This window comes from Tyto alba, unplaced genomic scaffold (genome assembly GCF_018691265.1).
Source record: "Tyto alba isolate M040663 unplaced genomic scaffold, T.alba_DEE_v4.0 Super-Scaffold_38, whole genome shotgun sequence".
Taxonomy (NCBI): Eukaryota; Metazoa; Chordata; class Aves; order Strigiformes; family Tytonidae; genus Tyto; species Tyto alba.
Window position 1 is genome coordinate 15,848,298 of NW_024881313.1, and position 243,793 is coordinate 16,092,090.

Sequence of the window (243,793 nt, forward strand, 5' to 3'; positions counted from 1 at the left end):
TTCTCTCCCATAGTATTTCATTTCATTAAATTGAAAGCACTGTTTAAAATAAAATCAAAGCTGTAATCTAAAAGGGTAAAATGCTTGCATGTGACATGGAGATTGTTTATTGGCATCATATTATAATCTCAAGGTGAATGAATAAAATTGATCCAAACGGACTTTTAAACAGGTACATAAAATAGCCCAACCAACCCTCCCCATTAAAAAATCATCATACTTAAAAAGTAGAGGAGAATATTAGAAATTTAAAGAGTAGTTGGTCCTTCAAAAAGTGGAAGTTGTGTTCAGGTAAGGAAAATCTTAGAGTATATAAGATTCAACAAATTAACTGTAAAACCATAATAAATATGGCCAGATAATATTCTGAGGAATAACTAGCTGAACAGATAATAACTACTAATAAAAACTTTTTCAAACATATCAGAAGCAGGAAGCCTATCAGACTCTGCCAAATAGGTGATCATAATTTAAAAGAAGCACTTGAGAAAGAAACAACCATAGCAAAGTTGTTAAATGAGTTATTGTATTGATATTCATCACAAAGAGTCTTAGGGAGAATCCACACAGCCTTTCTTCAGAAGTGAAGAGTTTGAGGCACTGTATCAAATTGATGTGTCAGCAGAAGAGGTTTCAAACAAAACTATCCAATAAACAGGAACAAATTGCCAGAACCAGACGTTCTAAAGGAACTCAGATTTGAAGTTGCTGAACTATGAGATGTGCTATTTAGCTATGTCATCACTTAAGTTCAACCAATACCAAACTAAAGGAACTAAAGCTGGCCAATATGCTTCAATTTTTAAAGGGACTTTAGTAAAGGTTTGAACAACTGTTCCTTCTGTACCAGAAAAAATATATAAAAATATTAAAATATTGAATTAAAAGTTATTAGAAGATATTAGAAGAGGCTTTAACACACCTTTTGCAGAAAAATCACATCTTTCTAGGCCATTGAAGATTTTTGCAGGAATCTAATTTAGAAAAGCACTGGTGATTTATACAGCTTCAATGAGTTTCCAAAAAAACTTTGACAATGCTCCTCAACAGAAATTATTATAAATGCCATTGGAGGAAGGTCATTCCATGAATAAAAAAGTATTTAGCAATCAGGGGACAAAGGTATGAGAAAATAGTTGGTCTTCACTACCTTCAGAGTCTCTAGGGAGTTGTGTTACAAAGAGAGAAAAAGAAGGTTCTCATGATACCAATTGATAAAGTAACTGTACAATAAAAATGGCACTGAAAAGTCTTGGGCCCATTTTGGTTAGTTTCCTGAAAACATCTGTTCCATGCCTAAGAGTGCTCAAAAAAAGAAAATACATGTTGGGAAAGAAAGCAAGAATGAAGTAGGAAAACTACATTATGCTACAATAGTATCATTCTGTGCCAAAAAAATTTAGTATTGTTTACCATTCTGGGAAGCCTTTTCTAAACATTTATGAAAGAATTAGAAGAGTCACAGGGATACAATATGGATAATCAGAAGTAGAGAAAAACTTCTATATAGGCAGATATTGCTCATGTTAGGACTTCTAGACCTAGAAAAGAACAATTTATGAAGGACAGAGTAGAATTTTAGAGGGTAGTGAAAGGAGAGGATGACTAGAAACAGTAACTCGCTCATTTCCACCTATTTCAGGAATAAAGAATCACCAGATAAAATTCTCAGGCTGCAGATTTAAAACAGAGAAATAAAAAGTCTGCAATTTCATCACACAGCTCATTGTCCAAGGACACATTAAGTACTAAAAGTCAAATGGCTTCAAAAAGCATTTACAGAAAGTCTATGATGAAAAGACATCATGTGAATCAGAAATTCCCCAAAGCACAGATTTCCAAAAGCAATACTCCCATGAACAGTGTCTTCCCATATTCACCCATTGTTCTGTTATTTTCCACAGTCATTTACATTTGGCCATGGGTTTAGTGAGACCATTGATTAACCCAACACCTTTATGCTTTTTCTAAGGGATCTCCACACAGCAGAGATGAGGTATATATTCTTCATTACTTTATGTCTTTCAGAATACATTTTATCACTAGTGACATTCTATGCAGCCTATAAATTCCCAAGTGGGCTTATATATTATCTTGGTGGAAGACAAAAAAATTCTCCAAAGTTACTGGCTGCATTTTCAAAAGGGAAATCGATGCTTCCATTTTAAGTTTGTCTTACAAATTCTTTGGAGCACTGGTTGTTTTCTGTTGCTTTCTGCTTCTTTCATGTAGGGGGCCTAATCCTGAAAAACAAGAAGGCACCACCATAAGTCCTCAGGGTTCCCAGGAGAAGTATCTCTGATCCTCCTGCTCCCAAATAGCTGTGCATTTATAATTACAAATGTCCAGGCCTTAGATCAGAACTGTCTTCCTATGCTGTGACCATACTACTTGGTGACTACAGACATTGCCACAGATGCAGAAATACATAGAGACAAATCTAAAATCAGAAACTGTTGAGCATTAGGGTTTGTAAATCTAACATGAGCTTTTCTTCTTTTAACCAATCTAATCTTCCTCCAAGGGAGTATATTATTCTGTTTTACTTTTGGCCTTCTTTCCCTGGCTGACCTCCCCCTAATTAAGCCAACTCATAGGAGGGCCAGAGTTTTACGGCTTCTAAGACATGCACGGCCAGAAAGTCATGTGTCTTTTCTGCTTGATCTGACCTTAAAATGAGAAGAAAAGGATTAAAAACAAGCAAATGACTCCTAAGAGAAAAGGGAGAAAATCCAGCTGCTGGCAGGCACACAACAGCAGCAGAGGAGCACACTCCCCCTCGCCTTCGTCCTGGGCCCCCGAGTGAACGCTCAGGGTGGTCCCCGGGGAGCTTGCATGGACACCACCATCCATCCGGCATGAGCTTGCTGGCGCTCCCACAAGACTGACTGCAGATGCATGGCAACAGCGTTGTGATGCTACGTGAATAACTGTCATGTTACACGACAGTGATTTTTACGACTGTCAAGAAATACTGGAGCGAAACTGTTCAAATAATTTAATTAAGCCATGTAGCACTGAGAACAGCTGAAATTACAGGACACCAGGTTTCATATTGGCACTTCTGCCAACATGTGTTAGAGAGAAAGTATTTCTAGCTGTCTCCACACAAAGAAAAATCCAAATATAGACACAGTAATTTTCATTTAAATGTGTCTTCATTGACTTGTTTAAGTGGAGGAAGTGATATTAAATCTACAAGACAAAGTACCATTTTTACTAGAAGATTTTGCCAGTACTATTGTCTGGGTATATCTGTACTGGAGTGTGGATCCAGCCTGAATTTCTTCTGTCAAATAGGCCTTTGATACTGTACTTTTAATCAGGTCTTCCAGAAAAGACAGACAAAAAGAAATCCCTCATTTCATATGGATGCACCTGGTTCAATGAATGATGACTTTGTCCCATTATTTTATCTCTACACTTAACTTTATTGCAACAATGAAATAATTCTTGCAGAACAAAGTAAATTCTTGAATTGACTATGTGTTTACAGTACATAAAACCACTGAGAAATTTACCCGCTGATTGTCCCAAGAACATATTTCAATACTTCTCTAAATGTGACAGGCAAGGATAGAATATAGCTTTTACTTTAAATAAGACATTCAATGTTTCAGACTGTTTCAAAACTATATTTCTTCTCTAGCAACAACGTGCTTTTGTGCCAACTCCTAAATAACCATAAATTTCTTTTTTATAAACCTTAATGAATACTTGGCCAAGATGCTGTAACTATTGGCTTCTACCTTTGAGCAGAAATGGAAAAAAGTGTACACTGAGTAAAATGGAAAAAAGATCACAGCAAACCCAATGTTGCATTTTGCATTTAATGTGAAGGACGCCTTGTTTTCATGGTGTTGCAGTTTTCAGTGTTTTTCATCTTAAAGTGGCTGATCAATTTAAGGTAAGTGGCAGCCATTTGGCCTAGTTCCCAGGCTCTGCTTTCCTCTGAGAAAAGAAAGGATTCAGTCAGACACACAGACAAGGGGCATCATCGGTGGCTCTCACATTCCAAGCATTTTAGCACAGATTAAGTTGGAATGGTTTTACTGTTTACTGAAATCTCCTAGGTGTTGCATTTTATCCCCCTCTGGCTGTGGTTATCCAGGTTGAGCTTCTCAGGTCAGGACCTCCATAAGAAAAATGGCTTGTAGAGCCTTGAAGGGAAATACACAGCACAGGTCAAGACTCCTTATTAAAATGCAATTTCGGCAGCTTATTGCAAAATGTAAGTCCCCAGACAACAGGTAATTTAGCAGTGAACTTTTCCTAAAGCTTGCAGCAAGGCAAGAGCTGTTTTACATGCATTCCAGAGGAAAAAGCGAAGATAATCTTCTTAACAAGGACAAAACCTCAGCACTTTCTGTGTCTGGAAATAACCAGCAGATAATTAAGTGTTATTTTTAGCCTTTTTTTTTTTTTTTCAGGTGCAATAAAGTATAGAATTTAGTGTCTAATAACAAATTTAATTTTGCCTTTATTATGTAACTGTGAAAATTTAATAGATCCTTTTAAGAGCTTGTGTCTTCAAATAATAACTTTTTATAAATATAAATTTTATGTTTTAATATAGTCACCCATTCTGCAGACACTCAGGGCCATATTTTTGGAGATATTAGGGTGACAAATTAGTTCAGGCTTCCTGGAATTGCACATGCACAAAGGGCACTGTGTGAGAGAGTTTGCACTGTTCATGTTCATAGGAGTTATCAGATGTGTGGCTGTTTGCAGTATTGAGATCAGAGGTATGAGTGTGAGGATAAAGCAGTTGTTGGTTGTTTTCTTACTGATAGCTTTATAGTTTAAAAAAAAAAAAAATCCTTACCTACTCCTCTTTTTGGGTTATGCCTTTAAACAGAAATTGATCACCAGATTGAAATGTCCAGTGTTTTCTGCCCAAAAATGAACTGGAGGTTTTGGAAATGTAAGCAGAAACAGAGCATGAAAAAATAGGGGGATACACTCTTTTTTTTTTTTTTTTTTTTTTTTTTTTATTACAAGTGAAGACATTTCTCAGATATATTCTCTATCCAATTTATAAACAGTTTCCCTTGAAAATGTCAGTCTTTCCACAGCTTGGGTTTTAATGACCCCTAATAACATATTTAAAGATATTCTGTTCCTTGGATGATATATTGAAGAATAATGTTCCAGATGTATATGTGAGCATGCATATGCATGTCAGTGATTTGACTGAACTGAACTGACCTTGCCGGGTGCCTCCGGAGTCCCAGCCTCACAGAAACACTCTGGGAGGTATCAACACATTGCAGCCAGGTGCCAGTGCCTTTCTGGAAAGCATCATTACATAGTCAGAGCCTCTATCATCAATGCCTTTTTTCCCCTGTTCAGTCTTTAAAAAGCGAGGAGTAAATTCAAGGGGAAACGTTGCTTGTTTAATCAAGTAAGTTAAATTACAAGGGGATAAGCTTTTAGTCTTTAGCTAGGAGATAACAAAGTAGTGGTGAGAGTTTGTGAAGGCTCAGATAGCCATCAAGAGCAAGGCAGTGCTGAGGATAATGAGAAGCTACATACAGTCCATACAGTCCACACACATACACACCAAGAGACAGAGGAGGAGTTAACTGCAGCCCTAGGAGGGGCAGGAAGCCGACCAGCTGCATGCAATTGCAGCTGCTGCTATAAAAAGGCTTTGCCTTAGAGCATAGGGAGTCACACTAGAAGGGAAGGAAATTCTTCTTGTGAGCTTAGTCCAGTTTTGAAGGGAAGGAAGTGGGTTTCTGGTGGTTGGGTCTGGGGTCTCTGAAATTCAGGAGATCTTGCAAGTATCTGGTGTATAGAGTGAATTTGTCCATTTGGTCAATGGCTCTTGCTTGCTGTTAGGGTTGTGTAGTCAATGTGTGTCATAAACTTTCTTTTACGTTCCTGTTTAGCAGAAAAATGTTGAACATGGTAAAAGCTAAAACTGTATCTCATATTGATTTTTCTGTCTACTGCTGTGCAGAAGCCTAGTGCTGACCCTTCTGCAAGGGGAGACTGTTTTCTTATGGGACTGCTCTCATGAGGTCTGTGGAAGCAAACTAGGTCTAGGTAGGTCAGGAAGGGGTGTAAAATGCTGACTGAGTTAATTTGTAGCAACACTCTCCCAGAACAAGGCTAGCCTTGATAGAGTGTGCAGCTGTAAAGGGAAGGAAGCATCTTCCTGACAATCCTTGAGGAAATGACTTAACCCTTAAGGGGAAGAGAGCAGAGGAAAAGGGCTGCTTTATATAGCCCAATAAATACTCTCATGCATACAAAGACGCTTAGAAAACAGTTTTGACTTGTCATTGATTTATTCCACATGTAGGTGTCCTCTTTCTCCTCCCAGTATTTATATAAACACTTCTGAGAAGGATAACCTCAGTTGAACAAAACAGATTCTTTTTTTACCCAAATAAAATATATTAGCATGTTATGAGAAACTATAGGTGAGATGCTTCTATCTCTATTTTTAAGGTGAAGGCATACATACAGGTCAAGCAAAAAGAACTGTCATAGGTAAATAAAAATAATTTCTAACCGTGATGCCACAGTTCAGCTGCTGGAAGACTGCAGGTATAGCACAAGGCACACAAACCCCTTAGCCATTCTTGGACACTGGCTTTCCTCTGCTGGCTCTACAGGCTGGCTGGCTCTTACTTTCCTTTGGCTAGTCTGTGGAAAACAGAGAGGGTTTTATTAACCAAGATTGCACTGCTCAGGAATGGTTTGTAGCTTGCCAAACTAATCACAGCAAAGTGTCGCAAGATTAGATTTGTCCTGGCTGACTAATCCAGACTTATGTGAGACAGAAGGGAAAAAGTAGCAGAAAAGGAGTAGGACAAACAACATCTAAATAGGAACTAGGGCCAGTTGTACTGCAGGGTGCAAAAGAAATAGTGAGTCTGATTCCCATTTGTATTTGAGATCCTCTGATACTAGTAGAGGAGAGTATAATGATGTTCAGGACAAATGAGACGCTGATGTTTACCTGTCAAATGGCTTGGGCTGTAACTGGTCATGTCAGACACAGCTTTCCCAGAGAGAGTTAAAGAAGTCTGAATTCCTTTCTCTTCCACCACATATGACTGATCAGCAGGTGATTATACCTCTAGCGTCACATGAAACAGCCATGGCTGAACCTGCTCGTACGAAGGCACAATATGCTGATAAAAGCAGCTCCAGCCTTACGATATGCGGGGAAAGTCCCAATTTTACAGACACCATGAACTGCATCTGGCACAGTGGCCATTATTTAAGGAGACGGAAATCAGCAGCTGACTGGCAGTTTTGGTTCCTTCCTTCTAGCTCAGATCTTCAGATAGGGCCCATTCTAAACAGGTTTTTGAAGAAGCCTTCTCTGTTTGTTTGCTCAGTGTTTGTCTGCACAGAGCTCTGCTATGCCTAAATGACTCTGATATCCCTTGTGCAGTACAAGCATGTAACTAAGATGTCGTTGCTAATCAGTGAAACTGCTACACATCCCACGTGAATACTCTTTATCTATCCTGTTTATAAAGTAAAATATAAGTTAATATATTTTCTTAATTTTATTGTGTTCAATCATTATTTTAATTCTGGGCATACAAAGAGTTTTTCTAGTCAAATTTATTCCCGTCCAAATGGCAAGAATATGAGGAAAAATAATTTTGCCCTTAATTCACATCCTACTTTCATCCAAATTAACATTCAGTTGTGGACACTTGAGAAGCTCTGCCTAATATTCCTATATTATGGAATAATTGCACTTAATAAATGAGGTAGGAGGGGATGCCTAAACTCTCTTAAAATGCTATATTTATGTTCTCGGTGTTTTTTTTTTATTTACCCAAGCAGGCTATGCTGAGGCATCAGGCTGTCTCTTGCAGACTGAGTCTGAAGTTATAGGCTTGGTGAATGATATCAACAAAACAAACATTAAGTCAGACAGATGGTTTAATGGTTTGCTTGACAGAATAGCAGAATAGCAGCCAAAAGACCTTCATTTAATCCCCAATTAAGCCATTTATTATTATTTATTTTTTACAGAAAAAATCATGATTAAAGAGGACACTCATCATTCGGATTATGGAGCTCAGTCACTCATTTGAAGAAAGCCAAAAAATGGGATTGTTGATTGCTAATAACTGAGCTAATCTCCCAAGCTGTTGGCATGACAGGCAGTATTCTCTTGACTTCAGCCAAAATTTTCAACAGGGAAATCCTTTGAAAGTTCTCTTTCTTATGAGAGCTTGGTAGGAGCAATGGTCTGTGGACATCTGGATTGCAATCATTAAATCAGAAGGTCACTTATATGTTTACCAAGCTCCTGTATTATTTCAGATTAGTGTGTTGTATCCCCTCTCAAAGGTAAACTGAAATATAATATACTGTGTTTGAAATCTATACCCATGTACTTGTTTAATAACGTAAATCAACATTTTAACAATTACATTCATTCTCACAAAGTTTCTGTGATTGGTCACAAATAATTCTATCCATATTTAAACCTACATTTTGCAAATAGATGCCTCTTACAGGCAGTTTTCCATTAAGTTTGTTTTAAGGCTATAAAGCCTGGCATTTCTCCTGCTCCAGGTCACAATTCACACTTTCATAGGAATATATAAAATGTATGAATAAGATTGCTTTTAGAAACATATGTTGATTTTCTGAGTATATAATGGTTAACTTTTTTTTTTTTTAAAAAAAAAAAGTATCCTATTAGAAGGAGCTTTGGATGAATAGCAGGAAGTGCTTCAAATGCTCAGATGCTTGAATGTAAATCAAATAGGCCAGGATATTTGTTAATTAACTTCCCCACCAAAAAGCTGAGAGAGTAACTGTGAAATTCAGATGTTAGCTCTGCTTTACTGTAACCATACCACACATTGCAGCAACTTTTCTAGACAAAATTTAGAAGCCAAATTTTAAGACTTATGCTCTTAGCTAATTCATTCAATGGAGAATTTCCAAGTAAATTTGTAATCTGTAAGAAAAAAAAGACAATTAATTTTCCTAGAGCATTCATAAAATCTTCTTTAGATCCCACTTCTCCTTGTAGATCCTGTATTTTCTTTTTCTTTTTTTCTTTTTTCTTTGTTTCTTACCGATGAGTTTTTACAGTTTTCAGGCCTCTAGTTTAATAAAAAATCAGGGCAGGAGGTGGGGGAAGAAAGAGAAAGAAAGAAAGAGAGAACAAGAAAAGTGAAGGAAAGAAAGAGAAAAAGAAAGTACTGTTACATGCAATTCTTAAGGTATCTGATGAGCCCAAATTTTTCAACAATATTATTTAGTGAGTCAAATTTATCCTTTATATAGTTCAACTGACATTAGTTAGGCAGTTCACAAAGGATGAAGTTACTACCGAGCGCCAGAAAATGTCCTTGCTAAAGTTCCTTTACAACCCAGTTTAACAGTATTTCCACACTGTTTATGCAGCAAACAGAATGTTATCTTAATGCTCACAGTTCTTGGAAGAAGGCAGCTAGCTTCTCATTTGTCCTCATTTATCTGCAATGAATTACAGATACAGCTGATGGCATCTGGGTATCTATTTGAGTCAATGGTAGATGCTTGAATCTAGAAATTAGTTACTACTTTATTTATCTTTTTCTTCTTCCTTCATTTTGGCCCTCCTCTAATAATAGAAAAATTCAGAAAACATTGGCAAATATTTTTACTTCTTTATGAATCAGTAAATTTGCAAAAAAATTAAAAATAGGTTCTTCATTGTTTTTTCCTACCCTAACATATTGCGGATTTGTACAATGCATTCAGTAGCCTGCTGGTGAACAAACTGAATCATAAAGGAAAATTTCAGAATTGTCATGTGCTGTTTTTTCTGTAAGTGACATTTTACTGATTTTTTCAAAATGGATCATCTGTTGTGTATTATTGGGATTTACCTAGCTGGCTGATCTTGGTCAGACAGTCTTGAAATGAAAGGGAGGGGGGAAAAAAAAAATAATCAAGAAGGGATGAGTAGCATAGATGAAATTCTTCAGTTCATGAATACAGGTAGAGAGGTTTAGAACAGCTTGTTAGTTTAAAGACTCCATGGCATTGTCCATGACAGCATGGGTTAATCTTGTGCAAAATAAATATTTGGTTCTCCATCTTTTGCCATATCTAATTAAATAAAAGTTTTAGTGACAATTATAGTATAGTTGAACACAAGGTATTACATTCAGCACAGGCTGAATGACATTTAATAGACTATGATGAAAGTAGTGAGAGTAAAACAGATATGGCTTGTGCTATGTCAGAGATCAAACAAAATCCCTGAGCCCCGTTCAGCCCTTAAAATCTATCATTAAGAGGTGTTAAAGCCCAGTTTTACACTAATGGAAACAGACAACAGTCAGAATATAGGACAGTGGTCCCAATCAGATCTTGGCTAAAAAATAAGGTTGTTGTAACCCTATTTTTACGAGGTGTCATAGGATTAATGCTCAAGATATCTCCTTACCTCTTATTTAAAAGATGCAACATGTCTCCCTTAGTATTGTCCCAGTATTAACCAAGAAAGTAGAGAAGCCCCCACTGAAATATCTGTCCTTCAGCATCATAGCTTGCAGCCTCACATTCCAGTGTTATCCTAGCTTAACTGTGGACCTAGAATATGTCAATGGGTATAAATTAACCAAATTGAGAAGTTAAATAAAATATTTTATATGAATACCAGAGCAGAAAATTCTAGAACAGTATTATCACAGAAGCACATAGACTAATAATCTGAGTACATTTCATCCTGGAATATATTCTGGAGCAACCTAAACAATTTAGGTGATATTACTCGCTCAGGTGGATAAGAATGGGAAACCTTAAGAAATTAAATTGTGAAAAAGCTGAGGTTTTAACAGTATAAACAATATAATTTTCAGAGTAGAAGTCATATCTAGAATCTTAAAAGCTGCTGCATTACTGTTGCTGTATTATTATGCGTGTTAAAAAAAAATAGTGTAAGAAGGGTTTTGGAACAACATGACTACCTACCCTTCTCAGAGTCCTATGGAAACTGTGAAGTGCAAGTAAACACAATGTAACCTGACAGGATTTGAGTAGGTTATAGATCTCTAGATAAAAACAACCTGGGAGATGTAATTTATGTGGATTTCAAAAAGTTTTGATAAGAAATTAATGATGAAGTTGAATAATCATGGATCATTGGGCAAACAGATAGTCTGGATTAAAAATTTGTTGAGATAAAATCAAAATAATAATGAGCAGGTGTTTTTCAGAGTGATAAAAAATAATGGTAAGATATGCCAGTTGCTGCTATGGGCAATGGTGTTATCTGATACACTTAGAACTCATGCCATGAAAGAGGAGTAAGATTTTATTTTGAAACAGTGTTATATTCAAAGTTAAACACCAACTGGAGGAATAGGAGATGCAATGGTCTATTTTGAAAGCCAAAAAGACCTGAAAAAGAAAAGAAAGTGATATTGGTTCTCTAAGCCATTTTTTTTTTCATTAGAACAAGAAAAAAATAGATAAGTATTATGGGGAGTGGAAATTCCAGCTACAATAGCTCATTGAATTCTTGTACCATGGCTGAAGGTGATTGAATACCAGAGATGAAAACTATTTTTAGATAAACATATGAGAAGTCATACTTAGAAAACATCTTTTGTCTTCTGATAAGTTCTGACTCTTTGCAAACGAGGACACAGAATTACAATAAAATGTATTTCTATTTCTCATCAGCACTTAATGCTAGCAATGGTCATTTGGGTGCATAGGGGTATTAAATGCAATACCATCTTACCTTATTGTTACAAGTTGTAACAAAACTTGCCCATTGTCCAGGACACAGGGCAAAAAACTAGCAAAAATACACTCTGTTCTGGTAAGGTGTCCTTTGTGTATCAACTTACCTTTACAGTCCTCTGGTACAGAGTGAAATGATGGATAGCGTAGAGGATAAATGGTCTCAGGTACATACAGAGTTTATAAAGATAAATTTGATTTTAATTCTGAAGAAAACAAAAAGTTGAAAGTCATCTGACTAAAATATTGACAATCTCAGGGATTCCACAGAAATTCACATCCTATCTGCTGTCCCCAGCTTTGCAACTGTAGGCCAAAAATTGAAAAATGCAAAGGCATTTCTGACAAAGAAAATGAAATATTCCCTTTGCCAGTGTGCAGTCAGACTGGAATTCAGCACTGCAGGAGGTGGTTGCAAGACTGCTGCAGTTGGGTTTTATGAAAGGACTGTTCTGTAGTTGTTTGTTCATTACCATTTGTAGCTATACAAACCAGCCCTGTGATAAGAATGTGCAAACTTCCTACCTCCAGGCATAGGAGAACAATAGCAAACCTCCCTGTATACATTGCTTTCAACAATGACAAACAATGCCTACTTGGGAAGATTCTTAAACTACTAAATTTAGTGATAGCTTGCAAATCTGATACTTTTTCGTCTTTAAACCCACTCTTGAGGCCGGACCGCCTGTGTGAAGTGTTGCAGCAGCAGTTCTCAGTGTTCCCCAAGCTGGACTTACTGTGAATCTGACCTGAGCCATGTCCACACTCAGCTTAAAGTTCTGTTCTCAGAACAACACCGAAGAGAAGAGAATGTCTCTGTGAATGGATATTACAGAGTATGGAGGTGGGAGATGAAGATCTAATAATCATCAAACAGTGCAATGTCTGTTTAATTTGCTGTCAGCTGCTTAAACATTCAAAGGCTCCTAAAATCATCATATTTTTTTCCCTTTTCTCTCTTTCAGTTGTACAATCTGAGGTGTTCTTCCAGATGCTAACTGTTGTCCTCATTCCCATGGAAAAACACACCCCCTGTTTCCAACTTCTAAACATTCGCACCTGTGCCTGTGATGCACAAATCCAGCACCCTTTTTCATCAGTTATCATCTCCTTATTCCTTGTGCTTTGTTTTCTGTTCACATCGTCTTCATTCACTGTGCTTCCTTCAGGCTATTTTCTTCATTGTCTCAAACATCACCATCTAAGGACTTTTCCCACTTTCTCTGTTCAGAACGCCTCATCCCTGAGCATGAAAAAAAATGTATTCCTTATGTGGAAAATTACACCTAAGACTTGGTTATCTAGAACACTTCTTATACTCCACCATCTTGCAATGACTCAGAAAAAGATATGCCAATTGGTTTATTGCCTGGATAGGAAGATGTCCGGGTATCTTTTTGCCTTTTCATCAGCTCTACATCTATAGGCTTACACTTCCTATCATGAATTTAATTATATTTGTTTTGATGTGGTGCCTATTGGGAGTAATTCAAGGAGTGTTGCTCGAGATCGGTATTCACCTGTTATATTCTTCTAGCTCCTCCTCATTTCCAGCCTTTAAATCACGTTAAAATGAATGAAAGACATAAAATGTTTTAGACTTTTTTTCATGTAAACAATACTGAGTGTTGAGCACAGGGCAAAGCATCTGTATCTTAACCCCTCACTTTAGAGATGCCCATACTAAGAAAGCCAACACCCCCACAGAGAGAAAAGAGTATGTGGCTCAGAAAAACAGCTGAGAAGAACCAGGTGAAAGTGAATCACACTGGGCAGCCCCAGCCAATTCCAAATCTCGGAAGGGTTCAAGGCTAGATGAATCACGAAGTAATGATAGCTGTTTAGAGCCTTCTTCTGTAATAACCAGACTGCTTTGCATTTGTTCTGAATAATAATTTACTTCTTTGAGCCTTGTACATTTTAAGATTTTCATAGCAGGATCTGTGTTAACTTATGGCACTCCAGAAGTCATTATGTCCCTGATAACATCCAGAGATGTAAATGAACAGAGATTTACTAGGGACCAAGCTGATAGAGCAGAGTAGCTCATGCCCAGATAAAGGTTGTCTCTAGGGTCAGTATTCATTAAATGCCTTAGATTTCACATGAAGCTACAAGTTTGATAAACAGATTTTGTGGCACAGTTGGATGTAAACAAGGCCAATATTGTTAACAGTTTGTGTTCCATGTGATTCCACAGGTCTGCAAGTCCATAATACCACAGCTGTATCAAAAAATGTGAAAATAATATGTTGCCCACATCTAAGTGAAAATGCAAAAAATAGTAACAGAACCAAGACAAGAAAACCCCTTCTTACTTCTGCTCAGTGGATATCCTTTATTTGTCGAATGAATTTCTATGCATTGCTCTGGGACACATTGTGAAATTTGGGTGAATATCTCAGACACAACCTTACAGAATAAACCCTGCTGTTGAACACAGTTTTACTGAATCATCCTAGAGGTGTCTCCAGCAACGGGATTATGCTGTGGGCTGCACCACACCTTTGAGAGAGAGAAGAAAGTAACCACAGTATTCTCAATTTAAACAACGAAGTGCAGTAAAACATAGTGCTGACATGTTTTACTAAGGTGATTTTTAATTAACAGGAGCTCTGTCCCTTACACAAACCACAGTGGGCTTTATCTGTAAGAGCAGCCCCTTTCACTAGGTGTCCCAGTACACATTTCTCAGATTTGCTGAAACTCCGCAGCAAAGCCTCAAGACGGTATTTGCCATCCAAAGGAATGAGAGTCCTTTTGCAGGTTCTGCAGTCCCAGTTCAATAAGCCACCAGCATGGAAGTACTGTGAGGATTCATTCACCACAATGAGAAAAGATCCAGAATGAACGGTCTCCTGGATCCCTGTGAAAACGATGGCAGAAGGATAAGAAGGATCTGTTCAGGATGTCTCATCTGAATATGTGTTCCAGGTACTGACAGAGAGGCTAAGAGCTTGGCCAAGTGCACATTCAGCATTAGCAGATCTCAGGAAAATCTGGTACAGAGCCAAAACCAAGCTGTGCCATCTGAAAGACAGAAAAGTTCAGGATTTTGACATCTTATAATTTGGCTAGTTTTGAACAGATCTACATAGTTCCCACAAAAAAACAAAACAAAACAAAACAAAACAAAACAAAACAAAACAAAACAAAACAAAACAAAACAAAACAAACATTTTCTTGACTCCGAGACTATACTGCTGCCAAATTTCAAAGCCTATTTGAAAACCATGGAGATATGGAAATTTTTCAAACAAAATTAATGATAGTTTAATATGGTTGAAAGAATTAGGCAGCCTAGAGATAGGGGGAACTCATACTGCCCTTGTGTTGTAGTTCAGCTGTTTATAAAACAACATAGCAGAGATCCTGAGAGAGTAAAGTTAGACTTCCTCTTCACAGGCATTGTGTATCTTTTTCTCAGAGCTGCTGTAGTCCAGAAATAAACAATCTATTACTACAACCTTATTATATGTTATGATAGACATATTCATGTATGGCTGCGTGCATCAGTGGAGAATACAGGTTGAAAGGGTGGGTAAAAAGATAGATACTCATGCTGTTTAAAGCTCAGTGATGAAACCCATTTAAGTCAAGAACATTGCTCTCAGATAGTTAATGGCAAGCCAATCAGGCAATGCAGAAGGAATTTGCAGTGAAAAGGATCCCTTTCAGTTCATATTTCATGGTTCTCTTTAAGGAGAGGTCCCCTCTCTTCTTTTATTTTTAAATCAATGTCCTTTATAGCAGTCATTGTGCTCCCTGTCCCCCCCACTGAAATGACAGGATGGGTTTCAGTTTAACCCAGTGGGAGCCCAGCAGCCTGGAAGCCAAGTGGTAGGATATCTTTGTAACTGCTTGGCAGTTCCGATCAGGACAAAAGTTCTTCAGCAGGTTAGAAATATGGATTCAACATCCATGGGGCCAAACCAAACCAACAAACATTGGCCAAATTAATCCTTCAGTATAAGCTATTTATCGTGCTTTAGTATGATAAAAACAAGAATTAATTTGGTACCTGATGTCTGGCAGTTCTGTCTCAAAAGAATCCCAACCTGATTTTCAGAGGTACCCACAGCTCCTGCTGATTCCTGGGTAGAGGTAATCACCCAGCACTCCCCAAAGCCAGGTGAGTGATTAACAGTAAATTTTCCCAGAGTATAAGATGTTTTTTAAAATGCTTTCTAAGACACTTTTTGAATCCTTTAAGATTTATCAAATCCTGAAAGAACTTTTTAGGGGGAAAAAAACTGCAAGCTTGATCATTCAGCTGCTGTGTTAAGTGGAAAATGTGAACAGAAAAACTAAATGATATATTACTATTATTGAAGTGTCTAGCTCTCTTTCTGTACACATATAAAGTGTGGGGGGGAGGGGAGGGCACGAAGGAGGGAGCAGGGAAAGGTGCCACAACCAAAACTTCATTTTTCCTCAAGCAACTGCCTGTTTTTTTATTTTTATGGCCAGAGAAAAAAATGTATTGGCATGCCTTGAGCTGCTGCAGCTCTGTGTCATTCCCTTGATATGACTAGGTCTTTAGTTGTGATTTTGTTTGTCAGTGAACATACATTTATTTCTGAATTCAAAGACCAGATTTATACTTTCTAGGCTTCAAGGTAGTTTGTTATAGTCTCCTGAAACCACTGTGGAAAAAGCCATATTTAAGCTACAGAAATATTTCAGTCCCAGTACAACTGTTATTGACAAGTGAGTCACAGAAGCTGTAGAAGGATATTGGTTTATTCATTTACTGGATCTAATGCATTACAACTAACAAATGCATCATATCTAGCATACAATATATTGGACATTTACTAATAACTAGCAGAGTACTTCTGTGCTTTTAAAATTGGTTTTGTTGCCACACCTTAAAAACTTTTATTGGAATACTGATTCAGTTCTTCCTTTGGGCAAGAATAGAGTTTCTCTTGTTTCACCAATATTTCCTCTTTATTTCTTTGTGTACTGAAGTGATCATTTAGTTAAAAGAAATTAATATGATTCTAGGAACAGTGCTCATTAGATAACTACTAGTCCAGAGCCAGAAGAGGGAGCCTAGAGAGCAAAACATTGTTATTTTTTGTTTGCCATCAACTTCATGGCTGGGTTATTTTTTTTTTTTGTTGTGTTGGTTTGGTTTTTTTTAATAATTGTTCCACAATAGATCTGCATAGGGGCATAGAAATGAGGATAATAAGAATTGTCCTCCTCAAGTTGCACTGTTACACAAAATACCATCAAAGAGTAGAATGCATTGACCTTTGATCATCAGATTTGGAGAAGACACACAGATGCCATAGTGCAAAGCTCATCCTTTTTATTGTGGATCTCAACCACTCCACTCATCGCAGTCCCACCTTCTTTTGTAGATGTTGGCAGGGAATAAAAAGCATTTCTACTCATAATTTTTTTTTCCCCTAGTCTCACCTCCAAACCCTTATTATGGTATAGGGTTTTTTCTCTCCTTTATTGTTCTTTTTCTTATTTTGGCCACTTAAATAAATGTGGAAATGTCCTCCCTGGTGCCATGTTTGCTCAGCTGTCCCTGTCCTGTTTTATATGGGTCACAGGGATCACTCTTGTAACAAGCACAGTTCTCCTGCGGTCCCCAACCACAGATAGGAATTCCTTCAGCTTCTCTGGATTCCATCAGAGTCACACATGATGCCCTGAAGCTGTTATTTGTGGCTCCAGAGCCACAGACTCAGTATTATTTTGTGGGGTGGGAGCCAATGTTTCCTCTTAAGAAACAAGTACCTTTAAACTAGATGTGAAGTTCACTAAAATCCATTTTCCCCGTGTCTTGGGACCATTAGGTCATCAATATCAATCAAGCATGAAGAAGTAGAGGGAAAAAAGCAGCCGATGAAATCCATCCTGAATCCTTGATTCACAGAAGTAAGATGTACTTTTGTAAGTCCTGGAAGGAAACAAGAGCAAAGACTTCCTTTTCATTCATTTATTTTCATGAACAAATGCTACAGGTTGCCTGGAGAGGCTGTGGAGTTTCCATCCTTGAAGATAATCACAAGCCTGGGCAACTAGCTCTAGGTGACCTTGCTTGAGCAGAGGGGTTAGAACAGACGACCTTCAAAGGTACCTTCCAACTTCAACCATTCTGTGATTCTGTGATCATAACAAGAACCAACTTCAGTTTGTAGACATAATTTAAGTTTCATTGAAATTGAAAGGTAATTATTGTTTTTCTCAATTTATGTTGGTTTGTGGGTTTTACCATCTTGAAAAATATGTTCAGCCTTCTCTTGCTTTTTGTTTAGTTTTAGCTTCTCTGCTTCTTAGTTTCCTTAGATATCACGTCTCAAAATGCCACAAGAATGATTCTCTGATGGTACTTCTGACCCAACTGAAAATATAGAACATCTAGAAATCTCTTATTTTTTCTACATTGCAAGGAGATTTCTAGATAAAAGGGGCTGAAAAGGAGTCTGGCCCAACTATATAGCAAGACTCAACTGGAAAATAGCTTATTTCCCAAACTGATCACAAAATGTGATACCAGCTTCAATGGTAATTCAAATGCTCAAAGAAACTGACCTCATGGTTCAATACAAAATTTTCATGTTTCCTAAGCTATGTGTTTTAAGTTACTACAATATTTTGCAATATCATCAAATTTTGCAAGACTGTCTCTCATCACAAACCTTTAAGATTCACTGAAAAAAGCCTGACTGAAGGAATCACTTTTATGAAAGTCTGGTTTCTACACTACTGACAAAAGGCTTGAACTGTGGCATCCTGTGGTTTATTTAAAGGCTCTACTTAGTTATATAAAGCCTGTTCCAATCAAATATATGAACAAAACCCCAAATTATGCTAAACCTAAATGACATAGGTTATTGTAATTCACACTTTTTTTTTTATGGAAATAGGTACAAATCAAAAGAGGTTCCCTTCTTACATTAAATGGAGACAACTTTTGAGTTGTACTCATTCCAACCCTAACTGTAGTCAGTGGACTGGCCTAAAATGTAGTCAGTACAGATTTTTGCCCATAGAGTGTGAGTATTCATCTGCCCTTTTTGGCACACTTTGAGGCAAAATATTTTTTCCTGTTTTCTAACATTTATCTCCTACCCCTGGATAAAATGAACAAACTCAAAAAGAACAGAGGGTCCTGGCATCCATTTCAAAAGGTAGTTAGTGAAACTAGTAGCTAAAAGCAAGCCTTTGATATGAAACAAACCATGCTGATTTAAAAGAATGTTTAATATAATAGTGTATTTCCTGTAATTCATAATCCTTACTTCCTTGAGTCTAAAGTATTCCTTTACCCTTCATAATTCTCATTCTCCCTTCTGGGGGTCATGAAAGAAGATACCTTGTATCATTTTTTCCCTTTAATTAAAATCAGAAACAGGCCAGAATTGGGAGATGCCTGAAAGGGTAAGGGAACAGAACACTATGGAAGTCTTTGGGCACGGGATCCCAGAAGTTACTCTGAATAACACATTTTTAGGCATTTAAAAAATTCTACTTGTTTTTCAGAGTTATGATCATGCATTATTTTTTCAGGCTGTGTATTGTCAGCTCTGAAAGATTTTCAGGCTGAAGCCATTAGTAACATTTTGTTTGCATTGGGATAGCGATAAGTCTTAATTTTTTTTTTTTTTTAAATACCCAGTGTTCCAATTTACCCTTAAAGCTCTTAAGCACAGTCTTATTACTGATACCTCAGGTATCAGGGGCTTAGGGTCCAGCATTTGACGATAAGGTTCCAAAGCTGAACTGCTCAGGTTGGTTGCCCAAAATGGACTAGCTTTTTTTCACCACCACCCCGTCTTCCAACTTGGAGGGCACAGGGCATTCATGGTGCTTTTGGTTAGGTGCAATTCCCTTAAGGAAAGGCACATTCCCCTACGCCAAAGAGGGCATTCATCTCATCTACATTTGGTGATCTAAAAGCTAGGTGTTAAGTTTAGAAAGAGATACTCACAGCATGAATCATCTTGCCGTAAAATAAGTAAAGAGCAGTAGTATGAATAATTCTCTGGAAGTGCCTAGCCTCTAGTCATTATGGAGGGCAACTAGCTAGTTTGTTTAGAGTATCTGCCTAAATTTTAGATAGCTAGAGTTCAGGAAGATGGACCTCTCCATAGTATCTGACATAACATGTCTTTCAGAATAGCTGTGAAAGCAAACAACTCCAATCAGACAGTAATCTGCTATAGGAATGACATTTTGAAGGTGTTTCTGCCTGATGAAAATGGTCTTTGCTAGCGTGGCAAGGATCACCCACTCCTGAGTGTGGAGCTGACACATTAGCAGAACCACAGCAAATTCCATGTTAACTTGTGTATCTGCTGTGCTAGAATACATCTTAGAGATCTATTCTTACTCCTTTACAGATTGAAATGCTTATTTATTTAATAATAATATTTATTTATTTTACATTTTCAATCCAGGGACCTTAAAACACAAATGGTGAAACTGAGGTTTAAGGAAGATGAGTTCACATTTTTCCTCCATTTCAGTTACTTTAATGAACTTCTGAAGCCTATTTCAATAATTAGGACTACCATATATTTCTGAGGCAACAGGAAAGGTCTAGCCTTTCGCTTCAGTGGACTTCAACAGACCTGTTTACCTTGTTGGATCCTGGCTATCCAGATCCGTTTTTTTCCTCATATGTTTACCCATGTATTCAGCTTTTGCAGTTACAGGCTTTTAAATATTATGATAAAGATCTCCAGTCGTATTGTTTCCAATTGAAAGACAGATAGTAATTTGCTCAACTTCTATATTCCAAATGCCTAAACTGGTATGGATATGCTGCAGGAGTCTTTTGCTGCCAAGTAAAATGCTGAATTCACAATAACCTTGTTCATTTACTTTAAAATTATAATTCTACAGATTCATTGCAGTGGGTAAACTTATCCACAACTCACATAAACTCCATCTTTTTCAAGAACAATGTATATTTTCCTTTCTGCTGAAGGACTGAACTAAATAAAGATCCATTTCCAAATGTTCAAAGTCCAGTGCATGGGAAGACAAAGGCACTTCACATCAGTAATTTTTGTTGATCTTTTAGTATTATGATGGACATTCAGAATAACCAGTTTGTAGTTTCATTTTAAGTCTGTACATTGGTTATTACCCTGCAGCAAAAGGCATGCTTAATCTGATGTGTGCGGCACTGACAGCTTGTTTTGATGAGTCAAATTTCTTGTTGTGTAGCTGATAAGCAACAACCACAGTTACTGGTTCCATTCCTATGTTTTTTCTGTGCTGAATCATGAAGAGTTGCTATAACATTACTAAACAGTAAGTCTGTTGCAGCACTCTTAAATTTTCACCTTTCTTATTTGTTCTTTTGGATGATGAGCACCAAAAATCTTGTTGACAGATAAGTGAAATTAGCCTGTAATCTTTACCCTCATATCTCTGTCTTTTGGTGCATGAGTGAGTCCCCAACCCATTATGGAGATATAAAACATGACTTTGGAAACAGGAGCTTCAAGTTAGACATAAATAATATACCTGTTTTTTAAAATCTTTAGAGTCCTTGAAAGATTCTGAGTTCCCAGCAGCTCCACTGGAAGCTCATGCAAGCTCTTGGATAGACTTTTGAAAACCAGACATCTCACATGCTTTTCTCTCTTGAACCTTAAATATTTTTTTTAGAGAAGCTGTCATATCACGTATAAAACAGCTGTCACTTTTGATGCATCCCATTGTCTGTAGATTTCCAGCCAGCTCTTCACCTTCTTCCCTTATTATGGTGGTTTCTACATAAAAAAAAAAAAAAAAAAAAAAAAAAAAAGAGAAACATTTTAAACATTGTAACTATGAATGCAAATAGTCCTATTAAAGACCCATTCAGTCCTAAAAGGTGCTGAACCTCTTTTAGTGGTGCAAGAGCACTGAACTTTCTTTGCCTTCAGTGAACGGGAGTTCAGCTCCTCCTTGCAGTCTGAGACTCCCCTGAGCACAATTTTGTGGCAAGCTGAATCCAAACTCTTCAAGAATGATTCCTTTTACTCTAGTACAGCATTGCTGGGCCCTGTATAAAGTGAAAGAGTCTTCAACTTACACAAGTACAATTTCCCTTTCTATCCATCACTCAGAAAGCAGCTTTACATTATACTGTAGTTTCTGATGTTTATGGATAATTTGTGTTCGGACGATGAGAACATACTTTGTGTCCTGGAAAGCATGTATATATTCTAGACAAATATTAAAACAGCAGCAAGAGATCACTAAGACAGTAAGAGAGGAGGGCATGGCTATATCAGTAAATACTTCTATTCAACAAGCCTGATATACAGTAAAGTGGCAAAATGGTGGGGGGCAAGTGGAGGACGGGTCCAGCAAAATGTCTGTGACCTCACTGCCTGCTTTGCCTACACCAGAAGATGGAGACAGCCGCTGCCAGGAAGGGGGTGCGATGGAGCTGCTGGTAGCCTTCCTGGGCAAGCTGGCTCCCAGCGCTGCAGGTCTCCAGTGCCTCTGTCTCTCCCTCCCCTTCCCTCCCGCAGTGGCAGCTGGATCCAGCTCAGCGCTGCAGATCCTGTCCTAGCTTGCCCCTTAGTCCTGCCACTCCCCTCCCTGTGGCAGGAACAGCCCACTCATGGATTAAGGTGGCAAAATTCAGTTTTTTCTCCATTGTCTCTGCCTTACACTAGTCTTTTTGTCTCCATTTTCCTATCCATAAGTTTCATTCAGTGTCTTTACTGAGTTTAGCAGCTCTGCAGTGCGTCACAGTGTCTTTACAGAGTACATTGAGATTAGGTATGAATGGTCATTGCCTGGCCCTCAAAACTCACTGCATCTCTCTCTACCTAAAACCCCAAATCTAACAGTTTTCAGGTGTCTCCCAGTTTTCCTTAATTCAGGGGTCTGTCTCAATTTTTTAATTAACAGCACTGGAGGGGAACACTGATCTTCTACTGCTTTTTCAACTGAAGTATGGCCAAGAGAAGAGGTCAGGGGATGGATTCTTTCGTGATGGAAAGCATGGTAAGAAAAACATCTGTCATGGGATTCCAAACCTTTACAGTGTTTTTAGGACAGCAAAGAAAATGATTCACATTTTCCTAAGGAGACTGAAGCTGATAGAAGAAACCTTGACAGAAGCAATATTTTTTTGTGGTGCCATATGACCTTTTCTTTTTTTTTTACTTTAGGCATGGTTTCAAAAGAAAGGGCTGTTCTATGCAGCATGTTTGTATTTTAGCCACCACATGTTTATGCAATAAAAAAGTGAAAATTGCAATAAAATTCTTATCTTCCAATAAAGTACTTGGGATAATTAGTCTCTGATAAACAGTGGTTTAAGTACAGGGAAGTACTCTAACTATACAATAAATATAAGAACACCTTTGGTTTTTAACTGCAACAATCTGGTTTTCTCTGAATGGCAGGTGTTACGGCAAAGCTGTTGTAACCGTTAAGAGCTTTCAAGGACTGTGGAAACAATATGTAGTCGTATACTTGGAAAGGAACCAGTCTAAGTTCTGCCTTCAGATAGACTTATGAGAAGCCTATTGTTCTTCATAGATTTTTAAAATTACTGTCTTAATGACTTCTGTACTGCTTTACTATTGGACATTTCTGGAAATAGGTGTATCCCTAAATGTAGAAACCTGAATTACTGCATTTGGTGTATTTCAATTTAGGTAGTAGGAGAGTGGGAGTTTTTGGGACTGTGATTATAAATTTGGACATTCAAATTCCTTGCAAGTTACATTTTGATGCATTAGTCTTTCCTGGAATCCAGCCACATAAGAATAAACTGAAACATTCAGTCATAGAATTAGTATGGAGAGGTTGACTTCTGAACTATGCCAAAGAGTAGATCTGGTCGATGTTTCCAGTTGTGACATAAAAGCAGATCAGGGCAGTTTAATCAGTGAAGCAGAGAGACTTGGAAATATCTCAGTAAGAGCTGCTCTTATGCCAGTAATGGACAGGCTGGATGAAGCAGGCTGTATACACCTATCTCCTTTATTGGTTTCTGGATTTGCTTCTGGTTTGTTTTTTCTCTAAGTACTTAGAAAATATGTGCAGTAAATTTTGACATGGCAAAGCTTTTAGGAAATAAAAAAATAATAAAATAGCTATGTTAGTCGGGTGTTAGAAATCTCAGAAGTACGTCTAAACCGATCTACACTGAGGAACCCCAGTAAGTCACTGGGTTCTGTCTCTTTGTCCTGGTGGGATGGTGCCCCAGGTCTTGTCCAGCCCAGAAATCTGGGTTTACTTTCTGTAGAAAGTGGGGCATGGAGAATGGAGAAAGGAGGAGGAAGAGGGAGTTGTACACACCCTGGTCTTGCCTTGACATGGAGTACTGCAGCACTCCCAGGTCTCTCAGCTTAGAAGGAGCCCAAGTATGTGGCACAATTTTGTCCATTACTTTGTCATTTATTAAATCTGATTTAAATATATTTGCATTATCACAAAATATGCAATTATACAGTTTAACCCTCAGGTAATATTTTGCCTTTTAATGTCATCTCTTTTTAATACCTCGTGAGGTTTTGTCAGGGATGTTAGATCTTGTTCAGAGAAAAATATGTGAGCTGTGTGTGTACACACATGTGCATCTATGTACACCCATGCTTGAAAGGTGATGCAATTTCCCATTAATGTTTGGGATATTCTTAGCCAGGAAGAGATAAATAATGATTTTACTTCACTGTCATAAATAATGACAGTGGTCCCTTGTGTAGGACCCTTCTCAATCTTCACCCTGTGAAACAGGGATAAGGGAATTGTGTTAGCAATGGATGGGCTGGTACACATACTGTTTCTTATTTGCTCAGCTTTATGTACTAATAGCAGAGGTAAGTCTAGGAACTTGAGCCTTGGGGTTTTAATCCCTAGTTCTAGGTATCAGACAATTTCCTTGGAAAAAGTAGGAGTAGAGCAGGGAACCTGTAGTACTACGCTTAAACTCATCTCCTGGGTATACTTTATTAACCACAGTCAGACACTGCACTAGAGAGATCTTTGCTCTGACACAGTGTAGCTGGGTTTTGTTTTGTTTTGTTTTGTTTTTTACAGATTGGCTGTTGCCATTATCTGTTACCTGAAATCCCATGCTTACCTCTTCTGCTTGCTATAGAAATCAGAAATGTGACATCCTGACATCAATATTAGCTTTTGATAACTGGTGCACATTGTTTGCACCAGTCTTGAAAACAAAAAAACTAGTTTTCTAAAGCAGTTTAAGGAGAGTATCTCTTGATGAAGGCCAGACTGCATACTCGGAACTGACCCTCCTATAACAGTGGTCATACAAATAGGGAATATTGGCAGGCATCCATTGTACATATACTGCATAATTATATATATTTGATAGAAGCTTTCTGGTATGTGTGGATAATAAGCAGCTCATGTATTTATGAATCTGGAATGTTCCTAAAATGAGTTAGTGCATGCTCAACATTAGTTTCCCAAGTCTTTTTCATACTGTAGTATTACATTACATTTACTAAACAGTTTACACTGTATTGCAGCCTTAAGGGATACATTATTCCTGTGGACAAGCAAGGGCATTTATGCAAGTAACATTGATTGCTTTTAACAGAAGTTATGCATGTAAGTCTGTGTGCAATGAGATCACACTACAGACTACAGAGTACTGGCAGAAGTGCTTTTATCCTGAACACACACCTGCCCACTATTTGCAAAGTCTAATTTTCCTTTAAAACAGTGGACAGCAACATTTTATAGCCACTGTTATCTACATGACTTCATCATACATAGCATTTTGTGCCTGCTGTAGAAATATTGAGGTCTACACAAATGTGCCGTATAATAAAATCAGTAACAGTGACAATTTGGATTCAATAGCACTGTATTTCTAAACCTATGTCATGGGCACCGTTAAAGAATTGGTTACGAGGAGTCATCAGTCACTAACTATGGCACTTTGGTGAGATGAAGAACCTGCAGCACCCTCCACAGCACTTGAAAAGGCAGCTATTCCTTCAACATTTCATAGGTACAACTTCACAGAGATAAGAATAGTATAGTCAGTTTTGTAGGCAGTATAATGTATAAAGTATATAAATATATAGCTTTATCTAATGAAGTTTCTAATTTAAAGTGCATGGGTATTTTAGAAGATATGACAGGTAAATACAATGACATCACCTATCTACATTTGCATCATTGTGCTTCTCATATATGACAGTCTACACATAAGTGGCAATACTGGATGCCAAATACAGGTAAATTATACTGACTGGTATAATTTATTGTAATTTCTACCAATTTTGGTTTCTCTGAAAGTTTTGCCTTCTTTCTTATCCCAGCATTATAATCCATGGAATTATGTAAAGCAGACCAAGTCTTCCCCTTTCCAAATCATTGTTATGTATTTACCAGCTAACTGGGAACAAACAAAAGTTGGTGCACTGATGTGACACTGTAGGCAGGGTGATCAGTATTAAACACTTGCTACTAAATGCTGGAGAGTGGTTAGCTACAGGGTTTCCATGTTCCCAGAATATATAAAATTACTTTCTTATCCAAAATGTTATGCATTGTGACAGCTGTTGTTGATGCTTATTACTGTCTTTGTACTCGGGAATGGTATGTAATCAGAAATGCATACAGCTAGACACGAGATGATCTCAGAATGACCTAGTCCATCCCAGTTCTCTGGAGCAGGATTAAATCATTTCCAAAAGATGTTTGCCTCTTGTGATTGCCTGACCCTGTGCTAGAATACTTGTACTTAACCATAGGCTTGTCTTTACAAAGTGTTTTTTAATGCCAAACATAGATCCGTGCTGTAAATTAAGCCAATTGTTTCTTGATATAGATCAATAAACAGCACAGATCTGCTAGACCCATATAAATCAATCGATGATACAATGTAACTCTCAGTTATTTGTACATAATAAAACACAGCTTCCTATTGCAGCAACTGCTGAATGGCAGGTATTCCTTATCCCCTCCATCACTTGACTGATATGACATGATGCTTCTTTGGTGCTTTAGTGCAACAGCTTCTTATCAGCTCCCAGCAGTTTTACACAATTCATTTTTTTCATTTTTTCTGCAGTCAAATGCTACATAATTTCAACTTAATTTTCATTACTTTTTTTTTTCTTTTTTTTTTTTTTTCTACTGACTGACACCAGAGATTGTATGCAGTCCTATTTCTGTTTGATTTATTGACTAAATGTTCATTAGCTGATAGTGATATCATACTTTGAGCATGTTCCTATCTCATATACCAGGTTTTCTAGCATGCTGTGACAAACATGACTGCATTTTTCATTAAGCAGGAACAAATACTCCATTTCTCTCCAAAATGTGGCTACACAGATGGCATGCTGGGGTTCTGGGTGAGCTGTCAATTTCCAGATCAAATTTACTTAATTCCCAAGTGTAACACAAAAAGGGCTTATTGGCCACCCACCAGATAAATTCTGTGTGGGCTCTGGGATAAGGTAGGTTCTTCCTGCATGACAGAAGGAAACCCACAACTGGAACATGTTTAAGAACTTGGTCCATGCATTATCTACATTCGAAGTGTGCTCCCTTTCTGTGAAACACTAACAGAAGAAAAATTTATAAAATCTTGTATTAGTCCCTGCTACCAACAGATAAGACTATGTTTACTCAGGGCCAGATCAGCTGAGTAAAATCCTATTTTCTGTGTCCAATTTTCCTGATCACAACTACACTAAAGTAAGTCATATTGTGAGTCATTTTTTAAGACCTGAATGACACAAAAAGTTTAGGATTATGGTGTACAAATCAAAGAGGGTTTTATTTGAAAGTTTCCATGGACAACATCAGTTTTCACAACTAAATATCTGTCTCTGCTTCTCTCGTACACTGAATGGAAAACAGAGATTAAGAATAAGCATTCTACAAAAGGCATGAAGAAGAAAAGATATAGCCATGCACTGAATATATTTGCACAGATGTAAATGCACTTATCTGAAGCAGAAGTAAAAGCCACTAAAACAAATAAAGAGAGCAGAAGCGAAGAGAGAAGATCTTACCCATGCCAAATATTGCTATAAAGAAGTGTAGAATATAATGCCCATGAGCAATGACTGCAAATTAGAGAAAACACTTGGAAGAAAATAAAACACGGGTCCCTTCTCTACTGTCTCACTCAATTGTAGGCTATTGCCAACTTCAGGGTGGCCGATATTTCTGCCCTTATGAGCCCCATTCCAAAAAAAAAAATCTTAATCTTGAGGCCAAGACAGATACCCCTCGGCTCAGCACTCTGAGCTGAAAGGAAGAGTGCCAGCAAGAGACCACAGATGGGAGATGGCACTGGCTCCACGGCAGTCCCACCTCGTGCTGCATGCCATGGGGTCCCTGAATGAGCTGGCAGTGCCCATCTCAGCTGACCCCGCCGCTTGCCTCCCCACTGTCACTCCTGCTAGGGATTGGATTACCTAACAGTTTCCACAGCAGCACAGTCCGGCTGCCAGTCCCGTGGTGTAAAACATGCCACCGGGACCCCTGCACCTTGGACACTCTCTGCAGTGTGCATGCCACGGTTTATCTGCCCCTGTGCTAGATGATAGGATCAGGGCTCCATAAATCTCCATCTTCTTCTTCTATTTTTCCCCTACTTATCTGCAGTGTGATTTTCAGCAAATCTTTCCCCTTCTCTATCCTTCCATTTCCCTGGCTCTAACTGCAAGCAAGCTGGTGCAAAGGCTGCCTTTCAGTACGACGCTGCATAGTGTGGAGTGCAAGAGGGGACCCAGTTTGTAGCTAAAGCTTGAGGGAACGATGTAAATACCAATAGTGAGCTGTTTTCTTGACATTATGTATACATTTTGCCCTTGATCTTCCATTGCATAATAATCCCCAGAAGTCAACTTTCTGAAGAAAGCCAATAAAGTTTGCTGGCTCTTGCCTTAAGAGCTGGATAAGAACGTACGGCTGGTGGATTCGCTCAGGTGTGTTCCCTGAAGTATTCAGAGACTATTGGAGCAGACAGGCTTGGGTTAGTTGTAGGCATGCTTTCCACGTGGCATGTTTCTTGGCCACTCCTGCGACTGGCAATTACTAAAGCATACACAAACAAATATGGGGAAATATGCGTATGCTTAAATGCTTAACATTATGTTATGGTTCTTTGTACTGAGAAACAATAGCCCCACAGTGTACTTTATTACTGTAATAACGGAAAGATACAATTTGCAAAGCATAAAATTATCTGCTATAAACAAAGGCTCTGATTGAAAGAAAAATAAACTAAACAATCATACTGTAATTGGCTTAGATGCCTTAATCACTGCCAATTATGCAGTGGCTGCATACATTTTACATGCATTAGACAGTATTTTCTCTCACTTGAATTAGTTAAAACACTATGTGAATGTTAATGAATTATTTCTCTATAAATATGATTTAGTCTTTTTTCATGTTCTGGTTCAACTAAGAAGGTACATATGGAAAATATTTCAATATTTCACATTGGAATTAATTCTTAATGTTCAGTTATATCACATTTCTCATTTTGCCTATGCTTCATTAAAAGTAGCTTTGAAATATTTACTGTATATTTATAATCTATTTTCACACACATATAACACAGCTAATGATAGGTGAAAATAATTATTTCCCAAGTTCAGTATGAAGTGTCATATCTGAAATACCTTTTCAGGAATAATTTTCTACACAATATAAATACTAATTGTTTTGTTTATAAAACTTCTTTTGGCTTGCTAAAGGGAACTTCTAAAAAGCCATAATTTAAGCTACCATTTTAAAACAAATTCTGGCTACTGCAGGTTCTAAATATTCATATTCACAATTTTTGACTGATGTCTCTCTGCTACAACAATAATTGTCTCTCATCAGTTCAGGTGTTTTCTTGAGGATAAATGCCTGGAAAAATTGGTTACAAATCATACTAACTGAGACTGAAGATGTGAGTTAACAAACAAAACCCGGCAATAACAACATAATCAAAGCAAATTATTTTCCAAAAGCTTTATAAAAATCTGCACTTTGAAAAGGAAGTTTCATGCTGTTTTGTAGAAGATTTCTTGTAAGATCAAACTGGGAATCCCCAGCAGAGCCTCAGCTGTTCCTGAAACACAGATAAACTACACAAAGCAAAACAATACATTGTGTCTCATCCTTTCTGAAAGTCTTAGTCTATTCGTCACACTTCTGGGTATTGCCCACCACTACCAGCTTATTTTAATCAACTGCTTTATACTCATTCTGGTAATTGCTTGTTATCCATTTCCACACCACTGGCTTATTCATTATTTCCAGCAAAACATTACAAACCTCATTTCATGAAAATTATTTCTATACAGCATATAATATAAGTTCTTTTTAGTTTTAATGGAGTTTGATTTCAATTTAATTCCAATTCATATAATACATTAGAATGTTCTTTTAAAAATTCATTTTAGTAGAAGTTGTTTCTTTTTTTTTTGCTGTGATTTTTCAAAAAACCTAGAATTAAATATACTGGAATTGAAAAATATTGAAAAACATATTTTCACAAAGAAAAAGTTGATGGAAAATTAGAAAACAGTGATGTAGAAATAAATTTATTTTCTTCCTCTTTCGATACAGGTTTCCAAATTTTTGTTTTTCCAGAACAAAAATACTTCAGAATTAAGTTTAGAATTAGCAAGAAATGGTATGTAGGATTAATTTCATAACAATATTTAATGAGCTTCTTAAAAGATTAATTTCTGAAAATATCTGGAAATTTCTAAAAATTACTATGTTTTCAATTATAAAAGAAATAAGGGATTTATCAATTTCTCTGTGGGGAAACCTCTGGTGTTGATAAAAAATAAGTGTATACTTAGCTATTCTAAATCAGAAATGTTAAAAGTAGAATGCTACTTTCATGAAAACAAAAGAATAAAGATTTTTAAAGGTTGTTATGAAAAGAAAAAATATTTCAAGTGTATTTTTTGATGATTTATAACTATCCTAAAATATATATTATTTGAAACATGTTTTAGACTTTGAACTTTAAAACAATGTAGTAGGTTTTTTATTCTCAAGGAATTCTGTCAATTCAGGTAAATAACTGCAGGCTCTACAACAAATTATTTGTAATATCATCCATTTTAGCTGATGTTTATATTTAATCATGTTTGGAAATTTTTTCCTGAAATCACTTAACTTGTATATAAAGAAAATTGAGAAAATTGGTTTAGGTCATTTTAGAGGTTTGTGTATCTTCTTTGAACTCTAGGAGATAAAGTAGTTCGATTACCTGACCTTCAGGTGGAGAGTAAGAAAAAAAAGAATCACATAATTTTTTAAAAAAAAGTCCCACCAAAAAATCTGAGGATCATATAAAGCCACATTAACTATGTGGCACTTTTATGTTTTAAATTTATTCAATATGATAGCGTGAGCATTATAATCTCCCATGGCAATCTCTACTGACATCACCACGCGAAGGCAGATAAAACACCTCTAAAGGACAGAACCTTTACATGTGCTCCTCAAAAGACTGGGAGAATATGGGACGAAAGGGCGAGTTTGTGCTGAACACTGTTTATTAGGAGAACGATAAATCAGCACATTTGAGCACAGAGGTAAATGCCAGGGGACTCAGAAATCTCCTTTCCACATTCACCCTGAACATGAAGCTGCACATTTACCTGCCCAAAGGACCCGGTGCCCCTCAGACCCCCCTCGGGAGCAAAGCCCGACTGGAATTTAGAGATCCAGAGATCTTCACAGGGAGACACCAACCAAGACTTCAATTCTCCTTCCCCAAAAGTGAAGTCTTTTGCATGTAAAATGAGACAGCTTATGCCCCTGGAACCTGAGGAGGGTTTTCTGTACAAAGCTTGTTACAGCTGACTAAATATTAGGTTAAGAAAGAGAGAAAGAGAAAGAAAAAGAGAGAAAGAATGAGAGAGAGAGAGAAAGGAAGAGAATGAGAGAATGAGAGAATGAGAGACAGAACAAGAGAATGAGAATGAAAAGAAAAGAAAGAAAGAAAGAAAGAAAGAAAGAAAGAAAGAGAAAGAAAGAAAGAAAGAAAGAAAGAAAGAAAGAAAGAAAGAAAGAAAGAAAGAAAGAAAGAAAGAAAGAAAGAAAGAAAGAAAGAAAGAAAGAAAGAAAGAAAGAAAGAAAGAAAGAAAGAAAGAAAGAAAGAAAGAAAGAAAGAAAGAAAGAAAGAAAGAAAGAAAGAAAGAAAGAAAGAAAGAAAGAAAGAAAGAAAGAAAGAAAGAAAGAAAGAAAGAAAGAAAGAAAGAAAGAAAGAAAGAAAGAAAGAAAGAAAGAAAGAAAGAAAGAAAGAAAGAAAGAAAGAAAGAAAGAAAGAAAGAAAGAAAGAAAGAAAGAAAGAAAGAAAGAAAGAAAGAAAAGAACCAACCTTGTAATGTGATGTGATTTTTCACATTTTTTTTTAAAAAAAAAGCTTTGATCTGTGTATTTGAATCTTTGACACTTTCACATTTAAAGGTTATGGGGCTTGTCATTAACTTCATCTTTTTCTGATAAATCATGGACTCCAGAAGTTGTTGATAAATTTCTGTGATTTAAACTAAAATATATTATGAGCATAATTGAAGTTCTTACAAAGTGTGCATGGTGTCCTGCAAACACCCACATGCCACTGGCCTTTTGCTTGAAGGCGTGAGTGATAATAGCTCCTACTTTTCCCCAGGGGAAATCAGAGGTGTCCCTTCAGCTCTCAGCCAGTTTCCCCTTACCAGCCCCCCCGGGTGCTGCTTCTAAACCTCTCAAAAATAGCAAGGGCATGTGGAAATGCTGGGGTCGGTTATGAAGCAAGGAAGAAAAAATTGCATTTAAACTGTAGGATTTCATATATGCTCAGTAGCACTGTGAGTCCAGACAGAGTAGTTATATGCTTCTTTCTGATATGAATTACTTTTGTCTGTACAGTATTACATCTATTTTTTTAGTTGTTCTAAATTGGTGCATGATGCCAAGTCCTCGACATACCTTTCTGAGTTGTAAGCCTACTTGGTTAAATTGTGCTTCCTATTGTAAGAAGAGATCTGCGTCCTCTCCTCCCAGTCAAACCACCGTACGAGCTGATTCTGGAGCTGAACCATAATCGTCCTCGAGGTCCAGAAAACCATGTGCTGGAGGGCACCAGCTGGGAGAACTGGGAATTAGGAACTCCAGATGCGTGTCTTCCCCCATGGAGATGGAGTAGATCAGCATCTGTTTTGTGATTTTTTTATTTTTTTTTTTTTTTTTCCCCCTGCGGTGAATTTCAATATTTGTAGGAATCGGCTCCCTACAAAACGTTCTCTGCCTCAGAGGAGGGGCTGACCCGGCGCCCGGCAGCCCCTGCCCTGCTCGCCCCCCGCCCCGCGCAGCTCCCGCGGCGTTGCCAGCCCGGCGGGGCGAAGCCCCTGGGGGGGCGGCCGGGGGGGCGGCCGGGAGCTCTTCAGCAACGAACTTTCTTGATGCTTCCCGAAACCATTCATGGGCGCTTACTTCCTGCCGGAGCTCTGCGCTCTCTGTGAATGGAAAGTAGCAAAAAAAAAAAAAAAAGCACAGAAGAATCCGTTGGTTTTTTTTTTGTTTTTTTTTTTTGGTTGGTTGGTTGGTTGTTTTGGTTTGTTGTTTTTTTTTTGTTTTTTTTTTTTGGTTGGTTTTTTTGTTTTTTTTTTTTTTCTGGAGGAAAAAAAGCCAAAAGCGTTATTTCCCAGGAAAGGGAAAAAAAAACACTCAAGCAAACGCAACCCCCCCAAGGGGTTATTTCCCAGCGCCTTGCACACTAGGAATGAGTCAGGCTTCTCAGTGCTGCCGCAGCCGGCGGAGCCCACGGCCGTGCAGCGCCGAGCGCGGCGGGGCCGGGGCCGGGGCCGGGGCCGGGGCCGGGGCCGGGGCCGGGCCCTGCCGGGACCCCCCGGGGCGCCTCGCCCGGGGCCGGGCCTGGCCGCGGCGCTCGCGGCGACCCTTGCGGTATGCGGCTGCCTTTGGCAGAGGCACATGAAGGATTTCATTGAGTGTGAAGACAGAGAGCAGAGACAGAAAGCAGAAGGAGGCGGCTGCAGCCTTTGTAGTCGGGGAGGAATGCGGAAATGTTGAAGCACTATGTCAAACTTTTTTGAAACGGGGTCAAGTCACATTCAGCCAGCGTGGGAAAGCAAGGGAAAAAAAAAAAAAAAAAAAAAAAAAAAGTTGAGGAGAGGGAAGGAAAAAAAAAAAAAAAAAAAAAAAGAGGCAGCAAGCTGCTGCTGCTCCCAGGCTGAACAGAGGCCGAGGGAGCGAGCGAGGGGAGGCAGCGCGGCGCGGCGCCGGGGGCAGCGGCGGGGGCCGGTGCCCGAGCCCCGCTCCGGCCAGCGGGGCTGCGGCCGCGGCGCTGCAGCTCGCCGGGGGCCGCCGGCCGCGATTTTTCTGTCGCGTTTTCATTTTCCCCGGGCAGGGTGAGGGCGGGAGGAGCGGGCTGGGGCGCGGGGGGGCGGGGGGGGGGGGGACGACGACGAGTGCGAGCTGCCTTCTGCGCCAAGGTGCAGCCCGGCGGCGGCGGCGGCAGGAGGATGCGAGCCGAGGGCGGCCGAGCCGCGGAGCAGCTACCTGTGTGGCCCGGGCGGCCGCTGCCGGGACCTGCCGGAGACATCGCCATGTGAAGGGGCAGACCCCGGGCCGGCTCTCCACCCCGCCTCGCTCAATGGGAGGTTTGTTTTAGGGAGGACTCACCCCCTCCCTCCCCAACCCCCCACCCCCCCCGGGGCTGAGGATTATTTGGGGATCTGGTGGCGGTGGAGGCGGCCGTGGCGCACACCAGGTAACGCGGGGCGCCCATGTGCTCCGCGCACCCCGCGCGGCGGCGTGGCCCACACGGCGCCCCGCGCCCGGCCCGGGGAACCCACGCCGCGGACCCCCCTCCCCCCCCCCCACCCCCCGGACCCCCGCCTCCGCGGACTGCAACGCGGACGCGTCCCGTCGGCGGCCGGGGCGAGGGGCAGCTCGCCCTGCCGCGCCGCTGCACCCCCCTCGGAATCGGCGTGGGGGCGCCCCGCGTGTCGGCGGCCGCGGAGGGGGCCGCGGGGAGAGGGTGCCCTCCCGCGGAGCCGCCGGGTGTGTGGGGGGGTGTCCCCTCAGCGTCCTGCCGAGCAGCCGAGCCGGACTCCCCCACACTCCGTCCCCTGAGAGGAAGCGGGGGTACGCGGCTGCACCGCGTGTCCTCCGCCGCCACCCCCTGCCGCGTGTGGGGCACCCGCGGAGGAGAGCTCGGTGCCGAGGCGGAGGGAGTGGGGGACCGGGGGGTCACCCCCGGTATCTCGCCGTGCCCGGGGAGGACGAGCGGTAACTTTCCACCCGGCGCCGCGGCCGCGCCGAGGCAGGCCCGCCGCCCCCGCGGCCACGCACACGCGCGTCGCCGCTACCCGCCGCCCGGGGGCGCCCTCTGCAGCGGCGCGGGGCGGGATGGGCTGCGGGCGTGGGGTGCGGGGCGTGGGTGAGGGGTGCGGGGTGCGGGGCGCGGGCGGCCCCGGCTGGGGGGGTCCGGGGCAGGTGTCCCCCGGCGCGGCGGGGACAAGGCGCGGCGGCCGCGGCGGTGGGTGCTGCCCCGTGGGTGCTGCGGGCGCGGAGGGGCGCGGGTTTGCCCGCTGGACCGGGCGGAGCAGTGCGGTGGCAGCTCTGGTGGTGGCAGCTGAAGTCGGTGGGGCAAGGTGGTGCCTCTGGCTGCAGCCGGGGAAGAGCGATGAGCAGCCGGCACAGGTTTCCTTCAGCTTGCTCTTTTCATCTGCATCAGCATCAGTGTGCAGAATACCTCTGGGTTTATGCGTGGATTCAAATTAAGGGATCCCCGACTGAGCTATGGGGGGGTCTGTAATCCTAGCACGGTAAAAATGCAATGTAGGAGAAGGTTACAGACCCGGGGATCACCATATCACTATATTAAAAAGAGGCAGGGGGAAGCGAGGGGATTGATATGGAGCTTTGTGAGCAGAGGGGATTTGCCCACAGTCCTGCAGTAAGCATGGATGAAACTGGATGCAGAAGGAAGCACTTCTGCTCTCCAGCCTCATGCACTGTACAGCAGAGCATGCTGTTCCTGAAGACCATCTTTCATCATCCTGCTCTGCAAGGAACTGCCAGTCAGTCACACATCCAGCGGTAGCAGTATCCACAGCCAAAACCCCTGCATGTTAATAAGTTTGCTAAAGTGCACATTTCTGAATCTACCTCAGCACACAATGCTCGGTAGCATATTATTATCGTCATTTAAATATATACATCTTTCTTCTCCCCACAGGCACTTTGAGGCAGGCACTTCTCTCTTGCGATGTGTTCATGCAGGGCTTAGCGTAGGGAAGATCAGATAAAGGCTGAAACCTCCAAATGCTATTATTTACAAATAAGTAACAGTAGTACAGTATGGGATATATTTCCAAGACTCTACCATGTACACTAAAGAAATCTTTAAGTCCTGCCGTCCTGATAGAAGTTGCTGGACATAATTTCATCTCATACATGCATAGTTAGCTCTGCCATCCCCATCACCCACGTCTCACAGCGTTGTCGTATTCAGCCCGTTGCTCAGTAAAATCCCACAGCACGCGGTTGCTCTGTAGCTGTGTTGTAGCCTTCTGTGCAGACTGTGATAACTTTGTAGTGTTGTATCAGCCATGCAGGGTTGTTGATACATGTGTCACCCTGCTGGTTCACATCTTCCTTTGCACCACGTTTTTGCTTTGCATGTAGCTATCTACTGTATTAGCTTAACTTTCTCAGTTTTTGAACAATGCAAAATAATGAAGTAAACTAAACTCACTTTTCTTGCTTGGTTTGTCCTCCAGATCTGGTTGTCTTTACACAGACAATGCTCCCAAAGACTGTATGATAATTCCTGGTGGCCGAAAGAGGAGACACACTGGGGCCCGTACAGAAGAGGAACGAGAAGAGGAGGGCAAGAGTTTCCTACTGCCCCTCTGGCAGAGGTACCTAGTGCACGGTCTGTCCGCAAGGCAAGCAGAGTACTAGTTTGCAGAAAGCAAGCGAGACCAAGAGCCACCCCAAGGCACTTGGAGCACGAGAGGAAGAGGAGCGTCGCCAGCATGGATAAGGACAGCACGAACCTGGCTGACCATCAGTATGAATGTGTGGCTGAGATTGGAGAAGGAGCCTACGGAAAGGTGTTCAAAGCCCGAGACTTGAAGAATGGAGGTCGATTTGTTGCGCTGAAGCGGGTACGGGTGCAGACCAGCGAGGAGGGGATGCCGCTGTCTACCATCCGAGAGGTGGCAGTTTTGAGGCACCTGGAGACATTCGAGCACCCCAACGTGGTCAGGTGAGGAAGTGGAGCAGGCGCCCTGTTCAGCGGGGTCCTGCCTTTAGTACGTGAATTGGGCAAGCAAGAGTTTGGGCACAAAAACAGACTGGACACTAGTTTGGGTTTGTGGATGAAGTGAGTGCTAAACTGTGTACATGAAGCGTGGTTTGAGGTTTCAGCAGGCCAGGGTGCTGCCTGCCAGACCTCACCTCATCCCCGCGCATTGCCTCCCACACACACAAACACCCATCTCCAGAGGCATAGGTGTGTGACTTAAGTGTTTGAGTGGATGGGCAAGGAGCCATATATACACTATTTCCTCAGGCATAAGAGAGAATGAAAATAACCCAACGTCTTTCTGGTTTTGTCTCAAGTATTAGTTCTGCCAGCTGCAGCTGATTTTTAGCAGCTCCATTATCAAAATGGCAAAGATTATGAGAACAGTAGTGGAGTGTGCGTTCCACCTTTTTAGATGTTTATAGGGGGTTGTAGAGTATCTTGTAAAGAGAAGTAACAGCTTAAGACTTCAAGCTTTGCAGGCAGCCTTATGGTTAAATACTGTTTGACTGGTCCTAATTTCACGGCATGCTAATGACTGTACTACCAAGAATGCAACAGTAGAGACATCAAGCCCTGCTTGCAAAATGGTGGCAATGGCCCCAGGATGTCCTTTTGGTCATGTCAGTAGCATAAACCCCAGATAAATGACCTGTGTTCTTGAACAGATTCTGTCAATGGTAAAGCTGGCCCTACCGTAAACTCTTGCATCTTTCTATAACTGTAAACCTCCAGTAGCCTGTGAGCATCTTTTATTAATATTACGAACTTTAAGAAGTAAGCTTCACTTTGCAGATACCCAGGTATGTAGTGATTTGAAACCGGTCAGCATTTTGCTGATGGTGCTGTATTAACAAGAATATTTCCTGTTATTTGTGTTATCGTATGCACATATTGCATAGCAAAAGGAAAATACTTTATACTTTGCTAACACCAAGGCTCTTTTAGTCCTAGAGAAAGAGACACTCTGAAGTTAGAGGTGACCTTCAAAAGGTCTTGTAGCTGGGACTCTCCTGTTTTAGGGTCTGAGATGAGGGGATTATATTAAGTGGAAGAGGAAGGGTGAGACAGAGAATAGTATTTAAAATGCAAAAGTGAATAGCTAGAGAGAGACATTCATTTTTGTTCATCTCATAGCAGCATAAGACAACAGCCTCATTTCTGTCTAAACAGAACAGGCAAACTATGTGTATTCTGAAATACTGACAATGGAGTGCACCCAACTCACTGCAGTGAGCGATGAGATACAGGCTGCAGCTCTCACTTTTCCATTGCTAATCAAGCAAATCCATAATTTGGTTAATAACCATTATTTTGACTGGTGCCTAGTAATGCCAGAGGCTTAGTTGATAAATTTCCAAAGTGGGGGCATCTTTGTGTGGACAGCATGTCGTAGTTGATCACCGAATCAAGTGGCTTGGTTTACAGAGGAGCACACACAAAGTTCTTCCTTGACAGTAGAGGGAAAATTGAGAGTTCTCAAAATCTCTGAAATCCAGCCCAATAATTTATGAGAGTAAATGAGGATTTAGTTGTCCAGGTTTAGATAGGTACGTATTTGAAAATTGTAAGCCTTGTTTGGGAATAATTCAAGATAACAATACTTGCGAATTTTTCTGCCATTGAGATCTTTCCATATGAAGTAAAAGATCTTTTTAAAGAGTTTTCTAATCCTGAATTCAGAAAAATTATGCAAATAAAATTCTTGTTTTCCAAAGAGCTATTTGATGGACTGACTATGCAGCTGCAGGCTTGTTTTACTTGGGTTTAAGTGTGCTGCAATCTCAACATACTGTTGCATAAATACATTGAAACTTAAAATATTTTTACAAGTTTGAACGAAAATTCATTCTCTGCAAGCAGTAAGTATTTCAGCCAGGAATATGAGAATATAGTTTCAATATAAAAATCTCTGAAAGTGCGTTCCAGGTCCTCATAGTGGTGCGAAGCCTGTACCTTTTGCCACATAAGCAGCATTTCAGATGCAAGGGGTTGGTCTGTGACATGTCAGGATGCTTGGGACCTCAGCTACACACTATTTTCCACAAATGGGCAGGGGAACATAAGAATCAATTTCAAACATTATCTCTTCTAACATGGGAGGAATGCTATTTAAAAACTTACTTCTATTGTGCATGTTTTTAATCTGTAGAGCAGATGAAGCTATAAGTAGCACTTTGGAGTGACTGAAATCATATCCTTATAATGAAAGATTATTTGAAAATATTTAAATGCCCCGCTTCCGTTAGAAAATACGGTAGAAGAGTTTGTAATTTATTGAAATTAAAGGTCTATTTTTGTGTTATGTAAATATACTCAGAAAAGGAAATACTGTAAAAGAAGATCTGCAGTTTCAAGCAGCTGACCTAGCTGTACTTCATTATTGAACATATAATGCTTACAAAAATGTTCATTGTTTGGGCATGCACTCTGTAAAATGGTATCATGGCCAGGCTACTAAATAAAAATAATGTCAAATGAATTATCTACATCATATTCAGCACTGGGGTAACAACACAAATATTTGAAATTAATTTTTTTTGATTTTGAGGGGATGTCTAACTTTTTTCTGAATGCTACAGGCAGCTAGCCTGAGAGAAATAAGTGAGAACTGCACATATAATGTTGAATCTGTTACCTCTGAGTAACGGCATGTGTGACCCATGAGTCGCTCAATGCAAACTGACAGTCATTCTGTGAGTCAAAATTTAGACAGACTTCAAACAGATGAGCCGCATACACCCTGTGCTTGGCTGTGGTACTCTGGCCTCAGCTGACGGCAACAGCAGAAATCACAGGCCACATGGAATTATGCTGAACTCAAATGGTAGGTCTGGGCATCTCCAGAGAGCCTAGTAAGGAACTCAACTGTCCAGGGCTTCTCTGTTTCCATGAAGCAGTGCAGAACAAGAGGTAGGGTTTGGTAAGGAAAAGCCTCGATACTTTACTAGGCAGAGGTAGACTTGCATGGCTTTGTTGACCACAGAGCCAGGATGCAGGACCAGCATGGCTACTGCAACCCAGGCTTGTCGTAGCGGCTGTAGATTCCCTTCCTCTAAAATCCTGAGAAATGCTTAGAGCCAAAACTGGTTTCCCATGTTTGGCATTGGGGATGGAAGAGAATTTTCTCCATAGAGTAGAAATGTCTAAATAGCAAAAAAATAATTGTAAACAGAATATTTATCATATTTTTCCATGCTACTCCTCTTGCTAATTATGAGAGCTTTGTTTTGCATTCCTTCTCTCCAAGTCTACCGTTTCCATATTTGTACAATGAAGAGATGTGTTTTTTGCAGCACAGTTGCTTTTACAAGGATAGACAATGAAGTTAGATAAGACTTCACTGCAGGATAAAGCAAAATGAGGTGCAAGGTAAGAAGTGAAAGGAAGTCTCATTTTCGTCAGAAAAGTGATGGAAGTGGAAGTCTCTGGACTATTGACTATAATGGAAATAAGGTCTGGAGGGCTGATCTAAATTTTTGTAAGAAAGACTGTCAAAAATAGTATGCGGAAAAGCATGGGGAAAATACAGTTAAAAGGATGATTGCTATGTGCTTAAAAGCCTCTCCTGTTCACATTTGCCCTTGTATAGAGTTCTTCTCTGTCAGGACACCTTACTCTATTTATCTTCACAAAAGAAAGTAAAAAATAGAATCTTCAAGAGTAAATCTTACTGTGAATTGCTCTAAAATGAGGTATGTTGTAGGCTTTGAAATGTCTTTTCTAACTGGTAAGATGATTAAAGTGCTCCTCTAGCTCATCTTTCAGATAATAAGATGTAATGCTTTACTAGAGCTTTACTATATACAGTAGCTAAACCTGGCAAAAGTTGGTCCAGCACTTATGTAGCTTAGTGCTGTTCTGTTTGGGAAAAATGAAATATACGTAGACAAAGGGCAGACTTTGCCAGGAATAAATGACATATTAGATTCAGGAAATTCCTGTGTGTAAAACTGGGAGTATTCCCTGCTGCAATATATCTGTAAAAATTCTTCTTGTGATTATAATGCTAAATTCAGCAATATATTGTGTTCATTTTATCTCTCTTCTCCTGGTAATCAGATGAATAATTTTCTCCTAATGTTGATCATCCATCAAATAGTGAATTTGCACTCTGGGAAGGTGATACACAAACCAGAATACTATAATTCTTGCAGTGCTTGTTTTCTAACGTATATATATTTAACAGTTTTAATAGTGTTAAACCTTAAGCAAATAGAGCAAACCTGCAAAGCTGCATGTTTTTGCTTCCTGGCTCATAAATTTTTTGATAAATAGAACTTTCTTCGTATTTTCATGGGTTAGTAAATCATCAGTTTTAAAATAACCATAATTATATCAAATATAATCTATTCGAATATAATCTAATCTGGGTTATTATTTCAGACATAAGTGTCAGAAATTTTGCCATTCAAGGTCATCATTACCATACAGTAAGTAATTAAAACTCTTAATTCTTTCCTTGTTAACTTGCAGAATAGGTGCCCCCACTAATTGATTTAGGTTCAACAGTGACCCATTCAGCTGGAAGTGTAACTCTATTCCTCAGCCTTTTTGGTATATGGATCAGTGTGGGGGAAAACCAGTAATTACGAGTATTTGCACAGTTATGCCATGTTCAAGGTTTTATGTTCTTTTATATCCACTGAAATATAAATGATACTGTAAACTGCCCTCTGTGGTACAGCAATACTGTCATGCTACTTTTTCCCTGCTTTTGCAGCCGGGGGTCCATGCTGTTATCTCTTGGTATGCACTTGAGTACTTGATGGAGCCCATCAACTGGTTCCCGTGGCAAGGCAACCTCAGTGTGGGGGGAAGAGGCTGCGGCACATGTGACTCCCCCATCCCCATGTGCCCTGACAGAAAGACCAGCACTCGACTCTGCTCAAAGGTCCCTTGATGTGTAGAATGGCTTGGTGCTTAAAATCATGTTATACTTAGAAGGTGTCTTTTTGTAAGTGTCTTAAAATTCCCTGTCTAATCTTATAGACAGAGCATTCAGAGATACCTACAGCAGCTCAATAACTAGCTAACTGTTTGGAAAGCAATCTGACCTTGTAGTTGTTTTGCTTTGTACTGTTTGTTAAACTGAAATGATATGGGAACATACAGAGGGAAAAGAATTTCAAAATGCAGTAGCTAGTTTTGTTTCTTTTTCCAGTCTGTGGTGACACTGATATTGGCTGCCGGCTTTATTACTGTAATGTTAACATGCTTAAAGGATAATCTTCTCAAAATCAGTGAGATGTTCCATCCCATCATGTGAAGCATTTCTATTTTAGGGGGTGTTTGTCTCCAGTGAATTCTGCTTCCTTCCTTACTTCCTTTTTCTGCCAAGCTAATGTTAAACTTCTAGTGTGTGACATCGTTCTTATGGATCAGCAGTATGCTGTACAATTTATTTTTGTGTAGTGCCACTCATATGGCATCTGGCAGGCCCCTGGAGAGAATGAAATGGTTACCTGTACATTGCTAGGTGCAGAGATTGTCTTGCAGGCAGGGAGAGTGAAGTAAGATGCAAGGATCGAGTGAAGCAAAAGAAACTGAACTTGAAACTTGCCAAGGCGAAGGGACTCATGTGGCAGATGAGCCTCAGCTGAGGTAGAAGAGGTGGGTGAGTAATGGGAAGGAAAAACTGAATGAGCTTCAGAGTCGGTTGTAGTCTATAACACAAACAGGATGGTCTTCAAGGCAGATGTGAAGACAGAAGTGCTCAGGCGGGAGAGAGGCATCTCCAGGTCTGGAGACTGGTGGTGGTCGGAGGGGAAGGGAGATGGTCCCTGCATGGACCAGCCGCTGCCGGGAGGGACACTGCAAAGGCCCTGGGGAGGGAGGGGCTGCCTACCTGAACAGATGGCTTCTCTGAGGGCAAGAGGGCAAAGGGGAATGATGTGGTTAATGCTGAACAGGGTTTGGCAGTAGGTAGGATTTGGAGAAGTTTGCTAAATTGGCAGAGGACATTGTGAAGTGAGTGCACATGAATGCTGGTCTGTCATCATCTGCTTGCAACCCTACAGTACACAGAATAAGCACATACATGGAAAATAAATTATGTTCTTCCTGTCCATATGAATTGTTTATTAGTAATGGATGTGATGATTTAGTTTGAATACGTGGTCTGCCAGAAACAGGACAAGATAAGATCATGTCAGGAAGGAAGAGCTGAATATGGAATAGCTTTCTGAGCCTTAGGAAATTCAGTTTCTGGAGTGAGTACAAGCTTTCTTCAAAAAGTATTTTATCTTATTCTGAATCTAAGCTTTTTACAAAAAACATGTTTCCAGTCTTTGTGTGTGTAAATGTTAGTCATTTCAGACTATGTCCAGTGCTCCCTTCCTCCTTCAGATCTGTGGATGGTTGTGTCTATGTTGTTCTATGAGAGATCTAGTCTTGCTGGGTCCTGCCCAGCATGGCAAACCAACTCATTACACCACAACCATTGCTGGTGTCAGCCCGTGACTGCCAGGCAAAGCATCAGCATCCTATGGGTTAATGGAGAAGGGTCTAGGGTTCAAAACTGAGACTTGAAAAGGACAAGAGAGTGGATGGTCCACCCCAGCAAACAGGGGCCAGGGTAGATTAACTGAGGCTCCAGTTTGCTTCCTGGTACCTACCGCCAGCTGAAGTGTGGAACAGAGCAGGGAGAAGGAAAGTGCTCGTTTCCCAGGTGTTTGAAAGAGAGTAGGCTGGAGGCTGTGACTTAGCAAAGCACTGAGTTGCTCGTGTACACTCAGTGGGATTTAAGTCATTGGTTGAAGTTTAGCACAGATGTGTGTGCATTATCAAATAGAAATAGCTATGATATTAAATATGCACTGAATTTTCAAGTGCTTTTCTGAATAGAGTTCAGGGACAATATATATAAGAATATGAATCACAGATATTGATTCTTATTCATGTATTACCTTAACTAAAGGCTTACTTCTAGAGAATTTTTCTATTAAAAGCTAAAATAAATAATGCAGAATAAATAATGTAACTATCCGGATATAGCAGTACACTATATCCTGATGTAGCAGTTTGCCATCAAGGGTGGTTATTTGTCTTTGCATTAATTCTTAGTTGACTTCATTTAGTTCTGAAGTTTTATTAAAATTATTTTATAAAGTTTCATAATCCTAAATAAAATAGAAGTTGCTGTTCATTCCAAAACTTTGCAGGTGTATATAGACCATTTGGTTTTTACTCTTTGTATGAAATCTAGTTGTTTTCCAGTTTTGCTGAACAAGTTGATTCTTAATGATCTAACAAACTATCAAAAGGTAACTGTGCACATATACATATATAACTAAGCTGTGTTTTTTCATTCAAAAGAGAGGCAATTTCTCCTCCTCTATCAGTTTTTCATATATCTTTCTTATATTCTGAAGAATATTTTAAATTATGCATGCATGGTTATTTAAGAGCTATACCTTTAAACTATAAAGCATTTGTATTTAATAAACAAACCACACTATAATTTTCCAAGGAGTGTTTTTTTCCATCATGTACTTTCACATTTTCCATTTGGGAAACCTCTGTTTGGGAAGCTTTTGATGAGATGATCATCAAAGCGTGGAAAAGTGACTGTTGATTTCCAAACTGTTTCAAAGTACCTCATTGCATCCGAATTATTGTATTGATTTTTCCTATTTATTTACTTACCCTCAGCCTTTGAAAATTTGTCCCATCCTTAGAGAGTGTTCACAGGGAAATATTCCGCTAAATAATCCTTTTAAAATCAGGCCTTAAAATTCTAACAGCACAGTTGTGTTTTCTTTAGAAAGAACAAATTATGTTTCATATGAATAGTAAGAAACTCTTCCATATGATGCTTTAGATGTCTTTTAAGGGTTTTTGAAGAAGATGGGTCTCTAGCCTAAGAAGCATCCCACATAATTTTAGGACCAGGTGATGATTTTGGATACCTAAATACAGGATGTACTGAAATGTGCCAATTTGCTGATATTGGTAGAGTTGCCCTGGTGTAGACTTCCCATGACATACCTAGCAGACAATTTACAAACTTAGCAAAATGTTCTATACCGTTTTAAAAGCATTCCTACTAGCACTGACTGGTTATCACCCTGGATTATCATTAAAAGGTGACTGATCTTTTCTAAGTAAAAGAAAATTTAAAAATAACTCACATATGAATTCATCTTTGGAGGAATTTCCCATATTTAATGATTGAAAACTCAGTTCTAGTGCAGATGCATCATACTGAGTTTAAATGAAACCTATTGAGTTTGGACTTTTGCAACATTAGTCAGTGCAGAATATTACATATTTTGATAGAAACAGATAAAGGAAGTGAGAAATAAAATGGAAAAGTCTAAGTGATTTTTTTTCTCTCTTTTATGTGAAGTGCTTTAATATCTATTTGAAGTGTGGTCACTATGATAAATAACTGAAGGTGTCTGTTGCTGTTTAACAATGTCAGAGAATTCCCTTCTCCCTGAAATCAATTAATTATAAACTAGAAATTTCAGTACTTTGTTCACTGTTTCTTAAGTTAGCATATTCCTAGGAGCTTTCTGTCAATGTAATTCCTAGCTGTACTGGTGCTTTTGTTTCTCTTCATCTGTGGAGCCAGGGCTCTACTGTAAGGACAGAATTCTATCACTTTTTTTTTTTTTTTTTTTTCCACATTTGATGTGGTATTTTGCATACAGCTGCAGAGTAGACAGTTACCTTTGAAAAGAACATTTGGCTGGTTTAATTTGATTAGAGCAAACCACCTCAATCATTTCTGAACTAAGACCGTTTTCATTTTAACTTGGCAGTAGGAGTTGGGAATGTACTGACTGTGCTTAGATGTTTGGGGGAGGACTCATTTGGATACACAGCTACTGCCGAAGTGAAACAACCTTAGAGGAATTTGCCCACTCTGCTCCTTCCCATAAAAAGGGAGGGCTGTGAAGCCACTGTATGTCACATTTAACTTTCACTCATGATGAGGAATGGGGGTCCTTGTGAGTGTTTCTACAAAAATTTGGAAATCTTTAATGCATAGAAATACATAATCAAACATTTCAAAAAAACCCCTGTGATATTAAAAACAGATATAGGATATGAAAGTCTTTTATTTATAACAAACTTAAACATCCCTAGCAACAGCATTTTGAATAGTTATAATAAAATCCAACATATAAATAGAAATACGTTGAGTTTCTCATAGATATATTGTATTAATGTTAAAATTCTATACCTTTTAGTAAGTCTAAGATTGCCACGTTCTGTCATTCTCCTAGCTTTGACTTTCTACCCCCTTCCTCATCATACAAATAAATTGTGAAGGTTTTTTATGTTGCATATTAAAGATAAAATTAGGTTCTTCAGATTTACAGTATTCTGAATTATATATGATTTTTGCTTTTCAGTTGCCTTCACTGGTGATCAAATAATTTTCCTAGAAAAACTCTTGTGGCTGTCTAGAATATCAGCGTCTCATAATAAATGATAGCCCTTCCATAAATTATAGTCAGACGGTATTCTCCAGAAAAGACAGTTCTTATCTTTAATTGCTCTGACTTCACAGCAGTAGATCATCATATGTTCAATATTTTAACCAGAAGATTACAACTGAAGGAAGTTCTTCTGGTTATTCTTTACTATGTTCTGAAAACCAATATGCACGGTTAATTGTTCATCTATGTGAGCAGCCTAACGCTTGCTACTAACAGGGGAATTGCATCCTCATCTTTTGACTAATCCAAGATGCAGTTGTAAATTTAAGGCTTGAGTTTCTGCTGCTGAAGTTAATGTCCATAGAGCTACAGCAATTCAAACAGCTCTGGGTGTTCAAATCATAAATTCCTAATGTTAAGATGAATAAAAATGCATTAAGACAGGCAAACAGTGCAGAGATGTCCCATCGAGCATGCACATTTGAGACTTTACCATTCATATTTTAGATGCTGCAACTATTGAGTTCACCAAACTGGGATATAAAAAAAGTTCTCTCATTCAGAGGTTTTTCACTGACATGATCTCAGAGTTTCTGTTGACCCGTTTCACTCCTCCTAATTATATTCCCTTTTAGCACCACAAATAATTCCTCTCTACCCTTTGAAATATTTTATGTCTATCTCTGTGTTGTCACATAAGCAATTTGTACAATGCTGTGTTTGCCCCCGAACTCCAGGTTTCATCACAGACATGGTCGCTTCAGTGTTATGTATGTCTCCCTTCTTCAAGAGAAAATGCTTTTACAGCTACAATTAGAGAACTTCTGATTGCTGTACAGCACTGAAAGTTTATATCTAACTTGTTAGTCACTAGCACAGCACTAGAGCCTTTATTATTGATTTCCAGGGTTCTTCAAGATGGTGAAAGTTAATGACCTGTATTATTTTTCTTTACTAGGAAGCAGGTTATAAGGTGAATCTCATTTTGCTAATTTTATCTAACAGCATACTTTGTTTATACTTGTGATCTTTACAACACAGAGATTAAGCAGCATTTGCACTTTTAATTAGTGTGTTGTTTATCCTTACATAACCTTTTAGATTGTTACTGGAGATAGGCCTACCCACTGATCTTTGTGGTTTCCTCGCAGACATCTCTAATCAATTTGTTGCCTTAGTGTTCATCTCTGCTTTTTATAAAATGCTGAGCAACAAGTTTTGATCAAAGCAATAATACCCATATCCAGACAGGTTTGAATCAATGACTATAGTCTGAAAATCAGAATTAAATGTCTCATTAAACTTAAAAGATTTGGCATTCTTAGAAGGGCACAGACAAGTTAGTACTTCTGCAGTACTGAGCACCTATATCTCTTCATTGCACGGAATTCCATTCATCATGTTGCCTTTGCATTTGTAACATCATTAAAAAAAAAAAAAAAAAAAAAAAGGTTACCTGGCATTACCTAATTCTATGCTGCTTATTACTCACATTGTCTCTCTTCTTACAAAATCAAGAAGCTTTTATTACTTTTAAATTTTATTTGGTCATATTAAAACATCTCTTAGAAATGTCAGTTATTTCAAAGGCAAATCTTTATGCAGTAGTGAAAAAAGTACAAACAGAAATGAAACTGGAAGTAAAGACCATGGCTTTCACAGAAGAGTCAGGTAACCCATTTGACTAAAAATGAAAGGTGTTTGTGGCTATAGATAAAACCCAGATAGGTAAATAATACTGTTGAGGGAATCTTTTTAGAAGAAATGTTAAGTATATTGGAATGTCCCAAATCAATAGGATATTGTGATGTCTATAAGAAAATAATTTCAAAGTCTGTTTAATTTTCAGTAACCCAAAGTTGAAAGTGGACAAGACCATTCTGCCATCCTCTAGATCAGAGAAAGGATATTGAGGCTATGTTGGGAGCCCTAGAGCTAAACACAGGTGGGGTCTCACAAGAGTGGAGTAGAGGGGCGAGAATCACCTACCTTGACCTACCGGCCACACTTCTCTTGATGCAGCCCAGGACACAGTTGGGTTTCTGGGCTGTGAGCCCACATTGCTGGCTCACAGTCAGTTTTCTATCTATGAATACCCCAAGTCCTTCTCCGCAGGGCTGCTCTCAATCCACTCATCACCCAGCCTGTATTTGTGCTTGAGATTGCCCTGACCCATGTGCAGGACCTTGCACTTGGCCTTGTTGAACTTCATGAGGTTTGCACAGGCTCATCTCCCAAGCCTGTCCAGGTCCCTCTGGATGTCATCCCTTTCCTCCAGCGTGTTGACCGCACCACACAGCTTGGTGGTGTTGGCAAACTTGCTGAGGGTGCACTCATTCCCACTGTCCGTGTCACTGACAAAGATGTTAAACGGCGCTGGTCCCAGTACCAGCCCCTGAGGAAAGCCACTCGTCACTGCTCCACTTGGACATTGAGCCGTTGACCACAACTCTTTGAGTGCGACCATACAGCCAATTGCTTACCTACCAAGTACTCCATCCATCAAATCCATGTCTCTCCAATTTAGAGACAAGAATGTCATGTGGGACAGTGTCAAAAACGTTGCACAAGTCCAGGTAGATGACGTCAGTTGCTCTTTCCTCATCCACCAATGCTGTAACCCTGTTGTAGAAAGCCACCAAATTAGTAAGGCGCAATTTGCCCTTAGTGAAGCCATGTGAACATGAGGTTGCTCCCGACTGTCTATAGAGGGCCTCATCTGCTCAGTCTTCCTGGTTGGGTGGCCTGTACCAGACCCCCACTATAATGTCTCCTGTCCCTGCCCTCCCTTTAATCCTGACCCATAAGCTTTCAGTCAGCTACTCATCCATCCCCAGGCAAGGTTTCATGTACTTCAGCTACTGTTATAGGGGAACTTACTTTTTTTACCTCTATAAGTCTATAGCATATGGATTGTCAGTAAGGGTTTGTACAAGACACTTCTTTTATCAGTTGGTAAAAATTACGTAATTTTCCTAATAGGAGATTATGGCTTTCTGTAGAATGTACCAACTTCAGACTATTTGCTTCTAGTTTGCACTTAGTATTAAAGTACTAAGGGAAACAGGATGTATCTGGAATGGGTAGGCTTTGCCTGGTTACCCTGTACCCAGTTTTAAGCTCCAGCAGAAGCCATTTTGGTCAAAACTTTTTAATCTTTTACAAGAGGAAAAGTAACTGAAGATGTGTGTTGGAGATGGTCAGTCATGCAGCCTACAAGTGATTTAAGGGACCTTTGAGAGATTTCTTAGTTGTAGTGTCTTTTGTGTATTTTTCTTATTTCCCTTCACTCTGACATAGTGGTCTCATGCAGTATTTGCCACTAAGTGGGATAATTATCTCATTATTGTTAAAATTCTGATGCTACACATAGTTTCATTGACTCACATTCCTTCCAAGAAAATTACATGATTGTACAATTGCAGGTAGTTGGAAAATTCTGGTGTCTAATTTAGATTCCACTCTGAATTATTCAAGACCTGAGTGCTTGGAAAACAGTGGTACTCTGACTTTATCTATTGGAATAACTTTTATTTTATGATAAACTTTTATTTTTCCATAATCTCAAAAAATGTCAACCCACATTGCTCAGTAATAGCCTGCAAAATTAAAATCAATCAATAATGCTAACAGATTCTGCTCCATCATTTTTTATGTTGAGTGTCTGTTGGAGCCAGTTATTTTGTAGCTTGATTTACAAAGCTTGAGAACTGTTTTTATTTATTATGGAACCACTAAGGCAACATAACTGTAGCAAAACAAATAAGCTGCTTTTTTAAGCTGTTTGGATATGCATATTAAACATATGTGTGCATGTGTATGTGGAAAAAAAAAGACCATGCAAATTTCATGATTTGACTGCATTTATACCAGGAAGTTCAGAATTATTGTTTTGCAACATGGATGAGGATTATTAGACATGTAGGATTGCAGTTAGTTTAAGGTCTATGCCTTAAAAATGTCTAAACAGTTTTCTTTTTTAATGTTAAAAGAAAAAACTTAAAGGGAATGAGGGCAAGATAGGAAAAAAATCATCCCAAAAGCTAATTGTTTTTAAAAAGTTACATGACATTGAAAATTGGAACTTGGAACTGAAATACCATCTCACTCCTAAGTATAATAAAATAGTAAATTTTACTAAATGTATTCTGGAAAGAGTAAATGAAAATTATAAAGCCTGGTGTGAGTGGCAAAGAGCCCAGGCAATATCCAAAAGAGTAAACATCTAATGGCTTAACCTAACTGGGGCACAGTCTGCTGCAGCAGGCAATTGTACAGGGGATGTTGATATTTAAAAGCAGCAGAAGTAATTTTTGAAAAAGATGGGGTTTTTTCCTCCTGTGTGCAGCATAAATATATATATATTTTTAAGACTTAAGGGAATTTTCACATGATAGGATTATGTGTCTCCTTTTAATATTGACCTTTTTAAAAAATTTTCAGATCTTGTAAAATTTAACATCACTTTGATCTTTCTTCTTTCAAGCACAAAATTGCCATCTTTAAATTGCATTATTCACTCAGTTTCAGAACTTAATCATCCCAGAGCATATCCTTTACACAAAAATATTCCAATATCATCTTGTCAGCTTTTAAATGGAGGCTCTTCTTAAAAAGGCTGTTGTGTTCTTGAAGCAATTTACCTAAAATTTTCTGAACAGACGTGATTATCATGGCATTTCTAATATATTGATCACGGTCATTTTCACAAGCCTGAAAAAGTGTTCTTGTGCTTTGTAAAGTCTAAATGCATGTCACATCTCTGCATTCTGGAGTGAAATCATGCAGACTGTACTGTGCTTAGATCAATAGTCATATACCATAGGGGCTTGTGTACAGAGGCATTCATGGAAATGAAGACAACTGTGTCATCCTGGATTTAGCAAAAAAAAAAGAAAACCCTCCACTGTGGATGTTTCTTCCAAATGGACTTGAGACAGTTATTTCTCAGTCAAGTATTTTCATAATCCAGACACAGATTCTTATTTCAAAACATATAGATTCCAGTTGTGATGTTTGAAAACCAAGACGTGCCTGCATGAGAAGTAGGTAGGGGAAATCACCAGAAAGTTTGACTTTTTCTTCACAGAAATTCACTTCAATTCTGTGATAACTCAGAAAGCAGCTGAATGGACCTTTATAAAACGTATGAACTAAGTCACTTCTAAGTGGAGACAGCTGGGGTCTATTTAATATCCTGTGTAAAATGGTAGAGGTCAGCTTCCTGGAATAACTTAGGAGTTTTATTTCATGAATATCCTACTGCTATAGGGACCTGGGGTGATGGTGAGGCTCTTGAACTAAAATGCACTGTAGGGAAAAGCTCCAGGGTTATAGCTCTCGTTCTAGCTCTGCATGTGGTGCAGGATGGTAGGAAGCACCTGGTGGCCTGCGGTAGCTGTGCATCCTCGTAAATGTCTGTTGCATGGGTGCTGATTAATGCAGGCAATTAGTCTCATTTTTTTTCTTCCAATCCTATATTCTTATGATTTAGGCATTGGGATACTAATTGAAAATGATCAAGAAGCGACACCTTGGACAATGGTGATTCTCAAATATACTGACAACCCTAAATACCTAGGTTATTTTGTAATTTGGGACCTCGGTTCCTAAATCATGTAACTTCCTTCCACAGTTTTATGATTTCTTTTTTTTTCCCCCTTGCAATTAATGCAGCCTTATCTTTACTATCTAAGTGTGTACATTTCTTTAATGCGTTCCCTGTATCTATTCAGTTTAATTACTCTTGACTCCTTGAGTCTGGAATCTTATTTTCTGACTCCTGCTATTCCATTGTCTACTGGCCACATGGGTGAAAAAAAATATATCCGTAGGCCAGTGCCACTGGTAAGTGTTCACACACACAGAAGTTACACAACATAGCAACTGATATAATTGGTAGTCCAGTGACACCTTAATTAAAAGCCTGTGGCGCAATGAGCATGAAAATTCATATAAAAATTGTACATGAATAATGATGTCCACTGTGATTACATACATTTCACAGTGTGAAAATTTGGCTTTTCCATGACTACATATTTAAATAGAATATAAATGGAAGCTGTAAAGAACTAAGAGCGGTAATTGTTTCTGTTAGGTGGACAAAAGATGAAAATTGAAAAAAAAAAAAAAATAATAGTAGTGTGTCACTGGAATAGGCAAGCTGACCACAGCCAGAAAAGGCTTTTGTAGACTGTGCCGATTCTGTGGGCCCTGCGTGGTGTTGCCTGTTCAGTCAGCTGTACAGAGGCTCAAGGCCATCAGCTGTGACATAAGTTTCTGTGCTGTTTCTCCAAATAGAGGTAAATAGGTTGATTGTAGGGTTGGGGATGGATTAGAGGAAATGAGGAGCAACTCCTTCAGCCCTCGATGTCTCTTGACTTACCCTTGAAATAAAAATAGTTATATTCATTAATCAGTATATCACTGAGAAGGGGTTAGAACAATTTCCATCTCACCTGGTGTTTTTCTGAAGTGAGAAAGAGCAGATACCTTAGGGAGTGGTGTAAGAGCAGGACAGGTCTGAAGTGATAATTCCTGGTGAATTAAGGCTTGGTAGTTTGGACACCAACTTGCTCTATGATCTTAAGTAATCTGTGTCCATAAGTCCACGCAGCATTTGCAGGCTGATGTGAGCCAGCCCTGCCTCATTCCCGGGCAGATGACTACTCGCTCTGCTGGTGCTCTGAGCCAGCTGGAAGCCGTGTAGCCATGTGAGCGCTGCCGGGCCTCAGCCATTACACTCTGCTGTCCTCAGATCTTCCTCAGCTCAGCCAGAGCTGACACTGTCTGCCTGGACGTCGCAGAGCACGCTCGCTTTTGCGTGCAGAGATTGGGTAGATTACTTTGTTTTCATTTGCCTAGATGTAAAAATGTCTCAGCGCTCCAGGAACCAGACCTTGTTGTGCAAGATTTATTGTAGTTTCCTCGTTTCTTTTAGAAATGTGAAAGATGTTGTTGAAAAACAACCAAAATATGGTTGTGTTATGTATTTATATCTGACATACACTATCATTTACAAAATGCTGAATTTATTTCAAAACTGTCCATGCGTTAAAGTGTAGACGCTCATCTCATGCTGCTAAAAGACGCCCCAAAAGAAATAGTTGCCTTTGCCCCGAAGTAATAAAACAGTCGAATAAAATTTATTGCCAGCTCAAAATGCTACTAACACCTCATTTTCATTGCTAAACTCTGCAAATAATCTTTAATTTGTTTTCTTTTACATATGTGTGCAAGAGCTTAAAGGAAATACTTAAACTGCTGTACAGCCTGTAGAATACTTCACTCCGTGTGCATTAGTCTTTAAATGGCTGGCTCATAGTGCCATGTAAACTGGCTGGAAAAGGAGGAAACATGTATTAGACATGTACCTGAAAAACTGGAGGAAGAAAGCACCCGAAAATCTTACAGTAATAGACATTTTTAGTTTTCTTTTTATGTGCTATGAATTAACTTAAAATTTTTTAAAAAGACATCTTGGTAGAAGAAATGTCATGACAGTCAAGGAGCTTGTATGGCCATGTGTGAATGACTATGAGTGGGAAAAAGAGCAGCCATGAAGTCCACATTTTTGAAAACATGTAAGGTGCAATGTCTTAAATTCTGATGAAACGTGTAAGGAATTTGCATGCTAATGGAAACGATGATCCTTTTTTATGTATTGAGTGTTTAAGAGCAATTGCCCCCTGGCTAAGTTTATTAAGCCAGAAAAATCTTGTAAATTTCTATTGAAGATTTATTAGTCCCATTTGTTTCTGTTCTGTACAACATGAATATTAAACTCAATCCTGCAAGTTTGTCACAGGTGAAACTCCCTTTCAAATTAAAGGAAATTCTGGACCTGAGCCAAAGCTAGTTAAATACACGTACTGACTTCACAAGGCTTAGGTAAAGGCTCTTGTGTGCAGAGCTTTTTAGGATTGATCCTGGTCTGAGGGGCAGAGGCATTTTCAGTGTTATTTGGGTATTTTTGTTTTTTTGTTTTTTTGATTTTGACCACTCCCACTCTCCCATTTTAAGTTCCTCATGAGAAGAAATATTTTTAAGTATCTTCAAAAATCAATTGAACTTAGTCTGGAATCCTGCCAAGTAAAATTGCTCAGTTATAGTCCTCCTGGGAAAGAGTCATCTCTCTTAAATTCGTTTAAATTCAAGCATCTTGTCTGAATTAGTCATCTAGGCGTCTTCCATAGCAAGCAGGGATAGAGTACCCCCCACCCCAGAGTGATTCAACCGACCTACTTCTTTCCCTTGAATATACGGAGGCCTGCATGACCATTCAGACTAACCACCAAACCCCTGAGCAGCTCCATTGCATGAGTTACATCTCTTCCATGGTAGTTGAGAGGAGGACTCAGCACTCCACAAGCTCTGCTAGGCTGTTGTGTAGGTGGATGGCATTTGAACTGTCTGATGATGGGTAGCCAGACAGCTACATTCAACCGAGTTGTTAGTTTTCTTGCAAGCCTTAAATCTGCCTTCTGTATGTGCTGAATTTAAGTGTTACCTCAACTTTGTATTCCTTTAGTTTTGCTGCTTTGGTTTTAGAATAAGTATTCCCTCACTGATTTGGGATTTTTTTTGTTGTTTTTGTTTTTTTTTTTCCTCTTATAAAGTTATATATTACTATCTGCCACTGAGTTGTTCTTTTAGAATGCAACTTATAAAGAGGAGTGCAATGTTTAGGTGCATAAATCTGGCTGCCTTCCAAAACCTGGTTAAATCCTGTTTGTTTTTCTTACCCATGTGAGCAATTGCCTTTGTCTTTTGATTTTTGGAAATCACCTGAGTGCTATTTACTTTTGGACAGATGATTCGCAGCATGTTGAGTGGTGGACATGGTATAGTGGCACTGGGAGGCTGGTTGAGTTCACTGTCCTCCCTTGAGGTTTTGATGAAGTTTATGGAGGAATTCCCTTTGTCTGAACTTAATGGTGGCCCTGGCATCATGGTACACGGGTCTCTTGGCATCTGGCATTGAAGCCTGATCAAAGTCATTCCCCGTATCAAGTGTAGCCAAAAAGCACTGAACTGCGTCTCCCTTTTTATGCCTTTTAACCTCATGCAGGACAAGCATGTCTGGAAATCAGCACACAAAATGTAAGACACCTTTTGGATTTTTGCTTGTTCTCTTGCTGCATGTGGCAACTGCATTTACTGCTTAACTACTGTGCTTGCGTTGGAAGTGGGTGGATATGTCTGGTCCATTTTCAGGAAATCGTGAGCAGTTCTAATGAATCCATAAACAGATCCTGTCAACAGATTTAGACATTTTTTAAAAGTCGTTTTCATGCAGTTTAAGTATCTGGTGTCAAATTGCTGTTTCCATTTGTAAGATAACAAGAACTGTTCATATCTGTTGCTGTTTTCTAGTCCCCCAGGTAAAGACTGGGAAAGCAAAGGTTCACAGTTTTGTTAATTTTGGAATTTAAGGAAAAGCAAATACTGTAATGAACTCTTTGGAATAAATCATGAACATAATTTTCAGAGATGTATGGCCATATTCAAGAATTAACTCGAATCCTGAATGTAATTTAGAAGTTAGGAAGGAGAGACTGTGGTATAGATAAGGACACTAAGATTCAAAAGGAGAGCTCACGTGCAGGGCCCCAAGTTGTAGAGTTCTCACTCAACGGTTAAGAGAAGCCAGACCAGGAACCACAAACACCAACTATCATAGTAGGCACGGGTTTAAGCAGTGTACAGGGATTTACATTGCTCTGTCCAGGTAATGACAAGCTGAGTATAAGGAAAAGAAAAATTACCATTTTGGCCTGTTGTCTTTCGTTCAATGTGCACAGACAATGAGTTATGTTTTTTCTTTTCTCTCTTTTATCTTTTCTTTTCTTTTCCTTTTCTTTTCTTTTCTTTTTTTCTTTTCTTTTCTTTTCTTTTCTTTTCTTTTCTTTTCTTTTCTTTTCTTTTCTTTTCTTTTCTTTTCTTTTCTTTTCTTTTCTTTTCTTTTCTTTTCTTTTCTTTTCTTTTCTTTTCTTTTCTTTTCTTTTCTTTTCTTTTCTTTTCTTTTCTTTTCTTTTCTTTTCCTTTTCTTCTTTCTTTTCCTTTCTTTTATTTTCTTGTCTTGTCTTGTCTGCTTTCATTTCTGAAAGATACCAGGCATATAAGGGAGACAAAGCTTTAAATGATGTATACTTCCTTAGAAGTCACTTAGGTTATTTGCATGCTGGAAGTTAAGTGCAGCATAAATTCTTTGGTAGTTCAGGGCTAATGGATTGTGCAAGATCAAGATCTATGACAGGTTTTTCTGCACGACTATCCTAACTCAAAAATTGCATTTTTGTAGTGACAGATCTAAAAATACTTCATAAAATACTGCTCAAAGCTTGTGTTATATCAACTGACCATGCTGTCATAGCAATAAACAAACAGATTCTAAGAAGTTTGCACCTGATTTCCCAGTGGTGCTTGTTTCATTCTCTTACCAATGATTTTCTTTGCTATAATGTCATCTAGAGAGCCAAGAATGTTGTATTTAAGAAATTATACATAATAATGAACTCAAATATAAACAAATGGGCATGACAGTGAACCATGCAATGTTTTATGGTTTTACTCCTATATATACCAATTGCTTTCTGTTTAATACATGGATATACAACATGTTACATTAAAAAGCCTACAGATTTCCATAATACATTAGAACAGCACAGTTCAACAGGCTAAAAAGAAATAATTTGGTTTTCACATTAACAGTTGTCTTGACTAACATACACACTTGTGTATATTGGTATTGTCAACTTTAGCCAATTCAGCCCTTTATTTCTCTGTAGGATTTTTTCTTCTTCTGTTTTGCTGATCTTTTCCTTTTGCAGGAGAGTTCACAGTCTAGTTGAACTGTGGAAGTTTTCCCTTTCTAAAATTCAGCTCTTGATCCCTCTTTGAGAAGCACAGACTGTTTGGTCCCGTGTCTACCTATGAAACATTGTAGAAATGTAGTTTCTTCCAAGGCTTTAATGTGTCAGTGTCATTAGAACCATATTTTTTCTGAAGGTCTTAATCAAAACTGTTGTTAATGCCAGTAAAAGAACCAGAGCAGGAGATTTTGCACCTGGTGCTCTCTCTCTCCCCTCCTCATCACCACACCCACTGTGGGCTCCTTTCAGCTGCTGCCAGTACTGGCCCTTCTTCCCAGGAAGTGGTAGCAACGTGATCAGGGCTCAGCTGTGTTTGCACCATTTAGCAAGCCCCCTTAACTTGTTCAGTGGCTCTGAGGACTAGATTTGCTTTTCAGAAGTACTGTCAGTTGGGCTCGTATTCCTGAGGGCTTAACATATGCTGGGAGGTTAATTTGGATTCAAACAGAACCTGGATTTTGTGTACAGCCACGCATTCCCCCAGTAGAGTTGTGGCTGTAGAGTAACCTGGAGGTCATTCAGGAACAGCAGTCCCTGAATTGATGGAAAGCATCAAAACAGTAAGCCTCTTCTGTCATCTTCTATAGTACCTGCTTTTTGTTTTTTAGGTTTCCCCATGCATCTTTAAAAATCAAAAGCTTGGAATCAAATTTGCATTGGAATTACATACCACTTTTAAAACGCTGAATTAAGCACCTCAGGAGCTGCTGTGATAGTGTAAGGATTTAGAAAACTATATGTTATGGAGTACCACACAGGTCATTCTATTTTTTGCTGTGAATACTTTTTACATGGAGTGGAGGGTTATTATTTCTTTTGTTATTTTTGATATATTGGCATCACCATTAAGTCTCAAGTGTAGATAGATTAGATTATTAAGCTACTAAAGAATGAATGATAATTTTTACTGTTGTAAAATCTTCTGAAGATGAGTTGTTGGTTTTACTTAAATCTCAGAAAGAGATGATCAACTTAGATTTAGATCCTGTAGGTTTGGCACAAGCATGAATTCAAAATGTAAACTGAAATGTGGAGTCTGTAACAATCAGTTTGACCGTGAGCTACACATGAATAAAAACTGGATTTTGTTGTATCCCGTCTTGCACCAGGTACAGATGGCAATCCAGAATAACTTCTGTGCTCCTTTCATTTGAATTAAACAAAATCAATATTCAGGCATAAGTTTTATTTACATGTTGAGCAATCCAGGGAATGTAAAAAGGAATGCAGCTTTCCCTGAGGAAGGTATTCTACAGAAAATCTAAAACACTTAATACAAGGGGCGCGTGCACTACCAATGAATCGGAGTATCTTTAATTTGTACTCTGAACTGGAAGCTTACTGGAAGCTCTCGTTACTGTATAATGGCAGTGTACGTGACTGAAAGGCAGTGTACATTTGCTTGCTCGAGGATCACGTGAGAGCACTATGAATAGGTCAGACAGCTATTGCTGATGCTAAACAATCTGTCAGCGATTGTCTTCATAACAGGCCATGTTATTTTTCTGATTTGAGGCTGCCTTGGCCTGTCTCTCACAGAGAGAATCTGACAGTCTGTTTGATATGGCAACACACAGGAGTAAGCGTAGGCGTCAGCGGGCTGATATTTTCCCTTGGTAACGGCAATTGCTCAGTGTGCGGCCAGTTTGGAATTAAAATCGATTGCAATGAGATGAAGCTGTTAACGAACTGGTGAGGAGCTAAGTATTTCAAAAACTGGTGAGCCATAGGACAAGTCCTGAAAGTAAAGTTCTGCAAGGCAGGATATTGTTTGAATTACTGAACCTTACCAGATCCATTGCTGGTCCTTGCCTATTAAAAATAATCTCCCTTCATAAAGAAGGTGAACAAGAAATGGCAGTGTGAGGGCTAAAAAAGACAGCATACTGCTATAAACAGAGAGGTGCAGAGAACATCTTGTCAGGCATATTTTTCTTTGAAGTAAAACTCTTAACAACTGCACCTTTTAGTGACTTGGGTGGCACAGTGAATAAATGTGCTTGGCCTTTTCATCTTTTGGGCACAAATCTTGGCTTCTGTTGAAAATGAAAATTAGTTTTGGTGGTTTCATTGGAGCAGACATTTGTCTGCATCACAAAACCATTCAGTCTGGCACCACGGCTTGTCATTGCTTGAGTGGGGCCCAGCACAGGAGAGCAGGGGTGTTGCAGGTCAGGGCTGCAGTCGGTACTGAGTGTTGAAAGCTTGCCCAGTCAGCCCACACTATCGGACTTTAGCCAGTACTATTTACTTCGCTTTCAAGAGCATCTATTTCTCTCTGTCACTTTCTCTGTCTCTCTTCCTCACACACACTTAAAGAACAAAAACCTCTTTTATACAGCTAAGCATTTTAAATAATTTTTCCAAGTCAGAAAAGGAGAGACTGGAAAAAATTACAGCACAAAGCTCAGCTTGCAGATGAACGATTGCCTTGTCATCCTAATATCCCCCTGCCTTCCCTTAAACCTCACTGGTGAGTGGGCTATAAGCAAGAATATTGGCTGGGCTCTGCTGGAGTAGGTCTCCAGGATAGGACTGTCTGCTGCCTCGCTTTCATCATGCAATTGCTTCTTCACCATAGCTCCTTCTGCTGTGTGCACAGCTGATAATGAATGAGTAACTGCAAAGTTGAAAACATCTATCTGCATAACATCTGCCTGTCCTAGATAAATTCATTTATTTTATCTGATGTTATGTTTTGCCCTTTTCTGCTATTTGCCTGAAAGAGTTTTTTTTCTAAAGACAAGAAGATATCCTGCTATTCTTTCCTAGAAGGGTAGCGAAACACGAATAGTGTTCGCAAACTCCAAGAACACGTTAGAAATGTAGAGAATAAAGGATTTGGGACATGAAGTTGCCATGAACAGTGTAGAGATACTCAAGCTTATTTTAATTAGAGTTTTAAACAAGAGTTTGACTCTGGGCATCTGACTGCTTCTGGATGGATCTCACAGTGGACTAGTTTGTCATGCTGCAGGCAGTGCTCTAATGTCACTCCATATCTTTTCAGTACCAAGGTGGGTCAGTTGAACACAGTCGAAGTGTCTCTGCATTACTTTGCAGTCTGCCATTGAGTGCTGATGCACTTTGGTGCAACTGCAACTGGCGTGACAAGCACATTGGGTAGCTCCTGAAGACCCCATATGATTTTGAAAATGGAACTTAAGTCTTGCGTTACTATGTGGCTTTACAAATATTATCCCAGAAACAATAAGATATGAGATACTTTGAATTTAGTGGCCTGTTCATCTGCATGTGGTCTTTCTTAATCTAAAAGTACTTCACTAAAGCTCCTCCAAGCGAGAAAAATCTACTTGTGAAATGCCAGCATTCAGAGGCATGGAGGAGGAGGTGATTGCTGATTAAGATGAGACAGAGCATCATGTCCTGAACAAAGGGTAAGAGCTCTGTCGTATGTTTCAGAGTGTGAAGCTCTGTTTCCTGTTTTGCTACATGGGATATGGTTCTTGTAACACACATGTTCTGCTCCCCTTGCCCATCTATTGTCTTCTTCAACTGAAATACAACCCCTTTGTTACAATGTATTGGGTATATGTGATTCCAAGTAGAGACTGGTTTCTGTTATCAGTCTATTTCCTCTTCAAAAGAAAGAAAGAAGGTAGCTAATATTAAAAGTATGGGGGGAAACTGTTGTTTTCAAGGAGTAAGTAGTTTAAGCAGTTGGGGTGAATGAAGGTCTTGCTGCTGAGTGGCTTCCAGAGAACAGAATAGTCTAAGGCTGCTGCTGGCATTTGGACTCAAAGGATGCCTGACTGTCATTCTTCAATGCTTTCAGGTACGAGAGGATGAAGTTTTCTGCGTCCTTGAAAGTTATAGACTCAGGGTATTAATCTGAGCCAAAGGCAGTGAAAGCAGAAGCTATTCAAGCTCCCCCCCACATATTTGTCAATAAACCTCAATCGTGACCTGTAATAGTCTTGGTATCCCAATCTTGTGGTGTTTGCATAAACTCTGTCAATCATACATAAATTCTGTGCTGGTTTTCTGCCATGTGGATAAATACCTTTTGGAGTTAGGTTGAGACCACCAAACTCTTTCCATCTGAGTCTTTGTCCAGACTTATGAAACCTTAATACTGTAGCATATTTCTATGCCACTACTTACCACACCACAGTCATCTTAGACATTTCTCCTACTTATAAATCAATGGCTGCAGTTCTCTTTCTCTGTCATGCATAAGCTAGGAAGTAACTCTTCATAGGAAGACCCTGTTCCCAAGAAAACTAAAGTAAATCCATGTTATTGAGAAACTTTAGAGGGCAAGGACCGCGTTTTTGTTCAGTGCTGCAAGTGAGTAGCAAAGTAAAGGGATATGTGTTCATGTTGGATTAGTCTTACTGCAGTAAAAATAACAATCCTTTGGATGCATTGGCAGCAGGTACCTAATTCTTTGATCTTCCCTTTGACTGTGATCTGTCTAATTTTCCAGGTGTACTTACTTATCAGTTTGACAGTAGCCAAGAGAACTGATGTCCTACAGTTTTTCAGGTCATACAGTCAGATTTGGTTTTTGGTATTTCTTGCATATGTCTTGGGCTGATGGGTTTGATCTCCATTGCTATTATCTCAGTTTGCTCAGGAAAAAAATGTTTATCCCTCTTAACATAGGTTACTTTATAGCAGTTTTCAGAGCATGTCAAAAGCAAGTCCAGTAAAATTTAAAGACTTTCTAGAAGCGGTTATTAAATTAGCACCAGTGAGTAGATGCAATAGTTTTCAAAGGAATTGGCAAAACTATGTCTTTTCTTATAAAAGCATTAAGCATTCAGACTGTATATTGTCAAATGAAGATGAACTGAAGTTGTATTTATCAGATTATATGTTATAAGAACTATGGAGAATTCAAGACATATCATCTAGTTTTCTGTGTTCAAAAAAAAAAGAAAAAACGCAAAGTATTTTTGTAAGAATGCAGGTATTCTGCTAGGTTACAGTAAGATCCACTAGGCAGTAGATACATAAAATAAAACAGAGACAGAGATTTGCAGCTGATGTTTTTTACTTTAGTACAATTAATTTGAAAAAATGTCTGCATTAAAACACAGGTACTCGCTAAGTGTCTGTTCAACAATGTTCCAGTTCAGATCAAGGCATCGGGTGGTGTGTGACTCCCAGCCAAACATCTTGTTACATAGTTGCAGGATTTCCCATAGCGGATCTTACTGTAATCAAATAATTCAAAGGTTTCTTTTGTAAATATAATAGAAGGGCAGGGTTTGTGTTTACAAAGTATTCAGCATGGAAATCCTGTATTAATTGAGGTACATTTACTTCACTTAGGATGGTGTCCGCATAGTAACTTTTTAAAATCAAAGGCCTTTTGCTGTTGCCTGTTCCAGAGGGGCAATCATGTACAAAACTAACACACCATGTACAGAAAATCATGAGGAAATGGCTTGAGAGACATGCACTGTAGACAGCAGAGATGTTCCTAGCTAAAGAAGACAACTTCATGGATGATTTTGTCACAGTGGATATAAAAGAATATAATTTATAAGAAGTAGTTTTAACCCTATGGAAACTACTAAAGAGGCTGTGTCTTTCTCAATCTATTTCCAGAATGATTATCATGGGCAATGCCAGATGTTGTCTTTTTGTAATATTGCAGATTCATATGAGCTAAGCTTTAAATTATTATCTTTCTAAGGCAGCAGCTGTATTTTCTGTGAGTAAACACAATGTGCTTCCACCCAGCCTGGTGCAGGATCTGGAGTTTTTATTATTAACAGTAAAGCATTTAGAGTTTCACATAAAAGATGTATAAAAAGGAAAGATAATATTATTACTCAGTGATAATATTATTACTCAGTAATAGATGACTACAGCTGTGCTCCTCTGAGTTCCTTAGTTTGCTGTGGCAGAAAATGCCAGAATCAAAAGAAGCCACATACAGAAGAATTAAACAGAGAAACAGCATTTCCCTTCACAGGGGGTTGGAAATTGTATGTTGCTTCTATATTCTATACAGTGAAATCTATTTTCCTTTTTTCCTTGAATTATAATTCTGCTATAGTTGAAAAGATAATTTTGCCAGTGTATTAAATACCTGGCATAAAAGGTGTTTTAGAACATTTTTAGGTAAATGTAGGTCAACACAAAGGAATCATACAGTTGGAAATATTTTCCAGTGTTTATGTTCAGATGTTCAGACCTGTCTGGCTCCTCTCTATTTGCATGTGTTGGGGTTACAGGCAGTCCGGCTACATTCCACATTGATTTATATAAATATATTGCAGATTATTAACCTCCAGCCAAATAGCAGCAAATTCCACTTTTCAGGAAGGTTTGTGACTTTTCACAAAACAGATTTACTGTGTACAGGACATCTGTCTTCCATGTATACCCCATTAAGGGAATCATAAAGACAAAAGTATTTGTCTTTATGAGGAATATACCAATACATTTTCTGTTGCAGTCACTATGTTACCATAATTTAATTATTATTTGTTCATATGATGATTACAGATTAAGTACAGATTAGTCTTCTAGTAGAGGTAGGTGACAGTCTCTCCATATTCATAAGTCTGGCTCCCCAGTTATTACTCACCGAAAAGCTTCTTTAGACTAAACAGAATATCATGCATCCATTTTCAAAACATGGTGTCTAATAAACAATTTTTAAGTGTCTGACCAAAGATTATTTAGGGAATGTTGTTAAAGTGGGACCACAGCCTTACCGCGTTAAATCTATATCATCTCCAGTGAAACATACTGCTCTCTTAAACCTGGATTACAGTCTTCCCAGATAGTTGTGCCAATTCTTATCTTCCCTTCTCTTGTGAAATATTTTGAGATTCAAGGTAAGATATAAAAACTCAGTACAGTGTTTTCCTAGTCTGTCAGATGTCCTCTTTGAAAAGCAGTGACCCCCAAGGCTTTGTGCGTTATCCTTTGTCTGCAGATCCTGCATATAAAGCCTTTAGTCCTACAACAGAGAATAAAAATATTACTTGATAACATTATCAGAAATCCTTCACTTTGCAAGTAAGGAAGCAGTTATTCTGAGAGGAAGAAAGATGCATGTAGTAAAACAATGTAACTGCTGTGATGTTGATCAAAATAAGCAGTAGTATCAACACTACTTTGGTTTGTTATTGATGATAGGTTATTCGGTTTAACTGTTTAGTCTTTTTTCTCAATAACTGTATTCATACATTTTTAAAATCTACTGTCACCTAATAACAGCAGCAATTGATTTTCTGCCTCACTTCAGAGAAAAAGGCAATCTGATCTGTACAACTACTAAATGAATAAGCACATTAATAAAGTATGTGAGCAGGGAACAAGCATCTTTCCATCTGCAAGATGGTTTCCTATTGAGATTTTGTAGAAGTGGGACTTGAGGAAGGACAGTGAGAATCACTGATATAAGTATAGATGTGGAGCACAGAATGACGGGCAGATGTTTGTGAAAAAGATAAAAGCAGTCATTAAAGTTGGTACTGTAGATGAAGTGGAAAAGATGAGAGAAATCATAAGTAAAAAGAGAAAACAATAGGAAATGGAGTAATCAGATAGGAATGTGACATTACGAAGAGCTTTGCAAATTAGCTTGAATTTGATGTTGTGAAACAAGGTGAAATGATACAGAAATTTCAGTAAAAGAATAACAGAAAGTGATCAGAGAAGAAATCTCTCTTAGTAACGGCATCCTGTGCGCAAAGATTTTTTCCAGGCTGTGTCCTGACTCTGAAGGTGTTCTTTGCATTCAGGAACTTGCAGGAGTAATCAGCAAAAAAATATGTATTTCTGCCAAAGGAGATTTAATAAAGCCGTTGTCGTGGTTTAGGCCTGATTGACAGCCAACCACAATGCAGCAGCTCTCTCTCCCTTCCCCTCCGGCAATGAGAAGGGACAGAGAGCCAGGCTTGGGGTTCAAGATAGGACTGGGATGGGGGAAAAATCCCCCTTTTATGATCACGAGCAAAAGGCAGACTCGTTAGGGGAAGAAAAAAAAGACATACATTTATTACAGACACTAACGACACATAACAGAGTATGACAGTGAGAAGCATTGCCACATCTTGAGAACACCTTCCCCCCACCCCTCCCTTCTTCCCGAGCTCAGTTCTGCTCCCGATATCTCTACCTCCTCCCCCAGGGGCAGGGAATGGGGGGTGCAGTCAGTGCTGCCACTTCCTTCATCTTCGGTGAGGGGAGTGTCCAAAACTTGTTCCTCCTGCTCCATCGTGGTCCCCCTCTCACAGGAGACAGTCCTCCACAAACTTTCTCCGACTTGATTCCCTCCCACGGCTGCAGCCCTTCCCGAGCTGCTCCGGTGTGGGACTCCCCCGCATGCTGCAATCCTCCCAGCGCTGAATTACAGCAGCGGGGCTGCCTTTTCCCATGAGACCCCGGCCTTCTTCGGGCACAGAACCTTGATCAGACAAGCAGGAACAACAGGCTGTAAATCAATGTCTGCTCCACCGTAGATCTTCATGGGTGGCAGGGGCGGGGCCGCCCTGCCATCTCACCACAGGATACAGGGGGGTCTCTGCTCCGGCACACCTCCCCCCTCCTTTCTTCCTCCGTTCCTCCACTGACCTTGGTGTTCATGCAGCTGCAGCGACTCCTCCTCACAAGTCCCACTGCCCGTCACCACGTCCCTTCTTAAATACGTTATCGCAGAGGCGCAGCTGATTGGCTCAATTTCCCAAACAGAAGTGGAGCTGACGTGGAGCTGGGGGAGCTTCGAGAAGCTTCTCACAGGGGGCCGCCCCGATAGCCCCCTCCCCTGCCACCAAAAAACTCCACCACTCACTCAACCCAGGACAGCCGTGTAATGGTGAACATGGGAGTTATGTGGGAAGAAACAGAAGATGCATGCAAACACTCTGCATATTTTTTTAAAAATGTTTCTCTCTATTTTTTTTTTTAAGTGACCAAGTGCTGCAGCATAGAATTTGGATAAATATCAAGTCATTTTCTGTATTAACTCTAGTTGCTCTGTCCAAAAAATGTTTTCTTTTCATGTAATTATTTTACTTTGAACAGTTGTTGAATTCTTAATACTTAATCCTATTTCAGAATTCACACATGAAAGAGAGATGTGATATTACTGATGTATCAGTAGTTATCTGATGAATCAAGAGCTCAAAGATTGCTACCTTTGGAAAGCTCTTTTTTTTTCATTCTATATCCTGTAGGAAATTTAAAAAGACATGTGTGAACTGCAAGTTATGTATGTCTTTACTGGTTCCTGTGTATTTACCTCCTCTTTTCTTTTCCTCCTCAGATTGTTTGATGTGTGCACCGTGTCACGAACAGACAGAGAGACCAAGTTAACATTAGTGTTTGAACATGTGGATCAAGACTTGACTACTTACTTGGATAAAGTTCCGGAGCCTGGAGTGCCTACTGAAACCATAAAGGTATTTAAGAAGAAAGATTTTGGATGTTATTTCAGAAAATATTAGATAGGGAGGGCAAAAAGATAAATCACAAAGATAATCTGTGTTTTGCTTCCATGGGATTTTGCTATATCAGAATTGAGTAATGCCCAGCTTGGGACATGAGTTGCAGCATGAAGATCTTCATTCACTAACAGATGCGATCTCTTTGTGGAAATGGTGCACTTGGGCTTTTTTTATCTTTTAGATTTCTAAATCTCCTGAATCTACTATTTTACCATATGTAGCACTCCAGATCATTAAAAATGACCTTTGCTTGCAGCTGTAGGCAGATGATTCTATTATTGTTTAGTCCAAGACTATTTGAAACTTCCCTAGAAGGTGTCTAGTAGACTGGTGGATTTTGTTATAATGGATAAAATAAACCCTGTGCTCCTCTCTCCTTTCTCGTGCGTTTTGTTTCCCCAAGAGACTCCTTTCATTTCATGTCCCTCTTGCCAGAAAGGTTTCTATACATTCCAAGAGCAGCAGTTGTTCACTGTGGACCTGTGGTTGAGCTCTGCAGAGGATGGGCTCAAAGAAGGGGATAGCCATGACCCATTTTTGTAGAAGGTGGGAAGGCTCTCCGCAACTGGAAGAATAATCGTGAAGTTTTCCCATCATGTTATCTCACATTCCGCATCTGTAAGGGAGGACCTCTTCCCAGGATAAGACGTGCTTGCATTATTGGTACTAAAATATGTATACTAACTCCTTTCCTGGGAATTTCACAGTGAAGTGCTACATTGAAGATCATAGCTTGAAATGTTTGACAAAATGTTTACGCCTGGGAAGAGAAGCAGAGGGATTGATGTTCCTACGTTTTGACTGTGTCTGTTCAACATTTCTTTTGATTTTTCTTTTTACGAGGAGAAATAATTTATGCTTTCAGAGATGGATTATCTTGCATTTGTATAAGTACTTTCTGGAAGTATGTTGTGTCATCTTGGTCTGGCAAAAGTCCTGAGGGAGGAAAGGGAAACAGGAAACCTATCTGAAATTTAGCAGTTTTAATACTTCTTTTGCTAATAGCTTCAGACTTAGGAGTTGTTGGATCCTTCGGTATAAAATTAGACATAAAACTGATAAAGATCTTTTAATTTCTATCAAAGTCACACATGTATAACACCAATTAGTTCTAGCAAGCATGTTTTTTAAGCTACCTTAGTGGATAATTTTACTTTTTTTTTTTTTAATCGATACAGTTTTGATTCAGTCCCAGCAGAAGACTGCAATGTACCTCTTGCATTTGAAGGACTCTCTTATGATAATGCTTTTAGGGTTCTACTTTCTTCTAGGGCACAGAAGCTACCTAAAGGAACCATATTTCAATGTAACTAACATCGTGAAAATAACGTGCAAGGTGACTGACATATTATCTGACTAAATATATTGAAATGGATGGGAACTGAATCACCAAGCCTCTGAAATCTCAGTTTGAAATATGTTTTGAGCTCTGTTTCATTTAAAGCAAATAGAATAGGTGAGCATTGGACTAAAACATTTGTGTTTTTATGAGGGCCTGTCCTAAATTTGCACTAGTAGACTGTAACACGTATGTGTGAACATACGTTTTGTGGAGGTTATATACTGTTGAAGGAAATTGTTGGGTTTACTTTTAAAAAGCACTATTCTGAATAGGTGGTTTACTAGTTCAACCCAGTTGATATATCTGATAATTTGGGACAATAAAAGAGACAAATTTAGCCACACAGAAACAATGAGGAGCAATTCTGGTGTTTTATGCCCAGTTCAAGTACCACTGCAGCCAGTGAGATTAGTGAGTATAAAATTCAGCCTGTGGTATGTACAGCTCTTTTTAAATGGGTGAGGAAAAAATGTAAAATTGCTGTTTAGTTGGTTGTCGCTGTTGATTTCAACATCTGCACGGTAGCTGATATGTTATTTCTTGAATTCTGTTTGGCACGGAAAAAAAAAAAGAGATTCGGTTAACTTAGTGAAGCTACAGGTTGTAATTTATTTATGTGATAATATCCAGTTTATGGAGGTACTTTTGCTGATAGGGCTGATCACATGAGCAAGGGTCTCAAGGCTTATTCTTAATGCATTTCAATACCTTTCTAATGATACAGTCTTTATGGATATTCCTGGTAGAAACTGAAGCAAAGCATTGTTCTCGTGGCTGCAGGGAAATACTACCATTTTGCAGCAACTGAGCATTTAACCTAGAGTACATACATCGTTAAGTGACTAATCTGACTTTTTATAGTTTGGCTTTTGAGGTTAATATGGATTTGTACTTCATTTATTTTCCAGAATTGCAGACAATTTGTGTAGAGTATTTCCCATCAGCACTAGCACAGTACAAAACAACTGCCAGTATTGTAAGACCATCTGTTAAAGTTTTTCATGTGTCAGCAACACAGAGGTGCCAAATGAGCTGAGTAAGCTCTGGATAGTTTGAAGTTGAAGGATCTAATATACCTCTTTGGCACCATAGTGTAAACTCAACAGTTGTTAGTGGAACTTGAATGACATAAAATTACTATGAGAGAAGCATCAACCCCAAAAGATATTTTTCTGTGTGAATTAACTACCACCATTACATACCATCTGGGGGAGGGAGACTCAACTTTTGCTGGTTTGGGGCATGCTGAGGTTTTTAGTTACCAACTGTCAAGGAATAGAAGCGATACTGGTACCATTTTAAGAATTTTCTTTATGCTTAGCAGAAGATAGTAGTCAGACTGTAATAGTTTAGAGAAACTAACCATATTGATCATTTAAACACAACTAAAGCTCTTGTCTTAATGCTGCTTATCAATGCCTTTCTAATGTCTAAAGTCCTGCAGCAGGAGTCACCACAGAGGATATTTTAGGAACATACCCACAGGTGCCCATAAAATGATAGAATAGAGGCCGTTTCCCTTTGAGGTATTACCTGGTAGTGGAAATATTACCCAGGATGTAGGGCAGACATGCTTACTTTTCTTTCCTGTCGCCAGGAGCATGAATGCTGTGGTCCATTTCTGTGGCTATAGCTCTGGCTACTGAGTTCTAGGTTGTTCTGGACAGAGGTATTTTAAATATTTTCTGCCGAAGCACTTTTATTATTTTTTAGAGGACTATACCTTGGGCTAGAGGAGTGGAGAACATGACTCCAAGTACTCTTGGACATGGCATTCACCTTTGAAAGAGAACTATGTTCAAGCCTGTAATCGAATTAGTATGTCTTTGTAACTACTGGATTATAGACCTGCTCACCCTTTCTGGCATCTTCTGTCAGACCTGATTAATATATGTTCCATATGGGATGAGTCAGAATCAGCAATGACACCTTCCTTCTTTCCTCTCTACCCATCGTCTCCTCCCTTCTTTTCTTCCTGGGATACTCAGGGCAGTTTATGTGAAAATGGAAGGTATGAGTTCAGTTTCCTTGGGACACAGCTGTTAGTCCTGCACAGGTCTTTGGTAATGTTAATGGTGTTAGCAGTTGAGCCTCTGAGAGACTTGGCTCATCAGGAACTTTTATTAGTTGACATAAGGGTAGTGGAAATGGGAATGACACATCCCTGCCACAGAGAGATTTAAAAAAAACAAAAACCAAAAAAACAAACAAACAAACAAACAAAAAAAAAAAAACAACAACAAAACAGGCCAGTAAAGCATTTTAATGTGTTAATCTTTGGGACTGGGGCATCTTTAAACTGGGTGGTCACATTTTGATGTGATGTTTGTGACACTGGCATGGATTTTTTTGATCCTAAAGGATTTGGATATGGATGTGGTTGTTCTAACACTACTTACATTTTTAATACGGAAATCATGTGTGTGCAAGTAAGTTGATGTTTATTGATTTTTAAGCTATTGTAATATATATAAGAATATTTAGCTTTAAATTAATATATGCATGAGGTGCCTTGGTATATAGAGCTATAAATGGAATGGCTCTTTGGAGTGTCCTCCAGTCATCTTGTTCTGACAGGCCAAGGAGCCTGCAAGAATGAGAGGGGATAACAAACTCTTACCGAGATTCTTTAATTTTAGTAACAAACAAAATTAACTTTGTGAGGTGATGTCATTATAGGTAAACTTGTGGGTTCTTGCAAAAAAAAGTTTTCTTACAAGTGATCAGAATTTAGCCTACACAAGCTACACGTGCTAGCTGGGCTGTGCCTGTTTTAATCTGACAGTCAACAAAGGAGGGAACGGAACAAAGGTCTCCGGTATAGCAGCTGCGTACGTTATCTATCATAGGATGTTAGACCTGCTGGGAATGTCCTTCTACCCAGGTCTGTGATCTGTGAATCTTCATGGTATTCCCTCCAGCCTGGAACAGAGCAGTCAAATCACAAGAGGGGACAGAGTTTAAGGTATATCCTTTCTCTGGATCTTCACCTTTTCTCTGGTGTTTCCTTGTTCCTCACCCAAGTGAATGGCTTCTGTGGATGTTATTCTGTTTCTCCTTTGCATAGGAAGCCTAGATCTCTGTCTGATTCAGGAATCCAGATTTTGCTATTTAGATTCCTAAAATTTAGAAAATACAGCTGTGAACCTAATTTCCTTTTGTGGATTTATCTTGTAGTAGCCCGTAAATTGAATTTTAAAATATTACCCCCAGTCCTAGAGTAAATGTTGCTATTGCATCCCTGTGCATTTCCTGTAACTTACGTTACCTGCTATCAAACCAGGCAGACCAGTCACATATTTACAAGACTCTTAGAAAATTAATATGAAGATGTTGTTTCTCAGAAAGCAAACCAGTGTTCAGTGTTGTGAGGTGAGTCATCAGCCATCTGCCACGGTTGTACCTACTCAGTCGATCACATATGAGATGTGGAGCAGGTGTCACACAATCATGCAATTCAGGAAACAACACAAGATATTCCAGGAAAACAGATTCACCAGTACTGAGAGTCTCTCAGAGTGTGGCCATATTTAGCAACATCAAAGTTAAAAGTCACTAAAAAAAGAGCCTACTCAAATTAATAAGAAAGATACTAAGAGAAGTGCTGTTACTAACATTTTCCTGTCAGTGCTTTTGTGGTAAAGAAAGAATCAAAACCTATTGAATTTAGAGTCCACAAATAATAGATCAGATCCCCAACTGATGCTAAGAGGTGTAAATCCATTAGCTTAGTGAAATGATGCCCATTTACAGCTGCTAAGGATCTCATTCTTTGTGTAGAATTTTGCAGTAAATTTTGTTCTGAATCCATATTGCGAATTAAAGAAGAGTTGCCATTATGAATAATAATATCATAGAATTATAGAATACCAGGTTGGAAAGCATCTCAAGGATAATCTGATCCAACCTTTCCTGGCAAAAATAAATGAAAAAAGGGACTGAACTGATATATTATTGTGGGATATTTTTTTTTTTTTTTCCTATTATCCTACTACCAGGAGTTGGACTGCTGCATGGAAGGGTAGCAGGAGAGCGAGCAGGTGCCCTGCACAAGTGGCAGCTCTGAAGGAACTAAACTTTAAAAAAAGTGTATTCTCCAAAGGGTGGTGGTTCCCTCTGTTGCGGGTGGTGTCATTTCTTCCCAATACTATGCTGCATGTAGAGATACAGCCACATCTCCTTTGGTGTCATGGTGCAGGTGCTAATGTGCGGTCTGACCAAGGGACTGGGAGTCATGATACGAATGAAGGGACTGCTAAGCACAGGGTGCTACAAAATATAATGTTGTATCTGTACAGTTACTTCTTTAACTTGGACCTTTTTATAGTCAGTGTACAGCTGTTGTTTTTTATTATGGTGGCATTAATATCACCAAATCTCTAATATTTCCAAATCCAAATGCAAACATTTTCAAACTGATGATAATGTATAGATATTTTTTTGCAGTGCTGTAGCCCAGGACTGCCCAGACCTCCATTGCTTATAAACAGAGCTGATAAAAACTTGAGGCACTGCAATAATTTTAAATCACTCTGTCCTGACTAGAGTGATTTAAAATCATTGGAGCACTTCACATTTTTTTCAGTTGTTCCAGTTTGGAAATCAATCAAGCAACACTATAGCATAATGCATGAATGCAACCTGCCTGAAATAATAATTTTAGTCTTTCAAAATAATGAAAATGAATTAGAAATGTCAGTGTGAAAAGATGTCTGTCAAGGACTCTCTAAATAGACATCTCAACCTACTTTTCTTTTATGACCCAAACTCTTAACACAGCAGTCCAGTCCAGTATGGCCCGAAGGGACACATCCTTTTTGAAGTCAGAAGAAGCTATTGTTTTCAATAAATGGAGGGCCAGAAATCATCTTTATTCAGAAAGTCATGGGGAATTAAGAAACTGAAGAGATTCTGAATTGTGAGCCTTTGGTAGAACAGAATTTCTGATCAAGTTGTTGCAAAACTGCAGTATTACAAACACTGGAAGTTAAATGTTGCTATCAGCTCATTTCATTTCTGTTAATTCTGCAGAGCTGGACACGGATGTGATACAAAAAAAAAAAAGCTTATGGATCCTACTGCTCTCGGATTATTAGTGACACTGGGTTTTTGCTATTGGAACATCAGTGTGATGGCAATTGCTAAGTGAAATGCTTTGATGACACTGAAAAGAAAGAATGAAAGCATGTGGTAGGAATAATGCTCAAGGAGGTGTAAAAGTGGGGCTAGACTGCCAGGCAGTGTGTCAGAGATGGTGCCATACTGTTTCGCAGTGGCAGTTCCTTGGAGTGGGGAGTATTTTCGAGATGCTTTCCTTTGTCTCATGGTGGTGGTGTGTAGTCATGACTTGCTCTGCAAGTAAATCCTGCCTCAGTGATCAGCAGAAGTGTCACTTGTGTTTTCAGACTCTTTCTCTTCATCAAACATGTGATGCCATAGTTGAACCAATTAAGAGAATGCTGTTGCAGCTCATGGTGCACATAAAGCAGTGGCAGAACAATAGATTGAAATGTTTGAATTTACCTATGTTCTAAATTTTACTTACAAGCCATATGTTACTTTTGACAGGTAATTTGAAGGTCAGACTGCAGCAGATGTGAGATAAAGAGGAGACATTCAAAGAGCCATTCTTGATTTTTATGGGGGCAGATAGGAATCATTTTCTTAATAGTAGTTTCTGCACTTGAGGGGAATCGGGCCCCTATGCCTCTGCATACCCACAAAGCTATACTTCACCCCAAAACAAGCACACAGAAATGGGGACGAGGAGACAGAATGACACAAATTATGACAAATTAGGTATTTAGGTAACCTGGCCAACATATTTTTTTCTTGTCAAACTCCAGATTCTAAAGGTTGAACGCAGCTGATCTGGGACAAGAAGCATTGCAACAGAATACCTTTCCCATCTCAGGCAACCCAAGTTATTGCAGCTCAGATTCTCTACACTAGAACATTCACAATGCATCCATATATATTCACAGCAAATATAGAGCTGTAGTGTAAAATAATTCAGAAGTTGGCCACAGATAACTCATAGCTAATAGAAGCTAATACAGTAATCAAACAAGTTATTTTTTTATAAAAATGTTTTCTCTATTCCTCTCTAAGAGAAACGTAATACTCTTGCATTAGCTGAATGCACTGCTTTTATGCCAGTGAATGGGCAGGTTATTGTCTTCCACACTAAAAATTAATTTGAGGCGTGTTACTTTAGTGGCACACGGATTTATTCAAGATATGTTGTGTTTGTTTCTTTTCCTCTACAACAGATGTGTTTAGCTTATGCCAGAAAACAATGTCACATACAAATGGATAGGGATGGAATTTTTTTGTATTGCATGTTATCATACACAGAACTTAAATTTAGCTTTAAGAATTTTTAAATTATTTATATATATATTTAGGCGCATAACCAAACATACATATATTTATGTATATTTACACATACCTATAATTATTGTAAAAGTCCTCTAACATATTTGCGGAAATAAAATGTCACTTGAGCAAGTGGGAGGAAGGGAAAGAGAAACTCAGTGTTCATCACTCTATTGTCCATGAAGTTCATGATCTCAAAATAGCTGTGGGCCAGAAGAGGCCAGAATTGGCAACTCAGGTGTTTAGAGAAGAGTCAAAAGTACAAGAATACAGAAGGGGTAGCACCAGTTCTCCTGTGCCTAGGGAGTGGTTTGGTGTATATTCTCTTTATATGTATACACGTGCAGTCATACTGCATATACACATATACACATACACATGTATATCTGCTGATTCCTCAAGTCCATCCCATAGGCTTATGTTTCAGCTCATCAGATACAGCTGAGCTGGAATGAGGGCTGTTATGGTCATAGGGAACAAATAAAATGGGACCCAGCCAAGGCTGCACCTCTCTGTCCTACTCGGTGTGTTGGATCAGAGGCACACGGAGACCCCGCAGTCCCACCCACCCCTGCAGATACCAGAACAGACACGGTTTCTCCCTGCTTCTCGTCCTCTGGCCATCAGGGACAAAACTGAAGAGAAGCACTAGCCAGTGGCATCAAACAGTTACAGTCAGCTGCTGAAGCAACCAAAGCCCAAAACTCTGACACCTAGAAAGCTTCCAGTGATTTCAGTTCGGTGTTCTCTGCCTGTACTAATCCCGTTCTTTCCAGCGCTTGGTTCCTTCCATCCTTCCCTTCCATCTTTATTTTTTCACCTCACTTTCACTTTGTATTTACACTGTTTAGCCCTCTTCTCTTCTGATTTTTCCCTCCATCCAGAACTTTTCTCTACATCACTTTTCTTTACATTTCACTTACAACCCTCCTAACTGACTCTACTCCCATAAAAAAGTGGTATAATGGAACTGTCACACTGTTTCTCCACCTGGGGTCTGTCTTGTCCATTTTATTTGTGAGTGTTTAATGGAAGGGGCTGTGTGAAAAACCTTGACTGTATAGTGCCCACCATAATAGATCCTCCTTTTTGGCTGGCCTTTACGCAATACCTTGTTAACCACGGGTCATGATAATCACATCCTACAACAGCATTATTTGTCTAAAACAGTGCTTCTCCTATGCTCTGCTGTTTCCCCACCACAACCACTTCACGCATTTACACAACTGTTTCCTTTATGTATCAGTGCTCTGTAATCAGCGTATGGTTCATGTTCTGGGTTTCTCAGGTTTCAAGTGAAATAAAATGAGCTTTCTTCAATTATGAGAGCATTCTTCTTTTTAAGAAGTCCAAATGAATACACACATTATTAGTAAGTTCACAAGCAGCTTCCAGAAGACAGAAAATTTAGAATGAAAACAAGCAAAATAACAGAAACACTGTTGTTTGCTCTTGGTGCAACAGCAAGGGAAAATATTTAGAAATTAAAATTACTAAATTATTTGTAATTTTCATAAAGCAGATGTGGTTTTGTAATATTTGCTAATGTTGGTACTCTAGAGCACAACTGGGTCAAATTGGTGTAACTGTTGGCTTCTTAGGGTTCCTCCAGGGGTGAGTGTGGTGCAATGCTATTAGCATCAGTTAGCAAGCAGGCTTTCATTTGTTTTCATGCAAAGCCTGAACAGTTTGCAATTGAGAAAGGGCAAATTACAAAGGCTCAAGCTCCTAGATCAAATCTGTCCTTAATTTTTGGGTTCAAAGCCTTATCCAAAGACTCATAAACTTCAGTATTTTAATTTCTTAATTCTCTTTTATTGTTACAGCTATACAGTACTACCACTTATGTCAGTATACATAAAACATCTAAACTAATGCTGGAATATATACTCGAACCTTCTGCGTCAACTTCAAACCTTAAAGGAGATACCCCAAAGAGAGCAGCAAAGAACTTAAGCTTCTGCTTAATATTATGTAAACAGATTGCTCCAACTTTAGAAGTGAGGTTGAAAGACTGTGAGTTAGGGGAGCTAGCAGAGGAGACTCAGTTATTATCCTGTAATACTGACCAATGAATTCCAAGGTTAGAGCGAAGGAGAATTGAAACCATTGTTTCCGTAGTCTCATATTAGCCATAAACATGCATTTTTCTTGTGTTTAAATGCTTTGTCAGAGCAAGGAAGTAGTCTTCCCTCAAAACTTACTTGTAAGCAATGTCTATGACTTTGGAACCAGACTCCTGACTATTCACAGGACTGTGTCATGGTTGGTCAGCATAGTAAACTGACTAGGTAATGGAAAAGAGCTTCAGAGGATCACAGGTTTGATGGACTGGTATGTTATTTCTTTTTTCATTAATATCATAACTATTCTGACCACAGAATTTATCCCATTTGCCTTTGAAAATTGTGACCCTTGAGAATACCCATTTAAAAGAATAAGCTGGTTTTTACCATCATGACCAACTCATTAGAAGCCAATGCATTGTATCTTTATTAATGTTGAACAGTGTCTTATACCATAAAGGGCCCATTGAAATTAGTGACTTAATTGCAAAGAAGGTTACTGCTCAACAGTTTTCACTGTTGCTAAATATGTGACTTTACAAACAGCACTATAATAATTCTAAGTATTTCTAAAATGTCCCCCTTCTTTGGTCTATGCAATAGGAGGCATTGCACTGTAACTTTAAAATGCCAAAAATAATCAAGAAGACATGTTAGCCATCTCTTAAGAGCATTTCATTTCCAAGCCAATAAATTCAACTGCTGAATTGTTGTCCTTTGTTTTAGGATGTGACAGTTCTGTTGCATAACTACAATTAAGGAATCTCAGAAGGCTTCGAAATGTTACAATATTCCGAGGATGCAAATGCAGAGTCATTTTCATTTAGTTTTACAGCAGGGAAGGGGAACTGAAATGGCAGTGTGTTGCCTTTTTTTAACATCTAGTTTATGATTCATTCTGAAATATTCTTTCATTTGGAATTAACTTCAGATATTCCTGTTCTGACAGGCAGAGTAAATATTTTAGCAAGGACTTTTTAGAGAGAAATTTTGACAGTAACATACTCCTCCCTTACTGTTACAAAGGAAATACTTGCTATCCAAACCCAGAGTCGGCATTTTAATGGAAATGGTTCCAAAAGAATACGTAGGATGTTACAAATGTAAAATGCCTTTAATGAAAGAGTATACAGATATCTTTCATGTATTTTAAATAAAAATGTCTAATTTGAGACCTGAGAAAGTCAACAGCGATCTCTGAGCCATGTGCCTATTATTACAATAGTATCCTGTGTATAACTGTCATTCAGTGAGAAACAACACAGACTAGAAAGCAAAAGACACATAAAAACATGAAGTTAAAGGAGGAGAGAACATCTTACAAAGAATTTTTTTATTATGTTTTTGCCTTTATTAGCATATATCCCTTTCTTACTTTTTGTTTGCTCACATAATTCCTGCAGATGTCTATAGGGCTTATTGAAGATGTAGGAAAAGGAGAATAGAGGCCAAGCTGCGTGGGCTATAGTGAACCAAAACTGCAAAGAGATGCATACTTGACAGAGAGTTTAAAATAAAAATAAACCACAGTTTCTTTGCTTGGTTTCTGGAGCAGAAAGTCGCAAAACAAGCAGAAAACCTTTGGTTCTTGATGAAATGGTTAGTTTAGCTTCCTTAACTCAACTGCTCTGAGTGTTTCAGACTTTAACCTTTGTTTCAATTAAAAGAATTTAGACCTAAATCGACTTAAGTTTATATCTGTGAAACCAGGGCCTTGGAAATATTTCAGAAGTAGCTTTAACCCTATGTTTGCATTTTGTTCTTTTGCAAATGCAGTGGAGGTAACTGTGATTTGCTCGTTAGTGGAGTCATGCTTTATTGTGACAGAAAACTAAGAACAGTCCTTCAGTGAAAATAACAAAGGCCTACCCCATGGTGATTGATGAGAACGTTGTACAAGTGAAATGAGCTGGAAAGTCATCATCTTGTCTTTTCCTTTGCCACAGGAAAAGCATAACACAGAGATTTCTTTTCTTCTGGTCCTGATAAGGAATCTAACGAAGCATAAGGAGAGGTTACACAGCATGGAAATGTGTTACATCCAGCTGCTCTCTAGCTTGCGAAGCTGCAGTAAATACAGTTGCTATTTAATAAACAAAAGAAAACAGAAGTCCTTTGATAGTGATCCCCAGCCTCTCTCATTTGCCCTTCTGAAGATAGTTTGTTTCTACTTAATTGACTGTCATTTTGGAATAACATAGAGTTTGATATTGTATTGTATGATTTGTAATGGGTTTTTTTGTTGATAGAGAAAACAAAAGACTTCTCTTTCTAGGGCTTAATTCAGCAAAACATGTGCTCCAGGTTGTCTGGGTTGTACCTACTTTTATTCTCAGGTGTTCCATGAATGGTTACAGTGAAGATACACTAGACGTGTAGTTTTCTTTTCTAAATACACTTACATAATCAATAGCATATTTTGTTGCTTGTCACAAGTTACCCTTTTGAGAAGCAATGATGCATTTGTCACAAGCTACATTTGTCACGTGCATCATTTGTGAGACTCTACTTTCAAAAGGTACTTCTTCATGGAAGCAGTTTATTCCATTGACTGGATCTTTTTACAAGTTCACTTCTAACGTACCTTTGACTTTTTATTAAAAATCTCTTAGAGTTTGTTTTGTTTAGAATTTGGGAAGGTGAGGGAAGGAAGAGAACATCTTTCCTGTGAATTGGAGGCAGTCTTCTCCACTTGCAAGAAGACTATTGACTCTTATGTTGCACCTTCCCTCCGCATCCCCAGGCCCTCACCCCCAAAGCAGAGCTGATTCTTGTCTATTGTGCTAACATTAAGAAATAAGTAGGCTCATTGCTCATTGCATCACTACGTGTTGAAGATACTTCTTTTTTTAAGAACCAGTCAAATGTTTGAAAGAAAACAAGGCGAGGTTTACACAAATTTATGCTAATGTACATCGGTGTCATTTTGCTCGGAACTGGAGGATCTATGGCTCATGGCACTTCGGAGAGAGTCAGTGAATGTGTGGGACCATATTCCAATTCCACCACTGCAGCCACAGCAAACATCTTAGGCACTTCACTACCTGTTACAGTTTGTTATATTTGAAATCCAGAGATGAGCTGCTGAGGCATGCTAATAGGTGGCATCTTCTGATGATCTACCTTACTCGGTAATCACCTGGTCTGTGGGAGGCAGTAACGCAAAAAGATGGAGTAGGACCACTGGGCCTGAGAGTGAGTGTGGTGGGAGAGGAAATGGCTGAATGGCATGGGGTGCAGTGAAGGCGTGAAGAGAAGGGTCAGAACTGGGGATGGGGCAGGAAAGGGCAGCAGGGCACACAGAGGGATGAAAGAAAGGTCAAGGAAAAGGTAGTAAATCAGAAAAGAAAGGAGAAAGTGATAGACCGTATAAGTGGAAGGAAATGGGCAGCCATTCCCTTGCCTGGTGCTATGGGCAAACTTTGCATGCTTTCAGTAAAAACAAAAGACTTTGTGCACTTGCTTGACTCTTGCAAAATCTCTATGCCTTGTCTGTAGGTTAAAGTGCTTGCCTGTTCCCCTTGTAAAGCTGTTGGTTCAAGAACTAGTGATTCTTTAATTCAGCATAATAGAATTGCAAATTAATTGCTACTGTAAATATGGAGAACAACTCAATCTGATGAGTGCTTCCAAAAAACAATTCTGATTTTCTCTACTTTTGATTTAGGTGTACTAAGACATCAGCAAGATTCTCATCCTGAAGACTATTTTGACAGTTCATACAGTGCTATAACAGCATTGAAAAGTCATATATACAATTCTTGGATTTGAGTACATGGCCAAGCTGGCTCCAATAGGCCACTATCCCCTCTCAACTCTTCGTTGAAGCCCATTTTTACCCATAACTGATATCCAAGAAATCTTTCCTCATGTGCATATCCTTGGTTTTCCTGAAGGTTGTTATGCCTTTAGAACTGAAAGCAAATTCTAGATCTTTGGCGTACTTCATGAACATTAACCAGTTAATCTTTGGAACACTCATGAGTAGTTAACCATTATCCCTGAATTTATAATATGGAGCAAGAAAGGCAGCAAAGTTAAATGAACTCCTGTGACTAGAGTCGAAGCAGTGGCTGACCCTAATGTTCAACCATTGTACAGCACTGACAAGTATCACGATATTTCTGCCGTGCAAGTATGTTACAAGCAAAAGAAGTTATTGAAAAGTGGCTTTTAGGAAATGAACAACTGAGTTTTATTTATGATGTATTCCCTGGAGAGGTTAGGAAGGGATTGTCTTCTTTCCTCTGTGTTCACATCTTTAATAAAAACTGTTAACTATTTATTAAAAGGGTGTCTAATTCTAGAGAATAGCTGTATTTCGATGTCTGGTGACATGCTGTCAGTTTTGTCTCTGAGAAGGTTGGCTACATCTCTCTGAAGGTCTTGCTGGTTCCAATGAATGTGGGAGGATGGAAACATTAAAAAGCAGTGGGACCAGCTCAGGTCTTTGAAAGTTGATAGACAGATTCCCGGCAACTTCGTCAATGTTTGGTTGTGCCTAATACAAGGCCATCTTCTTCCTCTGCATGCAAGTGCTGTTAATGACTATACTGAATTCCTAGACATTTTGATGATGGAAGCCATCAAAATTAATTAGGCCTAAAGTCCAAACTCTATAGCAACCCCATTTCTAAATCACAAAACTGACTCTGCTCTCCTGCCAGCCTCTTCTACAGTGCCTTGAGCTCTTATGTATCTGTGTATGTCACAAAATATATTTCCTTATGTATCAGGAAATAGAGTTGGCCTGTGTTATAAGTTTAAACAAGTTTTTTATTAAACAAAGACTGCTGGACTGTTTATAACTTCAAGGGAGCCGCAGGAATTAGGTGCCCAAGTCCTATTGATTCTAAATGATGTTTGGGTTTCTAATCTGTAGGATCCTATTGATTGCTCTTTTCTCAGCTTTAAGAAAGCATAACTTATTTTCTTGTTGCCATGCAGGTGTTTCATAAAGAACCCGTCTACTTTTAGTGGATACTGTTTAAAAAAAACAACTGAGAGAGAAATTAAAGGAACAGTCTTTTTGAGTCTTTTGTGTCTAGCCAAGGATTTGACAGTTTTCAAAAAAGTCTTGGCTGAAATCTTCAAAGCTGCTGAGTGTAGGAGATCTGGTCATCCAAATCCCCTGTGATACTTCTAAACTCTTATCTTTTGTTGTTACGTATCAACATATAAACAAATAGCTTTCTTGATGGCACGCTGCAGACAAATCCAATGAGAATTTCTGCAGAAATGTCAGTAGAGTTGCCAAGGTGTTGATAGACCATTGGGAAGAGTAGTCTGTCATAATTCTCTATGTATTTACATAATTTGAGTGCTCCTCTGAATGAGAATCCATGTGGTCTAAGCTGTTTGCATATGATTTAGAGCATGTTAAGATGTTAGTCTTTGTTCTGAGGTTAGACCTTCTTGTGCTCAGGTGACAGTGTTGGGCAGTCATCTTTCAGGGCCTTCCACATTATCTCTAAAGTTAGCTTAAGTTAGTAGTCCCCAGAAGATAAATTTACAGATTTACTCTTCTAGGAGACTTTACCTCCTAAGTCCGAAGCTGTTTGTGAAGCATTTTTCTTGATGTATGTGCACAGCATTGTTTCAGCTTTCTAATCACTGACCAGCTGGCTTGTTAGTGAATAGAGCTGTGGGCCCCTTGCCACGTTTCATGTGAGGTCTTGGCTGGGTGGCCAAGCAGGCAGCCTGCAGCCAGTGTCAAAGCAATTCAAGAGGTATTGGCACAGCAGTGTCCCCATTAATTTCTGCTTGTCACATGCTGTCATGCAAGTTACACCAGAGAGGAAATGACCGTTAAAAAAAAAAAAAAGTACGCTTGTGGCACTTGGTCCCCTCCAGACGTTATCCCTGAGGTTAAACAAGTGGATACAATTAGCTGCTATCCACAGACAGCTGCAGGGAAGGAGAAGCCGAGATCTGGGCACCACAGCAACGTGTCTTTCCTGCGAGCGAGGAGTGCTGGCTGTCAACATATGCCATATTTTTAACCCTTCATGGAGTTTGGGTAAATTAAAAAGAGCTGTTATGACCAACAGTGTCATGAAGGTGCTGGTAAATAGCTGTAGTGCTGATTGAGCCGTGTTCTCCTCTAGGGAAGGGGACTTGTTTGTTGGTACTATTCCTCATAAGGACCGGTGTGAGTGGTGCTGGAGGAGAATTGGCTCATTGGTGGTTGATAATTTACTGTAGTTTGTAGATTCTGGCAGGGAGTGAGACTGATTTCTGTGAACTCCTCTCAGAAACATACTGAAGTAGTTAAAGGGAGTCACATCCAGCTCTGTGGATTTTCTGGGTGAACTAATTTCTCTGATTACATCAGGAGAGCTTCCAGAAGGATTGCAACAAGTGATGATATGCTTAGGATGTCCCAAAATACAGCTTGGGAATGCAGAAGCAGAGTCTATGAAGGAGAAATGGCAGTGATGTTCCATGATGACAGAAGGAAATATGTACTATTAGAAGCAATCATGAATCTTTTTTAAAAACTGAAAGCACTAAGCTCTACTGACAGGTGATAGAGATAGAGGAGTATACACAGTGCTCCAGAATAGATTGTTTTAGTCAAGTGAAAGTCTGGGTTTTACCCTAGAAGGAAGAGGCTCACAATATCAATCAAAGGTGGGATGACTTGCCTTGTTGAGAAACGTGAACATTAGAGAAGCTGGAATTATATGAAAAGTGTACTCCAGAATTCAGACTACAGCTCTGCCCCAGCTATCCAGCTTGACCTGATGTGACACTTAGATACCAAATTTTGACTGGTGTCAGTCCCCAGACATGTGCCAGAAGGGGCTTCAGAGGCAATGCATACAAATCACAGATGCTACTTCAAGTCATTTGTATGGGGCTTACCAACTGGGCGACTCAGGAAAGAGTTTGGGGGATTTCTTGGTTCATTTTAGCCCTCATCTCTTTTTCAGATGGTACGAGTAATAGAAGAACAGAATGGGTAACAGCTGTCAAACCAGGATGTACTATGAGAGACTACTGTCCTCAGTACAGTTTTATGAAAAGCTTGTAATAAAAGAAAGGAAGTTTCCAGGAAGTATTTGGGGATGTGCAAAACTTTGATGATATCATCCACAGATACAGGAAAAAAAATCTGCTTGTTTGCTTATCTAGGCTCTGATCTATAAATTCTGTTTAGAGTTGTGCCTTATATTGGTTTTTCTACTGGGCACAAACAGTGGAAAGGTTTGAGAGGTAAAAAAGATTATTAATCAAAAAGTTACATTTACCTGCTGTAAAAATTTCACAGCCTGGACAGGTCTTGGTAACAGTGCCACATTTGCCAATTTCTGTCAAATTGTTAAAACAAAATTCCCCTCTGTTCCCATTTAATTTGCATGTATTTTCTCTTTAAAATACCAGTAGCTAGATAGAAAATGTTATGTGTTTCATTTGCATGTCTGGTAATTCCACCTTGATAGGAATTTTTGGTGCACTGAATCACTGAAAATAAGAAAGTAGGATAATAATTGTATAGGTTTCCTTTCAGTCATGCAAATTCTTCTCATCAAATATGAAAAACAGCAGCTGATAAAGTAAAACTTGAAAGATTTGTGTTGCAAACTGACTTGGCAGGTGTTGAGCTATAAAATGAGAAATTGATGTGGATTTACAGACACTTAAATTAATATTGATTTGCCCAAAATGAAATGCATCCACATGTATGCCTGTGCATGTGTATGTACCCATGTATCCCACAGATGTTAAGTACACATTTCTCATACTGAATTTGGTCTTTGGTTCACAACTACTGAGATCAGTATGAAAATCTGGCATTATTAAGATACTGGTAAAACAGAGATGTACTGAGACTGAAACTTTTAAAGACCTCTAAAATATTAATTCAGGTCTCTATTTTAAGGAGGGCAGACAGAAGGTTACTCAGAACAGTTCCTTGAACACAGTTGGGTGCATCTGTTTGTCTTAATCTAGTCTTAAATTATCACCTTTGCTGCTGGTGAGCACTGGTGTTTGGGGAGTGTTTGGAGCATTCCAAATTACGCTTAGTCAGAATCTCCTGTGGCAGGACAAATTCAGTGGTTCTCTTCTAACTCAGAAGGGACAGTCAGTGAGTTTAAGCAAAGGGACTTTGAACATGTTAAATCTGTTGTGGTGGCTATGAATTGAATTTGGTCTACAAATAGGAGTATAACAATAAAAGGAAAATACTGCCTCGTTATATTGAATGCTATTACATACACACATAAAATTAATCCATAAAGTTATGGCAATGCAATAGCTTTGTTAAGCCTCAAACTTTTTCAAAAACTACCATGGACCTTTATAATTCCATTAAAATTTTCCATTTTTCCTGAATCTTGTTCATGGTTGCAGTAGTTTTGCTTGAGACTGACATATAATATTCATGATATGCAGGCAGGTCCATGTATAAAAGTGACATCTGCAAGTTTTACGAGACTCACTATTAACTGATTGACGGATTATTGTACTCCACAGTAATTTTTTTAGGACTTTCTAATCCTGGTTACCTTACTACTTCTAATAGCAACCAAAATAGTCTTTGAAATGGTATTTTATAGAGACTCCAGTCCTTCAGGTATTGTATCTTTCAAAATGTTATGCAAACAGTTCTAACCACTGAAAAACAAAGAAAAAACTAAAAAAAAAAAAAAAAAAACCGAAACAAAAAAACCCAAACAAACAAAAAAAAACCCAAACAGAACAACCCAACTCTATTTATTTCAGTGTTTATAGTTTTGCAGTGGACTAGTATGGATAACATTGCCTTCAGTGGGATTATTCAAAACACTAAAGTTCAGGTATACATACATGCCTACTTTTGTCAGTGTGCATGTCTGTAGGTTCTTCATCCTAACCATTGCATAATCCAGAATCACTTATCTGAGCTGTGCTTTCTTTCTTATAAAAGTACTTTAAAATAGATTAGCAACTCTTTATCAGAAAATATTTTAAAATATCTGTTAATCTACTCTGAGTGCATTAAAGTATCTCTAATATGATTAAAAACATTTTACAATTTGAAAAATGTGAATATTTTACTTAATATTTAAATATATATGTAACTTTTAATTAATTTTCAACAAATTGTTTACCTTTAGGATAGCAGCATACAGAACACCAACAGTTATTAGACCAGTTCCTTGTATGACCTTCCAGATATTAGCTCCCTTCTGACAATAGCACATTACATGAATTTGCTGTATTTTTCTCTCTGCACAGCATTTCATTCTGTGAACATTTTATATTGTACAGTAAGGTTGATTAATATGACTTGAGTGAATGGGTCATTTGGATTTATCGTTCCCTTATCAAAACAGTGAACATATTTAAATTGAACATGCTGTGAAGTTCATGTTCTCTTGGTACTGTCTTGTTAATTGACAGGAATATCACAGTAGTCTTTGCTTCTGAGTGGCAACCCTTACCCTGTGAATACTCTCATGGAAAGCAATAGGACTAATCTGAGATAAACTGTTACCGAATATAAGGAAAAGTAAGAATTCTATATCCTGGGTGTGTATTGGGTTGGATCATGGATGACTCCTGAGAGGCTATAGTGCAGCTAGGTGAAAGCAAAGAGCACAGCCTCCTCCTCCTCTTTCTAAATGTCCTGCAGGGAGACGGATCAGAATAGTTTTCTCTGGAGAGAAGGAAAAGGGCACAAGAGCAGGGATCTATCTGGCTCTTACTGTGTTCCAGCCGCTGCACCCAGCTGGATGCATGGAGAAGGGCATCCTGCAGCTCCATAGGCTGTGGCAAATTACTTCTCCGCCCCCACCATCACAGTCATGGCATTCTAGATAGGCTGGTGTGATGGGTTCCCAACCCAGTGTGAGGACAAGATTTAAAAGAGAAAATCACTCTGTTTAACCGGGAGTCACTACATTATTACTAATGCCTTTGGGATTCAGTGTAACAACATTAATCATGTCTTTTGCTATTCATGTATCTGTACTGTGTAATTCCTCAGGAATGCCATTGTTTTGTTGGCATTAATTAATGTTGACTGTTTGTTACAAAGTATAACCATAGAAGTGCTGTAACTATTCTGCTTCAAAAATAGGCCCCAGAGAATGTGAAAAGTCTTCAAACTTTGATTCCAACATGTTTAAAAAACACCCTTTAAAATTAAAGCAGTTTGATGGCTGGGGGTTCTGTACAATCCTGTAGGATAAGAAGGAAGCCTCATCCTGCTCCTCTTCCGCTCAGGAAAGTTCCTGCTGTTCAGTGAGATGCAGTGAGCCTTTTTGTCAAACTAGCTTGACATTGCCATCTAAAACTCATTCCCTTTGTTTACCCTTGTGGTTGTCTCTTATGCAAACACTCCTGCAGGAAATGTTCAGGTTGAGTATCCCAACACCTGCCATCCAAAATAGGGACATTCCATTCTGCTCAGCAAAATGAGAAAAATAAGTTACAAATAGATAAAAACTCTGGGTGAAGGATGCAGGTTGTTGTGCAGGTGCATGAGATACTCCACAGAGGAGTAGGAGAAATGATAGGACATTCCAAAGGATTGTTGTGTTTTACCAAATATTAGCACAGAAATTGAGCAGAAAGAGGAAGATAGGCAGGTTAAAAAAAAATAATAATAATGCCATAAAAAGCCTGTGCATTAGTACAAATTTAGGGTCTGTTGTAGTTGACAAGAATCTGTACTGTGTTGCTATTATTTGGTTGCACAACTAAGTATATTTGTGGGCTTCCACAGACTTACTTTCTCTGGTATTAGGAACTCCTATCACCATGACCAAGGGCAATTTGATTAAAGGTTTTTCTTTACATACTAGTCAACAGAGTGTGAGCTTTAGATGATGAGCAGCCACTTGTTTATGTTACCTCTGGGTACATGTGTTCTCTGAAGACATACTATTCGTGGTGTTTTCCTTCAGGTTGCGTCACACTGTCTTCCTTTACAAAGACAAAATCTGGCCTCTATACCTTTACCATGGTGGTAGTCCAACAGCCAAACTCCCACCCAGCCGCTCAGTCATTTCCTCCACCTCAGCAGGATGTCTACAGAAAATAAAGAACAAGGAACATGAAAGCTCATGGGCTGAGATAAGACAGGGAGATTGCTTACCAGTTACCATCATGGGCAAAATACGCTCACGTTGGGGAAAATGAATTTAGTTGAATGCCAATTAAGATAGATATTTATTGCTCATTCAGGTAGTGGGGAAAAAAAAAAAAAAAAAAAAAAAAAAAAAAGAAAGGTTAAACATTCAAAGAACATTGAACTGATATTTTCCAGGCTCCACATCACTCCTCACTGTCCCCACCCCGAGCAGCACAGGGTGTGAGGGTTGTGATCAGTCCATAGCAGCTCCTTTCTGATGGTCCTTCCTCCTTACACTTTCTGCCTGCTCCAGCATAGTCTTCCCCACAGGCTGCAGTTCCCTCAGGAATATCCATCTGCTCCAGTGCAGGTCCTCCATGGGCTGCAGTGTGGACATCTACTCCACCACGGAGTATCTCTTCTTTCTCCTCTTTTGCCTCCTCCTCCTCTCACCTTGGTGTTCCCTGTGCTGTTTCTCACTCCACTTGTTCCCTCCTCCTCTCTCCCCCCAGCCTTTTCTGCCCTTTCTTAAATACGTTTTCATGGAGGCACCACCGTCTTGGCTGACAGGCCCAGCTGTGCCCTGTGGTGGGTCCACTGGAAACAGCTGGAACCGGCTGTGTCTGGCACGGGGCAAGCCCTGCTCTCCCCTGACAGAGGCCCCTGCAACCCCCGCCACCAGCACCTGGGCACCAACACCCAAAACAACTCCGTACTTTCTGTTTTCTTTGAGTAGATATTTGAATTATTTGGTCGACAGCCACGCCATCCTCTTTTGGATTAGGCAGGCAGAGTGCTCCAGAGAATCGGTCTGGTCTTAAACAACAAGGCTGTTACTGCAGACAATTGACAGATATTTTAGCTATAAGTCAAGATGGTGGGTGACTTAAAGGATCAGAGTGGTATTTTGAAAACCAATGGCTTGGAAGGGATTTATGGATCAGAAGCTGGAGGAGGGTTAAGAGGGGTCAGTGAAGCGTAGAGTCAAGAGGGGATAGGACAAGGGGGAGACAAAAGTCTGTAGGAAATCAAGGCTTTCTGCTCCTGCTGCCCCTGTGTTGGGAAATGTGAGCCATGAAGCCCATCTTTGGCAAAGGCAGCAACAGCAGCTGCTCAGCCTAACCCAGGCCTATCCCCATCTTCACTGATGCCAGAGGCAGAATATGCAGGACGTATTTCTGTGTATTACTGAGACTCATGACATAGTATGGTATTGCTTGACAAGTTCATCATAATTTCATCCTGACGTTCAGTGTTGATAAATTCAGTAAATATCAGACTGAGCAATGCCATCACTGATACCATATATGGTGGAACATGAAAAAGATGCAGCATTTCCATAACAAATTTTGCTGCCTCCATTAGGAGGCTTTTACACAATTTAAGCTACATATTTGCCTCTAAGGAAAGTGTATTTGTTCGTTGCATCCCAAAATAGCTCAGTTTTCAACTGAGTTACGAATAAATATTTTACATTCGTGCATAGACATCATTTAAAATGTAGCCTGAAAAGGAAAAACATTGTAAAGCCATGACTATCTGAAAGTAATCACAGTGGAATAATATATATATATCTTCAGCTCAGGCTGAACAACCATCATAGGTTTTGTGATACTAGAAGCATGGCAGAAATCTCTAATCTGAAACAACAAGCACTATTCTGTGTCTGTGTAAACATACAATATCCAAAGAACATCTGATAAACATCAGTAGAGGTTTGATCGTGACTCATTAGAGCTTGTTCCTCAAATCTGCTAAGGCACAAATCTTCTTGTTTGTCAAATAGAATTGATCACTTTTCAATTACCTTTTGAAATATGATTTTAACCGTAATTCCAAAGTATGGTATGACTAGCTACCACAGAAAATTTCTCGGGGAAAAACAGACAGAAAACAAACTAATCCTTGAGGTGCATGAGGACTCTCTTGCAGTTATTTCTAGATCTAGGTAATCGAGATAATACTGGGTGATCATCACTAATAAAAATGGATGCTTTTCTGTCAGATGAGTGGAGTTACCCTTATTTCATTAGCTAGTGATTTGGCTTGTGCGTGTTTACAGCCTTTATCCAATTTGCCAACAAAGGTTTGTACCTTCTGATATTAGTTATGGTATCAAAGAAAACACAGCCCAGACCGAGTCTGATGTGTCTTGCAAGTGGCTGACTGAGTATGAAGTAATTTTCAAAATGTGAGGCCTAATGGTTTTTGACTAGGCTTATGTACAGCACAAAATTAATCATTCATTATGGATAAAAAAAGTAATTTAAAAGTTCTCTCTTTTGTTCACTTTGATATTGAAAATCTGTTTCTGCAAAGAAATATTAGATTCTGAGCTGCACAATTTGGTATTCTGTATTTAAAGTGCATAATAATAAGCTCATGTCATGTGATTTTGGTTTCTGTTCTTTCTCTAACCAGCTGAGAATTTTAAAAAAGGATAATAATGAATCACAAATAGAAAATGTTTTTTTTTACATCAAAATTCCCTTCTATGCACACATGAATCTTTGGGCTGTTCTTCCATCTATTTATACATGTAACAGTAAGTAATAAAGGATAGCAAAAGAGCATAATCAACAGTCCAAAATGAATACTAGAGAATAGCCTATGTGGACTACCTCTGAATTTCCTGGAAGAGAAAATATAACACTTTTTTTCCTTTTTTTTTTTTTCTTTCTAATACATTTTAAATTTACACTTTCCTGTTACACTTTTCTGTGGCACATCTCATTGTTTGTGTGTGAAGAGAACTTCAGTAGATTATATTCTTGAGTCCTATGGGGAAGGGAAAGATATACCTGCTTCCATTTTCAAATATTTTCTTTTTCTACCTGTGCCTGGAGGAAGACTCTGAATTTAGAAACTGAAGGCACTGCTTTCAACTTGAAACTAGCAGAGCAGAATTGCATTTGCTGAGCTTAAGGGAGAAAGTCAAAACAAAACCTGCATCAGTTGTAGGAAAAAAAATATTCTTGATATGTTTGGTAACTGCGGGAATGACTTTACATACTTGACAAATAAGTAGGATGCAGAAATGTCACTAAAAAGGGACTCACCAGGGTCTACTGACTAATCCTTAAATTCTTTAAATTATTTTCTTATTTTATCTGATATTATGTCTACCTGGAATAAAAAACATTAGGCCCAAATTCAGTGAAACCATTAAGTACATACTTAAGATAACCGTGAGCTTAAATGTTCTTGGCATGTTCTTTACATCTGCAAGACTGATCCAAAGACTGCTGGGATTTGATTTAAGTTACAATAGCTCAGAGTAAGCAGATATGACACATTAATTCTACTGAGTATTGAAACCTGCAGAGCTGTAGTCCTGGCTCTTCCACATATTTCTGAACTGCAAAGGGAAATTATATAAATACAAGAGGGTTCAATACACTTTGTATATTTCTATTAAAGGTGCAAACCTTATTATACTAGTTATCAAAATTATTTGATCTCAGTTTTTCCTGGGGAAGCAAAAGGAATAAAAGGCATCAGCTGACAGGGAATGGGGTTCTCAGTTTACCACCATACTTCAGAGGTGATAATAATTAAATGCTGCCAGAGAATCCATAGTTCCATGGAAATACCTCAATCATCAGGGCCTTCAAATAAAAACTGGTTACTTTATGAGCAGTCCACTGTTACTACTGTTTGGCAGACAGAGTTATAGACTATATATAGAAATGGCCATGTTTTATCAGACCTCAGATTAGAGCTTCCAGCCTTAATTTCAATACATTTTACAATACTTTCTGTAGAGATAATCAGGAAAGAAAATAATAATTTTGTATTAAATTATATAACAGTGTCTAGAAAGTGTATCTTTAAAATGCATCTAGATGAAGCAGTATTATCAGGTTGAATGTGTTGAGCTGTTTTCAAACCCATCTTCAGGTATCATTCCTTTTAGTAGTGTGCCTTGAATATTTACTTGAAACATGTCCAAGTCCATAGAGAAGAACAAAAGCAACCAACTTCATTTTATCCTTTTTCTCTTTTCTCATGTTTCATGCCATCCACCTCTCCAAGATCACTTTGGTTGCTAAAAACAGGATTGGTGGACACCCTGCTGCATGGTTTATGGAAGGGCATATGTCACCAGTAAAAACACAGAGCTGGAGTTTCATGAACTCAAGTCAAGTGCATACAGAAAATAAACTTTATCCCTTTTTTTTCTTACTTGTTGCAGCATCTTCTCGTAACTGCCTGTTTTGCAAATATAATTTTCAAGTTGACAGTATCTTTCTAATTTGGAATTCAGGGGATTTCTAGTATTTAGTTTTGAGCCTGTTGGTTCATTCCTCTCACATTACTAAGATTAATGTGAAAACATGAGTACAGATGAAATAGTTTCTTCAGCTGTGGAAATGTCAGAGAAGATTACGTCATTATAACAAAACAGAAAGCAAAATGAGAACTGTTACTTATGATTATTACACTGATTTAATGCTAAACTTTGATCTAAAGATAGTTTCTGACCTGTTCAGAAAATTCCATACAACAGGTTTTGCCAAGTAAACTTTTTCCCTCTACAGCACTAAATCCTGGTGAATTTGTCATCTATACAGCTTTTCTGATTGAAACAGATCCTTGTGCCTGTTGAAGCGAATGATAAAATTTCACTTCACTGGTGCAGGACAAAACATAAACTTTTGAGGTGAAAAGTTGTGTGTGGTTTAAAGTTAAGAGCAAAAAGCTGCTATGTATTTTTCTTACTTGGACATCAGTCTTTTGAAGCTGCTCTGGGATTTATAGACATGCTTTTGCTGTTTCTTTTAAGTGTGTTGACCAGTCTTAATACTTCTATCAATCAACCTCAAATGATTGAACTAGAAACAATACATTAACTTGATAAGGACACCTGTTCAAGTCAAGTAGTTCTAGTAACATCCTGTCCACTTTGTATTAATAGTTGCTTTTATCTCCTGTGCACATATTTATGTCAATATTTATTAAATCAGTTTTGCAGATTATGACGGTGTTTGCTTGTTTGCCATCTTGTCTTGATAACTGCATATTGATTTCTTCTTTATATTTAGGATATGATGCTTCAGCTGTTTCGGGGACTGGATTTTCTGCATTCACATCGTGTGGTACATCGGGACCTGAAACCCCAAAATATCCTTGTAACAAGCAATGGGCAGATAAAGTTAGCTGACTTTGGCCTTGCACGAATCTACAGTTTTCAAATGGCTCTTACCTCAGTGGTAAGTTTCTGGAGGCTTTTTTTGTCGTTGTTGTTGTTTTTATAATGCAGCACTGTCCTTTACTCTCTGTGTTCCTGGATTTTTATCCCGTACTATAATGCTGCTTCTAAAACCATCTCTGCAGTTCAAGTTACTTATGTGTCCGAAAGCAATTGTTTTCCAGCCATAATTGAAGTTGTTGTGGTTACTTTGTACAAGTAATCAATTACTGATTACTGGTTCTAAATTAAATCATAACTGATTACTGAAGGATAGGTGTGTGCTAGTTTTCTGAAACTCCGTCAGTCTAGCTTCTTCTGTGATACTGACTTCTTTTGCACATTAAGCCAGACAGGTATGGTGAAAGTTTCTGATGTACCTATTTTAAGATAAAACTTCTGCTGATCCCCAGGTATCTTGCCTGAAAAAATACACAAATACTTGTGAAAATGCCACACTGCCATGCCTCTGATTTTCCATCTCTCTGAATATGGGTTTAATGCTTGCTCCCATATGTCACTGAATGATTCTAAATAGGGCTGTGCTGGAGGCAGCTCAAGTGGACCTCACAGCCAGAATCACAGCTATTTCTTAAGCCAAGTGTTAAAGAGCACCTCCAGTATCTCTAGGCCCCCTGCTACTGTTGCCCCTTTCCCAGCAGCTCTCCTGGTTGTCCTTGGCTCGGACATGGGATCACCCCCACAAGGTCTGGCCCTCTCCTGCATTAATGCTGGTAGAGACCCCCTGCCAGCTCCTCACTTTTTGACCCCGTTTCCACACTTGCTGGCCCTGCCCTCAGAATCAGCTGCTGTTAGCTTGGCACAGCATCTCTGTGTGTTGAAGAGTGACCATGCTGCATGCATGTTGGGTGTCATTTGGTTTTGTTACCTGCTCATGATTTTTGTTGTTTCCATTTTCTATTCTGAGTATCACTTAAAGGGAGAACTGCTGAGAAAAGAAACCGGAAGGAGTCCACTTTGCATTTTACATAGTATTGTAGAAATTAGCCTGGCTCACGTTAATAAAAAGCAATCCACTGTTATTATTAGTTACTGTTGTGTGATGTAACTGTGACATCCTGGGTTCCAGCTTCAGTGTGAATGAAGGCAGGAAGCAACATCTTGCTAAGCATAGGAAAGTATCCTCATGCCATAAAGCGTAGGTAAACTCGTGTTTTGGGGCTGGTTTTTTTCACTGCCTGTAGGATGTAGCCTAATCCAAAGCTGAAAGAATCCCTCTACTGAGATCAGTGAAGATTGATCATGTTGTAACTCAAAACAGAGCTTTGAAGAAAAGGAGAGAAAAGATGTTCCTGAACTGCTGTAATTTTTCATTTCCTAGTTATCAATCAGTAACAGCTTCAGTATTTCTATTGATGCATAAAATTGTTTAAGTTGAAATTGCAGTGTTGTAAGGCTTCCTGAATGGCGTTTTTTATAAGTTCTTCATAAAATTAGAAACAAATATCTACAGAACTGAGCAGGAGTTTGTCCATGATCACGTAGCCTGCATAGGAAGGAAGGTCAAAAGACCCAGAAATAGTGCCTCTACTGAGGCAAAAATATACCAAGACCTGCTTGTAAGAGAATATTGCTAGAACTGCTATGCAAAGGATGTACGTATGCTCAAGTATCTAATACTTGCATGCTAGAAATCATGTTTCAAACCCTTAGCTAGTACCCTTAGCACTGATTTGAACAAGAGTTGTTCAGAGTAGGGGATTGTCCACATGCAAGTTTGTACTGTGTTCACACAAGCATTCAATTGTCATTGCAGCTATGCTAGAGAATATTAAAATAATTTTTCAGTGACCAATGACAAATAAGGTATATGGGCATAAGCATGACTAATGGCTTTCACACCTAGAACTTAGTGTATCATTATTTTCTTATTAAAAACAAACAAACAAACAAACAAACAGCTATGACCATGGCTTTTTTAAGCTAAAAATTGATTGGTTTTAAAACACTTAGTGTTTTAACACCTTCAAAATCAACTTTTGTCTGGGTATGTAGAAACCTATAGGGGAGTGTTGCTTACAATGTGATAATGTGGTATGGTTTTAAATGTCAGTGTTCATTGCTCCTACAGAATGAGTGCTGGTTAGAAACTTTTACTAAATGTGTATTAGATGACACAGGCCATCAGTTTACCTTTTCTGAATGTAACTTTTTCCTTTGGCTTGCTGTGTTGGTGTGCAAGTTTTTCTTTATTTTTCTGTCATTGAAACTCAGTACAGGAAACAAAACAAAAAAAAAAAAACAACCAATCCTTCTCTTTTTTAAATATAAAGGTATTCTTGACTTTGCTGTTCCCAAAATAGTCTAAATTGCAGTTTATCACCAGGCAGTGAGTAAACTTTCATTGACTTCAGCAGGACCAGCTTTGTTTTGAAGTGTTTGCAGAAAAAAACGTCACATTATAAAAGACAACATGCATCTATACATATATCTATTAATAAAAGTCCTATTCAGAGTTACATTGAAAAGTGATAGTTCAGACATCTCAGTGATAGAAGGCACACTGCATGCGCTATCATTGTGATCAATACAAGGGCTCTGCAGCATTTCCTTCAGAATAGAAGCTTACTGCAAGATAAACTACAAGAATCATCTTCTGAAGTATCAGATCATTCCCAAGATGCATCCTCATTCATTGTTCACAAAGAAACTCTTCAGATGGGGCAAAAAGAGCTTGTCATGAAAGTAATCCAGTAAAAACTGATCCAACCCAAATACTCTGGGTGCTGCAAATGGTAACTTCAAAGTAGCCCCTCTCTGGTAGATAGTTATTTCCACAGAATCCTCCTGGCAGATCAGTCATCCGGGCATATTGCTGTCATTTAAAGAAATATCTTGATATTTCTGTCAGTGAATAAATAAAAGATTCAAACTAATGTTACACAGGCTTGAGTAGGCAGGGTGGAGATCACTACTCCCAGCTCTGGTCAGACTGAGAACTGATACAGCTCTGAAATAACAGCACTAGAAAGAACAAGGTCAGGCAGGAGTGTCTCAGATGGTGGGTAATAGGGCACACTTTTGATTTCGTACAAAGTTAGACACTTTTTCAAGTGTTGGTCTTGGCCCTCAGGGAAATTTTGAATAGGCTTTGTGATAACAGAGAAGGTCCATAGGACGGAGGAGGTAGATTGATGTGACTGTAATTTTCGAGTTTGACAGCAAAAGCTAATGAACTGTCACTTTTTTTCCTGGTGCAGAAAAAAGGACACTCAGTTCTAACTTTCTCTGAGCAAAGGAGTGAGTGGCTGTCTGGAAAATCTGGAGTTATGTTATGAAAAATAAATAAGCCATTTATCTATTTCTATTGACTTCTAGCTACCTTAAAGAAAGGAAATGAAGCAGAATCATGGCACACAAGAATGTTGAGACTAGTGCACGCAGTTGTGATCACAGCATCTAGGTGGAGCTGAGGCAGTCCAGCTTTTAAAACCTGACCTCTGTCAGGATCCGAGTGAAACTGGCAAATTGTTAGTGTTTGTAACACATTCATAATACTTTCTTTGAAAACGTGTGCTTTACCTTAGATGGCAGCACTACTGATGTTTTTTTTTTTCCCATGAAATGCAAACAAAATTATTTTATGTCTTCCATTTTAAAAACACCTGTTTTCAGATTTACTAAATATCAGAAGGGAAACACATCACATTCTTTGCTGATGCTCTAAGTTGTTGAATATTAGACTAGCTAAATTGATAATTAAAAAGAAAAGACACAAAAAATCCTGCAATTACTTTCAGTGAATAATTTTAGATTACGCTAGCATTTTATTTGACTGTTTCTTCAGGATAAAAACTTTCCATCCATTTCTGGCAGTCACTTCAGCACAAATGGTTTACATGTCACATCATGCAGGAACTTGGATTTCATCTTGTTGGTATAGTAGCAAGGGAGCATAAAATAATTTTCACTAACTGGGCTTACTTTGTAAAAATAAATGTATAAATTAGTTACAGTGACAAAAACAACAAGAAAAAAAGATAGCGAGTGCTTTCCTGTTTTCTGCCCACTGTTCCATTGTAATTTTCTAATAAATACCGCCTGTTAGTAAATAATGGGAAAGTAAACTCTCATCTGAGCTAATAGGATATTTGAGAGCACAGTCAAATAACTTTCTTTTGCTTAGCCTTGCTTTTGCTTTTCTTTTTGTTTTTCCCTTTTTTTCATGGTCACATCTTTCATATACTATGCTTCCCAAAATCCACATGTTTATTTGTGTGTAATACACCCTGCAGAGTCCATTCCTCTGTTGGGTATGTTCCACCAGACCTGGAGTCTGTTGCAGTACAGCTTTAACCTGAGATGCACTGGGTATCCCTAAATGGATCTGATTCAGCAATCTACTTAAAGCTCGCAGTTAACATCAAACATAGGAGTAGACCTATGGAAATGAATCAAGCACCTGCCTCTGGTGAATCAAAGTCAAAATCTGGGCTGTTGTAAAGAGTACCCTTACGGAATCTGTACAGTGACACTAGATTTTATCTCTTACATAATTTGTTAAGGTCATAAATCTTCCTCCTTCTGACAGGTGGAAGTGACGTTGTTTTGGTATGCACTGAGCCTTCATTGCTGTGAGGAAGAGCATCACTTTAGATCTGAGCCCCATTCTCCAGTCCTTTCTTCATGGTGTATTTCTCCAGTCCACCCAAATGTCCCTGAAAAGGAAAATGAGTCACAGACAGACATCCAGATGACCAAAATATGTGTTGTTGAGCTTGTCAGTGCTGCTGCTGAAAGATTGTGGCTATTTAGGAATGCAGTATCATTAAATTGGTTGGCTTATTTAAGGAAAATCTGTCTTCCCTATTAACACAGAGTTCTGCATAAAAAGTCCCTGTATCTGGCTTTGTGAAGAAATGAGTGAATTTCTCTGATATTTTAACATCTGGATAACTGAAGAAATCTTTATTGCATCCTCCCAAACACCCTATAGGCAAGTTATTTCCATCACATAAAATGAGTCATTTATCTCTGGAGCCATCTTAAGAACAAAAATCATTACCGGCACATTGACAGTAAAGCCTGCAGCTGACTAAAAACATTTCAATATATATTTACATTGACTTCACTCAGATCAGATGTTCACTAAGAGGGCTCAGATTTATATGAAAATAACAATGAAAAGAGAGATTGCTCAGTGTCAAAATATTATCAAAGGGCAATGCAGAAATTCACATGGACAAAGTTAGGAAATTAGAAGAGAATTTTCTTTCATTCATCTGCATTATGATCATATAAGATCATTTTCAAAACTGACTATTAATTTTTGTTGCCCATCATAAGCAACTTTAAAGTTTTTAAAACTTGTCTGGAAGAGCAGTACTAGCTTCTCTCGTCAAGAGACAGAGGATTTATGGCAAGGTGGTTATTTTCAGAAATATGTCCTAGAGATAATATTCTAAGGGTGCTGTTTCACAGCCAGCATAAGTAGTTGTAACATTTCTACTGATGCTGAAAGGATGGTCCTGCTTTTGGCCACACACTCCCATCACTTCCCTTGCATCGGCATTAGTAGTCGAGCCCTTGCAGTCCAAATGAAAATGATCCCCATAAAAAGTAGTTATTCATTTTCAGGTGGATTAGTGGATGCAAATCACTGCATAGCCACATGAGTGAAAGCACTGACACACAGGGGAAGGTGAGCAGAAATGTGGGGTCATCCACTTGGTAGACACCACAATCTTTAGATTTGTTGGAGTCAGTTATGAAACCACATCTGAAGTCTTCAACTGAGGACTCGAATAACTAAACTAACTCAAAGGCGGAAAAGTTTTTCAAAACCTCACAACTCATGCTGTTTTGAAGATGTTAGATGGACTAGTTACTGGCTGATTTAAGGCTCCTGTGTATCTGACTAAGAAAACTTCTAAGGGTATCTGTATCGATGTTTGAAGTATTTTTTACCCTCTCAATGCCAAGGCCTGGGTTCAGGGCTCTGTGCTGTTCTTCCACAGCTGATGCCACAACTCACCCCCGAGACCTGTCGGGAATGCAGGGAATGCAACCCTCTGCTCTGATTCAGGCTCAGGTTTATCATGAACCATAAAAAGCCTATCTTTTAATCTTTCAAAGAAAGTAAATTATTTCACAGTAAACAAGCAAATTGGCTCCACATGAGAATATTTTCTCAGCCAGAAAACTCCTTTTCAGAGCTGTAAACATTAGAATATATATCATGTGATGACAGAGTTTGTCCACACTGAGCTGAGCATGTTTTGCAGCCTGCAGCTGCACCAGTGCACCCTTGCAGAATAAATTTACCTTGCGCTGGTGGAAAAAGGGAAAAAAAGTACAACTTCGGTCACAGTTCATATCAGACCAATAGAAGTTTCTACTGGCCTGAACCAAAGGTTGACTGTGTGCACTATCAAAGGATAATGTCCAGCAGAGGATGCTTAGGAAGGAGAGTAAGAACCAGCTTTCAGCAATTGGAAATTTAGCAATTTCATTGCTGGAGATTGTATCTGGATCATTGTCTATAATAATTATTGAAGTACCCATCCTCCATAAATTAATCTATCTACTTTTTGAACCATTTATACCTTGAGCTGCAGTTAACTTTTGCACTGTACGAAAAGCTCTTTATTTTGTTTTAAATTTGACACCTGATAATTTTACTTAGGTTCCTCTTAATTCTGCTCATGAGGCATTCCCTTTTCACCTCTGGGTGAAATTTGGTTATTATTTTGCAGCAGTACAGTTCCATTGATACAAGAAAAGTGTACTCTGTGCAAATAGGCCTTCACATTTTGATGCGAAGATAAAATGAAATGTTCTTTTTTCTTTTCTCTTTATTTTCGTTCTCTTTCACTTAAGAAGATACAGTAAATATTGCTAGTAATAGTACAGTGCTGACTTACAGTTCTCCTACAAATATCTGGTGAACAGACTTTAGGGTATAGAAGAGCTAATTTTATAAGGAACAAGCTGTGCTTAATCTGCCAAGAAAAATGAGGGGGAGGAGGTTGTAAAAGGAGAAAAGAAAAGCAGAAATTATTACTGTGAATGTTCTCTATACTATAAAAGAGCATCCTGCTATTGTGTGACCGTACTTCTATCTTTTGTTTTCATATATAAAAATATGTGGTGCGTTTCCCCCACCCAGTGATTTACATCTTCTTTGTACTATTTTTCTATTGATATAAGCGGGTCTGTTTTAACATATACTCCCAGAGATAATTGAGTGGGTTGGATTGTAAAAACAATTTGATTGTTTGACAAGGTCTCTCCCTGTTACAAAACTGTTCCCACATAATTTCAAACCATCCTGAAACACTAAAATATGGCCTCAGGTTATGTTCTTATCAGAGCACAGAGGGTAAGCAGGCATGGGCCTGTCTCTCACTTGAATGTGAGACAGTCAAAGGAAGAGGAGCAGAGAAAATGCCATACTCCTCTTGGAGCTTGTGCTATTCCAGAGTGAAGACAGGTGTCTGTACACTGGTGATGGAAATGCTCTTAGAGCTTAATCTATAATAAAAATGAGTCATTGACATGTTTTTTGCAGTGGCAGGGAAGTATCTGTAAATTTTCTCTGCACACTGGCCAAAATCCTGCTGTAGAAGTTATTTCTAACTGAAAATTCCCTTGTACAGGTACACTTCAGGAAATTTCTCTTGCCCTAACAATATGTATTACTTGTTCAGTGTTGCTGCCCTTGAATTCTAGACCTTAAAAGCAGGAGAGACATGAAATCATCTGGTCCTTTTGTGAATCAGGCAGAATTGTTCTCTGTTATGTCATTTCTAATGTTTTGCCCATGTTAACTTTAAAAGTGCCAAGAAATAGGGATTCCATTGCTTCCCGTGGGAGCCTGTTCCAAAACTTCTATATAATCACTCTCAGAAAGTTTCCTTGATGTCCAGCCTTCAATTTCCCATTCTTAATTTAACTCCATTATAGTCTTTGTTATTATATGCTGAATGGTAGCAGATGGTCAAGGCCTTGTAGTTGGCTCCCTGCGTTAGAGAAATCAGTTACATATTGCCATTTATGTTCATCTCCACAAAATGTGAAAAGATAATTCATTTGATACACAGTGGAAGTATAGTAGTCCTAGATTATCCAGATTTCAGTAAATTATACGACACCAGTGAATTAAACAAGATTTCTCTAGACTTCCCATCTTATAGAATTAAGTGGATAAATCCAGAGGATAATATGTTATGCTAAAAGAATTATTGAGCTACAACGTGAATTCCTCAGTTTTGAGGATCTTACAAATAGTTTGTTAACAAACTGCAGAGATCACAGGCAGACTATAAGTCACTGTTTAGATACATGAAAAGAGCAAATGGAAATTTAAACTGTTAGGTTTAAGATTTTTCATTAGAAATAAGAAAATAGTGATGCCACAACACAGATTAATTGGTCAGACCTCACTTAGAATACTGTGAGCTTGTTCAGTTTCTCTTTGGTTGTAAGATGATTTTGGACAGAAACAGGTGTGGGGAAGGACAGATTTCAGTCCAATGATCAGGGAAGGTGGGAAACTATTTTCTGTGAGGCAAGAAGAATCTGACTTAATTTAACAAAATGAATCATGAGAGTAGTACAACTGATACCTAAAAACATCAGGAGCCAGAGAAGGGAGAGCACGGGTTAAAAAAACAATGGTGGCATGAGAACTAGTTACTTTAAATTGTGCTTAAATAACTTTAAACAGGAAGTTAGAAAACAAGCAGTAAGATTCTGAAGCAGCCTACAGCAGAACCAATGCAGGCAAGAAATTTAAACGATTTTGAGAGAGAGCTTGATGAACGTCTGTGATACAGTTGGCAAATCTTGATCACTGATGCAGTCTATTCCAGTTCTCTGTATTTGCCTCTTCAAGATTTCATGTGCATTATATAGTCGACTTTATCAAAGAGATGCACTTCATGAACTCCACCCTGAACAGAAACAGCTTTCAGCAGGTCAGATGGATTGGTATAAATGTCAGAACAAAATAATTTTGCAAAGAAAGAAATGGTGAGCTACTTAGCTTTATTAAGATGAGATGGAACAAATAGCGGAGATGGTCTCATAAACCAAAGGAGGCTACAGTTCAAATAAAGGCTAGCATAAGAGCACAAATAATTAAAATGAGATATAAAACAGAGAGGCACTCCACTAAAGAAGTGAAAAGACAACCTGGAATTTTCCCAAATAGGGATGAAAGATGATCTGAAGGCAAAAATGGGATCTTTGTTGGAACAGCAAGTTGAAAAAGTCCAGATGGAGTGGGAAGTCTGGTTACAACGTCCCCCATCTGGAAATGGGATGAACCTGGCAAGTCACATCAGTGAACACCAACCAACCCGAAAATCTGATCAGAAGGCTTCCCATGAAACAGAGGGTGCCAGAAGATCTTGGATAAACTTGGAAGTGGCTAAGAGAAATAACCTGCAACAAGGACTTGAGCTGAAAAATCAGCAAATGAAAGTAAGCAGAAGCATAGGCTACCGTGGAAGTAAAATGAACACCTGGATGTAAAAATGAACCTGTCAGAAGACTGTTTATCATTTTTTTACTTAGTATGCATCCTGCAGACTATTGAAAATCCCAGGGAAGCTTACTTCATCATTGTACTCTATATGAACGGTGACGAAAAGGAGCAGAAAGGAGCACTTCTGGTAGCCTTTCTAGGTAGCCCAGCTCTGATGGTGCCTCAGAATTTATACTCAGCCTCAGGTGTTATGGATCTGCTATAAGGCCATGATATATATGTCAAGGACAGCCATCAATCTGTGTGGGCTTGGATACCACTACTAAGAGCTAGAGAGAGGAAAAAGAGAGACACCTAAGGACACTTGCATTCTTACAACAAGCAGACACCACAGAGCCTGACAAGACACATTAGCAGTGATTGGGTTTTACAATCGAGGTAAAGCAAATAAGTCAAAGGCACTTTGCCACAGAAATTGAATATTTGCTTATTGAAAGGAATCAGAATATAATACCCCTAGCACAGAATCTGCTTGTCTGATACTCTAGGAGAACAGTTCTGTGTTTAAAAGGCAATGGAAAAAGATATTCTGATCTGATAAATTGCATCTGTAGGTAAGTAAAATAATACTGTTATTTAGGTAGACAAAGGATTAACAGTAGTCAAAACTTGTCTATTAAAATGTATAACTGGCTCTGTGAAATGTGCAGAAAGGTCATAAATTAGTTACTGAATGAAACATGCTAAAAACTTAAGCAGGAGATTTTAAAATAAAACTTCTAATTGTTTTGAAACGCACACCAAAGTTGTCCATTGTAAAACTGAGAAAAAATAATTTGAAAATGGAGTCTGTAGAATTCAAGTGCAAATCAGAACAGCTAAAGTAGCAGATAAACTAATGATTGTGTTGGATTTTGCTGTCTCTGTAATGAATGCAAGGCAAAGTTGTTCTACAGACACAGTCTATGAAAATACCCTTTAAACTTGTGATCAACATGGAAGAACTGATTTGTGGGCAATTGGTTTGCAGTCATCAAGTTGTTCTGCTCTCCAGGGCAACTATCATAATGACATAGGCATCTTGTACTAGCTTTCCAGTAAAGAAGAAAAGAAAAAGAAATTGCTGCATACTATCTGAAAACTCAGTACATTTTTGCTTTTAAAGTTCAGATTGATTTGAAACAGGATCAGAGTTCTGATCATTTGCAGAGCCTGAGTGACAAAGAGCAGATAATAAGAAGGAAAAAAAGAAAAGAAAAAAAACACACAAAAACCAAACCACCTAGGATTACAAAACATGAGCAGTGAATCTAGTGAACACAGATACAGTAGAAAACTCTGACGCAAAAAAAAAAAGGAGGGAAAGCAGCCACTTACAAGTTCGTGGTGATTGTGTTCTGAGGTCATGCTGTAGATCTAAAAGAGGAATAACAAGAGTAGGGACTTTCTGCTTAGGAAGCAGGAGATATTTTTTTGATTTAACAAAGATATAAGTTGTACCGTGGGGGCCCTATGCAAGATTGTAACCATGGTAACCTGCCATGTAAACAGATAGTTCATTGTTGACCAGCAGGAAAGAAGAAATAAGTTTTTAAGAAATATATGGAGACAGAGATGTGCCTTCAGCTAGTTCTTGGGCTTTACCTTTAGCTATGATTCAAAAGAAAATGACAGCACTGTATTTTGTATGGCTGTAAACATCAAAAATGAATACCTTCAACATAAAAGAGTTATTGTTTATTACAATGAATAAATAGTAGCCTTGATACTGTAGTACTTGTTTTTCACCTTGACTGCTAGCAGTAGATAAAGTCAAGTGGGTGCAAAGGATGAGGGAAAGTATCTAACTATCAAAAAAACTTTGGAGGCAATTCAGAGCAAGAGGTCTTTGACTGGGACAAGTTGAGTAGATAGTGGAAAAGGCAGTCCACAGTATTTCTTTCTCCTCTTCTGCACAGTTTCATCTGCTGTACTTAAGGTAAATGACATGGTTTTGGGAGAAACATTTTCAACAGCCTTATCACTAGCAGAAATTACCTGAAAATACATATATTCTATTCTGAAGAACAGGTGGAAGAATGCCTAGTGGATGATGAGTTGTTTCCAAAATAGGTATTTTACTTTTCACACACAGTCTATAAATGGGGGAGTTTCCACTAAAGACAAGAAACTTTCAGCTGTATAGAACTGTCAACAGCACAGCCATCCACCTCTGTACAGAGCATTGTCTTCCTATTACAGAAAGTTTTTTTATGCATTGACCAACATGGTAAAATTATTTTCAGTGAAAATCTGTATAAGTGAACAGAAGAGTAAGACTTTTTAATTTTCAGTGTTGGAAATGGTTCTTACGAGTTCTTCTCCCTTCACCTATCCCTTTCCAAAACCCTTTCAAAACCCTTTTTGGCTCATAGCGGACACAAATTCTGGAGCTTACAGTTCCATGGCAATATTGACGCAGAAACATCACAAACTTAGATGATGATCTCAGTAGTATAGAAAGAACTTATGACACTCAACAAAACCCAAACATTTAGAGGTGCTTAAATCTCTACTGTCATTTATATGAGAAAAAGTTTGAGGGCAGGACAGACTGAGTGCCTTGGTGAAGTTCTGATTGCAAGTGCAGCCCTAAGTGGAATGGTGAGAAATACGCTGGCAAAGAAATATGCATCATCAAAATATTTTTATTTTCTCCTTTCATGTAGTTTACAGAAGAACAAATGTTTATGCCTTATCCACTGGGACAGCTGGAATGATCCCCTGTTCAGTTGAAAGTTTCCCAAACAGGAGCATTGTGATATGTGAATTGAAAAATTGTTTGGCATGCGGAATTTAGTATCATCTTTGGATAACACAATGTTGGTTAGCAGATGGCAGCAATCTGGAAGTTAAAGAGATACTAAGTCAACAGGAGTGGGAAGAAACAGCAGGTGGTAACTACAGGTATCAGTGAAAGAAAGATTCAGCTGTACTTGTTAAACTGTTTCACATGTTGGGATTGTGAAATCACTGCTCAAACTAAAGGAAGAATTTACTCTGTGGAGGACATGGAGAAAATGGAAAAGAAGTTCAGGGTATGCCATGGTTGTATGGCAAAGAATTTTTTTCCTAAGAGATAGATCCAGCTTGCTACAGTATCACTGAGAGTAGCATTGAAGCAGGTGGCTACTAATAGGGTTGGACCTAAGCACAGAGGAGAAGCCCATCAGTCAATACTAGCTATTAGCTGTAGACAGTTTTTTGAGATGGCTGAGGATACACAAAGCAAGGAACCAAGAGACTTGGAAGTAGCAGACATTGTAGTGAATTAATACTTCAATAGGTGTGGGATCCCAGGCAAGTTGCACACAAATATAAGGGAAAAATTCTGTCAGGAATCTGCAGTTTTGAAGCTTTTCAGTCAAACCTGGAGTTTACCTGTGTACCCTGGTGGAACAGTACAAAAGGGAGTGGAATAAGCATATAATACTCAGTGTAATAGCATACAGAAGTCATTAAAGATATAGTGTGCCTCAGCATTCATTATCTTTACGTATGAGCTAATAATCTACTTTTACATCATGCACACTGCATGTATCTGCAGGGACCATAATTCTTCTGACAGGCATCAGAGATATTTGGACCAGTTGGTTGACACAGAAACTGTCCTAATTTGGAAGAGCTCACATCTTTCTGAGGAAAAATAGGTGATAATCTCTCGTTAAGTTAAAAATGCTTAGTGGCTGATAACACATGCAAACACTCTTAAAAAGGGGAGTTTGATACTGTCCCAGAGAGCTAGGAGAAATTAGGGGGTAGAAATCAATACTGAAGAACTTCAGAGAGTACTGCTGTCCAATGCTTACCTGAATACATGGAGTGATGAATAGGAAGCCAATAGATAGATTCCCATAGTAAACTCAGCATTGTCCAGCCAATATCCACTGTATATCAAATATATATACATACTGTCAAAATAAAGTTGAAGAAATTGTAGTAGTGATACCTTCCTAATTAGGATAAAACTATCAAGGTGTATCCCTGTGTCCCAGACAACATATTGTTAAAACAAAAACTATTTGCTGGGGATATCTGGGAAATAGTTGAAAGGAAATTGGAGGAAGGAGGAAAAACTGTAAGAGGACTTGGAAGGCTGTATGAATATCTGCTGACACAGAAATACTGTAAAGGGGGTTTATCTGACCAAGTGTATGCATCTAACTCTTAAGCTAGTCCACTGAGTACATAGCCTGTAGTAATCAAAGGAGATCTCCTTATCGTGTAATCAGTAAAGTGAAGAGTGAGTTATCTCAGCTTAAAGAAAACAGTTAACATAGGTCAGATGAATCAGGCTCTAAAAGTACCTACTTCTTTCCACTGACTGTCAAGGGTGACAAGTTCAGATGTGAACAGCTACATGGTATTCACATCCTAAGTCAGCTGAGATGAATCCAGCTTGAATCAACCCTGACACCATTGCTGTTTGGGCTCTTGATGAGTTGTAAAGAACATCACTATCAAGGATTCCATCAAGATGTGGGCAGAGCTGAGACAGTTCCCAGTGAAGTAAATTCTAATTGAAACATAAAAGCAGTGGTATGTTTTGGCTAAATCTGTAAAAGCAAGAACTTTTCTGGTACATATAACTGAAATAATAGGAACCACCACCCAAAATACATGCCATATGCAAGGCCAGTTAGGAATCTATGCTATGTGGGTGAGCAGGTTTGACTGAAATCTGAATGGAAGTGCAGAAGAACCAGAGGTGTTTGAGAAGTACAACAGTGAGAGCAGCAATGGGAAGCAATGCACAAATCCACATACACACACAAGTCATACACAGACCTCAATGGGAACATATACAGCAAAATGTTGAGACAGCTGAGATCTTCTGGGTGGAGTATTTGGAATAAGTCCTAGAGGAAAACTATCCTCCTGTTTGATTTGTTCAAGGAAACAGGATTTTCTGTAATTTTTTTAAGAAGCAAAACAAAGAAATATATGAATTCCATCATAACTTCATGTCTTCTTCCCCTCCTTACCTAGCCTATAAAAAAATAATATATGAGTCCCCTATTTTGAATACATTTTCAGGCAGAAGATGCTATAAACTAATACAGCCTGAGGATGTTGTGTCTTTGAAAAATGTGTAATGTTTTTCTTCTGCGTGTACATTGTTATATACATAGCAGAAAGATTTTGGGTGTAAAAAAATGCAAGACCTAAGTCTGTGAGAACCTTACTACCCCGAAAAGTGAGGTATGAGCTTGAAAATGAAAGCTATCAGGAGTTGCCAATTCTTAGTATCTTTGGGAGTACCATAAATCAGTTAAGGCTTTCTAGAGTGGTATGAATGTCTCCTAATACCACTTATGGCAATAGCTTTCAGAGGATAGTTAAGTAACATATTTTAATCCACTTGGAATATCAATAACATTGAGATAGATGCAAACTAAGTGCTAGTTTGTACTAGCACCATTTCTACGGACTGGTTCCATGGAACAGGCAAACTAGCTATCTAGTTCACTCTGGCATAAAGCCTGTCACTTCTTAGGTGATGGTGAACAAAATTTTTAGCTCTTTGACAGGGTTCACTGCAAAGTATGAAAAACAAGTAGTTTTTTCACAAGATGTTAAGACCATTCATGGAAACCCAGATGTTTCTGGTTTTTAAGGTGCTTTCTGTTGAACAGTGTGACTGAGTTCTTCAAGTGGAAGAAAGGAACATGTCACGGATGTCATGTTAGAGCACATAGAGTCATGTTGAAGGTTTTGAAATTCCAGTGAAAAAACAGATAGGAGAACCTTTGAATATTCTTTAGTTTGGGAGAGGGGGGGACTTTTTCAGGTGCTTTGTTGGAACCAAAGTACAATCAAACACAATTTTCCTGACTATTCTGTATTTTTAAACAGCTTCAGTGTGACTACTTGATTAAATTTCTTTCGGTATTCACTAAGAATAATATATGTTTCTTATGTTCATTAGAGGCAGTGCAGTTTTGGCTACCTTGCAAATATATTATTGATCACTTCAAAGAATATGCTTCCATCACTGGTACTGTAATTTCAATGACAGCACATCTCAGAAAAATATTTAGCTGATGCTTTTTAACCCTGCTTTATTTGGATATACATTTTTCACATGATTCTTACATGTTCTGCTTTGTATTGCATTTGCAAAGACAGAATCAGTCAAGTCATTCTTAAAATGCAAAAGATGATTGCTGGAAAATTTGAAAATCTTCAGTTGAGTATGCTGGGTTGATCTGGGTGTTACATTAAGAAAGAGCATATCTCAAAACATGCTCAGTATAACATTTAAACAGAGAGGATCAGAGATAGATAAGTATCTTCTTAATGTAATGGTATTTTCCTTAATTTTGTTTACATATTTATATTCTGGTTCCATAAAATGAAAACCAGCTTGGAAACATAGCTTAAAAATTGGAAGTGCTTTGCTGGTTTACATTTTCTGATGGCTATTGCAGTAGGTCATAATAGCCATATACTTCAGCTGTTATAAATCAGCATGGCTTCATCAAACTAAGCCAATTTAGAAGGTGAATAAGAGAGTCTGTCTTTAAAACAACGGTGAACATTTGCATTTGGTTTCTTTTTATTTTATATTTAAAATTTGTACTTAATTATCTTTTTATTTCTCTTTTGCTGTCTGATGCTATTCAGACACTATTGCTTTGAAATGAACAGGACTATTTCAGTTAATAAAGACACAGCTGGCACTGTGTAGATTTAGTGCTACTAAGCTATGGATAGATTTAAGTGATTTCTGACACTAAAGGCATCCTGCACCTTATGTAATTTAAACACCAGAAGAATCAAATAAGGAGGGGCCTGTGGATGGTATCAGTTCTTGTGGGAAAATATGCTTCAGTGACTTACTGGCACTGGTTTTGGAATGTGGCATTTAAAAGTACCTTTTTACAGTGGGAAAGAATTTGGTCAAGAATAAACAGTCTGACCTTGTTAAATGGACCAAAGTCTGTGCATAACCTAGCTCCAGAAAACTAGTTTTCACCAGTCTGTGGGAAAAAAACAAACAAACAAACAATCAAAAAGCATTAAAAATGCAACTAGATTTTCTAGAGAAAAAAAAAATGTAGATGGAACAGAGTGGAAAAAAAAAGATTGTTTTTCAACTATGAACTTCTCTGGTTTGTGGGAAGTCGGCTATGAGCTTTAAACATGGTTCGAACCATAATTTCAGAGGACATTAAAAACAGACAGTGTCACAGTGTCATACAGTGTAGCCAGATGAATTCCAGTCATACATGGGATAAGTGAATAATTTTCTACAGAAATAAAGGCCATTTGAATTACTATCAATATCTAAAAATTTAAAACCCATGAGTTTGTATTAAAACTGAATTTGTAGTATAAGCTAAGTTTTAAACACGGAACTTGGTATCTCCAGACATAGTCACTTGACTAGCAAGGATCTTTTGATACAAGGAAAGAATAAAAAATGGGGAGCAAGAAAATTACTCCATTTTGATTTTAGCTTCAAATTTTCGTGATGGTGAACCAGCACAATATTCCCGAATCTGCATGGTATGAAATCCTAGCTTCAGTGCAGTCAATGGAAACCATCCCTTTAACTTCACTGTGGACAGGATCTTATTCCAGGTTTTCATATTCTATTTGAAAAATACAGACACTTTCTCGTAACAAATATTCAAGCTGCTCTGGAGGAGTGGAATATACGTAGAACAGCAATGACCTTCAGAAATGGTATTGATGTAAGTGCCTATCCAGTTCACAGGCTTTGGCTGCAGAATTCTCACATCTACTTTGTAGAATACAACCTCTTTTTTTTTTTTTTTTTCCCTGTTGTTAACATGACAATGTCAAAATAACATATTAAAATTCTCAAGGCCTTTCAGGTGATCCATTTTTTAATGCAGGAGTGAATGAAAAATCTTACAATGGCCCAAGAATATGAAGTAACATTGAAAGACGTTGTTGGATAATACTTTGAGTATATAATTTAAAAACTATAGTAGCCAGTTGAGATCCACTAATGCAACAATCATTGCTGCATAAAAATGAAAATTTATCCATAACTGCATTTATCAGCAAAGCTACTGAGATAGTTACATTTCCATGTTATAAAATTAAGTCTGAGGTAGGCAGTAGTAGATGCAACTGCTTAAAAAGCATTATTTGATAAAACAAGTGAATAGAAGGAAAAAAAATATGTTTGCATCAGGTAAGTTCAGATTGAAAGTTAGAAAGTGTGTGCATTAGGTTTTGACAAGTTTGTATAAAGAATTTGTGTTAAGCTGGAAAAGAAGAAAGCCTCTCTCAATGTAAACACTTTTCAGATTTTTGTAGTCAATGTAAACATCTTCTGAACTTAGCCTGAGTTTCCTGAATTCTGTCTCGCTCTACTTTCTGTTTACAACATCAGCTATATATTTACCCTGCAGAGATTTCTTGAGGCCCTGGAGGGGGTGGAGTTCCCACCCTGCTGTGAGAAGGCTCTGTGCATATTCTATGTATAGCCACATTTGACAGGTTGACTACTACACTGCTCCAATATCGAACCGTGAGGTTCAGAAAATGGGAGTCGTATGCTGTGCACTCTGAACATATGCACAGATTTATCCCCTTCTGCAGTCTTGGACATTACCACTAACTCACAGAAAAGCAAGGACAAAAACTACAGCTGTTCTTAGAATTTACAAGCGATGATGCTTTTTTTCACCAAGCTTTGATTTTTTTTTTTTTTACTTTATGTGTACATGTTCTCATTTCCCTTTTATTCTGAATGAAGTTTGTCATCCAGATCTGCCTGATAGCTCCAGCCCTCACCTTTTAAAAGAAATTTTATTATCAAGAATAGATTACCAGGAAGGGATTAACATCATCTCTACATCATTAGTGTGCAGGATAGTGTGCAAATACCAGGTTGTCTGAGAGGGGAACTGCCATGCTTATGCAGAACTTACTTTTCCAGCAATTGATAAACCACAAATATAATCTGACCCTCCTGCTATTAGCAAGTAAAATGCATAAATCTTTCAAAACCTCTTAGATTCATGCCAAACCGATGAGGCTATTAGACTGACTATAAATAAAAATGTTCATGTTAAATGGATGAAAATTCTTATTTATATTAAGTATTTTATATCAATGTGTGTATTGTGTAATTTTTCCTCCTGGGTACTCTACTAGTAAGTTTTTCTTATTATTTTTCACACCAAGGGATGAAAAAAAGATTTTTTAAAGTAAGAGAAGATAACATCTTCCCATATCATAGGCACATACAATGAAAAATATGCAAAATACCAGAAGCTTTTAAAGTCATATTAAAAATCAAAGAGAATTTTTTTTGTCTGCGCCTTCAGTAACATGACAAGCAGTGGTAGTAGGCTACAGTACACAGATAACTAGTATGAAAAAATGAAAGGCATTTTATACTCTATCCTGAAGAACAAATGAAGGTGAAGGGAACTATGTATTTAGTATTTAATATGCATTGAAATAGGCTGTTCACTTGCTGCTTTCTGTGAAATTGAAGTGAGTTAAGATTTTAATACAGTTGATAGTCTGGTCTTAAAATATTTTTTTTTTCATTGTTACTAGTCAGATCATCATGGCAGAGAAGCTTTCACCTTGTACCTTCAGAAGATATTCACATTAGATTTACATTAGATTAATAACATGAATAACTCAATAGATAGTAGCTGTAACTAAGCCCAGAAGTCTGTAAAGACAGCATGAATATAGAAAGACAATCATATCTGTTGGATATATTTGCTTCTGAGGATTCCCTACATGTTCTTTAGGCTCTGGAACCTATTCAGAGGTCTGAGCACAAATCTCTCAATAATTTCTCATGAGGCTCATGCTAAAATGGAGAAGAGAAGCTTTTTAACTCTGATTGATAATTCATTTCAGGACTGAAATTTCCTGCTCTGAACACTGCTTTGGGTATTTCTAAGAATTAATCTGTCTATATAAGCACCTTGTCCAAGTGAGGAGCTCAACAGAACTCTTCCTGCATGCTTCCACCATAATCTTCAGGAAATATCTCATTGTGTGGCATGTATATGTATACATATGGCATTGGGACAGTATTTACACTGTAGAGGATTCCAGATTTGGTCATTCAAACTGAGGATACTGGGCTGTAAAATGAGGGAAGTTATAGGACCATCCTGTCAGTCTAAGCTCATTCAGAAAAACTATGGATTTATGTTCTGACATCAGGAGAAAACTTGTCTAAAGTTAAGCCTTTGCTGTCATAATTCCCTCAGCAGAAACAATTGCTTCTGAGGCTTCCTTATCATAGAACTAAACATCATTGTATTAAGAACTGTACAAATTTGAATCAAGATCTAGTTTTTTTTTTCATAGCCCTTTTTGAAGACATTTTATCATATTATATTTTTATGGCCAAGCATTAAATTTTTTCACTATGATAAATTCCTTGATGATATATAAATTCTTCATATTTGTATATGAAGAATATTATAGCCTAATTATTTCAATAGAGAATTTTAACAGCATCTCTTATTCTTCGGAGGAAATAGGATTTCTTTATGTGCTCTCCTTTGATATTTGTAAGCATCCATGTGTAGTTATGCATATTGCTCTTCATTCTCAGGGTTTCATCCTCTCAGGAATATAATTTAAATTCATGTAAATTAAATTAATCAGTTGTTACATTAGTATTAAAGCTTATTTGGTCAGGAAGTGAAAACGGGGAAGAAGTTTGGAATTGTAGGAGGAGCTTGACATCTGTTACATCTTTAATGACTTCTCATATGGATACTATCATATTTTTTTAAATTGTAGTGTTCTGGCTAGAATACAGCCCATCCTAACTCTTTCTTAGAATTCTGCTTAGCACAGTTCCTAACATCTTTGTTTCCCATAAATATTGTGTATTTGGTGGCACATCCCTAGCAGTCTGTGTAGAGTACATAGAGCTAGGAGAAGAGAGAGCAAAAAGAAAGTGAGGAGGCATAAAAAGACTGGGATAGTCATTGCATTGACAGGAAAAATGAGGCCATACTAAATACAATGACAAGGATTTTTTTGTTGGGTTTTGCTTGGTTGGGTTTTTTTTAATTTCTTGTTGCTTTAGGCCAAGGAGTGTTTGAATTCACTTTTATTTCCAGTTGCTGCTTTGCCTTCTGGACAGAAGATGCTACTTTTTTATACGCAAGCAGTTTAATTTGCCACATAGCTGAAATTCTTTCCTAGTGAATATGTGAAATATTATACCTTGAATTTGCAATTAATATGACAAATGACATCGGTTTTGTTCTATGGTCTGCTAAAGGTGCTTCACAGACAGAATTGTTCCAACTCAATTAAGTGCTATTTTAAAATTAGGTAAAAGACATTACAGAAACTTTTTAAGTCTTGTCTTCATCTAAAACACCCTGACTTGTTACACCATCTTTCTGCCCACATGGCCACAACAGAAAATCTCTTGTGCTACTTTCCATTCCTATGATGGGTTGGTACATGAAGTAATCAAAACCACTAACGTCTATGTTGATCACTTGCAGACTTAAAAAGGCAGTATACCTATTTAATAAAAGAAAAATTAATGAAGTTCAGTAACAATTCCTCAGTTGCCATAGAAACCATTGCATCTTATATAGGATACTTAACTGCTTTTGGGTCCCCATCCTTTGATATGCCAAGTGGCTTTCTGTGAGTCCTTAATGTCCCTATCACCTATTGAAACTCCAATCAAAATCAGGCAACAAGAACTTAAATGCTGCGACTTGAAGGCAGGCAATTTCTATTTTAGCTTCATCTGCTCAAATTATAACCTACTACAATTGGATTCCTTTGAACATCCTGCAGCAACGAAGAGGTAAACTACCCACACGGAAATATAGGGCCTCAGTTCAGTGTGCTGAAATTAACTCATATGTTGGGACCTTACAGCATCAGATGCTTTCCCTGGCAATCACATGCACTTTCTGAGTTGTGGGGAGCAAACTTTTGCATCATGTTAGCCAGTTCAGCATTGGTCTAACCTCAGCTGAAAAAAATGTCACCGTTTTCCAGGAAAGCAGAACTGACAAAGTGCTGCCTATACACCTAAGCCTACATCACCAAAATCCCAGCTGACACGGTATTTTGAGTCATATGCTGACCTTAGTATGAAAGGGAACTTCAATTAGATGTCCATTGTGTTTTCAAATATAGAAGAATGGCTTTGTGTTCAATGGATTACCCCACTGATTAAGACAAGGAAGCAGATGTTGCAAGGACATATAGAATGAAAGAATTTAATTTCTCCCATTTTATTATAATCAAAATCTATTCCACATACCAAGGTAATTAATACGTAAGGTAAAAGCCCACAAACATATTAGGACCATGAGAATTTCCCAATAGACAGAGGTACTGATACCTATGCATAATGAAACTCCCAGCACCTTCCGTGTCCCAAAAAGCAAATAGAAAGGATGGGGGAGGGAGGAGAATCATGAAGGGAAGTCTTTTTATTTTCTTCTTTTCACGTGAAGGTTTATAATTAAAGGGGAAAGTAAATTAATTACATGAATATTAAAAGGTTACTCTTCTATTCTAACATTTGGTCACAAGTTGTCTAATGAAAAGGAATGCAGGCTGGAGGGCTGCCATGCCTTTGCTTCTTTCTGCAGAGGGCCACAGGCTGAAGCAGTGATTGTGCGTGACAGATTCTGGGAACAATGAGCCTGCGCACAGATCATCCAGATGGAGCATGCTTTTCTAAATTACACCAACAACAGGGTGGCCCACAGGCAAACAAAATAGTTAAACAATACATAATAAAGTTTTTATTTGGTATTTCCTGTGAGCCTCTGCCAGTTGCCAGGGAGTGTACTGTATTTTTCTTTTGCTGTATTAATTGTTGACCACAACTGGCAAAGACCCAAACTAGCAGGGACAGATAAGGGGGGGAAAATGGCATCTGGACACTAAAGCCTCAAGTGTACTGAGAAAAAAAAGCACAAAAAATTACAGCATATATCTGGAATTTTCCAACTAACGATGTGCGGATGTGGTAGCGCTAGGGAAAAAGAGCCAAACTGAGCCTGCTTTGTTCACTAAGAGAGGCCCCCCTGTAACATTCCTTTTAGCTGTGCATATTTTGGCTTCAGTTGTGCAGTTTTAACTATATACTGTGTATGGAGCAGTTCAGTTGTTGCTGCATGAATCTAATGATTTTGTTGCAAGAAAAAAAATTATGTCAATGCATATGCGTTTTTGTTGTGAGATGTTTAAACAGAGGCTGTGTTTTAAACATTAAATTATAGGTGTTAAGTTTTCAGAGGGAAGAGAGAGAAAATTTCATTAAGTACAACCCATCACAGCAACAGCTGCAAGGAGGAGACCCTCAGTAGCAGTGAATGCTGCCTTTTTAAACTCATCAATGAAATCAGTGCTTACAGTTATCTGGTTTAAGGAAAAGCCCACAATATAGCATTAACACTTGGATAAAAACAGGAGGCTGCATAAACATGCTAGTTTGATACTGTTTTTCTATTTTCTTTGTCTTTATAAATAGTTAAGGTATTGGTGTCTTTTTAAGGAAGTTTTTTACTATATGCAGCATACTATGTGATTTTGCTACTACTAGTACACAGCAGAGACAAAACAAGCACAGGTTGCTGTTATTTTCTTCTGCAGATAAAATAGCCTTGCAGTTATTAGGCAGCCTCTCTGAACAAGATGAAAGTTGGTATGAAGGCTATCAAGAGAACCAACTGTACTAGGCAGGGACAGAGTCTGCAGCTACAGCAGGTCTGTAGTTCAGTTGATGGGGATTAAATTATTTCTATGAGCTTAAATTGTCATATATTTCTCTGGTGTTTTTCGATGTACTTGGACCATCTTCCAGAGTCCAGTGGCCCTTGTTGCCACAGACTTGTTTTCACTTCCCAATTCACATGCTCTTTCTGGCATTAAGTACTTTGGGTTTTTTCTTTGTTTGTGTTTTTGGTTTTAGGGCAGATTTTTTTGTGATTGCTTTTAGATGCAAAATATGGAAGTCATCTATTCCATTATTTCTTTGTACATGTGCAGTTTTCTTCTGTAAGAAAATAAAAGTATATTTAAAAATGGGATTTCTTCACTTGGCATTATATTCCTATTCATGCTGGTTATCACCAGAACTGAACCTAGGGTTCAGTCACATAGATTTCTTCAATCCAAGCTAGCAGAGTATCTGGCTGTAATGGATGACTCTCATAAGTAGCTGATTAAACTAGAAGGCAGGATGCATTGCCAGTGGATTTCCCAGATTCCCATTCATCTTCCCACACGCAACTACTGCTATTCCTTCCTCTCAAACCTGTATTCCTACCTCTCCTCCAGCCCAGTCTCCTCTCTCTATGAAATCTAGCTCCCACCCCAAATCTTGTGTGAAGTTTGCCCTCCCACTGGGCTCCAGGCATGCCTCTCAACAACTTTGCAGTCTCCACTGATTTCAGCTTCAGGCCTTCCTCACCAGTCCCCATCTCCTTTAAAAGTTTTTGTCTGATCCCAGTCTCACATGACTTACTGGTCATTTTTCCTTCTTCTTCCCTCCATAGCTCATAATGTTCTTTCTCAGTCAGTGTCAGTTACCCCGACTCTCCACACATGCTCCCGCTCCCCATTGTTCTTCAGCCTAACAAGGGAATGTCTTAATCTCTTCTCTTAATCCGGCTTTCAAACTCTCTTCCCTCAGTGTGTCCAGCTGTTTTCATCTCTGTGGCTGAGCCTGATAGGTTCCTCTTCAAACATGGGATAGACCATTTATAGAGTAGCAGGCTTTCTGCACTCAGTCAAGAGCTCGAGATGCCATGTGATGTCCCGCTGAGCCCCCTGGAGCTGGCCTGAAACATGCTTGTTGAAAACAAAATCTTCTGAAAGTGCAATAATTATACACTAGTATAAATCCTTACTGAGCATGTGCTGTTTTTCAGATTTATGACATGGCCAAATTTGGAGCCAGGTTTTACAAGGATGGTAAAGAGGCACATCCTTGACATAGAGGCCAAGTTCCACAGCCATTGTTCCAAAACATGAGGGCACCAGAGCTTCTCAAAAAGAAGGTCACCAGAATTTAAGATGGGCAAACCATGTATTTTTCCCTAGCCTCACTCATGGAAATCCCTGAACAGCTTCAGCTGACATATTCCAATAAAGCTGAGTATATTCCAGAGAGATCCAGCATGGAAAATGTTATTGTAATCAGTGAAATTCTGGCAAAGTTGAAAACTGCTGGAAACAGGATCTTATACAGATAACCTCAGTAATAGGCTGTGCTAGAAGCTTGAGTATATTTACATATGTGCTGCTTCTGATGGTTGTCCCCTACTAGAAGGGATCTGCAGAGTTCTGAGAGGGTGTCAAAGGAGTCCTTCTGTTTCCCTCAGTAAAAGCCAAGGTGCAAAATCATTCAGTTTTAACCAATATATATACTGTTTTCTAGGCATGGATCCCTTCTTCATACCCTTATAACCAATCTGTGTATCCCACCACATGTGGAAACTGATTCTTACTCACTTAAAAGACCCTCTACACATCCAGTCCCTAATGGCATCTATAAATGTAATTTATTCACAATTAGGGATGTCAGTTGGGAACAAGCTGTCAAAGTGATGTAAAAACATGAGATGAAGAAAAGGGTCAGATCTGTGGTAGAGATGAGTATGGCTAGCTACAGATTACTGACGGGCATGAGACTCCCTAAATCCCGTTGAAGTCAGCGAAGTTCAGGAGCAGGTCTATGCTCAGCAACATAAACATACTGATACCAAAATTCCTCTCCAAATTATAGATTTGTCATTTTCTCTCGTGAAAATGAAAAAAAAAAAAAAAGAATCATATATTTGCAACCTAGTGAGCTACATTTCATCATAAGATATGTAAAACTTCTCTGGAAGTCAGATTAATTAGAATAGGCTTCATTTCACTTCAAGTATTCAGAAGCACTAGAGGCCTCTTTTATTGTTGCTGATAACACCTTTACTGTAACTGAAGAGATTTAGAATCCATTCTGTTTTTTTCATTAGTTGTGCTATTCACTTCTGTTTTCCTTCTGCTGGATTATGCTAATGGGTTATTTTAGTCTTGTTCCTACTTCATTTCAAACAAGTTTCATTTTCAGATTTTCTTGCAGTAGCCCAAAACAAAACAAAGTTTATCTGGTGTTTAAAGATGCTTTGTAAATAAAAAAGCTTAAGAAGGGAACATTTAGACCCATGTTTTGTAAAAGCCTCATATTACAAAAACTAACTTGCTCTAAATTCAGCCTGAAAATATCCTTCTAAAAACAATCATACTGTTAGTTCTTGAAAACACTTAGTCTCTGATCCCACAATCATTAATGATTTTAAACAGCAGTAACATAACCTCAAGATATTAACAAAAGAGAAAAATACTCTAAACTAAATATGTTCTTTCTTTGCTATCACAAAAATTCTTTTTCCTTGCAGACTGCCACTTACCTAGAAAAAATAGATAGTATTTATTAGCTGGAATTCTACGCTCTCTAGAAAATGTAGTTTATTTCTAATTTCTTGTTTCTAAAACTACTTTTTAAAATACTAGCAGTTAAAACCAAGGATAGATCTAAATATAAATGATTCCACTATCTGAAGATGTTTTCCTCTAACCATCCAGAGCTTCCACTGAAATCAGTAGGAATTACATGCATATTTGGAATTAGGTTGAAGCTTTTTATGAGATATCCATTTGACTTTTTTAACACAGCCTAATAACACTAGCCTTTTCATGCACGACACTTTTTGCCTCAGAATAGATGATGTCCTTTCAGCTTGTTCTGCACCTTCTCTACCTTTAGGTTTAGACCCTTAGACCATGCAGCAACTTTAGGGACTGTCGATCTGTGTCAATCACAGACCTGTTGGCACTTGGGCTTGGTTTCTCTGCAGAAGCTCTAGCTTCCAGCACTGCTTCTCTCTTCTCTCCTCCTCAGCATCCGTGGAGCCACACATTGAAGGATTTCCTGACAGCATGAAAATGTTATTTACAATACTTCCTCTGAAAGTTCATGGAGAGGGGTAGGATGTTGCTGTCCCTTTGTGGCTTTTAATGCTGTGAAAGTTTTCTGGAGGTGTCAGGCACTCTATTCCCTTGCAGAGGATGCATAGGGAGATTTTTTTCCTGGAATGATTGCTTCTGGGAACAGATCTTTGCAGGGAAAAGGCAGGGACAAGCATGATGATGATGATGGGGAAACATATAGACTATGAAACTGATTATATTCCAAGGTCAGCTGGTACTAAGGTTGATGTTATCACAGCAGCTCTTGGCTCTCTCTCTGAGACCATTAAAACATTTATACTAGTTCTTGAATGTTAGTTCCCATTTGATTTATTCTCCCTTTTCAAGGATGGATTACATATTACGATAAACGTTTTAGAAGGCCTTTTTTGTATGTCCTTTTTTATGATTTTTGTAAGGGCACTTCCTGAACAGTTAGGAGCTGTGAGTGATTCACAGAGCAGCAAAAGGGATTTGACACAGGAGGAGACCTCCTGAATACTGTATTTTTCATTATCAGGCAGGAGAGGGGCAGAACCTTTTAATGTTGTAGATCTCCATACCACACCATGTGTTCCCTTGTGGTGTATCTCCATTACACCAATGGCAGTTCAGCCCATCTCCAATTTTAAGTATCATGCCTCTCCTGAGGAGGCCTCAGGAAAAGGTATTGCCACTACCAGCAAACAACATTGCTGCTGATTGGCCAAAGAGAACTAAAGCATATTTCTGTAAATTGGATATTTCCTTCTCTCTTGGAGACTCAGTATGCTCAGTGTTTCACAACCCCTGTGCCTGTAAACAGATGTCCATTGCCTGAAGCTGAGAATATTCACTTTGTGATGTGCAGAACACAGCTAAACCCAGTTCTGGACTATTAAAAATAAGTCTCAGTGCCACAGCTATAACAGCAGATGCAGAGTACATATATTAGTCCACACTCCCTTAACCACTGCTGAAATCAGAGTCTGTCAAACAGGTGCTTGGAAATGGATTTGGACTCTTGGAGAAAGCGTTTCCTCTCTAAGGCCTCTATGCATACAGTGTGCAAGGAGTTAACAAGGGAGCTACTTTGAAAACAGAGGCAGAAGGTCATTGGCGGCAACAGCAAAGACTCCTACAGCCTGCCATGGAGAGCCTTTCACCCGGCATTTCCCACCCAGGGGATTGTAAACATTGGCTCAAAGCCATGGAGTCCTACAGAACTTCTCTTTACTTTCAGCATATACATTTATACATCTTAATGGAAACTGAAGTATGGCAAGTTATTTCTGCAAGTCCAGAAGGAGAGAGGGAGCTTCTGTTCAGGTTGAAGAGATGAGGGAAAAAGCCATTACTCACACTGGAATTTGAAAACATAGAGATATGCTTGTTTAGTGGTACTTCACATGTAACATAGCCGCTGTTCTCAGACAAACTTTCTCAACTCACAGGAATGTGTAGAATGCTGTCACTTAATCAGAATCCAGAAGAGCTCTTTTATCTGCCATTTGTTAGTAACTAGCAATATTGTTCTTATCTCATTGTCCTTTAGTCTGATGCAGTGCCCTCAGACATGAGAACTTGTAACATGAAAGCACTCATTACCTTGAACATTCTTGTTTGTATTGTTGTAAGTTATTATCTCTTTAGCTTAAATAAGATGCTTTGTATCAATTTTGAGAGACATGAGTCATCTGTAGAAGTCTGTTCTACAACATAATTTTCAAAATAGAACATTTTATATTTTCGTAAGTGTATAACCATTCTGGAGTAGAGTCTTCAGTTATCTAGACTAATTCGGACCTTTTTCATCCAGCTAATACAATATGTTATCTGTAATCAGTTTCTCTTGGATGCTGCCTTCTTGAAAATAACATAAATTAATCATACAGGCTTTAAAGTTAAAATTGGGAAATAAAGCCTAGCAAGGTCTAGTATTGGACCAACTGTAACATTCTGCTTTTCTGCTAAATCTTGAGATACTTAATATCAGTTTAGAAAATCCTATAGCATTTATAAGTGGAAGAAATTTTCTTTTATGTTCTTTAAAAGTCCTGGGCTTGCTTTGTACTGGGAATCCTAAATTTTGGCTAGTGAGTAGTGTATCAAGTAGCAAGGGAGTAGATATTGCTTCTTTCTCCACAGAATAAAACAGAGTGCCATCTTCTAGAGTTTTTATAAGTCCCATCCATTAGAGTCAGAGAGATGAAATACAATCTGCCTAGATCCAAAGTAGAATCCAGCCTGGTTAATGTAATTAATGCCTGCTTTTATTTTTATCCAGTGATGGTCTAATGTAAAATGCATACACATTCCAGAGAGCAGCATCCAGAAACTCGGCTCTTCGCCCCTTCCAGCTGATTGTTCTTAAGCACTCAGCTACTTTCAGACACAGGCTTGCCTCATGACTCATATACTCCTGGCAGAATAGTGACTTGGCTTCATCAAAGGCAAGGAAAGAGCTGTCACACAAAAACCCCCTAGCCTAGTGGTCAAAGTATTTGCTTGGATGTAGGAGGTGCCAATTAAGTCCCCTTCAGCCTGAGTTTCCACTTCGAGATTAACATCATAACATCTGTACAAGATGTTAAGGTGGATTCAAACACATACTGCTTCCACCACTACTCTTAGTTACAGGTTTCTCCAGGTGGGACTCCATATGGACTTCTGTTAAGAACATCCAGGTATCTAGGGTCTCTGTCTGCCTAAACATACATCACACACAGTAGCACTTCAGATAAAATGGAGAGCCTTGTTCCTCCAGCACAGACCTTTCTAATGCGTGTGACCATCTACAATTGAGACCCACAGACACTTTCAGACTAGGAGGAATGTGATGAGTAAAGATGCCTACAAAACTCACAGCCTTGGAAAGTCAGTGGATTATGCCCAGCATTTTATTGGTCTTAATCTCACAAAGCTACTTAAATGTTAGATTCAAACAGACTCCACTTAGTCTTTTACTCCTTGTTTTTACCATGAAATTATATATCTGCAGAAGGTCCTTGTCCTGCTGATATTTTCTTCAAAACTCAACTGATTTCTAATGTATGCTTGAGTATGTATGAACACATACACCTATCCATATGTTGCATCTGTATATAGAAGGTTCATTTTTTTTCTGGAAACCTGTATGTTTCCAAACCTCTTTTCTCATTTGTTTTTAGAAAGATAGATGTTTCATGAGGATTTTGTTCCCCAAATGTAACTTCAAGAGGACCTTGAAAGGCATATCATGGGAGATACATATCTCTATGATATCACTTACATGTTTACTTACTTCAATTTAAAGCCATAGTAAAATCTACTGCATTCAGTTTTAAATCTAGAATAGATTTGCAGTGTTTAGAGTTGCCTGAATTCTTTATGCCATAGGTGTAGGAAGATCCAGCTTCATGTTAGCCGTCATGGTGATGATAGGATTGAAGTCTGCACCTTGTGAAGTAGTGAGGACAGGTATGCGCCAAGAGGAGCTTCTATGCAGAGAAGCTGCCTTGTTTGCAACCCTGTGTTCCCTTTGGGTTTTGCTGTAATACGGGAGATTTAACTGTAAATTAACACTCCACATGAGCATCACTGATATATGTTGCTCTACCGGCCCTTTTATATACTATACCAGACTATCAACAAGATTGGTATTTTGCCTCTAGGCCCCTACTCAAGCCTTGATAGAGTCTGTATCACTAGGAGCACAAATTCCCACTTCCAACAGGGGCATCACAGTCCCAATCTGTCTTGGGGATGGAGAGCATTGTGGCTGCATAATAGTATATCAGGTGTTGTGGGAGTTCGCACCATACCATGCCATGCTACTGCAGAGAGGTTACAGCTCATGATGCTGCTGGTAGATGAGTGCTTCTCCTAGAAGTTGATGGGACATAGAAATGAACAAAGCCTAAAGTTATAACCAGAATTTTTAATAACTGTAGCTAAAGTGTAGTAGAGATATGAATTTTTTCATATGTATCACCTTTATAAGTTATCCAAAAAATATCTTCATTTTAGGTATGCCAGAAGCTACTTTTGTCCAAGTCAGACTTTCAGTATAAAAGACATTTGGAGAAATATTTTCAGATTAGCTGTGACTGATCTTATATTCCCTTCATCACATATTCTGGGTAAAGTTTGGGTAAGCTCTTACTCAGTAGCTAACCTGCTCATGCACATATGTCCTCTGCTCACCCTGTCATATGCAAACAAAGTACACATCTCTTATATACTTACATGCCTTGATTGCTATTTGTATCCTTACTTTCCTGTTCAGCTCTGGCCATTAACTCAAAGCATAGCATTAGTTCATAAGTTCCATGCTGAACTGAGTGAAAACAATTTCTTGTAGAAGTTGCTGGCACCAGGTTTCCCTTTTTTTAGAGTCCCAAGCTGAAAAACTTCATTTTGTTCATAGTAGTCTGTAACAATTCAGAATCCTAACAGAATTCTGTGTTAAACTCTGACCCAGTGGTTACGTTTGCCTCAAAATGGTACAGAGTATTTCTTTTTGAGAGTGACTCATTCGTTCAGGTCAATTTTGATGGTCGTGTTTCATTAAAAAATTTTTAATTCTACCTTCTTTCTTGTCTAGAAACAGCTGTAGTGTCCATGGCAAAGCCTCTCACCTAGTCAACTGGCAGTATTCAACCCAATCTTAGAGACAGTATTTTCTTTGTGTATCGTCTCCTTTTGTTAAAGATGGTTTAAAATGGAAGTGGACCCAAGTTCCATGGGAGAGAGATCTGTGGTGGCCTTCCTGGTTTTGCTCTATTTAGGTTTTTTCTGTTCATAACTGAAGTCTATGACAGCACCCCAGGAAGTGGGGAGACTTTTTTCTATTAGCCAAACTCTGGTTTTCTAGTAGCAATGGAAAGCTGGTCTTCATTACAAAGCCAAACCATAAGTGGTAAGGCTCAGATTCCCTAGTCTGATGAACTCGGGAAGAGACTAGGCAGTCAGAAGGGCACCTTCTGGGGATCTCAGCATGGAGCCGACCATGGTTTGGTCCTTGGCACAAGTTAGAGCTATGTGTTCTCCTTCTCCCAGGGTCTGGGCTAGGTGGTGTGAGAGACTGTAGAAGAGCTAGATGCCACTCAGTGGGAATACAGAGTGTTAGGTGAGTTGATTTTGTGGCTACCTGAAGACATAGAGCAAAGGAAATGGAACAAGGCCCAAGATCTGGTTCTAGAAATTATGACTGTTCCCTCAGCTAGCTAATGCTAAATGGTGACAGAGCTAGTGGAAACATGCCAAATTGCTGCAGCCAGATCCAGAGTAAGACCTGAATTCCAAGGCAAAGACACGGGCTGCCACCTTTTTAATGCTTTGTTTCATTTGGTATTGTGGAAGGAATTCTATTCTTATAGTAGATGTTTGACTTGATCAGTATAAGAAGCCAATGGTGTTTATTTCTTTCTGCCTTTGTGGTTTTTTTCAGCTCTGAGATAGATTATTACAATTTGCTGTTTCAGTCTAAAAATTTTGTTTTATTATTGAGTCTTGAAGCATGAGTGAAGAATGGCTACTTTTTTTAAAAGTCTGTCACTCACAGTGCTGTCAAGTATCTCTATATGTAAATACATTGCAATATCAGCACAAGCCTCATTGCATGCAAAGCTGACCACTTCTGTAAAGAACTGAGCTGTCGCATATTCCATAGAAGGCTGCTCTGCACCTTAGAGATTAGGGTATCATGTTTGATTTTAATACACAACAAGACCTGACAAGTCTTTCTTTGACTTTCGTGGGCTCTGGATCAGGTATGACACTGTTGCTGCTAATATTTTTGCTTTTTTCTTTTCATATAGAGATAAAACACTTTTCAAGTGAAGTTTCAGGTAGTCTCCCAGAAATTTTCTCTGTATGGTGTCAGTAGAGAATTCTCTGAAATATTCTGCTTAGTGGAATTATATTTCCTTGTAATAGTTTTGAGGTAAGTTCTGAATTATCACTAATGGTTGAAAATATTACTTCATCTTAAGAGCCAGTGTTCCTTTCTAGCAGCTGTTGCACACAGCTGCTTAGTGCACAGAGACTCTTGAGGTAAAAACCACTGAACATAGGTAAAGCATCTTCCGCTAGTGTTTATATACACACACATGATGTGCAGACGCACACATGCACGCACACACACACTCCTACTGACAACGGATGTACCTAGAAATATTCTGCATCACTACCATCACACTGGGTTATGTGGTTCTTCCTAGAAATAAAAAAAGCAAAATTCTGATTAGTTTTGTGTGTATAAACCATCAAAGAAATGAATGGCTTCTTTATTTGTCAAATTATCTTACAGTAGATGCTAAATCTTGCTTTCTTCAAAGCACAAACATTTTAGTATCAAAAAGAGGAGGTCACGTTCTAAAATAACAACTTGATAGTAGGTGGTACATGTGATCAGGATTTGTGTCTTCTATAAATAGATAGTTTTTTGCTTGATGATTTAACTACTGAAATAATACCCGCAGTCCTTCCACTTTTCACAAAGCAGTTAATGAAGATTGTGCCTAAAACAGACAGTGAGAAGAAAAATGTGAATAAAAAGATAAAATTGCTATTACCATGTGCACTTCATGAGACCCATAGCACTTGAAATGATGTAATTTTTATATATATTGAACCTTTTATCAAGAAATAAAGTGCTTTCTAAAAACCACCAGGATAGTTTTGTACACTTTTAATTTAAAAAGGAAACTTTTATTATTTCTATAAACAGACAAAAGATAATTATCTTTCTCTAAGAAAGAAATCTTGTTTCCAGCCATACCTATCTCTACGATGGAACTGAAAACAGTTAGATAATATTGGAAGAACCACTACTCAAAAAAGAGATTAAACACATATAATTATTCAGGCTGATATTATCTCTGGAAACTAAAGCACGTTGTATAATGTAGCAATTGTTACCATCTCCATCACAGTTAGAAATAATAATAGGTTTTCTGAGATAGATTAAAGAGAGCTTTCTAAATGCAGAATGTTCAGCGAATGATTTAAGGATAGTGATGAGAAAATACAGTAAGACAGTCCCCAGCAAGTAAAGCAGACACGCTCCTCTTCCAAACCAGGAATGAAAAATACGTTGAAGTTATTGTATAAAGGCTAAAAAGTCTACATTACCATCACCTATCTTGGTCTTACTACACCTTTTGGGCAGGTGGGCTTCGGAAGGGCTCTCTCTCCGTGCTGGAGGTTGCTGTGCGAGGTGCTGCAGAGTGCAATGAGGCATCATCCCTCTCTCCCTTCCTCATCTCCTCTCTCCTTGCTCCCCGCTCCAGCACACCCCAGACTACCCTTTACCCTTTTTCTTCAGGGACTCACACACACACACACACACACACATATACAAAAAGTTTCCCTACATGGCATAGATGTGCTCTGTTCCCGCAGGTCTTTGGGGTGTCCCTGGGGGGCGTGGAGGCGGAAGGGGAGGTGGGAAATGTCCCTGCTGCTGTAGCAGAGCAACTAGGGGTGTGCAACAGGGCTGGAGGCAGCCAAAGATGTGCCCACCCAATGCAGAGCAGGGCTGCCTTGGGCTGCCCAGGGAGGCTCAGAGCAGCATGCAGGACAAGTGTCAGAGCCTGTGATCCTGCAGAGATGGCACCACCTTGTAACTTAGTGTCAGCAACCCTCTGAATTGCCAATTCTGCCCTTCTCAATCCTGATTGTCAGTCACTATTCCAAACTGCAAGTGATGAAACATTATTCGACAAATTCTTTCTTTTCCTAAGCAATTTTTGATATTACATTGACTTCATTTTAAGTAATGTTATGCTGTCATACCAGTGGGCCATTTTTAAGCATATTCATTTAAGAAATTACATTTCTACTTTTCAGACTCAGTGGAGATTCAACGCAGTGTTTCTAGCAAGTGAGAGGGAGGTATATTATGGAGAGTCTCTCTGCAGTGGAGATTGAAGCCAGGCTTCAATCAGTATGCAAGCCCAGATTTTTAGCTGTCTGTAATTCTGTCCTCTCCAACTAATCTGTGGCAAATGTGTCAGGCTTAGTCATACAGCTGAGAATATAGTTTTACAAAGCTTGAAGAAACTTCTGCAAGTCATTTTAGAGTCCTAGACGTGAAGAAGCAGCCATGCAGTAGCAGCTCCGCAGTGAAGTTGGAAAATTCCACTTTGACTCCTCCTGAACAGTTTGAAGTGATAGATTTTTTGTGAAGTTGAGAGACCACAAAGCAACACTGAAGAGCTATGTTCTACTTCTGCACCATATAGTCTGTAACTATATGCCCTCATTTTTACTCAAAAAGAAATGAAAAAAATAAATGAAAAAGAGTAAAAAAGACACCCCAAAGATCATGTGAATGCCCCATTAGTGACAACTGAACAAAATAACTGAGTTTAAGAACCATGTTAGGTAACTTAAAAAAAAAAAAAAAAAAAATTATAAATAATCTTTCATGAGGTTGAAATGTTTTAAGCAATGAAATGAGCCAGTGTCTAATGGCAAGTATAATTAAAAAAATCAACACCAAAAAGAGTACAGCAGAAACCACAATCATGAAAGCAAAAGATTTGGAAGAAAAATTTTATTTGAATTCAAGGATACTTTGTATGAATTTAAGCATCCTGCTGATTGCTTTTGTGGCATAATTTCTATGAAAGCTAATATTTTAAAAGGTTTTATAGGCCTCCTCAAAGTCCCCTCAGAACTAGAGCAGAATTAATCTCATCCAGCTTTAGATGTCTAAAAGGAAGATGTCTACATGTGGGCCCAGTCAGTTAGATTCTCTTCATAGATAGCAAGCAGTTGCATCATGTGTTCATCTGACCTGTACAACACACTTATGATAAAATAAGGTCAGTTTCTGGGTGAAATGAGGAGTGGGCCATGCCTCCCCCACCCCATCACCCTCCTGAAGCCCTGTCTGAATCAGCGGAGATGAGGGAAGCATAGCAAAATGCCTTCTCTCTGGAGTGAAAGGAAGACCTGGGGCCACACCGTGACTCACTGGCTTAGTAGATTAAAGAGTGCCAGGAAACATTCGTGGGTACTGGAGCTCAATTGTCTATACTGTTAAATTATTAGAATAGTTCCTGGCATGGTTTTGGGTTATACCAACCAGCCTTTCCCCAGACAGTTCCTAGGCACAGTTAAGCATGGACCAAAGACCATTCCCAGTAAGCAGTTTGCATGCGGTCACCTTTTTTGGGAGGCTGAGAATTTAATAATATGGACATAGGCCACTCTGTGCCTGTTGGTCTCAGTGCCAAAGGAACATTTCCTGTCCCATTTAATTTCCTAGCACAGACATAGCCACTGTGTTACAGTCTGATCCCTGCTTTGTTCCTGTAGCTGTGCAACTGGGCATTGGTCTGTACTTAAAGTCTGTGGCAAACCAAAATGTAGTCTTTTGTGTCTGTGTTACTCAACCCCATCCCTAAACCTCTGTTTGTCTTTGTCTTTTTTGAACTGTATGCTATTCAGACAGAAACTATATTTGGAAAGAGCTGTATATTGTGCAGATCCATTGAAATTAAGCAGTTATCCAAAAGTGAAAATCTGTTCTGTAAAGTAAATGGAAGTTAAACGAGACTGACATAATGCCTAGATCTTGTGTTCGCATTGCTAGTGAGCAGATACCAGTAATTTGACTTTTCATCAGAAACAGGTACCATGAAGTGCAGGATTGAAACTCCTGGGGCTAGATGGTCCCAGACAGCAACATCTGCCAGGTATAATAAGGCAGAAAGCTTTATTTCAACATAACTTTGCCTTCTTCTTCTGACTCTAAATGCAGCTTTTCCCTGGCTTTTCACTGAGCACATCTCCTTCTTTAGGGGGTCAGACACAGCCTTAGTAGACATTTGCAGATGTTCTTTTCCTTTTTAATGCTTCTCAGATACACATTTAATTTCTTTTCATCCTGAAGTGCTGCCTAAATCTATTGACATTTAAATTGTTAGAAGCAGTGATCTTCAGCTACTGATATAATTCTTATCTGATATCATCCCATCTTATCTGGGTAGTGGAAACACAAGATGTGCACTAGAAAAGGAACATAGATACTCCTTTAGGTACGTACTCCTTCCAGTGTATGAATTATTCTCAATCTTTTTGTGTGTAACGTAATCTATGAAATACAAATGTCATAGGGAATCCTCGGGACAGGCAGAGTGGGCTGAGAAGCTAAAGCGGGAAAAGGAGCTAATTTGGCCCAGGACCATTTGGAGGCAGCTGGAAGAAGAGGGAACAGGGTGTGAAATTCAGGGGAGCTTGAGGGGTGCAAGGGAGGAGACGGGGAAACGTGAGGGAAGACAGAGCACATGAGACATGGCGGGGCAGCAGGCTGTGACCACCTGGGCGCTTGCAGATGAGCAGCAGGGGATTAGGCGTGTTCGGCGACACTGTCAGGGGGGCCACTGGCATGTGACAGAAAAGCAGAGTCAGGGCAGAGGAGCCAGGAGGTTGGGGAAGCTGGGAGGAACCTGGATGGTGTAAGAGAGGAACTAGAGACCAGGCAGGGTGAGGAGAAGCGAGGAGGCAAAGGAGAAAAGTTTCTTAGATGAGAGGGCTAAAACATAACATGGCCACCAAAACCTACAATCTCCAAAATATTTAGGAGTCTTGCGCTGAATTTAGGATGTGCACGTGAGCACATACCTCTTTTCCTGCAGAGCAATCACCATGTGCCACATTACGTGTGTGTCAGATTTTCAGGAGAGGCAGAATTGAACTGTAGCAATGCAGGTGCTTGCTTTTTTCATCCTAAAAATGGGACTTTATCAAGCAGCTCTTTATCAAGTGCTCTATCTCTCAGGGAGAGCCTGTCTCACTGGTGGTGTGGCTTACCTAAGCAAAGCATTTTTTCATCCTAAGTCAGAACCATGCTAAAGAGGAAGTGATGATCTAGTTGTTCAGCCTCACCATATCCTGTGTTCAGAATAATTTTCATTTCTACTTATCTGAAATGTCAATGGAATGTCCACAAATATTTTCTTGGTTTCTATGGTAAGAGAAAGAGTGTGAAACTGTGTCAAAACCACTGCATCATCTGCATCATCCTGTGCTTTTCAGGAGAAGACCCTGACCACTAGAGGAGTCATCTGTGGCATTACTTGTGTGCAAACTGACATTTAGTACATCTTGATCCCTTTCAGGTTCACATTCTGAAACACAGACTTGCATATTACAAACCATAAAGGTTACTTGGTCCCTTTTATAATTACACAGTAATGACAGTCTATCAAAACAGCACAACACAGATTACTTCCTCTCTGACTATAAAGCAATTAGGCATTTGCTGGAATTTAACTGTAAGACTTTGGAAATCAGTTTTTTTAAAGGTTTTAAGTTTCCAAATGACTCAGAAATAATATCTCCCAGTCCCCTGTGTACGCATGCATGGAGTGTAGCAGGGTGCAAACGCTTGGGGAACAGTGCCAGTAAGTGGTCACGTGGGAGAAGCAGCTAATGTGCTACACACTTCCGCAGCCTTCTGAAAACAGTACTGTTCCCCCTGAGTGAGCACCCAGGGACCGGCCACGAGCTGAGATGTCCCTCTCAGGAAAGGAGCAGCTGTCCTGTGCCCCATTTCTCCTGGAAAAGGGACTTCAGTTTGGGGCACACCTTGTCGGAAGCTTTGTCTCACAACCATGCATCTCCCGCATCCTTTGCCTATGAAAGCGCAGAGCCTTAATGTGCCAGGGCTGGTGGGACTGGGCAAAATAAAGCACACTTCCACTCTGTGTGAGAAGAGCTGTGTGGATCTCAAACCAGGAACTGTGAAGTTTGGTGGTATTCCCGCAGATCAGAGACCACAGAGCTCTTGCGCCCAACACTGCACCCAGACATTGACAAACAATAGTGGGTTGAAATTGTTATATCTGGTTTCTCAAAACAACATTTTTTCAATAAGCTTTTCCACAAATGTACTGAGAGAATAAAAATGCAGTTCAGTTTGAGAGGTATATCTACATCAGGAAAAATATGTATGTGTTTTAGGAGGAATTCTAACTGACTCAAGATAGGGCAGCTTCAGTAAAAATCCCTGACCTCCATTCTGTCTTCTTTCCCTGGAGTGAATCTCTGAAGAAACTTTTCTGGTTTTTATAGAGAGAAATATTTTGGAAACACTTCACTGGTATGCTACCAAATCAGGAACAAGACAAATGGAGTTAAATAATGCCCAACTTCCACACAGGAATCTGTTTCTGTGGACAGGTATCTGGAATTCTAGCTTGCCAGTGCAGTACTTCACACTGTGTTATTGAACTGTTTCAAAGACAAATTTTATGAATAGAGATCAAAGTGTTTAAGAGGACTGTTAGCAAATATGACCACTTGTGCAAATATCCGTGAACCTCCCTTCAATAGCCATTCAGTAGTTCCAAAGGCTGTCAGGGCATGTAATGATTGTAATAAATGTTGTATTTGCTTTTGTTTCAGCTGGCTTTGACCAACAAATTCAGATGATTACTTCCATTGTTATTTTTGCTTAGAAGACAATTATATTGTTATCATTAAAAAAACCCAACTCTTCTTAAACATTTCTTTGTACTGGTCTTGAAATTCAGAACTCACTATCCTATTAATATACTTTTAAAAGTTATTTTTATTCTTATCCTTGCACTTGCTTCTTTTCAGTGTTTTTGCTTTGTTTCATGCTCCTCCTGAATGCTGCATCTCCCACCTTCGTGTTCATTGGAGAAACAAACAAATAATTGTTGAGACCCTCTCTGCCCCCAGATTAATAGTCAGAGGTTTAAATTATAGGACACACTAAGAAAATACTGATATTTAGATGATGATCATGTGTTGTTATGGCTGGATTATAACTGTATTCAGGAGCAGGATACTCCTGTGGCTTTGAGATTATATTCTGGAAACATAATAGCTCATGCAGGACTCTGAAGAAGTTCATTGTGTCCTTCTGTAAATATACTGAAGATACAGTCAGCCTCATCTGTATTTGGTCTACTTGTGGGAAACAAAAGGATAAATATAAACTATCACATCTCTGTTGTGGGTCCAATGTGCAGGACTCACTGAAGTACATCAGTGGAGCAGTGCCAGTAAAATTCTCCCTGGGTCTCTACAACACATTGTGACATGACCACCAGGACAAGACCAGCCTAGAAGCAGACGATGTACGTGGCGTATGTCTCTGGAAAGGAGTGTATCATTTGGGAATAGATTGTGAGAGAAGTTAGTGCTTGTCTAACCAGCAGCATGTGAGCAGAGACAGCCACACAACTCTAAAGGTCAGGAATCTGCCAAGGATCCCCCCACTGTGTTGCTTAGTTGAAAACTGACAGTTTAAGGTACCTCTGTGTGCTGGGAAACCACAGTGGACAGCACTGAATGCCTTTAGTAAGGGACACCTTTGAGAAGCATTTGATTTAATCTGTATCCAACTGATAAAAAAAAAAAAAAAAAAAAGTAATTTCTTCACTTTCTTCAGAGACAACTTTTGAGACAGGTCAGACATGTTTAGCCAGGCTGGCCCATGCACTTCAGCTAACTCCATTTCTTTTCCAAAAAATAATACATAAAATATGAAGGGCTTAGGACGGACATGGGCTACAGGTTCTGGTTTGTCCTATGAGTAAACCCCCAGTATTCCTTAGTTTATTTGTTTTCAGTTAGGCTCTGGTGACTACATCTAAGGGGTTCACAAAAGTTGTTTAAGAAAAGGAGACCTTGTTCAATAGACTAACTTGCTCTACAGAGAGTCCAAATCTCCACTGAAAAGTGTTTGGGGTCTGTAAGCTGCAAAAATGTCAAAGAGTTGTTCTGGTAGTCTGCTGTGATATTGTGATATCACACCAACACTCTACTCTGATATTGTATTTTTGTTGTACCCTGAACTGCACAGTTCTTGACAAGAGGTGGTCTCACTTCCTGACTCATCATCACTGCAGCTATCCATACTGAGATTTTTCCATATAGGACCCTTTTCTATGCACTGGCCAAACCAGTTTGCCCTGTGAGATTTTACGATTTGGGTTAAACTAAATGGGAGCTGTATACACAACACTTACGAAGTGGTAATTCTAGAGCTAAGCATGCTCTCTCTTATGTTCCTTTTTGTTTTACAGGTTGTTACTTTGTGGTATAGAGCTCCCGAAGTTTTGCTTCAGTCCAGCTATGCAACACCAGTTGATCTTTGGAGTGTTGGCTGCATATTTGCAGAAATGTTCCGTCGAAAGTAAGAAATGCAGTTTAATTTTCTTCATGTTTTTCATTTGAGATTTGAAAAAAATGTGCAGTAAAGTCTGGTACAGTACACTGGATCAGATTTATATTGGGAAATCCTGATAGGATTTTTTATTTGCAGCAAAAAATGTAAATACCCATTGCAAATTCATACTTGCTTCTATCTTGGAGTCTTTCTTCTTTGATGGAAGTCTGCTTCAGCTCTTGGTAAAGCCTGTATGAGCATTGTTGCATTCCTGTTACACCTGAATCCAAATGCAGATAAAAGTGAGCTAGAGAGGCTGTTTATCAATTTGAGTAAAGCTGGATTATGGAAGGGATTTACCCTGAGGGAGGCAGGGCATGGTGGTCAGCAGAGTCTTCTTGCTCTGCTGTTTGCACATTGAGGGCATCAGGTGTTTGCTCATAGTCCCCACTTGGCATATTTGATCTCAGAAGTCACTGTAAAGTTGATTGCTAGAGGTAGGAAACAGAGGTGGAATTTTTTTAAGAATAAACTATTTAGCCTGGGTGTAGGGTAACAGATGTTAAATATAGTCAAAAAAAACAAAACAAAACAAAACAAAAACAAACCAAAAACCCCAAACAACGACAACAACAAAAAAAAACAACAGATAAAAGACTTCGTTTTTGGCTGATTCAATTAAATTGGCTATCAGAACAGTCTTGCTACAAAATATTACAGCTGGATGCAGCTGAGTTGTGCAGGCAAGAGGAGCACTTGTGTACTGTTCTTTCCCCATGGAAGGACACTAATATGGAGGTTGTACCATGTAGGGTGTGGAGAAGAAAAAAACCCCTGAGAACGTTAACAAGGTAAATCTGCCTCGATATTAACTCAATCACATGCATTTTTGTTGAGCTTACTGCAAAAAGTGCATGTTCTCATCACCTGGGTGATCTCCATGTAGAAACTGTATAGGATTTTGTAACAACACCCACTGAGAAATCAAAGAACGTACATAAAGAAAATGTCAAAGAAAATGATACACTGGGTTGCCTAAAAACCAAAATCAGTATAATTTACAAGGAGAAGGCATATTGCAAGGGCCTTGAGAAACAACTATTTAATTTATACAGTGTGAAGTTCAAAATACTAATTGAAGTCTTGCAAAATAGGTTTGGGATTCTACTACTTATTAATGTTAGTATATGGAAAAATCATTTTTCTTGGGCTTCTCGCCTGGTCAAATGGCCTGGGTAGAATTATTATACTCCACCCTCTCTGTTTCTGACTCAGAAATGAGGTCAGAAAACAAGAGAAGAATGTGGATTTTAGGAGTATCAATTAATCCATTGCAAACTTTTAAAGATTTAGTCTTATCCCATATACTGCCAGGTTTACAATATCATTAAACTATTGATATTTTTTCTGATTTTAAACAGCAGAGTCAACAACTTCATTTTAGCATTTTCAATAAGAGTGACAAACAACTGAACACAGAACTTTATCGCATGCTCAAAACCCTCATTTTTTTCTCATTTAATTTGCAGTACTCTGACAGATAAGAAATATTGCCATATACAAGCACCAGCATTTTAATTTTATTTTTGCTATTATGATGTATGAGCTTCACTAACTCTTCAAATCCAGCACAGGAAATTAAATTAGGGACAGTTAAATTTTCTACTTGTTTGCAAATGCAAATATTACATTAATATTACAAAAGCAGAGAGGGATTTTTTTTTAATGAAAATGAGATCTGACTTGAAGCAGAGTTTGATAAAACCAGGACTTCTATTATTCTTGCCAAATGCAGGGTCAGTCTGACATTTTCAGTCCTAAATTTGGGACACTGTCAAAAACTGTAGAGGTCAGGAATCTGCCAAGTTTGTATGTACTATGGAGTTTCATTGGAAACAATATGACTTTCACATACTTCAGTATACAAGCATGATTCAGAAGACTAATCTCAAGGCTCATTGCCATAAAGCTACAATGAACAGCACTGAATGCTATCTCCATGGACGTTGTATTGGGTTAATGTTGCAATACTCTCTATAATATATGTTGTCTTTCTGATTCTCTTGATGGATTGCAAAAGAAAACCCATGTTACTGTGACCTTGGTAGCAATAAACTGTAAAATTTTGCAAACTCCATGGATTATTTCCAAAAAATTGTATAAATGCAACAGCTATTTCGGCTGCAAAATGGTAGTGCCCTTGGGTAATCACCAATCTGCATTTCCACGGCTGTTGGTAGGAGTATGAGAATGCAGCTAAAGCTTAGAAGTAGATGTTGGTTTGACATTAAGACAACCTTTTCTTTTTACTGGCTTTCTGGGTACTTCTTGCTTTCTTTCCCTGCTCTCTTTTGCCTTCTCTTTGAAAGATTTTAAAACTCTGACATTTTTAAGAAATTTACTGAGACTTCTCTGAGGTTTTTTGTATCGTGGAGACTTCACTGGAACGGGTTTCCGAATAAAAGACTACCCAGCATCACAAAACGTATCAGAATCCTGTTTATGCCAAGAAGACATTTGATAGTTTGATTTTGCTAGAATGTAGTTTTTTAGGCTGTTACAAACACAGTCAGGGCATTGCAGGTTTGGACAAATATAGGAGAAAGTTGAGCTTTGTATGAATGGTCCAGTACCTATGTTAAAGATTGCAGTGTCTCTGAGTGGAAGGCACTGCATTTAATTTAAACCACCCTTAATCCAAAAGAGTTTAAGATAAATGCACACAAAGTATTTGTTTAAGAAATAGATCCAAAATACACTAAAGTGTATAAAGGAATTAGTAGACAAAAAAAATAAAATAAATATATCTCTGTCTATATGCACCTAGAATAAATTTGAACATTTCTCTCATCTTGGCTGATTCAGCTAAACAAATGGCACTTCTCAGCTGAGGACTCAGGTTCTCTTGTAATCTGAGGTTTGTATAAAGTCATATATATATTTAAAACATGCACATTTTAATTATGGTGCAGATTTGTAGGCTTCTGCATACATGAATGCACAAAGGCTGTATCCTGAAACCCCTCGCACAGATTCCCAAGGATCCTACTCTACTTACAGATCAGCAATAAATTCCTCAGTAGTCAGGTGTAAGCAGAAAATGTTCTGATTTGTGCATCTTTTTCTGTCCATGTGCACTGCTGATGACAGCATCCCAAACAAAGCATTACTTGAAAATTTCCTTACATGGTAGTTTCAGTTTTTAAATTTCCTCTCTAATTAAGTAGGTTGCAGTGACTTCTAGATACATTTGGGTGGACTGTCCTTATCTAACAAAAGTGTGAATGTATTTGTCATGGTGACTGTTTTCTTTGTGACTTAAAAGCTATGGTGCGTTGATAATAATAACCAGTAAGGAAGATTGTAAGGTATGCTATGGGGTGCTCCCATATCACAGAATCCTTCAGAGAAACAGCTGGCAGGACTGACAGGGGGCTGATGGCATGGGGCATCCTTTAGCACAGCAAGATTAGGTTAGGGGTTTTTTTAATGTTTAAATTAAAATAAGGATTACTTATAAAAAGGCTTCACTCTGAGGCTGAGCATTTTCCTGGCCAGCAGGAAAGGGCCTTGTACCTCCTACTCAGTGAACAACTCATTAAAGAGAAAGGGAAACACAGCAGTAACATCCTCTTCTGTCTGGATACATGAAACCAGTTGTCTCAAGGACTGCAGGCGGCTCCAAGACAGGAAGCCATGAGCGATGTTTTAGGGAGGAAGGGGCAGTCTCTATTCTTGCTTGGATTAAGTAATGCTCAATCAAGGTGAATGAGTGTGACAGAGGAAGACTGGAATCTGAACTGGGGTGAAATGATCTATAAAAGAACGCAGGGGTCACCAGTCTTGGGCTCTCTTCTGAGTAGGCAGTCTTGAGAAAAAAATGTCGAAATGTTTTGATATTTAGTTCTTAGTGCATCTGTATATGCCCAGTCTTCAAAACCACAATCCTGTATGACTTCAATCCTGCAAAGAGTAGGGTGTTAGTAGGTATATATGTGGGACTAATGATTCAGATATCTATATAATAATTCCAGCTAGGCAAGTTTAACTGTAATATTGCACAAGCAACTGAGTTTGTCTTCCTTTGAAGTAAATACAGAGCTAAAAATCATCAGAAGAGACTGTCATTTTTTGTAGCCTATGCTACATTCACAGCCCAGTCAAGCTGGAGAAGTCATGTATTTTAGAGGGGCCAGTGTTGTGACTGCATGTGCAATCTTCACAAATATTACATGTACCCATTCAAACCCAAAACTTGAAAGACAGTCCTCTCCCAAAAACTTTTTCCACCTCAACAAACCAAAAGTAAACCAGTATTATCTGAGTGCCCAAGCTTCATCCAGCTGAGAGGGAAGTTAATTCCATGCACATGCACTTCTTACTGAGACTGTTCATACACCAGCTCCATGGTGTTTTAATCAGCCTGCTGTTGGTAAGATTACCAGCCTCAGAATTTCATAAGGTGCAAGATTGGCACAAATAGCATGAAGTTATTATTTATTAATTTTTAAATATTAAATCATGGGTTTAGTGTTTGTCTCATTTTTAAGCTTATTCTGCCAGCTCCTAATATATGTCAGACAGTTACTTATTTGCCAGCCATGCTTAAAAATTGTAGCAGCAAGTGAGAGATATGCGGCTCTACTAAAATACCGATGATGGGTCAAGTTCCCTTATGGGCACAAACAACAGATGTAGGGGAACAAGCTGTAGGCATATAAGACATATTTCAATAGTATAATTTTGTCCAATTAGAGGAGATACATCACTGTGTGCAGAAAAGTCATGAGCCCAGGACTTTGTTGCTCTAGGTAATGTGTACAGATGTGATAAAATCAAAGTTGAGAGCCTCATGTGGTGATTAGGCTGTGATGTGAGCACTGCATTTGGGGACTACAGGCTGCCTTTATTCATAAAACATTTAACAGGTTTTAAAAAAAATAGCAGTACAGAGATATTCATTCTTAGATACAATGTGTTACAGTATAGCGTAATTGTAAAGCAACTTTCACCCTAGAATATGGTAAATCTTTATTCTCCTTTCCAAACAAGCCGTAGGTTATTAGTAGAGTTTGAAATGTAGCCGTCAGATCCATTGCATCTACTTTTCCTGTTTCGACTACAGATCCAGGTGGTCAGATAGGTCTGTGGAAGGAGACAGGGCACCCCTGGATTCCACCTGTACTTGAGAGCGAGGGAAGAGCAGTTGACTCTGCAGCTTAAGTTTCAGTTAATGCTTTGTGGGATATATATGGTCAAGTGGTTGCAGAAGAAAATAGCCAAGTGTAACAGGAATACCTGTTTTTAAGCTGTCTCCAAAACCTGAAGCTGGAGAGGAAACTTTGAACTTCTATCACTGAGTGAAAAAAAAAATTCTTTTTAGCTGGATCATGTGTCTCAGCTTTGCTGAAATCATTGTTGAAATTAACCCTGACTTCAAAGGGGATTGTAACCTCTCTAGAAACAATTCAGTGCAATAAAGTGGCACAAAGAGTGGTGGAGCTATTCTCCGTTAATGAGCATATTACAGCACATAGTTGGAGTGATCTCTGTAAAAGATGGTGTTGCAAACTGGCAAGGAGAGGGTATTGTATGGTGTTGTCCCAGTCTCCATTCCTTGCACTTTTTTTTAGTGATCATGTACAAGCTTTCAGTTGTCTTATCTGTGAAATAAACCTCAACAGGTAACTCCCCAGAATTCTGAGTCTTTCATTCAAAATAAGGGTTGCAATGTGTTGGGGAGATACGAAGAACTGTCAGTTGAAGAGCTGAGGCTGGAATTCACAGTGTCTCTCTTCTGGTCTTCATGAGACTGTGTAGCACAAGCAAAAGAGTGTGTTCAAGCTAAATTTGCAAGAATTTAAACCACTCTGCTGGTATGATTGTTGTTATCTGTCTCCTAAAATGTCACACACAGACACAAAAAAAAGTTAGCTTCTAAGGAAATCAGGCCATGCATATGTGAGCTACTGTATGCATGTCCTTACCCAGAGGAGGTACATACTTCCATTTGTTACCAGTAGGCAACAAAGTGATAACTCATAACAGAGCCTGAAGGTTCTGTGGTGCTTTGAATGGGACAGGCAGCTTTTATCTTGGAAGAGATCTGCAGTCCAGTTCATCCTTGAGTCTGTTCTTCTAACTAGCATCAGTTTCATCATGTGCTCATTTGGTCTGAATTAGCTGTTCCTATAGGTGCTAATCACTCACAGATGTGGTCTTTCAAGGTTGCACTTTGAAAAAATTAGGTATACATCTGGAAACGTATGTTCAACAGCAGAACCACAGGTTCTCAACTACCTACGCATGTTCTTCATCTGGAGAATGAAGTAGAGAGGATGGTGGGCTTTGGGGAAAGCGATTCACGGAAATTCTGCTATTGCAGAGAATTGCTTGGAGATTTGCAGTACTGTGTCGTCTACTCCAGACATATCCTGAGTTAGCCATTCCTTGTGATGACTTGCTTCACTATTGAATGGTCTTGAGGAACAGACAATGAATCTATAACTTTGCAAATGCATACCTAACAGGACGATCTATACATACTAAGTGACCCTCACTTCAAATTAAGTAACAGTATATTGTCACTTAAAAATGTTTTCCATTAATATTGTTCAATTATCCAAAGCACCGGAGGAGCAGAAATATTTGTTTAAAGCCTGTAATCAACACTATAGTAAAGTATTGTATACTGGAGCATTAACAGCTAAATACTATGCAACTTAACATGGAAATTGTTTTTCTAAGTACAGTACATATTCTTGCCATAGCCCAAGTGCATCAGTGCAGGCAAAGATGTGACTGAAGATTCTTTGGTTTGGACATAACCAGAAGAAAGAGAGCACATATTCATATAATGCACCATAAACAAAACTGTCTTAAACTGAAATCGGTGGATAAATTTATCATGATTTATGTAGGGTAGGAAATCATGGAAAAATCATCAGGGTTTCTATAGGGAAGGACTATGTTCCATGTCTTTTTAAAATTACCTTTATTAAGAGTGTTTTGCACACTGTTGTGAATTGTCACCAAATTGTGTTTTTAACTTCTTGCTATGTGTATGGGTATTGCAGATGAAATTCTGGTCACGCTGAACAAAAGAGAAAGAAATGCAACTCTGGCTGATAGTAGTGAAGACTTCAGTTTTGTTTCACTTTTCTGCACCTACAAGGATAGTACCGTGAACAGAGTCTGAAAAGAGACTCAAAAGATAATGAAGAGACTCTAAAATATGAATACTGCCATGTAAGGAATTGTGAGGCATACTTCTATGACACAATTTTGTCTCATTTCAGATGAATTTTAATTTTCTGTCAGTTATTTTCCTGTGCTTCAGCATACCTGATCATTCAGTCCTCACCGTTTTAAGTGGTCACTCCAGCTATAAAGCAGTAGGAATATTTTGTTTTGTCTGCTAGATCCTATATTTCTCCATAAGGTAAAGTTTCTACCTTTTTTTCAGCTCTTAGTTTAGCCTTCTCTTTTTGTGCTCTGTGCTCTTATTTTCAACACATTCCTGAAATGCCTTTCAAAAGCAGAGAGAGAAGAGAGCTGTAATATATTTTCAAATCTTCCTTATGTTGGAAAACAGAGAGAAACATGTATCTGGATATTGGGAGGGAAGGTATAATAAAACCAAGATAGTAGAAGCATCTAGGCAAAAAGCAACAGCTGTGAATGCTGCTTATGAGTTGGGCTTTCCATATAAACTGGCAAACATCTTAAATGTGGTTTGAGAAAGAACTGTTCTCTTTATCATGCAGCAATTTTAAACACAGACTTTGCAATCATTATCTGGTGTTTTCCAGTGACCCTTAAGCCAACATATCTAGTGGACCAAGAGCTCCAAAGTGTAATCATTCACTTGTCTGTGCTCACAGTTAGATTTTGGTAACAGTAAAGTTAAAACAACAACCTTTTTTTTTCTTTTTTCTGTTTTGTCTTTGTTTCAACAAGGAAAGGTGGATGTTGCAGCTTAGAACTGTAAAAGCTACACAGCTTTTGAACCTTTGAACCAAGGTACTGTACAGTTCTGGTCTGAGTTTGTTTTTGCCTTTTTTGGAAATTATCTTGTTTTGTTACAAGAATGATTTAAGTTGCAAGCGCCGTAAAAGTTCACCACAGTCCAGACCAACTGTACTGGGAGAAGGTTTGTTCCTTGGAAAGATCTTGTCAGCGTTCAAAATTCTGTGCTTTGCACTTTTCCTCCTTTATTCTTCTGCCATTCATGTGCATATGGGTGTGTGGGAGGCTGATGGTTTTTCCAAACCAGACCTAATAAAATAGGATTTTTTCTTCCTCCCCAGATAAGTGGCCAGCCTATTACAAAGATTTTTTTTAAGTTGAATGGACCCAAGCCACAATTTAGCTTAGTGACCTTAGTGATCTGATGGAACAAAAATGACATTTTCCATCAAACTTAACTAACAAAGGAAGGCAGAAGACTGCACTTGTTCATGTTATTCCAGTTTTCAGATAAGCAGGATTGTTTTCCGTTTAATCTGACCTCCAAGGCAGAACTCCCATTGGCTTTGGGCAGAGGACAAATGCACATTAATGGAGAGAAGGGCATACAGTCAAAATAATACCACTAATTATCGAGTACAAAATAGATGTGAGCTTCCAAGACAATATCACCTCATTAAAAGTAAAATACCTTGGGTTTTAGCTCACATTTTGCCTCAAGCATTTTCTAGCAGATATCTTTCTAAGTCTACAGTTGGGCTGATTGATAGCCGTTAGTCAAATCCAGTAGCTGTATCGGTCTGTGGTTGGAGATGAGTGGTAAGTGAGTGCCAGGCCATTCACTTGTGGTTTTCCTTCTAGTTTCCAGCTGTGCCAGACTTTCAGTCAGAGGAATAGATCTGTTGGTAAGGGAAACCGTTGATAAACCATAGAAACCAAAAACTGCCACATAACAAAAAAACAGAAGGGAACCTTGAGGCAGGGGTAAGAAGACCCGCAGAAACAGTGTTAGCTGTGCAAGTTTAATTTGACTATTAACTTCAGGTGTTGGGGTCATGTCAGGCCAGGCAGTGGCCAAGGGACCGCAGCCGGGTGGCTCTGGGCTGGCAGCCGGCTCAAGCCCAGTGGGAACTCAGGAGAGTGCTCCCCTCCTGCAAAGCTTCCTGTAGCTTCTTCATGTGCAGGTGGCACAGCACTAGTCTGAAATCCTCCCGAACACATCATCCTTAAAAAAATATACATTCCTTAGAGGGGTGATATTCCAGTCTGTGACAATCTGAATTAGACTGGCCAGAGGTCAGAGGAAAAGACCCTGTGGCTAGGAGAAAGACCACAACATGTCAGTCATGATGTAGATATTTCTAAGTCCTTGGTATTAACATCGTAGCATTTGTAACAGATATTTGGAAATACAGCTGTCAGCAGAAACGCCTGGGTCTCTCACACTGAGCTGTGCTCGGCACGGCTGCCAGCCAGTCGATGTGAAGGTGCACCACCTTTGTGTCTTCTGGAGTGTCTCAAAGACAAGTTCATCCCTGGGATAAGCCAGAGCAGCCTGAGGACTGCTTTGATGGTATCCCCAGCTGCAGATGGCTTTCGGCGGTCACTCCACCAGCCAGAGAACAGGAGAGAAGCAGGGCAATGTTACCCATGCCCCTTTCCTCTCCAACCCAGAGAGGGATAGCCAGCTGTACGCTGCCCAAAGACTTTCCTTTTGAAAGGGTCTCCTGGCTCTTTCACACAGCTTCCCTCTTCAGGAACTTGGCTGAGAGAGGCTTTGCTTTTTGCCTAGAGTTTGGCCGGGGGAAGCTCTGTGTACTTTTGTTTGACTCGTAATAGAACTAAACATTGTTTTTATTTACTTTTCTCTTTCATAAGAAAATGGCTACAAAAAGGTATTTAAACTCCAAGTGGGTGTATGGGATCCTTTCCTGGACACTGGTGCACTCTGGAGACGAGAGAAAAAGACTAGATTTTAACTGTGGTGCACATTGCTGAGCTCCCAGGTGTGGGGTTTTTTTTCCAAATTGAGTGTCTAGTCAGAAATTTTGATCTGGGCAGCTTTACTGAGTTTTCTGTATTTGATTGTCCAGAAAAGAAATCTAATAATTAGCTACCATTGGTCAGTCATAAAACCAGTATGTAATAGTTAAGAAATATACAGGACAAACTTGTTTCACATTTGTATGTTTTCAGCAGCTTCACACTAGCACTTCTCCATATGGAGGTGCTCACCAAAGCTATTAGATGTTCTTTACATCTAAAAAAACCCTTAAGACTGCATAGAAGTGGAACGTGCACCTAAAAGAATGGACAACAGCAGGAGTTTAAAATCTGCTAAGGACAGCAGAGCAAAATATAACAGCTTTCTTAAATGTTATACTGCTTTGTACAAGTAAATAATTGGCTGTGAGGGGAGAGCTCAAAATGTCAAAGAGAAAGCAAGAGGAAGTTTGATATTTAGATTTCTGGAAAACCATTTCTCCAAGGGGACCACAGAGCCCAGAGGCAGCTCCCCACTGCCTGTGTGGAAAAGCTTGTCTATGCTTCAGGGTCCAGACCACTGAAGAAAACATGCTAGCTGGTGTGGGAGTCTGTGCTTTGGCTGTAGTTGCAGATGTCAAAGACCTAGATAGAGTCCTAATTTGGGGAGGAAGGGAGTTGGCCACAATGTCTCCTGCATGCGTGTGCTGACTGCCACAGAGCAGCACACGTGGTACCCACACATAGCTGGAGCTTCCTTTGCCATCAGTCCTCAGGGTCCTGGTGTTGGCTGTGTACTAAAAAATAGAGAAGAGGCATGGCAGGGTACAGCTCACCCTAGTTCCTGTCCCTTCTTTCTTTGAAGCCACAGTTCGCCTTGTGATATGAATACACGTGTTGTTGCCTTGTTCCTAATTTTTGTTTGCACAATGCCTGTGGTATGGCCATCACATTTGCTTGCATGCTCTGCTTGACCTGCCAACATGCTGGTCCTGTACAAATGAGTCCATGTGAGACAGAGCCACCGTGGTATGCTGACTCTGCTAGAGACAGAGCCAGGATTTGACAAGTCGGGAGCTGTTGATGTCAGCATGCGACATGCCTGGCTGCCTTCTTATGCTGGCAGCATGCTTCATGCTCTGCAGTCTTTGAGGAAATGGCAGTCTGGCTATGCATGGTCAAACCATATGACTTCTTCCAGAAACTCATGCAGAATGTGCTCTGCTTTCCTTTTATAGATGCACTGAATGCATCCCGTCTGGAAGCAACTCTAAGATGATCTCTGATGCAGTATTTCTTCTTTTACTTAAATATTCTCCATATTCGTAGCTTGTAACATATCCAGGTTTGTCAGTAATAAGTGCTTTTGGAATATAGACATTTGTCAAATAAGAATTTCATCCAAGGGATTACTTCATTTCCACTAATTTATTCTACTGAGCTGGAGTAAATTGGCATCAAGATTCAGTTACTATTGATTTTGACTGAGTCTGAATCAGTTACCTAAAGACAAATGACTCGACTATATCATCCAGAATTTGGCTAACTATAGTGAATTATCAGATCATTTTTTTATTAGATTATGTCCATGAAACAGGTTTTGTTATTATGTCAGTACAGCATACACACCATTCTATACAATCGAATAATTTTTTAAGTGCTCTTTATATCCAAATAATCAGAGTCCAAGCTTTTAGCGTCTAGAGAAGTATACATAGCAAGAGATTTTTCAGTAATGTTCCTATCTGTAGCTGTTCAATTAAGACTGTTTGACGGTGGTGAATCATACTCTGCCGCTATAAGAATGAAGATACTCCATTACAACTAGATCTCATCAGACCATTAGCAATGAAAGAGTGAATGTGTGAAGTCAGAACTGTATCCTAGCTGGGTGTTCTACCCACTGAGGCACAGAAACAGGCTTGCTTGCTTCTCTCCTGCCTTGGAATCAATTTTCCTGTTCTAGAAAGTAATTCCAAAAGGAGAGTGTTGCTCATCTCCAAGATCTTTTAGGAGTTCAATGGTGAGGGCACTTTGCTGGAAAGTGAAAGTGAGGTTTAAAGGGGGCCTAGACTTTTCGGTAAACTCTCCATTTTTGGCAAACACTCCAGCCACAACAGTATGAAAAGCAGGACATGAAATGGATTATCATGGAAGGAAGCTTTTACTTGGGTATTCACTTACTCCAGAAGAGGATTCTATTTTTTAATTCTGAGCAAATCAGATTTTTTTTTTTTTTTTTCAGAAATGACAGCCAACTCCATGTGGATCTTAGGGAACTCCTTGTAGTGGACATGAAGGTGGTGAACGATTTGGTGATGTGGGGTCTGAAAAGTTCAAGATGTGGGGTGGCCCAAGGAGCTGTACATGTGCTCAGTACTTCAGAGACTGAGGCAACATTCATTCTGTAAAGACAGAGCTGTATGCTGTTCCCAATAAAATAATGTCAAAAGCCAATAGAGTTGTGCCGTGGACAACAAAGAAGCAGGGCTATGGCTCAGTAATGGCAAAACAGAGATAACAGCATAAAAGTTGTCCCAAAATTAATTTGGGGAGCTTTGAAACACACAAATCTACAGCATGAAGTGTGTTAATGCTGCAGTTGCATAGGGGAGGGTGGCATCTGAGCAGTATTGTCACCTGGAAGGGTTTTTTTTTTGTTTTTTTTTTTTTTTTTTCTCTTTAATATAAAAAATATTAACTTATTATTTCTTTTGGTCAGGATCCAAGAGGGAAAAAAAGATTTCAAGTGAAATCACTAGTAGTTGAACAGGAGAGCTCTCAATAGGTGAACTCAGATTGCTATTCACTGTCATGGGCCAGTGAATGTAAATCTTGAAGCTTCTCCAGCCTGAATAACAGAGGGTATTGCATGGGAAAAAGTATTGCTTAGGGAGAAGTTATATCTAGTTTAACTGGCCTTTGAAAACTGTATCAGTTTTCCTTGCATGGTTGCTATACATACTTTTTATCTTAAATGCTTATCTCAGGTTTTTCTGCAGGTGTTTATTAATTCACTGTAAGCCAGCACAGCTGCTAAAAATTAAGGTATGTTCTTCACACCGTCCTTCTAATCCACCTTCATGTCTTTTGACACTCAGCAGCTGGAGAAAAAGCTTGAAGTTGAAATTTCAGCTCTGCTCACATAACAGTTTACTGTTTAGTACTGAAATGTTTTTCCTGCCTTTCTTGTCTGAAGGGCTGTAATCCCCTTTCAGAGATTTTTTTTTCTGACCAAGAGTGTTTTATTACAGCTGAAGGTGATGAGACATATTAGTTGCAGGGGAGCGGCAGTTCTTCTGATGTTTCAGGTTGATCTGAAAATTTAGAGAGGCTTAGTTCAACAGGTGCCATTAACACCTAATATGGGTACAACAGAAGTGATCATAGGTCAAAATGTATTCGATACCACATAGGAGCAGCTCAAGCTTAGTTGGAGAGGAAACCAAAGGATTCTCTCTTTTAGCTTGTAATGTTTTCCCAGAGGAAAAAGAAATCCCTTTTTCTTGGATTTTACATTCTAGATTGTGTAGAATATTTTGCATTCTATGTTTCCCTTCAAATATGGAAATTTTACATCTATTGGAGCTATCTTGTCTGAAGTGTCAGAGACTGCCCATACTCAGCCTCTGTTATGTCATTATCACTCCGTCACTGTACTACGGCAGATGACAGAAGAGATTTTGTCTTTCAGATTTTTTTTCTGATGCTTTTGTAGTTAGGTAATTGATTTTTTGCCCTACTTTTCTTTGTTCTAGAAATACTTAAAAAAAAAAATCAGACTAGTAATTTAGTCAAATAGATGTATCATTTTCTGTGTAACTCATAGTGATAGAACTGAAGTATCATTTATAACTGTCTTTTCTCATAATTTTATGTTACCTATTTAGAGTATAAGCTCTTTTATCTATAGCGTGTACTTTAGTCTGTGAAGCTTCTTGCTTAGCATTATTGAGAAAGAAAGAAAACCCTGCAAAACCTGGGAACACATACTTGGATGTTAATTTGTTAAGTATCTTTGGGCAAATTGAATGAACCAGTATGTGTAGTATATGTGTTCCTTTTACATTAACTTGCTTCTCCTTTGATATAGAAGAATTAGGGGTAGGTAAGAGTTTGTTTCCTTCAGGCAGTAATTATGTGCACAGACTTTCAGCTGATACAAGAATGACAACACTGTTACACATTTGGTTAAAAAGAGTTCTTTGTTCCAAGATAAATCAACATAATGGCACAAAAACTTTTAGTTTAAAGCTTTATTGGGAAAGCAATCTGATTGAAAATATATTCAGTTTGTGGAGCATGAATTGGATTTTAATGAGAGGGCCTCAGACTTGAAAACCTATTACATATACCCTTGATTAAAACTATTTCCAGCATTAGAGGCACTCTCAGAGCAAAGTCCATTTTTAAAGGGTTTTTTGGACCAGTAAATATGGTAAACATCAACTGATAAGCTTTCTCAGAGCCATCTTGGCATTGCAAGAAAAGTTGTGGAACTATAAAAAATTAATTCTGTATCTCTGAAAATTGTGATTTGAATTGATGTTCAAAATGAAATTTCATACAGGATGAAGGAGTAGTTAGCTTATGTAGAAGGTGGCTTTCATTTCATTTGTGTAAATGATAAAGACTAGGAACAGGCTTAAATTCCTCTTACTTACCTTGAAAGTAGGTCTTTTACTGTGAATAGATGTTTTAAAACCACTTCTTTAAAATATGGCATTAAAGAGCACATTTCATACTAAAATATGTCATTTTGGAGCGCTGTCTGCTAGATTTTTAGGTGAGGGGTAAATTATGAGTTACATGAAAAGAGTGGTGAAAAACAGCTCTGGGAGGAGGATTTAGATCTTTTCAAGGAAAGTGTGGGCCAATTTGTACACAGGCACAAATACCTGGAGGTGAGGATTTTCCTGAGCTCAGTTTAAACACACACACACTGCCTGCGCCAGCATCCTTCACACTGATTTGCACCGCTGTGCAAATGCGAGTGAACTGGAGAGGAAGGAGCCCTCTTGGCTCCAACCCACCCACGTAGGACAGCCATTATCTAATCCATAGTTCAATTACTGCCTTCAAGCCCTAAAACTGAGTTGCACAAGAAGAGCATAGAAGCATGGTAGTTTTAGAGAGTGTAAGTTTAGAAAGGGGATATGAAATAGATTCATAAGAAATAAGAGAATACAGAAAACTAAATAAATGATCATGGGAAGAGCATGACCGTGCTGTATTTTTCATACCAGTAGTTCTTCCAGGATGCTATAAAAGTGCAGAAGTCTGCAGTTTAGTTATATAATTAAACTTAAAACTTCTGACTGGTGAGATAGATGTAATTTAACTGTGTGCAGTGATGGGGTGGGTGTTTAACACACAAACGGTTAAATCATATTGCTCATAGAACTGTCAGTACAAACAAGAGGAATACTTCTTTTTACACTCTGAGCAGAGACCATGCATTTTTTTCTCTTTCCCTTTTTCCAAGGTCAGTTATGTATGTATTTCCAGAACTTGCTTTAAATGTTGGGACTGTTTTCAAAATGACACTGTTATATCATGCTCCCTGAGCTGAGATAATGACTCCTAAAGCCCTGGTGAAATAAACCTACAAATCTTCTGGAGAAGCAAATGTCCACAGATAAGAGAACTGTGACGTGCGTGCTGAGGGAATAAGTGAAGGACGTTCAACCTATCAAGGCTCTTCCATTTCAAAAAGTAGTGTTAAATTATGGGTGCTGAAGCAGTTCTGCCCAGGAACAGATGAGATCTGCCCACGTTAGAGCATATTCTTGTCAAAGATAATATCTGCACTTACCTTACTTTTGGGGGGTTTTATATGTGTGTGTGTGTGTGCGCGCACGTGCATGCACGTGTGTGTGTGCGTGTATCCTTCTGTTGAAGCACCTTTTTTTCTTATAAGAGGTTGTGAAACCAGATCTCAATTGGCTTGATCCTAGGTTCATTGACGTCTGTGATAAAGCTCCCTTTTATGTCAGTGGTGGGGGACAAGGCCCATCATTCGGCTCCAAGGCCACCTGGGACCTTGAAACATGATGCTTACATGAAAGGTGTCAAGTAAATGTGAAGTACCCAGAAAAGGATCTTCCTTTGCCCAGTTCCTAAGGGAGCTTTGAAGATGCTTATATTTTCTCTTATTTATGCTCTTTCTCTTTCATTTTGCTGCCTTTTTAATCAACAACTGAATCTTCACAGTAAGATGGCCCTGCTTTGGTCATAAAGCTGTACACAGTACTTCTGTTTGGTTTCCCTTTTACTAACGTTTCCCTTTCAGTTATGCATGCAGAGAGAACATGCATACTCTTCACAAATTTCTTGTGATTCATCCACTTCACAACTCTGGCTCTTCTCAGGCTGCCAACTTGTACACTAAAAACCCTCAGAAGGTCCAGCATCTCCATGTAATACAATCATTTGCAGAAAAGCAGTGCAAACTTCTAATAATGAAAACCCACACCAGGAAACATTCATCTGATGAGCAATCTTAACCCCAAAGTGGATCGCCAGAACGATGCCTAATCTTTTTAAATGTGTTCTCTCTCATTATTAATATTCTTTTCTATTTTATCTTTTGCATCCTCTTGCACCACACCAGTGGCTTGCAGCTTCTAGCCCCATTTCTAGCAACTCTGGACCTGTACATGAACAGTGTCCTGGAAGCTCACTGTACCAGCTGGGTCTTTCCCTTGTTAGCTTCTACCTACACACAGCTCAGAAAGCACCTTACTTTTTCAGCTCAGACAGAAATCCCATATGTTTCTTAGGAAATAGACTGTATATGTATTTTGGGGTCAAAATATTATTTTTTGCTTTAGAATTCAATTGCTTCATTTTAAATAACAAGGGGGAGCAAACAACACACTACACCACTGGAAGTTTGCAGTACTTTTTCAGATACTATGTGTTTTCCTTTATCTGCTTCTGTCTACCAGGTAACATGAGAAACTCTAGAGAAAATAATAATTAATGCAATTTTTTTGATGCACTAGATCTGTTTCTAAAAATAGTTTAATCCTGACAGAGCCCAAATGATCCTAGAGATGTTATTTGTGGTTGTGGTGCCATCCCACTTGAAGAATGATAGATTTTGAGTAAAAAAATTGATCTGTTAAAGGCTAAAATGAGAAACTCAAGATGGCTGATCTGTTTTCTGTTGAACTGCAGCTGAAGAGTATTTCCTCGGTTGTAATGCTTATCTATGTCATCTTTCTTCCAATATGTAAGAGAAGACAAGTTTCTTAAAAGTTTTGAACAGTTTGTGATCAAGTATAATAAGTTCTACATGAAGTAACTTCTTCCTATGCTGTGTCTGGCATCCACCCACACAAAGACATTATTAAAGGAAAAGAAGAGGGAGAAGTACAAAAAATTTTACGTTTAAAATGAGAACTCTGAATTGCACAACAGCTGAGGCAAGTCACTTGTGACTGGAAGTGGGTAACTGTCCAGACCGTGCAATGTTGTCAGCTGTGGCCTGTTTTCAGAGTAAAGTTTTATACTGTACAATATTCATTTTACCTATCAGAAGGGCAAATGATCTTCATCTTTAAACAGTGATACATATTTTTTCCTTTTATCTTGCCTTAGTTTCTCTTTTCATGCCTGGAGTACAGATTTGTCCAGGGGATCTGTCAAAGAGAAACAGAGGTGGGAACAAGAGTGAGGAACCAGCTCAGAAATAATCCCTCTGAATAAAGGTTTCCACAGGCCAGTCCAGATCATGTTATTTCTAGTCATCTCATAATTCTGGTTTTAGGTCTTACTTGGTTTTAGTGCTAAAAATGAAAATATTTTCTTCATAACAAGTAACTAAGAATCTGACAAAATTATTTGCCAGCTATTCACATTTTGTAATATGAAAAGAAAAGAAAAAAAACATAATTTAAATATATCTCTGAGTCACAGGCTATGTAGCTTGGCAGGTTTCCCATGGCACGATGTAGGATTCCTTGGCAAATGTTTCTTGGCTTTAGCTTCTTTAGTTTCTTCACCATCACCTTGTTGCTCTTATACACAGAGACATACAAACTCCTAGACTCTACTACTACAACATTACCAGATTCTAAAATTCCTTGTACTGCTTCTGTGAACTGCTGCTATATTCTTTCCCTTTACATTTTTCTCTCCACTATGTCAAATTATCATGGACTTCCTCTTTCAACACCTCCCCCATCTTCTCTAATGCCTTCAAAGCAGCAGCTGCCTGTTCTGAAATTGCTGCTCTTCTTCCCAACACTTCTCCTTGCCATTTCTTCAACCAGATTGTCTAAGCCCTACTTGCCCAAAAAGCAAGTAGTACTTTTCCCACCCACTATGTGCTTTTCATTTTAGGGAGTTCTTGTATGACTTCACTGAGTAGATACAGATTTCCAATAAACAGACTTTTCACTGAGAATATTGTCTATATTCAGGTTAGTAATCAAGAGATTATCCTTATTGTTTTCCTCTGATAACAAGGAAGAACGTGGGATTCCCAACTGTTGTTGTCAGCACACTGAGCAAATGGACTAGCAAATAGAATCCAGATAGTTATTTTGGAAGTTATTTCTTACATATCTGGAAAGATACAAAGTTTGTCTAGCCTTGGAGGCACTTGTGTTGCCTATTCTAGAAGTGTCATGATAGCTCTGTAATATGTTTTGGTTAGAAAGATAATTTATTGACTTTTTTTCCCTCTTCAATACTGTTTTTCTTCACATGACCTTTCTTCTAGGTATCCACTTTACCTGTAGTTTTATAACCAATGTCAAAAATTGAAAGCTACTTTCCAATCAGAATGTTACTAATTGGTTCAAAATATCAGCCACTATCAAGAAACCTGCAGAAATCTTTTCCCATGCCTCAATGCATATGGTTTTACTAGACCATTTTTTTCCTTCTGGCTGCACTGCAGTACACACTAGAGCAGTGCTTACCAATATCTTTAATTCCAATCTGTATGAAAATTCTGACTTTTATGAAAAGTTACAGACCCTCTTTGCTTTGTAGACCAAAGGCTGAAGGTAAAGTCTAGAAGTAATGTGGCCAGTTTAAAGTTAAACCTCATTCATCTGTTGCATGTCATTGCATACAATACTTTTAGAATTGCTTTGGCATGTCTGTGGAGTTGCACCAGTGAAAATTTTTTCATGGAGACTTGCTTAGGAAATGTTTGTATCTCAGTTTTTACTGAGTAGCACAGACATGAAACATAGCATCTATAAAATAAAGTACACAATCTTTCAGACACCAATATCCAGTTCAGATAGAATATTCAGTGAAGGTAAAACTCAGCATGAAACAACAACATGAGCTGAGTATATTCCTTTGGACAAGAGAATACAGCCTAAAGTTGGTGAATGGTGAAATCTAATTTGTTCGGCTACATATGAGCATGAGAGACTTTCAGCCAGATTATTAGTGGTGCAAGTCCTTCTAAAATATAAGCAGATGGTTATTTTTTCAGTGTTTGTGGGGTTTTACATTGCAACCTGATGTCATGATCTGTGTTTTTATTTCTGTATTATCACAGAATGGTTGAGGTTGGAAGGGACCTCTGGATAACATCTGATCCAATCCCCCCTACTCAAGCAGGGCCACCTAGAACTGGTTGCCCAAGACTGTGTCCAGATGGCTTTTGAATATCTCCGAGACGGGAGACTCTTCAACCTCTTTGGGCAACCTGTGCCAGTGCTCGGTCACCCTCTCAGTAAAAAAATATTTCCTTATGTTCAGAGAGTGCTTCCATTTGTGCCCATAGCCTCTTGTCCTGTCACTGGGTACTACTGAAAAGAGCCTGGCTCCATCTTCTTTGCACCCTCCCTTAAAGTATTGATATATATATATTAAGAAGTTCCCCCCCTGAGCCTTCTCTTCTCTAGGCTAAACAGCCCCAGCTCTCTCAGCCTTTCCTCATATGTCAGATGCTCCAGTCCCTTAATCTTTGTGGCACTTTGGTGGTCTCTCTCCAGCATGGCCATGTCTCTCTTGTACTGGGGGACTCTGAACTGGACTCAGGAATCCAGGTATGGCCTCACCTGTGCTGAGCTGGGGAAGGATCACCTCCTTTTACCTGCTGGCAATGCTGATTCTCATGCATCCCAGGAGTTATATGCATCTTTGTGTTGGACTGCCATATAAAAAGGTAGATAGATTTGTCCTGTGAAAATAGTTACAATACAGACTCATAGCTAATGTCCATTTAATTGTGCAGCTGCACATTTTGTATCTCAGGAACTAAGGTACATGCTTATTGACTCAGTAGGAGATTATTTTAGCAGAACAGGGTAGTAACATGGTGCGTCCAACTCATCTTCATATCTGTAGGCTAAGGACATTCTGGTCTTACAGTAGACATGAAAGGCGTTCTCCTCCATTCAGTGGGCACCATTCCAGAGGCAGTGCATAACAGTCTAGCTTCAAGGCCTGGAGAAGGAGTAGTCAAACAAGATAGACACCTGCAGATTCCCTGTAATATTTCCCTCTTCCCTTCTCCCTAAAAAATCCAAGAAGCAACAACCAACAAAAATAGGAAATTATGGGGACATAACAACATCTGAGACTTCTTGAACAAATAGGGAAATTAAATCTCTTAGGTGCACTGTAAGACTTTTCATCTCATCTTCTTCTCTACTCAAGTGAGGGGTTTGTAATAACATTGGTATTGGAGCCCCCAGAGCATGAATTTTGTAGCAAGTAAAGTCAGGGAAGGTTGAGAGGATCAAGGAACCACACAAAAGGCACCTGTATCCCCATGGATAGTTCTTTCCTCCATTGGAATATCCCACTTTCCTGAGATACATGTAGACACAGATTTTAGGAGTTCTTTGAAGTCAGAGGACAGACTTACATCTTCTGCCACAGGAGACAAACCCAGCTCCATGCCTTTCTTGAGGGAAAAATAATGAATTCTACAAACCCAGACTCTCAGAGTTTAACCAGTCTTACAGAGATTATCATCACAGAGAGGAGAACATATCCCCAAGTAAGGACTTCTGGATTGAGTTTGCATAAATATACCTCAGGGAGTGAGTGGGTGAGTGAGTCAGGTGAAAGATACCAAGAACAAAGGTGAAATTTTACATTTCTGTGGCTGCTGTGTATGCTCCCAGTTCAGTGGTACTGAGAGAGCTGATGTCCACCTCTAAGAATAGAATTTAAAAACCAATCAATCTGAGGTGAAAGTTTTTATATGTACTGGAGTTGCAGTGCTGGCAAGCCATTACTAAAGAGTAACTAGTGCCGAAATGTGAGACGAGATCTTCATACGGCTGCTGATTAAGTGGATCTATTTCCCCAATCATGCATGCAATATTGCAATTGAACCTCCAGCCAAAATTCATAAGGCAAATTTCATTATATTAGTGATGCCTAACCTGGATTTGGCATTCTGTTGTAGTCATGATGGTGGGATGGATAGGAGGCTGAAAGATGAATTAATAACACTTCATTATGATGAAATATCAAAGTAAGTTGGAAGGTCACCTTGTATTGTATAATTATATATTCAAAAGAATTTAAATTCTTGCTTCAGCCCTTAGTGAATCTGAGACAGCAGCAACGATGGGAAAAACCTCCCTTAAAAATCCCAAGAATCATACTTGTTTTGGCATGACACTGCCTAAGGTGATTTGTGAACAAAGCCGACTTTGCCAAGCTTTCACATTAACACAAGGTTCAGCATACATTTAAAAACATTAAATCCAATTTCCATTTGCATGGATAGGATTATTTGATTGTGTAGATTTTGTTAATTTAAAGAGCCCCAATATTCTAATGCTGTAGCCAAAATTAAATACTCAAAGTCACCATATGTGAATTATTTTAAGCAGTCATTCAGTAAAATGTCTAAGGTTGTCATGTTGTCTGACTTTGGAAGATAGGAAGTATGTCTGCTGCCACAAACAATACTGGGATTGTGGCCTACTGACCATTTTGAAAATCAGGCTCGGAACTTACAGCAGAAGTAGATGCTTCTGTCTGAGTGAAGTTTTAAGCTTTGTTTTTTTGTAGAAGCCAGTATTGCTGGACACCTTAAAGCTTAAAAAAATACAGAAACCTCTAAGTATAAGTTGAAACGGTCTTGCTGAAGAGGCTGAAACTAGTAAATATCATATATATCTGGGAAGCAACACATACCATTATTTATGATTTATTCAGAATCAAAATAAATAAAGCCCTTTTTGGACAAGTAACAAGCTACCTCATTTTACCCCATCAGTTTCAATCTGATGTTGTTTGGTTTCAAATTGGACTTGAAATTGTTCTCTCAATGTCCCTGCATAAAGCAGTTTGCAGTGTAAGTTGGTACAACATGACGTGAATGGCAGCAGACGTGAAGGAGACAAAATGCATGTTTAGTCCAGCAAAGGTGGTCGGCATGTCTTTTAGTTACTGCTCTGCTCATTTTCTTGGTGGCACAGATTTCTACAGAGGTTATTATGTCTAACTGAGCAATGTCACAGTGCTTTGGGTGTACTTACTGTATTTGGTGTGGACCTGCAAGATAGTCAGGGACATGGAGCTCTATTGTCTCTTTGAGAGTGTCAAGATGTAAAGCGTCATTTTTCAGAATTAACTCATGGTTAGCAAAAGAAGATGCAGATACTACACCTGCTTCTGTGTACGGGCAATGGGAGAGAAAGGACTATATCTGAGTACTCCTTGTTCTCCCAGTGTAGATGGGAGAAGTCTTCTCCTATGAAGAGCAATAGTGGGGTGATGTCTTTGGCTATTACTGCTGTCCTGTATCAGACAGGAGTATGCAGAGAGAGAGACAGGAGAACTGACGTTTCTCCATAACCAAGGCTGCCAGTGAGAACGTGGGAATATGCATTGTTTGTCAAGTCACCAGATCTGAGTTGAACAGTTTTGGAAACTGTAACTGTATGCCTACAGTTTACACTGTACTCCAAGAGCTGTGCTCCAGAAGAGAGGGGCAGCATGGCTATCAGTTGACTCAGTTTGCAGTGTGTCTGACTTGCATTTCTTGGAGTATCATTTGTTGAACCAAAATGGTACACAGCATCTGGGGCCTGATCTTCACAGATGCCCTTATTCTTGGCTGGATCCGTAATCATCCGTCAGTAATCTGTTGGAATGTCTTGGGAATTTAAACATAAAATTGCACTGTTGATCACACCTTACCGAATTCAACACAAATACGGCAATACAGCATTACAAATATGAATTTCTTGTTTTACTTAGGCACTATGGGGGGATAGTATTTTATAAATGATGATTGGAAATATTTTGAATTGCACTTTGAAAAGAAAAAGTGTGTACCACTCTCTGAAAGCATTTTCAGTCTCTGTTTTTTTCTGAGAGCCTTTGGACATTCAGCCTATTAATTTGTTTCTTTCCTAAACACATCTTTATTTATGCAGCAGAAGTATTCCTCTCCTTCAAGGTAAATTCTGTACCGTTTCACACCCCATTCTTTACAGACCTTCATAAATCCATTGTCATTTATTTGACCCCTTAAACTTAGGAGCACATTTTCAATATATAGTGTACAAGAAATTTACTTTTGAATTTATATCCATAATAATTCATACTTAATTTTATTATGGTTAAATGAATTGCATGACATTCACTCTGGTTTTGTGTGTCTAAACAGCTATTTAAGTATGGTTTTTATAGTGAAAACAATTTTGTTAATGGTATAAATCATAGGATAGTATTAGTTTTGAGAAAGAAAGTTATTTTATTTGTGTTAAAGGATGCAATTAAATTTTCAAAAGTAGTGTATTCAAAAATATGTCTCATCTATCCCTTTTTTTATCGGTTTTAGTAGAAATTTGAAAGGTACTCTCCCAGACTGGATAAAACATGGAGGCAGAAGAAGTGAGGTCTCAGAAAAACCCAAGTTTTCACCCTATGTTGGCAACTGTCAATGGCAAAAATAAATTCACATTAATTAAAGCAAGTCACATGCTAAAATTATTTCTTTATTCTTTCAGACCACTCTTCCGTGGAAATTCAGATGTTGATCAGCTAGGGAAAATCTTTGAGTAAGTAATAACTAGTTGCATTATGTCAATATCTGTTTAACATTGAAACACTTTGAGGTTTCTTTGCCATGTTTTTATGGAATAATGTGACTAGAACAAAATATTCCTAGAACATATTTCCTATTGCTACCGTATGCAACATGATATTTCCGTGTATTCTGTGTCAGAGTGGGAGGAGGAAGCAACATGGAATATAGTTCTGCAGAACTAACAGCCATCATCAGGAAGTTATGAGAGACTTCTGTTTCAGGCTTTTTAAATCTCTTAAACATATTATGCATGTCCCATTCATGCATATTCCTACACAGTTAGATCCAAGAGATTCTCTTCGCATATACAAACACAGAGGTTTTATTTTTCAGTAATTTCTTTGTGTATTTCAGAAAAAAAAACATTAGAATACTTTAAAATTGCTATTAAATGCAAATCTCTAAGATGATTACCAACAGCTTCTTTGCAGAAAAGATGTCTGTACGTAAGAAAATATTTAGCTTTTAAAATATACTATGTAGCCTGTTAAAATGATTAACAATCCATATTTTGGCCAGGAAGGTAGCAGAACAGGAGTATCAGTATTTTAACATGTGCTTTGCTGGAGATTATCTAATTGGCATTATTTTAAAACCGTTTTACAATTCTAGGAGTTTGTAGTTTGTATCAAATACGTTGAGGAGGTGGGGAGGCTCTAAACTCTCTGAGGTAGAATAATTCTCTTTCAAAATATGTTCTTAGTTAAAAAATGAAAAATTAAGTTATTAATATTACCATATGATCACTAAGTAGGATTATATCTTTTTTTTCTTGTAAAAACTCTTTGAAGCAAGAAATGCTTCTGAATTCATAAGAACCATGTAAATTTAAGATCTGATGCAAGTATCATGTAGTTAGGAAATCAAAGCCACATAAGGCTGGTCCCACTCCAGAGAACGAATGCCCATTTGCCTCTGCATTTCTGTCTTGCCTTTTGATATGAAGGGGTTGCAAGGATCTAGGGATCAAGATGAAATAAGAGAAAGAGAGAGAGAAAAAAGGCTGAAATATTATTCTCTTGAAGATACTCCTAAGAGAAGATAGTAGAATTTCTAAAGAGAAGAGCTTAAACAGAACAAATAATTAATTTCTCTGTTTAACCATTTTTCCAGTTCTCAAATCATAACAGATCAGTTTCTAAGCATTTTCATTATTTAATATGAGGTTCCTAAATTGCAGGTCTTGATTTGACACAGTTGACTTCCCTTTCCTGCACACCATGCCAGTGTATGTGACTCACTTGCGTGGTTAATTTGTCATGCACTGAATAGTTCTTCCTGCCCAATCCTGAAAAATCAGTCCTTAAAGTTTGCTTTTTCTTCTTCTGCCAAAGCTACTTCTTTAGTCCTATAATATTCTGCTTTACTAAATGAAGACAGTTTTGATACATACAACATGTTTTATAGTTTAAAAAGATATAGCTGTGGTTTTTTTTTAAGGATTTTTATTCATTTATGACATTTAAGGGGAAAAATCAAAATTAACTGGGCTAAGATTAAATGCATAGCTGCTAGCAGCAGCATCCAACAGGGATATTTGCATCCCTAGGGGCCAAGATTACCTGTACAGAAAATAATTCATAGAAGAAGAGAAAATGCCATACTAATTTTATAAGAAATTTGTTATTACACATCTAAAAGTTACTTAAAGTTTGGTTTTGCTTCTTTTGTGCAGTTATCTTTAAATAATTCAAAAGTGTCTTTCTTGTGTTCGGGGGTGGGTTATACTAAATAGCGTTTATTTTGTGTTTTCACAGCTGGAGAACCCCCTATAGTTAGGCATAGCTCTTCTTGTAGGAGGATTGTTTCTTTCTACAGTAGTGACTCATTCTGCAGACTAATTTGGACATAAAATAGTTTCAGGATTTTCATGCAATCTGGACTTATTCATTCTTTCAGATATTGGGGCTGTGGTCTACCTTTGCTTTCATTCTGATTTCATTGCGTTCATTCTGATTTGCATCAGGTAAAATTCCACCACATTTGAGGGTAAATCCCTTGGAGGTGGCCCAAAACAGTTTTCTGCTTTTCAAGGACACCGTCAGCGTGTGGGATATCCTCATAGATTTCAGGCTAAACACTGCAATGGTTTGAGCGGACTCGTCTCCCATTGTGATCCATGGGAGTGGAAAGTACTCAGCATTTCTCAAGACCGGGCCTGAGCCTTTGGCAGGAGGTGAAACTCATCCGAGATACTCCCAAACTTAGTCGCTGAAACGGTAGTGCTACCAGACCAGAGTGAGGGCATCTCCTCAGACTTTCATTATTAAGAGTTTGGAGTACTATGGGACTGTGTAACTAAAAATGTCTGTCCTTCCCACTATTGGTCTTGTCCACCCTACCTGTCTGACAGGCTGCCTCCTTGTTTCTTTTTGCTGGCTTTGCCTGTGCCTGTGCCTATTCTGCCCTGTTCGTGCTCTCTCATGCAAACATTAAAAAAAACATATTTGAATGGCAGGTTAAACTTCATTGTTATTTAAAATACTTAACTCCCCCATCTTCTTACAGTGCTATTTGTATTATATGTAATACAGGTCCAGATCCTCAGACAGCTAATCACATGGCTTTTTTCACTGTAGACAAGGTAGTTGCCCCATACCCCCACCATACCTGTGGTGATAAAAGTCAAATTCAGTTTTTCATACAGATTGAACTTATCATTTCCCAAGAACTGTGGTATCTTCAGATGTAGTAAAATTAAATTGTCTGAGATTTTAATTGCTTTGCCCTTCTAGCTATGCTGTTGTTTTGAGGACATATTAATTTTTGGAGGTATTTTAGGTGAGCCAGATCACAATCTAAAATCCATGTAGGTAGGTGTGGAGTAATTCCACCAAGTTCCCTGAGATAACCTATGATTTACATCAAAGTGTTTGGCCCATGGCCTCACCCAGTCTTACTACCAACCTCAGTAAGAAGAAAGGTCAATGCTGCTCCCTAGTGGCATTGGGCTTAGAGCAGGCCCAAGTATTCAGTGAGGTTTTCTCATGTTCCTTCTTGTCTTATACTGTCAGCATTTCCATTAAAAATCTCGATTTTACAGGCTGTAAAAATTGATTTTCCCTGAAACCTGACAAGTAATGTATGGTCTTTTCCAGAATTTCTATCAGAAACTGGCATTTCAACCCTACAAATATTGACCCCACTGAAACACAAAATGTGTGAGACATGATCCGTCATTAGAAGTTTACCTACTATTTCATTTATTTAGGTTTTGAACCTTAGCGTGATTATTTAATACGTATAAATAGCTTCTAGAATTTAAATAATAAAGGAAAAAATTATAAAAATAAATATTCTATTAAAGGGAAAGAAAAACTAAAATACAATTGAAAGTAAAAACATAGACACTCGAGTCCTATGACACTTCTGAATTGAGACTTTAAACCCTGTATTGTGAAGCAAGTAAATTGTTTAAATTTGGGCAACAATTGCTGCACATAGCTTTGAAGCATTATGAAACATCTCTTTTATTGCCTTACCCTCATCTTGACCCACAGTGTTCTCTTAGTCCCTATTCTTGTGAATAAAGATCCTTGCATGCAATTCCCCTTTGAAACTTACTGCTTTTAATCATCCTGTAGTGACATATGTTGCACCATCCAGTTGAGAGCCGAGCAACTTTCTTCCAAAGCACTCAGCCCTTTTTCAACAAAAAGACTCAGAATATTGAGACCTAGGCCAGAAAATTGTGCTGGCCACAGAATGATTTCTACCAAGCACAGAGGGCCTAGACTCGTCAGCTTCTATTCACAGAGATCAGCGCACTACTATACAGTTAATCTCTTTTAAACAAAAGGACTTATAACTGCCACTGAGTATAATCAATATAAAGGGGAGACTGCATAAATATTCAGACCTAACATTATGTTTTTCCTTTCACAGTGTAATTGGACTCCCAGAAGAAGAGGACTGGCCTAATGATGTTGCCCTTCCAAGAAATGCTTTCACTTCCAGACCTGCACAACCTGTTGAAAAATTTGTACCAGATATTGATGAACTGGGGAAAGATTTGCTTCTTGTGAGTTTCTATTTGTTGTTTTCCAAGCTACATGACTGATAGTTTCCACTGTGCATGCAACATGCCAAGAAACATTTATGTTTCTATTTAATGGAGTTATTAAAGAAAAGCTCAAAAGTAGGTAAACAAATTCATATAAATTTGTGAAACATCAGCATAAAGACACCACCTTTGGCTCAAGAGGTGTCAGAGCTGAGAACAGCTAGAGACTGGGAATCTGTGTTAGGAAAGTACCTGTTTGACCTATCTTTAGACCTTCTAGTTAGATCCTCATTACTGAGCACTGTTGTGCCACTGATTCAGCCATTCTTATAGTATAAGCCTGTCATGAGTACAAAATCTGATCTACCATTTTTTGTGGTATAGTGGACCCAGTATAAAGCAGAAAATGGGCTGTAGAGGCAGATTACATCTGTGTGCCTTCTGTTGAATGCTGAAAACTTGAGATTTGGAATTCACCAATTGTTGCCTCTTATAAATGGCAGGATTGAACAGAAGCAAACAAATTGTGCTGGTACAACTCGTAACTCTGAATTCAATTAAATTATTTCAATCATTTTTGTAGATATGTTATAAATCCCAGCCCTGGAGTTCAGTCTTGGAATGAAATATAGCAAACGGCCTCACCTCAGTTTGTTTTTTACCATGCCTGTTGAAATCTAGCTAAATTTGTTCTCTGGAAGTCTTTAAAAGATGTTGGTTCACATGGGCTCAGTAGAGTGGGCTCAGTACAACTCTTAAAAGACTTTCTGCATCCCTTCAGGAACTGCCATCTCTGGCCAACATTATCTCTACAGAACAGCAGATCATCCTCCATTGTCCTTATGACTGCAGCTCCCAGCTGCAGTAATCTGGACGACATCTGGACACTTTAAATGATAGTGCAGAAACACATCTGTTGTGCTTGCAGGCAGCCTGGAAATAAAAGCTTAGATGTGGGACAAGAATTAGATTCTGGGAACAACAAGGAATAAAATATGGCAGAGACCTTAGTGAGTGTGAGGCATGATGGGAGGAAGAAAGAAGACAAATATCTAGGCCTAGAAGGTGAGGTGGGAAGGGAAGCCATTCCTGTTAGGCAAAGAGACAAGAACTGGGAGCCATAGATGAGAGCGGAGAGTAGGACTGGAAGTGGCTGAATTAAATTTCAGAAGTAAAATGATAGAAATTCTGATACAAGAAAATAAAGTAGAAGTAGGAAATGGTTAGATAAGGATAGTAGGAAGAATACTATTTGGAGGTGTATGAAGGAAAAGAGAAGAATGAGGTATAAAACACAAGGCTATGGGAGATATTTCAGTGCTGGCTGGACAAAAGCTGAGATAAGGATCTGGAAAGAAGGCAAGCAAAGTACAGTTAGGAAGAACAGAGAAACTGAACAGAAAACATTAGTATATAAAGGCTAAAAAGTCAAAGACCCAATGATTACAGAAATGCTGAGCCTAAAAATATACCTTATGATATCATCTTATGTTTGTATAACCACAAAAGAACAGTGCATTGAACACTGAGGGGATTCAGAAGTTGTTCATGAATAGTTGCTCCCTGCGGTCTTTGAGACAGATGTTCTGTGCATGTGAATTCAAAGAAACCCCTAAATTCTGAGATTAATTAAACTATGAATACTTGAATTTTCTAACTTGTTATTTTCTATTAGCTTTGAGGATGCCATATTCAGGTACTGTGACCCCACTGCTTGTTTTAATATGGATGGTTATCTTATCATGCAGCACCTACTGAGACCCTGTTGTGTCTCATACTGATCATAAATTGAAGGTGGCATGCATTAATGTATATATGCAATGTTAGCACTGTTAACTGTATATTTTATTTAAAACAAACTTCTTTTCATACTTGCAGAAATGCTTAGCATTCAATCCAGCCAAGAGAATATCTGCCTATGTTGCTCTCTCTCACCCGTATTTTCATGATCTGGAGAAATGCAAGGAGAACCTGGACTCTCACATGTCATCCAGCCAAACCTCCAGTCAGATGAATGCATCATAATGCTGACTGAAGATGAACCATAAATGAACAAGACGTGTAGCTGACAAGGCCACTGTTCCATACAAATCACATAGCTGTTCTAGCGAAGATCATTATTTGGAGGTTTTATGCACTTATCTTTTATTTTGGGATTGTGATGTGCTTATCCAAGGAAATCAGTCTAGTTTACTTTCATCAGAGCAACACAAGGGCCAGGGCTTTGATCCACTCCCATTGCAGCTTTATGTTTGTTTTGGTTTTGTTTTGTTTATCATCTACCTGGGAAAACTCCAGATGAAGAGAAGCTGCTGACTGGTTTTGCTGCCATTTTATCCTTTTAATATTGGATGCTGCCAGTGTGGAGTAGGATGATCGAGTCTCTGCCAAAACATGATGCAATCTCTCTCTCTAGCTGCTGAAGCATGAATTGGTACTTTTTATCATTATGATGTGATCTCTTACAGTGATATTTAAAGAATGGCATTGAAATATCAGATCTCTGCAGCCTGCAGTGAACTGATACATGCATTAATACATCCAGCTACTGTTCATTCATAGCATATATGCAGGTGCTTCCTCACTTGAAAATTTGGATGGATTATTTTATTATTTCATTGCTCTATAAACATAACAGTGGTGATGGTGATCATAATAAATGTCTCAACATTTAGGTTTTTTCATACACAAACGAGTTCTTACCTAGCTACATTTGTATGCACGTTGCAAAAAAACAAGGGTTTTAAAAAAATTCTAGAGCCCTGTTTTTAAAGACTTTCAGTTTCCAAATGGCCAGTTTGCATTGAGATCCACGCATATTCTAGCCCATCATCTAACCCATCATTCTCCTCTGGAAACAACTGCAAGCACATTTTCTTTATCTCATTCCAAATTTTCTAATATGCAGCTCAAAGACATGAGCAGAACCGATGAAAAACAATACAGGTTTTGCCTTCAACCTGTTCTGGTTGTCTGCCAAAAAGGAAAATGGAAAAAATATTTCCAGTTCAGAAGCAGAGCATTCTATACCTGTAATAAGCACAGATATGTATTTGTGCTAAACTGTATGCTGTATACTGCGTTGCCTTACCTGCAACAACCCCCTATGCATCACAAGTGCATGAACATTACTGTTGCAAAATCCCTCAGATGTCATTCATTAAGCAGACTTGTTTTCTATGCAGAAATGCATGAGCTTCTCTCCTAAACCACCATGTGGGTATACTGGCACGTGCTTCTCCACTAGAGTTAATGTGCCATTATTGAATGTCAAAATAACTAAGCAATTCACATGCCTTTGTAGCACAGTTATTTTAAATATTACATTAAATTTTTATATTTAGTATTTTTACCTTAACTAAAATATATTTTCAGTATTTTTTAAAAAAACTTTTATTTTTTTAATACTGTACTGGGAAAAAAGAAATATTTTAAATCCATTAAACCTGTTCCCTCGCATGACGTTAGTGCATTTACCTGGATATGACCTGGGGGAAAATATTGGTCCAACGAGTTAGCCCTTACCATAAAACCATGAATATACACTATTTCAGTATAATTGATGATAAGTGAGGCAGCTAGCTTTGCTTACTCCTATGATAGTCCCTCAGGCTTCTCTCTTCCTCATCTCTATTTCATCTTGTCTAGCTAGTGAGCCAGCATTATATCCTCATTCACAGCATGCTTGGCAGAAGCAGGTCCTTAGCACTGAGTTGAGCAATATAATTTTCCCAGCTGTGGCACAGGGACTTGTCGTCGTCTCCCTGGCAGGTCTCTCAGTCCTGTGATAGACTGGCTGTTCTGGCAAACTTCACTGTTAGCTCTGTGTCAGGTATCTGCACTGTCAGAGAGATGATCCATTGCTAAGATAGTGAGTGGATCTTATCTGTCTCTTGGATAAAGCTTTTTGTTGCTGTTAGACACATAAGTATGCAACATATGGTTAAATTAGGTCTGTTTTAAATAAGCTAGATTTTAAAAGGATCACTTGCATGCATGCATGCAGTGGCCTGTGCTTTTCTTCATGCCCAGAATGATGCCTATGCAAAACCTACCAGCATGAACAGACAAGTTGCAAATTAGGCCTGGCAAGAGCATGCACAAGGCATCTGCCCACAGAGATACTACAGATGCATAGCTCAAGAATTTTGGAAGCTCTGTGAGCGTCAAGCTGAAAGCCAGGGAGCGGTCATGGCAGCTAACTCTCTAATCTTGGCCTTGCCTCTGTCATTTTCTCTGTTCCTACATCCAAGGGGAAATTGTGAACCCACTGCACTGGTCTTGTCCTAGTCCTGTTCCTCCATGGGTCAGTGGGTCTGAGTGTGAGTAGGTTTTAACATTCATACAAAAGGATGGGCCTGAGTGAAATTTTTGTTAACCATTTTCAGACGTTAATTAGAACAACAAACAGAGCCAAAATTCAGGAGAACCTTGCGACAGTAACAAATAGAAAAGTTTTCTACGCAGTTTAGCACTTTTAAAAACATTCCACATTTTACCTAGTGCCGAGCCAGCGTACGTACTTTATCAGGGCATTCAGCTGGTGTGGCTTTCCAGCAGCTGTCAGGGAGCTCTCCCAGATCTCTCCAGCAACTACCACAGGGTGAATATGTAGGGGAGGAGAGAGTATTTTCAAATTAGGATCAAAACTCTCAGACTGAAATGTGCATCTGTTCCATGCTAGAAGAGCTTGTTGTATCAAGCTTAGCGAAGCAAAGGGTAGAGAGAATATGATTGCTGAATGTACTTCCATTATTAGGATAAAACAAAAAGGAGGAAAGAGAACACTTTAGGCCAATGGTTGGAGTTGGCCCCAAAACTAATGAGAATATGGAAATCATAAGGAAGTTAGCCACTGGAGCAGTATTTCCCAACCAGTAGTATGAGAAGAAGAGTTCAGAGGGCAGCAGAGAAAAGCAGGGTCTGGCTTACGGAATCAGAAGCAGAGCTTCTGCAGCGTCTTGCTGTATGTTGTCTAATATAGGATCAGGTTATGAATGGGGTTATTCAGGAGAACAGCTTGAGAAGGGTTGCATTAATGGTCATGTTCTGGAACATCCTTCCAATGGGAATAGCGGGAACAAAAAAAAAAGAAATCTACGTTTTGTCTTGGCAGGGTGAGGGAAAAGATTTATTTAGTGGGCTCCTTGTGGTAGCAAGGGCCTAGGTTCAAAGGACCAACAACTTTTCAAATGACCTCCTTTTCAAAATCTCTTTAGGAAGAAATTCCGTTTGACATGCCATAGGCTTGCTCTTATTCCAGGCTTCCCTGCCAAACCGTGGGGCTTCACTTACACCGGTAAACTGCAAAAGCCTGTTCTCTGGCTGGGCAAAGTGCTGGCACTGGCTAAAATCATGGCAGGAATCATGCTCATAATTAGACAGTACATACAACTGTGGGACTGTGCTCAAGCCCATGCCCTTGCTCTTTTTATTTTACTGGTATAGTTCTAGTATTTGAGTACCTTTACTCATTAGTGCCTATATGTAGAACGTAGGAATTGTATATATGAAAAAGAAAATGCTCCTTGATGCGGGTGTTTAGACTGTGATGAAAACTCTTCATACATCCTTTAAATAGGACTTCAGCAGAGTGCAATTCCTCTTAGTAATAACTATGCCTATATGTGTTCTACAGGAGCACTTCAACAGCAGCTAAAAACCACTGAATAGCAAAAACACATTAAAAATAAGTATAGATGTTTAGCTCCTAGAGCACCCACAACCAGACACTGTGCTCTTCTCAGCAGAGAACAGGGTGTTCTAAGTAATGGAAGGAGCAATTTCTATGTCCAACCAACCTTTTTATTTTTTTAATCACTACTATGTAATTCTGCAGGAAAAACAGACCTGATAGCCAAGGAAAAAGATCACCAAAGCCAGCTAGTGAAGTGCTAATCGCTGAACCGTAGCAATACATCCAGAGCAGCCCTTTTCTCTCTTCACCCTGTCTCCACGCTCACTCTAGCTTTCCAGTTCTCCTTCAGCTCCCTTATGGAAACAGGTTTCAGTGATACTCACAGGTGCTATTTCCAACAAGATTCTTCCAAATTTTCAATAGCTACACACTGCCAGTGTCCTCTTCATCCCTATTACCAAGTATTGCTTATTTTAGTCCAGCAGCCCAGAACCAATGATTAAAAAAGAATCTCTTTGTGCACCTTCTTGCTTACCCTTATTTTTGCATAAACATATGTTGCATTCTGTGTGATAAGTAAAATTCTAAAAGTAGGGTTTGTGCATATTTCTGTGTAGGTTGTGTCCACACTCCAGGTTTTTTTCAGCCTATTAGTCCACAATGGTAAATGTTAGAGTACCTTTCTCTGTTGTTTCTGTCCTAAAACACACCAAAAAGTGAGAACGTCATGTTATAAAATATTGAAATTTGGTGCTATGTGTACAGAACCTTTTACAGGAAAGGAATCAGTAAGTTGTAGCATTTGAACATCTTCTGTGGGGGGGGTGGTATCCAGCATCATAACTCTTATGTGGTTTTTACACTCAATGGTTGTTTTGCTGAATAGGAAGAAAATACTGTGCCATGCTACTTTTCACAGGTTCACTCGTTGTCTTTGAGAAGCAAGTTTTATTATACATATGACTCTCTTTGCTGTTAGGTATTAGGCTAACTTTAGTATGGAAAATAAAGAGAAAACATGCTGTTTTGTTCTTTTAGCCAACAAACTTGGAGCACTTATCTGACTCACAGCTGAAAACACATCAGTTGTCAAATATGTATATGAATCATACATAAACCACACAGTTTGGTTTAAAATGCCACATAAATTAATTATGTTCCATGTATAAGACACCGCTGAATAATGATGAAGTTTATTCTAAGAACTCTGTTTTGTAGAACCACTTTGCTAGTATTTTTCTTACGTAGTAGATTCAGGAATAGATTGATTTTTATATACAATGTGAATTAGAAGATACTAGGCTATTAGAGTGATTTTGTTGTGTTATGCTTGAAGCTTGAATTGATCACAAGCTTAGGAACCTAACATATTTATTTTATTGCTACCAAACTGCTTTGATAAATACCAAGATCTTTTTTTATGTTAACAGGATTTCACACTTCTCTTAATGTATAAATGATTTTCTTGAAATTAGTATATTAGAAAAAAAGTTCTTCCAAACTGCAGTTGTGTAGAAAAATTTAAGAAATATATTTTTACTTTCACAGAGAATAATAACATGTTATATACTGAAATATTCAGTAACTGACTGTTTGCTAATAAGCTATCACTTTTTCTTCTTTTTGGTTACTAAGTATTGGAGTATAGAGATTAATTTCCATGAAGAAAAAATTCAGAAACAATCTCTGGAAGAGTAAATGGGATTTTAGGAGTTTAACTTTCCAAGTTTCATTTTCATACCCATTTTTTTGCGCAAGTACAGTTCAGATGTGGAAAAACATGACTACAGTTTTAACAGTCTAACAGGCTGTACAGCTCAAATAGGAGTTTTACTTGTGAGGTATTTATTTTATTATATCTCTTTGTTTTGCAAATAGTTAGATAATGGCTGTCATATAATTCTAGTTTCTGGACCAGACTCTGTAACCATCAAGTTCCAGTAATTTATGTAAAATGATAAGAAGCTTTCTCATTGATTTAAATGAACGAGGCCATTAAAGTAAGAAAGATGTGGACATATGAACTGACAATATGCTTTTGACAAGTATTATTTCTTCCCTTTAGTTTGAAGCTTAGCAAGTATTGCATACTGGTATGCAATATATACACAGTATAAGAACCATAAACACCACTTAGGAGTAGTGTGCACAGATAATACAAAAAATGGCTCATTAGGTTCTTGCAGAAACCACCTAAAATCATTCTTTTAGCTGTAACACTCAAAATTTTGAAACTGACATTTTTCCATTTAAAAAAAAAAAAAAACTGAAAAATTATGTAGATGTTTTTAATTCAGACAGTGATAGGCACCCAAACAGAACTGAATCAAAATAGGAACTTGTTCTCAGAAATAATTCTGCAAGGCCAGATAGATGCTGTCAGTTCTTTATTTGTTCAGTGGAAGCTGATAGTAGCCAGCACCATGTTTAAATGAGCCTTTTGCTTTCTGGGCAGAAAATCCCTAGGTTGCTGTGAGTAAAGTTAGTGGAAAATTTGCTTCGACTTAAAGAAAGTCCTTTGAGACCTTCTGCAATATTCAAATTTCCAGCCTTAATTGAAAGACTGCGCAAAACAGCTAAGATAAACCAAAACTCCCTCACCATATGGCATTTTTTCCTTCAGATTAAATGTTTTATCTGTGCTGGAATATATTTGTGAGCTTCATCCAGCCCAATGTCAATGAGACTTTTGCATGGCTAGAGAAAGTAAGAAGAGATTCTGCTATGGATATTTTGATACTGGGTGATGGTGGTAGAGTAGATTTTCTGTTTCCAAAAAAGATCAGACAGAAGATACTGACTTCCTAAAAAAAAAAAAAAAAAAAACAAAAAAACCTGACACTTAATAAAGATTACAAAGGAGATTTTAAGGAACTATTGGGAAAATATTGTTGGGATAAGTGAAAAGGAGCACATTTATAAAGTGAAAAATGTAAATGCAAACAATATGTATTAAATATGCATTGAAATTGGTATTTTTTCACTGATCTTAAGAAGTTGGTAGGGTTTTACAGAAGAAAAGCATCCAAGTATGAATTTATTCTGGCTACCATTTTAATGTTCATTTGCACTAAAGCAACCTATAGTATTTGACTGAAAGAAGGGAAAACAGGCAATGTGTAACTTGTGATTTACTTTGGTGATGTCTACATGGATATGCTGTAAAAGTTACAAGCTCTCTGTCCATTTTTGAGTGAGCTAAATTTGTATCCACACTATTTAGCTTTCTGTACCTTAAACCCATCCACCTGCCAGAAAAAAACACATTTTCTAGTGTTTACATGAAAACTTGCTCTCATTGACATGCTCATGTTAAACTCAGCCAAAGAGCACTGTCTCTGCCACTGAATGGAAAATTAATTTTCACAGGCTGACAGCTTCCTTTGTGCAATTACTCCTAAAGAGTTTGTAATTAACCTTCTACAATATGCAGCCTTTCCTCTTATTCTATGTATCATAAATATGCCATGTCATGCAAATCCTCAGCCCTTTTTTTAAAAAAAAAACAAAAAAACAAAAAAAAAAACAAAAAAAAAAAAAAAACAAAAAAAAAAACAGTTCTTGAATGTTAGGATCAATTTTGAGTAGCTAGGTGAGGGAAGAAAATTGTGAAGTGCTGCAAAGATAGAGAAAATGGGCAGAGATTAGGAGAGTTCAGGACAATTTTAGCAAGTGAACTTGAATATATGAAAAAGTTACGTATAAGTGTAGGGGGAAGACTTTTTTATCCATGTGTTTTGTTTTCTCCTATCATTCACTTTAATAAGCATAAGATGATAAAGCAAGACTTGCACAGGGTTTTAGTTCCAGATACTTATTATACCAACTCAAGTCACGAGTTCCAGTGCAGCTTTTTAACATAGCAACAGCTCTATTTTTTAAATCAGATTTTGCAGAAGCTAGAGGTTTTTCTGTGTAGATATATATAAATAAAAAAAAAAAAAATTGAGACAGCTTGAAATCAGATTAAAGCGGGCACACAGACACTGCCTGTTGTTCAGCTGCAGACATAGAGAATGTACAGCTCTTATGCAGCAGGGTCACTAGCAGTGTCCTTTAGTGTGCAATATTGTTGTGCACTGCAAGCTGACTCCTGCCGCAAACTGAAAATCCTTTGGCAATCCAAAATGGCATGGTTTTGAGCACTTGGATTTTGATAAGATTATCTGCATGTAAGTTTTGCTGGATCAGTCCAGGTGGTTTACCATCTTACCGGAGCAAGCCTGAGAGCCTGGCAAGGCTGTCCAACACCCAGTCTAACACTGCAAAACCATCTGCCATGCAAAAAAACAGTCTTTTTGTAGGTTGTACAGCAGGAATGGAGCTTACTGAGCTGTGCTAACCTGAGAGCTACCATTAACTATTGTTATGCCACCTCCAAAAATATAGAATGTAAGGCCTGTGTAGCATTTTGTTGTGTTTAGACCATGTGTGTGGGTGGCTGGGTAAGTGTTGGCACAAAGCAGCTAGTTTTGGTCCTTCCATTAAGCGTGAGAAACTAGGCTTTCACAGAGACAAATTTCACAGTTCCAGGGATGGGGAACCTCTGTTTTTACACAGTAGTTCTCTGGCATTTGTTAAATACATAATAGATCACCCGGCCACTCAAGCTGTCCTTTCCTTATCCCAGATTATCCTACTGTGACAACTGTGAAAGAAACCCTGAGGAGTCTACTCCTCAACATGTCAACACCCTGCTTCCTTTCACTGCAGTGACACTTAATTACCTGTCACTTGTATCTGACCCTCCTGATACTTCCACAGCTGCTTATAAAGCTGTGAGCTAAATTTCTACCTTGCAATTCTGCAGCCACCCAGTCTGCGGGCAGCCAGTTATTTGTACCATAGCTTTTCCTTGCTTCTCATTAGGAACTGGGAAATACTACAGTACAATAAGGCAAAGTATGTGCTACTTTTACACTCTTTGGTTGAATCAAATAGATGAGCTAAAATAGATTAGATTGAACATAATTTGTTTGATCAGCCAAAGAATTTTCGATTCAGAAGATTTACTAAGTATAGAAGATCCCTGGACAACTGTCTGTGATGTACACGTTTACAAAAGCAGCCAGTGATGCTTCTGTTATACGGAAGTTTTTAATGGATACAAACAAGACTAGCAATGCCAGCCTCCTACTGCTTACCCCTCTTCCCCTTCCCTGAGCTCACTATTCCCAGGGAGAAGTTTCTTTCCAGTATGAGGCAGAGTAACTATGAGACAGTTCCTCCTTATATGAGGATCCCCAGCTCTCAAGATAACTTGGGTGCATGTAGACAGTCTCTTTGCTTTTTGTTATGGCAGTTCTGAGTACAGATCCCTGGCAGAAGTACTAGGCACAGACAGACCTTAACCCCCAATATATCCTCTTGAGGAAAAGTCTTTCCAGGATCTAGAGAGGTCAGTATGCTTACTGTTTCTGTGACAGTTGACTTCTTTGCATTTTAAACAGCAGCATTGTAAGAACTCCCCTAAGAGACCTCTCTCAGTTGACAAAAAGGATGACTGTGAATTCTGGACATGCTGTGGGAAAACACAAAGTGTTTTATTCCCAGTGGATCATGATGTATCTCAAACGATCACCCTTCATTGGTGATAGAATAAAAAAAAAAAACATATATATATATATAGCCCGGGTTTGAAGAGTGCTAGTTCAATAAGAAGTGCTTCTCAATCTTTTTTCAGCAAGAACCAAAATCCATCATGATTTCTTGCATGGATTTTATCTTGGAGTCCCTTGTAACAAAGGTGGCTGTAACCACGGGTTGCAACTACAAGTACATCAGAAATTTGAGGCTGGCAAGAAGTTTGTGGGTGTGAGGCTGTACAAGGTAGCTTATGTAAGCTCCGTGGGGATGTGCTCATCTGAAAGTATTGATTGCCATGCACATTTTGAACTGAAGTTACCTATCATGACATGATAGAAGGACTGCAGTGTCATGAGGTCATGAGATTAGAGCTTGAAGGGACTGCAAAGATTGACCCATCTTTTCATTTTTTTCTCTAGATGTCTAGCAACCCAGTGGTTTCCCAGCTTTGTTTTTATTTGTTTTATTCTACACCCTTTTCCCCCCCATTCTCCTTCCTATTGTGTATAATAATTTGAATAGAAAAGCATTACTCTAGTTTACCAGCTTAAAAGCAGAGAAGGCCAGCACTGTCTAAAACTTTTGATTGCTCTCTGGTGGTCAATATTAAGTGAATCATTTGTCTCTATTTAGATTCCAACAAATAGAATTCAATATCCATGACATCTTCCTTGCATTCAGCACTGTTAAATAACCTTGCTGTTATTCTCCACAGTGTTCAAAATTTCTTTTCCTGGAGACTGAACTCCCCTCCTACAACCCCCTTAGAGTCACAGCAATGTGGGCAAAAGAAGTCTACATCATGGTGGGGCTTTTTGGTAAGGAATGAGAGCCGGTTCAAATTGAAAAAGGGCCTGAAAGAGTCTCATGGGCTCTTTGCCAGGCACCTTTCACAGGCAATGCAGTCACTTCTGTTAAAGCAAAGACCACAAAGTACTTAAGATAGAGAAAATATAAAGATGTCATTTATTTTTCTGATAGAATCTGTCTTCTACTCAAAGCTATATGATTTTGGCACTGAAACCAAGCCCACAGGTACCCATTTATTCTTTCTTTTAAGTCTTTAGTTTCTTCATAAATTCTTTTCATGCATTCAGATTAATGTATTTATGGTCCGTTTCATTCCAATTCATTTAAGTGCTCCGTATCTGCCATTAAATCTTATATGGATTTTATTTTTAATGTAATATTTAGCTGCATTACTTTGAACAGCTTAAAGAGTATAATGTCTTTGAATGCTCTAGTTAAAGAAAAATTATACCCTCAAAATTATGTCTTAGAAGTTGAACTGTTTTTAGAAATTTAGAAATGCTGTTTATAACTCCGGAAAGCATCACAGGGTGCTTTCATCTGTATGTCTGTCTTCTACTTTCTGTGTAACTGTGTATTTGTATTTCCTCACTAGCTTGATACTCTTCAGTCTGAAGGCCCAAGTATGCAAACACGTGAATGCTGTACCTCACCTGAGCAGTCCCACAGAGCTGAGAGGGGTTGCTCATGTGAGTATAGTTGCCCACAAAAAGTATTTGCAGAAGGCGGCTTTCCTTTAGTAATTGACTGTAGTTGTGAGGACACATTGTTAATAACAGCACCAAGACACCAGTAAATGGGGTCAGTGTTTATTGAAGATGTGGACACATTTCTCTGCAATCTATTTGACATTAACCTAAATTATTGCTCTTATAATTCAGTATATTATATTTCTTATGAAAACACACTAGTCCTGTGAAAGGGTAGTTGCCAAAAAAATGTGTCAAGTCTTGCTGCTTTATTGGTTATTTGCATTTAGTATATACTTTGGTTGTTGAAGTGAAGCTAGTTTCATAGAGAGGCAGAAAGCTAGATCAGTCAAAAAAAAAATATAAATAAGCTTCATACTGTACACTGAGTTTTGCAACTAGAGTAATATGTGTGTGCAGATGTAGTATTTTTATGCTTTAGGGTATTTTTGTTTGTTTTAATATGTAAATGAATAAGCAGATTACTTTGAAATGCTATTGTAGAGCTAATTTTACACATAGTGGAGGAATGTTGTCTGAAAAATTAAAATTAGAAAACATTACATAGGCTGCCTTTGGCTTTATTTTGTTTGTAGCAGGTCCAGCAGGTATCTGTTGATTCCAGATGCTTAAGCCAGGGGCCAAGTCTGTGTGGCATCCTGTGACTGAAGCAAGCTTTTAGCAGCGATAAAGTTGCCCGTCTGGGCTTTAAGTAAGATTGTTGGCTGAACAAAAGCATAAAGGCAGCAAATTTAGGTTGGTTGGGCTTGTTGTGGGTTGTTTTTTGGTTTTGTTTTTTTGTTTTTGGTTTTGGTTTTGGTTTTGGTTTTTTTTTTTTTTTTGTGCATGGACAATTGCATGAAATAGGATTTGGGTTTCAAAGTATTTTAAATCATTTAGCATAATTTACTCTTGTTGTAACTCCACCGACTACAGTTAAATTAAACCAAGAATTTGAGCTTGTAAGTCTACAAACTTCAGTGTCAGGCAGCTCAGGTCTATATAAAGATACTTAAGCTTCATAAATCAGCAAGAATACTATATAAATGGTGGTAATATAAAATGTGATAAAAATCTTAACTCTAGTAACATTATTTCTCTCAAAATTTCTCTTCATTACTCTTTCATACAAAAGTTCAGAAGTGCGCTTAGTGGCATTGAGATATATGGAGAAAAGCATGATACTGTTACAGAAATGTATCAGAAATAAGATTCAGTTCTTCCTGCTCCAGACACTCCATGTGTGCCTACCTTCCACTTTACAAATCCCACTGAAGTTAACGGAAAATATGTATCAAGTTAAGCCTGTTTGTAACTCTCACGGGATACTGGTTTCAGAATCTGCAAGATAAGTTACGTTCTCAAAAGGCATTATTAAAACTTGTGGGTTCAGGTTTACAGAATACTATGAACAGTGAGGACAGCTTCTGAGACACATCCAGAGTAACTTCATTAATTGATATTACATCGGACCAACATCCATTAGCAAATCAAAATCTGTCTTGGTACCTTTACTTCTCAGGATGATTTTACAATGAAAAACATTCAGAAAGTTGAAACAGCCTCTAATGTTGTTTGGCTAATTTCTTCTCCTTTTTTCCCATTTTTTGGTAATAAAGTATCATTTGCTCTGGAGGTGTCTGGGATTTGATAATTCAAGGAAAATATGCAAAGAAGTTTCAAATTTTTTTTTTTTTTTCATTCACCTTAGGGCATATACTCGGCTGGTGAAAATCAGCATAGTCCTGTTGACTTCTACAGCATTATATCAGCTTATACTGGTGAAACAGCTGGCATGTCGACTTTTAGCATTTGGAGTCACTTTACCTATGTATGCAGTAGGATTTTATTTTGCAAGGTGGAAAGTTACCTACGGTGCAAACTCTACTACCTAGATACCATTGATGCCTATTCACAGGACATGATTTCACTGTATCACTTCATACTTGAAATTCATGATGTTCTTTTTATCAGGGTACAAACATGAAAAGGTGCGTGTGTTACTGTTTCTTTTAAAGGTGCATCATTTTTTTTATTTTGTGTGCTTAATAGTTACTATTCAGTGTTCTTTACATTCCTTGTGTTCAGCATTAAAATCACCTACGTGTGAAACACAGTATCACCTACAGAGGTACAGAAAAATGTAACAGTGATTTCTTGAATTGTTACTCAAATGTACTGGTTTACCTTTTAGTCATCAACATGACATCAAGGGGCGACAACACGCAAACTGTGGTATATAGAAGTATTGCACCATTGCTGTACATGAAATCTTGCAGCCTCTCTCCTCTTCTTGCACAGCTGCTGATTACCATATACGCATTGGGGAAAAGTATGTTTCTGCTGTACAGAGTGGCTGGGAAATAATGCAGACACTTTGGAAACTCTAGAGCTCCCTTTGCAAGCTCTCAGACAAAGCCCTTTGATCTAACTGCATGCCTGCTCTGTGTCCCGAATTTCACCCTGTGGGGCTTTCTGCTTTAAGAACACCCTCAGCTGGGGCTACTTTACATTGACTGCATTGAAGTTCATTGGAGCATGCACCTTACCATATAACATATTCTTTAGCTTTTACAAGTTTGTAAAGATGGTCGACTGCAAAAATAATCATGTGTCAATACAGAGAAATTAAATTAAGGCACACAGAAGGTTATCAATATTGTATTATAACAGAATTACAGTCCTTTGGAACTGAACGTTTTGCTGCTGGCAGTGCAAGAAAAGCAAAGCTGTGTATTTATTGTTGGGTGCTGAGGGTGCAGTTTGAAAATCAATATAATAAAAATTTTCACAGTATCAGGTTCTTTTTAGTTGTTCCCAAATTATTGGAAAGTAAAAAGGCAAAAAAAAAAAAAAAAAAATGTATTTAAAACTGCTTTCATGAGGTTTACTTCACTGTTCTAGCTATATTTTTCTTTTGTCTAAAAATGTAAAATGAATACAAATAAGTAAGTATTGGATATTAAATACAGAAAATTAGCAACATTGTTTTCTAGTTTTTATGTTTGCAAGTGTTTTTCTCAATACCCTGGTATTCAAGAAAATCAGCAAACGCACACAACCAGACACAGGAATGTAAGCACATGCACACCCTTTCAAGCACCTTACCATATACCTCTAACTTTATAAAAATCTAATGCCATTTGTCCTAATTTCTCATTTCTGAACTACTTTATTGCTTACCTCAGATAAATTCCATTTAAAAAAAAAAAATCACTTTTTCTTTCAAAGGCATAACATTGTTGGAATTGCTATAAAGACTATATGGTTCAGCACTAGTTTGTCTTTACTGAAATCTTCTTTGTTTTGGTTTAGGCAAATTGTGCTTTAATTCAGCTATAATGGCTCTTAGTCATTCATAAAACACAGTATTCTCCCCAAATGTTACTTGATCCAACTGTTGCACTAATGTGCTTGGTATTTTTGTATTCCTAAAGATTCTCCTGCTTTCATCTTCCATCTTTCAAGAATCTGAGCACAATTTATTGATTGCTTTTTCTTGATTGGCTATAAACATGACTAGCAACATTTCCAGTTATATAGAAATAGTAAAAGTGTGTTTTAATTCAAACATGAAATAACACTTCAAACTCTAAAACCAGATGCATATTTTCTGTCTTCACTCCTAAACAATCAAAAAAGCCTCATCAAAACAACTCAAATGAAGCTTCAGCTCATTAAGTGCTCTGTAGAGCAGGATACAAGTAGTTTCTAATAACAAGGCCTTCAATGAGCCACCAAACATAGGAGTCTAAAAACTACTAGCTCAAGCATCCAGATTTCAGCTTCTGGATGAAAGCTCTAAACAGAAATGTCTGCAAAGCTAACCAGACCCCAAAGCCACAAAGGATTTTATAACTTAGAACCAAAACTTTGTGTTGCTCTGAGAAATTATAAGGAATCATGAAAGTCCTTCACAAAACATAGTTATATACACTTCAGGTGCAACACAGCATTAAATAAAAATAGCAGCTACCTTTACATTATGTGACATTCCAAATTAGTCTTTAAGCACATTATATGATTACGAGCAGCAGTCCAGGCAGGGACAGACACAAAATCAACTGCAGTGAGGCCTGTAGCTGAGCAGAACAGACAGCATTGTAAATACCCATGTTAGCCATAGCTAATGCATCATGAAAAGGGGAAAAAAAAATGATGGAAATATTTAACAGTTTAAATAAGAGCTACCATACAGATCCAGATACTGCCCAGTGCTTTTATCTCTGATGGTGCTCTGGGCAAGATACCATAGAATAAAATTCAACAGGCTGTGGACAACTATGGAACAAATTCTTCATATGGGAATTTTCTTCCTAATCTTCAGCTGTGAGAAGGTGACTTACCCCCTGCATGAGGGTCATAAAACCCAGTTATGGAAGAGAAAATTATATTACAAAAAAAAAAAAAAAAAAGTCAATTAAGTAAAATACCTTGTAGAAGTGAGCACAACTGTTACTCTTCTCATTATTCACATAAATGTTCTCATCCTCTTCGCCTCAAAATTATCTAATGACACTAGCTGTCACATGCTTATTAGCACCATAGAAACAAATGTTCATTTTAAATTATTTAAATGTGTTGTCTTTATCTATCATTTGCCTGCCATTTACTGACACACGGAAAGCAAGATGTACAGTATCTGTACCATTCCTCATTTTACAGCCATCAGTTGTGTTGGGTTGTTTTTCCCCTCCTTCAATAAACAAGGTCATCTTTCAGTTTCCTGACACACAAAAGTCCTTTCTCTGAGTATTTCCATCCATTTTTAGAAATCTGATTTAACTGGCTGAATTGTCTGGCTGGACTCCCAAGCCTCCTTCACAGCCAGGGAAGAAAAGCTAATGGGAGTCTAATTAAAATACTCCGGAGTGTGCAGTGGAGGACTCCCTCCTCCCCACTGCCTGCACCGGGAGGGAGGGACCCCACGCCCCTGGCCTCCTGAGATGGCAAGTCTTCATATTTCCAGGCACCAGCTCAAAGCTTCACGGAGATAAAGCACAGGATGAATAAACTCTCCTGGTTCAAACTGGGTCAAAACATTTCTGACGAGTAATTCTGTTCTGGCAGACTTGACACAGCTTAGGTACCACCTACGCTGCTGCAGCTGGGCTGCAGCACATGCAGACCTGCCGTCCTACCACGGTGTCAGCCCAGGGATGGACAGACAGCCGTGCTCCCACACCGGGGGCCACCTTTGTGCCGCCAAGGGCTGAAGCAGCGCTGGGGACAGCCTGCACGGGCGCAGGGCGGTGGCATTAGTCACCTAAACCTGGATTGCGCAGGTGTGCTCCACAATGGCCCAAATCTGAGAATGTGTTCAGGGCAAGGACATCACCATGCAACACAAAAAGGGATCATAATCTATTTAGTAATACTCCTTATTTTGCATGTATATGTATTTTAATGCAGTTTGTTTCTTCTGTCTTCGATGTACCTCTCCAGCATCACAGGCAGCTCAGTCAGAACTTCTGCCTGATGTGTTTCCAAAGAAGCCATCCTTGTTTCAGAACATACCAACCATTTTCTGAGGAATTAAAGTTAGCCATTCCCTTATGCACTATCTTGCAATTTTCAACAGTAAATTTTATTTACAATTGAGCAAATTTTACTTGCAATTCTCATTTAGTGACCTTCTTAGTTTACATCTAGTTCCTCACAGCCTCCTCTTGGTTTTACTAAGTAATTTGGTATCACAAATTCCCATAGGCTCACCAATTTTTCCAACTATTCCCAAATACGATGGACACAGCAATGCTATTTCAGAAACAAAACTTATTTGTGTTTTGTATGACTCACATGTTAACATGTGATTACTTTTCTTCATTTTTACAAAGCTGTAACTAACAAGCAGTAATTATTAAAGGTAACACTTTAGGAAAAGGACATTTGGAATTCTAAATTAGTAGATCCTGGTAATGGCCAGGCTTCTCTTCGTGTTTCCATTAACCTAATGAAGTATTAACCTTGTCAGTATTACCATGTTCCTTATTTTGCAGTGCAGATAGTTAACAAGTGATGAATAAGCACTTTTTTTTTTTTTTTAAACCTCTTTCAAATAGAGCCCCATTTCACTGAGTGCCAGGACAGGCTGCTATTCCATGATACCATAGTCTATGCATCTACTGAAGGATGAGGAGGAGAAGGAACACTTGCAGTTCCACCTGTAACTGACCACTAGATAGATCAAGAGGAGGAAAACCCCTCGTAATTAAATTCTGTCCTCTCCCGGGATGTTTATTCCAGATGGGCGCCCCGGGCCCTGCACCCCAGGATACGAGTGAACCTTTACATTTCTCTCCCCTCAGCGTTGCCCTCCGCTCCCCCTCACGAAGACCGGCGCAGCGGCCCCTTCCCGCCGGCAGGCCGGGGCGCTGCCGCTGCCGGGTGCCTGCCAATGCCACCACCCGAACCGACGCCCTGCATTAGAGCTCCCCCGGCTTTCATCGCCCCTTCCCGCCTTGCGCCTCCGCCACCGGGCCGAGGGCGCGGAGCGGAGCTGAGGCGGGGCGCGGGGCTGAGGCGGGGCGCTAACGGCCGCCACCCGCCGGCCGCCAGGGGCCGCGCTGGCGCCGCGGGCCCGGCAGGCGGCGCTGCGCGGCCGCCGCCATCGCCGCTTCCGGCAGCTCGGCGGCGGCTCGGGGCCGAGGAGGGCCCAGGCGCCTGCGGCGCGGCTTCCCGCGAGCGGGGAAAGGGCCCTGCGCTGGGCCGAGGCGGCGCCATGGGGAAGCGGGACAACAGGGTGGTGAGTAATCGGGTGGAGAGCCCGGGCGGAGAAGCAACAGCGGGGCCCAGGCCGGCGCGGCGGCCGCCGCCGCTGGGATCCGCCACGGCCGCGGCGGCACCTCTGGGCGGGCCTCGGCGGGGACGCACCGCTGCGGCGGCCTAGGCGGGCCTCGGCGGCCCCCTCCGCGCTCGGGCCTCCGTGGGGCGGGGGGCCGGAGGGGTGGCCGCCCCGAAGCGGGGGGAGAAGGGCCCCGCGCCGCCGCGGGCGGGAGGCACGGCGGGCCGGCTGGTTACGCGCCGTCGGGGCTGGGCGGCCGGCCGGCTGACCTCGGGGCCCCGGGCTGCCAGGCAACAAAGGCGGGCCGTGCCCCGCGGACCCGCCCGGCCGGGGTGGGCACCTCGGGGGAACGGGGCCGTGGGCTGCCGGCGGTCCCGCGTGGGGTGTCCCTCGGCGTGGGCAGGCACGTGCCCGCGGCGCCCTGGCAGAACCCCCGGTTGCCTTGTCAAACCCGGCAGCAGTCGTGACTGATGCCTGCCTCGCGATCTGCGAAGTGAAGATGATTAACATGCTGGCCTGGTCCTTACAAAAATAAAGTGTTCCCGGTGGGAGTTGAAGCGTTCGCTGGAGTACCTCTGATTGTCACTAAGCCGTATTTCCTTAAACTTGGCGTTCAGCTGTAACTGAGCAATTTGAAATTTAGCTATATGCAGTGCTCTGCAAACCTCTGGGGACAGCGGTCAGAAGGCCAACAATGCAATTCTACACACCTGATTGCATAGCCTAATTTTATACTGCTACCATGTTTATCCCTCCTCGTATTTTTCTTTAAACTTTTTTTGTACAAGTTAGCCATTCACCTTATACTCATATTTCATTTAGGCATTATAAATTTGCAATTAATGAGTTTTATGATTAAAAAGAAGTCACAATACTTCCCCTCCCACACTTCTTTGTCTCTTTCTAATATGTGGTATGAGTTCATACTCAGATCCATTCAGGGAGATGTCTTTGCTTACCTTAGTGGAATAATATGTAACAGACGTGATGGATATATATTTTATACAAATGGATAGCAAAGTGCCTCTGATTACTTTATTGAGACATCAAAATAATGGAGTCTACTGAGAAAGAGTTGATAGTGTCAGACTGCAAGACCTAGCCTACACTTGAAATGTATTGGTTTCTTGTAATGTTTTTGGGGTTTATTTAGGTGTCTGTTTATTTATTTATTCTTAATTTTCTTTTAATAAGACTGTTGGGATGCACCTACCAATGTCAGGAAATCTTTATGTTCCTATGTAAGGTTCACTATGCCATGATGGCTGCTAGTCCAGATGAGTTATAATATAGGACCCTTTGCTTCTCTTCTGTGATCATAAAGCTTTCTACCTGTTACTTCTTTCCCACGTCCCTTCTTAAATACACCATCATTTTGACTATTTGGAGATGGAAGATAAATTTTTTTTTTTTCACATCTGCAGGATGTTTGCAAGGCAGTAACAGTTTGTATTGCTTGCCCTGAGAAACCTAGCTGACTGAAGATGCCATATGCTTTTCATGTGCATGAAAGCTATGTGACAAATGCCTTTTAATAACTGCTCGAACAAACTGCCGAAGGAAGAAAATGAATGTGCAGACAAGCACTTCCTTTTTTGAGAGTGCATTTCTGTGTTCTCTCTGGCTAGTGACATGCAGTTTGGCAAAGTAGTGTAAATACTTCTAAGAAATGTTTATTGCTGAAATAATTCTTCATAAATAAACCTGTTTGAAATTATAAGAACATGGTTTAAGATCTAAATTTCCTAATCGTGGAATATAGAGCAGTATTCAGTCATTATGTGCTTGCTGACAGAAAGTTAAAGAAAGCTACTGAAGGAGGAAGCTCCCTAGCTAGTTACTTGCGGTCAGTTTGAGGAAGGAGAACAACAACATTGAACAGTTGTAGCCTATTCTGAAGGTAGAGAGAGTTTTGTTGGGATATGATGAGGTATTTAATTCAGGTTAACTCAGGTAAGAAAGTAGCTAATTTTTATTTAAGAACAGTAAGAGACCTGGTTTTTAGGAATAATAATTAGGTAAGAGGCTAGAGCTTTCAGATATAAATTCTTGAATAGTAACCAAAATGAGTGGACTCATGTTGCTTACTGGAGTAAGTCAAGTCATGAATTAATTACATTTCTGCTGTCTTCTCTAGTGGATCTAGTATATTGAAATCACCTTTGCTTAATGAAAACAGTGTTCAAATACTGCTTTCCTGCTTTGCTAAAGGAGCTCCTTTTCCACTCAAAGCTGAATTCAAATGCAAAATTTTTATTCATGGGTAGATTTGTAATATAATAAAATGCTAGAGTTAATAATGTGAATACATATCTTTAAGTGCTATAACTACTTGAGCGCATACATCCAGCTGGCTACAAAAGAAGTGTCAAGCCGGCCTGCTGCCCCATCCCAGGCAGAGCCTGGGGTCCCTCTTCCAGGACTAAATGTAGCCCCAGGAGCTGAAGGCCACCAGCCTGCTCACAGTCCAGGCCAGAAACTCGGCGTTGCTGTGGCCACTGCTTCTGTGAAGCGGGGAAGAAGAGGGGGAGGCAGCAGCTGCTGCTTTTGACAGCTTTCACAAATGGTCACTTACTGTGCATGGTGGTTTCTGAATGCTTATTTTATGGCCTGAGAAAAAGCAATGTTAGACATGCAAGAACTACACATATGGTTGAATCTTTACTTTGAATCTACAAAATGTTGTACTCTAAAAAAAAACTATCTCAGACTAGGCAACCAAAGCTAGTCATTGTTTTGACTATTTGATTTTTTTTTTTTTTCCTCATCTCCAAACTGTGGACAGCAAGAACAGTGTGTGTTCTGTTTTGCAAAAATAAACTGTGAACTGTTGGGATGATGTAGTGGTAAAAGCCCATGACATAAGGTGGTCTATGTACCTCCCTTTTGCATGAGCACAATGTTGTTGACATAAAAAAAAAATGAAGAATTGTTTGCTAGATTAGAGTTTTTCCACTAATTAAGTTTTAAATTAATCTTTTATAACCTGCTACATTTTTAGAGTGAATATGAAGAGGATGCGTGGGTTTGAAAGATGGAATACCTCATAACATTGGGGGTTTTGTGTGGCTTTTTTTTTTTTTTAATTTTTTTTCCTCCTTAAGAGAGCCCTAAATCGCAGAATTTTCATACATGCATAATTGTAGCAGAGCGCCACCACTTGCTTTTTCTGATGTTATAGCAAGAGATTTTATGCAGAATTTGTTGAATCTACTATCATCAGTTTTGAGCAGAACTTTAAAGGCATACGATCAGTTGTCCCAGAGAGTAAGAGCTGAAATTTAATTACATTTTCCCTATCCCAAGGAAGAATATTTCAGCAATCATGATACTGTACTCTGTTTGAAAAATCATTGCTCAGGGAGGGGAATTACTGTAAAGAACACAATCTCTTTGTGAATGAGTTCTTTCTTTCTGCCACCATGTCACTCACAATTGAAAGCACTTACCTGAGTCTTTCTGCCAGACCAAATCAACTTACTTTAGTTGAATATTTTATATTTTTAGAAACAAGTCAGAATTATTTTTCAGTGAGTGAGAAAAAGTTTCTGTGAAAAACAAAAAGGACAGATTTTGGTATCACAGCACAGCTGATGAATTTTATATTTCTTTTTGCTATTTCATATTCAAGGCTTATATGAATCCCATAGCTATGGCCAGAGCACGAGGTCCTGCCCAAAATTCAGGACCAACAATACAAGACTACTTGAACAGGCCAAGACCAACATGGTAAGTAACAATACTTGTCTTCCCTTCTGACCTCTTGAGTAAAAGATCGATTCCCTCTTGCTAGGATGACACTGGTATCTACCACTTCTCCAGAATACCCAGTTATACATTTTGCAAGATTCCTTGTCTCTGGCACTGGCCGAGGTGTTCTCTTCTAAATATGTATTCCATCTCCTCTTTTAAAAACAATAGTATTTCATTTTGAAATGCATATTTCTCATTTGTCTTTAAGTGTTTTGGCAGTGGTCTCTCAGAAGAGGAAAATGTCGATCATTTTACCTCTTTCACAAATCCTAATACCTAACGACTGCAGCTATATTAAAGTTTTAAACAAAGTAATCTCTAGAAAAACATTTTGCTGGTATATTCTTAGAACACAGTTTACCCAACAAAATCATCACTTTGAGATATTATCAACTTACTTTACACTCAGTCCATTTTGTCTCCTCTCATAAGACATTAGAGAACAATTTACCTAACTGCAAAGTTACCTTTAGATCTTTCAGAGTAATTTAGCTACCATACTTAAGTTATTTGGGTTAGGCTACCATATGCATAACATCTAAGATGCTTTCATTCTTCTTCCTGTTGGAAGTTCAGCCAAAGCTAAACTTCAAAAAAACGTACAAAAAGCTAGATGCTGAATAAAGTATTTTTAATTGCGAAAATTGTGATCTATTATCCTTTTTATGTAGGGAAGAAGTAAAAGAGCAACTAGAAAAGAAAAAGAAAGGTTCCAGGGCTTTGGCTGAGTTTGAAGAAAAGATGAATGAGGTTGGTAATGTTATTAGTTTGTCAACATTTGATTGTTCTTACCTTACATGCTACTTTTCTTCCATTATCATTAACAGCACCAAGTATCCATATTATTTTACTTCACTCAAGCTTTTAATGAGTAAATATTTTGTTTCATTTGTATCAGAAGTTAAGGTTACTACCTAACCAACAAAGAGTTACTCTCAGTTCAGAGAAACACTATATATAAAGTTTTGAAAATTGCTGCTGAATAAAACTGGAACTTTTCGTAAATGTAAATATCGTTATCCAAATGCATATGTTTATGTTAATAAATGAAACTTGTGCATTTTCTGGTATGATAAACCAAAGTCCCTTCTGCTAATCTTCACTGGTTTAAGGTCACACAATCCAAATATATTGGAAAGAAGTGTATTACTGGAAACAGATGTCTTTGGCAAGGAATGTACACATAATATTAATATGGGAAAAGGCAAAAGAATGGCCTTCAGTATACAGATAGGACTATGAAGCACTTCTTTCTCTCTCATTCTAAGCTGATTACATTCCATGCTAGTTCCCTACTGAAAATACAGCTGTTCTGATGCTTGTGTTCAGTACCTACTAGAGATACTAAGAAAGTTTCACATACAACTGCTGTTGTATACATAGGAAGAAATTAGTATACAATGAATGTAACTGTTCCTGTTCCTTCTTGGGTTCTGATATCTTGAGATAAGCTTCAGTCAGGAGCCTCCATCATTGTGTGTGAGTTTCTGGTAGGTTATGTTCCTCCTCTGTTACTGGAAGGGCATAGTATCCATAGTACTCTTGCTATACCTTTTTGCCTAAGAAATCATACCAGTATTTGGAGGGTTACAGTGTGCTATTCTGAGAGGATCCGTTGTTCTGCACTCTGTGAGTTTTAGCTTGGTGAGTTTGGTTTAGTATTTTCTCATATTCCTTTCCTGCCTTTATCTTTGCTTTATTGTGAAATAACTGAAACTGGCACGGATAGAACATAATAACAGCCTTTCAGTATGGCAGAAGGGTAGGAAGGGATACAGGGAATGGTGAAATGGCTGTGAATTCTTCCTGAAGCTCCTAAGAACAAATCTCCAAATGGCTGAAAAGACTACAAGTCTCTGAGTTGGGTGCTATCTCTCTTACTTTACTGATAGATGTTGTGCTTTTCTGTTTAAAACATAAAACTAGCACAGTCTTAAAATAATTTAAAGAGAATGCCTGCCTAGTAAAGCACAGGCTGTTGTTAACCCCTCAGGTAGCTCTGGGTAGCTGGTATGTCAGAGTACATGACCTGATGCAATACTGCACAGATTGTACCTTGCCCCTTGGAAACACATTATGCACAGCACTGTATCCTGGCTAATCTGCCACGTCTCCCAGCAGCACTGTTCAGCTAATTCACAGTATGCTGACTTGGGGATCTGTGTATCATACTTTATTGCGCAGGTATAATCTTACTTCATTCCTGATATTTCTGTTCCTTCAGCACAATATGTGGATTATCGGTGCTTTGCCAATACAATGACAATACTGCTTCATTGTGAGGAAAGGGAGTATCAGAATAACACCAATAAGGAAGGAAGCATATGATGTGTCTGAGATGGGAAGCGGGAATAGTGCAGATTGAAGCTAGCAGCCTTTCAGTCTGATGGGGGCGGGTTGGATGTTTCAGAGGTCTCAAAGGGGGGTTTTTTAGGTAGACCTAGAGACCTTGTGAGGGATTGAAAAGGAGGAATGAAAGGAGACTTTTATCCATGCAGTATGCTTGCCTAACCAAAATAAGAGTGTTTATATGAAGATGTGTATAATAATTTAATCTAATCTTTGGTGATAGAGACAAGGCCCAAAACAGACACTAGAGACACCCATACATTGAAGAAGTGCCATGAGAATTGGTCTTAATTTTTTTTTCAGGTGATTTTAAAACTAAGACAAAACAGCAGTTTTTCTGGTAGGGTGACCTGGCTTTCTAAAGTGCTCTGGCAAGAACACTGTGATACAAAAGCAAAAATAGCATAATTGATGACCTTCAAGACATATGACAGTCTCTTATATCTGAATAACTTGAACATTAAGGTGTGAACTAACACGGTATTTCAATTTAATATTAATCGTGTCTAAAATCAAATGCATTATAGCCTTGGTTAACATTATATGTTGTTTATTTTCTGTGGGTTTTGTGAAAACTATAATGTCAGGTAGAGGACAGGATTTTTAAAAAGGTGTCTTAAAAAAAAGCTATTTGAAAATGATGCTCAAATCACTGTTTCTGTTTGGTTTTGTTTTCAGAATTGGAGGAAAGAACTGGAAAAACACAGGGAGAAATTACTGGGTGGAAGTGAGAGTTCTTCCAAAAAGAAAGAGGTAAATTATTTTCAATTTCTTACAGTCTGTGTTTGGAACTGGATTTATCATTGATGCTGCCAATGCAAAATGCCATAAATACAATTTAAAAGCCAGCATCAAAGTACATAAACCTAAATGCACAACAAAAGAACATAATGCCAAAGTAACATTTGTTTTATTCTATTTTTAAGAAAAAGAAAAAGGAAAAGAAGAAATCTAATAGGGTGAGCAAAATTTTCAGTTTTCTGATCTTTTTTGCTTTGGGGTTGTTCCTATTTGTCATTTAAATTCTCTTGGAAAGAGATTATAGCTGTAATTTTGAATTTAGCTGTTAAATTAACTGATTTTTATTTGAGAGCGGTGGCATATATTCTGTACAAGGAGAATTTTACTTCTGCTTAAAGGAAGGAAAAGAGCATTAAATAGATATTGTAAAATGAAAAAAGTTAGAAATTACTTCTTACAGTTTTATTTAAGAAAATCTATGTAGACCAGCTTCTTGGAAGTAAAATTTCATTGATAATACTTTGCAAATGAAGAAATTTGAAAGGGAGTGTTTGGAAGGTCTTTTGACTATTTGTCAGACAAAAATGCTGCATCTCACAAGCTTCACTTTTTGTTGTGTTTGGTCAAGTTGTCTTCATCTTCCTCTTCTTCATCAAGCTCTGATTCTTCCAGCAGTTCATCTGATTCGGAAGATGAGGTAAGAACTAACTTACTAGAATCTGACATGTTTTGTTCATGAGACTTAATTATCACAGATTTTGGTAATATATTTTAGAATATTGTTTGAAGGCTTGATTTGCATAAAGCTATTCAATTTTTATGCACTTGGTACACTTAATAAAGTTGTGAATTTTAGGTATGTATCTGTTCAAGAATTTCTTTATGAAGACCATAAATTTTGGGTGGCTGGCCTGTATACTGGATCCCTTTCTGGTTTAACATTGTATTGTATGCTTTTTCAACGGAATCCCCCATCTAATCATAAAAATGCAAACATACCCTTTTTACTTTTTAGCAAAAATCTTTGTTACAGATAATCAGATTCTACAGCACACATCTAAATAATAAATAAAATCTAGAGAACCTGGATTTTCCACCAGTTTACATTTTTTCAATGCAGAAGAGTTATGAAGGTCCTCTGCTAAAAGAATCAATTGTAGTGTACTTTATTCCTCAAGAGAACACGATAACATGTAGGAATTTGGTGTTCCCTATTCTTTATATTTAATGTAAGTCTTTAATTCTAGTGAGAATAAATTCAGGGTTGTGTTTTTCTTTTTTCCTACAATATTTATGGATAGGATAAAAAGCAAGGGAAGAAAAGAAGGAAAAAGAAGTATCGCTCCTCACGGAAATCTTCAGCAAGCTCAACTTCTGAATCTGAGTCAGACAGCAAGGTAAATATGTAGATGTATTACCCTTGGCAAGTTTTCTTGGTCTGTTATAAAGACATAATAATTTCCAACTTTCACATATCAATCTATGTTTATCTTCCAAATTTAAAGCCATGCATTCTTATCATAGCTGAGCTGCACTTGTATCTTCCGGCTGCAATCATGAATCTACCTCCACTGGCCACAATGCCTGGCAGAAATAATTTGATCTTTAGAAAATCAACATGCTTTACTTCAGTAATTTTTAACTATTTTTTCTGAATTCAAACATATGCAGCTTTTGTGCTACTCAAACATTTAGTTTTAATACTATGTTAGCAGTTAAAAACAATAAAATGGTCTGTGAAATTCTTGTGAATATGCCATTTAACTGAACACCATCTGTGAAAATGCAGGTATTGCAGGATATCAGTAGCCAGAATACCGCCTTTCTAAATATCTGTGAACTGAGTAGTTTCCTGTTGGAGAACTGAGCCTTTCCCAAATGCGTATTAAACTGAGGGTGTCTTTTTCCTTTTCTGAAAGTAGAGCAGTATAAATACACAGGCTTACTGAATGAACGAAAAAGTAGAAAAGATATATGAGGCAATTTGTTCTGTTATCTTAGCATTTTTCTGTGTTACAGTGGATAGTAACTGTACTTCTTGCCTAAATATTAATAATACAGTGAGTTGTTAAGATTCTGTGTGTAGACTTTATCACAGGATTTCACTGGACCACCTCGTTCAGTATGGTATAAATTGTGATGAATCGCTGTTCGCATACCCATACAAATTTGTGCTAATGGGAGTTTGAAAACTTTTGCTACATAAAGAGACACAGAGATACCTTACTGCTGAAATTGGGGGGCAGAGAACTCCATGGAAATTCCAGCTTAACCCCTGCCTGATCAGCAGAGATGGGCATGAATGGAGAAGAAAGACTTCAGACTCTCACATATGGTCACAGTAGCCATAGCTGGTATCCTTTCTAGAGGTTTGCTACGTGTACTGCAAGTACTCTGTTCCATACAGACCTTTTCACAATGCTAGTTCAGGAAGTTAGCAGTTGCATCAAAACTATGGCTTTTTCATATTTTTCCTGTTAACTGCAAGGTGCAGCTTCAAAGAACAACTTTGAAGAACGTCCTTCAGTAGATAGACAAAGACAATGGGTCAGACTGCTTTTGGGATTTCTACCTTTTTCCTGAAATAATTTTGTCATGGTTTATGCTTTTTTATCTATTTAGGACAGCACAAAAAAGAAAAGGTCAAAGGAAGATCATGAAAAAGATAAGGTATTTTTACTCTTGAAATACTTACATCAGAACTGCATTCTACATACATAATGGAACGTTCTCTCTCTCTGGTTTGTTGCTTTTGGGTTTGTTTAGTTGTTTGGTTTTTTTTTTTTTCTTTAATATTGAAGCCCTCCATTTATACCTATGGAAATTTTCTGTCCAGAACTACACAGTCAGAAGGTATTCAGTGCCTCCAATTTGAGGTAAACTTTTAGTTGGGTTTAGCTCCTTGTTTAGTAATTGCTGTTACTGGAAACTGCTGGATCTGTTCTTGTTATGAAAGTAAAGTAAAAAACTATCTAATCTGCTGTAGTAGATCAGCTGTGTTTATAGTATTTTGGGTTTTATCTTGAGCAGTCACATTGAACTAAAAATGTGTGATGATATTTCAATGGCATGCCTGGTAGGATACTGGCTTGTTGCTGTAAATTACGGAACATCAAGAAGAGGATATATGTATCTAAATGTAGTCATAATTATAGGTAATGTATTTATGATGGCTTTGAAAAATTGCAAAGAAAAATGTATTAGCTTAAGAAAAAATACTTTATTCTGTCTTTTCTCTGAGCACGAAAACCTCCTGTCCTTCCTACCACCTCACCTGTTTATACACACAGCTGCAGACTTCCTTCCATTATGTTTAAGGCAAATAATCATGCTGGCTTAAATTTTAGTTATTTCTACCCTCTGTGTAAACTAACGGTGCTTTCAGAGTCCGCCCTGGTCTTTCTCTCCAGTTACCTTTCTTATCACATCAGCCTCTACTATTCCAATCAGCCGTGTTGCCTTTGATGTACAAATACTCCACTGCATAAGGCAAATGTGTTGATTTTTTTTTTTTACCTTGCTCTTGCTTCCATTTCACAGTTTCCATTTCCAACCAACTCCCTTTCAAGTAGCTTCTCTTTGAAGACCAAGTGTCTACCACAGCCCCTTATTGTAATGCTACTTTCACACATCTGAAAGCAAAGGGCATTTGGGGACTAGAGATCTTCCCCTACCTGAAGGTCCCCTGTCTCTCAAATGGGCTGCATCATGTGTACTTTTCATGAGTACTTTTGGGAAAGGATTGAGGTACCTATAGTAGAATAAATAGTACAGCTGAGATGTGAAAAATCATCTTGCAAAAAGATGATTAGCAAGAATTTTTTCAGTTTCTGGTCTTAGAAATTGAATGGAAGAAAATAGCTTCAGTCTTAGGAACACCTTGCCTGGTCCAGAGTAAGAGGCAGGGAAGTACCTCATCAGAGCAATCTCATGCAGCATCACAATTTTAAAAATAATAAAGACTTTAAATATACTGAGATTATATATTAAGTATTGGAGTGCAGCTGGCAGGGAGATCTTGCCCTGATTGGATACAAATACAGAAGGAGATTTTTCGTTTCATTTTATTGACAGAGCAAGAGTCTGAAGCTGCAGTGTTTGTATGTGCATATTGAGACGTAATAAGGACATGGACCTGTTGGAGCGGGTCCAGAGGAGGCCATGAAGATAATCAGGGGGCTGGAGCACCTCTCAGTTATGAGGCCAGGCTGAGAGAGTTGGGGTTGTTCAGCCTAGAGAAGAGAAGGCTCTGGGGAGACCTTCTAGCAGCCTTCCAGTACTTAAAGGGGGCTACAGGAAAAATGGGGAAGGACTCTTTTATCAGGGAGTGTAGTGATAGGATGAGGAGTAATGGTTTTAAACTGAAAGAGGGTAGATTCAGATTAGGTATTAGGAAGGAGCTCTTTCCTGTGAGGGTGGTGAGACACTGGAACAAGTTGCCCAGAGAAGCTGTGGCTGCCCCCCTCCTTGAAAACGTTCAAGGCCAGGTTGGACGGGGCTTTGAGCAACCTGGTCTAATGGAAAGTGTCCCTGCCCATGGCAGGGGGGTTGGAACTAAATGATCTTTAAGGTCCCTTCCAACCCAAACCGTTCTATGATTCTATGATCTTCATTTACTCAGTAGTATTTAGAAGTGATGAAACATTTTATCTTCAAATGTGTACGCTTTCATGTGTTGTTATTTAAAATAAGAGACTATACTGCAGTATTATCCCTCTCACTTTTAGAAGGCTGCTGTATCTTGGTAACAAGAAAGGAATATACAGAAGAAAATTGTTTTTCCTGAAAGCATTTTAACAGTTGGTAGGGTAATTTGTTGATGATGAGTAATTAATTTAATGTCAACAATATTTAAAAATATTTCACAACTTAGAATATTTCAATCTAAGCTTTAAGCAGAAGTTTTCTAAAATCTGAAAGGCCAGACTTTACTCACAAATATATCACTTTGTGTAGGAAGGCAAAAATCACCCCAGGAAAAGGAAGAAAGCCGATCGTGGTGATGGACCTTTATCATCAGAATCCTTATCAGAATCAGATCAGACAGAGGAGGTCAGTGTGAAACCTCAGTTTCAAATGTTAGAATGCTTTTACCTTAATGATTTGCATGAGTAAATGAACGAACTAGCTTAGATTTAATATATCATTAAAATTGTTCTGCTCTGTACAGTTGGAGTGCAGCACAAAGTTGTTTCTATTTTTCTCTTTAATAAAAACTTTTTCTAAGAATTGTTTAGTACAGCCCCTATCACCTACACATCATTTTGAATTAATTTCCTTGAACATTTTTATTTTTTTGTGGATATTTTAGAGCTCAGTGAAATGAGGCTAAGGGATTCGTGTGGTGTCCTTGACAAGATTTCCTGATGTTTGTGAACAGATTGGCAGGTTTCAGGATGGCTAAAATTTTTTGTCTCCCTTTTCCAGTGAATTAAAAAATTTTGGGCATAATAATCTTACTCTCCACCTTGTGTATATCTGCTTTGAGGATTTGTATTCTTGTAGGATTACATTTGGGAAGGTACCAATGTGTTGAGTTTTTTCACTAAGAATTTTTGCTACATTATTAGCTTATTAATTTTACCTTTAAAACTCTGCTGTTTCTTGTTCCACTGTGTGTTAAAAGCAGAGAGTGTTCACAAATCCTGTGTTTATAGGGTAATGCATATTCTAAAATATAACACAGATAATCAGTGTTTCTTCATGGGTTATTGTTCAGTATGTTCTACCACTGTTGTGCAATCATTCATTTATATGCAACAAAAGTTCAAAATTTTATTTAAAACAGCATTTTCACAGCTGCTCTCCCACCCATTACATTTTATTTGATTTTGTCTAGGTGCAAGCAAAAAAGAAGAAAAACAGTGAGGAAAAAGAGAAACCAGCAAGTATCCTTTTTATTCATACCGTAGCTTTAGGACATAAATACTTTGTACTTGGTTAATTTCCAATTTCACATTTTCCAGTATTACAGATGCTTTATAGAAAAAGTCTACTGTCACATGAATCTAAATTAATTCACCTGCAGCAGTCACTTTTTCAATTGTTGAATTAAAGGAAGAATTAGTCACTACTTTACCTATATAGATAGATACGTATCTATCTATATATACTATCTATCTATAGATATATATATGACCTGAGATTTATGTAAGTTTAACACTTACTGTAGCTTACCTTTTACTCTGTATCAAGCTACTAGAACTACTAATCTTTGTATAGTATCGGGTAGGGTAGCAGTTTGCCACACAGACGTTAGTGTTGTTCCTTTGTTAGTGTTTTGTGTAATTCTTCCTTGGTAAGCCCCCTCTAGCAGACCGTGGAAAGGGCCGTAAGACATAATCTACTGCAACACCTACACTAATATAAACACTTCCCCAAATAAAAAGCTGTCAACAAGCTGTTATTTTTCTCAATTTTCTGGATTCGTTTCTGTTGGTAAAAGTCAGAAGAAGGTTCAGCAGGGATTTATATAGAACCCAGATTCATCATGTGTACCCCAGTTAGAAGTGCAGTGATTTTGAGATCCTAAATGCCCACTCAAGATGTCTGTGTATCTTTCTGTCTGCCCTGCCAGCAGCAGTGTTCCTAATTAGACATCTCAGTTGTCTAGGCGAGTTAGGGTGAAGGGAAGGTTTACATAGTCACCTAAAAATTACAAGCATAGGGGTATCGGTCATACTCAATACACATTTTCCATGGAATTTGCTTGGGTTTACATAATTATATAAGCTGTTTGCCATAAAATTTCTAGTGACTGATTGTTGGCTTTTTCTTAGGAGACTTGTGTGTGTAAGTAAAACAAAGCTTTTATACCAAGATTGTTTTGTTTACATAATGTCACACCTATTCAAGAATTCCAGTTGAAATTCTGATTGAAAAAAGACAAGATTGTATCTCTTAGCCTCTCTACTATAGTGATCAAGATAATAACTTCAGGACTGACTACAGTAGGGTTAATTGAGTGAACTCATATTTACAGTTGAGATCAGAACTGTTTTATTTTAAATGAGGTGCAAGTGCTGGAGATTCTAGCCAAGTTTAGTTGAACTATTTAATTCTGCACAGTAAATAGAAGCACTTACTTTAAAATATGTAAACATCCTGATTATTTCCACATATATAAATGTCACTGCTTGTCAAAGCACTTCCTTACTACTTTCTGAGAAACCTATAAAGCACTGATAATCATTTAAAAGTTTAGGAAATATAATAGTGACAGTGATGGGAGGTGTGAAGTAGCCAGACCATGATGAAGGTAAATTGAAGACTGCTTATAATAGTGCAAATTACTGGGTAAAATAGGAATTTTCTTTTTGTGATTTCTCAGTAGGCTCTTATAGAAAACCCTTTTGAAATGTCTTTGTAAAGATGTCCTTTCTGTGCTCTTATTTTTCATTAATGGAATTTAATAGATGGCAATTTTACTCTACAGTAACTTCCATTTAATTTTGTTATTTTTTAGGATAAAACAAAAAAGAGAAAGAAGCACAAGAAACACGGTAAAAAGAAGAAAAAGAAGATTGCTGGGTCAAATTCAGATTCGGAATAATATTTAAAAAAACCCAAGACTATCAACAGAAGTGCAATGACTAAAGGAAACTTAAACTGTGAAATGACAGCAAACTTTACCAAACTGCATGAGTTTTCCTGTGTTTTAGAAATACTCCTAATCTTTCAGTAGCCAGCCTGATACAGCTGTGCTGGGAAAGACCATTGTTATTGCCTGCTGCTTAATACATGGGGTACAACTTTTAGGAAATTCCAGTAAGCAGTGTTAAATGTTTGAAACAATACGAGATGGTAGTCCAGCTGAGGTGTAAAATATTGGAAAGTAAGAGTTAAACTTTTTAGCTATTAAAAGTAGTCTTTTAAAGCATTAGTAAGTCTTTATTTGTAAATCAGGACAAATAAAATCCCAAGTTCATCCTGCAGGTTAATACTATACATAAACTATTACAAGCTGGTGTCTGCTAATGGCATTTACGAAATGGGAGATTAATGATAACATTTTCAATGCTGCCTTTGTAGAAATGTTTATCATCAGCCCCATTACCGTCTTCATGCTTATGAGAAAGGGAATGCTACCATTTTGGCTAACTGAATAGGGTGCCTTTGCCTTTGGTTCTTGCAAGTCTCTGCTATTTTTAATCCATGCAGCATCTCTGATTCTAGGGAAGCCAGAACTATTGTCAGCAGACTTTTTCTGAATAAGCAGTTCTGGGCTTCTAAGCATGTGCTTCTGCATTAAGCAAGAGCAATGACATGTTGCTGTATAACTGACATTCAAAACCTGACGATTTTACCTCTGCTTCTTTGAAATAGCGATAGATCTTTGCTAGTAAATATGTATATTTCATTTAATGTAATTTTGGTTTAGTTCAGCATTTCTTGCAAACACTGGTAGCTTTCTTTGCATTATCTTTAGAATTGTTTTGCATGATTTGTACCATTTTTAAATTAACAAAATGCAAGTAATCGTTTGTTGTAACCAGTTCTATGAATTACGTTCCACATGCAGAGTTTCATGTATGTATTTAGTTACTCTTATAGTTAAGTTCATTGCTGTGTTTAAGTGCACATTTGCTGAAGATATTTAGCATGTAAAAAGCAGGGTTTTGATACCTTAACAGCTTCATATTGAAGCTGATTTTACTCTAAGCAAGTTCAGTGGCAGACCTGTTACGTGATGTGTCTTGTTAGATAAAAAAACTACTGCCAGAATCTCATTAAAGATACTGTTTAAACAGTTTGTATTTATATTTTTGTACTTGAAGGCTACAGAATGTTGACCTAAACCATAAAGCTGTTTTACTTTAAACTAGTTGCTTTAGAAATTGAAAATAGTTTTTATAAATTAAATGTGCACACAAGAAGACACAAGCAACCATTCAATTTTAGTTTTTACATGAAATTCTCATTATATCTTCTACCCATTGCTGAGCCTCCTATTAGCCTTTAACAACTGCCCATCCATCCCAAGTGGTCAACTATAGATTGTACTCTTGATCCACCCCTTTTTTCATTGCACGGGTGCTAACTTAGAACTTACCTCTATTGCAGACAGATGTTTCGAATATTGTATTGCCAAGAATTTTGAGAACTTTAAGACATTGATTATTAGTCTGCAAACCATAACTAAAAACGGGGGGAGAAATACGATTTTTGTATTGCCATTCTACAGAGAAACTGACTTTTCAAGTTAAGTTCTTGGGAAAATACAATCATTGAGTTGGAGCAATGTCCCTCTAAACCGTAGTAAGAATATATTGATGAAATATTTTATATTGTTGGGCTTAATGTTACCTATTCTAGACACTGTTTTGTTTTGTTAAAATAAAGGCAAGATGCAGTGAACAGTAGGGGATTGGTTGGGGTTTGTGTTTGGTTTTGTTGGGGTTGTTACAAAGTTGTGGTGTTGCAGTTTTGGTAAAAGAACTTGTAATGAACTAAAGCATAAATGCTCTGTCTGTGTGGTACCTTATTTGACTTTTACACAACTTAACTGCACCAGAAGGAAATAAAAATGGAAATGAGAGCCCAAATAGTCCAAATCTATAACCCAGTATGTCATTTTAATTGTCTGAATGTAACTGTTCTTATCAGCAGTGTGTGCTTCAGATACTGCACTCACGCTTTGGAAGGGGTGTAGCTGCATAAGGGGCTCATGGGGTTTGTCAGCTCACAGCAAAGCCGCTTCCATACTGACAGTGAAATGTTTCTGTTTCCAATACATTAACAAATCCATTGCAACTCCTCTTGCAGCCTTTGTTTTTTTCCCGAAGGAAGAGTAATGCCTGGTCACAGCCCTTCTGCTTTCCCCATTTTGTACATGCTGAGTACATGAGCAGATGATGTGGGTTTCGGGTGGCACCAGGCAACCTACAAGCACGGTCCACATTTGAGCAGTGTGACGAAATAGAAAATAATAAAAGTGCTTTAATGGATTTCTGTCTTCTGACAGCAGATGAACAAATAGTGTTGTATGTGGTAGTTAATTTTCAGCTCTTCTTTCCAGAAACAAATTTAGAAGTTTGACACCCAGCAACTGCTATTTTTTTTAATGTATGTTAAAGTTTCTCTTTGTTATGCCTAGAGACATGTATTTATGCGTGACCCGGCAGTGTCACCAGGCGGCAGGGCCGGGCCCGCGTTGCCGGGGCAGCGGCGAGCGGAGACCCCGCCGCCATGAGCAGGAAGAGGCTGCAGCAGCTGGTGGAGTCGCTGGGCCGATCCGCCAAGCACTGTGAGTCGGGGCGGGGGGCGATCCGCCGAGCACTGGGAGTCGGGGCGGGGGGGCAATCCGCCAAGCACTGTGAGTCGGGGCGGGGGGCGATCCGCCGAGCGCTGGGAGTCGGGGCGGGGGGCGATCCGCCAAGCACTGTGAGTCGGGGCGGGGGGCGATCCGCCGAGCGCTGGGAGTCGGGGCGGGGGGCGATCCGCCAAGCACTGTGAGTCGGGGCGGGGGGCGATCCGCCGAGCGCTGGGAGTCGGGGCGGGGGGCGATCCGCCGAGCGCTGGGAGTCGGGGCGGGGGGGGCGATCCGCCAAGCGCTGGGAGTCGGGGCGGGGGGCGATCCGCCGAGCGCTGCGGGCGAGTCTGGAGGCTGCGCACGGCCCGGCCGCCTGAGGGGAGCGGCGGGCTGCCGGTGCCGGTGCCGCCGCCTGAGGGGCGTTCGCTGCTCCCGGCCGCCTCCCCTCGTCCCTGCGCGCATTCTTCGGCCGCGTTCCCCGCTCACCCCGCAAGGGGGGCACTTGCCACCGCCCCCTTTGCGACAGCGGGTACGGGGCGGGGGAGCATCGGTTAACACCGGAGATGTCCTGACCTGGCAGCTTCCCTGTGCCTGCCGTGTGTTTTTACCAGCTTAAATTATAAAATATGTTCGCTTGTGTTCCGGCTGGGCAGTTAATAAAAGCGAAGTGGAATGTCTGGTCAAACTCTTCGACAAGCTGGTGGCCGAGTCCAGCAGCCGCTTTGCCGCCGTCGGCTTTGACCGTAACATGTTCAGAGACACCCTGCACAGCTCCTTTGGCATGACGGACGACATGATCATGGACAGAGGTGAGACTGAGAGGTCTAAAAAAAAGATGTGAGATTTGAGTTCGACCTTGTTGACCCAGTGAGCATGCCTAGATGAAATGGTGCCATTTAATCGCTGCAAGGACAGCAAAGGAAGAGTTATGCTAAGGAGCTACTGAGTAAAGGAGATAGATAGAGAGAGAGAGAGAGAGACAGATAGGTAGGTAGGTAGGTAGATAGATAGATAGATAGATAGATAGATAGATAGATAGATAGATAGATAGATAGATAGATAGATAGATAGATAGATAGATAGATAGATAGATAGATATGGTTTCCCTTAGTTCAGAGTAGCTCACGCTCTTGTACGAGGGAGACCGGCCAGAGGCAGTTGTAGTGCTACCCTATGGCTGTTTCTAGCCCAGTCGCTGCGGTGTGGTGACCAAAGAGGGCAGCTTGGTGTCACCTCGCTCTTTTCTCCCAGAACTGCAGCCACTGCTGCTGGTGGACAGCTCTCACTCAGACTTGGAGGTCCCAGAAAGGCATTCTGTTAGAGCAGGTAACTTCTGGAATAGAGGTGCTGTGAACAGCACTGAAGGGACTAGGCAGACAGTACAGGGAGATGAGAGTAATGAGCCAAATAACTGCTTGAAAATACTGTGATTTCACAGATTCATAATGCGAGGGTCCCATATGCAGTTGCTGTGAAAGTCACATGAATGATCTCTAAGGTACAGGTGTCTAGAGGAGGATGTGGAAGAGGCATGAATCTGCCATTCCTTTCAGTCTCAGGCTGCTATTAGTCACCCCTTGGTTCAACTTTCTCCTGTTCTCTATCATGAGGGCTATTTAAATGCCATAAAATAAAAACTTGTTGGCAATTTATGCAACAAGTCAAGCTTACATAAAAGGGGGCTGGTTTCAGTTTGCAAATGTATTGTTTTCCAATTCCAGAATGCTTGGCTCTGCATGTAGAGGTGTTCATACAGCCAACATACTAATTAACATTCTAAAATATGAATTATTATAGATGTTACTTGATGCTTTACATTGTATCTTGGATACGAAGTACTATATTACAGGCTGTATGAATAGTGAAGCTGCAAGATTGAAAGTTTCTTAGGGAAGGGAGAAGAAAAACAATTTTGGTACATGAAGGACAGGAGAAGGTTATTTTTCTGTTTATTTAAAATGTTTATGTATTGTTTCTAGGATTACTTTCTTCAAGATGTTCAGAGACAAAACCTAGTAATTAAAATCTTCTGTATGCACCTGTGCCTTAGTGTAAGGGATATTGGTTTATTTGGTTAACATCTGCATGGAAGCATACTTCCTTCTGACTTAACTACAGTTAAGTAGTTAAGTCAGAAAAGCAACACATCAAATAAAGTGTCTTATCTCATCAGGATTCTGGAGTGAAAGATCAGTAAACTGAGGGACAAAATCCCCTTCGTTGTTACATCCTAGAAAGATTCAAGAAGGGTAATCATACCTTGGTAAAAGCAGAGAAACATCTTCATAAAAAATACTGGTTTATATTTTCATTGGATTTAAGAAAATATTCCATTGTGTTTCCTATTATATAAATTTAAAATGTATCTAATACACTTCCCAGTGTTCCGCACTTTTGATAAAGACAATGATAGCTGCATCAGTGTGGTGGAATGGGTAGAAGGCTTATCAGTATTTCTTCGGGGGACATTGGAAGAAAGGATTAAATGTAAGATTTATCTGTATGCTAGTATTTAGTAGTAATCATTGAATTCATGACTATTAAATTACACATTGATTTTGTTATAATTTAGTAGTTACTCTTATAAAGTATTTGTTAATTGAAAAGTTTTCTTTTGTATAGTTTAATGCAATGAAACTGAGTTCTGAAATGGCTTTTCTGAGACAAAGGGTTTTCTGTGTAAACTGGCCTTATCACAGCTGCCACGTTATTTTGTTGCTTACGAAAACCAGCATTTGAACTAAAGATTGTCCTACAATATACAGTTTTGACAGGATATGTGGTTTTGTATTCACACCCAAAACTAGAAAGAAGCAGATGTAGCTCAAGGGTGATTTTGGCTAAATAACACGATCTGAAGCCAACCGAGACCTGTGCCAACATTCATTTACTGGCACAATGAGGGGACAGCAGCAGTTGCATTAATTCCAGCAGCTGTTCAGCTTGGAAGCATAGATGGAAAAACTGAGTCTGTTTATAAGATGGTCATAAGAACCTCCACAGTAATGATGGAGAAAGATAGGGGAGAAAAAAAATAGCAAGAACTCTAGAATTTTAAGAAGCAGAAAAAAAAATAGGATATGTGGGGAAAAAACACTTAATAGAAAAAGGAGAATGACAGCCTGGTGTTCCCATAGTTCCTAGGTTGCAGCATCAGCCATCCCTAATGCAACTATATAAATTTATCTGGAAGGTGGCCTGGGATGTCACAGCACTAGGATGTGTGCCCAGATGTAATTCAGTATGTCAGTACAACTACAAGCAGTAAAATGTGCAGCTCTGCTGTAAGCACTATAGAATGTACTAGTGCATAGTGATACACAGTGTTGTCTGTCATAAGTACATTTTTTCACTGTAGACATAGTCTTTGTCAGGAAAAAAAAATCCTCTTATGTTTCAAAACTGAAGAGGTTTGTTTGTTTGTTTAAATACCTTTTGTGAAGGATAGTAACGTTTATTATGGTCTTAGATTTCTGATTCCAGGAAAGTAGAAACAATTAGAAGAGGAATTAGGCAGATACTCAGCCTTAAAATACTGTGTTACAGGGATTTTCTGTTTGCATTAAGGGATACTTCGGTTGTCTTTTTCATGCTAGTACAGCTCATTCTTCCTTTTCCTTTACTTTTCTAACTCCGCTTCTGAAATAACGGGGACGTTATGCTGTACAACATATAATTGACATTTTCTGTCTATAGGTAACAGATAGCTTTAATGGTGTGTGATATAGTTTGTATGAACTTTAAATTGATTTATCTTTCAAAAAGACTGTTTTGAGGTTTACGACCTGAATGGTGATGGATACATTTCAAGAGAGGAAATGTTTCAAATGCTGAAAAACAGCCTTCTCAAACAACCATCAGAAGAAGATCCTGATGAGGGAATTAAGGACTTGGTAGACATAGTGCTGAAGAAAATGGCAAGTACTTACTCATTGTGATACTTGAGTGTCTTTCAAACATTCATTAACTGAACCTTAGAACATTCCTATGAGGTAACAAAATACTGTGTCTGTTTTACAGTGGTATTTTGAGTCACAGAGTTAGTTACGTACTTGCAGTGAACAAGTCTCCTAAGGAAAGCCAGCAATATAATCCAGATCTAATGAGTCCCAGTCCAGTATCCTTATGTGAAACTGTTAATTTATTATATGAATGTATTATAAACTTTATGTACAAACTAACATGTGTATGTGTGCATACAGCTATCTGTATGTCCAGTCAAAACAAAAGCCCAGTCAAAAGTCTAAAATTCAAAAGCAGAAGCTGCATTTGTTCCAGTGGGAGGCATCTGCGGTAGCTTTATTATTAAGTACAGTTGTGTTTTATCAATTGATCAAATGTCTTTAGCCAATTTATATACTGTATTAGAATAGTAACCTCAAGGTTATTAATGTAAAACTTTTCTTACCTTGATTAATCTAAGATGTCCAGATCAGTCAGGGACTGTGTTTCAACATTTTCATCAAATCAAGAAATATAACCTCCCCTCCTATGGTGGTGTTTGAAATCTCACCTAAAACCGGGTCTTGAATCCCAACTCCTTTTATTTAACCCCTTCTTTTCTATTTTTCAAACCCACCCCATTTGCATACCCTCAGCTGAAAGGTCCATCTTACTATTTGTTCTTGACAATGCCGAGTCTAGTCTCACGCAGAAAGCAAGCTATGACTCAGCAATTTGTTAATCTTTGGAGCACCTACATGCTCAGCTTTCCTGCAGGTTGCATCCAAAATGAGCAGCCTCATGTCCTGGGCAGTTGTTAAGTGGGCTGTGCTAATCCAAGCAGAAGTGCTGTGCTCTAGACAGAATGAATTTTCATATATGTAAGAATATATTACAAACTAATCATGTACATAATCCTGTTTCAGCTTTTCCAAGAGAACTTAATAAAGCTCTGAGGAAAGTCCAGATCTGATTTGGCTGCTGGGCAGTTGTCCAAGTAGGATATTGCTGCCCATCTCAAATAACTAAACAACTATTAGATACCCAAAAACGCATTTGTGGAGTCCGTCACTCAAAGACGAAAAAATTACTCTTGGGGCAACTGCCTGTAGGTACCATGGCATTGTGACTAAGCATATGTCCAGTCCCATGATACTGTTTTCATACTTAAAAGTATTTGTAATGAACATGCTCATGCCTTGCTCTCCCTTGTGCTGAGGAATGTAAAAGGTAGAGGGTACCCAGCCACTTTTGTTTCTCTTCAGCATCCAGCAGCAGGTTTTCCTGTTTGGGAATCTCTGTCTGCATAGCTCCTTGCTTCTGATTTTCTGGCCGTTAGAACCTGTGCTCCCTGCATGTTCACCAGCTATGGTGGTTCCATGACTTGATCTTCAGAAATTTGGAGCTGGCCCTGTGCCTTGAACATTAATCATATCCACCCATCAATCTTCACTTAAAGCCTTTATTTTATATGGTTTAAAGAAGTACTTATGCTCACCGTAGCATTTGTTGGTGTTTTAAGCCACATCAGTAGAAATAGGTTTTCAAATTGCAGAAATTCTAAAAACACAAGGATGCTTTTTCTACCCCCAGAGGAATATTCTGCTATGCTGAGACTCTGCAGTACAAAAGACGTGGGCTGGCGTCAGCGTACTCCACCATATGCTTCTGGGTGCTGTACGTGAAAAATACAGGGCAGAAGCATGCCTGCTGTAGAAACTACTAGGGTAAAGTATTTCCAGCCTCATGAATAGGCTGTAGGTGCACTCATGATGTAAATACGTATACAGAATATATCCTAACATCTTCTCCTACTTTTAAGTCTCCTACTTTTACTTTATCTCAGTGCAATTCTGCTTGAGGTTTGTCCATACAATTCTCAGCTCAGCCTCTTCCCACGTTAAAGTTTTGCCTTCTCTACAATTTGGTTAGCAAAGCCCTATCAGGTTGCTTCACCTTTTATGCTTTAGGTAGAGACTGACGGCCCAAAGACCATTATTTTTGCATACAATGAAACTAAAAATAGAATCCGTGTCAATAAAACACCTGTTAAACAAAAATCCAGTTACTACAAGTAATCATCCTTTGCTGAAGCATTCTGTTCCCTTCCTTTTGTAGGACTATGATCACGACGGCAGGCTTTCTTTTGTGGACTTTGAAAAAGCAGTGAGAGATGAAATTCTTCTCTTAGAAGCCTTTGGACCATGTTTGCCAGACATAAAGGTACATCCTTGAGTTTAAAAAAAGAGTGCAATGCTTCCTGTACTGTTGGTTAGAAGATATACATATTATGGTATTGTCATTACACGGGGCCTGCTGATGTCAACTGATAAGTGCTTCAGGTGTGCTACACACACACTGAGTCCCTGTCTACCTTTCACAGCACTGGTGTTTCCTTATACAAACACTGGTACCAGAGAATACAAGAACACACTGTTACTCAGCGTTTGTCTGTCCTGGGGCAGCAATATTATGAATGATCCTCAATGAGCACCCTCTCAGACTAAGAAAGTGAGACCACTCTCTTGAATTGCTTATGTGAAAGCTCTCCAGGAATACAACTTTTACTTTTCTTTCTTCAGTGCCCCTGTCAGCTGATGGCAACACTGCCTACACTTCACTTGTGGCCTCTTTTGAGAGAGGCTGGTAACTTCCTGAAAAAAGTACCTTGAGAGTGTTCATCTGAGTGTGGCACTGCTGTGTTTTAATTGCATCTAACTGGGCTTTATTTATTAGCAATACATCTAATTCAATTCAGATTTTTTTTTTTTGGAAGACGGTACTTTAGAACATGCTCATTTCCTCAGTGTTAAGTTCAACTGTGGAAAGGTTTCCTGCTCTATAATTTTTTCCTAATCCAATAATCATTACTCTATTTGAACTGTGTGTCATTTTTAAATACTGAAAGTTGTGTCTTCATAAAGAAAAACAAAATTCTGAAATACATGCAGTGAGTCCTAGAAACAGCAAAGTCGTGTAAAACTGCTGAGAACAGGACAAGCTTTCATTTGCTGGAAACCTACACTTCCTGCTAGCTCACCTGCCTGGGGGCTGGAGGACAGGGAGGAGTCTGGCAGCCTTGATTGCAGGCTGTCTTACACCACATTAGCTGCAAAGCAGCTGCTCCCAAAATGCCAGACTTCTCCTGGCAGGCAGTCAAGACTTCCAAGGGTTTGGGGAAACCCAGGTAAGTATTTTGGTTTTTACAGCAGTGAAAATGTTTTACAAAGTTTCTAAACAAAATTACATTCACTAATCAGCATAGAAAAATTATTTGGTTTCTGTCAGTGTTGGTGATAAAGCAGGTATACAATTCAGGTTAATAATGGCAGGAGGTGGAAAACTGAGCTTGTTTCTTGCCCTCTGTTCTGTACTCTGACCAACTGCTGACTTTTTACTAGGTCTCTAGTTTCACTGTTAAAAGAGAACTCCATTTACATGCACTTTCAAGCTCTAAAAGCAATAAATACATTTCAGTTATGAGCTTTGCAGGAAGAAAACCTCTTAACTTGCTAGATTTCCCAGTGGGGTTACACAGGGGAATTTTAATTGTACCACCTGACACAAACACTCATTTGTATTGAAATGTATTTCAAAAAAATGTAAGAAACAACATATTGGACAGAGTTCTACCACCATAAGCGGTTCTACAAGGAGCCTGCAAAGATGTGCTGTGAGCTGATGCCTTAGATACGTTTGTACCAGACCCAATCCTGTGAGCATCAGCATGGGGCACCTGGCTCCAGCACTGGGTTCGTGCCCACAGCACGGGTTCTGCTGCCCCACGGTGGCCCCTGAGCACTCCCACTCCAGGGTTGTTACAACACAGTGCTGCGGGGAGTTATCACTTCACCAAGGGAAACGCCCCTCTTTTCCATTAAGACAGCTCAGTCTATGGCACTCCTTCTTCCAGCCAGTTTAACTCCTTCTGCAGCTGGGCCTTCTTGCCTCCATGCCAGATCATTCCCTGGTCACACATTACTGCTGCTGAGTGGTTACAATTTGAATTTCCCCTTCAATTATAACTTTGAATGATCTGACTGGTCTCTCGGTGATGACATCATTAATGCTACAGAATGTACCTTTTCTAGGCTAAAAAGGCAAGAGGTAGCCTAAGTGCAAGTACTGTCACTGCTTACAGCTTTCAGTTTAGCATCTTTGCCAAATAAATTTAAATCATTTAGTTAATTGAAGATTTTTCTGTTTTGTTTTTTTTTTTTGTTTGTTTGTTTGTTTGTTTGTTTTTTGTTGTTTTTTTTTTTTTTTCTTTTTAACAGAGCAGTATGGCATTTGAACAGAAAACTTTCCGGGAAACTCGTAGACTGTAACTCTAAGTGGAATACTGTTGGAAAGGTTTTTTCTTCACCATTCTTCGTGGTATAGTAAAAATAGGAGCAACTTGAAACTATTACTAAGTTTCAATATTCCTTTACTGTAAAAGCTACTGAATAAATAGAATTTACTTCTATTACTCTATCTAAATACAGTTCTTCAATAATTTATGAAATATGGTATAGTACGAGGTACACAGGACAAGACAGTAACAACCATATATTATACTGGTTTGTTCATTCCAAGAAACAAATTGATACAATTTTTAACAGGGAATGGCTTGAAAATACAGTATAAAATAGTTTTATTTTTTTATATTAAAAAAAAAATAGGTATTTTAAACTATATCCTTTAGAAAAGGACTGTTGGAAGATGCTGCCAGCAGTATCTATATTCTTCTTCTCTGCTTTACAAGTGGTTTGGCTGAGCTACACTCTGGGCTTTCCACAGATGTTCTTGAAACAGAATCTGCTACCTAAATTGGGGAAAAAAAAAATGCTTAGTAAACTGTAACCAATCCCTTTTTCTATGCTTGTTTTAGAGCAAGGCCATGTTTCCAACATTTGAGTATTGGGAGGGATGTATTACTCTAATCGCACTAGTATTGAATTTTCATGCAGAAGGTGGGAAAAAAGAACACCAAAGGCAGCATTAAACACAACAGAGGTAAAACTCAGGAAACCCAAGAGCTAGCAGTACTGCTTTTGTATTTTAACCACACAAACTGATTTGAGGTACTCGGAGACAGAGTGTTACCTATCTTATCACCCCTCTCCCTACCAGAGGTGTTTTCAAAGTAAGGTTTAGTATGCTTTTTAAACTCAGGTATTTCAGGAAGGGAAGGGAAAGGAAAACAAAAATGTGTGCTTTGACACATATTTTAGACTTTTATTTAATATAAGGGGTGCTTATTTATCAATTTGACTGGAGAGAAGATCTTTCAAATCAGTCTAGTTAGAGTCAAGGGAGCTTTTTCATATCTTAATTAAAATGGAAAGTTGTATCAGGAGTGTTTGACCTGCTAATTGATTAATATCCTGTATAAAAGGTTACATAACTTAAGACATGCTTCTTGGCATAGAATTTCTGGTTCTGTACATCTTTTAATGCCATAAGAAGTGTTGGAGCAAAATTACATTGAACTCTGACTTTTTTTTTTTTTTTCTCACTCCCTTTCAGTCAGAAACCAGACACAAGTACCACACTGGAATCAGCAGGACTATCTCCAAAGTTATCATGCCTCCCCACATTTAAAAAAAAAAAAAAAATAAAAAAAATAAAATTGTAGTTTAGTGAGAAACATTTAGGACCATGCACTGACATTTATACTTTCTGAAGTATAGTGTAAAAGATATGGAATAGAATGGCCTGCAATATTCTGCATTATGAAAGAGTTAAATAGTAAGAACACTAGCCTTAAGTGGCAAATAAACTGACAATACTGAATAAATGTTGAATTAAGTTATCTTGGGGTCTTCTGTTTTTATGGATAGCACACACATATGTATGTTTCAAAATGAAAATATCATAACTTTCAGAATCCATACCTCTTTTAGTTTATTTCGAATTAATGTAGCTGAAGCATTCAATGAATCATCATCCATATCCACTTTAGGTATTTCTGGTAGCTGTGGACCAATAATGACTTCGGTATTGTCTGCACTTGTTCCAATGAGGGAAAACTTGTTACCTTCTTCCCTCTTCCTCTTACGTTCTTGCAGGTGAGTTGTACGAGGCATAAACCTATCAACTCCATTATCAATCGGAACAGCTCTTTGCTGCATTAGGGAAGTTGTTGGAGTATGTCCTCCTGGATGTACACTCGCAGTTAGGGATGTGTTCTGACCAAAGTACCCAGAAGTTTCACCACAACTGTTGTCATGAGGAAGTGTCAGCAGGCTCTGAAGATGATTCCCAGATGGATGCTCTATGTTGAGGGATACCCCGTGAGAACTCCTGAAGCTGGATGGATCCCAGTTACTGGCTGCACATGATCTTGCTGCACTCCATGGACAGTCGTGCTTGGAGTTCTCTGAGCCTGTCTTCTTAGGCCCCTCTATCTTCTTTAACACAAAGCAATCTTTAAAACAACAAAAAAGTAGCTTCACTATTTTATGCCATTATTAGTTCTAACACATAAGAAAAACATATTTAATACAATTACAGAAGGAATACCAGTGATATTTCAGTCGCAGCCACCTTTCTGTGATTCTTTTTTCTTAAGTGGCATCTTTCAAACTAAAGTTTTTCAGCCTAGTCCCTCTGCCAGTTTGTGAGGAATGCCTATGCAGAAGTATTTCAACAATTTTCAGAACACAAGGAAAATATTTATAATGTTGCAAATCAGTGATTTTTACCTCTAGTTATGATTTCAAGAAAAATAGGCTGCCTTGCAACTGAAAAAAAGTTGTTTTGATGTTAAAAAAAAAAATCACATAATTTTACTCCCTTTAAATATCCTCATGAACTATTCATCCAATGCATAATGGTATCAAAGTACATAAGCACAAGAAATTCAAAGCTTGAGCTCAGCAATGTGCTTATTTCTTAGCTTGCCCAGCCTTCAGTGCTGCCTGGGAACTCTGCAGTACAGTAACCTTTGTAAACCCAGTCCATTCTTAGCATTCCTCCAGTGTAGGTTGGAGAAACCTTTTGTTGAAGGGTCTGGCATAGTCACTTCCCTTACAAAACTGTCCCTTTGGGCATGCCTGAATAAATTGGAAGAAGGGTGAAAAGATAATCCCAAATTTCCTGCCAGTGCTTCAAATTCTTGGTAACATTTTGAAAAGAAAAAAAAAAAAAGAGTAAGAAATACTTCATTATTGAAGCTTAAGCAGTTCTTTATTTTAGTGTTAACCAAAAGTGAAAAGTTGCTTTGAAAAAGATACAGTCCTCTAAATATTTTAAGATTTCTCCATTCTGATACAAACAAAATGCATCTTTAAAACAGCTAAATAAAAAGCATTTTCTTTAATGGGCACTTTGACCAAAATCCCACCCACCCCTGAAGTAAGATGTTAAGATTCTATAGGAAATTTTAATTACAAACCTCTTTGATTCGTTGCTTTTGCTATATACTTTCTTCTGTCCTGCAACTTCTCCCTAGTTTCTTGGACTGTTTCAAATTCTGGAGCGTAGCACACATGTAGCAAACTACCAAAGAAACTTCGTTCATCCATTTTTTTCTTGGCCACCCTGAAAGGAATTAAATTGTATTGGCAAAACTGAGGACTTGACTTCAACTCTCTTGTAAAGAAATAAGGTGTAGAAGATTAAGACAGCGAGAGGCAGCTATTGCCCTGTCCAATACCTTGCACATTGCAGTTTCTGGTATTTTATAAGATAAACTTCAGTAAATTGCTCTGCTGGATATTCATCTAGAGCATGATACTCTTCAATGGCACCATATAATGCAAATTGTTCAACCAATTCCTTCATAACACCCAATGCAGGAACTCCTTGTATTAGTAAATAACGAGATTCCAAGTTGATAGTATAAACCTGTGGGAAAAAAAAAATATTCTAAAATGTTCACATTCTTGCTTTGCTGCAAACATAAGGAATTTTTTGTTTTCTCTTGTTCCTCAAATCCTCTCAGGATGCTGAAAATCTGTCTGTACCCTATTTTGACTTTGGACTCTTGCAGGAGCAGTAAGCGCAGTTATCTGGGTGTTCTGGGTTGAGTAAGTGGTGGAGTTTTTTGGTGGCAGGGGAGGGGGCAATCGGGGCGGCCCCCTGTGAGAAGCTTCTCGAAGCTCCCCCAGCTCCACGTCAGCTCCACTTCTGTTTGGGAAGTTGAGCCAATCAGCTGCGCCTCTGCGATAACGTATTTAAGAAGGGACGTGGTGACGGGCAGCGGGACTTGTGAGGAGGAGTTGCTGCAGCTGCATGAACACCAAGGTCAGTGGGGGAACGGAGGAAGAAAGGAGGGGGGAGGTGTGCTGGAGCAGAGGCCCCCCTGTATCCTGTGGTGAGACAGCAGGGCGGCTGCCCCCCCTCCCCCCCCCCCCCCATGAAGATCTACGGTGGAGCAGACACTGATTTACAGCCTGTTGTTCCTGCTCGTCTGATCAAGGTTCTGTGCCCGAAGAAGGCCGGGGTCTCGTGGGAAAAGGCAGCCCCACTGCTGTAATTCAGCGCTGGGAGGATTGCAGCATGCGGGGGAGTCCCACGCCGGAGCAGCTCGGGAAGGGCTGCAGCCGTGGGAGGGAATCCAGTCGGAGGAAGTTAGTGACCCATGATGGAGCAGTGTGGGGAACGCTGCAGCCCATGGGAGGAATTCAAGTCGGAGAGAGTTTGTGGAGGACTGTCTCCTGTGAGAGGGGGACCACGATGGTGCAGGAGGAACAAGTTTCGGACACTCCCCTCACCGAAGATGAAGGAAGTGGCAGCACTGACTGCACCCCCCATTCCCTGCCCCTGTGCCACTGGGGGAGGAGGTAGAGATATCAGGAGCAGAACTGAGCCCGGGAAGAAGGGAGGGGTGGGGGGAAGGTGTTCTCAAGATGTGGCAATGCTTCTCACTGTCCTACTCTGTTATGTGTTGTTAGTGTCTGTAATAAATGTATGGGGTTTTTTTCTTCCCCTAATGAGTCTGCCTTTTGCTCGTGATCATAAAAGGGGGATTTTTCCCCATCCCAGTCCTATCTTGAACCCCAAGCCTGGCTCTCTGTCCCTTCTTATTGCCAGAAGAGAAGGGAGAGAGAGCTGCTGCATTGCGGTTGGCTGCCAATCAGGCCTAAACCACGACACTGGGACATCTTCACTGCGCAGGAACTGAACTCAAGCTTCTTACTCAAAGTAGAACACAAATCAGAGTTGACTATTCTGCACCAGGTCAGAGCACTGCCATTTGCCAAGTAAAATCTCTAAATCTCTAGCCAATTTCCTTGCAAGACTGACTAGTAAGCAGTTAATATGTGGCACTATCAAAATAAAAACACTGAAAAACCTGTTTTGTTCACAGGCAGAAAGGTCACAAAGGTAAAACACAAGGCGGGGGGGAAGAAAAATAAAAGTATGATGATTCCTTGGGGCAGATCATGTGTGTACAAAACTGTCCTCTCACTAAAGTGATCAAGCAGCATACGTTTAAGACAGATACAAGTATGATTCTGAGAGAAACAAGGTCTTCTGGCAGGTTAAAAACCAAACAAATCACTCTTCTGCTTTGTGTGATAACTGTCACGTGACACTGACTCCAAGGAAAGTTCTGTGACAGCTCACTACATGCAATAGGTAGCTAAGCCACAAGATCAAAGAAAACTCATTCTGATTTTGCTAAAAAAAAAAGACAAAAAAAAAAAAAAAAAACAAACAAAAAAACCCCCGACCAAACATTTAGACCACATGAGCTACACATCTTTCTCAAAAAAACCTGCAAATGCAGGACAAAGAAGGAACCACTCAGGAAACCAGCTCCCAAACTGCCATCATAAAATGCGGCCTCTGCAAACAGGCCCCAGAAATTGTTGCGATGGCAGCTCACTCCTACCCGCTCCTTTTCTGAAGGCAGCCCCAGAAGGTGCCATTACAGCACATACATTAACTACGCACACAAAACCAAATCCAGCATCGTTGCTAGTGCAGCGAGAAGCCCCTGCGGTGCAGCAGGCAGGGCCCGCCATGCCGGGCCTTCCCCCCCCCCCGCCTCCCCACGGGCGGGTGGGCCCCCGAGCAACGTGGGAGTCACTGATTTACCAGACCCAACTCCCAACTGTTCCTTCGGTCCCCGCCGCCCGCCTGAGCCCGCGCCCCGCCCCGCCTCGGCAGCGAGGAGAGGAGAATGGAGCGGACAAGCACCGGCGAGGGAGGGCAGGCGGCGGAGCACGGAGAGTCCGGCCGGTGGGCTCCCTGCCCGACCCCGACAAACCGCAGCCGACACCCTCACCAGCGCTAAGGGAGGGGAGGGGGGCCGGACCCGCCGCCGCCGCCCTGACTCGGACTCGGGCTCGGGCTCCGGCCCCACCTTCACGGCGCGCGGCCTCCGCCCCTCTCGGTACTTGGCGCGCGACTCGCAGACCCCCAGCTGCGCGTGGTGCTTGCAGGCATCGCCCAGCCCGCCACCGCCGCTCCTACCGCCGGCTGCCATCTTCCCACCAGCCGCCGCGCCTCACGCAGGCAGCGCTAGCTGCTCGCCGAGAGAACAGCCCAATCAGGCAACGGACGGCATCCTCCTTGGCTCCGCCTGAGGGGGAAATCGACGGAGTCGGCAAGAGCCGAAGCCCTCGCTAGAGGAGCCAATCAGAGGCAGGCAGCGGGTACCTGCCGCGCCCGCATTGGCCGGCAGCGAGCCGTACCATTGTCTCGGGGGTGGCGGGGAGGAAGACAGGGGGATTTCGGGAAGGCCCGGCCCGCCCGCCTCCGAGTAGGCAGCTCCCCGCGCGGGTGGAGCGGGCGCGGCGCCGGCATGTGGGGCAGCGGCAACCCCGGCGGAGGGGGAGCTGGAGCCGCCGCCGCGACGGTCGTCTTGAGCGGGACGCGGGACTGCTTCCTGCACTTGCCTCCCGAGCTGGCCTCTCGCCTCCGCCTGCAGCAGGTACCGGTTCGACCCCATTCGGGGCCTGGGCGGAGGGACGACTCACTCGGAGAGGATTATGGGAGAGCACCATCTGCTTTCCCCCACCCCCTCCGGCACCCCGTTGCTATGGTGACACAAAGAGCCCTCCTCCCTCCCCATCCCCAGCTGCCGTGTCGCAATGGTGACAGAGCGCGCCAGTCTCCCCCTCCATTTGGGGGGGACGCACCTTCCCCCCCACACACACCCACCCGCACACCCGGAGCCGCGGCTGCTTTGGGCCCGTAGTAACGGGGACACCCCCCCCGCCCCTCGCGGCGCCTCGGGGGGGCCGGGTCGCGCGGGAGCCGCCCCGTGGCGTCACCCGTTCTTCGTAACAAAATGCGGAAAAGGTGGGAATTCATCTGCCAGCGCAGCCTTTCGCTGCTGGCATCTGCGCCGCGCTCGGCGCTGTGTATTTTACCCGGTTTTCACAGCAGCATTAACCGAATAACGTGTAAGTTAATCTTTCAGACAGGAGGTAGGGTGGCAAGCCCAAGCAGAATCCTCGTTCTTGGTGTACGTAAGCCTTTCGCTATATCCTGTACAGAAAGGGACTCCCGTCATGAAAAGTCCTGTTAAGTACATGGATCAGTTGCAGTCAGTGCACTTTAGATTTTAAATCAGGTTTCACACGTGAAGACAAGAGCAAAGCCTGCGCGTGTCCCTTGGGCAATGAAGATGAGAATTAAGGATGGGCCAGCTGAACAGAGAGGATGAAAACTGGCGAGAATGAGCGGGTGGGGAGGAGGAGATGGGAGCAAAGCTCAGGAGTGGAGGTGGCGGGGACAGTCCTGGGGTAGAGCCCCTCTCGGCCAGGCTGGCCTCGCCCGGTGTGTGTAACGTGCTGCTTCCCCAAGGTCAAAAGGGACATTTCACAAGAGCAAAATCACTTGTATAAACCTGCTCTTTTTTTCTTTGGGGTAGTAGAAGAAGGTTGGTGAGGTTGCAAGAAACCCAGCATAAATCTGAGCTTCATTTCTGCTATGGTTTCTGGACGTTTTACAAACTTGTTGGCAACAAAGAGGAAAAAGGAGTGTAATTGCTTTGAAGTCATGTAGCATCATTCTGTATATAATTGCTTATGGCAGGCTCCTGCTTTTACTTAATGTGAGCTGCAAAATGAAAACATATGATTTCCAAAATCTTGATAGAAATAGCATATTAAATGCAAACTCTTTAATAAAAGTGTTAAAAAGGGGATAAATAATTACGTTAATTGATTACACTGAGTAAATCATTGAAAAACTTAAATGGAATGAAAAGCTAATTGCAGAAGGTAATAGATAAGTAGATGACAAAATGGTATATGAAACTCAACACTGTGAAGATTACGATATTTGGTCAGAGGCTTTATTTGGGTGAATACAGGGAGGAGCTGTAAATTAAATATTACGTTTGCTAAAAGGATCTTGGAACCATTGTAGATATTCTCTGAAAATGTTTTCAGATTTACAAAAAGTCAAATAATATTTGAAATTATTAAGATACAGTTGAGAACAAAACAGAAGACATCACTATGTTAACAAGTGAGTCTGTGGTATATCCACAGTGGACATTGTTGTGCTCACTTGATTTTCATAAAAATAGTAATTAAAATACAGAAAATGTCAGTTGAGTGATACAATGTAGGATATAGTCTTTTTATATAGAAACTAACTGAACATACTAAAATTTTTCAGTTTGGAATCAGAATAGCCGAGCAGTTCTGTAACAGATTGATAAAATCGTTTTGGTCTGAGTTTATGTGATTTGTGACTTATTTTAAATATTCCCCAGCTCATGAAAGCACTCTTAGAGTCCATGCAAATGTTACAATTACATGTGAAGTTTAAGCATATTCTTATGTTTTTTCCTCATTTGGGAAATATAAATGCAGAGTTGTACATTTCTAGAAGGCATTTGTTTGATAGACTTTAACACAGAAGAAGGGAAGAGGGATTATTTTTCTTACTTAAAAATAGTCCATAAAAATTAAAAGCTGTTTGACACTTGAAACCAATATGCACTTCTATGTTGAGAGTTGTGCAAATAGTGTTTGTGGAGAAGAATTATAAAGAAGGTCTTCATTAGTAAGAAGCTGGTCAGTCTGCCAGAATTAAAAAAAAAATTCTATCATTGCTAATGGAAACACCTTTTACTAACGTGTTGTAAATGCTGCAAGGTATTGTTAGGGAATATTGGTTAAAATAGGACCTGTAAAATCCATAAAATATTTTCAATTCCTTTGATCTCTCTAATCAAATTCAGTTTAGGTTGACTAATCTTATTTAGCTTGATTGATGTTAACTCATTTTATTTCTTTGGAACTTATAGGGCCAAGCTGTGAAAGTATCCTGTGGTCATCAGCCTATATTTTTGAGCTGGATGGAAATCAGGCATCGAGGTCACAAGGGTGAAAATGCAGAGATTAACAGACAGTTAGCAGAGAAACTTGGCATTGCAGATGGAGAACAGGTTTGAAATGCATTTTTTTCTTCTTTAAGTAAAGAGTGTATTGCAAGATACCTGAAAAGGTAATAATTTACAAGTTAGCTATGACCTTCTTGTTTCATCTATTTTGACAGTTACTTCATTTATATCTGCTCATAAGAAAACTTAACCATCATGAAATGTCTCACACATGAAAAGATTTGCTCATTAAATCATTAACAGTTGCCTAAATAATGTTAGGATGAGCTTGTGGGTAGGTCTTTGCAGGGTTGGAGCCACTATTTGCAGTGCCATTAATTTTAGGAAAATATACTTTTAAGCAATTAAATAATTTGGGAATTATCTCACAAGAATATTTTCCCTGAAGTTCCTGTTATTTTAAAGTAATTGTTGACTTACTGCATATTTCTTCTTGTTTGACTTATTTGGGGTTTAAATTTTCATCCTTTGTTTTTCCCTCCTCCACCATAAGTCCCCGTGTGTCCTCTCTCTTTGAATGTGTATTTAAATTGGCCTCTTACTCTTGGACATTCTGTTAAACTTCTTGTAAATGATTCTTTCATTGGACAGAGGTTGAAGAGATGCCCAGGGGTCAGGACAGAGCTTTCTGACATGGGACTATTAAAATATCGACATCCAAGATGTTTTTGGTTTTTTTTTTTTATATTAACAGGTAGAGATTTTAACAAACAAGAATAGAAAAGTATTACTCCACACAGTATTACTGTGTAGTATATTCACATACACTTGTTCTCTCGTATGGAAAATTTTATTCAGCATAATAGAAGATATCAAAGAATGTGGCTCAAAGCAGTGTATTATCTCGTTTACTTTTTTAGCATATTCTCTCTATAAATTATGTCTTTATTTGCAGAACTTTACTGACTCTATTTACTAATTCACTGGCAAGGTAACTACCCTTTATTGTTCTACCAATTAATGGCCTTCAACAGAAAAATGATTGACAAAGGAAACTGAAGAAAACCTCATCCAACTTGCCTGAAAATAATCCTCTGTACAATTGAATGAATAAATGAATAATTAGGTAGTTTTGCCATTGTTTTGGATTCAGGAATTGCATGCTTGCTGTGTTTCATAATAATATGCTCTTCTAATTACTGTGTTGGGGAAAGATATTCCTCTCAAATTCTGCTTCAAACGGAGGACCTAGAGAAGTTTTAAATCAATTGTTACTTTTATAAAAGCTGACCTGAAATAAATCTCTCTCAGAGAACAGGTAACTAGTTTTCTCTCAAGAAAAATTTAATGAAGCTTATCTAAAAGTGTATGACATTATATTGTTTGAAAATTGTTACTTTCTGTCCGGTGGAACCTTTGGTAAAAATTGACTTTTGAAATATATGTTTAATGCTTTCTGAAAGGCCTGAGCCACGATAGCTTTTATCATTCCTCCTGATACACAGGACCTTGAAACTGTTCTGTGGAAGTGGGGCTGCTTCCTGTGAAACCATTCATAAAGGAGCTAGTTTTGCTTTTGTATTGTACTTTTTCTCCATTTTTTCAGCTGTTTCTGCCCTATGTAAATTTGTGCACAACTCAATGAAGTTTTCGTCATTCTAAAGTCCACAACATTTAAAAATAAAAATTAAAAAATGTAGATATGACTGTATGATCAGTATCCACTAAAAATTGATTGATTGTTGTCAGCTGATAAACCTCTTGATGCTTTTCACATTTGCTTCCATTCATGGTTTACTGAAATCCCCAAGCGTGCAGAATGCAGTCCATTTTCAATCTGTTTGACATCTGTCTTCTGCTTATAAATTACCCAGTGTCATTACGAAGATGTATGTTCAAAGTAGTGGAAAAGTATGAGGGAGGAGATGTCAGTTTTCTAGTTGAATTAAAGATGGAGCTTTTATATGTTTAAAAATAAAAAGTTAAATATTTTGAAATGGTCCTACTTTTGCCAGGTATTTCTTGAACCCTGTTCCCACGTCTCCTCCTGTCAGCAAGTAGAAGTGGAACCACTCTCAGCAGATGATTGGGAAATTCTGGTAATAAAACCCTTTCTGCTGTTCACGTCCTTTTCTTACAGATGACAGATTCTGACACAAGCAGTTTTTTGCACAATGCCCCATTCTTTTCAGAAATACTATATGTGGTGGGATTTAATTGTATTTTATATTTCAAGTAGTGTATTAGAAAGAGACATAGAGTTTTTATCTTCAAACAAATGTGAAAAATATATGCAGCATTTAATTTATAATATCACATTTCCCCAGGAACTGCACGCTTCCTCTCTTGAAAAACATCTTCTTGACCAGATTCGAATAGTATTTCCAGAAGCCATCTTTCCTGTATGGGTTGAACAGCACACTCACGTTTACATCAAAATTGGTAAGCAATGGTGAAGGCTCCTGTGGCACCTTGAGTAAGCTGTTTTGCAAGAGTGGATGCATTCATTGACCTGCTTTGTTTATACTCAGGTGCACTTACGCCAGCAGCCTCCTATGGGAGATTAGAGCCATGCACGGAGCTTCTGATATGTCCCAAAATACGTGAACTTGGGGAAAATATCACCAGCACACCTTCCACAGAAAGTGACATCTTTCTCAAAAGTTTTGTGAAAAATAACATGGAGCAAGAAGAAACAGTAAAGGATCCTTTTGCCAAACAACCTTACTTAAAGCCAGGAGTCCTTGAACAGAGTAAGGCTGATGCAAACGTGACGTTTGGCTCAAATGTTCTCCCAAATATATGGAATTTCATAGGGAGCATTTTCTCTCATACATCTGAGCAGAAACAAAAGACTTTGTGTGATAAAGATGAAATGAGCACCTTCAGAGACAAGCTGCTGAACTTAATTCACATGGATTCCATTTTTAGAGTGTGTCAGTTCCAGCCTCCCAGCGTACAGAATGCATGCGCCACTCATGCATTTCTGAAATGCAATGCTATTCATGTTTTTCCGTGGAATTTAGAATTTATTGATTTGGATCCAAATCCTGTAGTATCTTATGGGAAAATTAATGAGCTGCTTTCCCCAAGACAGCGTCATCAAGAAGCAAAACAAAATCTGCCATTTGAAAAGCAAAAGCATTTGACTAGTACGCAAGACAAAAATCATTCTAATTCTAATAGCAGTCAAGCATCCAGTGAGGGATCTGTTGTTCAAATCATTTGGAACGGATTTGAAGACCTAAAGAGTGTCATAGAGTATGGCCACAATGGGGAAGCCCTACATGTTGGAAGAGTTTGGGTCAGTTTGAGCACACTATCTTTTGGGCTTCTTATTGGATAAAATTTTCTATTAGATAATTGTGGAACTGGCTAATAAACACGTGGCTTTGGGATATAGACCTTGTGTAAAGCTCTCAAATAGAGTATACTAGAAACAAATAATACTTCCTAGAGCTGTGCTTAACTAAGCTGTCTCATGCTGGACTATGTTACTTACCATCATCTGCAACATGTATGGTATACTCTGGATTTCTGCACCCTCTGCATTTTTGCACCAAATGGGGAAAATTCTTCAGTGATTCTGGAGGGAATTCATGCTTTCTTCAAAATCTGTTGGTAGCCATTGTATTCAAGAGAATGTGAAAGTATCTACTTACATACATTCAGTACAGCATATTGAGATTCTTTTCATCACTTATCACTTTAAAACGTGCTTTGGACTTTTGGTGTCGTCGAACTGTGAATTAATGGGATCACATATCCTAGTGCTACACAATGTTTGCAAGTGCTTTTATATACTCTTTAAATATTAAAAAGCATAATGTGAAATAATTAGCTTTTATATACTTTAAGCTATTTTAGTTTTTATATACTATTTTGCAAGGTGCCACAAGTCCTGATGTGCAGACACTGACAGCCTGTTTATGTTCTTTCTTTCCTGGAAGCACATGTGGGATCAACAAAAATAGATAAAATGCACTCCAAATTTGACTATTTTAACATAATATATTGCTCATTATTCTCCTGTTTTTTGTTTTGTTGAGAATGAGAACAAGAGCCTGCAGTGGTCTTTACCACTAAATCTTTTGAGAGATACAATGATTTTCCAAACACCAGCAACCATAAGGTCTTTTGGACTTAATAAACATTTATGAGAAGTTTTCAGTTTGGATATACATTTAAAATAACACAGAATATTTGAAAATTAGTTTCCTTTTTAAAGAGCAAATTGATTAGTACAATTTAGGGAGACTGGATTTTTTCCCTCTGTACTGCAGATGAGCTTAGTTCTGATCTGTATAATGGCCTATTTAGCTGCCCACATAATTTTAATCGGCAAATGGAAGTACAGTTATTTTTCTCCTACACTAATAGCATGTTTACAACTTTCTAAGAATTTCTGCTAATTGTTTTTCAACCTTTTGGGTTTTATTTAAATAAGTTAGTACATGGTCAGCTATAGTAAGCACTTTCACAGTAGGATAGAACGGAGTTAGAAATGTGCATGAGAGAACAAGATTTGGATACCACCATCCATTTTATGGTTTTCTTCTTAATTCTCTTGCAGGTTACGTAATTAATATACAGATCACTGATCAAATGTAGAGGTTCTATTAGTGATGAAGAAACTGATGTTTTGCTATATATACAATGTTATAACTATCTTACTTTCTTATATTTCTTTTCTCTTTGCTTTTATTTTAAATGTTTCAGATTCCAGATGGTCTGAGAAAAAAACTACAAATCGAAATACATTCAACAGTCCGAATTAAGTCAGTTGAATCTGTTCCTAAAATTCCTATATCTGTTAGACTGCAACCCAAACAGAACTTAGTGAGTTGATATTCTTGGTCATGTATTTGTTTACGTATTGGAAAACTGATAATGTTGCTCTGGTCAAAGTTGGGGTTTTTTCAATGTTTATTTGTTAAATGATAGTTAGAAGTTGTCTGCTATGTATGACATCATTCCAAAGCAATTTCTTTTTTGAATAATTCCTTGCTTTTTACTATACAAGTCATTTAAATTAAGAAGATGTTATGATTCACTTAAACAAGGCTTATCTAGTAATACTATTTTGTATTTTGATCAGCGGTACCATAAACATCAATCCACTGAATTTTATTTTGCACTTGGTAAATATTTCAAATAGTTTGGCATGCTATCTGTAACAATTTCTTATTTAAAGGACCTGGCAGAGGTCACAAAGGGTGGAGGAAATAGAACTTCTGAATTTTAACTCCTAGCTACTTGAAGCTATTAGAGGAAATCAGTATAGTAACTTGTAAATCACAGGGTCTTCCATTATTCTCAAAATTTCTGATGTCTTTCTTATTAAAAAGGATGTTGACGTCATGCAGAAGAAATGGCATTGGTCAGGAAAAGATGCATTAGCTGTTTAATTAGGTCTCAGATATGAACAATTCCTCTCAAAATAGCAACAATAATCAGTAATAATTTTGCATCAGACCTTCATCTGCAGTACATTAATATGGGTTCCAACATAGCAAATCTTAAGTGTGTACATGTAGTTCTATAAAAACAAAACCAAAAAAGAATCATAGAGCTAAAGAGGAAATACCCATTTTAAGTCTTATGGGAGAAGACATGCTTATACTCTTCAAATACAATGCCCAGTGGATTTCCTAAGACAGACAATTTCAGTAAAATTATTATAATTTTTTATGTGGTTTATGTTTTTGCTTCCTTTTAGTGCTGATATTTTTTTCCCTCATGCTAAAGATTTAGTTTTCTAGAGTTGTATCATTGAATCCCTCTATATTTTTCCTGTGAGACATATCCAGTCTTCTGAGTGAGGATCGGTGACAGTAAGAACTTACTTTGTACCAGTTCTCACAGTCTGTCAGATCTCTGGAATGATGTATTTCTTCATAACGTACCATATGCTTGCTTCTGTGCAACACTGGATTGATTATTTCTTGTGTTAGCTGCCCCTCAAAACTTTAAATACAGCACTTCCTATCATAGCGGGGCTTATGCGTAGTTTGTTTTTTATCCCCAGTATTCTATTTTTGGTTTCTTACCTACAGAAGAATGGATGAACTGCATTTTTTTTTTTTTATGTTGGAGTTAAAAGGCTATTCTGCCAGTAGTTTGCTAAAATCGTACATAGTTATGTGTGCCATTATATATCTTAAATACAGATTTCTCCCTTTCTAGTTCAGCTGAAGTTTTCTTAGTTCTTGGAACAAACCATACAAACAGAAAGAAATATGACAGTAACTTTCATTTTACTTTCTGAACACTGCTTCCATGATCTCAGTTGATTCCCACTTTTTTAGACTAGAATTATGCTTCTGTGATTAGGAACTCAGCCGAGGTATGTCTGACGTAGACACAATTTCTTTTCCTATTCCATTTGTCCAGGTGATCTGGGTTAAGTTGTTTGACCACTTTACCCGCCTATTGAAGTTTGTTGTTGGTGCCCCTGATCTAGATGAGCCCTGTCTTCTTTGTATAGGAAGCAGAGTATACAGGGAAGAGAGGGGCATGGTGAGCACCCAAAATAAGTCACAGGTCAATACTGGTGCATATCTTGGGTGCTCTTTCAAACCCAGGAGCTGAGTAATGCTCTTGGATCTGGCAATGCAGATAAGTGAAAGAAGAATAAAAGCTTTCCGTTGCCCTTACACCAGTGTTCCAAAGATAAAATCTTTAGAGGTGCTGGAAGATTCAACTGTTGCTGTAGCAAGGGCTAGACGGGTGCTTTACATAGAGCAATTGATAGAAATAGTGTTTGTTGGCAAAATGTTATTTTCTATATAAATAAAACTTATATCTTCTTCCATCTCTCTGCTACCGTAAGAGAAGCAAATGCCTCACGTATAGGAAGAAAGCAGTTTTACTTACTAACACCTTGTTTTGTTTAATTTCCTTCTTTCTTTTTTTTTGTATTTAGCATAAAGATATACATGAAGATGATGTTAAATCTGCTTTCAGTTCTTGGCTGCAGGATTCTGCTACTGATGATCTCCCGTGGGTAATGACAAGCACAGACTATATACATCTGTCTGTTAAAGACGGTAAGGATAATACTGTCCTGTGTTGTAGCTGTCTTAACTGTCCATTATGGAATTTACTTAGGCAATATGCCCTCTAATCTCTGTATACACCATTTGACGCAACAGGTACCTCTTTACACTGAAACTGTAAGCATGAATTATTCTTTAATAATGATTAATCTTTACTATTCTTTCATTTTGGATTATATTGTAGTAATTCAGATTACATAATATGTTTCATCTTACGAGGAATAAAACCTGAATTTACTTGGAATTTTAATAGTTGTTCCTTGGATTTTTACAGGAGTGGAGGAGTTTTTCCTTAGTGTAGTGGATCCTGCTCACACTGAAGAAAATAAGCCTGAGAATATTTTTATACTGAGTCCCAGTTTGCTGCAAAAGACTAATATACAAGTAAATATCACATAGTATCAGGTATCAAGTAATTTAAATTGTTATATTTGGTTAAAAATATATTACATTTTATATATAACATATTTTGGATTCGCATTTTAAATAAATAATGTCAGTGTGTTCATTAAATATTTGTATTCTTTAGATGTTATTTTGTAGACTCGACATTGGTGAGATTCTGGGCATGCTACGCTAGTTACTGTGTTTCACAGTCTGTATTAAATTCTCAGAAAAATCAATTAGAGCAAAGGAAAGTCAGTACTGTGCAAATTTGAACATACTATGCTTATACTTAGTTGTTCCTTCCCTTAATACCTAAACCACTGTAACATCACAATGTATCTGGCAGGAACATTAGCTTGTTCTGACAAATATGAGGCATATATTCTATTCAAGCCTTCCAAGCACACACTGACTTCTCATTTACATAGTTTCTGTGCTTCTGTTTCTTCAGTCTTTCCTTTCTCAGGAGAATAAGTATTTCTGTTTAATATTAGGATTACTGTTTCCATTAATAATTCTGGTTGAACCAGTGCCTGCAACACCAGGTTTATGATTATAGGAGTGGGATAACATTTTTCCATTTTAAACCGATACAGTTAAATTTTAGTGGAGAATTAAAGTGTCCCGTTTTGGCTATTTAGAACATAATTTTCCTTGCAGAATTTAGGATTCTTGTTCAAAAAACCAGTAAAACAAGGGCTTTATTTCTATTGGTAGTAGAGGAGTACAAGGAGACTTGTACAAATTGTGCTAGTGACTGGTACTGAGATGAAAGGGCGAAATGCATTTCTTAATATCAGTGTCAGCATCTCCTACCAGCCTGTTCTTATCAGTGAACCTCTCTGTTAGCCCTGTTTGCCTATGCAGCTTTCCATACTAACCCCCCGGGTAAGCTAAAAATGTCAGGTGTTTTGTCAGGTTACTCTCCACGCAGATCAGACTCCTGATCTGATTCACTATCTTGCCTCACAAGTGCTTAGGCCAGCACAGGAGGGGAGCGCACAGGAGAAGGAACAAGTAGTTGCATGTAGAGATGATGCTGTATAGCCTGGTATAAACAGCACTTGGCTCACATCTAATCACAGGTTGTTACATTATTGTAAACCTGGATTGTATTTTGGAAACAGTTGTATCACTGCCATTTTACCAGTGCCTCTTTCTTTCAAGCACAATAAGCTTCAGCAAAGCATACATGCAACATTGTCTTTACACAAATCAAAAAATGGCTAGTCACTTCTATACCCTTCTCCTGTAGTTCTATTTAATGTAAAGCACTAACTCTTTCATTTGTTGTAGGTTCTTTTACATCCTCTAACTAGAAAAGCTGATGGTGACAGCCAGCTACCTATGTGTGATACTGACAGGAACCTTCCTTACCACAAACTAAACGATCTAGGGTGAGACATTTTCATAGTAGAAAACATGGGAGGGAATGGGAATTTGAAAAGAAGAAATATTGATGGAAATGCAGCTTTTTTGAAAACTAGGCCAGATCTATAAAAAAACTCCGCATCTTCTGGCTTGTATCAGGTTTAGACCTTATCCCTCATATATGTAGATGTTTAATTTTGTCTTCTGAATAGTCTTACTGCAGTGAATAGAAAACTTCATACGACGGAAGGTACTCACGTACTGAAAAGTTCACCATGTCTGACAGTAGAACTGCATAAGTTTCAGAAGAAGTACTGATAGTTCACTGGCTTTTGGCATGCTTCTACGTAGTATGAAACAGACCTCTACGTAGCAGTAAGGGATACTGGGGTTGTTTTAGCTGAGGTTTCCAAATGAAGCAAAACTTACGATGTGATGTAGTCTATCTCAATCCTCTTCCCCCAGTAACTTAAACCTGTTTACTTGTTTAACTACATTTAATGGTATGGGTCTCAAAGAAACTTAGTTCCTACAAGTTTTATCAGAATTGTCAGCTGAGGAGAAAAATGCAGAGTGGTGTGTCCACAGGTAAAATGTTCAATGTAAGCTCAACAGCTACTTGGTTAACCTGCTAGGTGGCCAGGGGCAGAGGTGTAGTCTGGAACTAGCCATAGGACATGCTGGGTCTTCCCCAGTAAATAAGTAATATGCAAAGCTGTGGTCATTAGTATAAGGGGAGACAGTGGTACTGTGTAGCAATCTTGAAGTAGGGATAGGACAGAGAGGACATGAGAGACTTGGCGTACTGTGGTAGTACACTATCAGCATTGTGAAAGGCAACTGAGGATATTACTGAGGCATTGTAAAAAGCCACTGAGCATGTTATTATCAAAGAGGGAATGGGAACTGATACAGGGGTAGTGTGATAGGGATGGGACGTGGTAGGGTAGGGATGTTAGAAACTGGGATTAATTTCTTCATTCCATTTCTCAGGGAACAACACTTTTTGTTTAAAGTTGAAATACAAAACTGAGATAGCCTTGCTGTTGGTAGACCTGAAAGACTTTGTGTCTCGAAAGTCACAAAGATTTAGGACCAGTGAAGGATAAGGATGTCTTCAAATGAACTATGTGTTACTTTATTTCTGAAAAGGCTGAGAATTCTTCCGACCCAGGCATGCTCCATTGTTTTACCAATTTGTTAAACTCCTTAGTAGGTTGTTAGTCAGACACTCAAATAGATGAAGCCCCAAAAGATGGTTAGCTCTTATCTTCTGAGACCTACCTCATGCTAGGCTGGTGTACAGTGACTAGATAACCCTTCCATTGTGGGGGTGTTCTGCAGTGTCTGTCTGTGTCCCCTGTGTCACCGCTGCTGAATAAAGGTGTCGTCTCTCCAGATTGAATTGTCCTTAGCTTTTTCTCGAAACAGTGAAGTACATCACAGCGTGTCAGCATTGAAACTTCACTATACTGCAAGCTATTACTACTTACTGATGCTGCCTTAGGACACTTAATGTTTTATTTGCTCTGCAGAGGAGTGGACAAATTAGGAACATCTTCCTTTGAACACGTAAGCCACAGTCTTTTGGGGCGTCCTTTATCTCAAAAGCTGGCTGCTGTTGCTGTGGGACTGCGAAGTGGAGGATTGCTTCTCACAGGAGGAAAGGTACACACTTCTCTACTTGCAAACCCTCCCAGATTGTTTTCCATAGTTACAAAACTGTTTCCATTAGTTTTCTTTGATACCGTGTGCATTACAAAGAATTAAAGAACAAACTGAAAAAAAAGCAGTTAACTGAACAGAGTTAATTCAGTAAAACATTGTATTTTATATATTAATCTACACATTGTACGCACACTTCATCAATACATATTCATGTTTCATGTATATATATAATATATATATAACATAAGTTTTGAAGATTTCTACCAATGCAATTTCAATTTGTTCCCTTGGGGGATTAATGTACTTTGTGTTTATAGTACAATAAACACTTCTTCTCTCTGAAATATTTGCATGAAAATAAGACTAATATTTTCTTCTGTGTTCTAACATAAAATGGCAGTGGAGTTGATACTCTGATTTTCCTGTTGCCTCTTATGGTGATCCATTTAATACCATATTCCACTGAAACTAACAGATGTCTTAACACTGAACTCAGTGTGGATGCATCCACTCTGAATTTGTTTATACTTGGTTCTCTATGGGGCTTTGGTCTGTACCAAGTGATATAAAGACAGAATACCTAGATACTTTTGGTGAGGAATAAAAGCAGTGTGCGTACAGCTTTCCCAGCTTGTTAACTGGTGTATACTGTAACAAAAACTCCACTGAAACAGAAGGAACTAGTTCTGTCAATTTACATTAGCTCACATTTGGTTTTATAGGGAAGTGGAAAGTCAACATTAGCAAGGGCCATCTGCAAAGAAGCATTTGATAGACTGGATGCTCATGTAGAAGTAATTGATTGTAAAGCTTTAAGAGGTATGGTAACTTATTTTTTTTTTAATCTCAAATGTTTGCTGTGCTATGCGAAAGCACAATTATGAAGTTATTCTATTTAGTCTGAATAATTTTTCTAGTATTATTACTGCTTTTACAAGCATATTTGATGCCCCACGATGAGCATCTTTAACAGTCTGCTGAAAATACAGCTGCTCTAAGCTTACTTCACACTTTTATCAGTTTCTGTCCTGTGTACCACCACCAATTTCAAACAATGCTTGCCATACATATTTCTAATTGTTACAAAATAGGAAGAAGTTGCAAGTTGAACTGTGTGTTTTTTCAGCTGTGCTAGCTGGAACAAATGTTACATTAACAAATTATAAGTGTTAAAGGATACCTGTATTACTCAGTGAAAGGATGACAGATGACACAGGCACCAAAGAAGGATCAAATGAGCGGCTGAAACCTGATTTATGATGGCATGTTTACTAACCTAGTGTATGTTGGCAATAGTCATCTAACACTCATGATTGTAGATGAAGATGAGATGAATCCATAGGTTTTGTGAGTTCAAAGTAAGTATTTTGTGCCAAAGATGGAAGATGACAAAAAAGGCCTTTTTACTCTTTCATTTACTGGCTTTTCTAAATAGTCTTGGTGTTACAGAGGCAGAGAATACCCAACTGTTTTCTTACAGAGCCCTTACATTGCAGAGCTATACTCCTTTTTCTTAAACTGAGCTCCTTGCTCCAGAGAAAAAGGGAAAGATTGATGAAGAGCTAGGTCCTTCACTCTGAAAAATTCTTCCAATTGTGGGACTCCACAGCAGCTGATTTAGAGTGCTTTGGATACTGCTCTAACTGTCTAGAAATTAGACCTGTAGACTTCTGTAGTGGTTAGTGAAAGATGATTCATCTCATTTTAGGACAGGTGGATCCTTCTAGTACTTTTCTGATAGATGTGGACTCTTTACTGACTGTTGACTCTGCTTTAATCTTAGAACCTGGATTTATAGGAGTAAAGTTAAGCTATACGAATCAAAACATTGTAGTATTATGTGAGCAAGATGTAGTCAGTCTGATTTTTTTTTTCCTGTTATGTTTTGTCATTAAAATTGCATTTCTGTTTTAGGAAAAAGATTAGTAAACATAAGGAAAAATGTGGAAGAAGCTTTTTTAGAAGCAGCATGGAGACAACCATCTATTCTTTTGATGGATGATCTTGATCACATTGTTGGAGTACCTTCTACACCAGAGCATGAGAACAGCCCTGAAACAGTTCAAAGCAATAGACTTGCTTATGGTAATACTGTGCTGCCTGCGTTTGGATAAAAATGTAATGCAGCTTGGAATTTCTAGCACCCCAATTGTACCATCCTACCTGGACAATTCTGTCTGTATCATTATTGCCTCTGGACCATGTGGTATTCCATGGCAGGGATTCACAAATTACGGTTTGTAGACCATTTGTGGACCACTAGCTGAATCAAAATGGTCCACTCTGGAGCTTGGAGTAGTCATTGCCAATGGTATGTACACGACCACTGCTGATGGCAATGCCTGTTGTCAGTACCATTGCCAGTGGCAGAAGCTCCTCAGTTCCTTTTTATATTGTTCACGCACTCAAATACGTTGCAATTGCTTGCAAATTACAGATGAATATTTAACTGATAATTATTGATAAGATCAATATCATAATTGACATTAAAATTTATCATGTTTTCTGTGATTATTATTTATTATTACAGAGATATATAAATTTGATACTTATTGATGTTTAGAACCAACTTCTTTTAGCTGAGTACTAACTTCTTTATCATCCTATTTGATATGCTTTGTAGGACTTTCATTTTACAACATAGCAATCCATAGATTTTTAAAATAAGATTATCAATTATAGTTTGATATCCTGTATATGGTTCCTTTTTATTCCCTAAAATCTAGGCAAGTTGCCTAGATTTTGATAAGTTGCAAAATAAAATTAAAGTGATCAAGATTAATATAGTTATTTTTTTTAGCTGTATATAACTGTTCATGTAAAATTAAAGCCATAAGAAAAAAATATCTTTGATTTCTTAGCTCAGTTTAAGGGAGTTAGAATAATTTTTTATTAAATTATCTTTGAAGTTCAGAAAACCTTACCATAATTTCTTTTTTAAAAATGTGCACTTCAGTTACTTGCAGTAGTGTTTGTGTTTCTTATTACTTTATTTACAGATATAATGCATACAACAGAGGTTTAGAGTTATAAAGATTATTTCATGAAGGATCTACCTTGCATACATAATTTCTTTGACCTTCGTACATTATTTTTTCCTAGATTGCTTATTTTCTAGGCTTAGCATCTATTATATTCTTATAACTTTCCCTTTTTTGTTTGCATGGTGGGAATATATTTCTAGAACAGTGATCATCGCACACAAAAAAAAAAATCCATGTTTAATATCCTGTGGTAGACATCATCAGCAATTTTACAGATTTAGCTTTTTAAAGAGCACTTCTCATGGCATTTTATTAATGGAATGTACTGTCCTAGAAAAAATAACTATACATCTTATTTTTTTAATTAAAAAAAAAAAGCCTGTAAACATGAAAATAAAATAAATATAGAATAATATGTTACACTTTAGTGTGCCCTAATGGTGATTTCCAGTACAGTAGAAACTATTACGAAATGCAGAATCTTTTGTTATTTTGCAATTCATGGAGCAATGTCTTCTGTGTTTAGTTTTGAAAGATCTGATAAAAGAAGTTATTTCCATGGGGAGTTTGATTGCACTAATTGCCACAAGTCAGTCTGAACATTCCCTACATCCTTCCCTGGTTTCAGCTCAAGGAACTCATATATTTCAATGCTTCAAATGTATTCGATCTCCAGATCAGGTAAATTCAGGTAAAATGGTTAAAATGTTGTTTGCCTTCCCTGCAGCCTCAAATATAATACTGGAGCAGCTGCAAAAATAGTAGATTACACCTGGAGATGAGAAAAAATTTGGAAACTTTAGAAGTTCTTTCATGATACTGAAATACCTCAGAACTTAGACCTGTTGAAAACTCCCAGTTGGCCCCACTCTGCTTCTCTTCAGTGGCAAGAGAAGGGTGTGTTCAGAGGACATTCAGTTCAACTTAAAACAAGTCAGGTTGTGTCTAACATAGGTGAGGTATGCATGTCCCCTTGTTACCTGTAAGGGGATTCTAGAGGAGCAGTTTTGAAAAAACACATTAGCACTACAGTTAGATAAATGAGATTAAACTTCAGTGTAGCTTTTCACTGCTTGGAGGAATAAGTATGTCCCTAGAACATGTATTTTTAAAATGTTATTAAAACTAAATGTTAATTTTATGGGAGGGTTTGAGGTTGGTTTTCTATATTAATTCTATCCCTTTACTTTTGAGTACAGTCCATTTTGAAAAGTAAAAAGGATAGGGGGAAGAATAAACAGTATAACTTCATTGCAGGAGATAGCAGCCACTTTGTACCTGTGAATGCCCTAATGACATGACACAGACATGGCAACTCATTTGTATTTAACAGGAGTTGTTCCTGCCTGCTTGGCTTCTGTCACAGACTAGCAATTAAAAGCCACTGAGGAGGGGATTCTGCGTTAGATACAGTGTGACTTTCTCACACTTCCTGCAAGTCTACTTTTATCATTTTTAATACTAACACGTGAATGAGGATGAGGCATCACTAGAAAACTCAGGATCTCAAAAGTTGCCAATTATCTGATGTATTTTTATCTAATGCAATAGATTTCGTCTCAAATACATTCTACTGGTATCGGCAAAATGAAAGATGTTCCTTTTCCTGTGAAACAGACAGTATGATCTGGGAGATGAGGGTTGTTTCATTATTAGTGTTGGATTTAAGATAGTTGTGGCAAGGTAAACCTTTAAAGTTATACAACTGGTGAATTTATTGAAATTCACCTGAAGAACTAACTTTTGTTTATATTTGTGCCTGCTCAGATTTTGCTATTAGAAGGTTTGGTGACATGTAAATATTTAAGGAGATCATAGTAACTCCTATGTATTTACTTTTTGAATTTCTGAAATCCATTATAAATAGTAAACTCAATATACACTTGCACAATTCTATTTTTCAGAAGCAAAGATGTGAAATGCTGTGTTCCATAATAAAAAAGAAACTGAATTCTGATATAAAGAAGTTCTCTGATCTTGATCTCCAATGCCTTGCTAAGGAAACAGAAGGTTTTGTTGCTAGGGATTTTACTATGCTGGTTGATCGCGCCATTCATGCCTGTGTTTCCAACCAGAATGCTTTTCAAAACGGCGGTATGTTGACAACAAAATCTCTTATTTCATAGTCTTACTTCTGTTATCCAGAACCTACAGAAATAAAACTCCAGTTTTTATGTTTTATGTTTAAAATGTATTTAATTGCTACATATTGTGAGGAATTGGTTACTAGAAGGCTGTGTACTTTTTTTTTTTGTTCAGGATTATTTTTTTCTTTTTTTTTTCTTTTAAGCAGATTTGAATCTGTCAACTGTGGATTTTCAGAAAGCTCTAAAAAATTTTACTCCGTTAGCTCTGAGAAATGTTAACCTTCATAAGCCTAAAGACATTGGTTGGGACAGGATTGGTGGCTTAAAAGATGTGAAGCAAATACTCACGGATACCATCATGTTACCTGCAAAGGTACCCAGTTCTTTTAAATTAGTTACTTGAATTGTATACATAATATTAGTAGGGGAAGAATGATTTTTAAGGTGTGACATCCTATTTGACAGAAAGATGACAGGTGTGATTTTAAGCTACTTTTATAGCTTCCCGGTCTTCAACTGTCTTAGCTACTTGGAAAACTCTTTCTCCTTCCCCTTCCCTCTTCCAAATACAAAAGCCGATGTCTTGTGCTTTTCTACAGATCAGGTGTTGCTCTAGAATGTTGCAGTATTGTTAACATCATCTTTGCTATACTCTCTGTTGCAAGGTTTGTGATTAGGCTCTGTAAAGATAACATTTCCAGCTGTCTTCTGCAGAGATTTTGCTAAAGGAGTATTCTCTTTTGAATGAATGCCAATCCATCAATTCCCCTTTATTTTACTTTGGCTTTTCTGCCTTGCCTAAAACTTCCAGCACTGAGATGAGCCCATCCATTTCAGTCTTCAGAGAAATGACTGAACAGTTTTTTTGTATAAAGGACAGAATCTTTTACTGTATACTTACATAATTTAATCATATCAGTTGGTGATTAAAATAGGAATTTAGAAGTACCAATATGGACATTATAAAGCTCTGTATGCGTCCCTGTTCTGTCCTGTTTGCTCTTGGTAGAAAGTGCCACTTGTTTCTATCTTAGGTACCTATGAAGCCTAGGAACCCACTTCAGCATCAAGTAAACCAACAACAGTCCAGATGACCTCTTGTGATATAATGTGGATAAAAAATATTAGACACATTCTGTTTAGACAAAAATCAACACTAGTCAATGATGTTACAGTACACTGCAGAATAATTACATATTTTAGAATATGTCCTGTTGAAACTCTTTTCCAGTATCCAGAATTATTTGCAAACCTGCCCATACGACAGAGGTCAGGAGTCTTGCTGTATGGAGCACCTGGAACAGGAAAAACACTGTTAGCAGGAGTAGTTGCTCGAGAGAGTGGAATGAATTTCATCAGCATCAAGGTAGCAAGATTTTGAAGGTTAATTTGATTCATTTTATTAACCGAATGAAATCATTTAACATAATATGTGTGAGTGTGCTTGTGAGGGCAAAATGTCAAAGAAAGAAACTCACATTTAAAATTTGGTATGTCTGAATATCCCACCATCTGACTTCTGGAACTTCAAAGTTCTATTACTGAGATTTTTTTTTTTTCTATAATTATTCATTAAGCAGAATTATAAAATTTAATTAGATGTTCTTAGTTTCCCATTGTTTGTAAAAAGAGCCTGGATTTTGGGTCCACTGGACAATTAAGTTGAACAATGCATTTTAAACATATTTTCAAAATACAGTGTAAGCTGTTGCATTGTGATACTGTCACACATGTTCTGTTATAGTAAAAAAATTGAAATTATTACTTCAAAACAAGTTGGTACACTTGAAAGATACTTTTGGCTTACCTAGACCCCTCAGCTCTTCTATTCAGAGATGCCACTCTCTTGGTTACAAGAAAATTCACTCTAGTATATAAAATCTATGCTGATGTTGAATTACACATTAAAACTAAGAAACATATAATGAATGTTCTTTTCTGTTTTTAGGGACCAGAACTGCTCAGCAAATACATTGGTGCAAGTGAGCAAGCAGTTCGAGATATCTTTAACAGGTTGGCTTTGTAAAGATTTTGATGTTATCAATTAATTTATTGGTTGAAGCTCCAAGAAATAATTTGGTTTTCCTAGGAGAGACATGGCATCAGGTCACAAAAGCATCTGAAATAATTAGTTGTGCCAAACCAGATGTTCAGACTTTGGCAAGTTCAACTTGACTATCATTATTTAAAAACAGCATTTTGGCTCAGATCAGGACTGTACTTCTGAAGCTGAACTTCCAGTTCTCTCTATTCACAGTGCGTTGGCTCATATCACAAAACTGGCACAGAAAATACATTCTGAATTCCTTTCAGATAGCTCCAGGAGACAGTTGAGTGTGCTCCCGTTGGTAATGAACACTCAATACATAGGATCATACTAGACTTGGAGCTGAGGCCCTCAGTGCCAGTTATTTTGTTACTACAAATCTGTCCTTACTGACCCTCAGTGCTCACTAATGTAAAGGTACCCTACGTAGCCTTTGCTTCTCATGTAGTTTACAGTGTAGGCAGTCTTTGTGTTAGATGTACATAAGCCAAGAAGACCTCATCTGCAGTAATTGTATTTTAGAGCTTTCGTGTATATTAACACGACAGTTGAGTACTTCAGAAATTAAAAAGCAAGTGCAAGGTATGTCATAAAAATGAGCAGTGATTCCATTGCAGTCCAATTCTTTAGAACCTCTTAATTTCTGCAGAAAACAGATTTTTTGTTCTGTCATTAAAGATAACTGTTCTCAGAAGCAAAAAGGAATTACCTTTAATATTTCTAAGCAGTTTTACCTGTGACCCAAACTTAAACAGAATTTAAATATTTTTTTACCTTTTAGAGCTCAGGCTGCTAAGCCTTGTATCATTTTCTTCGATGAGTTTGATTCTATTGCTCCTCGTCGAGGTCATGACAACACAGGAGTTACTGACCGAGTGGTTAACCAACTGTTGACTCAGTTAGATGGTGTGGAAGGGTTAGAAGGTAATAATTCATCTGTGTGCTCCTTTTTATGCAAAAGTTTAGCAGATGTTAACGATATTTTTTCTGCACTTTCCTAAGGGGTTTATGTGCTAGCTGCTACTAGTCGCCCAGATTTGATTGACCCTGCTTTGTTAAGGCCAGGTCGGCTGGATAAGTGCCTGTACTGTCCACCTCCTGATCAGGTGAGGAAATAAAGCATATTACCTGAGGCAAGCTTAAAAAAATCAAACTAATGGGCTTTATTCTCCTTTATATCTAGTGGCATTTCAAACCTGGACAAAGTGGACTTGATTGCCCAGCACCAGTTACACAACAGTATAAATTCACTGACTTTAGTGTCAAAGCATTCGCAAAAAACTGGGGAAAGACAAGGCTGTTTACCACAGTCTTCAGGATCAAATCATGTTCTTCTGTACATAACTGTTTTTAACAAAAAAAAAAAATAAAAAAGGAAACTAGTCTGCAGAAAGAAATTGGTTACAGGGTAGTGTTTATCATGTTCTGCATCTTGTTCTGAACTATGAGTCCAGTGGATCTGCCGTTTGCTTGAAGTGATGAACCATAGCCACTTCCAACACAACTCTTGAATTATCTGAAGTTTTCAGAGCAGTTTTATTCTGAATTCAGTTCATCCCTCTCTTATTTACCCACATTTAATTTGGAATCTTCAAACTCTTTTTAAGTCAGATGTGTCACTAGTTAGGAAAGGAACAATTCCCATTGATTGTAGTGGGTTTTGGATCAGGCCTTTGAGACTGTACAATGTGTGTCTGTGATTCCACATTTTATGAGAAAAAATTAGTGCTGTTCATTTTCAGATTAGTTGGCACATTTAACAAATATCACATCATTTCATACTGAAACACACAGGAAGGAGATGATTCTGTGCCTTAAGAACACAGACATACTCTTCCTTTTTTTCTTTTTTTGTAAACTGCTTTTTTATAATATGATCATTTGGGTAAACAGAAGTTTTTCACTTTGGTCACACTTCTCTTTGCAAAAGGACATATGAGTAGTAGAGTTCACCTTCACATGTTTATATATATCATATATAAAAATACCAGATATTAACTGGATATTTAGAAATACATTTTTCTGTATACTGTGTTTGGTACAGTTTCTCTTAGACTCTTCAAGAAAATGTAACAAAATGTATGCCTATATTTTAAATATTGATTACTGTATAGTATGTCCCACATATACTATTATTAGGGTAGTATCTTTTAAAAAAGATCCTCCCTCAGATAGGAAGTTGCTTGTGACAGAGCCAAAGACACTATGTAGCAATCAGGACAAGGAAAATAACAGGTTGCTTTACTGACATTTTTTTTTCCTCCCTTTTTGCAGAACTCACGCTATGAAATCTTAAAAGCTCTCAGTCATTCTCTGTCCTTGGCAAATGATGTGGATTTTCAGGATTTGGCAGCAAAAACAGAACAGTTCACAGGGGCTGACCTGAAAGCTTTATTGTACAATGCCCAATTAGAGGCAATCCATGCTCATTTAGGTTCAGGTATAACACAGGTAAATAAAACATATAAAAGAAGTCTCTGCTCTTTTTATTTTGATATAGATATATTTGAAAGGATTAATTTTATAATTTTTTTAGCAAAATTATGTTTAATAAGATTTAGTTTTCCTATATTTGTATACAGAGGATTAAAATCTTAACATATTTTCAGAAAAATGCAAGAATAGTGTAACAAATTAGTTTAAATACTTCTTAAACACAAGTTTTTTTCATTTTATGATAGGTGTTTAATGTTAAATAGATTGATGTAAGCCAAATCTGTTTATCATTGTTATGAGGGGTGACTGACAGATTGATAGGAGGGATCCCGCTCAGAGTTTCTTAGAACTGAAATTGCTAGTTGCTCCTGAGGTGGAACATTTTGGATGATGAAGGAAGCAAGGAAGGTTTTGTGGAGTTGTTCCAACAGACTGAGTGTGTTCTGAGGTCAGGAGAGAAGTGTAGAGAGGATGGTGATATCTGAAGTGGCCTGGTCTGGCTCATCTTCTGGGCACAGGCTAGTACTTGCACTTCCAAGGTACAGGATCCCACCCTTATGTGACTGACAGGTCCTTTCCTATTTTAGCCTCTATTCAGCCACCTCTCCTTACATTTTTAATGCCTGTTTTAGAGTTCTAGCTGGAAAGGGGCAGGCATGGCTTCCACTACTCAGAGGTCAAAGGGAAGGGTTGAGTCAGGGACAAAAGCCAGGAGACCCCGCCTTGGGTTCTTTTTGCTCCAGCTGTTACCCAGGGATTGGGGCTCTGAGGATGCAACTCTTCGTATTGGGAGGGATCTCCAGCATATCTTCCCTAAAAATCCCTTCACTTGTAGCATCAGTAAGTAGTTGTAAGGATATCTGATGATTATCTGTCATTAGAGGAGGCCATTGTCTAAGGCAGTGGTCTCCGGAGTGGTGTGCATCCACCTCTGGTGGTGCACAAAACAGTCCATTGAGGTGCAGGAAGAAAATATTAGAACTTCAATACTACATGTATATAAATCATAAATAAATAAATATGGATATATTAGATGGAGTGTGCTCAGAATTTTTTCTACTGATGGGGGTGTACAATCAAAAAGGTTTGCAGACGCCAGTCTAAAGCAACAACTATGATTTCCACATCAGCACTTAAAATGTGTTGACTATGACTAGAGGAGTACAGCAATTAGGCGTTATAGAAGTAGACTCACCACAGTCTCCTAGAGCACTTTACACAAGATATTAAACTGCCTGGAGGGAATGAGCCAGAAGTGATACAGTGCTACAACAGAAAGTGTACGTGAGGTTTGTGAACATTTGCTGTTACTTAATGAGTGAGAAAGTTCATAGCAAACAAATAAAACCCTAATATTATCTCCTCAAATTATTTTTCTAGCATCAGGACAGAACGTTCTGCTTAAAAACATTGGATTTTCTTAGCAAAATATTTGGAAATGTACTCCCAGAGAAAGATAACTAGAAGCCAATATAAATCAATAGTTTCATTTCCACTGTATATGAAATTTTTTAATGCATTTCAGATTGCAATTGTTACAAGTTAACACTTCTAATGTTCTGTTCTTTGTCACAGGATTTTGGTTCTAGTTCTGATAGTGACTTCAGTCTCTCTTCCATGGTTTTTCTAAACCACAGCAGTGGCTCAGATGAATCAGCAACAGATGGAGAAGCAGGGCTAGAGCAATCTCTTATTTCCTTAGACATGTCTGATTTGCTTCCTGAAGATCCAAGGTCCAACATGTATCGTCTTTATTTTGGAAGCTCTTACGAATCAGAGCTGGGAAATGGAACTCCTTCAGAGCTGGTAAATTACTCGCTTAGTATTTTGAATTTTCTAAACATTTTCAGTTGCAAAGTAGAAAAACCGAGCTAGGCAAATGGTATGGTTTTATAAATACAATTATGTCTGCTTTGTCCTTCAAACTGTCTTCATCCTATACCTTGAGGTCCACGGTGGTGAAGAACATGGAAGGATATTATCTGACAAAATACAATATGGAGTTCTCTGCAACTTTGCAGGACTTTAAAATCAAAATCCCCAAACACCGCTTAATACCTAATAATCAGGCAAACTGCATTCATACTAGGTCTTACTGTATGGTCTAGTGGCTTGTTACCTTCCAAAGTTTATTAATAAAGCAGTTTTTGACTTTTTGGTAGTGTTTTCTGTTATAACTCAGTTTCATTACTAAACGATGACCATCCATCTTTCAAATATTAAGTCATAATCTTAAGATTAAACAAGCATTTTTGCAGTTTCCAGTAGAGTTTGCATTAATGGAATAATCTGACTATGGAATTGTGTAAACAGCAGAAGTAAACCATAGCTTCCATCGTTGCTCCGAAGAAGCAGAATTCTTGTTGTAGTATCACACTGGACAGACAGCAGCACGTTCCCTGGCTGGCTTGCAGATAGGGATGTGCTGGTTGGCTCCCCAGCACCTGCACAGTGATCAGCTGGCCAGGTCGTCTCGCTTGGCTGCCTGCAGAGCAAAACTGTGTGCTGCCTCTGAGCTCCTTATGGTGAACGGAAGACTTCAGAGTTTGCATGTGATCCATGGGACATTCATTTTCAAGATCTGTTGTAGAACTGTTATTACAAGTAGTTAGCAAAGCTGTTAGGCTCTTGTTTTCAAAACTTGTCTTGCATTTATTTTTAAAGCCAAAAATAACTTTGACATTGGAAAACTAATTACTGACTGCTAATGTGCTTTTGTATGTTTTATCTTGCATTATAGACGACAGTGTTCAATTAATGTATCTTTAGAGATTTCAGTTTTCCTCTGACTGTGAAAGTTCTTCAGCAAGGCTACAAGGACTTTGATCTCTTAAAGTTGTTGAACTGGAAAGTTGCATATTTTATCAAGTGCACAGAGAATTTAGAGGTGATGAATATTTAAATTATGAGTCATTTCAAAGCTGTCTACATAAACTTGCTCAGATTTCAGAACCACTGATTTTCATACATAAATAAAACAACGGACTTAGACCTTTGTTCTTTTTGAGACAGGCCATTACAAAAATACTCAGATTTTTTTCCAAACATGAAACATTTCATTTTTAAATTTACTTTTCCACACGCACCTCAGCAAACTAACCTAGATCTTTCTGTTCAAAAAGTTAATTATGTGATATATTTTTAAGAGAAAGCAGTCTTTTTGCCTGTGGGGGCATGATTATACTGAATGTAGGCTAAATCTTACTGGTGGAGTTGCTCTTCTGGTTTGACAATGAGTTAATGTATTTCTCCCTGTGGTCAATTTAGAGCTCTTTGTGTTTGTCTGGACCAAACTCCATAACTCACGATTGTACCAGCGTGACTCAGAGAGATGCAGCATCGTCACAACCTTCAGTGCTTAGAGCAACTTCTCAAGAACTTGATTCCCTGGAAAATAACCGGGAGCAGCAAATAGAGCACCTAAGGACTGAAATCAATGTTATCAAAGCCAATAGCAGAAGCAAGAATGGAGTATGGCAGTTTTTTCAATTATTTAGTCTTAACACTTCTATTGTTTCCCACACTTCTTGGAATTTTGATAACTAATTTCTACAATAATATTAATTATAGTGTAACAAAAATAGCAAAGACAGATGATACCTAGTTTTGGGAAAATAAGCCAGATGTTAACATTCATATAACTAAACAGTTATTTCTGTGGTGTTAATGTGGCAGGGGAGAAGTTTTGGCTGTACTTACAATACATTTGTCTGTATATGTAATGAGGAGGTTCCAGAGTTACTGGTATTCATGACACTGTGTTTCTCTGTTAATTTTTCATTGTCCATGGCTTTTCTAGGAGGACAGCACCTTTAATCAGTCAGTACTTGCCAAGAACACTTTAATGATTACCCAGTCCCATTTGATCACTGCACTTGAGGGTATAAGACCATCCATTAGCCAAGATGACTGGAAGAATTTTACTGAACTGTAAGTATTAAATGTTTTAGTAACTGTGAATTCAGTGGAGATTTGATCTTTTCACATTCCTTATTCATCAGAAACATATTAGTTACTTAATGTGGGAAATGTCAGCAGAGTTGAATAGCTTCTAACAACAGGTTTTTTTCAGAAATACTAAATTACATACTGGGAAAGGGAAAATATTTTATGAGTGCATTGTCTTCTATTTTTTTTATTAATGTAGGACCTAGAAATTCTAATCACAGTCCAAAAGACCCTTTTATTATGTTAAGAGCTATACCAGTACAAAGAGGCACCAGTTCTTTAAGACTTAGAGCTAGATCCTTCTTGTTCCCATTCAGTAATAGCCCCTTTTATTTTCAAATTGATGGATTTTGACTCCGTAGTGGTCTTTATAGCTGCCATGTTTGGAAAAAGGCAATGATCTGCAGAAGTATAAATATATGGAAAAGGAGAATGTGTCCCCTTCAGCTTGGAAACGACTGGAGTGACAAAGCTGGAAACTGGTATCAGGATGTTTTATGATCTCATCGGGGGGTTATTCTGACAGGAAGATTGTTAAGGAGTTGTCTTCCTCAGCTGATGCATAGATAAGCAGGTCTTTACAGCAGGGGGAAGAGAGAAAGAAGGGACAGGAAAGGAGGAGAATGAGATATGCTTCCCAGGAGTCTATACTACCCTGTCCACTTCTGTTCCTTGTCCCACCTTCTCCACCCCACTTCAGAAAATTAAAAAAAAAAAAAAAAAGGCAGGGCTAAATGCTCTCTGAGTTAGGTTTGTGGATGAAAACTCCTTCAGGTCCCTAGGTGTGAGAAGACATGCACTCTTAATTTCCATAAAAATGTACTTAAACAGCTGTAGTTCTGTGTTGCATTAATGTGTGTCTGAAGAGGCATATGCAAACAAAGGCATTTCATAAGAATTTGCTAATATCTTTTCCCAGGTATGATAATTTTCAGAATCCCAAGAAGAGGAAAGGACAAGTTGGCTCGACATTCAGACCAGGACAAAAAATGACTCTAGCATAGTAACTTGTATTTGCTTGTAATTTGCTAAATAGTAACTGGAAATGACGAATGTGATTAAATCAGATTATTTATATTCATATGGATTTATTAATGCAGCACTTGAAGATAAGTTTCTTTTAAACTTAAATGCTGTAAAATCATGTCACATTTTATTTTGAAGAAAGTTGTCTTCCTTCAGATTGATATTAAATTTTTGAGAGAACATTGGTTACATTCTGTCCAGTTGTTTATCACATAAAATTTAAAATTTTGCTTTTTATCAACATAGTTGCCAAAACCTAACAATTATTTACTATATCTGTTTATTTCCTCACCACAAATAGATTCTGTTCGAATAAACTGTAATATCTAATGCTGGAAATGTTTTTTAAAAATTCTATAAAGCCATTTTTTAATGCCCTTTGGAGGGCTTAGAGAAAGGTGGTACTTCATATGTTTATTGGTAGGCAACTGACTAGTATTTCCAGAATAACTATACTGAAAAAAAAAAAAAAAAAAAAAGACCAAGGTAATTGTATCTTGTTTTCTGCCACTGTTTATTATTCAGAATATCGAGTTGCATTTCACACAAGTGTATCTTCTTATCCCATCTTGTATTCTTGGAGACTATTCTGAAACATCTCTGATGTTTTGAAGCTTTCTAATGTTACATCCTGTAATTACTCACAACAACTGTTCTTACAGGAAGATTGTTAAAGAGTTGTTTTCCTCAACTGATATGTCGATATGCAGGTCTTCACAGGAGGGGAAGAAAGGAACAGAAAAGAAAGAAAACTAGAGATGTTTCCCATGAGTCTATACCGCCCTTTCACAACTTTTTACCAATACTGGGGGGTTTTGCCTGGTTGTTTTTTCAGAAATCTTCCTTCCCTACTGTTTACCTTCCTGAGTAATTAGAAAACACTGATGTTTTGTTGTTTTTTTTTTTGGTGGTCTCTCATAGCTATTATGTGCCTTTTCACACCTCGGTTGCTTTGGGCCATTGGACATTATTACCCTTTCTGTGATCAGACAGTATGCCTGGGCTTCCTCTGATCACTTCTTAGGGTACACTGGTAGTAGCAGCCTTCTTCAAGCTGCTCCTAAATGTTTGATTATATGGTCCCCACTACATGTTCCAATCTGTTGTTTCATTCATTGAAATGTATGATACTATGTCAGTAATTAGAACAACCATCCTATTGACCAGATGATTATATTGTTCACTGCTGTCTATTTGTAGTTCCTATTCCCAGTGCCAGCAAATAACTCAAAGAACGTTTAATTTGTATGTTTATTCTTACAGCCTGGTACAGGTGAAGCCTGTATACACTACAAGTCTTACCTCATAGTAGTTAATACCCCTGGTTCTCTCATTTGTGCTGAGCTATTGCTTTTTGCTTATGCTTAACTCTTGCTTCAGTAGGTTTTGAAACTGAAAATCCTTATTGCGTTACTACAAAGCTCTACTACTGTCAATACCACTATGTCATTAACATCACACTTATTTTTTAAAAGTGGGTATGTGTTTGTTTAGCATTAGATCCATATCTTAGTTTACCTCTAACCCTGAGTTCATCTTTCTTATATAATAGTGTAATTTCTTTCCTTGTTCACCTTGTTTAAAATGGCTGTAGAGGTGAATATGAGTAGGAGTTGAACAGATAAGCAATTTACAGCAGAGGAGCAAATCATTCCCTGCCAGATGCTCTGTGGTAACTCACATTTACATTGTGGTAAATGTAAGATAATTTGAAGTAATTTATCTTTTAACAGAATAGGGCCAAAAAATGTGAATATTATTAATGAAGTGCAGCAGCAGGCAAGCCATAATTACTCTGCTTTGTTTATGTGTCAAAAACTTCATGGTGGGGTTTTTTTGTTGTTTTTTGTTTGTTTGTTTGTTTTTAATTTCATTTCCAGGTTCAGTAGTTCATTTTGGGCATTTCTGGCCTTCAGGAAGTAGTTTATTTGTTTATCAGTTTCTTGTAATTTTTTTTCCTATGATTATTCATCCAGTGACATTTTGAGCTCATTCAAAATATTTTTTTATTTTCCTTGAGCTTCAAATTCCAAATAGTTTTAATTTCTAACTAAGGAAATGTTCTTTTATCTTCTTTTCAAATAGTTGCATATGAAACTTCAGCCCAGTTAATTTCATTGATTAGTCCCTATAGTTTCTCACATGGTTCTAGGAGCTTTTCACTTATTGTTCTGCTAACTTAATGATTTTTTTCAGCCAAAGGTTCTTTCCTACAACTAGTGCTTCTATAAGAAGGTGGTCTTCTAGCTGTTTCCTTGCCAAAATTGTTTAAAGTACATTGTGGCTTATTACATCTTTTCTGTTTGGTAAAGAAATCGTCAACTATTACAAAACCATGCAGATCAGCCCAAATTAGTAGTATCATCTGTTCTTTAACTTATGTCTAGATAATGGATACACCAGATTCATTATAAATGGAAATGATTTAACCTTCCAAGTAATGATAACCTCATAATGCACTGATACATAAGTCTGAAAGGACCAGTCAGAGGCCAGTCACGATTATAACAAAGACAGTGCAACAAAGTATGGAATTACCTTCACCTTTGGAGTCATTTAATTAGAATACCGTACTTCAGTGCCAAGTATTACATTGTAAAGTTAAAAAGAAAAGCACGTTTGCTGTGTGTCGAGGTCTTGTCAGTCCTCAACCAAAATTAGGCCCTATTCTGTCATAGAAAATATTCTTAAAACCCAGGAAGCCTAGGTTCTAAATCTGCACTCTTCCTTTCTACATGCAAGGAATTTCACCAGTGTGGAATGCTCAGGTGGGTTAATTCATACATCCTCCGACATCTCTAACCTGGACTGATGCCAGGGGTAATACCATTTGATCCAAGAAAGTCAGTCACTATTAATAACTGGGTGCCGTCAGGTGATCTTTGGCTATGTTCTGAACCATATTAACATCTCATCTTAAAAGATGGTAGAGTATCTAAATGAAGCCTAGCTAAAATCTGTTATACAGGCACATATGTTCCCTGTACATTGGATTTAAGGCCTATAGCTAAATGGAGGATAATCCCTTCCAGTCAAGCATCGCACAGGAAACACCAGCTGGCCTGTGGAGGCTCTTTCACAGGCCCCATGTTAAGAAGTACACCAAGAGGGAAAAGGGACCAGTAACAAAGTGTGTTTCACATTCCATAGGGCAGCGGGGATTTAGCTGCATCAGCTCTTGAAGATACCACAGGCAGCCAAACAACGGCTCTCGTGTTTGAGGCTTTTGACCTGTTTTCCTGTCTCTTCTGTCAAGAACCAGGGAAACTGTGTGAAGCAGCAGCCTAAAGACGGACAAATTCTGTGCTTCCCTACTCGCTCATCTGTCACTCCTACCTCCCTGAGGTGATACCGATGTCAGTTTTTCTGGGTATATATTGCAGCCTGTATAAAAGGTCAATAACCTGGGGTAGCTTTTTCTTTTCACTCCTGTTGTCACCAACACTGTCAGCTGTCACTGACCTTTTCTCAATTGCCAACCAGTCTTTCCCTGTAGTCGAGGGACTTCTGAAGAAACAAGTGTTAAATATAGATGTAAACACACTGCTTCTAACATGCAAGGGATTTCACTTTGTTAATAGGAACTCAGTTTCCACTAGTATCCCATAATTTTTCTTAAAAAAAAAAATGTTTAGGCAGCTTTTACTCTAAAAATGATTTATGTTTGAAGCTAT

At 38.7% G+C, this 243,793-nt stretch overlaps 5 protein-coding genes across 12 annotated transcripts; 4 read left to right on the forward strand and 1 right to left on the reverse strand.

Annotated features, from left to right (window-relative positions):
- The first annotated feature begins 34,146 nt into the window (after positions 1-34,146).
- CDK6 (cyclin dependent kinase 6) lies at positions 34,147-176,842 on the forward strand. Of its 4 annotated transcripts, none has more exons than XM_042801771.1 (8): positions 34,147-34,349; positions 36,477-36,967; positions 66,529-66,664; positions 92,606-92,773; positions 133,249-133,358; positions 157,241-157,291; positions 161,206-161,341; positions 163,202-176,842. In XM_042801771.1, exons 2-8 carry the CDS (start codon positions 36,735-36,737, stop codon positions 163,346-163,348), a joined length of 981 nt encoding a protein of 326 aa, XP_042657705.1. In that variant the 5' UTR covers positions 34,147-34,349; positions 36,477-36,734; the 3' UTR covers positions 163,349-176,842. The 4 variants fall into 4 exon arrangements, with proteins under 4 accessions (XP_042657705.1, XP_042657708.1, XP_042657707.1 ...); XM_042801774.1 differs by having other exon boundaries at positions 36,497-36,967; XM_042801773.1 differs by lacking the exon at positions 34,147-34,349 and adding an exon at positions 34,368-34,459.
- Positions 176,843-180,647: 3,805 nt separating this feature from the next.
- On the forward strand, positions 180,648-197,234 carry FAM133B (family with sequence similarity 133 member B). Its single transcript, XM_032991460.2, has 11 exons — positions 180,648-180,791; positions 184,462-184,559; positions 185,255-185,333; positions 187,611-187,685; positions 187,859-187,891; positions 188,302-188,370; positions 188,975-189,070; positions 190,296-190,343; positions 192,630-192,725; positions 193,513-193,557; positions 195,139-197,234. The coding sequence occupies exons 1-11, from the start codon at positions 180,768-180,770 to the stop codon at positions 195,223-195,225; spliced, it is 750 nt and encodes a 249-aa protein (XP_032847351.2). The 5' UTR covers positions 180,648-180,767; the 3' UTR covers positions 195,226-197,234.
- A 610-nt stretch (positions 197,235-197,844) lies between these two features.
- EFCAB1 (EF-hand calcium binding domain 1) lies at positions 197,845-207,664 on the forward strand. 2 transcript variants are annotated; one of them, XM_032991360.2, is made up of 7 exons: positions 197,845-197,919; positions 198,579-198,734; positions 200,308-200,412; positions 201,691-201,842; positions 203,986-204,090; positions 206,145-206,220; positions 207,379-207,664. In XM_032991360.2, the coding sequence occupies exons 1-6, from the start codon at positions 197,862-197,864 to the stop codon at positions 206,193-206,195; spliced, it is 627 nt and encodes a 208-aa protein (XP_032847251.1). In that variant the 5' UTR covers positions 197,845-197,861; the 3' UTR covers positions 206,196-206,220; positions 207,379-207,664. The 2 variants fall into 2 exon arrangements, with proteins under 2 accessions (XP_032847251.1, XP_032847253.1); XM_032991362.2 differs by lacking the exon at positions 207,379-207,664 and having other exon boundaries at positions 206,145-206,335.
- On the reverse strand, positions 206,420-212,305 carry RBM48 (RNA binding motif protein 48). Of its 3 annotated transcripts, none has more exons than XM_032991356.2 (5): positions 212,168-212,305; positions 209,510-209,700; positions 209,249-209,394; positions 207,747-208,279; positions 206,420-206,674 (listed from the first exon to the last, which is right to left on the reverse strand). In XM_032991356.2, exons 1-5 carry the CDS (start codon positions 212,288-212,290, stop codon positions 206,588-206,590), a joined length of 1,080 nt encoding a protein of 359 aa, XP_032847247.2. In that variant the 5' UTR covers positions 212,291-212,305; the 3' UTR covers positions 206,420-206,587. The 3 variants fall into 3 exon arrangements, with proteins under 3 accessions (XP_032847247.2, XP_042657711.1, XP_042657710.1); XM_042801777.1 differs by lacking the exon at positions 212,168-212,305 and adding an exon at positions 211,900-212,141; XM_042801776.1 differs by lacking the exon at positions 206,420-206,674 and adding an exon at positions 207,399-207,439.
- A 155-nt stretch (positions 212,306-212,460) lies between these two features.
- Positions 212,461-241,373, forward strand: PEX1 (peroxisomal biogenesis factor 1). 2 transcript variants are annotated; one of them, XM_032991354.2, is made up of 24 exons: positions 212,462-212,737; positions 215,072-215,212; positions 217,123-217,206; positions 217,435-217,549; positions 217,639-218,411; positions 219,827-219,946; positions 222,033-222,156; positions 222,440-222,549; positions 223,849-223,949; positions 225,459-225,591; positions 226,314-226,410; positions 227,506-227,676; positions 229,102-229,256; positions 230,480-230,669; positions 230,869-231,035; positions 231,894-232,028; positions 232,611-232,675; positions 233,491-233,633; positions 233,712-233,815; positions 234,984-235,160; positions 236,721-236,951; positions 238,413-238,616; positions 238,945-239,075; positions 240,013-241,371. In XM_032991354.2, the coding sequence occupies exons 1-24, from the start codon at positions 212,609-212,611 to the stop codon at positions 240,095-240,097; spliced, it is 3,885 nt and encodes a 1,294-aa protein (XP_032847245.2). In that variant the 5' UTR covers positions 212,462-212,608; the 3' UTR covers positions 240,098-241,371. The 2 variants fall into 2 exon arrangements, with proteins under 2 accessions (XP_032847246.2, XP_032847245.2); XM_032991355.2 differs by lacking the exon at positions 234,984-235,160 and having other exon boundaries at positions 212,461-212,737; positions 240,013-241,373.
- The last annotated feature ends 2,420 nt before the right edge of the window (positions 241,374-243,793 follow it).

Excerpts from the sequence above, each read along its gene's own strand:
- PEX1 (XM_032991354.2), top strand. The coding sequence starts at position 212,609 with ATGTGGGGCAGCGGCAACCCCGGCGGAGGGGGAGCTGGAGCCGCCGCC. Across the intron at positions 215,213-217,122 it reads GCATTGCAGATGGAGAACAG|GTATTTCTTGAACCCTGTTC; the intron begins GTTTGAAATGCA and ends TACTTTTGCCAG. Across the intron at positions 239,076-240,012 it reads TGGAAGAATTTTACTGAACT|GTATGATAATTTTCAGAATC; the intron begins GTAAGTATTAAA and ends ATCTTTTCCCAG.
- EFCAB1 (XM_032991360.2), top strand. The coding sequence starts at position 197,862 with ATGAGCAGGAAGAGGCTGCAGCAGCTGGTGGAGTCGCTGGGCCGATCC. Across the intron at positions 198,735-200,307 it reads CGACATGATCATGGACAGAG|TGTTCCGCACTTTTGATAAA; the intron begins GTGAGACTGAGA and ends TACACTTCCCAG. Across the intron at positions 201,843-203,985 it reads ACATAGTGCTGAAGAAAATG|GACTATGATCACGACGGCAG; the intron begins GCAAGTACTTAC and ends TTCCTTTTGTAG.
- RBM48 (XM_032991356.2), bottom strand. The coding sequence starts at position 212,290 with ATGGCAGCCGGCGGTAGGAGCGGCGGTGGCGGGCTGGGCGATGCCTGC. Across the intron at positions 209,701-212,167 it reads GGAGGCCGCGCGCCGTGAAG|GTTTATACTATCAACTTGGA; the intron begins GTGGGGCCGGAG and ends TTTTTCCCACAG. Across the intron at positions 206,675-207,746 it reads TTCGAAATAAACTAAAAGAG|GTAGCAGATTCTGTTTCAAG; the intron begins GTATGGATTCTG and ends TCCCCAATTTAG.
- CDK6 (XM_042801771.1), top strand. The coding sequence starts at position 36,735 with ATGGATAAGGACAGCACGAACCTGGCTGACCATCAGTATGAATGTGTG. Across the intron at positions 92,774-133,248 it reads AAATGGCTCTTACCTCAGTG|GTTGTTACTTTGTGGTATAG; the intron begins GTAAGTTTCTGG and ends TTTGTTTTACAG. Across the intron at positions 157,292-161,205 it reads CAGCTAGGGAAAATCTTTGA|TGTAATTGGACTCCCAGAAG; the intron begins GTAAGTAATAAC and ends TTCCTTTCACAG.
- FAM133B (XM_032991460.2), top strand. The coding sequence starts at position 180,768 with ATGGGGAAGCGGGACAACAGGGTG. Across the intron at positions 180,792-184,461 it reads GGAAGCGGGACAACAGGGTG|GCTTATATGAATCCCATAGC; the intron begins GTGAGTAATCGG and ends TTCATATTCAAG. Across the intron at positions 184,560-185,254 it reads AACAGGCCAAGACCAACATG|GGAAGAAGTAAAAGAGCAAC; the intron begins GTAAGTAACAAT and ends CTTTTTATGTAG.